Raw genomic sequence first — 282,604 nt, 5'->3', positions numbered from 1 at the left:
GAGCCACTGGAGAGTGTCCAAAGGAGGGCAAAGAGATGGGGAAGGGCCTGGATTTGAAGCCCTCTGAGGACACTGAGGGCACTTGGTGTGTTCAGCTGGAGCAGAGGAGACTGAGGGGAGAGCTCAGTGCAGTTCCAATTCCTGGGCAGGGGCAGAGGAGGGGCAGGGACTGAGCTCTGCTCTGGGGGAGCAGGGACAGCACCCAGGGAACAGCTGGAGCTGTGTCAGGGCAGGCTCAGGTTGGATCTCAGGCAAAGGTTCTTCCCCCAGAGGCTGGTTGGGCACTGCCCAGGCTCCCCAGGGCAGTGGGCACAGCCCCAAGGCTGCCAGAGCTCCAGGAGGGTTTGGACAATGCCCTGAGGGACAAGATGGGATTGTTGGGGTGTCTGTGCAGGGCCAGGGGTTGGATTGGATTATCCTTGGGGGTCCTTCCAGCTCAGGATATTCAATGACTCTATGATTCTCCCTGCAGATTTTGCACCTCAAAGCCCACCTCCAGCCCAGTCTTCCTCCTCCTGCTCCTCTGAGCAGCACCAAAGTGCTGAGGCTCCAGCTGAGCCCTGTGCAGGCTTTGCCTCCTCTCCATCCCTGGGATCCGTGTTCAGTCGGTGTGCAGGGAATCTGCAGTGCCACAGGTGAGTGCAACCCCCCCGTGGGTGATCCATTCTCTCCCTGGCACATTGTTTTCATTCCTTGCCTACGAGCGTTTCCCAGCGAGCCGATTATGTCACTCATTAACCTCCCAGACCTCCTCTATTCTCCCGATGCTTTTGTCAGGCCAGCACGTTCATATTTCGGCTGAGCCTCAAGAACAAAGAGTCCCCACTAATTCCTCTCTGCTTAGTCATGCCCGAGTCACGTAGAAAGCCATTACCAAAATTGGTCCAGCGAGGCTGCCAGCCCCGAGCCCCAGCCCGGCTCTGCGGGCAGATCTGCATATCAGCGAGCTGGGAGGAGGCTCGGGGCACGCAGCACTCACCGCGAGGGAGCTGTTCCTGCACTGCTCCCAGTGTTTGCAGAGTCAGAGCCTTTCCCCAAACACTGGAGATAATCCTCCCATCTGGCCTGTCCTCCCACAAGATTTTATCCTCTCTCAGCACTTTGTGTCAAGGCCGAGCTAAGCTGGCATCTCAGTGGATTAAAATCCATTTTCTTTTGATTGACCACATGGAGGGATTTGCTTCTTGACAGCTCAGGAACGTGGTGCTGTGAAGGCATCCCCTGGCCCTCCTCACACCTACGTGCTGAGAGGCATCCTCTTGGAAAGGTGCTGGTGTGCAGTAGGTGCTCCCAGCTGCTGCACCATCCCTGCCCCCTCTGCCCAGCCTGGGACAGGCAGCACATCCTCCAGCAGCACAGCAGAGGGTCTGCAAGGAGACATCAACCCCTGTGGGGTCATGGAACACCTCTGCTTCAGAACACAGTGAGCTTTCTGCAGTGGTGATCATAGAACCATGGAATATTCAGAGTTGGGAGGGACCCCCAGGGATCATCCATCCAACTCCTGGCCCTGCAGACACCCCAACAATCCCACCCTGGCCCTCAGAGCATTGTCCAAACCCTCCTGCAGCTCTGGCAGCCTTGGGGCTGTGCCCACTGCCCTGGGGAGCCTGGGCAGTGCCCAACCAGCCTCTGGGGGAAGAACCTTTGCCTGAGATCCACCCTGAGCCTGCCCTGACACAGCTCCAGCCGTTCCCTGGCTGCTGTCCCTGCTCCCCCAGAGCAGAGCTGCCCCTCTGCTGCCCCTCATGAAGAAGCTCCACTGCAGCAGGCACAGGTTTCCTCCAGAAGAAAGTCAGTTCATCATCTCCAGGCTGCATTCCCAGCCCCTTCTCTAAATCCATTGAGAAAGCTCCTCCATGGAATTTTTCTCAGTTAGGATTTAAGCTTTCCAGTTTTACCTTAAAACTCCACAGAGAAACCTCCTTTCTAAGCATGGAAGCTGAGATTCTCACAGCACCACATGAAGCCAGAGCCCGGGATTTTAAGGCAGATTTTCGTAAGACTTGCAATCACACTCTTGTGACCAGGGCTGATGCATTTCTGAGGTGAGCCAGTGTCCCAAAACTGGTGCTGTGCCTCAGGCTGAGAGTTTGTGTTCCTTGCACAGGGGAGCAGGTTTGAGAAGATGAAGCTTAGGGAGACTAAGCTGATCCCAGGGCTGGAGCCCCTCTGCCCTGGAGCCAGGCTGGGAGAGCTGGGGGGGTTCCCCTGGAGAAGAGAAGGCTCCAGGGAGAGCTGAAAGCCCCTGGCAGGGCCTAAAGGGGCTCCAGGAGAGCTGGAGAGGGACTGGGGACAAGGGATGGAGGGACAGGACACAGGGAATGGCTTCCCAGTGCCAGAGGGCAGGGATAGATGGGATATTGGGAAGGAATTGTTGGCTGTGAGGGTGGGGAGGCCCTGGCCCAGGTTGCCCAGAGAAGCTGTGGCTGCCCCTGGATCCCTGGAAGTGTCCAAGGCCAGGTTGGACAGGGCTTGGAGCAACCTGGGCTAGTGGGAGGTGTCCCTGCCCATGGCAGGGGCTGGAATGAGATGGGCTTTAATGCCCCTTCCAACCCAAAGCATTCCATGCTTCTGTGACCTTGCCTTCTTCCCCATGGGTGTGACCCCCTCTTGCTGTGACATGGCCACAGAGGAGGCACCTCCAGCAGTGCCACTGTGGCTCCTGGTTCCCTGGGAAGAGCCCAGGACACAAAGCCCTGAGAATCAGTGAAGGGCTGGGTGCAGCAGGCCCTGCTCTGACAGAGCAGATCTGTGCCTTAGGGTTGCTCTGCTGGGTGGGGTCTTCTCCTGGCTGCAGGAATGTGAGCTCTCCATGAACTGTCATCTGAACAGTTATTGTTCAAAGGGCCTCGTGTTAACTCAGCTTTGTGTTTCATCATCTGTCTGCAGCTCCCATCCCCCTTCCTTGGGTGGCATCTGTCACCACACAGATAAATCAGATGCCTCCCAGGGCTGCCACAGCTCAGAATTTTCACACCTCTCTCATTATGCCATTAACCCAGGGCAGATCCTCCTCCTGTGCCTCTGCTCATCCCTCTGACATGGCCAGACCAAGGCTCTGCTGTATCATGTCCAGACAACAAAGCTCAGGAGGCATTTGCTGCTGCCTGTAATTCCTGTGCAGAGCAGCCTGGATTGCTGGCACTGAATTACAGAGGTTTGAGCCTAAAAACATGGGATTTGAACAACTGCAAAGGCAGGGCAGAAGGTGTCTGAGCCAGAGCTGAGCCTCAACAGCCCCTCCTGGCTCAGAACTTAGCAGGGCAAATGTCACCAGTAGGTTCTAAAGCTGTTCCTGATGGACTCTGGTCCTTCTTGCTTTAGTCCTGCTGAGTGTGGTGGGAGCACTGAGCCTGTGCTGGAGGCTGCAGGGCTCCCAGTGACAGGGAAAGTTGTCCTTCTGCACCTTCCACGCCAGATCAGATCAAATCTACATTTGGAAAGACTTTTCTGAAACGAACTTGCACAATGGACACACCTTCAAAGGCCACAGACAACTTCAGATGTTTTGATTCGTAGGTGTCCAGCACTTTGGAGGAAGGTGGGTTTGGAGTGCACTGACAGACCCCCTCTGAAGGCACATCCCTCCAGCTCCCCACCTCTGCACATTCCAGTAAATGTCAGACAGGCTCCTTGTCATTCTGATGCTGTGGATGGTCTTTGGATACATCAACTTGTCGAGACTCTTGGGCCCTCCTTAGGGTCCTGAAAAAGTCTTGGATTCTGAAGAGCCACTGATAATAACACACAGTCTCTTCTCCGCATCCAACTTCCCCTCCTTCCTTTCCCAGACAACAAAGCTCCAGCTGACCCAGAACAAGGTCTCCTCCACATGTCATTCCAGAGAAGGCCTTGGCTTTTAATTCCCCACTCTCAGCCTCTGGTGGGACTGCAAAGGTGAAGACGTGCCCCTCTTTCCCTTGACAGGACAGTCTAAATGCCTTTAGACTGAGAGAGGTTAGGATTAGATATTAGGGAGAAATCCTTCCCTGTGAGGGTGGGGAGGCCCTGGCACAGGTTGCCCAGAGAAGCTGTGGCTGCCCCTGGATCCCTGGAAGTGTCCAAGGCCAGGTTGGATGGGGCTTGGAGCAGCCTGGGCTAGTGGGAGGTGTCCCTGCCCATGGCAGGGGGTGGAATGAGATGGGTTTTAAGGTCTCTTCCAACCCAAACCATTCCATGATTCCAAGATCTTTCCTCCAGATATCAGCTCTATGGAGTGGTAACACCCAGGTACCTTTGATTTGCAGCCCAGGCATGCATGGCCTTCCACAAACTTCGTCCTAAGCATCTGCTTGGGTTCTCTCAGTGTTCCCTCCCAAGACTGACCCCCCCTCAGTGCCCCTGACCCTGTGGGGACCAGTTTGTCCTTCACAACCAACCAATCTCACCTTGCACCTGCAAACACCAGCCTTCTGCTCTGTCAGCTGAAGAATTTCTGAAGGGATTTGGGAGCAAATGAGTTCTATCACACAAGGGCCATGTCTGTTAACATCTCCTGAAATACTGGATTTCAGCTCAGGGGCACAGGCATTTGTGTTCACTTCAGTGCACATTATTTCAGGGAGCACACAAACACATACACACACACACTCACACTCACACTCACACTCACACGCTTCTCTCATGAAAACTACTTTTGTTCTGTCTTGTTTTGTTCTCTTACACAATAAAAAATCCTCCTTTGCTCACCGTGTATAGAGAAACAGAGGTTTTGCCAACAACTCTCCTAAGAGACACCCTGCAGGGATATCCTGTCTGCACTCTTCCCAGCATTAGCAGAGGGTGGAAGGCTGCATTTGGGGAGCTATCAAACACCCACTCCCTTTGCCACGTTGCCAGTGTTATCAGTGTTTGTCCCTGCTCTGTGTCCTTCAATGGACTGCTGAATTCCTTTCCAAAATGTCATAAACCAACCGTGTTGTTTTAGGGAACAATCTGAGCGTGGTGGGGAAGGTTTGGGCCATGAGGATGTGCACGTACCCCGTGTAGGGTGTCTGTGGTGCAGCAGCAGAAACATGAGTGTCAAAAGGCCTGGGGTGTAGGCAAGATTCTTGTGTGCACTCCTTTGGAGCAACGTCAGCGCCCAGGAGCCCAAAGCACCTCCAGTGCTGGGTGGCAGCTCAGGTTTTAGGTTTCCCAAGGATGCCTCATGCGAGGCTTGAGCACTTAATCCCCTCTGGATTGAGCTCTTTGGCCATGGGGAGCTGCTTGTGCACAAGCCCTGGAGAGACTCTTAAACCGGGCGTTCCCCACTTTCTGTTTTTTTGGCAAGACCTGCCCCATTAGGCATGTGCAGGGCCTGCCAAACCCACACAAAAGCCGGCAGGGACGAGCCCTCAGACGTGTGTGTGTACGAGCAGCCTCCAAACCCAGCAGTTACGGCACCTTCCTGGGCTGGGGGAGAGGCCAAGTGGGAAGAACTTCACCTGGTTTATGCCCTGGGCTGAAACACAGAGCCCTCGTGGCAGGGGACACTGAGGGTTTTGGGGAAGGGGCTTCGTATCTGTCCTTAAATATTGGCTAAAGCAGAAGCTTGGAACTAAGTGGGGTAGAGTAAGAATAGAGGGAGAGGCCTTTTTCTTCCAGGACCTAATTTTTCATGGGAAGCACCTGACCAGTTCTAGTGTTGAACTTCTGGAGAACAGTCAGAGTTCATGCTCTTACTGGTGCCCAATCCCCCTCTCCGTATTTCCCACCAATTTAGGCAGCTCTCTGCTCAGACCAGGCCTTCTCTGAGTCCTGACTCCCCTGGCAGCACTGTGTGGATTCACCATCTGAGACAAAAGCACCTCTGAAAATTCATGTTTCTAAAGCATCCTTGTCTTGCCATGCTGGCAGAAGATGCTTAAAATTTAAAAATCCGTGTTTTGGCTTTTCCCAGGGAAGTTTGCAGCAGAGAAATGGGGCTGAATGTCTGTTTTCCAGTGTAGTGGATCTGCACTACTTGGTGGTCATCACCTTGGCAAGCTTAAGGACCTGTGTGGCAGAACAATGAGGGGTTATTGAGGAGGGAAGTGAAGGGATGGGGAAATTTGGATCTGTAGGAGGGCACTGAGGAGCACAGCTGACCTACAGCTGACCTGAGCTCAATCTGAGCCAAGCTCAACCTGAGCCCAGTGGAGAAAAGGGGGAAGGGATTGACTCAAGGTCGTGCAGGAGGCAGAGATGATGCTCTGAGAGGGGAAGGGGAAGCTGTGGTGGAAGGTGGGGTTTGCAGGTCCCTGCTGTGGTGGAAGGTGGGCTTTGCTGGTCCCTGCTGTGGTGGAAGGTGGGCTTTGCAGGTCCCTGCTGTGGTGGAAGGTGGGCTTTGCTGGTCCCTGCTGTGGTGGGCAGGGCAGGGGGGCCATGGGAAGTGCAGACATGGACAGGGCAGGGAGGGCTCAGCAGAGAGCACGGGGACTGTGGAAGGGCTGGGGGAGATGTGGCTCAGGCCACCTGCTGTCTGTTTTTTGGCTTTCAGAGAAAGCATCCAAACCTTTCCTTAGTAAGACCCTGAAAAACGAGTCAGTGACCACCCCAAGGACCTCTGCATTTCCTGACACCTTCTCAAGCCCTGGCCCTGCTCGAAGGTGCAGGTGGGATTTGAGCAGGCTGTTCCCTACATCCAGCTCTCCAAGCTGCACTTGGGTTCTCAGTATCCATGTCAGCATGCCAAGAACCCCCTGGACCATCGGGGTGGGCTGGGACTGGCCTGCTCAGCCATCCCTTGGCTTATCCCTGCACATCTCATTGATCATAGAATTGTTAAGGTTGGAAAAGTCATCTGAGATTATCAAGTCCAAGTGTCAACCCCTCTCCATGTCCCCAAGTGCCATATCCACAGTTTGTTGAACACTTCCAGCTGTGGGGTCTCCACCACAGGTGAGAAGTGGCCCCTGAGTTTGGGGCTGAGCTCTCCCTGTCAGAGAGGCTTCAGCACGTGACAGCAGCTGGGCCACAAGGGCTGGATCAAGGTGGGGCAGTTTGGACAAACCCATGGCAGCATCCCAAGAGGTTACAAAGGTTTTCCCAGGAGAAGTGCTGGTGCTGGGACACAGTAAAACACGAACACTGAGAATGTCTCGGCTTTCCCCCTGAATTAATGGCAGAGTAAGAAACGAAGTCCAAAGCTTTTGAATCAGTTTGTTGCCTTCAATAAGTTGTTTCAGCTCCCAGTCTTGCAAAATGATTGAATTTGTTTAATTTTCCCCAGTGGTCAGAGAGAGGAGTTTGTGAGGGGCTAAGAAGCTTTTTGGGTGTCCTTGCCCATGACAGTGAGAACTCTTCTCTTCCCCAGCCTCGGCTGGGACTGATCCCCTCCATCAGCAGGTGAGACCCCACGGCGTGCAGGGAATGCTGGGCAGGAGGAATGTGCATCCTCACGGGATTCCTGGCACAGAAAACCACCCCACAAACACAGCAGAGGTTATTTTGAGCAATCCCCGAGGTTATAAAAGAGGTTATTTTGAGCAATCCCCGGGGTTATAAATAGCACCGGCCCTGGGGGAGCCGTGTCCTCTCACCTTGTTTTCTCCCAGGCTTCCCATTATCTCCAGGAACAGGGGAGGTGGTTTGTGGCATCCTAGAGGTGTCAGACATAACTAAAGGGTGGCCTTCAGAGCAAACCCACTGCCAGCAACCCCCTGCTCTGCCCAGCAGCTCCCCTCAGACACCTGGTCCCTCAGAGCCAGCACAGGCAGACAAGGAGTTTCTGGAGCAAACAGACAAAACAAGGCAAGGAACAGGACAAGACTCCCTCCTTTCTTCTTTTCTCCACCATTTTTATATTGGGAAATTCAGACACTTCGTATTAGAAATGCAGCTACTTTGGGTGAGTTACAGACACAGCCACCACAGTGTTGTTAAACATCCTTTACAAAGACACTGATTGTGCTGAAACCACCAAATGAGCAGCAGCAACAACAAAAGGAAGCATTGTTGTGAATTTGCAGTATCTCATATCTACAGTTTTGGAATGGATTATGTTGCTATTATGTTTAAATTTACTTTTCAAAGTGCAACACTTGCCCTAATATATTAAATTCTTTTTCAAGACATGAAAAAATTGCAACTGTTTGCTCAGAATAATACAAGTCTGAGACTCGAGATAATGTTGCTTATGAGATTTCCTTTTTTTTTAATATGAAATTCCAAACAGTTTTACATCATTTTATGCTGGAATAGAAAATTGCAGAATTGCCAGTGAAGCAGAAAATCTGGTTGCCACCCTCGGCTTTGATCCCTCTGGACCTGGAGTTAAACACCAATAGTTACAGCACGAAGCAGCCTGTAAGAGAGGAGATCATGGCAGGCTGGTTAACCAGTAACTGAAATTACAGTTACATCTGTCCAAGGGCAGAGCCATCCAGCAAAAAGACACTGCTGGCACAGACTGATCCCTTGCCAAGTTTGTGTTGTGATTCCTCAGCACCTAATTACTCTGACTTTAATTAAACTTTCTTGTACAACTTTCCTTGTTTCCTTCCCCGAGCTGCTCCTGCAGACTGGAGTCTCTCATCTCCTACCAAAATTGCAAATAGAGCTGGATGGAAATTATGACCTTCTTGGTTTGCTGGAAATGTTTTTGTGGTTTTTTTTGGTTTGGTTTGTGGTTTTTTTTCTGAATTCTTTTAAAAAGAAGATGTTTTGAAAAGCTGAGAGTCTGGTTAAAATGTTGTATTTTGACGGGAGAAATTTTTTTTTCCATTACAGTTTTGAGTCCCTGAGCAAAGAAAATTAAACAAATTCAATCACTGTGCAACAAATTGATGAAATAATTTTAATAAGGTAATAAAAGCTCTGGATTTCATTTCTTAGTCTTCTCCTGAGTTGAGGGGAAAACGTAGATATTCTCAGTGTTTGTATTTTCTGGTGTTCCAGCATCAGAAGTTCTTATTGGAAAACCTTTGGGATGCTGTCCTGGATTTACACGTTGTTCAGAACAATGGGATCCTCCTCTAGGCGGCACAATCAATACATCAATGCCCCAATAAACCATATCAGTGTTAATAATTAACCACCCGTACAAGTGCTGAGGTGTAAAGGGCACACACTTATATTCTGTTTGTTTTCCTTGCTGTTCCTCAAGGTTTATGTCATCCCCAGGGACTTTGACAGGCTGGACAGGTGGGTTTGGGACAACTGCAGCGAGTTCAACAAGGCCAAGTGCAAGGTCCTGCCCCTGGACTGGGGGAATCCCAAGCACAGACCCAGCCTGGGGTGAAGGGATCCAGAGCAGCCCTGGGGAGAAGGAACTGGGGGTGTTTGGGGATGAAAACCTCAACAAGAGTTGGCAACACACCTCTGGACCCCAGAACCGCCCCCTGCCCTGGGCTGTGCCAACAGGATCGTGGGCAGCAGGGTGAGGGAGGGGATTGTCCCTCTCTGCTCTGCTCAGGTGAGACCCCCCTGCAGAGCTGCCCCAGCCCTGGGAACAACAGCACAGGGACGTGGAGCTGCTGGAGAGAGTCCAGAGGAGGCCCCGGAGCTGCTCCAGGGCTGGAGCCCCTCTGCTCTGGAGCCAGGCTGGGAGAGCTGGGGGGGTTCCCCTGGAGAAGAGAAGGCTCCAGGGAGAGCTGAGAGCCCCTGGCAGGGCCTGAAGGGGCTCCAGGAGAGCTGGAGAGGGACTGGGGACAAGGGATGGAGGGACAGGACACAGGGAATGGCTTCCCACTGCCAGAGGGCAGGGATAGATGGGAGATTGGGAAGGAATTGCTGGCTGTGAGGATGGCCCAGGTTGCCCAGAGCAGCTGTGGCTACCCCATCCCTGGAAGTGTCCAAGGCCAGGTTGGACGGGGCTTGGAGCCACCTGGGCTGGTGGAAGTGTCCCTGCCCATGGCAGGGGGTGGAATGAGATGGACTCTAAAGTCCCTTCCAACTCAAACCATTCCTGGATTCTGGGATTCTGAGATCCTCTGTTTAACTTCTGCCTTGTTCTCTGTATGAATTCCTGTCTCTGATTTTTGCAGTTTCCCTACCCCAACCTACTCCACGTATTTCCCCCAAAAACTGACGTAGAAGGAGAGATCTGGAATAAGCTGCTGCCCAAATGAAAACCAGTTGCTTAAGATGACCTGAGGCCTCCTGCTGGGATCTGAAGTGGATCCTGACTGTTGCTGTGCCTGTAGCCTGGAGCACACTGGTGTTTGCAAGGAGCAGCTGCTGCAGAAGGGGGGATTTGTGCCTGTCCGGGTGGTAGGACCCCCCCAAACTTGTCCCAGCTGGAATTCCTTGTGTTGCACAAGCTGTTCTCCTGCACTTGCTGCGAAGGATGGGGCTCACAGAGCAGTTAGGGCTGGAGACAGCTCCCAAGTGGTGATTAATTGCATGACACCTATTGTAATTATAAATTCCAGGTCACTCATCGTGCTGGAAAGCTGAAGAAGTTCAACCATCAGGGTGGAGTAAAGGCAGACATCCATGTTAAAGTGTTCCAATGAACACTCACCAGACAAGGAATGTCTCCATGGGGCTGTCTAAACACACACAGGGCTTTGCTTTTCTTGCCTTGTGGGCACAGAAAGTGTGTAATCAGGCAGGGACACATTGTAACTGTCAGTCACTTTATTGAAAAAAACACCTTTTTTAGCTGCCAATATTCCCTTTTCCATCCACAGAGAAAGGGTGAACATGCTTTTCTTCTACCTCCAGGTAGTGAGGAAGGAGCAGGAGGAGTTCACGGCCTTTGGAGTCGTTACATTTTTGAGAGGAGGAACAGTTCGTGCTGAAAATATTCAGCAAATTTCTTGCTGAGCTGTGAGTTTTTCCCAGTGTCTGCCTCTGCCAGAGCTGCCACAGCACTGTGGAAAGGTGTCATCAGGAGCACAGTTATTATGATTTTAAAATAAGTGTAACACCAGACTGGACCAGAGCAGGTCTGTGGCTCTCACCAGCAGAAGATGCTGAAGAGGAAGGTGGGTGAGTCTTGCTATAAGGAATAATGTGTGGCTGCTCCTGCTGTGTCTCATCCAGGTCTAAAATATCAGCCAGAGTCCTGATGTATGGAATGTCCCTTCAAAGCTGATCACACATCCATATATTCCCAATATTCCCAGTTTGTCTAGATTTAATTAAAACTGATGTCCCAGAGGCACATCTTGACTCCCCCCATTTATTTTACTAAAACACAAGTTACTTTACCATAAATTTAATTACCCTTGTGTAAGAAAGTCATAATCATCTTAGACTAGAGACAGTTCAGTACATTCTAAGGGTCCCTGAGATATTCACTTCTATTTTTCCCCTTCAAAATCCCTGAGGATCACACCTCTCTCACTGCCCTGGAGTTCCCATCAACAGGGGCTTCCTGCTGCCTGACAGACACCCCAGGGCAGCCCAGCACTGCCAGCCCCCCCAGAACAACAAACCTGCCCTGTTCAAGTGGCTTCTGAGACCTCCAGTCAAAGGGAGAAGCCCTGCAGGAAGGGACCAGGATTGTCCTCCCCCTTTGCTGTCTCAGAGCCTCTTGTGGCCACTGGAAATTTAAATTCTCAGGCAGGAAAGTGCCACCATGTCCTACAGCACAACACCTCTGGTCTGTCCCTTCTGCCTGCAGGACAGAACTGAGATCATCCATTGCTGCAGTTTACCAGGATGCCAGGCCTGATGCCAGCCTGACTCCACCAGGCACAGGCAGGGCAGGCCCAGGGCAGTGTCCTGACCAGGGACAGGCACTTTCTGGGGGATGCCACAGCCAGGCTGGCTCTCCTGGATGCGGGAGGTGGTCCTTGCAAAGGCCAGTCCAGCTGCTGCTCCTGCCCCTTCCCACCTCACTGAAAGGATGGAGGCAGCTCATCCCAGGCTGCAGGGCCACTCTGACCCCACCTGCTGTCCTGGGGAGTCCTTCACCTCTGCAAGAGAAGCCTCGTGTCTATGGGGTGGGGACATGGGGCAGCAGGGCAGTTCTGGCAGCTTTGCATGGCAGTTCCAAACCCTGCCTCTCCCCAGGTCTGCGAGGGACACTGGTTTTCTCTGGGAACACAGATGGGGAAAACACACAAAGACCTGGAAACTGGGACCAGAGAAAACAACCCTTCGTGGTGTGAAACTGGGACCAGAGCAAAGAACCCTTCATAGTGTGTTCAGGCTCTGACAGTGCAAACCACGGACAAACACCGAGCAGGGACAAAGCTGTTATCAGCTCAGCAGGCAAACACTCCTGCCTTAATGCTCCTTTCCTTGGGGCTGCCATTTCAGGACTGGCTTGGACTCCTTGAAGTCCTTTTTGCTGTTGAACTCCCATGTCCAGCTCCAGCAAGCAGCCCCCCCTCCCCATGGTCCTGCCAGCCACCCTCCTGGAACAGCACAGGAGTGACAGCCCAGAGCTTCTGCAGCTCAGGGGAGCCAACTGGGGTCTTGCAGAGCAAATCTTGGAGAGGGGAGAGCTGTGTGGATTTTCAACAATAGCCCAATGAAGACTGAAAGCTGCCACAGCCTGTGAGGGCTGCCCAGCCACCCAGTCCTCCCATGGGACCAATCCCCACCAAAAGAAAGGAGCCCAAGGGTAATTCAAGAGCTGCCTCAGGGAACGCCTGGATGCTGCAAGTGAACTTCAGGTGACTCTCCACAGAGCTGACTTTAAGCCAAAATAAGGGAGTCTGGGATCTGGAGGATGGCCCTGTATTGCTCATGTCATTTAGGAACCTTAAACTTGGTTGAAGTTCTCCAACCACCACTGTTTGTGCAAGGCTGTGTCTCCAGAGCTCCTGGCCATCCTCAGCACCTTTGGAATTGTCAAATCTCTTTGGAATCTCAAAGCCCTGCAGAACTGAGGAGACTTTTGCCTCCTTGCCCTTATGAGTATCCAGATCCTCGTGCTCACCCTTCTCCACTGTGTGAAATATCTCCTCCAGCCTCCCGGCACCACCACTGGAATTCCTGCCAGTCAGCACAGAGCAGTGATTTATAACAGCTGAAGTGTTGATCTGGGGGTGGGGAGGGGGGGCCATGAAAGTCCCAAAGGAAGCCTCACTTGACAATGTCTCCTTCCTACACTTCCTAACAGCGACTCGGGGGGGAAAATGATCAACTGTGGAAAAATGTTGCTCATGTCCCGGGACAAGAGTTATGGTTATTTGCTGGGCTTCCATCCACCGTGGGGAATTCTGGCTCGTGACATCACCCCATTGTTCCTGCTGGGGCCAAGAACACGCCGGGATCCCGTCTCCTCAATGGTTAAAGCACTTTCCTGTTTGCTCGTTCCTTGTTTCCAAACAGCCGCGTCCACGAATCCTGCACGGGATGTCTCTTGTCTTGAGCTGTTTTGTCCCTTTCGTCATGTCTGCCTGGAACTCCTCACAATGAGGTGAACAATGTACTCCTCCAGTCAGAAACAAAAGGGAAAAAATAACTGCAGGAGGCAAAGCCCAGCTTTGGCATTTAGGACCCTGTGTACGCCTTTGTTCCTTCTCTGGAGCCGTGTTTGTGCAGCGCTGGCCCGTCCCTCTGCTCCAGCCTGTTGTTTTCCTTTGTGATTTTAGTGTGGTGATAATGCCAGGAGGGTTGGCCTTGGAAAGCAGTGGCTCCTGCTCTTGACTGGGGAAACAGGGCCGGTTGCAGCAGCAGTGAAGCTTCTCCGTGTCTAAGGGGTGAAGGAGAACCAGCTCCCAGCCTGAGCTGAACCCCCAGCACAGGGTGAGGAGATCGAATGTTTGGGCAGTTTTGGGTGCCAAAATATAACAGCTAAAGCTGGTACAGAGTGTCCAAGGGAGGGACACGAGGATGCTGAAGGGTCAGGAGGGATCACATGAGGAGCAGCTGAGGGCACTTGGTGTGTGCAGCTGGAGCAGAGCAGGCTGAGGGCAGAGCTCAGGGGGGGCTGCAGCTCCTCCCCAGGGGCAGCTCCGATCTCTGCTCTGGGGGAGCAGGGACAGCACCCAGGGAACGGCTGGAGCTGTGTCAGGGCAGGCTCAGGTTGGATCTCAGGCAAAGGTTCTTCCCCCAGAGGCTGGTTGGGCACTGCCCAGGCTCCCCAGGGCAGTGGGCACAGCCCCAAGGCTGCCAGAGCTGCAGGAGGGTTTGGACAATGCCCTGAGGGCCAGGGTGGGATTGTTGGGGTGTCTGTGCAGGGCCAGGGGTTGGACTCCATGACCTTGTGGTCCCTTTCAACTCAGGATAGTCTGTGATCCTGAGACAGGCAGGATCTTGAAACAACCACAGTCAGACACCAGAATAATCACGGAATCATTAAGGTTGGAAAAGACCTCCAAGATCATCCAGTCAAACATGCTGTGTGGGATGGTTGATGCTGAGACATCTGTGTCATCTTATGTCTGGACATTCCTCTTCACAAGCCTAAAGGTAAAAAAAACCTTTTAAAAGATTGGTTTTTGCACAGAAACTCTTTAGTTCTGGACAAAGGTCTCAGAGCAGGGTCAGTTTAAAGCTGTGCTGGTCCATGCAGTGCCAACCCCAGCTCTTCTCTGCAGGGTTCCTACATCCCTGCACCAAACAGAGACATTCCTCCACAGTTCCACGTCCTTTAGGATCTGTGAAGCACTGGTGCCAAACATCCAGAGGTGTGTGGGTCAGGTTTGTGCCTGCTCAGCACAGGAGGGGGGTATTTCCTGGCAAAAAAAAATGAGTTCAGGCTCCATCCAGCACATGTGAACGAGGGTGTAACATTTGCTCCATTTTCTGTGACAATCTGTTGGGATTTATGAGAAACGAGGAAAACAGTTGAGAAATCCTGGATGAAAGGTCTGATTTGTAAAGATGTTTATGCACCTGGCACTGAAGGCAGATACAGGCAGACATCTGGGCACTTGTCTCCTTCCAGCCACACAGCAAGAGCTGCAGTTACGTGTAGCTTCAGGTGCTGCTCAGAAATGTGAGCTGAGTGACAGAGCTCTGGCCACAAAAGGTGAAGGAAACTGCTTGAACCAGATGCCCAAATCATCAGGTTAATTTGAGACTCTTTTTCCTTCCTGGAGGCACGAACTCTGTGGGTGACAGGCTCTGCTGCTCCTCTCAGCAAGTGAACCCTGGAAAGCCGCAGTGCTGTGGCTCTGTCTCATAATTTGTGCAAACAACTGGTGGCATCTTTTCAAAGAGAGCCCCTTCTTTGACAAAATGATGTCATTTGCTGCCCAGCCTTTCCTCCCTGTGAGCAAATAGTGCTGCGTTCCCTTCCCCACGTCCAGGGGATCAGCTTTCACCCTCGGTGACCAGAATGAGGAGCCCGGGAACGGGAGCCAAGGGAGATTTATTATATCACTGAACTGGCATCTGGAATGTCACAGAGTATCCGAGCTCTGACATAACTCTGAAACTTGGCACAGCTGGAATATGGGTTGTAACAGGTAATGCTGCTATTGTATTTCCCTGTTTTCTTTAGGATAATTGTTGCATTGGTACAGAGGTTAAACACTTCCCTCTGCTTGTTTGCCTGTAATACTGAAGCTTTAGTTTATCAGTTATATTTTATTTTTATTATCATATTTTATCTTATTTTACGTTTTTATTTGTTTTATATTATATTTATGTTATATATTTGTATTATTATATTTTTAATAACGTTATATTATTTTAAAAGAAAATTTTCACTCTTCTTGATTTTCTCTGCCTGCTGTTCTCTGCTCTGTTATTTTAATGGCATTCCCATATGGACATTTTTCATCTGCTCTGGCCCCCTGTGCCCCCTCACTTCACCCTCTCTTAGTAAAAGGAGCTCTCAACAGTATCTGTGCCCTCCTGTGCCATCGCAGTCAGAGCTGGCTGGTGAATAGAGCAGCAAGGGGTTTTTTTGATCCTGCAGTGGGCTTTCCCCTGCACGTCTCCTGTGTGCATTTTGCATGAGTTCAGAGAGGGCTTCCCACAGAGGGGATGGCAAATCCTCTGGGCATCGCTTGCAGGGCTGCAATCACGACCCACTGCACTTGCCCAGGTGCTGTGAGCAGAAGCCCTGACTCTCAGATTGCAGCAGCTTTCCACGCTCTGCCTCATTGCCCTTTTTCTTATTTCTCTTTCCCCCTGCACGTGTTACTGGGCAGGAGACTCCCACTGGCTGTAATTGCCATCACCTTCCATCTGCCCACGACAACAGGGCAATAAAAACCTGAACTGCTCATGGTAAACAAATAAAATACACTCCCTTTCCCCAGAAGCCTTGAAGAACATTTCTGGAAAGGGAAGTGCAGTGATTTGGCTTTTCTGACCTGCTCACAGGATTTACCCGGGATTTGGGATGCCTGGAGCTGGAACGGTGGCCCCAGGGGATTCTGGAAGCTGTGATCCATCCCTGTCGTGGTCAGGACCCAACATCTCTCTGGAGAACAGTTTCCTGCTCCTGCCTGACACACACGATGGGCCAGGTGAAGTGGCTTCGAGTGCCACCCCGTGCATGCCAGGAGATGACTCTATTTTACATGATTCGTGTGCTAAAAATGTGCAGATACAGTGTCAGAAGGTGCCTCGTGAATCCTGCAGCAAAATCAGACAGCGGGAGGACAGGTTTACTGCAAGAAATTTGAATTGCTCAACGTAGCAAAAGTCTTTGAATTGGTTTAGTGAAAAAAAAAAGAGAGAAAAAAGCGAGAGTGTCACTGAACAGCTGCATTTGCATGAGCTGAGTGACAACTCCGAGGAAATGTATCCGTTTACAATTTTACTAAAATAAAGTAAATTAAGAAATTTCAAGTAAAAACTTGAAATACATCTTGAATTCTGTCCTGTTTACTCAGTTTAATCCACCCCGGGAGGTGCCGTGGGGGCCGGGGTCAGTCCCCACGCGTGGGCAGGTGTTCGGGGGGATCCCACGGGGGCTCTGCCTGTGTGTGTGTCCTTCTGCCTTCACCTGCAGCTCCGGCCGCACTCGGGACCCCCTGGGGGTCCCACAGTCACCCCCCTCCGCATCCCCTCCCTGACACCCCCGGGACTCGTTCTCTCCAAGTCCCCCCGGGCGCTGCCCGGACACGAGGGGCGGGGGAGCCCACGCGTGTCCCTGCGGAGGGTGAGGAGGGCAGGGGGCTGTCGGTGTCCCCAGGGGTGGCTCAGTGCCCCCGGGGGGGTGTCGGTGTCCCCAGGGTGGGTCGGTGTCCCCAGTGGGTATCGGTATCCCCAGGGAATGTCGGTATCCCCAGGGAGTGTCAGTGTCCCCAGGGAGGTGTCGGTATCCCCGGGGGGTGTCGGTGTCCCCAGGGGTGGGTTGGTGTTCCCGGGGGATGTTGGTGTCCCTGAGGGGTGTCGGTGTCCCCAGTGGGTATCGGTGTCCCCAGGGATGGGTCGGTATCCCCAGGGAGTGTCGGTGTCCCGGGGGGTGTTGGTGTCCCCAGGGATGGGTCGGTATCCCCAGGGAGTGTCGGTGTCCCCAGTGGGTGTCGGTGTCCCCAGTGGGTATCGGTGTCCCCGGGGGGTATCGGTGTCCCCGGGGGGTATCGGTGTCCCCGGGGGTGTCGGTGTCCCGGGCCCGGCGGTTCCCGCGGCCGCTCCACGCGCGGGGCGGAGCGGCCGTGACGCGGCGGGACCGGGGCTATAAAGCACCTGCCGGGCGCCCCACGGCTCCAGACGCTGCGCGGCGGCTCCAGTGGAACAGCCGGGACGGGAGGAAAAGGAGGAAAACCCACGGAAGAGCCCCCAGAAGCCCCGGCTCAGCCCAGCCAAGCTCAGCCCAGCCAAGCTCAGCCCAGCCCAGCTCAGCCCAGCCCGCAGAGCCGCGGTGATGCCCCACCACCCCGCAGTGCTGCTGGCGCTCGCCCTCCTCGCCCTCCTGGAAGCCGGTGAGCCCCGGGCTGGAGGAGGATCGGTACCCGGGGAGCCCTGGGCTGGGGGAGCGGGGACAGGGGGGTCCGAGGGGGCTGCGGGGTGCGGGCGCTGCGCGGTGCCCTCGCTCCGGAGGAGCCGCCGGGGTTGTGCCGGTCCGGGATGAGCCGCAGCCTCATCCCGCCGAGCTGCGGGCACGGGCCCCGCGGAGGTGTGGCTGCGGACGGGACACACGGGCGGGCTCCGAGCCTGCGGCTCATCCCTCCCTCGTGTGCCGCAGGTCTGGGCCATCCCCCGCCAGAGTCCCACCTGGCCGCGCCCCCGAGGACCAAGCGATGTTCCTGCAACAGCTGGATGGATAAGGAATGCATTTACTTCTGTCACCTGGACATCATCTGGGTCAACACACCTGGGTAAGCACGAGCAGCTTTCGGAGTGGGGAGCTCTGGGGATGGACAGTGACTGTACCTTCTGCTGGAGGATGGGGGAAGGGTCCCACTGCTGGGAGGCTCCGGGAGCACCTGCTCGGGGGACACTGCGAGCTCAGCCTAGAAAGGGACAGGCTGTGCTTCTGCTCGGGAGGTTCAGTCTCACCCCCAGGGATCGGGGTGAAAGCACAGGGCGCTGCTGCCTCGCGGGCTCTGAGGTTTGTACCTCTGCAAGCCCGAATTAACACCAAGATGTTGTAGCTTCAAGTCAGAAAGTTGCTCTCCCCGCTCACAAACTGCAGCCCTGGCTGCTGCCTGCCAGTATTGTTAATGAGACAGTGGTGGGCTGGCACTAAGGGCCCGTGGCTGCCAAGTCCTGCCCTCAGGAATGTTAAAGCAGCTTTCCCAGCAGTTTCAGACCAATGGCCATCACACTGGAGCATAACACATGTGCTCAGGTGTGGTTATAATCGTGCTTGCTGACATGAAACTACAACTCGCTGCTTGCTCGGAGAAGAGTTGCAGTCACTGCCAATCCTGAACCCTCTGGGAGAGGAGATTGCCATCAGAGATGGAGCTGGGAATGTGCTAACAGCTCTGGGAGCACGCTGTGATCACAGAACCTCCTCTGGCCCCGAGATATCCTTGTACGATATCCCGTGTGTTAAACCCGCGGGGGAAGGAAGGCACTGACATCTCTGCCGGGCTGGGGCTGCCGGCCCGGGCCAGCCCTGCTCCTCCTGTGCTCTGGCACGCAGCTGAACTGCCCAGCCCATGCGGTAACCCTTGCACGGGCACCTGGGCTGCTGCAGGGAGAGGGAACTGCACTTCCAAGCCGGCACATCGTGGCAATCTCCCTGGGAGGGGTAGGGTGGGGAAAACAGGAGGTGGGAGAGGAGCTGCAGTTTAAAGGCTTAGACCTATCAGTGACCTTTTCACCTTCTGTCTACAGATGAGTCTTTTATTATCCTGGCACAGGCTTGGCTGCCTCCCAAGACCGTGCTGTAAACCTGTAGGCTAATAAAAAAGTTGGTGGCACGGCTGAATCCCTTTGTTTTTCCCAGGCACACGGCTCCCTACGGGCTGGGGAGCCCGCCCAGGCGGCGCAGGAGGTCACCGGGCAGGTGCCAGTGCTCGCACTCCAGGGACAACATCTGTGCCACCTTCTGCCAGGGGAAGCCTGGGTAAGTCAGGGGGTCCCCAGGGTGTCCCTGGGGGCTGTTTGGGGAGGGGGCAAGCAGACAGACAGCACTCAGGAGCTGGAGCATCTCCAGCTCCCTGGGGACGCTGCGAACGGCTGGAACTTTTCTAGTGGCTCTCACTGCCCTCCCAAGAGGCCCTGGCAGTGCCACCCGGGTGTTTTGGTTGTACAAAAGTCTCTTTCCTAGCTGATATAAAGCAATGTTACCTCCATCCCTCCTGCTGCCAGGGTGCTGGGTGTGCTGGGGGGGAGGCAGAGCTGGTAGAGTGGGAAGGCAGAGTTGGGAACAGGGGCAAGCAGAGGGTGTGGAGCTTTGGGACACCAGAGGAGCAGAGCAGGACTGCTGTGAGCTGGGACTCAGAAGCCAAATCTCCTCTGTGATCAGCTCTGTTTACACAGCACGTGGGGTCTCAGTTCTCTCCCTTCAGCAGCAGCACAGAGGGGTGTGTACACTGTGGGGAGGTGGGAGCAAAGGCATTGTAAAGATCTGTCATTAATTCCATAGCAAGGCAATAGTTAAAATCCCCAATCATTAAATGTGAATAGAGTGAGGTCTGACAGAAGGGAATAGCAGGAAAAGTGAGCCCTGAATAGCTCTCAAATAGCTGCAATTAACCCTTCAAGATCATGCATTCAGCTGTCTGTCACTGGGGCTCAGCACAGCCAGTCTGGATGTGGGTGGTTCATGAATCTCCTCTTGCTCATTAGGTACCTTCAGAGTCTGAAGCTCCCAGTGAGTTCTGGAGCATCAACGAGGTCCCCACAGAGTGGTGACATGAAGCCTCCCCATCATGGCCTACTGAGGGCTCTCAGGTGAGATGGCACTTAAACCCACCCTGAACATCCCTCATAAGCACTTGAAAGTCAGCAGCTGTGACCCCAGACTGCAGCTTCCACTTGGATTTGACAGGACTTCCTCCTCTTGTCTCCTTTAAATGAGAAGATGACTATTTCTGCTCTCTGTAGAATGGAGGGCTCAGAGCTGAGGGAGCCAGGGTTGCTTGTGACCTACCAGATCCAGAGGATTATTACATAAAATGTAATTCTTGATTGGAATAGGAAGTTCTGATATGGGACAGGCAGGTGGGTGATGTACCAGAAGGGGGGGGGGGGGTGTGGCATCAGGGAGGAATACAATTTATTGGGCAGCAACTTTGGACTGAAGAAAAGAGCTTTTCTCAGCTCACATCAGTGAGTTGTGGAATCGCTGCTGGAAGAAACCAGAGACTCCAGGAGTGTAAATGAGCTAAAGGGAGTTGGCAAATCAGTTAATTGTTGGCAGTTAAATCAGATGCAATGGGAACAGTGTCTGAAAGGCAGATGTGGGGAAGCATCACTTGGGTCATGCCCTGCTGCAGGACTCCTTGAATCCTCTGCCACTGATGGAAAGGGGATGTTGGGCTTGTTGGAATTCCTCTGTGGTTTAATAAAGCTGTGGCTGGAAATTCCCCCTCTGCCTTCCCCCATCTTCTGCCCCACAGTAAATCCTGGAGAAAGGTAGATACATGTCATAGTATGGGCTGTTTCTGAGCAGTGGGCAAATGGACTGGAGAGTGAAGATGGTGTCTCTTCTGTTCCCAGGGACCTTGCTGCCTCCAGCCTGCGCTCCGGGAAACACCCGCAGCGCTCCCGGAGGGACGCACAGCCAGCGGTTCTGCCTTGGAGGAAAAACATCTGGAAGAAGAAGAGATAAGAAACAGGTGCACACCAAGTTCACCAGAAGAGTTTGGAGTCCTGTGGGTGCCACCAGCTCCGCTGTCGGTAGTTAGAGCTGAAGGAAAGGCCGTGAGTGGAAGGGAAGGAGTGGAAGTGTCCGTGCTCCTGTCGCTGACCCAGCACTGCCTGTACTCCAGAGACTGTTGTAAAGGGAAAACTCTCTCTCTATACAGTCCTAGATGTGTTGTGGAGCTGAACTGTGCCTTTTTGGATCAGGCAAGGGTCTTACTGGAAGAGTACGAGCTTAACTCTGCTCTGGAGTGGCGGGCAGAGGGTGGAATCCCAGCCCGGGTGGTTCTGTGCAGTTCTGGATGTGCCAGCACTGAGCCCGTGTCTCCAGCCTGCTCTGCTCTGCCTTGGAGCTGGGGGTGAGCAGGGCCCAGCTCGGCCCCACTCAGAGCTGCTTTGGCTGGTCCTGGTGCTCAGGGATGAGCTGCCTCCAACCTGAGCCCAACTTTGCACTATTTTCTCTTGTCACAGTCGGTGCCTGTGAATGAGACTCCCAGGCTGAACCAGCTCCCAGTTTGTATTAAAAATATGGATAATGCAGAAGCCTGGAAGCCAACTGAGTGGTCAGTGGCACTCCCTGGCTGAGAAATTCACTGAAGGGAGTTTTCCCTGAGGTCCTTGAGGGGCTGTAGTTGAGGTGGAGGGTGGCTCACACCAGAGCCAGCACCAAATCCAAGCGTGACCCTGCCAGCAGGCCCGGGGTGGGGAGCTGAGGGGGAGCTGTGTCTGCAGGAGCCCCAGCAGAGCCAGAGGAGGGAGCCCTGCCCGGCCCGAGCTGCTGCTCTGGGTCAGCTCAGGGCTGAGAGTCCATCTCCTCTCCCTGGACGCTCCCTCGGTGGGGCAGGGCACTCCCAGCTCCCAGCCTGACATCCCAGCTTTGTTCCAGCTGTGCCTGGAAGGAGGGGCTGGAGGCAGAGAGGTGTGTGTGGGATGGGGAGATCCAAAGGCTTGCTTGCTGCTTTGCTTAGATCAGGGCTCTGAGGTGGGCTCTGTGTAATAAATACAGTGCATGGAGAGCAGGTCACTGTGGGAATTGGAACCTGGATCGGGAATGCAAAGGGCAGCCAGACAGGATGGATGTGGAAGGGAGGACTGGGAAGAAGAGGGGGTTGGAACCAGATGAACTTTAAGGTCCCTTCCAACCCAAACCTTCCTGTGATTCCGTAGGGGAGCACAGCCCTGTGTGCACAGAGAAAGGCTGGGATTGAAAGCCATGCCAGAGCCATGGAGCAAGACAGGAGGGAGAGGGGAATTTGGGAAAAACCCTGAGCCCAGGACCTAGAAACCAATCCTGCAGGCAAACACAGTCTCAAGGCTCTGGAGCTGTATCACAAATGCACTTTTCTTTGCCTGGGCAGATTAATTCCATTGGAAACAGAGGCTGCAGCTCTGGGCAGTGCAGGGGAATCACTACTCCTCTGGAACCACGGTTGGGTCCCTCTTGCTGCCCAATCCAGTATTACACAGGAGCATTTCTAAAGGCTGCTGGAAGTTGGTGGTGGACCAAAATCTGTGGCTGTTGCAAGTGTAGTCCCGTTGGACAGCAAAAATAATTCCTTGATTTTGCTCTAAGCCCTGGAGGGGGGGGAAAATGAGACCAACTGATTGTATCATAAACGAAACAGCAAATGAATCATTTGGTCCCCAAAGCTGCAGAGAATCTTTTTTATATTTGACTTTCTGAAGGTTGGAGTCGTTCTAAAAAAAAAAAAAATAAATCCTGAAAAGATTTGTTCCAGAGGAAACTTTGCACATGGTTTAATGTGAGCTGAGTAATTTAAAATAAAACTACTGCTGTTGAATACTATGTATCTCTCCTTGTGTGGATAATGTCTCATCCTTAAGTGACTTACTGCACACTTGCCATATGTAGCATCCTGAAATCTGTATATTTATTTAAATCTATTGATTTTTTTTTAGACAGTAATTTTCAAATTATAATTTGTAATAAATAATGACAAAAGTCAATATGATTTTTTCTTCCTTATTTGGTGGCTGGGGGGTGGTGGGCGAAGGGAGAGAAATCCAGATGGCCCAAAGCACCGGGAAAAGGGAGTGGCACAGCAGAGCTGGGTGGGAATGGAGAGGTTGGGAATGGTCCTGAGCAAATTTCAGCTCAAAGCGAATCCATCAGATTAAACATTCTTTAACTTAAACACCTTCCTCCTCTCTAGATGTCTATGGGGGTACTGAGACAAAGTTATCCCCAGGTTGTTGCACTTGGGGTTGTGGGTGCTCAGACCAGCTTGGATCTTCGTGCCAAGGGATCCTGGAAGTGTTTTCCCAAGGTTGAGCCCTTTGCCTCCCATGATCTTCCAGGCTCTGTGACCGTGGGTGTCACACAGGGACAGAGCACCCACGTCCCCTCCTGTGCCCCCCAGAGCTGACAGGGGCTGGTTGGGTTTGATGTTGTTATTTTTTGAGTAAGTGCAGTTAAAAAGCCATCAGTTAAAGGAGGGTTATGAAGATGCTGAAGGGTCTGGAGGGGCCCTGAGGAGCAGCTGAGGGCACTTGGTGTGTGCAGCTGGAGCAGAGCAGGCTGAGGGCAGAGCTCAGAGGGGGCTGCAGCTCCTCCCCAGGGGCAGCTCCGATCTCTGCTCTGGGGGAGCAGGGACAGCAGCCAGGGAACGGCTGGAGCTGTGTCAGGGCAGGCTCAGGGTGGATCTCAGGCAAAGGTTCTTCCCCCAGAGGCTGGTTGGGCACTGCCCAGGCTCCCCAGGGCAGTGGGCACAGCCCCAAGGCTGCCAGAGCTCCAGGAGGGTTTGGACAACGCTCTGAGGGCCAGGGTGGGATTGTTGGGGTGTCTGTGCAGGGCCAGGAGTTGGATGGATGATCTCTGTGTGTCCCTTCCAGCTCTGGATATTCCATGATTCCATAATTTCTCTGTTGGTTTCCAGGGCTTCCTGGCCAGCCCTGCAGCCCCCTCCTTCCCCACTGCCCTTCCTGGCTGAGCTGCATCTCCCCTGGCCCAGCCTCCACCCTGGGGCTGGGTGTGAAAAGCACATTCCTTCAGAGGTTCCTGTGACAGTAAGTCACTGTGTCTATGGATTTAATGACAAAGGTCCATGATCAGAAGGACCTTGAATTACAGGAAACAATGAAACACTGCAAATGTCCTCTATATAACACCTGAGGTGCAATCCTCCCCTCTTCTGCTCAGCCCAGCTCCAGGACAGGCCTGAGAATTTTGCCTGTTTTGGGTAATTCCCACGATGTCCTGCTTGGACTGATCTCAGGTGGTGTGAATGAGGAAGCTGAGGGGTTGTTGGACATTCATGCACTTCCCAGGAAAGATTTCCCCACTATCTGGAGTGTCTGTTGAACAAGCCTTGGGCTCAACCTATTATTTATCTTTCTTAAGGCACAAAGGAACTCTGACTTTGGTCAGCCCTTGGTCCCAGAGAATGAACATCCCTGTTTGGGGTGTGAGAAGCATCATATTTGCTGGAGGTAGGACCACAAAAAATACTCTTCAGCCTTTCTACAGTATGTGGGCTTGAAAAAAGACATCCAAACAGGGGGAGAGAAAATTGGAACTGATCATTGTGGGTGGGTTGTTGCTTTTTTGGGGCCCTAAGATCAACTAATAGTGAAAGATTTGACATGGGGATGAATGATGGAAAATCTTCCAAGGCAGGTTCCCCAAATTCCCGTGAGGAACCTTTGGACTCACTGGTGAGTTCCACAGGAGTCGACGTGTCTGGAAAACCAGCTTAAAAATGCCACGGGCCAGACATGCAGAAAACTCCCCCAGGGCCCTGATCCCAGAACCTCAGCTGAGCTCTGCCAGAGATGTTCTACAAAGCCCCTCAGTCCCACCAAGTGCTGAGGGACAACCTGAGCCTGGCAGGAGCTCCGTGGTGGTGCCTGGACTGATCCCAACATCTGTGCAAAGCCCAGCCCCTCGGGTGCAGCTTTAATTAGAAGCCCTAATTAGGTACCACCCGAGGGAAGAAGAGAAAGGAGATGCTGAAGAGCATCTTAATTAGGGTGAAAAGGGCTAAGAGAGGACTGTGCTTGTTCTCGAGGCTGCTGAATCCACTGACAGAGATTAGCTGAAGTAGGTTGAACGAGGCATGTATTATAAATTCTCACACCCAACAGGAAAGAACAGAATAATAAAACTTCATTGAAGAGGAAAATGCAGGAAATCAGGCAACCTCCAAAGCCAGTTCTAGGTATAAGTGACAGGGCACCTTTCCTAAGTTGCAGCTTTTTGATCAAATAGTCCTTTTTATGCTTGACAATGCTTTGAAAGTGGACCTCTTGTTCCCTGCATGTGACTCTGGAATTTTTTCAGGAGTCCTTGAAAAAAGCCCTTCCTAGATGGCCCACAGGCAGCAAACATCCCTTCTGCACCCTGGGACAACTCTGTCCTCATCAGGTAATCAATATTCTTTGGGATGGGGCTTCATTCCCTTCCCCTATTTGTTGAACTGGTGGGTTCTGCCTGGGAGAAGATGTGTTGACATAAAACACAAGGCTGGTTTGAGTGAGAGGTATTTGGGTGATGGCTTTTCAGGACCAGCCCTTAGATGCCTCCATGGAGAGAAGCAGCTGTCCAGGGCAGGTATCTGCTTTGGGAGGAGATTTTCTGCCCAGAATTTTATAATTTTGAGCTCTTTTGGTGTGGATCACTCTGTGGAAGAGCTGGGCCTTATGGAATCACAGGCTGAGAGAGCTGGGGCGTTCAGCCTGGAGAAGAGAAGGTTGTGTGGAGACCTCAGAGCACCTTCCAGTGTCTGAAGGGGCTCCAGGGAAGCCACAGAGGGACTTTTCATCAGAACTGCACTGACAGAACAAGGGGAAATGGCTTCAAACTGGAAGAGAAAGGTTTAGATTAGATGTTAGAGGTAAATTCTTCCCTGTGAGGGTGGGGAGGCCCTGGCACAGGTTGCCCAGAGCAGCTGTGGCTGCCCCTGAAATCCCTGGAAGTGTCCAAGACCAGGTTGGACGGGGCTTGGAGCAACCTGGGCTGGTGGGAGGTGTCCCTGCCCATGGCAGGGGGTGGAATGAGATGGTTTTAAGGTCCCTCCCGTCCCAAAGTGTTCTATGGATCTATGGTTCTGTGCAATAAGGCCCAAGGTGCAGCAGGAGGGGAGGGGACACTGAAGGGGACACTGAAGGGGTGCAGGGTCCTGCCTCACCCTGGGCCAGCAGCTGCTCCCTGTGCCTTTGCTTTGGGCACCTCTGGCCTGAGCTGCACGGGCAGGTCCCGCTGTGCCTGTGGAGTTGGATGTGCTCCAGCAGCACAGACCCTCCAGACAGCACTGGGGGCTCTGCAGCAGCTGAGCCTCTGTCCCAGGATTCCACCCCTCCCAGAGATCTGTCACTCCTGCACGGGACTAAAGCCAGAACTAAAGGCAGAGAGGCAGAGATTCTGCTGAAGGTCTTGTCCCTGGGAAATATCTCCTTGAGCTTGTGCTGGAAAACCAAGCTTAGAATCCCACAGTTCAATGGAGTGGGAGCTTCTCAGTGCCCTCCACCACCCAGAGGTTCTCCAGTCCCTTGGGCCAAGACTGGGGAACTCCCTGTGGTTTGGCTTCCACAGACTGTGGCAGGATCTGACACGTGTCCATGGGTAGTTTTAGCCAAGGAAATGGAGGCCTTGATGTGACTTCCGTGTTTAAAGTTGCCAAATTGTGTCTCTGGGTCCAGTTCCTTGGGTCTGAAGGTTGTTGTCTTTGGTTGCCTTGAGTTGGATGGAACAAGAAAAAAGTAGATCCACAGTGGATGTCAGCTCCAAAATCCACACCTTCTGCCAAAGGCTGGGAGGTGCCTGTGGTCAGTGCATCCCACATCTTCAGGATCTCCTGGCTGGGGGACAAGGAAAGCCACAGGCTCTTTGGATGTCATTCCCAGGTCTGGGCATCAGAGTAACCAACCACAGCCTGTCTTATCTGATCCAGGCACCAGTGAAGTGTGAAACACTGAATCTCTTCCATGAGAACAAGGTCTTGTTTAACCCTTAATCACTTCCTTTGCAAGGGATTGGTAGGAAAGCCAAGGCAGGTGGGGCTGGCATAGAACTGCTGGTGAAGGACATCTCCATCTGCCACACCTTCCTCTGGCACTGCCTGTGAGCCAGTCTGAGCCCTTTCCTCAGCCTCACACCTGCTCCTGGCTGAGCAGCTGGGTGTCTCTCACCTGTCTGACTTCTGGAAGACCTTGGGGGAGCCCTTCCAGCCACTCCCTTGTCCAAAGGGAACAGTTTGTTCCCCCCCAAAGCACTTCCCCATCAGGTTCTCCCGCAAAGGTGAGACAGTTCACTGACCCCCCTGGGGAAAGGCTGCTCCAAGTGCAGAGGTTGAACCTCATCCTGCCTTTCCCCCCCAGCACTGACTAAACCCCCATGGGAAAACTAAACTGGTAGAAATCCAACTCAAGAGAAGGGAGGAAAGATGTTTCTGATCATGTAGTGACTTCAGATGAGTCCAGAGCTGACAGATGAAGCCCCACGAGCAGCTAAACACGTGGCTGAGACTCTGGACTGTGGGAGCCACCAGGATCATTCTGCAGGTGGAATTTCCCATAGAAATGGCTTCCAGGGATTTTGGTTTCTCAGCCCCAGTAGAGGCAGGAGGGCAGAGCTTCCCTCCCTGTGAGAGGGGAGAGGCTGAGGCAGAAAACTGAGGTGGGCACAGTCACACAGTTAAAAATCGGGTTCCTTGTCCTGAACACAGGCCCAAGCCCCACTTGGCAATGAGCTCCAGGTAAGTATATCCTTGATCCCACAAGGAGTTTGGTGAGGCCTGGGAGGTGTGAGCACCCTCAGCAACACTCTGCCTGAGAAGGGAGCTGGAGCCTTCACCTCACCCTGCAGCCAGAGCAGAGCTGTGTCCCATCACTGCACAGGCCCCCTCTCCAGGAGCATGAGGCTCGTGGCTGCTTTTCCAGGCTCATAGTGTGGATTTGTTTGGAAGTGGTGCAGGTCATAGAGTCATGGAATCATAGAATCATGGAATGCCAGAACAGTTTGGGTTGGAAGGGATCTTAAAGCTCATTGTGTTCCCCCCCGCCATGGGCAGGGACACCTTCCACTAGCCCAGGTTGCTCCAAGCCCTGTCCAACCTGGCCTTGGACACTTCCAGGGATCCAGGGGCAGCCACAGCTTCTCTGGGCAACCTGCTCCCTCACAGGGAACAATTTCTCCCTCATATCTGATTTCTCAGGAAGAAGTTACCCTCCCTGTCACACTCTGCTCTGATCCATAGGGTCTGTGCTGCTGAGAGGAGGAGCACAGAGGGGAAAACTGCTTGTTTTCTGATTTAAACCAGCTCCCTGTCCCCAGCTGTGCTGGTGCCACTGGCTCAGCTCAATCCCCATTCCTGTGGTGCATGAGGAGCAGGCTGGGAGCACAGCTCAGTGCACAGTTGGTGTAGCCTGGAGCACAGGGATAAACACCTTGCTGAGCAGCTTTCCCTGGGAGTTAGTGGGAAAACACCTGAAGTGCTGCATTCCAGAGGAGAGGATGACAGGGCTGATCAGAAAGACTTTCATGAGCTCTGGGATCTCTTCTTGCCTGTGATGGGGCTGTTCTGGCAACAACCACAACCAGGAGGCCTCCCCACCCTCCCAGGGAAGGATTCCTTCCCAACATCCCACCTATCCCTGCTCTCTGGCAGTGGGAAGCCATTCCCTGTGTCCTGTCCCTCCATCCCTTGTCCCCAGTCCCTCTCCAGCTCTCCTGGAGCCCCTTTAGGCCCTGCAAGGGGCTCTGAGGGTATGTGCTGCTGAGACAAGGAGTACCCAGGGGAACAACCACAACCAGGAGTCCCTGAGAGCCCTCAGAGGCTGGAAAATCATCTCCCCTCTCCCTCCAAATGCAGGGACCTCCCTGCAGCACATCCATCCCTTTTATTAGGACCCTATTAGCCCATTATTTGCAATCTGTGTTAACCAGCCCAATAAGTCACGCTGATGGCTTTTTTAGTTTCACACATGTCATGAAAATATCCAAGACTTCATTTCAGCAGCGAGGCCATAACAGTTTAGACCAGATTTGAGATGGTGAATAGCCCTCTCCCTGGGGATTTGATGGCAAATCCAGGGGATGGCTCTGGGACTTTATTATTAAAAGAGAATAATCTCCCTCCAGCTCTGTTGGAGGGGGAGGAGGAGGGAGCACACATGGAGCAATTAAGAAAAATGTCTTTGACCTTCAGCAACTTAATCAGCTGCCAGTGTTCTTCCTAATAGTGTGCTAATGGTTAAGTTCTTCTGGATGCCATAAAAAGTGCTATAACTGGAGGCTACAATAAAGTGCTGATCAACCCATCAAGTGAGTCAATCCAAAAGTAATATCTGTCTTTGTAATGACTATAATAAAAGCCAAGCCAAAACCAGGGGATGACGCGAATGAAAATGCTGCTTAATTATGCTGGGCTGCAGTGCTGGCTGGATTTGCCACTTCTGCAAACTTGACATTGCCAGGAAAGCCAGACTTTATCTTTGTGTGGCAAGGACAGTCCTAAGAGGTTTGGACAGGTGACATCTCCATCCAAGCCAACTGGAGTTTTGGTGCAGAAAAGGGTGCTGGATTTGGGCTGGGGCTGTTCATCCCAGTGGGAACTGCACTGACAAGGGGCAGCAGGGAGGGGTGACTGTGGTTCCTTTGGTGAGAGGTTGAGGGGCTGAGAAGAGGAGAAAAGGTGTTTATAGATTTGAGGTGTCCTGGTGTTAGAGACAGCCTGAGATTTGATGCCTGGCAGTGGAACACGGGGAAGGTTCTCTGAACATCCAGCACAGCACCATGGAACGAGGCTGTGCTGGAAAGGGATGGATGCAACAGAGCACAAAACACCCCTGGCAGAGGGGGAAAGGCAGGGTGAATCTGAGCCCCTTCCTGGCACTGGGGATGGGGCTGAGGAGCTGGCAGAGGTTGGACACCGTCCCTGAGGGTTTGCCAGGAAGAAGGCAATGACCAAGTGCCCTTCAAAGGTTCCTCCCAGGTCACAGGAGCAGAGGGACTGCGGATCCTTCCCTGCCTGTTGCCTTGTCTGGAGATCCCTGAGAGCTGAGGGCGTTTGGCACCCCTGGACACTGCCCACCTCGTGCAGGAGGGAGCACAGCCCTCCCTGGGCTCTCCCTGACCCCCACCTTCTGTACAATTCTGTACAATGTGCCCTTTGCAAAGGCACAGGGGAGTGGGCAGGGAGTAAAATATCACTGGAATCCTCAATCTCCCTGCCTTGGGAACTGTCCTTCAGTCCCCAGGCAGCAGCAGGGTCGGATGGAGCACAGAGGGAGGCGGTGCCGGGGCAGAGGCACCTGCTGCTGGGATGGAAGGATGACAGGCCTTTTCCTACAAAACACAGCCACTGTTTTGGGATCCCTTTGAGCACAAAGCTGCTCTCCAGGATGCTGAGAAGCAGGAACCCAATTCACAGACCCAGCGTGGAGCTGGTGGAAAACACACCACAGCCTTTCAAGGAACCGTGAGCGGATTCCTCCCCCAGCAGCAAGGAAAACAGGATGCAGCCACATTCCTGCTCACATAGACAAGGCTCTCCACAGCAGCACAAACACATTTGCTGACTTCCAATTAAACCCTGGCTTTCTATCACCTTGCTGCTGATAAGGGTCTGATTAATGGAAGAATTGTCTTTTTCTTTTTTTTTCTTTTTTTGTTTTTTAATAGAGCCTCTGCTGTTAATTGTTTTTTCCCTCTCCCATTTCTCGTTTCAGAGGGGCTTTCGAGGAGGGCTGCTGATTGTGCTGGAAGTTGTATGGGAACACTTAGTCTCTTCCTGGTTTTGTTTCTGGGGCCAAGTGCTGCCACTGAGCCCGGCAGGTCCAATGGCCAAATCACCTCTGAGGATCACCAGAAAATGCTGCCCTTGTGCCTCCTGATAAACAGAGGCAGGTTCACGTGTTTGTCCAGGACACAGAAAGCGCCAGAACAACGATTTGGTGACTTTTTGCCAGTGTTGCTTCCTCTGGAGGGACGACTTCCCTCGTGTGCCTCAGGTGCGTAGCAACAGCTCGGAAAACAAAGGACAACCCTGGCAAGGAGGCACAAAAATATTATCCTGGGCCGAAGGGTGGGGCTTGGCTTTCCATGGAGCTGGGATCAGCCAGGCTTTCCATGGAGCTGGGATCAGCCAGGCTTTCCATGGAGCTGGGATCAGCCCCAATGCCATTTTCCATGGAGCTGGGATCAGCCCCAACACCAGCTTTCCATGGAGCTGGGATCAGCCACAATACCAGCTTTCCACCAGCCCCAGCGTGGGCTTTCCAGGGAGCTCAGGTGAGGAGTCAGGCCCTGCAGATCCCAGCTCAGGTGAGGAGTCAGGCCCTGCAGATCCTGGCTCCTTCAGAGCTGTCCCCAAGCCCCAGCAGGGACACTGGTACCTGGCCCCCAAGGTGCCCTCCCTGGGCAGTGCTGGAGCAGTTCAGCTCCACTGTCCCCATCCCTGGGGACACTCCCCAGGAGACAGAAAAGAAATGACTGATGGAGCAGAAGTGCCTCAGAGCTGGAGCTTCCCCCCAGCCTTGCCAGGGAGGGGAGCAGAGCCAAGAGCTCAGAGGGACAGGATGTGAAGGAGAGCAGCCCAATCGGGGCTGATAAAGCAAGTGGGAATTGTGAAGAGGGAAGGAATGAGCCAGTCTGGGCCAGGGGCTGGAATGGTCTGAGTTAAGGGGGACAGTGCTCAGCTCCAAAGCCCTGTGTGGGGCATAGCAGGGTGTTCTGCTGCTCTTGGGGCTGGTCTGACATGTAGGAAACCTTCAGAGCTCCCTGTGCTGCTGTGCCCACCTGGGCACCTGCTGCTGGGGACACACTGGCCATGAGCCAGCCCACACCATCCCATTTCCTCCAGCTGTGCCATCACAGAACCCCAGAATCCCAGGATATGCTGAGCTGGAAGGGCCCCCCAAGGATCATGGAGTCCAACCCTGAGCCCTGCACAGGCCCGGCCCCAAGAGTCACCCCCTGTGCCCCAGAGGATCAGTCAAACCCTCCTGCAGCTCTGGCAGCCTTGGGGCTGTGCCCACTGCCCTGGGGAGCCTGGGCAGTGCCCAACCAGCCTCTGGGGGAAGAACCTTTCCCTGAGACCCAACCTGCCCCACTGACTGTTCCCCTGGGTGTGCTCTTGGATAACTGACTGTCTTTCCTCAGACAGGGTGGCCTTTTCCTCTCCTCTTCTATTTCCACATTTCCCTGACTGAATCTTTCCACACTTTCCCTGCATATCTTTCCCCATCTCCATCCAATGGCTGTGGTCCCCTGCTCTTCCTTCCCCTTTATCTTCCCATGTTTTTGTTGTTATAACTGCACCAGGATAAATTCCATTTTCTTTCATCTTTTTCCTCTCCTCTTTTCCTTGTGCTTTCTATAGTAGGTGCGTTTTAAGCGAAAAGGAGGACAAGAGGGCAAGAAAAGGGATGAATGAGAGATGCCAAGATGTCAAGGAGAGGTGGAGCAAGGAAAGAGAAAGGAGCAGCAGGAAAGGGCATCTCAGTGTCAGCTCATGGTTATGGGGTGAGCAGCTGTCACGGGCTCTGTGTCCCTGTTGCTAAAGGCACCACCCCACAGGCACAGTCTCACCCCCAGGCCCAGTGGGAAGGAGCAGCTCACGTCCCACTGTTCAGGAGGCTCCTCCAGGGCACAGGGGCTGGTTCCAAACACCTCTAACATGGCTCTTTTCTGAGGTTTTTGGAATATCATGGTTTCTGTAGTGGTTTCCTGGGTCCTTGAAAGGAACCACGACAGGGAACAGGGGGAAATTCTCCAGCCTGGGCCAGACAAGGTGTCAAAGAGGGGTCCTGCTCAAATGGGTCCTTCCAAGCTCACAGTCTCTCACGTGTCACTGCAAAGGAAGGTGAGATTGGAGGAGAAATTTTGGAGATGATGGAGTGAATTGGCAAAGAGGACCCTTGGGCAGAGGGGTGGGTGTTGTGAGCGAATGGTTGGACAGTCAGATTGTGCCCCTTGAGTATTTGTTCCTTCCCAGAATGTTGTGTGATGTGGAAAACCTCAGGTGAAAGGTGTCAATACAAACACAAAGCACTTGTGTCCTAAATACAGAGGGGAGAGATCCCTCTTTGCTGCTGTGCTGGTTTAAAAGTTAACCAGCAGGGGGAATGAACCCAACTCAAAGGAGAGATTATAAGTCAGAATAACAATTTATTAAAATAATACAGTAAGTACAATAATACAAACAAACAATTGGTCTCAACCCACAAAAACCCAAATGTATAACCCAGTACCCTGGGGCCTGAACAAAGTGGTGTTCCTTGGGCCCTGTTTGAGTCCAAAATAAAGGGAGAGGGGAAGAACCTGCTGGTGGGAGAGCTGCTGCAGTCTGGCCAGAACTGGTGATCGCAGTCCAGTGGTGGTCTAAGTCTGGTTGAGAGCGATGAGATGCAGCCGTCCTCTGGATCCCACAAGTGGGTTGAAAAAATGTTCCAAAACTCCAAGATTATATATCCTCCAGTTCAGGCAGGAATGCTTGGTACTCCCCTCAGGGCGGGGAGTTCACAAAGGGTGTGAGGACAGAAACATCCTTCTATCTCACAGGCCTCTTAACACCTAGTTTATAGCCTGAGGAGTCAGGCTCTATGGGTAGAGGGTGCGAATAGTCTATTGACAACAATAGTCTAGTTTCTGGGAAATGACATGGAAGGCTATAGAATACAGTTTTGGGTTACACCCACCATGCTCTATGGGCAGAGGGTGCGAATAGTCTATTGACAACAATAGTCTAGTTTCTGGGAAATGACATGGAAGGCTATAGAATACAGTTTTGGGTTACACCCACCATGATGAACTGATCTCAGCTGTCCTAACTAGGACATTATCCACCCCTTATTCTATGCCATCCATGTCATGCCCAAATTAACCCTCTTTAAAAACTATATCCCTTTAAAACTATATACATCTATCTATCTATCTATCTATCTATATATATACAATGAAACATTACAGACCATTCTCACTCAAAATTAGGTCCCCTTGTGGTACACAACGTGTCTCCCCATCTTTTTGCATTACCCACCACGTGGAACCAGGTCCCTGAGCAAAAACAATCCCTCGGATGGGTTTGCCTTTGCTTGAGGTGGGACTAATCCAAACAGTCTTCCCTAACATTCCTCTCATATGTACCACGGGGACTTTATCTCCATCTACAGTATGCAAAAGTTCTGATTGGGCAGGGCCAGCTCGATTGATGGAACCTCGGGTGTTGACCAACCAGGTGGCCTTTGCTAAATGCAGCTCCCAGTGTTTGAGAGTCTCCCCACACAGTGCCTTCAGAGTGGTTTTCAGCAGTCCGTTGCACCACTCAACTTTTCCAGCAGCTGGTGCATGGTAGGGGATATGATACACCCACTCAATGCCGTGCTCTTTGGCCCAGGTGTCTACAAGGCCATTCTTGAAATGGGTCCCATTATCAGACTCAATTCTCTCCGGGGTGCCGTGTCGCCACAGGACTTGTTTTTCAAGGCCCAGGATGGTATTCCGGGCAGTGGCATGAGGCACGGGGTATGTCTCCAACCATCCAGTGCTTCCTTCTACCATGGTCAGTACGTAGTGCTTGCCTTGGCGGGTTTTGGGGAGCGTGATGTAGTCAACTTGCCAGGCTTCCCCATACCTGTACTTTGACCACCGTCCACCATACCATAGAGGCTTCACCCGCTTGGCCTGCTTGATGGCAGCACATGTCTCACAGTCATGGATGACCTGTGAGACAATGTCCTTGGTTAAGTCCACCCCTCGGTCACGAGCCCATCTGTATGTTGCATCTCTCCCCTGGTGACCGGAGGCGTCATGGGCCCATCGAGCCAGAAATAATTCTCCTTTGTGCTGCCAATCCAGATCTACCTGAGAGACTTTAATCCTGGCAGCTCGGTCCGCCTGCTCGTTGTTATGATGCTCCTCATTAGCCCGTTTCTTGCCTACATGAGCGTCTACGTGACGGACCTTCACACTCAGCTTCTCTACCCGGCCAGCGATGTCCCGCCACATCTCCGCCGCCCAGATGGGTTTCCCTTGGCGCTGCCAGTTGGCCTTTTTCCATCGCTCCAGCCATCCCCACAGAGCATTGGCCACCATCCATGAGTCAGTGTAGAGATAGAGTCTTGGCCACTTCTCTCGTTCAGCTATATCCAAAGCCAACTGAACGGCTTTAAGCTCTGCAAACTGACTTGACCCACCTTGTCCTTCGGTCGCTTCTGCAACTCGCCGTGTGGGACTCCATACAGCTGCCTTCCATTTTCGGTTTGTCCCTACAATGCGGCAGGAGCCATCCGTGAAGAGCACATATCGCCTTTCATCTGCTGGTAGCTTGTCATATGGTGGGGCCTCCTCAGCCCGTGTCACCTTCTCCTCCTCTTCTTCAGAGGATAGTCCGAAACTCTCACCTTCGGGCCAATTGGTGATAATTTCCAGAATCCCAGGGCGATTAGGATTCCCTATCCGGGTTCGCTGCGTGATCAGAGCGATCCACTTACTCCACGTGGCATCGGTGGCATGATGTGTGGAAGGAACTCTTCCCTTGAACATCCAGCCCAGCACTGGTAGTCGGGGTGCCAGGAGGAGCTGCGCTTCGGTGCCGATTACTTCTGAGGCAGCTCGAACTCCTTCATAGGCAGCCAGGATCTCTTTCTCAGTTGGTGTATAGCTGGCTTCAGATCCTTTGTATCCCCGACTCCAGAATCCCAGCGGTCGTCCTCGGGTCTCCCCAGGCACTTTCTGCCAGAGGCTCCAAGAAGGGCCATTCTCCCCGGCTGCGGTGTAGAGCACGTTCTTCACGTCCTGTCCTGTCCTTACTGGCCCAAGGGCTACCGCATGGGCAATCTCCTGTTTAATTTGTTCAAAGGCTTGTTGTTGTTCGGGGCCCCACTGGAAATCATTTTTCTTCCGTGTCACAAGGTAGAGAGGGCTTACAATCTGACTATACTCGGGGATATGCATCCTCCAAAAGCCCACAGCGCCTAGGAAAGCCTGTGTTTCCTTCTTGCTGGTTGGTGGGGACATGGCTGCTATTTTGTTAATCACCTCCATTGGAATTAGGCGGCGTCCATCTTGCCACTTCACTCCTAGGAACTGAATTTCCTGAGCAGGTCCCTTGACCTTACTCCGTTTAATGGCAAAACCGGCTCTTAGGAGAATCTGGATTATCTTCTCTCCTTTCTCGAAGACTTCGCCCGCTGTGTTCCCCCATACAATGATGTCATCAATGTACTGTAGGTGCTCTGGAGCCTCACCCTTTTCCAGTGCAGTCTGGATCAGTCCGTGGCAAATGCTGGGACTGTGTTTCCACCCCTGAGGCAGTCGATTCCAGGTGTACTGCACACCTCTCCAAGTGAAAGCAAATTGTGGCCTGCACTCCGCTGCCAAAGGAATGGAGAAAAAGGCATTGGCTATGTCAATGGTGGCATACCACTTGGCTTCCTTGGACTCCAGCTCGTACTGGAGCTCCAGCATGTCCGGCACAGCAGCACTCAGGGGTGGTGTGACTTCATTGAGTCCACGGTAATCCACCGTCAGCCTCCACTCTCCGCTGGACTTACGCACTGGCCATATAGGGCTATTAAAGGGTGAGCGAGTCTTGCTGACCACCCCCTGGGTCTCCAGTTCACGGATCATTCTATGTATAGGGGTCACAGAGTCTCGGTCGGTGCGGTATTGCCGACGGTGCACTGTTGCTGTGGCTATCGGTACCAATTGTTCTTCAACCTTCAGCAGTCCCACAGCAGAGGGGTCCTCTGAGAGACCAGGCAAGGTGTTCAACTGTCTAATTTCCTCCGTCTCCACAGCAGCTATGCCAAAAGCCCAACGAAGTCCTTTTGGGTCTTTGAAATACCCACTCCTCAGGTAATCTATGCCAAGGATACACGGGGCCTCTGGACCAGTCACGATGGGGTGTCTGTGCCATTCCTTCCCAGTCAGGCTCACTTCAGCTTCCAGTACAGTCAGCTGTTGGGATCCCCCTGTCACCCCAGAAATGGAGATGGATTCTGCCCCTACGTATCTTGATGGCATTAATGTACATTGTGCGCCAGTGTCCACTAAAGCCTTATATCTTTGTGGCTCTGATGTGCCAGGCCACCGAATCCACACAGTCCAATAGACTCGATTGTCCCTCTCCTCTACCTGGCTAGAGGCAGGGCACCCCTAGTCCTGGTCATGGTACTCATTGTGCTCTTCTTGTGGGTATGACCTGGAGGTCCCTTCAAGAGGATCAGACGTATCATCATTCCTGTACCGTCTGGAGTCTTGCCCACGAGAGACTGGAGCAACGTTTACCCTTGAAGAGTTCTTTATGGTATTTGTTCCTCTTTTCAGTTCACGTACCCGGGCTGCTAAGGAAGAGGTGGGTTTCCCATCCCACTTCCTCATATCTTCTCCATGCTCACGGAGGTAAAACCATAGATCGCCACGTGGAGTGTACCTTCTCTCCTTAGCTGGGGGACGCTGGCTCCTGATAGCAGAGACTCTTGTTCGTCCTGGCGAGATATGGAAAATCCCTTCCTTAATCTCTTCTCTTAGCTTCTGGTGTCCCTCTTCAATTTTCTCTTCCAGGTTTCGGACGTGTTCAGCCAGTTTGGTTTCCACAGATGAGACGTGGGCTCGTAATGGGGCGGTGACAGTGTCTTCATAAATCCTGAGTTTGCTAACCAATGCTCCCACCTTGTCCTCTCCCTCCCTCCATTGCAGCGTTGCTAAGTAGCGGGAATACATTTCTGGCCCGAGTCGTGCAAACTTTAACCACATTTGGGAGGTGCACTGTACGCCATCTGGACTCTTAGGGAATCTTTCATCCTCTGAAAAGATTATCTCCAGTACAGCTAACTCCCTTAAGCACCGGATACCTTGTTCCATCGTGTTCCACTGTCCTTGCTGTACGTGGAGGTCCTCCTTGCAAAGGTATCTCTCCCTCACACTGGACAACAGTCGCCGCCAGAGGCTGAGAGTTTCCTGCCTCCTTCCAATCCCCTGATCAATGACTACATCTCGAGACAGGGATCCCAGCTGTCTGGCTTCACTCCCATCTAGGATCGTATCGTTAGCTGCGGCATCCCAGATTCGGAGCAGCCAGGTCAGAATGGACTCGTTCGCCTGTCGTGTGAACTCTCTCCGGAGCTCACGTAGCTCACCCAGGGATAGGGACCGAGTGATTATTTCTGGCTCTGTCTCCTCCGGTGGATGTGAAGGTCCCGCCTCTTCGTCATCATTTGCTATGCGAACTGATTTAGTCTTTGATTTCCTTTTCTGGACAGGGGCGACTGCTATTGGTTTTGCTTGTTCTTCTGGCTCCTCGATGGTTTGTGTGGACACGGTGCTGGTTGGTTCATTTCTTTCTCCCTCTGACTCAGCTGTGGTTTGGGTGGACGTGGTGTCTGCGGATTTGGTCCTTCTCTCCTCGCCCTGACAGTGCTGTATCATGTCAAGCAGTGCCCGGTAGGCAGTGGCCAGGGCCCAGCAGGTTGCTGTGAGCTGGCCATCTCTGGAGCTGCCAGAGCATTTTTCCTTCACCAGTCTTATCATGCTAACAGGATCCTGCAGTTGTTCAGGGGTGAATTTCCAGGTCATTGGAGGAGAAAACTTTTCCAAATACTGGCTGATGGCCTCCCACTTCCCGTGCCATTCAGCATTATCTGCTCCCAGGGCAGGTGTCCAACCAACCTCCCTAAAAGGCACTTTTCTGACCCTAAACATGGTGTACACAGTACAGAGCAGACAGAGCAACACTAACAATAACATTATGCTGTCCTTAACATCAAAAGGGAACTCAATATTTTCAAAAACTGTTTTAGCAGGTCTGAAGGGGAAGAAGGAGGTGGGAGGCTGGAAACCATCCACCCCTGTTCCCCCAAAAAACTGGGTACGATTTTTAATGAGGCCCCAGAGGTAGCAACCCAAACCAGGACAGGCAAACAGGACTGAATACACATTTACAATGAAACTCATTGCTTCTGATGTTAGAATGACATAAACATAATATATTAATAAAACAATTTGGATCCCTCTCCCTGGTCTTAAAGAGAGCATCAAAACAGGCAAATAATACGCCATCTGTGGAAATATGAACAGGCTCAAATACAACATCCATGTGAGTGCATCAAACAACATGGTGATCAGGGAGTTTCTATATTCAAATAGACAAATGCTTCAAATGAAATTGTGATTCTGACTTCTCTCTCTCTGCCCCACGTTGGGCGCCAAAATGTGCTGGTTTAAAAGTTAACCAGCAGGGGGAATGAACCCAACTCAAAGGAGAGATTATAAGTCAGAATAACAATTTATTAAAATAATACAGTAAGTACAATAATACAAACAAACAATTGGTCTCAACCCACAAAAACCCAAATGTATAACCCAGTACCCTGGGGCCTGAACAAAGTGGTGTTCCTTGGGCCCTGTTTGAGTCCAAAATAAAGGGAGAGGGGAAGAACCTGCTGGTGGGAGAGCTGCTGCAGTCTGGCCAGAACTGGTGATCGCAGTCCAGTGGTGGTCTAAGTCTGGTTGAGAGCGATGAGATGCAGCCGTCCTCTGGATCCCACGAGTGGGTTGAAAAAATGTTCCAAAACTCCAAGATTATATATCCTCCAGTTCAGGCAGGAATGCTTGGTACTCCCCTCAGGGCGGGGAGTTCACAAAGGGTGTGAGGACAGAAACATCCTTCTATCTCACAGGCCTCTTAACACCTAGTTTATAGCCTGAGGAGTCAGGCTCTATGGGTAGAGGGTGCGAATAGTCTATTGACAACAATAGTCTAGTTTCTGGGAAATGACATGGAAGGCTATAGAATACAGTTTTGGGTTACACCCACCATGCTCTATGGGCAGAGGGTGCGAATAGTCTATTGACAACAATAGTCTAGTTTCTGGGAAATGACATGGAAGGCTATAGAATACAGTTTTGGGTTACACCCACCATGATGAACTGATCTCAGCTGTCCTAACTAGGACAGCTGCCCTGGGATTGCAGCAACTCTTAGACCAGACAGGGCAGGGAAAGGGAATCCCAGCATGGCCTGAAGTGCAGGAGCTTCCCACACACCTTGCCTTGGAGATGGGGGTGTTGTACTCCTGTGGGAACCATTCCCCGGGGAAAACAGGGGGCAAAGTGATCAGGGCAACCCTTTGCACCCTCCTCCTTCTGCCTTTCTCCTCAGCCACACCTCGAGTGGCTCTTGCAACTCTTGCTCTCGTTCTGACTTCTGAGAGAGGAGCTGGAGGGCTCCATGTGGCACGACTGAGGAGGTTTTGGGGCCACGACTCATGGTTTTGGGAAATGTATGAAAACTGGGGGGGGAAATGAAGTGCAGCTACTTAAATAAAGACAGTTCATTTGTTATAAAGAAATTTTAGTGACTGAGAGTGCACAGTTCAAATACTATTTTATTGGTCATATCCCTAGAGGGGTTAGTACAGTACTTTTTCACTTGGATCAGAAATGTAAAGGATCATGAAATTATTTCAGTGTAACACTGGCTTCAACATCTGGCTGAAGAATGTCAGTGGGTGGCTTTTGTAATGGCTTTTTTAACATTTTGGTGGTTTTTTTAATATTGAGCCAGAAATATCAGGTTTGAAGTGTTCTTTTCACCAGGGGGGCTGGAGTACATTGTGAAAAGAGCAGAGTCTCACATCACACTGTGAATGCAGGAGCTGGGCACGAAGGAAGACATCAAGGACAAGCTGTGACACCAATTGCTATATCTTGCTTTTGGGGAGGGATCCAGTTTCTGGATAGAAACCTGGAGCCTTGGTCTAACTGGGCACGGTGCCAGACTCTGCCCAGCGGTGCCCAGCGAGAGGATGAGGAGCAGTGGCCAGCAATTAAAACACAAGTTCCACCTCAGCAGGAGGAAGAACTTCTTTCCGTGGAGGTGGCAGAGCCTGGAGCAGCTGCCTGGGGAGGGTGTGAGGTCTCCCTGTCTGGAGACATCCCAAACCCCCCTGGACGTGTCCCTGTGTCCCCTGCTCCTGGTGACCCTGCTTGGGCAGGGGGAGGGACTGGGTGATCTCCAGGGATCCCTTCCAGCCCGAACAGTTCTGGAATTCTGGGGCAGCTGCTCATGTACATCTTGAAAAGAGCCCCGTTTTCCAGCCCTGTGAAGCCCTTCAGCCTGGGCTGTGGGTTTTGCCTCCCTGGGTGCCCAGTTTGCCAGGCTGGCTCTGCCCTCTCAGGGCAGTGGAGAGCAGGGAACATGGGCAAGTTTGAACAACCCCTGCACATCTGATGCTTCATTCAAGGGCTGCTCTCTCTGTGTCACCTTTGAATTTCAGCCAATTAGCCTCTAGAGCGTGAGTTAAACATTGCTGTTAATGTTAATGCAGGGTGTGCATGTTTGCATATTCCCAGCTTGCCTGCAGGCTTGGAATAACACTTGTCATGCAGGGAGGAGAAGGAGCAGCAGGGGCTGGAGATCTGGCAGTGGAGGGGAGAGGTTTTCTACCCAGCACAGGTGTCCAGACCCCCTTGAGATCCTTCTTACTCCCCTGAATTGCTAACCCTGTAGCTCTCTTCCTGCAGAACCCCTCGGAACTGGGTGGCAGCACAGAACATCATCCTGGTGTGTTTTCAACCTGCCCCCAGGAAGCCTCTGATAGGGAAGGAAAACAAGACAGGCCCTGTTGGTGCCTCTGCTGTCCTGGGCTGGGAAGAAGCCCCATGGGACTGGTACCAGTGATTTCTGCAGATCATTGCACACTGTGCAGCTCTCAGGCAAAGGCTGAAATGAACCTCTCTTCCCAGCATGTGGAAAAGCCTTCCATGGTTCCAATGGGGTGGGATAGGCAGTGGTGGGGGGGGTTGTAGCACGAGCAGGATGATTTACCTGTTTCCTCTGTGGGTCTCTGGGTGCTGGCCCAGCAGAAGGCATTCATTATCTGAGATGTTCAGGCTGCACTGCCTGAACAGGGGTGCAAATCCTGAGCCTGGTTTGGCACCTCAGTCCCAGACCCAGCAGAGTGGAGAGAGGCACCTTGGGTGGGGTGAGGGGTTCAGAGCCTGGGCTGGAGGAGATGCTCAGGTGGGGACTGAGTGACTGTTGAATGTGATCCAGGTCCAGGGCTGCAGAGACACCTCTGGAGGTGGATTTGGATCCTGAAAGGGATGCCTGTGGTTCTCTGCCCAGCCTGTGCCTGTCTCTGCTGCAGTGGGCCCCTCCTTGTGTCTTCTCCAGCAGCACAAACCCTGGTTAGGTCACTGACTGACAGGAGGAGCTGGGTCTCCAGACACTTCTCTGCTCCAAGATGCTTAAATCTACCTCTCCAAAGCTCCTGAACATCCATCTGGGAAATTTTCTAGGTGGAAGGGTTTTCCACCTCTCCTGTGAAGCTGGGACTTTGCTGGATTCAAGCACTGAGAGGTCCTGCTCCCAGGGTGAGGGGTGTGGGCACTGTAGGCTGCACAGCCCGGAGAACCAGGGACAGAGTTGCCTGTTCTCTGCTCCCCACAAGGCTTTGACATTTGGTCACAGAGATGCTGGTGGTCAAAGGCAGGAGGGGAGTAGGGAGACTTCCACCTGAGACCTTTTTCCTCTAGGAAATCTCAAGGGCCTATGATGAAGCAAAGCTTTCTTGGACCAAATTCCACGTTTCATAGAATCACAGACTCATTAAGGTTGGAAAAGATCTCCAAGATCATCAAGTCCAACCTTTGACTGAATCCCACCATGTCACTGAACCATATCATGAAGTGCCACTCATGGTTGGAACACTTCCAGGGATGGGGAGTCCCTGGGCAGCCTGTTCCAGGGAGTGCCAGGGAGTGCCTGCCCACCCCTTCAGGGAAGAAATTTTCCCTAACATCCAGCCTGAACCTCCCCAGTTCCTACACAGGTTTTCCTACCTGTTACCACCCATTAGCTCCATCAGTATTTCCATAACCTTCTGGATTTCACTTTACCTTGGACGAAAAGGTTGTTCAGAGCCTAGTTGGTCCTAATGGTCAGAACAGCTTCTCTTCAGCCACACAGGCAGATCCAGCAGCTGTTTTGTGCTCTGCTTCCTCTCGTGTCTGTGTCTCCAGAGGCAGCAAAGGGATGTGGTGCTGGCAGCAGAAGGGTTCTGGTGCTGGCAGAAGAAGGATGCTGGTGCTGCAACATGGGAAGCCTCGTTTCATTGCCTTGGAGGCAATTCTGAAGCTGATAAGAGGGTTCAAAGCTGTGTTTTGCTTATCAGTGTAATCAGGCAGGAAAGGAGGACAGTCAGCAGTGTCTCCTCCTGGTGACCTGTTACACTGATCTAGAAAATTATCTGGTATTTAAAGAAGTAATTCTTTAGCAGGAGATGGTGTTTCAAGGAAATGGGTGGTGGTTTATTGTCATTGTAACTCCTGACATAGTGAATTATTAACTCTGGTTGCTTTGCTGTAGCATGAGCAAGTTTTAGGCATTTTTTAAAGTACATTTGTTACCTGAAAAAGCCAGGAACCTTCTCAGAGTGGAGCCACCTTCTGCTGCTCACAGGGACCCAACTGGGCCCCCTAACTCAGCTAAATGAGCCTTGGCTGCTTGGCTTGAGGAGAAGTTCTCAGTTGGAGCATCACTGAAGCAGCAGTGAAGGAGTTGTGGTGGAAACTTGGGAATCCTGGGCACTGACACCCCCAGTACATGAACCAGGCTGAGCCAGTGCTGCTTCCCCAATGAAAAAACACTTTAATTTCACTTTAAAAGTTCCAAATGCGTTTAATGAGTCTTTCTTTTGCTCTCTTGAAACCTGTGCCATCACTGGGCAAGGAGCCATCAGGGAGGGTTCCCTATAACGGGTAAAAAGGGAGTAACTTCTACAGGCAGCAGCTGACTGAGACATCTGCTCAAAGGAAAATGTTCCTGGTGAACCCCAGTTCGGTTCCCAATCCTTGTGGAATCATGTTCTTACACCAGGAACACCGAATCTGCCTTGGAAGTCAGGGGGTGGGTGGTGGTGGAGAGGTTGCAGGGACATTCATTCCCATCATACAGCTTTGTGGGATAATGAGCTTTAACCCTTTCCCAGAGGCAGGATGGAATTGTGTCAGTTGTAGAATTAAGAGCAAAATGCCAAGATTCTGGGTAATCCATTTGGAGGAGGGGGATGAAGAGACCACTCTGCTAATCTATTATTTTAACTGGCCAACTACCTGGAACCTGCTGAGCTCTGAGGCTGGAGGAGCAGCACAGGCAGAGCTGAGGTCCCTGGGGTGGGCTGGGGAATGAAAAAGGCTGGAATTTTAGGGCAGACCCACCTGTGTGTCTGGGTTTGTCTGCAGGAAGGAAATGAGCCTGGCTTTGGAAAAAGGACTTTTCTCTTTGATAATCCCAGACCTGAGGAGTTGGTGCCATGAGCAGGTCCTTGAACACAAGGAGATGTTTCACAGAAGAACTTTTTGCCCTTGCTGACAGAACACTCTGGCATTCTGGGCTTGGACTGTGTGTTCTGGACAGGGTGGGATTCCCAAACCCTCCTGGAGGAAACGGGGGTTCTTCCTTTGCCTCTGGTAAAAGAGTGATTCTGATCTAATCCAGCACTGCAGGGCTGCTCTGGGACTTGGCTGCTGCCTCTGGGCTATGGATTCTGTTTTACCTCCTCTAAAACACCCCAGATGGGATCAGGTTTTGTACAAAAATGGGGCAGAGACCCTCCAGCACCTCCCCACACACACAGGACCCCACGTCATCACCAGATTTGGGGAAAGGAACCTTTTCTAAGGTGAAATGGGCAGGGTCACTGCTTTCCCTCACTTGTTCTGAAATATAAGGAGACATCATCTTTGGAGATCATCTCATACACCAGTTTTGGGGATCATCTCTCCCCCAGGCTGTTGGAGAGGCCTCGGGAGCCAGGATCTGTCCCTCTGTCTTCCCCCTCTGTTCTGGGTCAACCACTCAGCCCTGCTCAGCTCAGACACCTCTCCAGCAGCACTCTCTGGGTCTGCCGGGTGTTCTCACGCAGGAAATGTTGATTTAACCCTCTCAGGAATTACCATTACTCAGGGCAGTGCCCTTTGAAGTGGTTACCAGCCCCATTAGCAGTGAGTGCTGGGTGTGGGGTGTGGCTGCAAGGCAACAGTGTCATTCTTTTTCCTGGGGACAGAATTTTAATAAGGGGAGTTTCCCTTGGTGCACTGGGTAGGTGTGAGGCAGATGCTGTTTTGGGCAGCCAAGTGAGATGCAAAATTTGGAGAATACAGTAAAATAGTGCTTTTTGTTAAGGCCCCTTCACACTTGTCCTGTGGCACAAAACTGGAGAGACCAACCCCTGCAACTCAGTAGAAAACATGGCTGAGAGATTTGAGAAGTTCCCTGTTGCTGTTCAGTCCTGAATCCCAAAATCCCAGAATGTGCTGAGCTGGAAGGGACCCCCAAGGACCATCCAGTCCAACCCTCAGCCCTGCACAGGCCCAGCCCCAAGAGTCACCCCCTGTGCCCCAGAGGATCAGCCAAACCCTCCTGCAGCTCTGGCAGCCTTGGGGCTGTGCCCACTGCCCTGGGGAGCCTGGGCAGTGCCCAACCAGCCTCTGGGGGAAGAACCTTTGCCTGAGATCCACCCTGAGCCTGCCCTGACACAGCTCCAGCCGTTCCCTGGGTGCTGACCCTGCTCCCCCAGAGAACAGATCACTGGGCCAAGGGGTTGTGCCCAGAGATGTGTAACTCCATGGAGCAGAGTTTGCACTGCCATCACAGACATTTTCCTGGGGATTTTTTCCTCAACTTTGCCCCACCAGCTCTGAGTTTGGTAAAACAGCTGCCAACAGAGGTAGAGCTCCGGCTCATCCCTGTTGCAAAATCTCACGTTGGTGATGTGTGAGAGATGCTCTCAGCCTATTCTGGAGGGGGTGCTTACTCATTTTCCTGAGAGCAGAGATGGTCCCTGGGCATTTGTGTTGGCAGCAGTGCTGTAACACCTTCCCTGCTGGCACTGGTTATGTAAGGAGCTAAAAATGCTGCGTGACTCACCTGTCTGAGCAGAGCTGTTGGAACAGGAGCAGAGCAGTGAGTTATCCCAGCCACGGGTGCAGAGCAGGCCCAGCAGACACCTTGCCCAGTATCCCCCCCTTGGTGGCTGCTTCTCCTGCAGACCCACCTGCTCTGGGTCCTCTTTCCTCCTCTTCCCCACTCCCATTTGTTGAACGATGTTGGAGCCCCTCCAGAGCTCATCAGTTGTGCTGCTGAACCCTCCAACACTCAGGCTGGGTCTTTGCTGGGGGACATTCCAAGCCCCCTCTTATCTCCAGGCCTCCTCCTCTCCCTTTATTTTGTTTGCTCCCTTTCCATTTTCCTGCTCTCTTTCTAAGGAAAACTTCAATCCAGGGGCCTCTGCAGCTGAGGGAGGCTGGATCCAGGTTATTTGGCTTCTTCACTGTGTGCACAAACCCTTGCTGTGTCCACTGGTGGACACCCTGGTGCTCAACTCTTCCACCCTTGTCCCCTCAGCCTGCTCCTTCCCTGATCTGTTCTGGGGGGCCTCGTGCCCCTCCACAAAGGACACTCAGTAAAGTCCCTCATCTCTTCTTTCATGACCTACTTTCTCTGATTTTGGCTCACATTTCAGTGCTCCATCAGATCCATGATGAGTCTCTACCGAAGAGGCAAATTCCTGTACATTCTGTGGACTCTTTGTGCCACTGCTTGAGGTTTGTGCCACTGTCTCCAAAGGACTGTAATTTTTTCTGTAAATGCTGAAGGCTCATAACAGTGAGTTTGCACTCAAACACTGGGTTTGCACTGAAGTTTTCAGCCCATTGTCCTTCCCAAACCTGAGCTCTCCAGCTCCCTGCAAGGAGGTTGTGATGAGATGAGGTTTGACCTCTTCTCTCAGGCAGCTGATGATAGGACAAGGGGAAACAGCCTCAAGCTGCACCAGGGGAGGTTCAGGTTGGATATTAAGAAAAATTTCTCCCCTGTAAGAGTGTTTAAGCATTGGCACAGCTGCCCAGGCAGTGGTGGGGGCACCTTCCCTGGAGGGCTTCAGGAAATGACTGGACATGGCTCTTCATGAGATGGTTCAGTGGCCATGGGTGTGTTCAGTCAAGTTGGACTTGGTGGTCTTGGAGATCTTTCCCAACCTTAATGACTCTGTGGTTCCAGTGCTGCCCCTTCACAAACAGGAGTAAGTCAGGGAGCAGGATTGGGTCCTGCTGCTGCTTCTTTCTTTCTGGGAGCACTTTGTTGCTGGATCCAGATGTGCCCATTCCAACTGAAGGTGGGCAGAGACCTCCCCTCACAGACCTGGAGGGTGCAGGTGGGAACCCTCAGCTCCAGAGGGAGCTCCAAACTGCACCTGCTGGGGTGGGACAGGCAAAGATCCACAGGCCCTGCCAGCACCTGCACCACGGAGAGGAGACAGGCAGCTGTCCACGCTCTGCTCATCCTCTGGGGTAGTATTGCAACAGGAGGAGGTCCCAGATCCAGTCCCAATCCCAGTCCTAGTCTCAGTCCCAGTCCCAGTCTCAGTCCCAGTCCCAGTCCCAGTCCCAGTCCCAGTCCCAGTCCCAGTCCCAGTTTCAGTCTCAGTCCCAGTCCCAGTCCCTACCTGCTCTCCACCAGCGAGTCTGACAAAGGTCTGACACCTTCCAGGGATTTCTGCTCCTGGGCCCAACTTGTGCTTCTCAGTTCCTGATCCCACGTGGTCACAGAGGGGGCAGGTTGGAAGGGACCCCAGTGGGTCCCCCCTCCCTGCCCAGGCAGGGCTGTCCTGGGGCACCAGGGGAGGAGACCCCCCCTCCCTGGACAGCCTGTTCCACTCAGTCACCTGCAAAGTGAAGAAGTTCTTCCTCATGTTCAGGTGGAATCTCCAACTTCTTCTGTGAGTGGAGGGGCTACAGAATTGGTCCTGGATAGGGTGACCCCAACAGAGATTTAAATCTACTGATTCCAGGCTTGATCTTCCTTATGACCCTAAGAAGGGTCAAGTCCAGAGTAAAGTCCATGTTAAAGGGTCAGGCTTGGAGCACAAGGCATCACTCACCAGCTTTTGGACACAAGGACACAGTGTAGGATGGAGGTGGTTTATACAACAGCCTAAATACAGAACCACAGGATGGTTTGGGTTGGGAGGGACCTTAAAGCTCATCTCATTCCACCCCCTGCCATGGGCAGGGACACCTTCCACCAGCCCAGGTTGCTCCAAGTCCCATCCAACCTGGCCTTGGACACTTCCAGGGCTGGGGGTGGGTTTTCAATGAGTGCCCACAAAGCACAGCACAGGCTTCATCTTCCCCAAAGCTGAACTGGGCAATGCCCAAACACCTTGAAACGTTCTCTGCAAGACCAGGAATCAGTTTTCCCTTGTCAGGAAGAAAGCAGAAGCACTGACTCCACTGTAGAGGCACGAATTGCTCTCAAGGAAAACACAAAAACCCAACCCAACCACGCTACCAAAGGGCTGGTTAGAGATTAAAGAGGGAGGGCGGGAGCTCGGAGGAAAGGTCAGGCACACAAAGCAAAACATCTAAAACGAAAACTTGGAAACTTTCCTGAGCGTGGAGACAGTTGAATTACCTCAGAACAAAGAATGTTGACTCTCCTTATAAGGAGAGAAAGTTTTGGTTTTAAAAAAAAAAAAAAAAAAGTAAAAGCTTGGTAAATAATTGTTTTCTTCTTTATGGATTTGTTGGGAGTTTAAAAAAAAAAGCTGAAGGAGCCAGTTTGAAATGAAGCAAAAGTGTAGTTCAGGCAAATTGAATGGGTAAAAATTCCAGTTATTTTAACCATTTTCAAGTGGATATTTTTCCTGTAATTTATGCACTGGTTTACCCTGCAAAAAGAAGTTTGAAGCTGGACTAATTAAATACTTTTTTAAGTCAGGTTTTGAGACCTCTTTCGTCCTATTTCTGGGTAAACAGTTTTTGAGGTAGGGATGAAGTCACAGTTGCCTCTCAGAGAGCCAGGTCAGGGCCACTTGATGATGTAATGGGGAGTCTTGACAGACAAATCATGGGGTAAAATCTGCTTGCTCATGGAGGCCAGCAAAACATTCCCTGTGCCTCAAAGAGTAAATCACACGGATCTAAACAAGACATGCAAATAAAGGAGAGCTGGGAATAATTGTTGGAACTCAGCACTCCTGTGTGGGGACAGATGCTCAGCTCACTCAGAGGCCTTCCAAGGATGGTGATCAAGTTCCAGGATCTAAAGGGGCCCACAAGGAAGCTGGAGAGGGACTGGGGTGACAGGACAAGGGGAATGGGTTGAGACTGAAAGAGGAGAAATTTAGGTTGGATATTGGGAAAAAATCCTCCCTGTGAGGATGGGCAGGCCCTGGCACAGGTTGCCCAGAGAAGTTGTGGCTGCCCCTGGATCCCTGGAAGTGTCCAAGGCCAGGATGGAGCAACCTGGGCTGGTGGAAGGTGTCCCTGCCCATGGCAGGGGTGGGACTGGATGAGCTTTAAGGTCCCTTCCAACCCAAACCATTCCATGAATCCATGAAGGCAATTTAGAACATGGTTCACAACCTTGCTCCTGTGAGCACTGTGACCAAGGCAGATGCACTGGGAGGGAGGAGCAGCAACTGGAGCTGGAGAAGGGATGTGCTGAAGACATCTAAGAGCAGGGGTTGGGCACTGGTGAAGATGCAGAGCAGGGTTTTTATTTGGACAGATCTGAAGAGGCAGGTGGATGTGGCATCTTATGGAGTGGACAAAGGGTGACAGAGGAGAGGCAAAGCCTATGGCCATGTCAGTGGACAGCCAGGAGAGAGAGAAGGGTTCTGAATCATTGGGGGGGAAGCCTTGGGTTAGAGAGAAATGCACCAAGGAGGACCAGCTTTTGGTAAAATTAAATGTAACACCTGGTCAGAAGCTTTAGAAATTCAGGGAGGTACCTCTACAGCTCCCTCTGACCCATGGACACAAACCCTGCTCCCCTTTATGCCCCCAAAGCACAGGGTATATAAAAAAGCCAGGCAGGAATCAGAGGCTTTCACTCTCTCCCACCACTCACATTGTTTTTGATAACACACCTTAAATTTCCATCAAATCCACAAGAACCTGCGTTCTTTCATTCTGCATATCTGCACATTACTTGTCCCACCAAAACCAGAATAAGTGTGACCACCAGCTGAGGAGCAGCTGCAGTGATTCATTGGCTGCCTGAACTCAGGATAATAAATCCTTGGAGACAGAGACCAAGGAGTTTTTCCTTGGATGACCAAAGGACCTCTGCACAGTCCTGGAGCAGCTCTTCAAATGCCACCTGTGTAACTTGGCACCTTTGGTGATTAATCACCTCCAGTGATTAATCAGAGGTGCCTCCTGCAGGCAAAGGCACAGAATCATGGAATGGTTTGATTGGGAGGGACCTTAAAACTCACCCCCTGCCATGGGCAGGGACACCTCCCACCAGCCCAGGTTGCTCCAAGCCCCGTCCAACCTGGCCTTGGACACTTCCAGAGATCCAGGGGCAACCACAGCTTCTCTGGGCAACCTGTGCCAGGGCCTCACCACCCTCCCAGGGAACACTTTCTTCTTAATATCCCATCTAAATTTTCCCTCTTTCCCTCTGAACCCATTCCCCCTTTTCCTGTCACTCCATGCTCTTGTAAAAAGTCCCTCTCCATCTTTCTTTTGGTCTCCCTTCAGGTGCTGGCAGGTCTGTAAGGAGCTGAGAGCAGCAGGAGGGAGCTGAGGAGGGATCTCTGCCACGTCAGGAGCACTGACTCTCAGTGTTCTCAGGACTTTGACCTCATACAGAATTTTTTGGTTCCAAGGACCTCCCAGCTCTTTCTCCTGGGCTCCTGCTGGCTGTCAGGAGGGAGCTGTGCTCCTAGCTCTGTGTCCCTCCTGTCCATGGAGGGAAGGCTGAGCTGAGCTGGAGCTGCAGGAGGTTCCAGGAGTGAGCAGTGGGTGGGACTGGCCCAGATGTGCAGGTGATGCACAGCGTTGGCAGGAGGCTCTTTCCTGGCTGCCTTGGATCGAGTTTGCTTCGCACCCAGGAACTTGTCCCCTGTTCCAACTTGCACAGCAAGAGCTGCCAGCTCTGCTCCTTCAGCAAGTGCTCACAAGCTCTTTGGGTCAGGAACCTTCTATCTTTTTTTGTGTTAATCCAAAGGTTTCTGCCCTGGCTCCCATCCCCAATTCCTCCATCCCTCACTGCATCTCAAGAGAGGGATTGGGTGTCAAGAGTGGTGGTGGGGGAAATATATATATATATATGTCTAGGAAAGGAATCTTCTCGTCACCCCCCAGAACCAAACCCACAGGGTGCCCTGCACAAAGGGAGGTGCTGCTGCTTGCTTTTGGTCAGTCCTGCCTTCTCTTAACAAGTTTGTGTCCTTGGGCCTCTCCTGGACTCTCTTCCTCTCTGTTTCTCTTTCAATTTACTGAGGCTTTGGCTGGAGGGGTCACCAAGAGCAGGCAGGAGGGTCATTTGCTGACTCCTTGGTGAGAGGTTCAGTCCCACAGGCAGCACAGGGCTGCAGGCTCAGCTCTGGCTGCTCGTGTCCCTGGAGCTCAAAGCACAGCTTTGCCCCCCCAGCCTGCAAGGAAAGGGGTCCTTGGCCAAGCAGCAGCACCACAGCTTGTGACACGAGGAGAGAAAACGGACTCAAGTTGTAGCAGGGGAAGTTTAGAATCCCAGAATCCCAGAATGTGCTGAGCTGGAAGGGACCCCCGAGGATCATGGAGTCCAACCCTGAGCCCTGCACAGGCCCAGCCCCAAGAGTCACCCCCTGTGCCCCAGAGGATCAGCCAAACCCTCCTGCAGCTCTGGCAGCCTTGGGGCTGTGCCCACTGCCCTGGGGAGCCTGGGCAGTGCCCAACCAGCCTCTGGGGGAAGAACCTTTGCCTGGCATCCAACCTAAACCTTAGACTGGATATTAGGAAAAATTTCTTCATGGAAAGTGTTGTCCAGCCCTGGCACAACTGCCCAGGGAAGAGGTGGTGGAGGACCCATCCCTGGAGGGAATTAAAAGGCAGGAGGATGTGGCACTTGAGGACATAATTTAGTGGTGGCCCTGTCAGTGCTGAGGGAATGGTTGAACTCGATGATCTCAGAGGGCTTTTCCAACCTTAACAATCCTCTGATTCCAACCAGAGCCCCTGTGCCTGCCCAGGAGCTGCTGACAGGGCTCCACAACCATCCTGCTCCCTGGAGGCCCTGGGGACTCACTGAGCACAAGGACCCCACAATCTGCCCCATCCTGGGTGGATGAACAGACCCTGGTGTTGGTCACCCTGTCCCCATCCCGCTGTTCCTGCCCCTCTGTCCTGGACCCAGCCCTGTGCAGATGGTCACAACTCTCCTGGGTTTCTCTTGCTCCTTTCCAGCACTCCCATCATTTGTCATTGGGGGTCTTACAGCTGAGTCTGTCTCAAATTTTGGAATTTTAATATCTGCAAAGTCCTGTGTGGTTCCATGTTTTAAAGTTTGCAACTTTAATAGCTTTCCTTTTCAGATTTTCTGTAACATCATATTTCCTTTTGTTTGGTTGGAGGTACCATAAAAATGTTCAGCTGGATGCCATGAATATCTTCATTCCTGGCAGCAGTGTCCCATCAGGCACAGACAGCAGTGCTGTCTTCCTTTTATTGTCTTTATTCTTCCACTGCCAGGTCCGTGCACAATCTCTCCTGTTACTTCAAGAGCACCCACGTTTGGGCAAGACTTCTTATTTTAATTTCCCTTTCCTAGTGTGGCAGCTGGAAGAGGAATGACAGGGAACTGTGAACTCCCAAACTGTGAAAAAGAAGAATCAATGTGCTGGTTCAGAGCTGTGTGAGTGGGAACCAGGACCAGGCAGCTTTGCCATCACAGTACACAGGATATTTGCACTCTGAAGCAAGACATGGAATTTTCCAGCCATAATAAGCTTCACAGGCTTGTGAACTGCTCAGAGACCTATCAGGAGGACAGGGAGTGGCTCAAGGACACGACAGGCAGGACATGGATGTGCTGACTGTGCCCTTCCATGGCACGGTGTCACCTCTGCCTCATCCTCTGCAGCTCCATTCGTGGTGTTGCTGCAGCTCCTTCCTGAGCTGATGTTCTTCCACGTTCAGGACAAAAAGAGTCAACCATTAACCAAAAGCCCCCCAGAAAACTGCTAAAATAAAGGCTGGCTGTTGTATTATTCAAACACAAGCCTTTCTTTTGGATGCTGGCTTTCCTGTGGCCATAACTCAGGAGTTGGGTGGGTGCCATCCCACGTGTCACCCGTGAGCCCAACACCAGCCCGGCGGCCTCGGGCTTGATCTTGAAAGGCAAGGGAACAATGAACCCTCTGCAGGTCACACGGAACCACCGAGGGCAGGCGAGACACGGGGAGAACGGGAAGAACTCCAGGTGGAGCTGCCAAAGGCAGGGGAAGGAGTGGGCTGCTGTGGGATGAAATGTGAGATGGAAAACCACCAGACTAGGAGGAATAACTCCTGTGTTTGTGGCCAGCAAGGAAAAGCCACCCATGGTCAAATAGCAGACAGCTCAAGTGAAAGCTTGGTGGTGGCAGAAGAGAAAGGAAGAGGATGGTGACGGGCTGTGTGAAGGATGAGACAGAGAAATGAGAGGAAAACTCTGCCCATATTATTAGATGAGCCAGTGCTGCTCTCTGCCTGCAATACCCTGTGCACTTTGTCACTCCTTAAGGGAGGAAAAAGGAGTTATTTCAGAGACAAGCAATGAAGTCGAGTGACCTGCAGCAATTTCTGTGAGAGGAAATGTTGAAAAGCCCCTTCCCCACCTCTCTAATATGTGCAACAGTCTCCATTTACCTTTTCCTTTTGCCTCCAGGTTATTTTGTTCTCCTTCTGCTTTCCATTATTTTGATTAAGCACTTTTGGGGGCTCTGATGGATGAAAGACTCCACGAGAAGTGCACTGGACCAGTGTTGCCCCTTCAGTTCCTGCTCTGAGCCCTTTGTTTGGGCATCCACTTATTTCATTTGTCAGGATGTTGGAAAGTGGCCTTTTCTTTGAAAATTTTTTTCCAGCTAATTTTAGTTTGTTTTATTACATGCACATTGTCCAAGAGAGTGATTAATAATCCTACAGTGCCTTCATGGCTTGCTGAAAAACTGTGGCTGAATTTTTCTTTTTTTTTTTTGACAAAATAATGAGTCTTTGAGTTTATGAAGCCTTTCCCAGAAGTAGGAGCTTTCTTCAAAAGTCTGTTTGTTTGTTTTTAATTAAAAAATAAAGTGTCCGAAACCTGCAAGTTTTCTGGTAATTTGGAAACACTGTTATTTCAATACCTTAAAGAAATTATAACTTGGCCGTTTCATGTCTCTGTGGAAGATTCCACAGGTGGGTTTTTGCATCTCATAAAATTACAGCTCATCACTGACTGTTTAATCCCAGCCATTTGCAGGTGCCCCAGTCACTGCAGTGATGGGTCTTCAGCATCTGCTGTGTCCTGTGTCCCTGCGAAAGGATTCCACGTGCTACAGGTGCTGTAGTGACCATCCTCTCCCATCATCTTCCCAGGGAACCCTCCTTACCTCCAGGGGAGTGTCCAAGATGCTCTAATGAGCATTTTTAGAGCACTCCAGCCCTGCTCAGCTCCTCATTGAGGTGGATCATTTGAAGGATGGGAAGAACTTCAAGGTGTCACTGTGTTTTCAGTCCAAGGAGATAAAACTCATCATGGCCTGAGCAAAACAGCCCCCAGGACCTTCCCCTGTAGCCCCTTCATCAAGAGCCCCAGACTGAAGGTCTGCAGGGTCTCTGTGCAGGGGTCACCTGAGATGTCTCAGGGCAGGTGAATCCCAGAATCCCAGAATGTGCTGAGCTGGAAGGGACCCCCAAGGACCATCCAGTCCAACCCTGAGCCCTGCACAGGCCCAGCCCAAAGAGTCACCCCCTGTGCCCCAGAGGATCAGCCAAACCCTCCTGCAGCTCTGGCAGCCTTGGGGCTGTGCCCACTGCCCTGGGGAGCCTGGGCAGTGCCCAACCAGCCTCTGGGGGAAGAACCTTTGCCTGAGATCCAACCTGAGCCTGCCCTGACACAGCTCCAGCCGTTCCCTGGCTGCTGTCCCTGCTCCCCCAGAGCAGAGCTCAGTCCCTGCCCCTCCTCTGCCCCTGCCCAGGCAGCTGGAACTGCACTGAGATCTCCCCTCAGTCTCCTCTGCTCCAGCTGAACACCCCAAGTGCCCTCAGTGTCCTCCCATGGCTTCAAATCCAGGCCCTGCTGATGGATCAGGGATAGGGGAGGCCAGAGCTCTGCTCTGGAGCGTGTCCAGGGAAGGAAAGGGAGCTGGGAAGGGGCTGAAGCAGCAGGAGCAGCTGAGGGAGCTGGGGGGGCTCAGCCTGGAGAAAAGGAGGCTCAGGAGGGACCTTCTGGCTCTACAACCCCCTGACAGGAGGGGGGAGCCGGGGGGGGGTCGGGCTCTGCTGCCAGGGAACAAGGGACAGGAGGAGAGGGAACGGCCTCAGGCTGTGCCAGGGGAGGGTCAGGTTGGACATCAGGAGGAATTTCTCCATGGAAAGGGTGGTCAGGCACTGGCAGGGGCTGCCCAGGGAGGTTTGGAGTGCCCACCCCTGGAGGTGTCCCAGGAAGGCCTGGCTGTGGCACTCAGTGCTCTGGGCTGGGGGACAAGGCGGGGATGGGGCACAGGTTTGACTTAATGATCTTGGAGGTCTTTTCCAACCCAAATGATTCTGGGATTCTCTGTTTTCTCCTCCATCACAATGCTTATTCCCATTTTTTTTCCTTTGGTTGTTTGTCTATTTAGCTGGAAGGTAACATTATCCACTCTGTGGTGAATAATATTATGTGACAGTGAGAGAAAAATGTCCAGTTGCAGTTGGTTTGTAGACTTTCTACTCAAAAGAGTTCTGCATGTGTTCCTGATGAATTGATTTGTCCCTGCAATGATAACTGTTTGCAGTTTCCCATCCCTGAGTGGCCCAAGGTCATGGAGGGTCAATAGTGGCAACAGCACCCTTGTTATGTCCATGAATGGACAGCTTTTCCATTAAACCTCAGAGGCTCTGAAAACAGGTTCTAACATTTGGGATCAAACTCCAAAAAGGAGTTCCTGGTGGTGAGAATGAAAGGAAGAGAATGGAGACTAAGGCTGGTCCGTGGTGGGTAGAGCAGGGGTCTTATTTATGTGTCACTTAATCCAAGGTCAGATCATTCCCTGTTTCCAGTTTGCCTTTCCCTGTAAATGTAACGGGTGATGACAGTGAGAAAATCCATTGCATCAGAAAAGCTGCCCTGTGTCAGTCACAGCAGAAATGGGGACAAAGTCCAGCTCTTATTTCCTCTCATTTTGATCCTCAGTGATGTTCATTGCCAAGGATCTTGAGCCGACCTCTCCTGGGCCTGGTTTCAGTCCTGCCCACCCTCAGCTTTTCCTCTACTCCTGTGGAAGAGTCCCAGACCCTTGGCATGGACTGAGCCTTGCCTGCTGCTCGTGGGATGTGTTGGAGCTGGTTGCTGGCTCAGGGAATGTCTCATCTGTGCCCTGGGCTTTGTTCCCTTCCCCCCTGCCCCAGCTGTGGCCTCTGCAGCTCTTTGACACAAGGCATGGAGTGGGTGGGTGGGGAGATCTGGGGAGTGGGTGGGTGGGGAGATCTGCACCCAATTCTTGCAGGTGAATTGAAAACCACCCAGGAGAAATCACCAAAAAATATGGAGGTCCTTCAGGAGGCACCAGCTGCCCAATCCTTTCCTGGGTCCCACTCCCCACACTGTAATGGGAACATCCTGAGGCCCATGGAACCCCCAACTCTGACAGGAACAGACTGCAGAGGAAGGTCCAGGAACTGCCCAAGGAGGATGATCTGCTCCCTTTGTCCCTGTATCCATAGGATTGGTACAAATATCTGAACCTGACAGCAGGTTTTGGCCTTCCATGAGCTGCCAGGAGAAGTTCCCTGATCACCAACTCCTACCCCAGAAGGAAGAACCTCCAGTCAATCCAAAGATAGTTTTGCCAGCAGGCAAAGGGTCTGTGCCCCTGGCTCTGTGCAAGCCTTGGGCAAGCCTGGTTGGGAAGGTGACCTGGGTGACCCTCTGATGGAGGGAGGCTGTAATGTCACCCCATCACAACTCCCTGCCACAATCTGGGGGTCACCTGCCTTGCAAAGTGTCCTTCTACTGACTCCATCAAACCTGGAATGTGACCAATCCACGCCCTGGCCCTGGCCCAGCACAGTCAGCAGCTCCAGGATGATCCAGACGGGGGTCAGGTCCCAGGTGTCCCACCGAGGAGTTTGACTGCATTGTCTCAGAACAGGGAACGCTCATCCAAATTTCAGAGCTTCACCTAGACCTGCCTTTAATACCAGACATGCTTAAGGGTGAAAACAAGTTTATTCTGGCAAAGCAGGAGTTTAAATTCCTAGTTGTGAGCACTGAAAGAAGATTACAAAAGAGAAAATAGAGCAGGATTGTAGATCACACTCCACAGCAGGATTCCTCCTGGTATCTCCCACCTGGAATCTCCTGGGCATGTTGTGGCTGTTTGCACGAGGGGAGGAGCTGCACATGGCACTGGGACAGGGATGGGGAGAGATGTGGGTCTAGATAGGCCTGGCAGCAACAGCTCCAGGAGCTGTGTGAGCAGCGGGGTGGTTTCTCTGCCAGGCTGCTGCAGTCATGGGAAGTGTCAGCAGGAGCACTCGAGAGGCAAGAGGAGGTGTAAGACATGGAACAGTGAAATCCAGGTTGAGAAGTGGGGCTGGGAGGAAGGAGGATAAACAGGAGGGACTTGAACCCACAGCCAACACAGGGACTGATTTGAGCCCCAAAACAGTGAGAACCCACAGGCAACCTCACTGTGAGTGCTGGGGGCAGTTTGAAGTGCCACAATACAGGAAGGACATTAAGCTGTTGGGGAGTGTCCAAGGGAGGGACTCAGATGCTGAAGGGTCTGGAGGGGCCATGAGGAGCAGCTGAGGGCACTTGGTGTGTGCAGCTGGAGCAGAGCAGGCTGAGGGCAGAGCTCAGAGGGGGCTGCAGCTCCTCCCCAGGGGCAGCTCCGATCTCTGCTCTGGGGGAGCAGGGACAGCACCCAGGGAACGGCTGGAGCTGTGTCAGGGCAGGCTCAGGGTGGATCTCAGGCAAAGGTTCTTCCCCCAGAGGCTGGTTGGGCACTGCCCAGGCTCCCCAGGGCAGTGGGCACAGCCCCAAGGCTGCCAGAGCTCCAGGAGGGTTTGGACAATGCTCTGAGGGCCAGGGTGGGATTGTTGGGGTGTCTGTGCAGGGCCAGGGGTTGGATGGATGATCCTTGTGTGTGCCTTTCAGCTCTGGATATTCCATGATTCCATGATTCTCTGACTGTTTGAGAAGGACAGATGAGGGGACAAAAGCACTCTTTGGAAGAGTAATAGCCTTATAATACACTTGTTCAAAACACAGCAAAAATTAAAGGCAGGTTTGTAAAATGTCTTTGATAGACAAATAACAAATATATGAGCATAGCAGCCAGTCTGCAGGAGCACAAGCTAACGAGGAGTTTGGGGTTGCCTGAGCAGCCAATAGAAGGAAGAATCTGCCTTAGTGGCAAGAGGAAAAATTCCTATCCCAGAAGAACCTTGGGAATATCTTGGAAAATGGATAATGAGGGCACCCAGATGTGAGATTTAGCACAGAGTTCAGCAGGAACTGTTCCATGGCAATCCCTGAAACCAATTCTCATCAAGCAGTGCTGGAGGATGCTGGAGGTCCAAGAGGACTGAAAAATGGCAAACACAAAAGTATGACCTGTAAAAGCAGGGAAGGAGCACCTTGAGAGCTTCACGTGAGGAGAATCAAACCTGTGCAGCAGAAGGATGCAAGAGCAAATTATTAAATAATCAGCTTAAAGCTGCCAAGAGGATAATAAGATAATAAAGAAACATGGATGTGAATTTATGAGGGATAAATCTTGTCTAACTAATTTAATGTATTTCTTCTGTTTAGCAGCTCTGGGAAAAGCAATAAATGAAATAAATCTTTGGTAAAGCCTTTGAGAGTTTTCTCTGACAGGAACAGCAGCTGGATAACCATTGTCCAGCTCACAGATCTTCTACGAAGAAGGCAGTGATGGACCGGTTTTCATCTCCTTTTGGGAAAGAAAAATAGAAATCTGACTGATTTCAATGAAGAAAATTTCTGTTAGAGGCCAAGAGAAAACATCTTTGCTAAAAAGGCTATGGAGTACCAGGAGAGGCCACACAGGGAAGCTCTGGAACCTCCAGCACAGAAAATTCAGGGGGCTTCTAATGGGTTGGTCTTGGAATTCCTCAGGGGAGCAGGTGGTGGGACTTCTTGGCATCTCTTCCCCTTGTCAGTGCCACGGTGCCACATGGGAGGGGTGTGCAGGTGGCATCTCAGGTGTGTTCCACGTTGGACCTGCACATTTCTCTGCTCTGGCAGTGGCTCTGGTGCAGCTGGGACTCACACCTCACACTCACACAGTGCTCTGCAGCTGTTTGGAGAGGACACAGACCCTTCTCCCTCTGGTTACGAGTGTTTATTGTCCTCCTGCTGTCTCCAGCTGGATGCTCCTCTGGTTCCTGGCAGCTCTGCTCTGGGTCCTGACAGCTCTGCTCTGGGTCCTGACAGCTCTGCTCTGGGTCCTGGCAGCTCTGCTCTGGGTCCTGGAAGCCCTGCTCTGGTTCCTAACAGCCCTGCTCTGGGTCCTGGCAGCTCTGCTCTGGGTCCTGACAGCTCTGCTCTGGTTCCTAACAGCCCTGCTCTGGGTCCTGGCAGCTCTGCTCTGGGTCCTGACAGCCCTGCTCTGGGTCCTGGCAGCTCTGCTCTGGGTCCTGCCAGCTCTGCTCTGGGGGTGCTCCCTGGGCTGGGTTCTGAGTGTTGAGTCAAGGTGTTCTGAGGTGACTGTTGAGGCCTGTGGGTGAGACAGTGGACTGAAGATGACCTGTCCCATATACCTGGTGATAGACATTGTCCATGGAAACAATAGAAAGGCGGGAACTTGTCAGGGACCAATCTCATTTTGGGAATCCCCCAATCTCTGCCAAGGCCTGTGTTCACAGTGCAGGCAGTTGTGGGAGCACCAGCTCACACAGGCACATCCTCCAGTGTCACATGGATTCCTGAGCTCCACCTGTATTCCAAACACCTGAAAGGAGGTTCCAACAGGTGCTTGGCCAACCCAGCAGTTCCCATTGGTGCCCACACTGTGCCAGGAAGGACCAAACATGACCCTGCACCTCCCTGGGCTGAGCTGTGTGGAAACAGGAACAAGAGCTGTGCCCCAGGAGCTCTGCAGTGGCCCTGTGGCCTGGCCATGTTCTCATGGCAGTGCCACATTCTCTGTGCACAGCAGTTCCCACGGGCACAGCTGGCAAACCCCAGCAAGACTCTGTGGGAAATGAACCTCCTGTGCCCAAACTCAGAGCTCTGCAGAGATGGAAGGACTCCATGCAGAGGCCCCTGTTTAGGGACAACAGCTGATCAGAGCACCTGAGGAACCAACAGCCTCAGCTCTTTGGAACTTGTTCTGAGTTGCCCCCCAAGGGAACTTGGAAATCCTCCCAGTGAGGCTCCTCAGGTCCCAGTGAACCTGGCACTGTGTGCTCAGCTCACCCTCTGTCACCCACCAGCAAACTGTGCCCAAACTTCCTTTCCAAGCCAAGGGGAGGGGAAATAAGTGCCTGAGCCCCTCCCTCGCTGTTGGACTCACCTGTGAAGGTCACCTGGTCGTGCCCTTATGGACGAGCTTTGCAGACATCTGGTTGTGGCCAAAGCTCAGGCACAGCCAGGGTGTGGTTGGCACAAGAGTTGCCATCCCCACTGCTCTGGGCAGTATCTCCAGCCTCTGGAAAGCTCTCCCATGGAAATGTCCAGATATGGGCTGGGTGCTGGAACACAAATCCTCCCACTTGCCTGCACATTTCCTTGTCCCCAGGCCACTGAAACAGCGTGTGTTTAACTGTGAGATGGATGGGATTGAGCTGAGCTGTTCAGATCATAATTCCTGTGAGATGTGGATGAAATATTCTGCCTGACTCAGCTGTTGGGAGGCTGCAGGTGCTCAGGGTGTCTGTATTCACCACCAGCTCCCACCACCATCTATTGGCTTGTTTAGCAAAACAGATTCATTCCCTGTGTGCTGCGTATTTAAATTCCTAATGGCAGTAAGAGAACTGCAGAGCAGCCATTCCCAGCTGATCCCAGGGATGTTTGTTGTGCAGGACATGCACCCTGTGCACTCTCTCCCTGGGAGACTTCATTGTCTTGCCTGTTTGTTCCTCTGCTTTGAAGCAAAGCCTGGAGGTTGCAGGTTCTGCTTCAGTGTCTGTGCTTTCCTGCTGTCCCAGCCTGGCCCAGTGAAAGGCTGGACCTCTCCCCTCTGTTCTGTCTCTTTTTTTTTAGCTAAAGAGAGGCTGGTTTTCTTCCACAAATGCCAAACCTTGTATTCAACACCAAGTGCCTCAGCCCAGCCCTCCCTCTTGGACTCACATTTAAAGGTCACCTGGTCATGTCTCTATGGAAGAGCTTTGCAGACATCTGGACGTGGCCAAAGCAGACAGAAGTCCCTTTGCCCCTGGATGAAGGGCTTTGTTGACTGTGCCCACTGTGGCTCTGGGTCTGTGCTGTCAGTGCCCAGCCCAGAACTGGGTCACAGGGGTGAGCTCTTTGCTCAGGGAGACACTGATTTATTGTGATTGTCTCTCAAAGGTCTCCTCCTGGCTGTGGAGCTGCACTACAGAGCTGCAAGTGGCTCCATAATCCTGCAAATAAAGCCAAGTTTTTCTTCTGAAGGACTCTAAGAAGATCCCACTGAACTCCTGCTTTAGCCATGCCTCATCTTTGGTGACTCCAACACCTCCCTGGGCAGTTTAGTTCAATGCTTGATCTCTCAGTGATTTTTTTTTCTAATATCTGATCTGAACCTCCCCTGAGGCTGTTTCCCCTCATCCTTTCCCTTGAAGAGACCAATCTCCACCTCAGTACAACCTCCTTGCAGGGAGTTGTAGAGAGCACTGAAGTTCCCCCTGAGGTTCCCTCATCTTTATCCAGCTCGTCTTCCTCTAGTTACCTTCTTTTATCCTTTTTTTTCTGCAAGTTTGTGGGCCTCAATTATTTTAGGTTTTATCAAAATTGTTACAGGAATATCAAGCAAAGAGCAGGAAAAGATTTCACTTGTGTTTCTGTGCCGAAATATTCCTGTTCCATGTCTTTCCACTATGCCAATAACACCAATCTCTGCTCTCTTCCTGGAAACCCTACACAATTAAATAGTGTTTTGCATGAATGTTTTATAAAAGGCTGTTTCATGACCATCTTGCACCTGCAGCACAGGAGATGTGGTCACGGGCTGAATTCCACCAGCAGAGTCTGAGCTGACCCTCTGAACTCAGGATTTGGGTTGAAATGGGGTCTGTTTTCACCACCAGCTCAGGCCTGGGGGCATAACCAGCTTCATTCCAGCTCCAGCTCATCCCTGCTCTGGAAAGGGGTCAAACAGCATCTCCAGGTGAAGATGCTCCATTGCAAAAGTGCATTTCCAGTCTGAGAGCAGGAGGGATTTCTGAAGAGGCAGGAAACTCCTAAATAAAGGAATCTACTTTTTTTGACCCTGAACTCTTTCAGGTACAGCTCAGTCACAGAAGCTCAGAATCATCAAGGTTGGAAGAGACCTTCAAGATCATCCAGTCAAACCATCAACCCAGCACTGCCACAGTCACCCCTAAACCACGTCCCCAAGTGCCACTTCCAGACACTTCTTGAACACTTCCAGAAATGGTGACTCCACCACCTCCCTGGGCAACTTATTCCAGTGCCTGACCCCTCTTTCAGTTCAGTTTTTTTCTGATATCTGCTCTGAGCCTCCCCTGGTGCCACTTAAGGCTGTTTCCTCTTGTCCTTTCATTGGAGACGTGGCAGAAGAGATTGACCCCACCTCAGTACACCCTCCTCTCAGGGGCTTGTTGAAATGGGGTCTGTTTTCACCACCAGCTCAGGCCTGGGGGTACAACCAGCTTTGTCCTACCTCCAGCTCATCCCTACTCTGGAAGAGTCAAACAGCATCTCTGGGTGAAGATGGTTCACTGCAAATGTGAACCCTCCTTTCAGGGGTTTCACTGAGGTTCCCCCTGAGACCCCACTCACTGCAGAGCTGTTCCAGCTCTTTCCATGACTTTTCCTCCCCCCAGGATGGTGAGGGAGGGCAGCAGGGCTGCCCTTGTGCAGCTGTGCTGCCTGTCCTGGACACCCTGCTGGCCACAGGTGTCCTCCTCTCTTCCCTACGTGACATTCCAGCTCCCGTTTTCCAGCAGCTCCTGGTGTGTGCACACCACATCCTTCAGAAATGTTAAGAGCACAAGTTATTTCCCTGGTTGGCAGCGAACACAAAGAATTGTTCGTTATATTGGCTACTTGAAAACAGGAAATGTTCTTTCCTCTGCTCTGCTTTCTAGCAGGGCTGATTCCCCCCGAGCTGTGCCTGTTCCTGAGCAGGATTTTGGTCATGGCACACACTGTCTCATTTGCATGGGATCTGCATACAGCATGTCCTGAGGTTACAGCTGTGAGTACAGTGTGGAGAGCAGCGGGGTGGTTTTATCTCAGCTGCTGGAAACACTCAGATCAATCCCTGAAAAACACGAGCAACAAGTTGATTGTTGTTTTTTAAAGTTCTACTACCACTGAGCACTGCTCAGTTTGGAGTCTGGAGCCTCAGCTGCAGTGAAAAGCAGAAAGAACACTGTCTAGGGTCTCTTAACTTTTAACTTTTGTCTTTTTTTTTTTTAACTTTTAACTCTTAACTTTTGCTGCTGGCTTTGGCTTTCCACCTCTGGACACATCTGGATTAGTGTTTTCTCTTTGATCACATGTGTGTATATCTGACTCTTGTCATGCAGGAGCTTTGAAAAGAGCACTTGCAGGGATAGGGCTGGATTGGAAGCCAGACAAGGGGGGCATTTCATCAACAGGCAATAGCTCTTCTGGGAGCAGGAGGAGAGGAATCAATGCCTGAAGTTCCTTGTTTTCTTAACCATGCTCCTGTTCTATCTTTGCTGGAAGATTTATGAGCCTCTCAATGTTGGACAAACACCAGTAATAGTTGAACATTTTTAGCACCTGAATGCTTTGCTTTGCCTGGCTTCTCATGGAGAGACAAGTCCAGGCAAGGTGGTCCTGCAGCAAATGGTTTATTGGGACAGGGTTCTGGCCTGCAGCCACGGCACCTTGGGCAGTGATCTTATCAGCCCTCCTGAACAGAGCAGGGTTGGGCCTGTTTGCTGCTCCATGGAGGACCTCCGAGGAGAACAGGGGTGTTGCAAGACCCTGGTGTCGATTGTTCCCTGCAGAGGAACCAACCCCCAGTGCAGCCTCTGGGCTGAGATGGCCCCAGCTCAGGGAGGGGCAGCAGCTGAACTGGGGCTGAGGAGCAGGGGGAACAAACAAAGCCAGGTCTGTGTTCTCAGAGGGGTTCAAAGTTAGGGAGGAACTGACTGTTGACTTCCAGGGGGATCTGGGCAGCTGAACACTGTGGGTTCCTTTGGGAATCCCAGCCCAAGAGGGTGCCTTTGAAGAGTTCAGCTGATTTGGCTGAGATATCAGCAAGGCTTTGCTTGTCTCTTCTTTCAGCCAGCTTTGATATGTGGGCAGAACTTCACCTTGACTTCCAGCCCTCTGGAAGTGCTCTCATTCCTTTTGCCAGGGAGTGCTGACTTGCCTGGCAGGTTCAGTGTGATCTCAGAAACCTTCTGCTGAAAACAACCACGTCCATAACGGTGACACTTTCGGCCTTGACGTGGCTGGACCTTTGGGGTCCACTGAGGTGCCAAATCATGGAGTTCTGGTGACCTTGGAGACACCTTGGAGTGTCTGAGACCTCTGCACAGGGTGACAGACAGGCAGGGTCTGTGGAAGATCCATTCTCTTCCCAGCTGGCCCTGCCCTCCTGAGGGGCTGGGTTCCTGGCTGTGGGTCACTGCACTGAACTGCCCATGGCCGTGGGTTTTAGGGCCAGAGTGGACTAACGTGTCTTCAGGATGAGACTCAGCTCGGAATTAAGGTGGCTGAGTGTGGGTGTCCACACCTGAGCTGCTCCTCAAGGGTCTGAGGGCTGGTTCAGCCCATGGAGAGCTGGTCAGTCCCTCAGCTGAGTCCAGAGCCCACCTGAGCAGACCCAGGGGATCAGCTGGGTCACTCCTTAGGCTCCACTGCCCAAGGCTGTGCTCCTGCACTGGCACAAAAGCAGCCAGAGACATTTCAAATGACCTGCTTATCCCACCCAGCCTCCATCTCCCACTGCAGTCAGTCAGGTATCCAGGGCTTCTATGACATGTTTGCTCCTTGGGGATATTTGGGATCCCTTAAGTTGCCTGAAATCCCAGCTGATGTCTCTATAGAGGAAAGCAAAGAGCACTCCACGTGTCCATCACCTTTAATGTAAGTTCAGAGCTGCAGTCACAGGGATTGTAGGTGCCTTAAATGCAGACTGAACCACACCCCTCCTTTCTGGCCTGTGAGTAGTCCAGAACAGACTCTTTTCTATGAATACTGCATTGGGTTTTATAACTTTTGAAGAAAGACCTTTAATCATTTTGGTGTTATTCACAACAGGCTCTTCTATTACTGCAACAAAATCCATTTCCATTAATGCCTCTGTACAGATCATTCCTTGAATGAAGCAGCAGACAAACAAACCTAGAGGGAAATGCAGCTCGTCAGAATGATGCCTGATGGAAATGGTCCCGTAAGAAATGCTGGCATTGCTTTTTCTCCCTCCTTTTCTCCTGTTTTGAATGCAGAGATTTTGAGGTAAGGGCTTTTCTCACCACATCACACACAGATTTCAGTTGCTTGGCCTCAGTTGTGATGTACAACCAACAACCACTAATCTGTGCTGTGTGTTTTCTGGCTCACTACAGAAAAGACTCAATTGTTGGTTCTTTCTGCCACTTCCCTTAGGAGACTGTTGCATATTCTCTTTGCTCTCATTTGATGTATAATTCTGGCTGATTATCCTTGATAGGACTGGTGACTAATTACCAGCATCAGAACTTGGTTTTGAGCATCATGGCAGTTTTTCTACTGGTGTTTTTGTGTCTGATAACGAGCCTTTATCACCCCAAGAACTGATTCTGTCATTTGAGCATGACCAGGCACGGGGGGGGGGATTGTTGGGGTGTCTGTGCAGGGCCAGGAGCTGGACTGGATGGTCCTTGGGGATCCTTCCCAACTCAAGATATCTGTGATTCCATGATTGTATTCAAGGACACCTTTCAGAACATAGCTCTTGGCTGGTTACTTTTCTGCTGCTTTTTGAGTTTTCTCTTTGCACAAAGACAACCAGACAAATACTTTCCCAACCCCTGCATTTGCCAACAACTGTCCCAAATGCCTGATGCTGCTCAGATCCCACCATGCACAGCCAGTTGCCTTGGATGACTTTCCATCCTTCTCCTTGGATTGATCCCCACAAGAAGAGGGGCTGAGGAGGCCACTTATTCAACTTGGCCTTTCATCGACAACATCAGAGTCATCTTCTGGCCCAACAGGGTGTAAATATGAAAATAAATGAGTTAATTTGCTGTGAAATCTAAGCTGTGATCACTGTTGCTGGAGCCTCTTCCATCAGGCCTCCTGCTCAGAGTCATTGAGGCAACGCTGAACCTCCAAGACAGGTAAGAAATATCCTCTGAAGTTCAGCAGGAGAGATAGCAGGAGACTCTGGGCTGAGAGGGAATTCTTTATGTCTTTATATCAAGACAGATATGAGCATCTCTTGTGTTGTCCTTAAAATAACCCTTTATCATGAAGATGTAGCTGGAATAATCATCATGAAAAATGGGGCTACCCTGGGCAGAAACGTGCACTGCAGCCTGTGTGCTGTGAAGGGACATTTATCTGCTTTATTGCAAGGTCACAGGAGAGTTCAGAACATTTTCTTGATAAAGTAGAAAGCCTGGGTGAAAGCAATTTGGTGATTTTCATTTAAGTCTCAGCAGGGCCTGGTTGTGTGGCTTGTGTGGCCACTCTCCTTTCTTCAGCTGCTTCTTGGCCCAGAGTGCTCTGTGGGTGTGGGCAGTTGTACAAATCCTCTACCAGGAGTGAGTCCTGGGTACTTATAAATTCTTGGGAAGCTCTGGTCACCACAGGATGGTGTCATCACTGGAGCAGTGCCTGCCTTTCATTGTCTCTGTGGGCTTTTTATCCAGGTTTCAGCCCTTTCTCTTGGACCTCAAGCTCCTCCATCACTGCTTGAAGAGGACTGGTTTTGCTGCTGCCCTCAGCTGTCCTCCCCAGCCTTGCTCAGATACTCCATGAAGGAGCAGATTTTAATAAGACACCCAGTCAATAAGAGAATACGACTTGTGAAGGGGTTTGCTTTTTATTCCCCAAACCATCTTCAGAATTTGGCATTTCCCAGAGCTGACAACACTATTTGGAGTCCTTTGAGCTTTGTTTTTTGACTCATTCTTGGGGTTTTTTTGCACTGGAAAAGGAGTGGGGTCTTAGAACCCCCCTGTGGCCCCCAGAGCTGCTGAGTTCTCCCAGAGCAGATGCAGGAGGACGGTGACTGTGAACACAGGAGGACCCACTGGTGGACACTGAGCTGGGACACAGGGTCAGGAGAAGGGGCATCAGAAATGTCCAGGGATGCCCCATTTGGGCCCCCTGATAAAATCCTGCACTCTTTGAGCAGTGAGGCGGAGGGAGGGGGTGCTCTGTGTGTCCAAACAGTGCTGGGAACTGGAAAAGAACATTTCCTATCTTATCAGGGATTAGGGGAGGAATTTCCATATCCCCCAGCTAAGGGCTGCTCTCCCACCCTCCCACCCGTACCTTGCTCTGCTCTGCTCTTAGAAAAGGGGCTCAGAACCCCAGAGTGGTTTGGGGTGGGAGGGACCTGAAAGCCCATCTCCTTCCACCCCTGCCATGGGCAGGGAACCAAATCCCATCCAGGTTGGAGGGTTTCTGTGGGAGAGCAGGGCATGGGGGGGATGTTTGGCAGCTGTGGTTGCAGGTTACTGGTCTGGCTCGTCCTGAGTGAGTCTCAAATCCTCAGAACCCGACTGAGCAGGGTGGGAGTGAGGCTGGACACGAGCAGAGACATCCCCAGCAGAAGGGCTGGGAGGGAAGGGCTGAGCCAGACCTTGGAGCCAGGCTCCATGGAGTCACAGAGCCATGGACACCCTGGGCTGGAAGACACCCGTAAGGATCAGCCAAGTCCAACTCCTACCTGTAGTTCCTGTCCTTCCCAAGGATCTGCTCCATCCAGGGACACCCCCTGCTCCAGCCAGCCAGAGGATGGAGGGGGAAGGTGCACACTGTGCATGGAGCAGTTCTGCACCCTTTGGATGTTCTGTCCCACTGTCCCAGCTGAGCCATCCAGACCTCCTCCCCTTGGTTCTTCTTGCAGTCTCCCATTCCCTTCCACCTGGAGAAGGTGGATAACAAAATAATGATCTCTCCCAGGAGACAGGGTATTTTAAGAGCTTTACCAAACCCGGGGCATGGAACAGGGAGCTCAGTATCAGGAATGTCCCGGGATCTTCCCCCTTTTATTTCCTTTCTTGAGGGACACTCAACATATAAAGAGGAAAAATGCTGCCAGATTTTGGGTAATTTCTTTTTTTTTTTTTTTTTTTAACTTTTCTTCTACCGAGGCTTTGAACTACCCAGCCAGGAGAGAAGAGTGTGGGAAAAGAGGTGATAATTAGCAGAGGAAAGCAGGCAGGGACAAAGCTGAAGGGGTGGATGCATTTGCAGGCTGCAGAAAGCAAACAAAACATCAGGGAATTGCAGCTTCTCTAGATCAAAAATATGCTGATAGGAAAGCTGGGTAGCACTTCTAAAAAGCCACGGTTAGGAAATTAATGAATTACTAAAGGTTTAACTGGGTCAGTGGGGGGAAGTGGGTCTGATAAGGAGCTCCTCATCCAGGAGGGTTTGGATGTTTGGATGCATCTGTTTATTTTCAGCACAGCCCAGATAAGAGAACTCCAGGCTGTGTTGTGGAGCAGGTTCAAACACTTTAGTAAACATATTTATATGCATGAACATACTTGCATAGAACATGCATATGGTAACACATGCATTAGCATACCTTCAATCCAGGAGATTCTTCAATCATGATTATGGTCTTTCTCATTAGAGAGGTCTTTTATCACAGAAAGCCAAATTTTCCAGACAAATCACTCTAATTAAAGCTGGGAGATAAAATAGTGGGTTTTGGCCAAAGCAGCTCCCTCGACCTCTGTTTCCTGGCTTTGAGAGAGTCCAGCCAACACACTGAGGCAGCCAGAAGGCTAAAGAGGAGCTGGATGGAAACCAAGTGACTCATCTCTGAGGGCTGGACAGACCCTGAACAGGTAGAGAATCCCAGGAGGAGCACAGATGGAGCTCAGGGAGGGAGAAGGGAGCCAAAGCTGCAGTGAGGATCCCTGGGCAGGGATAGCACGTGGAGCAGGGAGAGGATCCCACAAGCCACCCAGGAACACACTGCTGCATCCAGGCAGGACATGAAAATGGGATAGAGACTGAAAAAGGAGGAGCAGAAATGGATGTTCTTGTGTTCAGGACCCTTCAACTCACAAGGGAAATGAGGGAGGGAAGGCTGTTCTGTGTGGGACCTGCCCACATGGCCTGGGGAGACTGAATCCCACAGAGCAGGTCCTCAGGTGCTCTGTGGAGAGGGCTCAGGGTGCACATGGGACTGCAGGGTATGGCCTCAGTCTGGCCTGGAGGAGCAGGGGGTGGGTTCCCACAGGGGCAGAGAAACCTCCCAGACAAAGGCAAGAGGCTACAATGGATAAGGAACAAATGTATGATCTCCCACGTGGGAAATCCCTGCTCTGTTCTTTGGGATCCCAGAGCCAAGGGAAGGGCACCAACTGTGCCAGAGGGCACTCAGGGCTTCCCCCTGATCCTCGGGAGCTCTGTGGCTGCAGGAGGGACAATCCCCCTGAGCCTGGGAATTTTTGCCCAGCTGTACCCCCACCCTGTGCCACACTGCAGCAACCAGTGCCACACCCCACCCCAGACCCCTCCCCAGCCCGTGGGCACATCCAGGGGATGCTCCACCACCCACTCAGGGGGAAACTTTGACTGTCATGGCCTCTGTCAGAGAGCCAGGAAATACCCTCCCAAACTGGAGCCTGGGTTCCCTTCCACAACTGCCCTTCTCCTGGGGCAGGGCTGCCAGTCAGGACCTTAGAACCACAGAACCCCAGAATGGGTTGGGTTGGGAGGGTCCTCAAAGCCCATCTCATTCCACCCCCTGCCATGGGCAGGGACACCTCCCACAGGCCCAGGTTGCTCCAAGCCCCGTCCAACCTGGCCTTGGACACTTCCAGGGATCCAGGGGCAGCCACAGCTTCTCTGGGAAACCTGTGCCAGGCCCCTCCCTGTGCCTCCACAGAGGTTTGCAGAGCACTTCTATCCTGTGGAACTGCAGGGAGGGTGAGGTCAGAGAGCCCCGCAGCTCAGCACAGCTCTGCTCTCCCTTTCCCTGTTGGGCCCCATGGCTCTGTCCCACCTTCTGCTTGGTCTCTGGCCCTGCAGCATCGTGCCAAGGGAGAAGGGAGAGGAAAAACTTCCAGCAGCATGTCCTGGCAGAGCCAAACAGGGCTGGGGAGCAAAGTCCTTCACTCTGGGCAGGTGGGGGTGGTGATTTAAAGTCTGGAGTCTTGAGGTCTGCAGGACAGTTGGGCCCCCAGAGAAAGCCACAGAGCTGCAGCAGCAGAGACTGCCCCACTTCAGGAGTAGAGATGGGAGGAGGTGGCTGTGTCTGAGGATGGGGAGAGGAAAGGGACACAGGGAAAGAGGCAGGAATTCAGATCTGGCCATGCTGAAGGCTCAGTGTCTGCAGAGCCAAGTCCTGCTGCTCTGCACATGCCTGAATTCCCCAGAGGAATGTGTTTGCTGGGTGCCTGTGGAGGAAGGGAAATGGCAGATTTACAGGTGAGCAGAGGCTGGAATTCCCTGTGCCAGCAGTCACGGGCAGAGAGGTGAGCGAGTCCAGGGGCACCCATGGCATCAAACACCTGCAAACCAGCCAGTCACTGGTATGAATACCCTGGATACCCCAGCAGGAGAAAACTGAGGAGCTCCTGCCTGAGCCACCCCTTCCCTGCAGAGATGCCCCAGGATTTATCTCAGCTTGCAAGAGCAGCAGCTCCAGCTCTTACCTGTGCCCCACACCAGGGCATTACCTGAACTGAGGCACATTCCAGGCTCTGCAGGGACAATTGTGGGCATTTCCCCTAATTTTTCTTCATACTGAAGACTTGTCAAGCTCTGGAATCTTTCTGCCTGCATTTCTCAGGATACACCTGGTCCTTGCTTTCCTGTGTGAAATAACCAAGAATAAATCACACGTGGTTTTTGAAGGGTTCTGCCTAAACCTGGGGTGAGTCTGGAACTCAAACCCACAGCAAAGTGAAGGAGAAGGTTTTGAGGAAGAGGTGAATCTACATTAACTGAAGCCATGGGCACAATCTTGGATGTGTCATTTCTGATTCAGGTGGAGCAGTGGGGAGCTTCCAGCTGCTGACCAAGGCTTTTGCTGGGCTGGTTGTGAGCTGGTCTGAAGTTCTGCATGTTTGCATCTTTACATACTAACTGACTTCAGCCCTCATGGTCTAATCTCAGCCTGTTTGCTTTCCTTTACACATTTTACTGACACCTTCTCCTGGAAACATTTTCCATCTGATTTTTTCTGAAAGAAGGAGAATCAGTTAACACAGAGCCCTTGATCTTGCAACCACTCTTGAGGGGAAGAGAGAGAGGGACTTGTCAGGAGATCCAACCTGACAGTAGATCATGAACTTGGGGGTCTTGAAAGAAAAGCTGACAAGGTTTGCCCCCAGCCCTGCATGTTAAAGTGTCACCTCTGTGTCCCCAGAGAAGATGGGAAGGGAGCAGGTGCAGATCTCCAAGTGCAGGTAGAAAGCCAGAAGTGGCTCCCAGAGTGGCAGATGCACGTGCTGGGGGTGTGGGCTGAGGATGGGGAGTGTAAGCACCCCCTGCCCCCGTGGGTCTCCCTCCTCCCCTGGCTCACACGGGCTCTGATGGCGCTGGGGACCCACGGGTGGGGTGCCCTGCACTCCCTGACCCCGGTGTGTGCGCGTGGCTCCTGCAGCCAGGAATGTTCCCTGTGTCTGGGTGAGCTCCCACATCACTACCTGGCTGTCCACGCTCTGCTGGAGGCTCTCTGGGGTGTTTGTGTGCTGCCCTAATCGCTGCTGCCCAGGGGGAGCTGCCCTGTGCTCGCTCAGGGTGTGCTCGGGGTTGCTGAGTTCGTTGGGAGGTGCAGGGGGTTGGTCTGCTCTCCAGGATGCTTTCCTTGCAAAGCAAACTTCATCAGGCATGGGGTGACTCCTGGGACTGGGCCTGTGCAGGGCTGAGGGTTGGACTCCGTGATCCTTGGGGGTCCCTTCCAGCTCAGCACATTCTGGGATTCTGGGATTCACCTGCCCTGAGACATCTCAGGTGACCCCTGCACAGAGACCCTGCAGACCTTCAGTCTGGGGCTCTTGATGAAGGGGCTACAGGGGAAGGTCCTGGGGGCTGTTTTGCTCAGGCCATGATGAGTTTTATCTCCTTGGACTGAAAACACAGTGACACCTTGAAGTTCTTCCCATCCTTTAAATGATCCACCTCAATGAGGAGCTGAGCAGGGCACATGGGGTGACTCTTGGGGTGTCCCGTGCAGGGCTGAGGGTTGGACTTGATGATCCTTGTGAGTACTTTCCAACTCAGCATATTCTGTGGTCTCTGAGCACCATCAGCCTCGTGATGTCTTGGAGCTTTGGAGCCACAGGACAGTGACAGCTCTGCCCAAAGACACAGCACAGTCCTTGGCAGGGCACAAAGGCCAAAAACCCCGTCAGTGCCAGGAAGTTTGAGGAACACACGTATTTCCCTGGATGTGACATTCAGGTTCTGGGGGGGGGGAAAGAAGAAACCTGTTCCTGCCTCTTCCACACCAACAGAACATCCCGTTCCTCCTTCTCTGTTTTGCACAAAAGTTGAGAACTGAGAAGTTTTTCCCAGGTAGAGATGGGCTGAGGTTCAGATGGGCTGAGGTTCCTCCTTCTCAGAGTGCCTGGGCTGTAACAGTTAAAGCTCTGCGGTGCCTTCAAAGCTTTCCTTAATTTCCTGCCTGACAGACAGGGGGAGGAACTTGGTCTGCCAGTGAAGGAGAAAGATGTTTTCCTACAGTGCCCCGACCCAGCTCCATCCACGCCCTCTGCTCAGAAGGACAATTGTTTCCAACAGCAGCACAAAAACACACCATTCACATGAAAAGAAGGAAAGTCAGGAAAATTGTTTTCCCAGTTTCTCTCCACCAGCAGAAGTCAATGAAGGAACTGCTGTTCTGGCTCGGGACCAGGAGAGGTTCTGCTGGAGAGGTCATGTTTTAGCATCACTGCAGAGGGGGTTGCTCAGCACAACCTGCCCATGTCACAGTGCTGAGCTCAGGGGAGCTCTCCCTCGAGGCAGGGAAAGGAGGGGTTCATTTCAAACAGCTTTGCCCCAGCGTGTCAGGGAGCAGATTGGAGCAGAAGGGTCTCCTGGCTGTGTCCCTGGGGTCTCCTGGCTGTGTCCCTGGGGTCTCCTGGCTGTGTCCCTGTCACTGTCAGCTCCCCCAGAGCCCAGACAGGAGGAGCTCAGGTGCCACAGTCACAGTGCCCGCAGCCACCAGTGTCCTGCTGCACCTCTGAAGTAGGTGCCACCGTTCTCATCCATATTTGCCACCCCCCATGGTTTTCCTGGTGGCAGAGGGCAGCCTCTGTCCCCTGGGCATGTCCTTTCCTGAGGGTTTCACTCACATCTGTCCTGTAAATCCTGGGAATTGATAAGAGCTGGAAGTCCTGTGTGGACAAAACATTAGAAGAAGACACAGCTCTAAAGATGATGGTCCTTTGGAGTCCTGGGATGTGGCAGAGTGTGCTGAGGTGTAAAAGGTGCAGATGTGACCATTTTGCCACAGTTAGCCCCTTTCTCCCCAGTGTTTGTTGCCCTCTCTGCTGTCTGAGACTTGTTATCTCTGAGATCTCACCCAGATTTCTCCATCACCTGGGAACACAAGGTTGGACATCAAACTCCTGCTGGAGCCAAGGCTGGCCCACCTGCATCCCCTCACCCAGGCTGAGTCACAGGGGTGCAGGGCTGCCCTCTCCCAGGGTGATGTCTCCTGAAGCACATCCAGGGGTTTGCAGTGCAGAGCCTGCACCCAGCCTGGCTGATCCTGAGCCTTGCTGGGAGCCAGCCCTGGGCAGGTCCCAGGTCCAGCCAGCTCTGCTCAGGCCCCTGTGCAGTGAGCAGTGCCTGTGGTGTGTGAGCACAGCCAGAGAGAAACCCAGGAACCGTCTGGATCAGCATCTTCCAAGGGATGGGCAAGTGGGACAGGAAAGATGTGCAGGGACTTTCCGCTTCTGCAAGCTTTTCTTTCCTTTATACATTTTACTGACACCTTCTCCTGGAAACATTTTCCATCTGATTTTCTCTGAAAGAAGGAGGATCAGCTAACACAGAGCCCTTGGCCTTGCAGCCACTCCTGAGGGGAAGAGAGAGAGGGACTTGCCAACAGACCCCAACCTGACAGTTGGGATCTGCTTCTCCAAGTCCATGAGTTCAGATGTGAATGATGCCTGGGGGCAGCCACTGCACATTCCCAGGCTGGGGGCTTTGGGAAGCCGTGGTGAAATCCAGCATGGCACTCCCCTCCTGGCTGCTGCCTGGGACACCAGGGATGGAGCTGGGCCATCCCTGCCAGAGAATGTGAGCCCTGTGCTCTGTGCACATGGCCCAGCAGCAGCACTTGCACTGCCAGACTGTCCACCAGGAGCCCTCTTGGAAAAAAGCAAAATCCAACAATAGCCCCGTGTTTTCCTTGGATCCCCCAGCACTCAGCACAAGTCTGGCTGGCAGGGAGAGCTGCCCTCAGCCTCCTGCCCCCCCAGCAGCAGTCCTGAGTCATGGCTGTGCTCACAGACAGTGACACAATGCCATTGTCATCCAAGGAATGCAGTGTTTTCCTGCTCTGCACAAATATTTGGTACAGTGCATTTTCCGTGCTCTGGGAGCAGCCACTGTCCGGGTTCCTGCTGGAAGTGCCCCCGGGAGCGCTGCTGACTAATCCCATCTCTCTCCTCGTGTTCCCCCAAGGTCCCAGACTCGTTTCTCCTCTGCGCAGAAGGCCTGAAGTCCAGGCTGGTGGGGTGGGTTTCCTCAGAGCAGCACGTCCACGCAGTGTGAGGAAATGGGGAGTTCAACCTCTCATGGAGCAATTCTGTGAGGTCACACCACGGACCCAGCTGTGGGTTGGGGTCTGGGCTGGAGGAGCTGCTTTGGACATATTTTGGACAGACAGAGGCCCCAGCAGAGCAGCCTGTGCCCCTGCTCCAGAGATGGCCACGGGGTGAGTGCTCCTCTGGAGTTGCCTCTCTTGCCGTTGCCTCCCAAGGACTGACACAGAGAGCTCAGACAAAGCCCTGGGCACCCCCCCAACCCTGCAAAGGCCTCCTCTGATCCCAGCCAGGTCCCTGCCCTCAGTGCCACCTCGGGGCACTGCAGCCTCCAAACCTCTGCTGCCCTGTCTGCTTGGAAATGGCATTGCAGGGACTCCCCACCCCGCAGCCCCTGTGCCTCTCAGGCTGCAGAGAGAGGGAAGGACAGGACAGCACTTCTGCTGTGTGCCACACACGTATCAGGGTGACTTAAAATCAAATTTCTCGGGAATATATTGGATAAATAACTTTAAATGCAAATGTCATGATGTGGAAAAGACCCCATTCTCCAAAATGCCTTTGTTTTATGTGGCTGAAGGACAGATGATGAGGCTGCAACGAGGATTCTCACTGTGTGAGCTCTGCAATTCCTCAGTGAACACCAAGGGCTGGTGTGGGGTTGGTGAGTGTGTAACCCTGCACACTCCATGGGGAAAGGAATGTCTTCAATGTGCCAGGGCCTTGCTGCACCAGGGGTGTGTGATGAGATCACAGAATCATGGAATCATGGAATGGTTTGGGTTGGAAGGGACCTTAAAGCCCATTCCATTCCATCCCCTGCCATGGGCAGGGACACCTTCCACTAGCCCAGGTTTGCTCCAAGCCCTGTCCAACCTGGCCTGGGGCACTTCCAGGGATCCAGGGGCAGCCACAGCTTCTCTGGGATACAGCACAGCCTTGATGCTTCAGAACACTTTGAGATGCAGTTTTGGAGCAAGGAATGTGCCGAGTGGGACACGTCAGACAAGCTCCAAAACACATCCATGTGTTTCTGCACATGCAGGACAGGTGAGTCTGGCCATGACATAGTGGTTGCAGTGGTTGCTCCCCTTGAAGTGGATGTGACCTGACTCCATGTCACTGTGGGAGCTGTGCTTGTGACACAAATCCATTGGAAAAACAAGGTGACTGATTTTGCAGAAATGTTTTGAGTTTCCTCAGCTGTGCAACCTTATTGATGCCTTATTGATTGAGTCGGGCTCTTCTCCCAGGAACCAGCAGCAGGACAGGAGGGCTCAGACTCAAGCTGTGCCAGGGGAGGTTTAGGTTGGATTTAGGAAGAATTTCTTTCCAGAGAGGCTGATCAGCCATTGGAATGGGCTGCCCAGGGAGGGAGTGGAGTCACCATCCCTGGAGGTGTTTAAGGACAGACTGGATGTGGCATCAGTGCCATGGGCTGGGAACCACGGCGGGGTTGGATCAAGGGTTGGACTTGATGATCTCGGAGGTCTTTTCCAACCCAGCTGATTTGATGATTCTGTACCAGAGTGATCCACACAAGGAGCATTTCCGCCCCAAATGAAGCATTCACACACCTCACTGAGAGGGTGGCAGGTCGGCCAGGCAGGCCTGGAGCAGGCAGGCTGGTCCCAGCAGCTGTGGCTGCAGCTGAAGTGGAGCTGCAGGGCCAGGGAAAGCCCTGCCCGGGGCACGGGGGCAGCTGTGAAAGGGCGGATGTTTTGGAGCAGATAGGTGATGCAGAAGACTTCCTTCCTCAGCTCAGAAGGCAAATAATTTGTATCCTGATTACAAATTATGAGGGTTTGGAGATTGCAAGGTCAGAAGGGACCGCTGTAATTATGTCATCTGACCTTCCCAAAGAGTGCAGGCTTGGAATGACACTTGGGGATTCCCATGGCAAGGCTGGTGGGTCGTGGCTTGACCTGAGGCAGGTCTTGGAGACTGAGACAGAGAGTTCTGTGACTGACTCTGTGACCTGTGGGATTACTGCAACACAAACCCTCTTTTTCTGCTCAGAATACACAGCTCACTTCCAGTTTGTGCTTTACCTGCAAGAATTTTGCCTAGAGAGCTCAAACAACAGGACAGGATAGGATAGAACAGAATAGAATAAGGTTGGAGGGCCCAGGGTGTCACATCCCACCAGCCCTGTGCAGGTGCCACAGGGAAGGTCAGTTCTGAGCCAAAAGCTGAGCCTTTGACCTCTGCAGGATGTAAACACGTTTGGAACTTGTATTCAGATTTCTTCACTGTAAATACTGAAACTCTCTGGAGGCTGCAGCCCACAGAGATCTGTATCAGCACAGAGCACACCAACCCCTAAAACACTGCAGTGCATCCTGCTCTGTGATTGCACTGCTCTGGCTCTGGCAGCCACATTTCCTGGTTCATACAAATAACACTGAACAGTTTTTGTGAACAATAAAGGCACTCACACCGCCAGGAGACAAGAATGTATCATTATTAATTAGGCTGTTTATCATTTCTATTGTGGTAGGACCCAGAGGCCCCTGGACAGGGATAGGGGTCTCATTGCACAGTGATTTGTGGCTCAAATGCAATCACTGCTCAAAGTCCCTCCCTGCAGAGTGGCAGGAGATGGTGACAGGACAGGGGCTGCTCCCTCCCTGCCTCCCTCCCTCCCAGTCCTGCTCTCCCTGCTGCCAGCAGCCCTCTCAGATCCCCCTGTGCCTTTGGCTGCACAGTCCCCAGGCTCCACGGGCGCTCCCAGCCCTGGACACACCATCACATCTTGAGCATCCTCCTCATTCCCACCCTCCTCATTCCCACCCTCCTCATTCCCACCCTCCTCATCCCAGTGCTGCCTCCAAGGCTCATTCCAGCAGGTCCTGCCCTGGCTGGGGTGGCTGAGGGGCCATGGCCAGCCCAGCAGCACCTCTGGCACCTCTTCAGCAGGGGACACAATGAGGGTTAATCAGAGCCTGTCACAGCCCCTGCCGGCCTTTCCCTTCTCTCTTATTTGCGTGCCTGCGCCTGGAAAACAGGATGGCCACGTTTTCCTGCCACACATTCCCCAAGACTAAACAAAGGAGTTGTATTTCCAGCCCCCTGCTGCTTTCTGATAACTGCAGAGCTTTCAGGAATTGCTTGGGGAGAGCAGGAGTCGGGGTTCAGGGTTGTGCCCCTCGGGTGGCTGCAGGGAGGGTGGGCAGTGAGCTGAGGAAGAACCTTCACCATCCATCACGAGAGGGAAGGGCTTCCCTCTCACTTTCAGGGGAAAATGCACTTCCCAAAGAAGTGTGCACAGCCTGGCTTGCAACCACCACGCTGGTCTGTTCCTGTTCAGATTTATTACTCAGAGTTTGTTGAGGTCTCATTAGTTTTCAGTCCAACCATACAAGGGGCTTTACAGGGAGTGCAAAAGGAAAACCAGGCCTAGAGAGGGAGGATTGTTTATTTTTACTGGTGTATGTAACCAGCAACATCACCCAGGCATGAGTTAGATGCTGGTCCTTGAGTCAACTTCTAAAATGGGAGATGAACTCAACTGGGAATGAATCAAGGAATCATGGAATGGTTTGGGTTAGAAGGGATCTTAAGAAAAAGATCACCTAGTTCCAAACCTCTTGCCATGAGCAGGGACACCTTCCACTAGAAACTCTGCCCTCACCTGCTTTGAAAGCCCAGCTCTTTTCTCTAACTTCCCTCATCCAATTCCAACAGGATGCTCTGGGTTTCTCCCTTTTACCTGACACCTCATGGGTTTAAACACCCGCTTTCCCCATCCTCAGATGAACTTTGCAGAGTAAGCAAGAATTGGGGCTCATGCAGCTGCTGTGGAACTTTTGGAAGGTCTTAAAATATTCCCTGAACTGGGAAAGTGAATGGTGGAAATCCCAGTTCTGAATGGATTTGGGGAACTTAACCCCACGTGTAGAATTTCTCCTTATGTAGATTTGGTGAGTCTCTTCCATAACCAGGAGCAACAAAACCAGCCAGAGGGAGGTTCTGGGAGAGCAGGGAACAGGGAAAAAGAAGACCTGAAGAGAGAAAAGCTGAGTTAGATGCCTGGAAAGGCTCTGAGTGGCTGTGGAGGTTTTTACACTGAAAAGATCTCCATTTCAACTCGGACTGCATGGGAAACATGTTCCACCTATAGATCTTCCTTCCATGTGCCACCTATAGATCATCCTTCCATGTGCCACCTATAGACCATCCTTCCATGTTCCACCTATAGATCATCCTTCCATCCTCCACCTATAGATCATCCTTCCATGTCCCACCTACAGATCATCCTACCATCCTCCACCTATAGATCATCCTCCCATGTCCCACCTACAGATCATCCTTCCATGTGCCACCTATAGACCATCCTTCCACCTTTCACCTATAGATCATCCTTCCACATTCCACCTGTAGATTATCCTTCCATGTTCCACTTGAAGATCATCCTTCCATCCTCCACCTATAGACCATCCTTCCATGTTCCACCTAGAGATCTTCCTTCCATGTTCCACCTACAGATCATCCTTCCATCTTCCACCTATAGATCATCCTTCCATGTGCCACCTGTAGATCATCCTTCCATGTGCCACCTGTAGATCATCCTTCTCACTTATTCCTGTAAATGGGAACAGTTTTGTTGTCAGGCAAAGACAAAGCCTCAACCCCCCAGATTTGTTGAATTCCAGTGAGGTGATCACGGGGTGAGGCTGTTCCTTGATTTTCAGCCAAGCTTTCCCTGGTCAAACCCCACTCCCAGAGCTGACATGCCTTAATCACAGATCATGGAATTGCCAAGGTTGGAAATGACCTCCAGGATCATCAAGCCCAACCTTTGACCAAATCCCACCAACCCATAACGAGAAGTGCCACGTTTGTTTGTCTTTTGAACACCTCCAGGGCTGGTGACTCCACCACCTTCCAGGCTCTGACCACTCTCTCAGTGAGGAATTTTCCCCAAATATCCAACCTGCCCCTCCCCTGGCACAGCCTGGGGCCGTTCCCTCTCCTCCTGTCCCTTGTTCCCTGGGAGCAGAGCCCGACCCCCCCCGGCTCCCCCCTCCTGCAGAGCCAGAAGGTCCCCCCTGAGCCTCCTTTTCTCCAGGCTGAGCCCCCCCAGCTCCCTCAGAATTCCTCCATACCCTTCTCCTGGTGCTCCAGCCCCTTCCCCAGCTCCATTCCCTTCTCTGGACTCACAAATGTAATGAATGCAGGCTGTTCATATGAAGGTTTCAGCCACCTCAGAGAAGGAATTTTCCCTCTTAAAAAAATAAATATGTTAAAACTCTGAAAAATCATAATTCTACTTTTAAAAGAATATGATGATATATATATTTTTGAAGCTATTGCTTGAGGAAACTTCTTTCCCCTCTGATGACTTGGGGAAAATATTGAGCAAATCCATTGCAGATCTGACTTCTGGTGTCCTCCAAATCTGTCTGTGGGTTTGGCCCTGGATGTTCTGTCCCTGAGGTACCAAAATGCTAAAGAAATGCCCCTCCTCAAAATAATCTCACTGGATTAAGGCCTGAAATCTTATTGTAGTTCACAAGATCAGAGTTTATAAAACAGTGTGAAAGTAACCTTGGAAAAGGGGATTTCAAAATGTGCCCTGAGAAGTCCCGAGGTCTGAGAAATCTGGTTGGGTTGGTTCATATTCCTTGATGATTCTTATCTCTGTCATCCCCAATAATTATCACTTGGGAATCCCACTGCACCAGGGATCTGATGGTACCAGGAAAAATGGGAAGGGCTGGGAGGAAATCGTTTGCATATCGTCTTCTGTGGGGATGACTCAGGCAAGAAATAAACTGTGCTGGCTCTAAAAATATCTGCAAGGGCTGGAGGCAGGGCTGGGATCTCAGGAACACTACCTGTGTCCAGAAATTGCCCAAAACCATGGATCCTCCTGAACACTGGCTCACCACAAAGCACAGCTTTGGCCAACAGCAAAGCCACGGAGCTCCAGGGAAGTCAGAAGGGTTGGAGAGGGGGAAATCTCACCTGGAAATGGAGTTTGAAAGGGATAAAATTCATCTGGAAATGGAGTTGGAGAGGGAGAAATCTCACTTGGAAATGGAGAGTTTGAGAGGGAAAAATCTCACCTGGAAATGCAGTTTGAGAGGGATAAAACTTATCTGGAAATGGAGTTGGAGAGAGAGAAAGCTCATCTGGAAATGGAGTTGGAATTGGAACTGGAATTGGAGAGGGGGAAAACTCACCAGGAAATGGAGTTTGAAAGGGAGAAATCTCACCTGGAAACAGCAACAACAAAAATCACAACCTTTCTTCTGTCCTTCCCCCCCTTTCTCAACACAACCTGTAAGTTCCAGATTTTAAGTGTGTTCTGGATAGATAAAAGCCTGCAAAGTGCCCGAGGTACCAGGAGAGCACGTGCTGTCATGATTAGCACGGGGAGAGAACGCTAATTACATAACACCCCAGGAATTTGGCAGCGCTGAGTGAGAAATAGGGCAAATAATCATGTTTCCCCCATCATCTCCTTCACCAGTTCAGTCTGCTTCAGGTTTTCAGGATGGAAAATTTAATTTCTGTAGCCTGGTTGAAGTGGGAAGCAACTCTCACAAAAGCTTTGTCATACCTCAAACCACATTTTTTGGTTTTTTTGGGGGTTTTGTGGGTTTTTTTTAAGTGAAACCTGCACTGAATAGTTGTATTTTCCTTTGGTGCTTAAGAAGTGCTTCCAAACCATGGCATAAACTGGTATTAGTTTTGCTCGGCCCCACTTTGCCTCCAGGCAAAACCTTGGCCCAGAATAATTCCACATTCCAGTCATTGTAATAATTCAGCACTGCAGAAACCTGGGAAGCTGCAGAAACCTTTGGTCTGTGTCACTGGGTTTAGCAGGGAAGCAATTTTCCTACTGGATGGAGGACAAATGGAGGCAGAAGCACTGGCAGTGCTCTCCAGGCTGGTGCAAACAGATGCTGAGTCCTGCAGGCTCCAGCCCAACCCCAGACAATAATCCTGAGCAGCTCCCTGGATTTGCATTCCCAGGGGTGGGAAAAGGAAAACAAATGGCCTTTGGACCCTGCCAGTGCAGAGCAGGGATCATGGAACCCCAGATTCACAGGATCCTTGAGGTTGGGAAAGGCCTCTCAGGCCATCAAGCCCACCCTGTGCCCGATGCCCACCTTGTCCCCCAGCCCAGAGCACTCAGTGCCACATCCAGGCCTTCCTGGGACACCCCCAGGGGTGGGCACTCCAAACCTCCCTGGGCAGCCCCTGCCAGTGCCTGACCACCCTGTCAGTGGTGGGAGTGGGACCTGCAGAGCACCTTCAGAGCTCTCTGAGTGCTGGGGCTCATCTGTTCATCCACACCCTCCTGTCCTTTTGGGGTGGCACCTCAGCTTCTTGCAGGTCCAGCACTGAGTGCACGGACTGACAGAGTGGTTGGAGTCAGAAGGAACCTTAAAGTTCATCCAGTCCCAACCCTGCCATGGGCAGGGACACCTCCCACCAGCCCAGGTTGCTCCAAGCCCCGTCCAGCCTGGCCTTGGACACTTCCAGGGATCCAGGGGCAGCCACAGCTTCTCTGGGAAACCTGTGCCAGGGCCTCACCATCCTCACAGGAACAATTCCTTCCCAATATCCCATCTCTCCCTGCCCTCTGGCAGTGGGAAGCCGTTCCCTGTGTCCTGTCCCTCCATCCCTTGTTCCCAGTCCCTCTCCAGCTCTCCTGGAGCCCCTTTAGGCCCTGCCAGGGGCTCTCAGCTCTCCCTGGAGCCTTCTCTTCTCCAGGGGAACCCCCTTAGCTCTCCCAACCTGGCTCCAGCCCTGGAGCATCTCATGCTTTATCTCCACCTCTGTGCTGCATCCTGGGCCTCTGCTCCTCAGGTCTCTGCTCTGGTACCTGGCTTGTATTTTCCTACTTTAGCACATTGTCAGAGAGCCACAGACATCTCTTCATGCCTGAAATAAGCACCTGTTGATCCATAAAACCCCTCTGATTGTAGTGCACAGACAACAGAAATAAAAACCAGTGGCCTTAGACACCCCATGAGCTAAACTGGTGTCACAACAAAACCTGGTGAAATAACAGACCAAAATGGGCAGGAAAGGCTCAGATGGAGCAACCCCAGGCAGCCTCAGCCCAGGGGTCCTGCAGACTCAGCATAATGAGTATTGAGGAGAGGCAAAGAGCTTCAAACTGGTGACCGATGGTGGAGGTTCAAGAAGATTGGGAGCATCCCAGAGAGGGCTCAGAGACCCCCCCACGTGGAGATCAAACAGGCAGGAGGGTCTCTGTGGACATCCCCCAGGAGATGGGACACAGCAGAGGGACCAGGTGCCTTCAGCTGCCAGAGAAGGTGGAAGGGAAGGGGAGGGTGAGACCCTGCAGCTCCACGTGAGCCAGAAGGGATGGGCTGAGCACAGGGGGGGATCTGCTCCTTGGGATGGCTTGTAGAAGGTCTGGATTTCTGGGTTCTCCAACACTGGCATTTTTTAAATCAAGATGACATTTCTTTTGAACACATTCTCTGCCTCACTGAGGAATGAAATCCCTCCAACCATGGAGTCTTCATCATTCAGGAAGGCAGATAAGATGCCCCATCTCCTCCTTTACAGTCTGTGAATCTCCAGGCAGAGCCCAGCACTTCAAATGGGTGTCAGGATGCTGCAGAGAGAACCTTGGCAGCCCCTGAGGTGCTCACACACCCCCCAGTCCTGCTCATTGGCACAACCTCTGCCAGCAGGGAGCAAAACCATCTCTGGTGCTCTTCCCAAGCCATGGGCTGGGCTGTGTGGAGAGGACAGGGCTGCTCAGAGGGCTCATCAATGTAAATCGATGTCAAAAATTGCAGGAGCTCCCAGTTCCTGTCCCAGCCACCCAACTGGTTCACCAGGAACTGGTGGTGTGAGGTCCACAGCCTTTAACCTGATTGTTGGAGCCCCAGGGAGACCGAGACCTGCAATTATTAATTAAATCAGAACAGAGGATGAGTGCAGACCTTTAGATAAGTGAAATTCTCTGTGGTGAAGCATTTCTGGGGCACTCTGTCAGCTTGGCAGGATTTGTCTCCAAGGAAGGACAAATCTTGACACCAAAATTTATTAGGAAAAAAAAAAAAAAGCAAAACTAAATCAACATTTTTAAAGGGGGAAATGAGGGGGTTTTTTTATTGTGAAAATGTCGGATTTCTTTCTCACAATCTCCTAAGATAAATGAAAGAAAAATATGCAAAATATTTCTGGTCTGATGTGTTGGGTCGTGGCTTCACTTGGCTCCCCAAAAATCTGTAGGGATTTGTGCTGGTTATGGATGGGAGCTCAGGTGTCACTGTTGTTCCTGGTGCAGCCATCACTAGAATTGTTATTCCTGTGTAAATCACGGGCTTAGAACAGGCCTCCTGTTTCCACCTGGAAAGATGATCCAAATTCCCCGTGGAATCTGGTTCCAGAGCCCAGTTTCCTGTGGGTGTTGGGTGACACCAAGCACAGCTGGTGAGGACCCTGAGGGTGCCCTGACAGTGACACTCAGACACGAGGATTGCTCATCATGGGGCAGCTCTGTGACCACCACAGATCACCTGGTGTCACCTGAACCTCCTTCTGCTCCCAGGGTGGGACGTCTGCTCCAACACAGGCCACTGCTCTGTGTGTCCCCAGGGATGTGATGGAACCACCCCCTGCTTGGGCAGATTTGGGTGACAGATGGTTTTCTCCAGTCCCAGAGCCCACAACATCTCTGAAGTGTTCAGGTTGCTCCACCAAACTGCAGGAGTGGAGGATCCCTCTGGCAGCAGGGGAAGATCTGGAGAGCTCCTCTCCCAGCAGACAGCACAGGGTGTGTGGAGAGCACAGAGCCCCTGGAATGGCAATGAAAGCAATGCCTTCTCCAGCACAGAGCCCCTGGAATGGCAATGAAAGCAATGCCTTCTCCAGCACAGAGCCCCTGGAATGGCAATGAAAGCAGTGCCTTCTCCAGCACAGAGCCCCTGGAATGGCAATGAAAGCAATGCCTTCTCCAGCACAGAGCCCCTGGAATGGCAATGAAAGCAGTGCCTTCTCCAGCACAACCTCTTCTCCAGTGGCCTTTGGTTCAAGCTCCTCCAGCACCTCTGAGTGAGAGCCAAGCAAAGCAGACCAGGCCCATGTTGCTTTTTGCAGCTGGTGATGGCACTGAAGTATCTCCAGGGGAGGTTTAACCTGACCTCAGCCTCCTAAAGAGTACCTTGGCATGCTTGGCATCCACATGGAAAAATGCCTGCTGCTCTCCAAGCCTGGGCTCAGCCTGGTCCCAGGAACACCGAGCCCATGGCAGGAGTTGTGGCACCCACAGCCAGGCCATGCAGAGAGAAACATGAACCAGGAGCCAAGTCTGGTACAAAAGCTCAGCCACTGCTCCTGCCAGGCCCAGGAACAAGCACATGCAGATCAGTTGGAGCCCCAAATCCAGTTGTTGAACACACACATTAACTCCCCTGCATTCCCAAGGGATTTTCATCAGGCTACTCTTTCTGTTTGTCTGTCCATCACCAGCATCCTTCTGCAGGGACTGCCACTCCTGCCTGCTCAGAGGGGCACTGCAAGGAGTGAAAATATTATCTCCCAGCCTAACAGAGCAGCTCCTTTTCCATTCATCTTGCTGTCCTGGCAGTCAGACCCATATTTTTCCATGGATGTAGAGGATGGATCATTAGCTTTGTGAAACAAAGGTCTCAGACCAATACCACAACCTCCTTCTATGTCCAGGGTTATTCCTGGAGTGATTTGAATATTCCAAGCTGCAGTCTTGAGTTCACTGCCCTTCAATGCACTTTGGCCAGGTCAATATTCAGCTGCATCCAGAAATCCATTGCTTTTCCAGCACTGGATCAGAGATGCTCTCCCTGGCCCCTGCCCCCACATGTGCCTGTCCCTGTGCACAGGAGTCACCAGATAATCCTTCAGCTGCTCCCACCCAGCCCCTGGAAACTGGATGTCAGGATTTACCAAAACTTGGAATACTCCAGGTTTTTCTTGGCGTCTGCGTGGCAGAGGGGCAGAGCTGCTCAGTGCAGCAGCCTGGTTCCAGGCTGGATTTGCATCCCCATTTCCCTCACTGGGCTCAGAAATAGCTCCAGGGATTTACCCTGAACAGTCACCTCGGGGATGGGCCCAAACAGCTCCACAGTCAGGAGTGCCTGACACTGCCCAAGGAAATGCTTTGTCACCTCCCTCTGCTCTCACAAACACTGTTCCTTGTCACAGCAAGTCCTCTGTAGACACTGTGACAAACCACGGGGCCTTGGAACCCCAGCAGGAACAGGAGCCTGCCCTGGAGAGCCCAGAACCTCCCCAGCCCCTGCAGCAGGTCCTGCACCAACACAGGAGGGGCTGCTGAGACTGCAGCCAGCACAGCTCAGGGACTTCCAGGTGGGACCTGGCCAGCACTGACTGGGGACACTGGAAAAGGCTCTGCTGGTGCAGGGTAAAATCCCTCCTTCCAGCCACAATCGAGGGCAGGAGGGGCAGAGGGCTCCAGGTGCCTTTGGCAGCAGCATCCAAGGAGTGGGATGGAAAGGACTGGGGTGCAGAGAGGGCAGGGTGAGGAGTGGAGGTTCCTGCAGAGGAGCTGGAGCTCAGCAAGGAGAGAGGACACCAGCAGTGCTGGATCCTGAGTGCCCTGTCCCCTGTGGGCACCAGAAGGGGGGAGCTGGTGCAATAATATGGGCACTTCACTGCTCACCTACTGGTATCAAAGCCCAGCTTCTGGTTGGGAAGGCCAGAGAGCTCAGCACCCACCTTCAGGAACCCAATTAACAAAGCACCTGGCAGGCTCTGGCAGTAATTGAGCTGTAACAGTGAGGGACAGGGAACAGGGACAGGGAACAGGGACAGGGAACACCCTGGAGGGAGAAGAAAACAGGATTGTAAAGAACAATCAGGTTATGCATAAACAGGTGGAGAAACTGAGGCACAGGAAACCAGTAAAAACTGTCCTGCAATGAATCAGAACCATTAAATATCCAGAGCTGGAAGGGACTCCCAAGGATCATGGAGTCCAACCCTGAGCCCTGCACAGGCCCAGCCCCAAGAGTCACCCCCTGTGCCCCAGAGGATCAGCCAAACCCTCCTGGAGCTCTGGCAGCCTTGGGGCTGTGCCCACTGCCCTGGGGAGCCTGGGCAGTGCCCAACCAGCCTCTGGGGGAAGAACCTTTGCCTGAGATCCACCCTGAGCCTGCCCTGACACAGCTCCAGCCGTTCCCTGGGTGCTGTCCCTGCTCCCTCAGAGCAGAGATCGGAGCTGCCCCTGGGGAGGAGCTGCAGCCCCTGCTGAGCTCTGCCCTCAGCCTGCTCTGCTCCAGCTGCACACACCAAATGTAAAGAAACAATCCTGAGTGGAGACCCCAAAAATCCTCTCTGCCACTTGCAACTTCTCCGTGGCTGAGGAGGAGGACGAGGAAGGCTGAACTCCTGCAGCAGCCCGAGCCCTTTGCACCACTTCTGCCAAGGGCAGGCTGAGCTGGAGCAGGGCTGGGAGGGCTCCTCAGGGTGCCCGTTTGGGTGCTGGGAGAGGCTGTGATCGCTATCTGGGCGTGAAGGCATCTCGAGACAGATTCCACAGGAGACTTCCTGCAAAATTGCAGCATCTGGGGAGGATTCTGCAGCTACTTGTACCCAGCCATCATCGGAGCAGAGAACTCCTGGCTGGGACCTGAGCTGATAATTGCTCAGAAAAATTAAGGGTTGGGTAATTCCTCCTGAAATTAATTGCCTTGCTGAGGAGCCCCAGGGCAGTTACCACGAGAGGGTTTGGAGCAGATCATAGAACCATTTCCCTCTTCAGGATTAAAACCAGGAAACAGGTCACCAAAGTCCACCTCTGTCACAAAGAGCTTTTAGCTTTGGGGATTCCTCTGCTCTGAAGAATTTCTGAGCTTTTCTGGTGTTTCTGAAACCGTTCTCAGTGTCCTGAGGAGCTTCAGCACCTATGGTCATTCCTGTTTTCTGCCCCATCTGACACTACAACTCAGTTCTCTTCAGCCCCTTGCTTTGCTCATTTTTTATAAGCAGACACTTCTCCTTGCAAAATGTTTATTAACAGAGAAAGGAAATTAGAAGAAATTAGAATATTCACAGTGATCTTCAGTCTTTAGTTAATCTAAAGTCAGTCTTTCTTCCCCTTCACGTGGTCTGCTCTCAGTTACCTTCCCTCTCTCAGACTGTGCAGTTGATTTTGGGTAAAATCCTTTATTTTCCCCTGCATGTGTCTTGCCTTTTGTGAAAATTTCTCATCGTTCCTTCCTGTGTCTTGGCTCTGTGGAGAAAGATTCCTCTGAGGAAATGGATGCTTTGTTGCCTTCTTCCTTCACCTCCTTCTTTCACCCCCTCCCTTCACCTCCTTCCTCACCTCCTTTATGTAAAGAATATCCCTTTTCAGCAAAAGAAGACCATAAGACCATAGATTCATAAAGAAATTGGGCTGGCAGTCCCTGCCTGAGGCAGATCAACTTTATTTGCACCTGTCCCTTTTAAAACACCCTCAACAAAGAAGTTTCCACCACCCTTCCAGGGAAAATATTCCCATATATCACCTTTTCACCCATGGAAATTTTCCCTTCATTTTGTCTTTATTACCAGCCCAAATAGTATGGTCTTCCCACACAATTCCCATCTTCCAAACATATTCCAACTTCTGTTGCTCCTTGTGGATGATCTCCAAGTGTTCACAGCTGCCCTGAAGTGTCGTGGCCTCAGGGGCACAGGACCCCTCTGGAGCCCTTCCCAAGATCCTTTCAGCTCCATTCCATGGAATTGTGGAATCACAGAGTCCTGGAATGGTTTGGTTGGGAAGGAACCCTAAAGATCATCTCGTTCCAACCCCCAGGGACACTCATTCCCATTTGCCTTTCCCACACTTGGCACTGGTACCTCACACTGCCTTTGGGATCTGCTGCAGCCTCCAGAGCCTTTCAATGCTCCTGACCCTGTTTGCTCCAGAGGATGAGCAGAATTCCCATCTGGACACCCCTTGGTGAGATGCAGCTCTGAGTCAGTCACTCTTTGGGTCCCTCCACTCACCTGGGAGATAAAGGCATCTCCAGATGACAGTTCATGTCATCCAGGGAGGTGTCTGAAGGCAAATCTCCCCCTGGAGGCACCTTCCCCATAGAACAGCTTTCAGGGGGGGTTTTGGTGCTGGTGCTTTGTTGGTGCTTTTTCCCCCCAAAGTGTTTCTTGAGCATTTTGAATTTTGATTAAATCTTCCAACACGTTTTCAATCTCCTCCCAACTCCTTGCCATCTTCAGGTTTGCATGTTCCATTCCTTTCCTGAGGTCACCAATGAAAATGCTGAGCCAAGCCCTGGAGGCACTGCTGGGTAAATCCTGATGGTTTGGGGTGTAGTGGCACCAAAAGGCTCTGCAGTGCAAAGGTGTCTCAGGTGTCCCTGGCATTGCAAGGATGGGCCATGAGACTGTGAAATCCTCACTGAAGACAAGACATAAGATCTTATAACCCTGGGACAGTAAATCTCACCTGAAAGTCTCCAGCCAGGCTGCTGAACCTCTGCACCAAGAGATTTGGGTTCCTCCTGCCCTCACCACCAGAGGAATCCACAGAAAATACAGTTTGCATCAAGTTTCAAACAGCTGTAACCTCCCCTGGCAAGGTCACAGGCAGGAGGAGCCTCTTCACTCAAACCTTCCTTGAGGAAGCTCCCTGTGACATTCCCTGTCCCTCCTCCTCCCTCTCCCTTCCCTCAGAGTGGAGGATGGATCTGGAAGCAGCTCCTGAATGCCAAGGGAAAGCCCTTGGAGTCAGCAGATGTTGTTTTGACTGATGTTTGGATGTGTCCTGTAGGGAACATCCTGGAGTTGGGGGCAGTTTGGATCCCAACCGAGAACTTTTGGGGGAATCTCAAGGATTGTTTGCTCCCAAAGTACGGGCACTGACACAGGTGTGTTCAAAGGATGTTGGCACAAAAAGTGTCCAAGGCCAGGTTGGAATGGTCTTGGAGCAACCCGGGAAGTGTCCCTGCCCATGGCAGGGGGTGGAATGAGATGGGCTTTAAGGTCCTTCCAACCCAAACCAGTCTGGGATTCTGTGATCCTAATGACAGACTAGGAGAGCTGGGGGGGTTCACCTGGAGCAGAGAAGGCTCCAGGGAGAGCTGAGACCCCCTTGCAGGGCATAAAGGGGTTCCAGGAGAGCTGGAGTGGCTTCAAGGAATGGCTTCCCACTGCCAGAGGGCAGGGTTAGATGAGATATTGGGAATAAATCCTTCTCTGTGAGGGTGGGGAGGCCCTGGCACAGGTTACCCAGAGAAGCTGTGGCTGCCCCTGGAATCCCTGGAAGTGTCCAAGGCCAGGTTGGACGGGGCCTGGAGCAACCTGGGTTTGTGGAAGGTGTCCCTGCCCATGGCAGGTGGTAGAACTCAATGAGTTTTAAGGTCTTTTCCAATCCAATCCAATCTGTGATTCCATATATCTCCAGGATTTCGTGCTCCAAAGGGATCAGGTGAGACACAGGGAGAACATCAGAGGACCCTCTCCCCTGCCTGTCTGTGTCTGTCTATGTGAACTCCTCCTCTTCCTCAGCCCTTTGGAATTAGGAGGCTTTTTTGTATTTCAGGAAAAGTCAAGTATTCCTGAACCTAAGAAAATAATGGTTGTGCTCCAAAGCTGAGCTCACTGGAACAGGAGCCAGCCCTAATTGCTGTGATTCACTGCAGGTCCCGGGTCCTCCTCAGCCAGCTCCAGTCCCCCGTGCTCCTCCAGCATCCTGATTCCAGATGCACTTCAGGGAGAGCAGGAAATCCACCTCCAGCACACAGAGCCAGCGGGGGGATGAACCCAGGCCTTCTCCTGGGCTGCCCTTGTTTTTCTCCCTCCTGGTTTGGCTCAGCCCAGGCTTAATCACCAACGGCTCCGAATTCCACCCGTGAAGAGGGAAAGGGAAATGAGCAGGAGGGCTTTGATGCAGCACCAGGGCCCTGCAGGCTGCCTGAACCCCTTGCTGCTTCATTAGCTGCTGTTCCATGTTGGGAGGCAGAGGCTGCAGGAGGGACACGGAGCTGCCAAGGCCAAGAGCCAGTGCCCTTGTTGGGAGCACACAAATGCACTTTGCATTGTTCTCATTTCCCCTCATATGAATAATAAAAGCTGTTTGACAGAATCGTGGCTAAAACTATTTCTGCTATAGCTGAACCTTCACAGTTTTTACAACTTAAACCCTTAAATCCCTTTAACCCTTCTCTGTCCATCTGGCTACAGGGAGCACACGGATTCATCAAATCATGGAATCCCTAAGGCTGGAAAACACCCTTAAGATCATCAAGTGCAACTGTCAGCCCAGCACCACCACCGTGCTCACCACTGAACCACGTCCTCAATGCCACATCCCCTTCCATGTTCCTGTGAACACCTCCAGGGATGGTGACTCCACCACTGCCCTGGGCAGCTGTGCCAATGTTTTACAACCCTCTCCATGATTTTTTTCCCCCTAATTTCCAATCTAAACCTCCTCTGGCACACTGTTACTTAGGAGAAGAGACGGACACCCCCCTCACTTACACCCTCCTGTCAGGGAGACCCTCTGCAGGCCCTCTGCAGAGCCAGAAGGTCCCCCCTGAGCCTCCTTTTCTCCAGGCTGAGCCCCCCCAGCTCCCTCAGCTGCTCCTGCTGCTCCAGCCCCTTCCCCAGCTCCCTTCCCTTCCCTGCACCCTCAATGTCTCTCTTGTCCTGAGAGACCCAGAACTGCCCCCAGGATGGAGTGCCCAGCACAGGGATGGGCACTGCCCTGCTCCTGCTGCCACAGCAGTGCTGGCACAGCCCAGGGGCACTGGCCTTTGTGCCCATCTGGAAAGAACCCAAAGGCAGAGGTGGCCCAGAGGTGCTGGATGTGGCACCAGCTCCTGGGACAGAGCTCAGGTGCTGAGGGAACTCTGCAGGTGTCCCTGGGGCTGCTCGTGTTTTCCTGCCTGGAAAGCTGGATGGGACAGTGTGGAGGGGCAGGGGGCTGAGCAGAGCCTCAGGGATACACATCAGTTTTTTTCACTGTTGTACTCTGGATTTATTTCTGGAACTAGAAGAGGTTTCTTTGAAGAATGATCTGTTTATACAGGACAGTTTTTAACCTCTCCATTGCACAAAGGCTCACTGCAGTGTACAAACAAACCAAAGCTGAGTGTTTGCTGGGTTCCACTCGACCTTCAGGGGAGGGGGAAAGCAGAGAATGGGGGAGCAAACACTGCTCCCACTAATGCAGAATCCTTTAAGGATTGTTGGAAATGAAGAAGTAACCTTTTCAAAGGCAAGTGGGTGATAAAGGCACCAGAATCTCATTCTCTACAAGGGTGGCCCAGACTCTCAGAAGGCTGTAGGTGTCCAGCATCCCTGGATTTAGGGGCACAGCTACTTGAAGTACCTACACCAAGAAGCTCCATTTTTCTGAAGCTCAAAACTGGCTTAGCCCTTCAGTGAATTTTATGGGAGTCAAATTCCTAAGGGACTTGTTTTGTTCAGAAGACTTTCATCTGCTCTTCCCACTGGGAACATAGTTCTGTAGAAAAATCTCTGGGTTCTTTCCAGGCAATCACTGCACCCAGCCATGGCAAAGATGTTCTCAAACATCAAATCACCTTGGTTTAGGATACCACAGGACTCAATTTGAATCCCAAAAAGCAAATTCTCTTGGCAGAGGGCAGTGGTGGGTAACAGCATGATTGGGAAATGTGTTGGGAAAAGGAAATATTGTTATGGAAGTTACTGAAAGTGGGATGTTTGTGGCTTCAAATGAAGTGTCTGCAGTTGAGTCTGCTGCCTCTGCTGTTGGGAAACACAACTCCTTGGTGAAGAGATGGGAACTGTGGTGTCCTGCTGGTTCCACAGCTGATCTGGAGAAGGGAAGCTCTGTGTGGTCTCCAGACCCACCCTCCTGTGTGGGGTCTGATGCAGTGACAGCTCCAGGGTTTGCAGCAGAGGAGCAGCTGTGGCTCAGAGGCCCAGCCACCCTCTCGTGGGGTGGAGTTTCCTCAGTCTGAAGCAGCACAGGTTTGGATTTTGGGGTCAGTCAACCTCACCTGTTACCTCAGGGACACTGAGGGAAAAAACTCAAAACCAAAGAAGATTAAAGGATCTGGAGATCCAGAGCACAGCCAGGGCAGGCTGGAGGCAGTTCCAGCTGGAGAACAGACATGGTTTTGCTTGGCCCAACAGCAGGGCCACAGGGCCAGGGTCTGAGTGGGTTTAGGTGCCCAAGCTGCCATTAAAATCATCAATCCACACTATCTGTGGATTCAGGAGCAGGAGTCAGATGTTGGAGTCCTTTGGATCCTTATCCAGGAGCCAACATCCCTGCAGAGCAAAGTCTGCAGGTTTTCTCTGAGCATCCTTTCAGGGCCCTTCCTTGGCCCCAAGCTGCTGATCCTTGGAATGGTGCAGGATGAGCCCCAAGCTGCTGATCCTTGGAATGCTGCAGGATGAGCCCCAAGCTGCTGATCCTTGGAATGCTGCAGGATGAGCCCCAAGCTGCTGATCCTTGGAATGCTGCAGGATGAGCCCTGGCTGCCGTGGCTGCTCTCCCTCGTGCTGCCTCTCAAGCAGCTCATACAGGCTGGCACCTGCCAGGGTCCTGCCCTGGGTTCAGTGTGGGGCTGCCCAGGGGTTGGGTGCTCCTGGGCAGTCTTTGCCCTGTTCCCAAGCTCAGCCTCTGCTCTGACACCTCTGGCTGGAGCAGAGTGGGCTGGAAGACTAGAAAGGACAAATAATTAGTTCAATTGGTGTTATGTGGACCATTCAACCAGAACTGGGGTGGAGTCACTGAGCCTGGCTCTGCTGTCCCAGTGGTGCCCTGCAGCTCCTTCCATGGAATCACAGGATGGTTTGAGTTGGAAAGGACCTTAAAGCCCATCTCATTCCACCCCCTGCCATGGGCAGGGACACCTTCCACAAGCCCAGGTTGCTCCAGGCCCCATCCAACCTGGCCTTGGACACTTCCAGGGATTCCAGGGGCAGCCACAGCTTCCCTGGGCAACCTGTGCCAGGGCCTCCCCACCCTCACAGCCGAGAGTTTCTTTCTAATATCCCATCCAACCCTGCTCTCTGTCAGTCTGAAGCCATTCCCCACTCCAGGTCCTTGTAAATACTCTCTCCCCAACTTTCTTGCAGCTCCTTCAGGGCACAATTTGGTCACCCCAAAGCCTTTTCTTTTCCAGGCTGAAAAATCCCAACTCTCTCAGCCTTTCAGCAGGATGGGAGAAAACATCCCAGGTGCTGGAGCTTTCTCTGCAGCCTCTCCAGGATTCTTCCCTGGTGTCTCTCCCACTGCACAGGTCACTGTGACTCTGTCCTAAACCTGGGCTCAGATAGGAAATCTGACTGGTCAGATGCACCTTCCTGCAGCTCTTCCCTCCCACCCCTGCTCTGGGGGTGCCCCAAGCTTGTGAAGAGCTCAGGGGGACCCAGTGGCTGCCCAGGCTGTACCCCCAACACATCACCCCACCTCTGAGCTGTGCCAAATGATTTTGGGGGTAGAATAATCCCTCTTTAATAGGGAATAGGGAAAGGTCCCAGAAATCAGAGAGGTTCTTACAGTTGAGGACAGTGAAGTGTTTTCCTTCTTCTACCACCTTTGTGATGTCAAATAATGTGATTTTGTTCATTGCAGGGTGATTTTGATCTAAGATTCAGGATTTTGATCCAAGATTAGGTACCTAACACCTGGGAGATGGGAGCCTTTGGGTGTGAGCAGCAGGTCAGGTGAAGGAGGAGGTGCATTGTGGTGCATTCATTGAGAACAGGGAGTTGCTGAGACACAAAAGGTGCAGGACCACATGAAATCCTTGGATACAGAGGGAGATGCAGGCTCCTGGTCAGGGAAGTGCCATATCTCCCTCTTCAGGCTTCTGCTCTTACCTCTGCAAATCCCAGTTTATCTGACAAATGTCACTCACTCTGAACAACAGTGTCTTCAGGAAGGGGGGAACCATGACTTTGGATAAACAGCATTCCTTGAGTGAACTTGCCCTGGGACTTCGGAATTCTGCCCCGGAGAAGGCTTACAGGGCAAAGTTCAGGGGAAGAAGAAAAGAGATAAATGCATGTTATCACCTTGGAATTATGTAATAAACAGATGTATTGCTACCTTTGCCTCCTCTGCACCCTGCCCTTCTGCTTTCTCTGGGATTTGCACCTTCCCACAGCTTTAACGGCTCCACAGAGTGGCCAGTTTTGCAAACCAGCTGGAATTCCACGTGTTTCCCTGTTTTCCTTGGCACAGAACTTACCCAGAACATCCAGCCCCCTGTCCCAGCTGTGCTCTGTAACCCACTGCTCCAGGTTTCCAGGCTGTTTGGCTCTGTGACTCCAGGAGCTGTGCCATTCCCAAGGATCCATGTGGGCAGCACATCTCCTCTCTCTCTCTTGTTTTGTGCTTTTGGGAGATGCTTCTCTCTGGCAGCAGGGGGGTCACCCCGGGCTGGGGCAGCCCCTGAGAGCTGGGACAGTGCAGGGAGTCCCCCTGGAGAAGAGCTGAACCTTCTGGGGGAGCAGCACTTGGGCAGGAACCATCCCAGCCCTGAAGGAGGTTTAACAGATGGATATTTAAGAGAAGGATATTTCAAGCCAGTGGAGATAACCTGGGTCATGTCTCACAACGTGTCCTGCTGCTTTATGTGGATATATACTCATGTCTGGAATGTCCTGAGATGACACCCAGCGAGATGGAAAAGCTGTGGGTGGAATTCCCTGCTTGAGCACACTCTGCTGGGAAAGGCTGCTGTGCAGATGTTCCTGAGCCAGCAGTGGGAATGGTGCCTGCAGAGGCTTTGGAATGACCAAACTGTGGCCTTCTAGTGCCAGTTTTAGGACAGAGTCACAGCGACCTGTGCAGTGGGAGAGACACCAGGGAAGAATCCTGGAGAGGCTGCAGAGAAAGCTCCAGCACCTGGGATGTTTTCTCTCATCCTGCTGAAAGGCTGAGAGAGTTGGGATTTTTCAGCCTGGAAAAGAAAAGGCTTTGGGGTGACCAAATTGTGCCCTGAAGGAGCTGCAAGAAAGTTGGGGAGAGAGTATTTACAAGGGCATGGAGTGGGGAATGGCTTCAGACTGACAGAGAGCAGGGTGAGATGGGATATTAGAAAGAAACTCTTGTCTGGGAGGGTGGGGAGGCCCTGGCCCAGGTTGCCCAGAGAAGCTGTGGCTGCCCCTGGAATCCCTGGAAGTGTCCAAGGCCAGGTTGGACGGGGCTTGGAGCAACCTGGGACAGGGAAAGGTGTCCCTGCCCATGGCAGGTGATGTCTGTGGGGGTGAGCTGTGTCTTGCTTCTCTCTTTTTTAGCCCAAAGCAGCAGTCTGGAAGAGGGGAACTCCACTGGGCCATCAGAGGTGGAGCTGCACTCCAGGATCCCCATGGACACAAGGAGCTGGACTGGGATGAAGTGTTGGAACTGCAGGGACAGGAGGGAAGTCCCACAGACACCAGGAGATCTGCCCAGCTCAGCCCCACAGACACTGGTGGGGGAGGTTCTGCTGCTCCAACTAACATGTGTCAGCTCCCAGAACCATCCAGGAGAGCCAGGGCCACGTGGGAGCCCAGCAGGGGAAGGGGGATGCTGCAGGGTGAGGTGCTGTGTCCTGGCACGTTGGGCTGTGAGTCACAGCTGAGCTGTGGATGCTGCAGCTGGGAAGGGCCTGGGATGGCTCCTCTTGCTGGAGACCCCTGGCTATATTTTTTATATGAAGGCACCCAATTAATGCTCTCCTAAATTCCATCAGGGGTTACTGCATCTGTCTGACAATTCTGCCCCAAGGCTCCACTGGGAGCCAGGGCCAGGCTGCACCTTTGGAATGACAGCATGAAGTGGTGGAGCAGGAAAAGATCTTCTGCCTTTTGATATCTGTGGGGGATCTGGCCCCGAGTTTATTTGTCTTCTCCTGAACTGTGTCGATTATCTGAGCCCACATCAATCCTGAAGGAGAAACATCAGTGACTTATGTATTGGAAACCTTGGAAATTATTCTAGAAACATTTCCTCGTCATTATTGTCACCAGATCTCACACAGAGCTTTCAACACCAGCCAAGGGGAGGAGGCAGCTCTTGGCTCAGAGAGAACTCGAGGTCTGAGGGGGCTGAAGACAACGACAAGGAAGCTGCAGGAGGGATCAGTTACTGGAAGAAACCCAAGGATCCCCCTGTGGCACTGACTCTTGTCATCATTTGTCTTGTTCAGGGCACTGGGAGTAGAGTCTGGGCCAGTTTTATTCCTGGAAGCTCCATTTCTTATGGCAGTTTGGAAAGGCAGCAAATTAAGTGTAATCATGCCTTGGGTGCCAAAGGGGAGGGAGCTGCACTCAGAGAAATGGCTTAATTAGGGTGCCCTTGGCAGAGGCAGGTTCTGGGGATATTCTGAAAGGTAATTATAATTTACAGCTGTCTTTTAAGGGTGGGAGAACTGGTGTGTCAGTCTGGGACTGGAGTTCACTGCACATGAGAGAGTAAAGAAACTTCATAGGATAAGGGAAAAAGCAAAGGAGACAGATGTTTCCATGTCTGGGGAAGGAGAGAAGGGGTTCTTGTTCAGCTCCCAGTGTGGGAAATGAAATGGCAAAGTGGCCTTTTGGAAAAGGTTGTGCTTTTTCCCAGGAAGGCAGGAGAAACCTCAGACTGAGCAAGAGCTCAGCGGGGCTGGTCATAGAATGACAGAATTTTTAAAGGTGGAGAAATCCTCTAAGATCATCAGGTCCAACCATCAACCAGCACCACCAGCACAGTCACCACTAAACCACGTCCTCAAGTGCCACATCCACATGTTTTCTGAGCACTTCCAGGGATGGGGATTCCACACAAAGCTCAGGACACCCCAGGCCCGACCCAGACCTGGAGCAGAACTGCTGATTTCTCAGGTGGTGTGAGGACAAAGGGCCTGAACCAACCCTCTGAGAGGCTCTTCTCTGAACCCCCCAGAAGCAGCACTTGCCTTCACTGGGACTTGCTCTCCTGATGTTTGTTCTAATGTTTTGATAAGTGGGAAACATATTTGAAGCCTTTCCCCAGCCTGCTCCAGACACGTCTGGGAGCTGAAAAGATGACTTTTAAACAAGCAAGCAAACAAACAAACCAACACATAAATAAATAAATGAAAGAACTATCACTTGTAAAACCCCAAAAGAAAATAACTTAGACAAAATGAATATAGGAAACTCTAGATTTAGACTGGATGTTGGGAAGAAATGCTTCCCTGTGAGGGTGGGGAGGCCCTGGCACAGGTTTCCCAGAGAAGCTGTGGCTGCCCCTGGATCCCTGCAAGTGTTCAAGGCCAGGTTGGACGGGGCTTGGAGCAACCTGGGCTAGTGGGAGGTGTCCCTGCCCATGGCAGGGGGTGGAATGAGATGGGATTTATGGTCCCTTTCAACCCATAACCTCTGATTCTGTGAGAAGACAAACAGAAATTCTTGTTGCAAGAACTGGGTCTGGGACCTGGGGGGATCCCATGTGATGACATGGGACAGATGAGCTCAGCAGTGACCCAGCAGTGCCTGTGCAGGAACCCACAAGGTTTGTTGAATGTTTGGACTTTGCAGCCTTGATATTCCTCTGAAATACTTTGACAACCTGCAAGTCCTTCTGTGGGCCCTGGGAAGCCCCCACCAGCATTGCAAGGCTCAGGTCTCTGACCTGCCCAGGCTGAGAGAAGAAGAAGTGCAGCTGGGCAGAGCTCTGAGCAGTGGGTTGGGATTTCCAGATCTTTGCTGAGTGAAGGGAGAAGGGTGTAAGGAGCCTCAAAGGGATTCTTCATTTCTCTGCAGTTCCTATAATAGACAGTTATGACTTGGACTGACATATTTTAGTGCAGCTTCATCAGAAACAGCTCAAGGGACAGCAAGAGTTGAGAGATTTCATTACTGTGCAATTCAAGGCTGAAAGTAAAATCATTCTTCTGATCTGAACTTCAGTCTCTGTGGGTCATGTACACTGGGGAAGCTGTCAATCAGAAATTCTTTTGAATTCCTTTTACTGCCAACATTTTTTCCCTTGTTCAAAGCTTTCCAGTTACCTCACAATCCCCTTGAATGGACTTGGTGGTCCCTAGTTGGGAAGTTAAGGGTGGGAAAACTAAGAAATGTAATTAAAGGTTGAGGTGGTGGCAACAGCACCACACTCCAGACATAATTTGGGAAATGTCAGAGTTGTTGCCCAGAGTATTCAGACTGGTTTATCACCCTGCCATAAAAAATAGGATGGAGGGAGAAATAAACAGAGGGGGAGACAGAGATGGACAAAGCAGGGCTGCAGAAAAGTTAATGACTTTGCTAGTATGAGACTGGAAATAACTAAAGGTCACTTAAAAGATTAGGGAGAAGATAGAGTTTTGTTATGAAGAGTGATGAGAAATTAAATATTTTAATTGTGTCAAGCTTCTGTTGCACTGGAGATGGATGATGTGCTGACCTCTGCATTGATATCCCCCAGATATTGGGGCACCAGCAGAGCAGCTGTGGCTGGGCTGGTTCTCAGAGACCCCAAAGTGTGGAGAGTGCCTGGAATGCAGCGAGGAGGAGCTGTCAAGACACTGCCAGAGCCAGCCCAGCACAGCAGGGATGGGTGGGAGAGGCCTGGGGAGAGGTGGGATATCAGAGAGCAGGAGCTGGGAGAGAGGGTGTCCAGCCCATCAGTGGGAGCTCAGCCCTGTCCCAGCAGGTCACTGGGTCCTGGCTGTGCCCATGGCACAGGGCTGGGCAGGGGCAGAGCTGCAGCTGGGAAATGTCTGCAGGGGAGGAGCTGAGGGGATGGGGAAGGGCAGGGGATGGGCCCTGCCCTGGGAGCAGCCCATCAGTGCAGCAGCAGGACAGAGGGAGCCCTTCCAATGGCACCACTGCCCCATAAGTCTGTGGCCTCGTGCTGTGCCCTTGGCCAGGGCCAGAAATGAGGGGCTGGCCCAGAGTAACGAGGGGGGTTCAGCTCAGAGCTGCAGCCCCAGAGACAACGAGCAGCTTGTCCCTGAGCCAGTCCCAGAGAGACAGCTCTGAGGAGCACAGCTGAGAAATCCAGCAGGGGCTCCTGGTGAGGAGGCACTGCCAGCCTGAGAGGCTGCAGAGCTCTAAATGCAGCTGTAAAATGAGCCCAGGCTTGACAGACAGCACTGCCAGGCAAACCCTCTGGAAGGTGAGAACAAGAGACCTCCTGCTTTCTTGTTCCAACCTGTGGGGACCTAAATATAGACAGCTCTGACAGGCCTGAGCCAATCCCACCTCCCTGGGCTGCACTTCCCAATCCCAGCACAGCCCCGGAGCTCAGGCAGGGCTGGGAATTGCTGCTGTTCACTGGGAATCACTCAATCATTAGGGTTGGGAAAGCCCTCTGAGATCATCGAGTCCAGCCATCCCCCAGCACTGCCAAGGCCACCACTGACATCCCCAAGTGCCACCTCTCCATGTCTAAAATCCCTCCAGGGCTGGTGATTCCACCACTGCCCTGGGCAGCTGTCCAGGGCTTGACAACCCTTTCTGTGAAGAAATTTTTCCTGATGTCCAACCTAACCCTCCCCTGGTTTTTAGCACTTGGGGTTACACTCCCTGGACCTTTCCTGGACCTGCCTTTGGTCCTCAGGAGCAGGATCACTGTGATGCTGCAGTGGAAGGAAGGGATCCCGAAAACAGGGACAGGAGCTCTTTGAAAGGGACAGTGGGGTGGTGCTCCCACAGTTCAGGGACAGATTTTAAGGATGTAGTGCAGGGAGGAGAAAAATCTTCAGTAAAGGCCCAAGGCAAAGTCATTTCCTGCTTTGACTGATTCTTCAAATGAATCTGGTGCTGCTGCCTGGCTAAAATGTGAATCCACAGGGCACAGGGGGAGCTGAGGGCCGTGGATTTCCCATGAAGGGAGAAACTCTGCTTGAACCCTTTACAACAGGAGACACCACTGCAATGTTCAGTTGACTGGAGAGGTTGAGTGGATCTGTGAATTTTGGCATAGCCTGGTCTGGAGCTCCTCCTACACCAGCAAAATGTAAACCAGCAGCAAATTCATTGCAAAGTGTCTCAGGGATTTTCAGTAGAGGCTGCAGAGGAGCCTCCAAGGACCTTCAGTGCTGCAGAGCTGAGGGCACACAGGTCCAAGTGCCCTTTGGGAACACGATATTCTTTCCATGTTATTCTTTTGTCATTTCTTTCCATGTTATTCTTTTGTCATTTCTTTCCATGTCATTTCTTTCCATGATATTCTTTCCAATTCAAACCTGAGTCTTACAAAGACAGGGATCTCTCTTTCATGTGTTTGGGGGTTTCCCCATGGTTGGTAGAAGCAAATCAAACCCTGCAGTCTGCAGATATCAGGTGGGGGATCAGCAGCCCCTGTGGTGTCCCCAGGCCATGAGTGCACGTTCAGCCCATCTGCAGCTGCTCCACAGCCAGCACTGGGGCACCAAGAGGGTTGTGAACCACCTTCCTCTGTGATAACGCATTTCAAAGCCTGGGGACCTCTGAGAAACCCTGAGTGTTTCGACAGATATCAGTCACAGTCACCTCTCCTGCTGTTCTTCACATGCAGCATGTGAGGATTGAGCCTCATTCTGATCCTGTCCTTGGGGTGAAGAGGCAAAGCCAAGGACTTGTTTCCTTGAGATGATGAGTCTGAAAGTTTCCTGGGTAGATTTGCCATTTTAGCTGCTCTGTCCATCTCTGTCAGCCCTTTGTACCAGGACAGTCCCTGACTCTCGTGTGTCACTTCACTGGCACCTGGATATCCAGCAGAGAAGAACTTACTGTTTTGTCCCTGACCAATCATTCAGGTGTAAACTGAACTGTGAAGGAGCAGCTCTGCAAAGCTGGAGCTTTTCCCCCCTGGCTTTAGATGTTCACCCTGCAGACATCTGTGTCTGCACCAGGGATTGCACTGACAGAACAGAAATCAGTTCCTTCAAGCCTTGGTCCACCTGACCTGTTTTAGGTCTCTGCTACAGGATGTGTCATGCCCTCAGTGCTCCTGGTCCTCTCCATTCTCTCCCAGAATAAGGACTTGAGGCACAACTCAACTCTATCTCATTCCATAGCACAAATATTCTCAATCCCACCCTGGCCCTCAGAGCGTTGTCCAAACCCTCCTGGAGCTCTGGCAGCCTTGGGGCTGTGCCCACTGCCCTGGGGAGCCTGGGCAGTGCCCAACCAGCCTCTGGGGGAAGAACCTTTGCCTGAGATCCACCCTGAGCCTGCCCTGACACAGCTCCAGCCGTTCCCTGGGTGCTGTCCCTGCTCCCCCAGAGCAGAGATCGGAGCTGCCCCTGGGGAGGAGCTGCAGCCCCCCCTGAGCTCTGCCCTCAGCCTGCTCTGCTCCAGCTGCACACACCAAGTGCCCTCAGCTGCTCCTCATATGGCCCCTCTAGACCCTTCCCCATCTTTGAAGCCCCTGAGGTGATTACTGGGGTTGTCTGTACAGGGCCAGGAGCTGGATTTCAGTGATCCTTGTGCATCCCTTCCAACTCCGGACATTCCATGACTCTATGGTTCTAGGTCTCCATGATGTTGCTCTATAATTCCATGTGGAAATACCCAGGTGATAGAGATGACTTGTCCCAGCCATTCTTGAGGATATTCAGGCCTTGTGTCACTGCTTCCTGACACAGCAGAGGAAGGCAGGGCAGAGCTGGCCCTCCCATCCCCAGCAAGGCTGATCTCATGGATCTGGTGGTACCTGGAGCTCCTTGCCCTCAGGGAGCACAAGCCCACACTGCAAAGGCAGCTGTTCTCAGAACTTCCATCCTTTGCAGTCATCGCTCAGGGAGATAAATCCCAGCTGGAGCTGCTCCATTGCTCTGGAACTCAAAGCCTGTGGGAAGGCCTTCAGTCCCTCACCTCCATCACACTCCTTCTCCATCAGCTGATTTTTTCAGTCTTACCTTCTGCCCAGTTGCACTATTTGCTCTTACCTGAAAATCTCCATCTGGTTGAGACTGAATCAAAGCTCTGCTCTGCTTTGGCTCTGCCCCAGCACCTGCAGCTCTGCCCAGGCCAGCAGGATCCTCTGAAAGCTGCTGCCCCTCAGGGATGTCACAGCCTGGAGACCTGCTTTACCCACACCCATTGTGAGCCACCACAACCACGGAATCATGGAACCACAGAATGGAATATCCTGAGATGGAAGAGACCCATGAGGATCATCCAAGTGCAACTCCTGATTGGCTTTTACTCTTTCCACGTAGGAAAACTAGAGACAACTCCAAAGATCCTCAAATCCTCCTTAGGGTGGCACATGTGGCTTGAAACTTTGGTCAACACTTCAGCTGGCCCAGAGGAGGGTCTTGAATCTAGAACTGGTTCCCATTCAGGATCATGACTGAGGCCCCTCTCAGCTCACTCCAACCTGGCTGAACTTCCCACATTTCCTACTGACTCTGGGCTTAAAATTTTTCTTCCCCCATCACCCCCACACCTAAGCTTTACCTTCAGAAGTGACATCAGGACTTAGAACAGGACTACCAGAACCAGCAGGACTTATCCCATCCCAGTTTCCAAACACAGTGTGCCAGGGGTGACGGGCTGCCTGTGCAGATGCTCCCAGTCCATGGCCAATGCAGGGAGTGCCCCTCCTTTAGGGTGGGTTAACCAAGTCCCATTGCCTCAGCTCTGCCATGGGCTCAGAGCACACAGGGACACTTTGCCCAGCTCAGGGCATGCCCTGTGTCTGGTTAAGCCCTGATAATTTCATCCCAACCCCCAGGCACCAGGAGATCCTTGTTCTCATGCAGTGAAGGCCCTGCTTGCCCTGGGCTGTGTGTCCTGTGCAAGAGCCACAGGGAAATCACCTCATCCCATAGAACAGAATCATAGAATCCAACGGGTTAGAAAAGACCTTTGAGATCATCCAGTCCAACCCTTGATCCAACCCCGCCGTGGTTCCCAGCCCATGGCACTGATGCCACATCCAGTCTGTCCTTAAAAACCTCCAGGGACAGAAAATCCACCCCCTCCCTGGGCAGCCCATTCCAATGGCTGATCACCCTCTGGAAAGAATTTCTTCCTAAATCCAACCTAAACCTCCCCTGGCACAGCTTGAGACCGAGCCCTCCTGTCCTACTGCTGGTTCCTGGCAGAAGAGCCCAAACCCCCCCGGCTCCCCCCTCCTGTCAGGGAGTTGCAGAGAGCGAAGAGGTCTCCCCTGAGCCTCCTCCTCTCCAGGCTGAGTCCCCCAAGCTCCCTCAGCCTCTCCTCACAGCACTTGTGCTCAAGGACTTGTACTCATGTTCAGTCAGGAGAAAAAGGAATTAAATGTGGTTTTCACAGTGAGCCCAGGCTTTGGAAAGGAACAAATGGAGTTTGGAGAGAGAGAGAAATGTGGGAGATTAAAGTCAGCTCTGCACCTGCACAGCAGCTGATTGTACCAGGGTTCCTGCTGGAGGTGAGGTTGCTGTGTCAGAGGGAGAAGGGGTTGAGAACAGCAGCTCTTGGTCCAAGGGACCCACTCCCCCAGTCACTGTGTCTTCAACACGTGCCTACAAGAGGCCAGGTTGGACAGGGCTGGGAGCAACCTGGGCTAGTGGAAGGTGTCCCTGCCCATGGCAGGGGTGGGACAAGGTGGTCTTTAAGGCCCTTTTCAACCCAAACCATTCCATGATTCTGTTATTCCATGATTCTGTTATTCCATGATTCTCAGACCCTCTTTGGCAGTGCTGTGGGTGGCAGGTCCTGTTTCAGCTGCTCCTGCACTGCAGGGATCTCCTCCCCCTGCTCTGATGCCTTGTGGGATCAGCCAGCCAGCCCTCTCTCACTGCATCCCTGGAGGCACCAGGAAGCCCAATTGCTCTCCCATCACTGGTCTCAGCCCAAACCCAAATTCTGAGCTTCCTGTCCATACTTCCCTTGCCCTTACTGGAGGGAGACCTGGCTACATCCACACAAAAAAAAGGGAAAACCCCACCCCTGTCACATCCATATCCCATCCCAGCAACCTGAAGAGCCCACCAGTCAGAGATGTGTTGGTAATAAATCATAAAGGGTTAAAAACAGAGAGTTTGGGGTAGGGGAAGTGGTTTTGAGCCTTTGTGTGATACTTTAGCTCTTCACTGATAGCTAAGCTGCTGAAATGTCCGAGATTACAAAAGAACCAAAGGGGATGTGGAGAGACTGTGTCTCCCAAACCCTTAGACCTTCCTCAGTTGGGGAACAGCAGAAAGAAGGTTCAGCATGAGAACTATCCTGAGATATCCCCTTGAGCCCCTGGGCAAGCTGCAGGTGAGGTCCCAGGTGTGCCCAGGAGGGATCCATTGGCCTGGAAATGCAGTGTGGCTTTAGTTCATGGGCAGGGCCCTGGCCAGCAGGTTGGTGGCTGTTCCTGGAAAGATGTGACTGAGAAGGAAGCACAGCCAATGTGCAACTGCTTTTTCAGAAAATGTTACTACATTTCAATTCCCAAGGTTGGTGTTGGTTAAAATGCTCTTCAGGTCAAACCTGAAGTTGAATTAACACACTCTGACTGTCCCCATGGGGGCTCACAGCCCAATAGTTGAGATGCTGCTTTCCAAATTAAGTTCTGCAGCTGTAAAATTCCCCCTGTTACTGCATCCAGCACAGCAGGATGGAATAACTAAAGCTGCCCTGGGAGGGCCTGAACCACGAGGAAATGCTGCCAGTTTTCCTGGCTGCCCTCAGCTTCATCTGATGTTTTACATCTTGACCTTGTGGCTCTGAACTTCTGCTTTTAGGAACCCCCCTGAATTTTGCCTCTTGCCATGTCCTGCTGTCTCTGAAATCCAGAGATATGGAGGCATCCTGGTGCAGAAGGGCAGGGAAACCAGGAGTGATGCTGGCCTGTGGCTCCAGGAGAGGACATCTCTTGACTGGCATCTTTTGAGGAGATGCCTGAACAAATCAGGCCTCACTGGTCTCCCTGTTGGGGATGTTTCATCATTTCAGTTCAGAGGTTATTTTAGGGGATTTGAGACTTCTTGGGAAGAAAGGCCTCCAGTTACTGAGCTGATCCCACCCTCCCATCCTTCCCTGGTGACTTGACAGCTCTGTGGGCTTTATGAAAATGCACATTCCTGAGTGCTGACCTGGCTGATTGATTGTGCCCCTGTTTATCAATAAATACCATTTTTCTGACTCTTGCTCTGCTGTTTCTTCCTAATAAATACTTTTATTTGTACTCCATTCAAAAAAGCTGAAACTCTCATGACATAATCATGAAATCCTGTGGGACCTCCCCTCCCCTCCCCTCCCCTCCCTCCCCTCCCCTCCCCTCCCCTCCCCTCTCCTCTCCTCTCCTCTCCTCTTCTCCAACTTCTGCCAGCCCAGAAATTGTGTCAGAGTTTTTGGCCACTCTTACAGACTGACTGACACACAAATTCTGTTAAAGACATTTCTTCATTATGCATGCAAATGTAAGAATGTGTTTTATTGGTTTATATTTCTGTAACTTTGTTCCGTTATTGCAAATCGATGTTTTCAGGTAACACATTCTTCTGCCTTTAAATTCTCTTCTGGTCACACAACTGACAGGGCCTCACTTTCCAGAAGGCAACACTGCCCTTGGCCCAGAGGACTCCAGTCATTCCCAGGCTCTCAGCCATCCCCCATGGAAAGCTGAAGAGCAGCAGAGATCCCACCACGGTTCTTGGACCTCCTTGGAGCACTAAATCCAGGAAGGCTCCTTGTCAGGCTTGGACTTTGAGGGTCCTGGGCTGGATTTATCTCACTGCTCCTGGTCTGTGGAGGGAAACAAAAAGGTGCTGCCCTGAAAGTCTCCACCTGGAGATCAATTCTCCTCCTCATCACTCATTAGCTGGCTGGTTTTTTTCAGCATTTTTCCTTACTTTCAAGAAAACTGGATGCAGTGCACATGGAAGGTGCTCTGTGGGTCTGGAACACATCCATCCATATATGTAATATATATATATAAAATATAATGTACATATAATACATATATTGTATATGAACATATATATGGCACCATTTTGGTGAGTGTGGGAATATATGTATATATCTCATATATTATATATATATTATAGATATTACATACATGACATATATATATATCATATTTATATATATATATATTCCTGCACTCACCAAGATGGTGCCACTGTTTCTCCAGCTCAGAACCAGCTGTGGTTAAAATGAACAATTAAAATAGGCAAGAATGTGAGAAAACAGTTCTGCAGATTTGATGCCTCATGATCCCAGTGGGATTTGGAGCTGAACTTCTTCAGAGAGGGGCAGCAAGAAGTTGGTTTGAGGAGGAAAAAATGCAGGATAGGCCACAGGAATATGTTCCACTGAGAGTGGAGATCAAGAGTCTGGTCTGCTCAGGGCAGCTGCTGAGGACAATCCCCAGAGCTGACACCTGCCTGGGGATGTCCCAGCTCTTCCCCATCACCCACCCTGGGTTTGGTCATCAGTGCACGGGAGTGGAAATGATTTGGTTTGGTTTGGGAATGACTTGGGAGTGGTTTCTGAGGCTGAACCTCCAGCCAGGAGCTGGAGATGTTGAGGAGCTGAAGGATGGTCCCTGTGGGTGACCTGGCACTGGCCCGTGGCAGGACTGAGCCTGGGTGAGGGACCAGGCCCAGGAGCCCGTGACCAGCTGGGCCCTGTGGTGGGAGAGCTGCAGGGACCCAAACCCCACAGTGCTGCTGTCACACAGAACCACACAAATGCCACTCTGTCAGAGAGCCCAGGCTGTGCCCAGTGCTGTGCCAGCCCAGGAGATGTTCCACTGCACTGAACTCTCCAAAGTGCCAGCCCAGGAGATGTCCCACTGCACTGAACTCTCCAAAGTGCCAGCCCAGGAGATGTTCCACTGCTTTTAACTCTCCAAAGGCCATTGTCACTTGTCCCCTCCTTGCTGGCTGTGCCCTTGTCCTCACTTAAAGCAAGACATCCACAGGGACACCTTGGACATTGAGGTTAAAAGCTGGTTATTTACAACCACAACTGAACAAAAAAGGCTGGACTAGATAGGATTTGATTAATTAGTGTGTGCAAATCCTATCACTCATGAGATACACAATAACAGCTTAGACAGAAGCTCCATTTCTGCCATCCCCAAGAAGAGCTCGGCCTTCCTATGCTAAAACTCATCCTGTTGCAGGTTTTAATGAGGGTTGGGAGCAGATTTCAGGTGCAGCTGAGGGCAGGAGGAGCTCTGTGGCTCCTCTTTCCTTGTCACATCACTGGTGTGAATCTCTCTCACACAAGACAAGCAGATACACCTAATTTGTTACCTGCAGTTGGAACTAATTTACTGTCTGCACTTTGGGGAAATCCCAACTTCTTTTTCTCTTTTGACACGTGTGCCATTTTTCCTGCTGTTCTCTTTTCTGTTATTTAGCCTAATTTAAGCCAAGACACAGCCTATGCTGCTGGCAGAGGTAATGCTGCTGCAATTTTGAGCACCTGTCCTATAGATTAAATTTACATTCAACCTCCTCCACTTCAAGGTTTAAAGTGTAAAGGTCACAGGCATTAACTAGAAAAAGCCAATTTGTGGGTGGTGGGGACAAGTTCATGCCTCAGGCTGCCACAGTCCTGTCCATGTAGCAGAGGAAACAGCTCTGGGAGTGAAGGAGTTCAGGGTCAGACACATCCCCACCACCACTGGCCTGAGCAGAAGCATCCCAGTAACAGTGAACTGCAATCTCTTCACTGTCAGGTTTTAAAATACGTTTCTGATGTTCAGTGAATTTGCAGGAGGGTAAATAAAGAGAATTTCAGCAGTGTGGGTTGTGCAGAAGGGTGTCCTGACTGTGCCCAAAGCCTCCAAGTGAGGGAGAATCCAAAGCTGTGCCAGTTCCTTGCCTCAACTTCCAGCAGCTGTTGCTTGGGTCTCCCTGCCATCCTCAGAGACCTGCTGCTCCTCCCTGCTTTCCCTCTGCCTCATTATGGACTGCAATCAAGTCCAAGTTCCTCCTCAATCAGTCCCCTTTGTGAGCATGGACTCTGGGCCTAAATCCCCCTTATTCCTTCAGACTGGCAGCATCACTCGCTGTTGTTTCGTGGTTTCTGGAATGCTGGCACTCAGGAAAGGTGGGATCCACTGGTGGGGACGGAATTTTTGGAGCAGTTAGTGTTTGGTGTAGTCAGATGAAGGGTCTACCTACCCTCAGAATAATGATAAATAACACTAGATAACAGACACTGCTGTTATTTACCATTTTAGCAGTTAAGCTTTCCTGCAAAGAAGTGATGAAGAAATGCTGTTGTTGCCCCGTGGGCAGCAACTTTGTCTGGAGGATTTGCTTGGCTTCCTGAGGAGTTCTTCCATGGATCCTTTGGCTGTGGACATGTGGCAGACACAGAGGACAATCAATGTCCTTTGGAGCTTCATTCAGGAGCAGAATGTCACAGAATCAGAGGATGGTTTGGGTTGGAAGGGACCTTAAAGCCCATCTCATTCCAAGCCCTGCCATGGGCAGGACACTTGCACTGGGTGACAGAGCCCTGATGTCACTTCCTTGGGGTGTTTTGTGGTGGGTTGACACCTCTGCTGACTCTTCTGTTGAGCAACAGAGATGGTGAGAGAGGGACTGGGGAGTCCTTTGGGGTCTGGGCTGGGATCAGGCTCCAACCAGCTGGTTGCACACGGACAATACAAGTCTTGGCACCTCCTTGTTTATAACTGAATGCACAAGGCCAAGGTGTAAACTGGGAGGGAAACCCACTTGTCAGATGTTGTAACTTGAAGCATCTCCATGACATCCAGGTATTCAAAGCAGAATCAAGTCCCTTCAGCTGGTTTTGCACCCAGCCTGGTGTGAGACCCCCAGGGACAGCTCCACCCTGCTCAGCAGGGGCATTTTCACATTTCCTTCTGTGCATTTAATGACTGGGATTTTCTCTTTAGTAGTAAAAAGGAAATTAAATCACCATCTTAAATCTGCAGGAGTCACTGTTATCTATCTTCTGCCGGGCTTGCCTTAGAGCTGTTGAATCATTAAGGTTGGAAAACACCTCCAAGATCATCAAGTCCAACCTTTGACCAATCTCCACCTTGTCACCTTGACCAGAGCACTTAGTGCCACATCCAGGTGTTTCCTGAACACCTGAAAACCTTGCCTTGCTGTTCCCCAGGCCCAGGACACCAGGCAGTTTGTCCAGGGATGGCTTTGTACCCTGAAAAAGGACTTAATTCCTGCTGAGTGTCTCTGGCCAATATTCCTTATGGGCAGCACAGAGCCCACAGAAGCAGCTTCCAGGCTGCTCTGAAGCCCTCAAACTCCCAGCTCCAGCTACTGGCACATCATAAAAAGTATTAAACCCCATAAAAATGGGAACTCTTGCCCTGTGCTTATTGTAGACACAATTTTCCCAGCTCTGCAAAGCTCACAGTGATGGGGGATTCCCATGTCATAGGTGGTATTATCTGTGTGAGTAACACTTTCTATAAAGGTCCATATTAGAGATTATAAACCTCACAATAATAATTTATAATATATGTTTTATATAAATTTATACATATCTATTGTATATTTTTATTATTTTATATATTTCTATTATTTTATATATTTCCATTATTTTATATATTTATCTATATATTTACCTATAAAACTAAATTTAGAGAAGACCTTTGCAATTAACCTGTGGTTTTTCCTCCCAAAGCCAAGCAGGGAGTGCCACCATGGGACTGACTGGGGGCTTGGGCCCAGCACTTGTGCTGGAGCAGAGCATGGGGTTATTCCAAGAGACTCAGAAATCTCCTCTCAGTTTTACATCTGTGGCCATGTGGCCCAGCCAGAAACTCCACCTGTGTGAATTAGTGCTGCCTCATGGATTTCTGGCCCAAAAAGCAGCTCCTGTGCTTCATTTTTCAAGGGAGATGAATCTGGGTTGCAAGTGTGAGCTCAGAGCCCGGGGACGTGTGTGTTCCTGAGCTTGGCACGAGCTGGGCTTTGCTGGGAGCACCAAGTGTGGGATGCAAATGAGCCAAGAGCTTAAAGAGCCTCGGAGAAGGTAAGAAAAATAAAAGTGTAATTAGCTGAGATCACAACAGTGATGACAAGACTCAACCAAAGCACTCGCAGGAGTTCCCAGAGAGCTGAGGGGCTGCTGGACAGGAGCAATAAACTGAGAGGGCAAGCAGAGAATTAGTTAGGGGAGAAAAGACATTAAAGGTCACTGAGTGCAGCTATAAAATGGAAAAAGAGAGGAGGGAAGGGGAGGGGAGGGGAGGTTTGGGAAGGTTTGGGAAGGTAAGGTTTGAGAAGGGAAGGTAGGGGAAGGTTTGGGAAGGGAAATTTTGGGAAAGAAAGGGAAGGGAAGGGAAGGGAAGGGAAGGGAAGGGAAGGGAAGGGAAGGGAAGGGAAGGGAAGGGAAGGGAAGGGAAGGGAAGGGAAGGGAAGGGAAGGGAAGGGAAGGGAAGGTTTGGGAAGGGAAGGGAAGGGAAGGGAAGGGAAGGGAAGGGAAGGGAAGGGAAGGGAAGGGAAGGGAAGGGAAGGGAAGGGAAGGGAAGGGAAGGGAAGGGAAGGGAAGGGAAGGGAAGGGAAGGGAAGGGAAGGGAAGGGAAGGGAAGGGAAGGGAAGGGAAGGGAAGGGAAGGGAAGGGAAGGGAAGGGAAGGGAAGGGAAGGGAAGGGAAGGGAAGGGAAGGGAAGGGAAGGGAAGGGAAGGGAAGGGAAGGGAAGGGAAGGGAAGGGAAGGGAAGGGAGCTCTGGCAGGCCAGCAGGGGTTTAGGAAGAGGTGTCAGACAGGGCAGGTCACAGTCTAGGAGGATCAGAAGGACCTCAGTGGTTCATTGCCAGTAAGGGCTGAGGCTGTGGAGCTGGGAAACAGGAGTTTCCAGAGAATGCTGTTTTTTCTTGATTTTCAAGCAACAGAGTAAGACCTTTGTGAATGTTGGCAAAAAACACAAGCATGAGACACTGAGTTGCAATATACTCCTTGTCTGCAAGAGAAAAAAATGTGGTTTATTGTAAGATTTCCAACAGTTTTACTCAATCCCTAATCCCTCAAACATCCTGCTCAGCAGTTGTTTCTGTTGCCATGATGGGTGCTGGGGGCACCAATCCTTGTGTCCCAAGGGAGGGTTGTCCTTCCACATCCATTTCCCATGCAGGAAGGTGGGTCCTTTGAGAAAACACTTCTCCCTGGGCAAGTGGAAATTTCTTGCTAGAGTTGGTCCAGGACTCTTTGCTATCATGTTTACTGGTGTTAAGCCTGACTCTTTTGCAGGTGTGTGGCTTCTTTACCACCATATGAGCTCAGAATCCATCAACTCAAACAAGAAACTCTTCTCAGAGGGGTCACACCAGGGCCAGGAGGACTCAGGAGTGAGTCCCTGTCCTAAAGGGGCTCCAAGACACTGGAGAGGGACATTTGACAAGGGGTGGAGGGACAGGACACAGGGAATGGCTTCCCACTGCCAGAGGGCAGGGACAGATGTGATATTGGGAAGGAATTGTTCCCTGTGAGGGTGGGGAGGCCCTGGCACAGGTTGCCCAGACAAGCTGTGGCTGCCCCTGGATCCCTGGAAGTGTCCAAGGCCAGGTTGGATGGAGTTTGGAGCAACCTGGGCTAGTGGGAGGTGTCCCTGCCCATGGCAGGGGCTGGGACTGGATGAGCTTTAACATCCCATCCAACCAAACCAGTCTGTGATTCCAGGATTCTGGGATTTATTCCATAACATCTTCTGCCCCAGCTCAGGCTGTCACCATGGACCTCAAAACCCAGAGAAGGTAAACCCAGAGCTGTGTAGGACTCAAACCCCCAAACCTGCAGTGTTCCTGCCCTGCAGTGCAGAGGGCATCACCAGCACTCTGCTGAGGACACAGCACAGCAGGGAGGGAAGGAGGAGAATCTCCTGCAAGTGCCAGCATTGGGACTTAAATAGTGGAATCACAGAGCCATGGAATGGTTTGGATGGAAGGGACCTCCAAGCTCATCCAGTCCCACCCCCTGCCATGGGCAGGGACACCTTTCCCTGTCCCAGGTTGCTCCAAGCCCTGTCCAACCTGGCCTTGGGCACTTCCAGGGCTGGGGCAGCCACAGCTTCTCTGGGTGACTTCAGACACTGGACAAGTATTTGAACAAATAAATCAGCAAGCAATTAAAGAAATTAATTAAAGGCAATTAACATACCCATGGTGGCAAGGCCTTTATTTCTGTTTAAAGCCAGCAGAGCCCAGCTGTGCAGCCTGCAGAGCTTCAGTGGGACCCACTGTTGCACAGTTTGGGTGCAGAACCCAGCCTGGACAGCCAAGCTGGCATGGGCACCCCTGCCCTGCTGCAGCTCCTGGCATGGGCAGGGGGGTGCAGCCTTCCCTCAGGGTCCTGGGAAAGCTGCCTCTGGAGTGAGGGAGGTGGGGAGATGTCCCAGCAAACTCGAGCTGCCTGTCCCTGCCTCCACAGCCAGGCCCTGGGATCAGTCTGGGCTCAGAGGAAGCTGCAGGAAAATTCTCAGACACAGAAAAATGAGCTAAACCCAGAGAAACCACAGCTCAGCTCTGCTCCCAGCTCATTCCAGGACGATGTCTGGAGGGCTCCTTTCTCCATCCCACACCAGTTTCTTGTCCCTCCCATGGGAACTGGAACTACAGAGTTTCATCCTTTGAGTGTCGTTTGGCATTTGGGATCTTCTGCAGTTCCTGGATTTGTTCTCTTCTGCTCCTTTGGCAGAAAGGATCCTTGGATTTGAATTTCAAACCCTTGGATTTGAAGCTCCGGGTCACAGCTTGATGTTCCTTGGCCACATGGCTCAGAGCTCAGCAACTCCTTGTAGGTGAATGCTGAGAAATAGTTTTGGGGAAGTTCAATTAATTTTATTCTTCATGTATAATTGAAAATAGAATCTGAAAACATACAGAATGTGACAAAATCTCATTTCTCAAAGTCTATTTTAGTTTTAAAAAATCTGTTAATAATGATGTCCAAGATTTTATTTTTTTTTTTTGTGATCAAAATACATAATTTTGGAAAAAATTACTTTATTGAACTTTTTGTGTTGAGGTAATGGTGTCAGTTTTGGCATTTTTCACCCAATGTTTTTCTCTAATGGGAAGATTTTTCCTTTACACTGTGTTTTGAAGGAAAAACTGAAGTGAGCTCATGGGCTTCTTGCAGTGGCAGGATAACAGCAATTCCCTTGTGGATGGGGACTCCTTGGCTGCATCCATGACACCACTGGGCTCTTCATTTCAACAGCCTGGATCCCAGACTGGTGTTGATGTGCTGTTTGTTCCTTCTCCTCTTCTGCCACACCCCCTCTGGAGTCCACTGCCTCCTCAGCTTTCATGTCAGGTTTTCCCAGCTGTTTTTGAAGGCTGTGGAGTCTCCACTGTCACCATGGGAATCCAGAATGGCCCAGCCTGGTTCTCTGCTGTGCTCGAGCCCTTCAGCTGAGGTTCAGGAAGCCCTGGATGATCTTGGGCTCCCACCTAATTCTCCATAAATACCTGGGAGTGATCAGCAGAGGTTTGCAAAGTTCATTCCTTAGCTCTGTGAACCTTGGACTGAGGTTGTCCAGACTGGGTTGAGTTTGTTGTACAAAGTCACAGAATCATTTAGGTTGGAGGGGTCTGTAAGATCACTGAGCCCCACAGTTCCCCCAGCACTGCCAGTGTCCCACTGACCATGTCCCCAGGAGCCACATCCACACATCCTATAAACCCCTCCAGGGAGGGTGATTCCACCACTGCCCTGGGCAGCTCTGCCAGTGCTTGACCACTCTCTCAGGGGAGTTTTCCCAAATATCCAACCTGAGCCTCCCCTGGCACAGCCTGAGGCCGTTCCCTCTCCTCCTGTCCCTTGTTCCCTGGGAGCAGAGCCCGACCCCCCCCGGCTCCCCCCTCCTGTCAGGGGGTTGCAGAGCCAGAAGGTCCCCCCTGAGCCTCCTTTTCTCCAGGCTGAGCCCCCCCAGCTCCCTCAGCTGCTCCTGCTGCTCCAGCCCCTTCCCCAGCTCCCTTTCCTTCCCTGGACACGCTCCAGCCCCTCAATGTCCTTCTTGTCATGAGGGGCCCAGAACTGAACCAAGAGTTCCAGGTGGGGCCTCAGCAGTGCCCAACACTGTTCTGCCCAGCCCCAACATGCACTGCCCCAGCTCCTGGGGCTGCTGACCCCAGAACAGGATTTGGCCCTTTACTGCTGCTCCTTTCACAAAGGCAAGGCCTGAACCCCTCAGGGCTGAAAAGCAAACCCAGGCTCAGGCTCCTGACTGGGGTAAAAGAAATCCCCCCCTTCCATTCCCACTGCCAGGGCAGGGTCAGGAGGGGAGCAGGACCACGAGCCTCTGCAGGGAGGGGGAGTGTGGAGGCTCCAATGTGGGACTTCTTGATTTAATGAAGGAAGAAGTAATGGCTTTATAACAGGAAAGGACTTTCACTGCCTGTTCTCCACCCGTCCACACTTTTCCCAATTTTCTGTCTGTTTGAGAGCTTGTCCCACACACCACCCTGGCTGTGCCAGGAGCTGCTCAGTGGGTGACCAGCTGCTGTGATATTTAGTTGTCCTCAGCAGAGAGAAAATGGGAAGCAAAGATGACTTTCTTTCTTCCTCCCTTTTCACCCATTCCTGGGGCTGCAGGAGCTCCGAGGGCCCCCCGGCCCAGCCTGGGAGGTGTCTGCAGCCAAGGCTCAGCTCTTCAGCTGTGCTTTCCACCTCTGTGACCTTTTCACCTCAGTTCTAAACCCACGTGCCTCCAGGCCTGCAGAGCTGCAGTGACAGAGGTTTTGTTCCCTGCAGGAACTTCAGCCAACAGTGTGAACTGGTGGGAGCAGCCCAGGAGGGGCAGGGGCACAGGGCAGCCAGCAGCTGATCCTGGCTGCAGATCCTCCCTGCCAGCCTGCAGGGCCTGGCTCCTCTCTCCTGCCAGACAGGCTGGCTCTGGAGGGTGACACAGGGACTCGCCTGCCCGTGGCACCTGCCCAAAAGAATTAATCAGAGTCACTCGGCAGCTGCCTTGGAGGAGTCCCCACTGTGCCCCCTGCCAGCAGCTCCTCAGACAAAGGGACACTGTTTGGGCAATTTGCTGCTGCCAAATGTGTTCATTAGCTGTCTCTCAGTATCAGAGAAGTGTCTGGAAGGGCTGGGCAGCAGCCACGGGGATGGTGCTCTCTGGCAGTGTCTGATGTCCTGACAAGGGCAGAGACAGCCCCGAGGAGCTGCTGCACAGTGAAGAGAGGAGACACAGGGAGTGCAAGGCCAGGATGATGGGACTGCTGGACTCACATCCCACAGGCACTGAGCCCTCTTTCCCTCTTGCTGCCTGGCAGCAGGAGACTCACCATGGGATGTGTCCTGCACTGTGGGATGTCCCCTGTTCCAAGGGGAAGAAACACCAGACCCTCCCCATCTCCCCTTCCTACACAGAACCTGGGCAAGAAAAGCACCTTCTGAGCAGGGAAGGGGCAGCAGAGCAGGGCATGTTCCTCACCTGCACCTTTTTATTCCAGTTTTCTTATCAGCCCTGGGCCCTGCAGATAACTGCACCCAGCAGCCAGGCAACAGTGTCCCAGGAGTTCTGTGGTGTTCTGGGAGTTCTGGAGCCAACAAAAGCAGATAAATACAAGGATTCTCCCCAAGTGCTCGTTGCATCCAATTAGAAAGGAGGGCGTGAAGGCATCTCATGAATGCTCAGCATCAGCAATTGTGCTTTGAAGCCTTCCCATCTTCTGCATGAATGGTTGGCTTGTGGTTGAGCAACTGGTGAAGCATCTGGAGGCCAGGACTCCCACCTCTGCTCTGGCCACATCTCTTTGTCCTCTCTGGCAAAGGAGATGGCATTTCCTTTGTCTGCCCAGGCCTTTGGGTGGGGACTGGAAGCAACTGGGATTCTTCACACAAGAAACTGTTGCTGCTCCAGTGTTTGCTTGTCAAAAAAGGTCCAAAAAAGGTGTCTCTGGGAGGGTGTGGAGGGGATAAGGGGATTAGTCACCCCAGAATAACCCAGAGGTTTGGGCAGTAGCACAGGCACATCCAGCTCAAGTCACAGCTGAGCTTCATTTGAAGCAGGAACTGGAATTTGCTCTTGTAGGTGTGTGATGAACATCCCAACCACAGGCTATTCCAGAAGTGACTGATGTGAAACATTCCAGAGACCTCAGTTATACTGAGGACACATTAAACACCAACCCTCCATTTTTTCAGGGCTTCTTCTTTCTCCCTAAATAAAATTCCTGATCTCTGCCCCTGTCTTGCCCTGGTTCTCTCTGCTGTGTGCACAGACACCCCCAGGCACAGGGGTGTCCCCTGGTTGGGGACATCCCAGGGCCAAAAGCCAGGCAGGGGTGTGATGTGCAGGCCAGGGGAGTTCTCCCTCCTGATGCTCCCTGGTGCCACAGACTCACCCAACACTTCTGAACTGGCAATAAGTTGCTATTCCTGGAAAGGGGAATTGGTGCCAATATTCGGTTCTTTATGGAGCAAATTCCCACTTTCACATGGAAAATATGCCTCACCTGGAGAAAAATGTACAAGGGGTTTTCTGATCCCCCTGAACTTGTCCTGCTTTGCCATCTTTGAGGGCATTTTGTCTGGTGATTACACTCCAGTGTTTGCCCCTGCTGCACACCGTGGTCCCCACCTCTGAGGTTCACCCATTCATTATCCTCCCTGCCTGGATCTGGGTTCTTGGGCACCTGGGGAGCTGTGATGTTGATCCTGCCCTTTATTGACCAGAGGTTTTGCCTCAGTGCAGCCTCCCATGTCTGGAGGGGAGCAGTGCCAAAGCAAAGGCCTTCAGCAAGTCCACCATGGCCTGTCCAACCCCAGGGATCCAACGTGGAGCTGGGTGGGGAGTGCAGGAACCAACCCCAGCAGGGCCCAGGCAGAGCTCTGCTCATGGGCAGGACACCAGCTCTGGGGACTGAACCCTCAGCTGGGTAGAGAGCCCAGGGACTGCAAATTTTAAGACAAGTTGGACCACCTGAGACTACTGAGAGAGGCCAGCAATAGCCCTAAATAACCCTAAAATAACCCTCAAATTTGCATTTTGGAAGGGATACAGTTCCAGCTACCACAAAACACAAAGAGCTGCAGAAATGTATAACATCCCAACAACAATGCATACACATTATAAAATAATGAGCTGATTTAAAAGAATACAACTGAAGCCTTTAAGCAAGTCTTTGCTCCTTGCATGTTACTCCTCATTAAAGAAAGGTATGTCAAAAGGCCATTGGTAATTGCTTTGCATCACTGTAGAAAATGCCAGTTCTCTGGTCACAGGCACCACTTGGGTAAAGAGCCCAAGGACTGCAAATTTCTAAGACAAGTTGGACCATCTCAGACTTCTGAGAGACATCAACAATGGCTGGGTCTGTCTTTAGTTCTGCACCCTTCTTTTTTTAGGGGGTCACTTACTGGTTGACAATTTTATCTTGGTCCCCACTGATCTGTTTGTCCCCTTGGAACCAGGCTCAGCAGCCCGAGGGACCTGTTGATGGATCCAGCTGTTTAAACTGGGGATGTGTCCAGGATGGCACTGCCAGGCTTTGTGAAAAGTGCAGGAGTTTCCCCACCAGCCTCCCAAAATCCTGTCAGTGGAGCTCTGGTGCCCTCTGAGCAGTGCTGGGCTCGGGCACTGCCCCCCCAGCACCCTCGGGCAGGACCCCAGGGGAGCAGAGAGGCCTGGGCTGAGTCCTCAGGCAGCACATTCCTGGCTGGATCTCTGCCTGCTCCACTGCCTGGTGGAGGAAGGGAATTCCACAGCTGCTGCCCCCGTGGAAAACGCTCTTCCCCAGACACCCACAGCTCCAGCCCCGTCCTGCAGACACCAGGGCCTCCAGGGGGGCTGTTTCTGGGAAGGGCTGTGCATCTGCCTGTGGGAAACTTGTCTGCTGGGAAAAATCTCGGGTTAGGCAACCAAAAAATGGACCTTCTAGAGTGCATGGGAATCTCAGCTGAGCCCTGGGTGCTGCTCCCCAGCCTTGTCCAAGCTGCTCTGAGCTGACAGTGCATGAGCAGGGGCTCCAAAATAGCTCAGCTCAGCTCAAATCAGGAGCTGGACTTTGCTGATCCTTATGGAGCCTTCCCAGCTCAGAATATTTTATGACTCTGATCCTGCGCTCGAGGAAGTTTAGTGTTAATTCCTTTGAGCCAATGTGCTTCCCAGGCAGAATATCTTCCATCCTTGTACAGAATATGAATCCTTTGCATTTCAGGATATTCTGTGATCCTGTAGGAAAAGGCTGTTGGTGCCCATGGAAATAAAAACAGATTAGTTGAAGAAAACCTTTATCTTGGGGCTGGGCCTGTGCAGGGTTAAGGGTCAGACTCAGTGATCCTTGTGGGTCCCTTCCAAATCAGCATATTCTGGTATTTTGGGATCCTGTGATAAATCCCCACGTGCCCTTTAACTCCTGACAAATGCAGAGCAACACACACTCGGTGTTCACTCCCAGGGAAGTTTTTTAGTGAGAACAACGTGCTCTGGGACTGTCAAAGGAATCACTCGAGTGATGTTAATGAACTGACAGCTCAGAAATTGGAGCAAACAGAGGCTGAAAATGCTCACAAGGCTGCAACAGCTCTGCACGTTGTGTCAATCCAGACAGTTAACTGGAAGGAAGAATCCAATTTATTCTGAGGCCCAACATGATGAATAAGTCATTTCCCAGGATGGGAGCAAGGAGAGCTCCTCCAAACACACTGGACAATTCAGAGAGAGCCTGTTGGCATTGAGTAATACGTGGAGAGAAAAAAAAAAAAGAAGGAAAAAAAGATCAGCTTTGAGAGTGATTTTCTTGTCTCTTTTGAGCAATTTTGTTGTATCTATACACCGAGAAGCCTGTAAGGCAGCGTCTTTTGGCTTCTCTCCTTTTCCATCCAGAAAGGTGTCAGTGCTAACAGCAAATGGGCCTGAGTCACTTTATGCAGTGTGGGGGGTTTGTGGCTCCTATCAAGAGGTACTTACAGCAATATTCTGTGAGAGGTGCCCACCAACATGCACATGGTGCATTCAAGGTAGAGAATTTCCTTTGTGAATCCTCAGAGGGTGGACTTCTGCTTGATAAAATTTATATATGTTACATATAAAATAGATAAATAAATATATATAAAATAGATAAATATATATAAAATAGATAAATATATATATAAGATATATAAATATATAAAAAAAATTTTATATATAAAATAATTTTAACCCTTAGTGCTTGTTACCATCAAACAGATAGGAGAGAAAATGTCCCTGCTGACTTTAAACACCCCTGATCTGTGTCTGCACTGAGGTGTTTGAACCCCTGGGGGATCCTGTGGTCCTGCCTTCTCAGGGCTCTGAGAAACAGTGACCTGCTCAAACCCCAGGGCTTGGCCCAGAGTGTGGATGAGGAGCCCACCGTCCCCCTGAGCATCACATGGGGTTTGTCACCATCACGTTCCCCTGAGGGGTCTGACACTCCCTCTGTGCTCTCTGCATCTTCCCTGGGAGGGTGGGCAGGCCCTGGCACAGGTTGCCCACAGAAGCTGTGGCTGCCCCAGCCCTGGAAGTGTCCAAGGCCAGGTTGGAGCAACCTGGGCTGGTGGGAGGTGTCCCTGCCCATGGCAGGGGGTGGGACTGGATAAAGTTTAAGGTGTTTTCCAACCCAAACGATTCTGGGATTCCATGATCTTGGCTTGCCTCCTGCAGACAAAGGGAAATGTCCCAAATGCCCAAACACCCCTGGGCATTAGGAAGTTTTGTCCTGGGTTGACCCTGTGCCTGAGGGTTGGGGCACCAGTCACTGGAGGGAGTGCAGAGGTCAGTTCATTGAAGAGTTAATGGCAAACAAAGCCCAGCAACTCCTGGGCCAAAGCTTCACACCTCAGACTCTGGGAGCAGAGGTGGGGCTGCTGAAGAGTGACTTAGGAGAGAGAAACACAACTAACCCTGATCCATCAGAGAAACACATGGAATGGTTTGGGTTGGAAAGACCTTAAACTTTACCCAGTCCCACCCCTGCCATGGGCAGGGACACCTCCCACCAGCCCAGGTTGCTCCAAGCCCCGTCCAACCTGGCCTTGGACACTTCCAGGGGCAGCCACAGCTTCTCTGGGCAACCTGGGCCAGGGCCTGCCCACCCTCCCAGGGAAGGATTTCTTCATGTCAGAAACAACACTGGGATTCCCTCTGAACCGGGAAGCAAATCCTACCTTCCCCAGACCCTTACCAGGGCAGCTGCACATCCCACAGGCAGGAGCTGCCTGCACAGGGTGCCTGGGACCTGCTGAGTCCTTTCTTCAGCTTCCCAGCCAGGCAGAGCCTGTGCCAGCCCAGCAGGGCAGGCTGCCCGTGCCCGGCACACCTCAGACGTGATTTGAATGACTTGATGTTTTCGTGCCACAGAATTTATGCCAACCAGCTTTTTGATGTCAGTACTGTCTCTTCTGCTTCCCATCATGCCTGGAAATATCAGAGCAACCAGAAGTGCAGTGAGGAGCAGAGTGACCATGAACCAGGGCTTGTTAAACCACAGAGAGCTTCCCCTGCGTGGGGAAGGTGGGTGAGCTGCCATTTCAGCTCCTCTGCAGCCTTAACCTGTTTCACACCCGTGAAAAGGAAATATTGAGTAATACCCAGGGCCAAACTGATGTTCATTCCCTGATGTTTATCCTTCCTGCTGCTCCTGCACACCTTGGTGTTCGAGCCTGGGAGAGAACACCCCACTGTGAGCACCGACAGGGAGCCCTGGCAGCACCCACTGTGCACAGACACGGTCACTCACACACTCAGGGGTGTTTGCACCAGATCCACCCTAAAAACTCAGTTTTCTGGGGCAAAACAAGCTTCAGTTCCTGTCTCTGTGGTGCTCCACACCCCTGGTCATGCAATGAGAGCAAGAGCTGCTTTGATCTTTATCCCCTTCCCCCTTTATTGTCCTTCAGCCACACCAGCACTGCACTTATTGATTGATTATATAAAGCACCCTCAGCTTCAGGCACTATCTGTCCCCATTCTATTTTTAAAGCCAACCTGATCTTTATGGCTGATTTCTTGAACTCTCTGCTGTCAGACACGCGTGCATTTTGCAATTTGCATCGGGAGCTAAAGCCATTAACCCCCCTCCTGATGATCTCACAATTAACACTGAAGCACTCTGGGCAATATTTCACTCTCAGCTCACATCAGACACATGGGGCTGTTTTTCCCCACACCAGAATTAAACACACTGAGCACATCAGCTGCTGGCAGCTCTCAGCAGCACCAAAGGGTTTAAAATAGGCATGAATATTTTTAAGCATTAGTACCAGCAATCTTTTGGGATGAAATGTTTTTTCCTGCACAAATGTAGGATCCTCCTGTAGGAACTTCCTACATGGAGCAGATTAGACTCCAAAGGAAGGACTTTTGCTGGAGGTCTCATGTAACAGGCTGCAAAATATCATTAGTCTTTAAAATAATGTGTAATAATGTCCTAATACAAAAGAGATTGTCACCAAGAATATGTGACACAGCTCTGGATGGCCATGAGATGGATAAAGGAGAATTAATTACCAGTTGGTCCTTGAGTAGATTCCAGTAACAGTTTGATAAACTCACAGTGAGGGCACTGGCTTTTTTAAATAGATACAGAAGGCTCAAAATTCAATTAGGAAGTTCTCTAAGAGGAGTTCACTGACACCACCAAACCCCACAACTTCTCAGTCAAGAGTTTCTCAGTCAAATGTTTCTTTTTGCAGAAACACTCATTTTGTCATTGGCATGGAGAAACCTGCACCCAGAGGCAGAGTAGATATTACTGATGAACAAAGGAGAAATAAAAACGAATATCTGTGGCATGATTTACATATTTAAAAAAAAAAATCAATGTCAAGGGAAGGCAAAAGCAGTGGGAGAAGAAGCAATGCTTGAGCCAAAAGCCAGAAATATATTCAGGTTTCGAAAGCATCCTCAGAATCAAGGAATGGAAAAGGTTGACATCATTGACACAATTTGTAGGAAACAAACAGATTGAAATTACACTTTTTTTTTTTTTCTCTTCAGACAATCAAAGTTTTCAGGTGCAGTTTTTGGTCTAACAAGCCAAGAGCTGCTCTGGCAAAGTTATTTCCTCAGGAAACACAAGACCAAGAGAAAGCCCCAGAAACAGCCAAGGAATTCCTGACCCACTTGCACATCAGACACTTTGTGTGGAGTCACCATCCCTGGAAGTGTTCAAAAAATGAGTGGATGTGGCTCTTTAGGGCAGGGTTAAGGGGTGACTGTGGTGGTGGGGCTGGGTTGGTGGTTGGATCTTAAAGGTCTTTTCAACCTTATCAAGTGATTCCAGAGAGAGGCTTGAGAAAGCCCCTTGAAAATGAGGATTGATTGGGTCACAAAGGGTGGGTGCCTTCAACTGTGGGGAAACAACTTCCCAGGAGAGGAATCAGGTGTGAAAGTGGAAATAAGGGAAATGCAAATGAGCAGGAAACAAAAATTGTCAGGAGTTGCTGAGCACGTGTGGATGAGGAGATTCCAGCAGCAATCCTGCAGGAAAGGCAGTGGAAAGGCCCAGGAAGTGAAAGGGGTGTAATATGACTGCAAAGACACTCCACCTAAAGTGGAAAGAATGTGGGGGGGAGGTGGGGGCAGAGAGGGGGGAGAAAAGTGAATCTTCAGGGCAGCTGGAGGTTCATGGCTGGAGACACATCCCAGTGTCACAACCCAACCCTGGGGGGACAGGGCAGGGAGAGCCCCCCAGGCCCCCCTGGGCAGGGCAGGGCAGGGCAGGGCAGGTGTGTCCTGCAGGGCTGGATCAGCTTTGCTTGATTCAGGCTCCTCGATTTGAATTCCATCTAATTTCCCATTTATTGACAAACTTTGCCACCGAGTCAGGGGAAGTTCTCATGGAATCCCAGACTGGTTTGGGCTGGAAGGGACCTTAAAGATCACCCACTTCCACCCCCTGCCATGGGCAGGGACACCTTCCACCAGCCCAGGATGCTCCAAGCCCCGTCCAACCTGGCCTTGGAAAGTTCTGCTCTTTCTCCCTGCCTGTTGTGTTTGAATCCTCCTGTCCTGGGGAGCTGGGAATGAAGGGGCAGAGTGTGGGTGTGCAGGGGAAGTGGGGAAGAAAAGTCAGTCTCAAAAGTGCCCTATTTGGGGAGGTGGGTGGGGAAATAGATTTATTTTCAGGAAGGAACAGTGTTTATGTCTGGTATTACAGGAATATTTACAGGGAAAACTTGTAAGAGAGGTGCCATTTAGAGCTCTTGGTTCATACTGCCATTTTCACTCTGCACCAATCTGAAACAAACAAAAAACCCCAAATAAACAACAACAACAAACAAAGAAACAAAAAAAAAAAAATAAAGCTAAAAACAGAAAAAGCAGAATTACTCTCTTTCTAAGAAGGGCATTGTCAGAAGCAGGCACCTCACTCAGGGCTTTTGGAACCCCCATCTAGATGTGCCTCTGGTTGAGTCATGGGAACAGTCTTAACAAGCTGCATCACTTTGTCCCCAGTCACAGAATCACAAAATATGCTGACTTCTCTCTAGTATTGAATAGAAATCAGGGAAAAACTGTTCCCAAGTCCCTGTGGTCCCATCTGACATGGCCTGTTAGTGGTTTTGTGATCCCCTGACTCCCATTCTCACTTGCCCAGTGGCTCAGTGGGAGAGCTGGAGGGAAAGGAGGGAAAACCCTCCTGGATCCAGCCCGGCTGTCCTGGCAAACAATGCCCTTGTCAGTGAGTCTGCACAGAGCTTGGGTGCACAATCAGGGGAAGACAATCCTTTACCAGCAGAACAATTGCCTTTGTCTGCAGGATGTCATCATTTGCCAGCAATATTTACAGCTGGAGAATGGGTGGGTTTGCACTGTGGGTTTTGTTGCAACATCATGTGCATTAAAAATATAAATAGATGGAGGGATGAGAGCAGATATGGATGAGTGCAGCAGGGACTGCTGAGGGATGGATTTAGAGCTGGGAGAGCCCCTGGAGGCAGACATGGCAGAGTGTCACAGGATCAGGAACATTGGAAAAGACTCCAAGGTCATCAAGTCCAACCTTGGACCAAATCCCACCATGTCACTGAAATATATCACAAAGTGCCAAATCTACTCATTCTTTGAACACTTCCAGAGATGGTGACTCCACCACAGCCTGTTCTAAAGCTTAACCACTCTTCCAGGGAACAAATTTTCCCTAATATCCAACCTAAACCTCCCCTGGTGGGCTCACAGGAGGCCCTCACATGTGGGAGACAAGGTGATGTTTTCATTCTCATTTCCCTGAGTGGTCTTTTTCAATTATTAAAATCTCTTGATCCTATTTGGAGACCACACTCTGATGCTGGAGATTTCCTCTCCTGAGCGAGCATGGAGTTGGCAGAGCCTGGTCCCAGCATCCCCTCCTGCTGCTGCTGGAGCAGAATCATAGAATCATAGAATCATAGAATCTTAGAATCATAGAATCATAGAATCATAGAATCATAGAATCATAGAATCATAGAACCAGCTGGGTTGGAAAAGACCTCCAAGATCATGAAGTCCAACCTTTGATCCAACCCCACCATGGTTCCCAGCCCATGGCACTGATGCCACATCCAGTCCCATCTTAAAAACCTCCAGGGATGGAGAATCCACCACTTCTCTGGGCAGCCCATTCCAATGGCTGAGCACCCTCTCTGGAAAGAATTTCTTCCCAATATCCAACCTAAACCTCCCCTGGCACAGCCCAAGACCCAGCCCTCTTGTCTTGCTGATCGTTTCCTGGGAAAAGAGACCAACCCCCCCCTGGCTCCCCCCTCCTGTCAGGGAGTTGCAGAGTTAGGAGGTCTCCCCTGAGCCTCCTCCTCTCCAGGCTGAGCCCCCCCAGCTCCCTCAGCCTCTCCTCACAGCACTTGTGCTCGAAGCTGGAGCAGGATGAGCAGGATGAGCAGGATGAGCAGGATGAGCAGGATGAGCCCTGGCAGCTCCCACCCGCTGAGGAGGCTTTGGGGTCTGCAGGCTGGGCAGGCTGGGCCCCTGCCAGGCTCAACTGCCCTCTTGGGGCACCTTCTGCTGAGCTGCCAGGTGAGACACAGGGATGTGAGTGCAGGAGGGAGCCTTGTCTGTAGGAACAACTCCTCAGGGAGCAGGGTTTGGGATCTCCAGGCCTGCTGCCCATCTGTTGGATAGGAACAACTCCCCCAGAGAGCAAGGACGGGCACCTCCCCGGAGCAGAGGCAGGAGCAGCTCTGGGCACATGTTCCTGCAGCAGCACCCATCCTGCTGCAGAGGGAAAGGTGCCCACGAACCAGAGGCTGGCAGGGAGCAGCACTAATGCCCGGGAATGTGGCTGCTGTAGCCAGGAGGGAAGGTGCAGCAGCATTAGTTCAGTGAGAAGGTATGATTAAGTCACAGGGTTTTATGAGAAATGAGGGGTTGAGTCACGGCCGTGAGTGAAACATCTGAGCAGGGCAGAGACGGCAGGGCCTGGGCTCTGCAGAGAGAGAAAGGGGAACTGGAGCTGGAAAGGGGCCTGAGCTGAGGGCTGTGAAGATGCTGAAGGGTCTGGAGGGGCCATGAGGAGCAGCTGAGGGCACTTGGTGTGTGCAGCTGGAGCAGAGCAGGCTGAGGGCAGAGCTCAGGGGGGGCTGCAGCTCCTCCCCAGGGGCAGCTCCGATCTCTGCTCTGGGGGAGCAGGGACAGCACCCAGGGAACGGCTGGAGTTGTGTCAGGGCAGGCTCAGGGTGGATCTCAGGCAAAGGTTCTTCCCCCAGAGGCTGGTTGGGCACTGCCCAGGCTCCCCAGGGCAGTGGGCACAGCCCCAAGGCTGCCAGAGCTCCAGGAGGGTTTGGACAAGGCTCTGAGGGCCAGGGGGGGATTGTTGGGGTGTCTGTGCAGGGTCAGGGGTTGGATGGATGATCCTTGGGGGTCCCTTCTAGCTCAGGATATTCTGTGATTCTGTGATTCTAAGCTCAGGTACCAAGACAAAGCCCAGCTACGGGAGATCAAGAGCTTTGAGGACACTGGTGAGCTCAGCACTGCTGTGCCCTGTCACTCCAGCCCCGCTGCTGGTTCTGCTTCAACACCTGCAAAAGAAAAAGGGTTTCATAGTCCATGGACAATAACTGCCAAAGGTGGCTCCCCAATGACTTAATGCTCCAGACTGTCCTTCCTCCATGTCCTGAAGGAACATTCCAGTGCCCCACAAGCCGTGTGCTGCTGCCACACTGACACCGTTGTGTGGTTATGGTTCTAATCATTAACCAGCCAGTCCCTCACCCCAGCTGAGCACAGTTCCCATCCTTTAGCTCAGGATCTCAGCCCTCTCCAGCCTGCAGGTTGAAGTGCTGGGCAGGGAACGTGCTGTGGGCCCGGCTGGATTTGGGTTTTGCTGCCAATCTGGGGTTTAAGTGCTGGCAAATTCGGTGTGTTCATAATCCTGTGGTTACGTGTAACAGCTCAGGATCTTGTGAGCAACAGCTGGGAAACTATTACTTAACTTGAAACCAAGACTAGGAAGTGTTTCTAAAAAGTCTCGCTCAGCCAGAAGAAATGGGATCACCTGTGGCAGCCTGTGGTCCTCGGGATTTTTCTGTAAAAACAAGGCATTTCTGGCAATGGCTGCTCAGCCTCACTGTTCCCTCATTCCCAGTGTTTCCCAGCTTTGATTCTTAGCTCCCAGCAGCTGGAAATTTGAACTACAGAGTCATCTGCTCTAATGCATCACCACCACACCAACCAACATCTTGAAAAGACCGAGATCTGGGCTTTGCTGGCAGCTGAACCTCCCCACATGGAAGATGTCACTGGAAAGTGCCTCATGGTTACTGCGAAAAATAAATCTTTTACAAATCTGCCCCGGGAGTGTTGATTTGAAACAACTGATGTTGGTTGCAGTTTCAAAGCCCCATGACACAAGATCTTAATAGTCTTGGGATCCCTCCAGCATTGTTGGGCAACTGATTCAGCACAGTCTTATAAAAACTGGGGTATGGTTGTGGGTGAGAACCCTGGCACGGGAATCAAACCCCTGGCCACGCTGAACCCTTGGCACAGGCAACCCCTATGGGAGCTCGGGGGCCACAGGGGTGGCAGAATCAGTGCAGGGGAACCTTCCTGTGTGAGAGACACTCCAAAGACCTGGAGGTCAGGTGAAATTGTAGAGCAGAATGTGTGTATTGGGTGAAAGAAAGAGAAAAACATAAAAGGAGGGGAGCAGCCCCCTGAAAACAGGCACAAATTGGAGGTTGTCCCCTGTTTTGTTGGGTTTATTTTCCCTGGAATGATCTCAGCACAGTTGGACAAATAAACCCTCTCTGCTGCAGAGGTGACCCTCTGTCTGCCCCTCCCTACCCTCCTCTGGGTGGGTTTTCCATCAGCACTGATGCCTGGGGGGCCTCTTCAATCAGAGAGGCAAACAAGTTACACAACCCCACTGGTCAGCAGAGGATTCCAGGGACAGCCCCAGAGGCATCCAAGGCCTGTGTGCTGGGTGATTAAATGGGAAGGACTCTGTGGGCATAGGAAGGCACCTGCTTCTTCTGGGCCACTTCCCTCTGGGTCTCAAGGTTTAGTGCAGGTGACAGCAATGTTAGTTGTGTGAGACAGAGAACCTGTGTGAGGTCACCTGGTGAGGCCGAGGCCAGCAGGGGCTGGGAGAGGGTCTCCAGTATCCTGGGGCAACATCTTGAGGGAGCTGAGATCCCTCTGTGCTGTTCTTGTGGCTGTTTCTGGTTAAGGAGAGTGTTTGTGGTTTGCCCTTTGCTCTGGCAGGGTGTGGGAGGAGGAGGAAGTCCCCTTCCTCCCACAGAAGGGGGTCTCTCCCCTTTTCCAGAGGCTCTGCAGGACAGAGGTGAATCCTCTTGTCTTGCACATCCCAGAGCAAAGGTGAGGTCAGGGAAGAGCCTCCCTTCCTTTCCCATGTCTGGGATCATCTCTGGGGCAGGTACCACAGTGTGACAGGACCTGGCCTCTTCAGCCACAACATCCATGCCCCACCAAGGCTTCTTGGTGGAGCAGAGGAAGCAGAGGGAGTTGGGATGAGCCCCTGTTGTGCTGGAGGACAGCACTTGAGATGTCACCTTTCTGAGAGCCAACTTATTGAGTTGTGGCTTATTTATATGGTAGAAAATGCTTGTAGGAGAGATACAGGATGGGACCTTTGCAGCTGAACCGCTGGGGAGCCCAGTGAGCCTCCCTGGAGCTCCTCACAAAGGGCAGTTGGCCAGTCAGGGGGTTATTTTCTGTCTCAGAGGTTGAAATACTCCCTGAGTGCTTGGCCTGAATTTTCCTTTGCAGCTTCATCTCCCTGCAGGCGGTGGGTGGAGGTCCCTCCTGAAGGTGTGAGGATGTGCCAGGAACATCAATGAGCTTCTGTGGAGAAGAGAGTGAGCAGGGTGTCCCCTCTGAATAATCCCTGGGAGTGCAAAGCTCAGGCACTGGGGTGAGAGGGAGGATTTCTGAAGAGAGCCCAGCAGAGCCTTCAGAACCCACTGTGGACTAAAGCATCCCACAGAATTCCATGGATAGTCACCTCCTTTCTTCAGTTTTTTCCTTCACCAGTGTTTCAGAAAGATTTCCAGCTCCATTCCAGGCTTTAAGAAGACACAGAGAGGATCTCACCACTCATAAATCCTGGGATGTGCAGCCTCCAAGAGCAGGACTGACTTCCCCCTTAGGAAAGGACGTTTTCCCCCTCCTGCCCACACGGCCCTGCAGGTTTCAGTGACTCTTTGCTTTCATACCACACTGCCCTCTCATGGAAAAGCAGGGATTTGTCATTCCCGGATTTCCCTCCGAAAGGGGAGTAGGGATGGAGGAATACACCCTATGGTGGGATGTGGGGAGGTTGTCTTAGAAATGGAGGGTTCTTGCCCAGATACCATTAAAAGAGGTGATTCCTGAGCTGGACTCCACCACTTCCTTCACCTGTTTTTGTTCTGAGAATAAGGGACAGCAGGTGAGCAGGACCACGAGGGTGGGAGGGACCACTGGGACACGTCTGGGGCTGGTACAAGAGGAGAATCATCTGAAAGATGGAAACTGTTTAGGAAAAGGGCCTTATCCTGAAGAACAGAGGGGAAGGCTGGCAGGGGGGAGGTTCATTTGTCAACCTGGAAGTAGCTGGGAACTGCAAAGTTCCTGTTCCAAGAGAAACACTTCTGTGCCAGGTATCTGGAGATCCCTGACCACAGAACAGATGGCCAGAGACAACAGGGCAGAGGATGGCATGTGACACCTGAGCAGCAGGTCTGGGGACATCCCAGGGTCCCTTCCCACTGAATTATCCCACATCCCCAAACTGCAAGCCTGGGGAGCCCACTGCAGCCCTGGTGGCCTCACCCTGTTGGGGTTGAAGCTCTTTTCTGTGGGCAGTGGTTCACCTGCTGGATGTTTGAGAAGGTGGGAGGATCTGCTGGGAATAAAGCCCAGGGCCAGGAGGTCCCTTGGACACTTCAGAGACAGCAAAGAGCAGGTGCTGCAGGAGGGACAGGCAGTGAAAGCACTTTGGTTTGCAGGTTCCAGCTGATGAACAGTTTGCTCCTGGTTCCTCATGCTAAGGCAAGACAGAGGAGACCTAGGAGGGGAAAGGGGATTAAAAAAGACTCCTTCCACTCAGGGCATGCCAGCACTCCCCCTTTCAATGGGAGGTGCTCAAGATCAAGATCCTTCAAGACTCCTGCAGCCAACAGCAAAGCAGTTCCTGCTCTCCTGCTCTCCTGCTCCAAGCGCTGGAAAATCCTCCAGCTTCCCGTGCTGGAGGGACAGGAACATCAGCTGCTCCCAGGACAGGCTTCCCTGAGGCTCTCAGGCTGGCTGGCTGGGCCAGCCCCCTCCCCTGGGCTTGGTGTTTGCCACTGAGGCTTTTCCCTTCAGATGCCTCCTGTCTCATTCCACAGAGTCAGAGAAATGAGAGATGGAAAGCACCTTGTGAGGTCACAAGGCTCTGCCCCATCCTCCCCAGTGCTGAGCCAGGACAGGCAGATCCATCACATTCCTGTCGTGCTTCAGGCCTTGGCCATGAGTTCTGTGGCTGCAGTCAAAGAAAATTGTTAATTTGGGCACAAGCCAAAGTATCTTCCCTTCTTATCCAAGTCTTCATTCCCAGAGAATTATTAACATTTCCAGCATGAGGAGCTGGTTCCCTTTCCCTGTTTCAGAGCATCTGGTAACGAGGCAGCTGAACCTCTCCTGGCCTGGCAGGTGTTGTCCCTGCCCTGGTTCCCATGCCTGGCACTGTCCCAGGTGTTCCCAATCTGCTCAGCTGTGGAACCAGGTGCTGTTGGAGCCGTTCACCCACAAGCAAATCCTGCCCACACCTACTCCTGCCACTTATGGACACTCCCCTTCCCATGGACATTCCTGGACACTCATGGACACTCCCCTTCCCATGGACACTCATGGACACTCCCCTTCCCATGGACATTCCTGGCCATTCCCCCCCACAGCAGCTCTCCAGGCCCACCAATGTCTCTCCCTCAGAGAAATCCTCCCTCGTGTCCCATCCTCCAGCATCATTTTAACAAAATGGAGCAGATGCTGATTGAGTTTTACCTTCCTAAGAGCTGAGAGAATGCAAGGCTGGCTGGCTTCATGTCTCATGAAGGTTTTGTGCTGCCTGGCTCACGAGATTCCTGCCTGGAGCACAGGGAATAGCCAGGGAACAGTGACTTAGTCAGGGGGACACTCACAAATACCCATATTAGAGCACACTCCAGGTTTAATGGCATTGACAAGGCTTTCTAAAATACATTTCTGACCATCCTGTGGCACGACAGGATGGCAGGTGGCTCCTTCATCACCGTGTGTGAGCTTCTCTCCCCACAGGATGGTCGAACTCGTGGGTACCTTCCCATGCTCCATACTGGAGTGAGTGCCCTGAGCTCAGTGGTGGGATTGCTGGGGTGTCTGTGCAGGGCCAGGAGAGGGACTCACTGATCCTCCTGTGGCCCTTCCAGCTCAGGATACTTGGTGATCCTGTGGTTCTGTGACACCTCAGCAGCGCCAGGAGGAGCAGGGAGCAGAGAAGGTCACAGCACAGGGCACGGGGTGCCACTGCTCTGTGCAAGCAGAGTCCCTGTGCTCATTCCCAGCTGACCCAGAGGGTTTCCATATGGACCTTCTGGAAGTATTTCTGCCCCCATGTCCCAGAGGACACCTCAGTGGGGAGCCAGGGGACAGCTCCCCTGTCCAGCTGGGTGACCCAGGGAGGGGACAGTGATGCAGCCACCCTGGCTCTGCTGGGCTGAGGCACAAGAGCTGCTGGTGTCACCCCGATTTCTGGCCCTCAGCCAAGTGTGCCACAACCCAGGGAGCTCTCATGTCCCTGGAGGTGAAGAGGTTCCAGTGGAGAAGAGTTTATCAGCTTGGAAGTTGTTGCCCAGAGAAGCTGTGGCTGTCCCTGCATCCCTGGAAGTGTCCAAGGCCAGGCTGGAGGGGACTTGGAGCAACCTGGGCTAGTGGAAGGTGTCCCTGCCCATGGCAGGGGTTTTAAATTAGATGGTCTTTAAGGTCCCTTCCAACCCAAACCAGTCTGTAAGTGAGCTCCTGTATATCTGGCACTGCTCAGGCCATGAGCACTTCTCTCCCTATTCAGGGAGAAAGAAATAAAAATCAAATTAAAACAACCAAAAAAACTCTATCCCAAATTTTCCTTGTCCATTTTCCCAGTGCACAGAGTCAAGACAGAGTACCAAGGACAGCTCTGCAGTGTGAGGACACGGAGAAAAGTCTGTGTTTTGCTCTAAGTCTATTATTACAAACATACATTAAAACATTTGGGGGTGGGAGTGGATGATCTCCAGAGGTCCCTTCCAGCCCTAACTGTTCTGTGATGCAGGTATGGACACAAGTAGTGCCAGGAGATGTAATTCAAGTCACCTCTCCCACTCTGAGGGGAACAGAGACCTGGAGGGCTCATCTTTGAAGGCATCCCTCAAAATTTTGTTTCAAAACTTGTCCATTGCCTGGAATTCTACCCCTGCACTCGGCTCTTGGAGCATCACTAACAGCCACAAATGGTGAAACCTGGTTCCAACCCACGTCATTTCTGGGCACACTGTCCCAAGTACTGAGCTGGTTTCTCCATTTTTCTTTCATCTGACATTCTCTCGGGGCCTGAAAGAATTTAATTTTCAGTTTTCCACGGGAGAAGGGGGTGCACTGGAAGCTCACCCCTTCCATGGGCTGCTTGTCCAACTGAACCTCGTGTCCTCAGGAATGTGACTTTGAGCTGTTTCCCATGGCAAAGCTGGTGGATGCCAGGTCAGGGACCACAGGGAAGTGCAGAGCTATTCCTCCATTTCAACCCCTCTGCCACAGAGGTGTTTCCAGGAGACGAAAAAGAGACAAAAATGATCCAAGGGGAGATAAACAGGCCCAGCAAAGGGTGGCTGGAGGAAACATTTGGGCTAAACCTGCCTGGGTGGCAGCAGAGCAGCTGAGGGGGGCAGTGGGGGCAGCCCTGGGGGTGCCTGGAGGTGACACCCACGGGATCAGTGTCCCCACACCAGTACCTGCTCTGAGCTGCTCCTGGGGGCTGATGGAGAAGCCAAGGACGTGTAATCACCCCCAGGGCTCAGAGCTGTGGGAGGACTGGATGAAAGGGGGTCTCTGGGTACAAACTGTGGCTGGGAGATGCTGTGTTTGGGTGGTTATTATTTATTCTCATAAATGCTGTCAAAGCACCTCTGCCTGGGGAGCACAAACCCCAGCCCTGCCCCCCTTCCTCTCCAAAGTGCCAATGTCAGCATGGGCAGTCTGGTACCAGCCCTTGGGTCTGAGTGGGACAAACCCTGCAGGACCCCCCTGCCCTTGCAGGACCAACTCTGGCTCTCTGCAGGAATAACTCTCAGCTGTGTGAGGCAAGGCCCAGCCTTGGGAACAGCTGAGTGGCTCAGATGAGGTCATTTGAGAGGTGAGCCCAAAGGTAACGTCATAAAGGGAACCTTTGGCCAAGCCAAGATGAGGACACAAGAGCCAGGGCTCCCAGGGCCACATCCAGACAGGAGCTGCCTCCCAGCAGTCAGGAACTCCTTTCTGGAAAGGACATTCAAAGAAAGCATCTGGAAAATCAAAGCCAAAGCCAAAAAGGGTGAACTCTGCCCCCTGTCCCAGCCCTGCAGCCTGTGCTGGTGCAGACAGAGAGGAGAATCATGCTGAGAGATGTTAAGGAGAGGACAAATTAACAGCCTGTCTGCACTGCCCCTGCACCCTCAGGGCCCTCTGTAGTCAGCTCAGAGAAGGGCTGTGTGTGCACACTTGGCACCAACACAGGGGTGTCCAGCCCCAATTCCCCCTGTCTGCCTCCACTGGGAGCAGCTCAGTTCTTCTTCCCTTTGCACTCTGTGGCACAAACTGGGATTCTGAGGGAGGGTTTTCCAAGACCTGAGCAGGGCTCCCATTCTGTGCTGCCCCTGCCCGTGCCCAGACACAGGAGCGGGTCCCTCACTGAGCAGTTTGGGGGATGCAACACCCCCCCAGAGCTGGGCTCTGCTCCCTGTGCTCCTCAGATAACACTCTGAGCAGGTCCCAGCACAATTTTGGATGCCACACGTGTGAATGAGTAACTAAAAATATCAGTATATTCAAATGTGAGATAATGTCAGATGGCACATCCAACTGGGATTTAAAACCTGAAGCCAACGTGCTGAGAGATCCACATTTGCCATCAGGAGGGGAGGGATGGAGTCTGCTGCCTGAACTCCCACAGAGCACAGGGAAGGCAAAAAACCACTTCAAAATACCTTTCCAAAGGCAATCTTGCCTACGGATGAAGCTCCATATTTTCCAAGGCTTATCCTGAAGCACAAACATGTTGAATGTTGTTTTCAACATGCAAATGACATTTATCTTCCAGTGTAATTTAATTATATATATATATATTGCTGAAGAAAACATACAAAATGTTGTTTAAGGACCTCATCAAACAACCCTTCACCACCTGGGTGCACAATTGTCCCAGGGTGGCACCTGCAGAGTCCAGCACATCCTTGTGCAGGAACATCTGGAACCCTGGAACAAGCCCCAGTGATGGGAACCTGCAGCCCTAAGACCACTGGGGATCCCTGGTTTCTCATGGATTTCACATGGATTTAGGGGCCTCAGAGGAGCATCCAGGGGTCTCAATGACTTGGGGTCTGAAGCCAAGACACCCAGACCCTGCACTGGGGGCATTTGAGTGGCTGACAGTGAACATGTCCCCATGGCACGGGGCAGGCAGGACACACAGCCTGCCCTGCAGGAACTGTGCCCTCTGTGCACACCCTGGGCACGGAGGAGGAGAGGGAATGTGGGGAACACCCCACGGGGCAGCTTTGCTCCAGCAGGAGGGGCCGAGCTGCCATCTCAGCCCAGATAAGATTGTGCTCCTGGCGGCTCCTTCAGTGCTGCTGTGCCCGTCCCAGCCCTGCCCACGCCCCGATAAGGCCTGTGCCCTTTGGCTCCTGCCCTCCAATTCCACTGGGAAAAGCGTGGTTGTTGTCCTTCCTTCCTCACCCAAGCAGGGTGCTGAGAGCTTCTGCTCCCCTTGGCCCCAGTGCCCGAGCTCTGCTGGTGCTCAGGCTGGCTCTGGGCAGCAGATCTCCAGCTCAGTGTCCCCTGGGGGGATCTCAGTTCCAGGGGCACTGAATAGCCAACCCTGTCATGGTACCTTCGGAGAGAAATGGAGGCCAGAAATGGAGAAATGGAGGTCGGTTCTGTGTCCAAAAAAATGCCACTCTAAGATGAAACATCAAAGTATTTCCCTGACAAATACTGGGCAAAGTATTTCAGTAATTTCGAGGCTGCTCTCCAGGGGTGGGGCCACCAACACAGGCACAGAATCAGAGAATCCCAGAACGGTTTGGGTTGGAAGGGACCTTAAAGCCCATCCAGTCCCACCCCCTGCCATGAGCAGGGACACCTTCCACTAGCCCAGGTTACTCCAAGCTCTGTCCAGCCTGGCCTTGGACACTTCCAGGGCTGGGACAGCCACAGCTTCTCTGGGCAATGAATGTCCTCAAGAACTTTCTCTGCAGGTCCAATGTGATGCTGTTCCATCCTTCCTGAAGAGAAGTATCTCCACCATTGGGGACAATACACATTTTTAAACTCTCAGCAGCTTTTAGATACCAGCTGAAGACAGAAAACCCTTTGAGGCTTTAGGCCAGAGGTATTTGAAAATGCCTTGTAGGTCACTGTGGTTGGTGCCACTGAAGTCTCTCACAGCTGTGGACGTGGCACAAGAGCTGGTGACTCACCTCCAAAGTTTGAAATTACTCCTGCAAGTGAATCCTGTCCTGACAGTGCCACAAATGCACTCTGGTTCCTCTGCACATCACACAAACCTTGCTATGATTCTATGAAACATCAGTGAGCTGGTAGATATCTTGTGGGTGTGAATGAGGTTGTGGCTGCCCCATCCCTGGAAGTGTCCAAGGCCAGGCTGGATGGGGCTTGGAGCAACCTGGGCTGGTGGGAGGTGTCCTTGCCTGTGGCAGGGGATGGAACTGGATGAGTTTTAAGATCCATTCCAACCCAAACCAGCCTGTGATCTCGAGGGAAGCAGCACCACTGAACCATGTCCTGTATCCTGAGCTCTCTCCAGGCCCACCCCAAGGCATGGCTGGAGGGGACAGGATCAGACCTGTTCCCTACTGCCCTGACCCGCTGGATGCTGAGCTGCAGTGGGTCTGCTTTGTTTCCACAGGGCTCTCAGATAGGTAATCTCTCTTGGGACCTGATAAATATGAGAAAAATGAAGGAAGTAATTTAAAATCTTTTCTATTGTTACAAAGTTCAAAGGCTTTGTGTGGTACCTGAAAGGGACCACTCGGTTTGGTCAGCCACATGTCTCTGGGCCAGATGTTTGGTATTTTCAGATAAGGACACTTTAGCATATCTGCCAAATCTTTGCCTCACTCTCAGGATGTTTAACTTTGGGGTTTTAGCATCATTCAAGCCCAAAAGCAGCCCATGAGCCCCCTCTCAGCACAGCCCTGCCAGCCTGGCAAACAGGGCACTGTTCCTGTTGCTTGCCCACATTCCAGGGCAGAGCATCCTGAGGACACCAACTGGTTTAATGGCCATGACCAACCTCACCTGGGACCCCAGCCACACCCACAGACCCAGCTCAGCCATGGCCTTTAGTCCTGAGCTGGACTGCAGGAGTGTTGGGCTCCAGCTCAGCCACAGCCACAGCCCTGCTGGGACCTCAGGGAGCAGCTCAGCCAGCACAGGAGGACACCTCACCCCATCCCACCCCATCCCATCCCATCCCATCCCATCCCACCCCACCCCATCCCATCCCACCCCACCCCACCCCATCCCATCCCATCCCATCCCATCCCATCCCACCCCACCCCATCCCACCCCACCCCATCCCATCCCACCCCACCCCATCCCATCCCACCCCACCCCATCCCATCCCATCCTACCCCATCCCATCCCATCCCACCCCACCCCATCCCATCCCATCCCACCCCACCCCATCCCATCCCACCCCACCCCATCCCATCCCACCCCACCCCATCCCATCCCATCCTACCCCATCCCATCCCATCCCACCCCACCCCATCCCATCCCATCCCACCCCACCCCATCCCATCCCATCCCACCCCACCCCATTCCATCCCATCCCATCCCATCCCATCCCATCCCATCCCATCCCATCCCAATTCACAAGCAGTTCCTGTGCAGCTTCTGTACTTTTCTGTTGTCAATTAAGCAAATTTGCCTTTAAAACCCCACATTGCACTTTTTTAAAAAAAAAAATATTCTGAAGAGGTAGAAAAACAGTTTTCTGGCCTCATCTGTCTTATGTGAGCTTTAAACTGATAAGATTTACAGGTGGGTCTTCCTGTGACAGGTGAAATTAAAGTGGCACAGAAACCAAGGCCAAAACATGAGGAGCAAATTTTGTCAGGCATTTCTAAATATCTGGTCTCTGTTTCTGTGGTTACCTGGTATCTGTGCTTAGGACATGGGTGCATGAAATATAATTTCTTAAGTGCACTTTGGCAGTCTCCCTCAGGAAATTCTGCTCTGCTCTGAATTATAGAATCATGGAATCGTGGAATGGTTTGGATTGGAAAGGACCTTAAAGATCATCGTGTTCCACCCCCTGCCATGGGCAGGGACACCTCCCACCAGCCCAGGTTGCTCTAAGCCTGGCCTTGGACACTTCCAGGGATTCCAGGGGCAGCCACAGCTGCTCTGAGCAACCTGTGCCAGGGCCTCCCCACCCTCCCAGGGAACACTTTCTCCCTAATAATTAACCAAAGCCTCCTCTCTTTCAGTCTGAAGCCATTCCCCCTTGTCCTGTCATCTAATTCCTGTCTTGTTAACAGTCTCTCTCCATCTTTCTTGTCTCCCTTGGAAGGCACAACCAGCAGACAGGAGGCAGCTGTTGGAGCTTTCCAGGACTGGGATCTGCTGCTCTGAACAGTCCCAGCATTTCCCTGCTCACACAAATGGCAGCATCCTGGAGGAGCTGCCCTGGGAGGAGGCAACTTGAACCTTTGCTTGGGTCTCCACTTCCCCCTCAGGTCACAAGGGGCACGGCAGGATTTTTTCCCTTTGAAAAATCCTTTGTCATGTCCATCCAAAGCAAGAGGGGAAATGTAGCTCAGACCTCAGAGCAGTGATTTCTCTCTGTCCATGACACCTTTCATCTGTTATTCCTGTGTTGAAACTGTTTCTTGCAGCCACCTGAAGGAATATGAATAATCCTCTGGTATTTCTATAACCTTCCTCTGACCCATTTGCTATTCTTACCCCAGTGCTTCATCTTCCTGGGATGCTGGGGGTTACCAGGGCTGGAATTTCCAGGGGCTGGCAGCTTGTTAACCAGGGGCTGTCCTGTCCTGCTGACACAGGTGCAAAGGCATGAGATTCTTTCCTTTACAAGTGGAAAACATCTCAGCACATCCCTGATGCTGCTTTTGTGTGATGTCCAACTGGGCAGCCCTTCTCCTTGCCCAGTTCCACCACTCCTGTCCCACATGGAATGGAAATCTGGGCTGCTGGGGCTTGAGGGGGCCACACTTGGTGTGTTTGAAGCATCATTTCACACTTCTTCCCTGTCCTCAGCAGCACTGTGGCTGCAGTGGGGATGTGGGAGAGCTGTTGACCATCTGCTGAGGGAATGCTGCTCAGTTGTGTTCCAAAGAGACATTACTGTGTTCCAAAGAGATATTGTACTCCAAAGGGACAGTGTCAGAGACCTTTAGTCTCCCTGCACTCCACTGGGGTGGAAATGTGCTGTTTTCTGGCCTTGGGGACGTGGTTTTGCAGCTGAGTTGGGCCAGTTGTGCAGCTGGAGAGGGAACTGGGTATCAGCCTGTGCTGGAAGGAGCCCTGAGTGTTTTCCTGAGGAGCTGCAGGAACCCCTCAGCAGGAGGGGTTCAAAGGTTGATTCCTGCACTCCTGAGCTGGGAGGTGACACGTGGTCCACGTCCCCTTCAGCAGAGGAAAGGTCTGAATGCCCCTCAGGATGGACCCAGAGCACTGAGTTGTTGAGGCAGGATGGTGCAGCCTTTGTGTGCTGCCAGGAACCTTTGGGACTGGGACAAGTGTAGCATGACCCTGTTTGGGACCCTCCCTCCGGGGTGTGTCCCCTGACAGGAGCCCAGCTCAGGCTGGAGCCCCCATGGTGGGGAGATCCTGGCAAGTTGACCACGGCATGAGCTGAATTCCCACAGCTCACCCAACCCAGGCAGTTTTCTGCCTTTCCCAGTGACTGAGCAGCTTCTCACCAGCGTTGCTGGTTTTGCAAAGCCCAGTGCTGGGCTCTGCTGTGGCTCCTGGGGAAGGGGCTGAGATGTAGAACAGCACTGCACAGATTCCCATGGCTGATGTCAGCCCTGGCAGCTGCACTGGTTCCAGTGAACTGCTCCTACCCTTACAAATGCAGCATGAGGCAGCCCCACTGAACTGACCCTTTGCTGGTTTATTTGCTCCCCACAGTGTTTAGTTGCTGCCTGAGCAGATACAACCCCTCAGGACACCCCACCTGCCTCTTGCACCCTAAAAATGAAGGATAAATCCACTACAGCTCCAGGGGAGTAGAAACATTGAATCACAGAATCCTTAAGGCTGGAAAATACCTTTAGGATTGTCAAGTCCAACCAGCAGCACCACCACCACGTTCACCACTGAACCACGTCCTCAAGTGCAACTCTTTGTGCTTTTTGAACACCTCCAGGGACGGGGATTCCAACACTCCTCTGGGAATCTTCTTCCAAAGCTGAGCCCCTCTTTCAGTAAAGAACTTATTCCCAACACCCAACCTGGTGCAACTTGAGGACGTTTTCTCTCATCCTGTCACCCCGAAGCAGAGCCCGACCCCCCCCAGCTGCCCCCTCCTGTCAGGGAGTTGTGGGGAACAACGAGGTCTCCTCTGAGCCTCCTTTTCTCCAGGGAAAAACAAGAGCCTTGCAAAGCTCAAGGAAAGGCTGGTGCTGCTGGCAGAGCAGGAGTTTGAGGGAACAATCTGTTCCATCTGCATCTGTCGTAACCGAGGGGTTTGATCATCGTTTGTGGTTATTGGAAACTGGCTCTGGCCGGGCTGTTCCTCGTGAGCTCTGCAGCCAAATCCCTGAGCCTGCTGCTGCACTGACTGGCACTCACTCCTCCAGCCTGATTTCTAGGAAACCATTTGTTATTCATAACTACTTGATGATTATTGGGAGTGAAATGATGTTCTCTGGAGAAAGGTGCCAGATTCCAGCGCTGCCAGAAATGTTCTCTTTCCTGTTGGGGTTTGGACGTCAAACTGTCAGAAATCCAACTGGACTCCAACGTATGAAAGGCAGATCTTCTACCCACATGTTCACAGGGACCCTTATCCCAGTAACTGCATCACTCCATAGCTCTGGGACAGTCAAACACCCAGATGAAAGTTGAAATAATTTTAGCACGACTGCCTTGGCTTTGGCTTTGATAAGAGCTGTGCTATCCGACCCAGAACACAGCCAGGAACCCACACTGTGGATGTGCTCACTGGGAAACAAGCCTGCCTTGTTCCTCTCCAGCTTAATCCCCTTTGAATGGGAATTAAACCAAACAAAGCAAGGATTTTTGGGGGATGTGATATCTTTCCTGTGATAAATGGGTAGAAAGAGCTCGTCAGCTATTGGACACTTGGGCTTCCTCCACGTCTGCTTCCGTGTCTGAAAGTTTGTCTGAATTTTCTAATGCTGCTTTTGGTCTAATTGAAGATATTATCTGTCCTGACAAGCCTTGCCTATCTTGTGCTCTTTGGCTTTCTTATCTGTAGAACAACTTGCCTTTAACAAGAACAAGAAACCCGAGCATCCATACCTGGCATTCCTAACAATAACAATGGCCCTTTCTAGACAAACACAGTTTTGGATAAAGGACTTTGCTTGGCCAAAGTCTGGTTCTCTAGACAAGGCCAGCAAACCTTCTGTGGTGGCTTTGTGACAACACCATTAATCAGCAGAGATTAGCAGTCAGCAAATTCTTTCTTCAGATATAAAATCTGGGTTGTGAATGTGCCCATTCACGGAGTGGGAGCTCTGCTGGTGACGTGCCTGCAGGACTGGGCCTCAGCACCCTCCTCCTGCAGCTTCCCAGAGCTCAGCAGCTGTTTAGAACCATGATTTAAAACCCAATTACAGGCTGTGTAAAATCCCTCTTATTTAGCTCAATAATGTGTAATGGGCTCAGCTGGGATTTCTTTTGTTTGTCTAGGCTTTTTTTTTTTTTTTTTTTTAGTATCATCCTCTTTAAAATCCATTTAAATCTATTTTCAACAAAGCTCCTCTGTCTGAGGAGAGATAGAAGATGCTGGGGGACAGGGCAGGGCTCTGCTCACCCCCTGGAGACCTGGCAGGTCTCAAAGCTTGAGAAGGTGACAGGAATGGCAGGGAAGGTTGGGACCATCTGGTTCCTCTCCCAGCAGTGTGCAGATGCTCTGCAGAGGGGATGTGTCAGGAGCACCTGCCTTGGGTTAGTCTGGCTTGTCTGGGTCAGACCAGTGAAGCTCTGTCAGGCTGAGAACTGAGCTGAGGGTTGGCAAGGCAGCTCTCAAAGCTGCATTCCCACTGCTGCCTCCTGAAAAGAAGCCCAAAAACTTGACTCATTCAGCAGAACAAAGACTAAAACCTTCTGCAAATACAGCAAATCAGGAAGATTTGCAGTGATTAAAGTCACTTTGCACAGCGATGCAAAGAGATGAGTACCAACAGGAATTACAAGGAGGTTTCCTTCACTCGGGCAGTGAGGAGCTGGGGCAGGAGCTGTGGGACCACCTCATCTTAAACCAGAGCTTGACTGGCTCCTGGAAAGGATCCTGCAGTTTAACAGCCTGGAGGGAAAGGAGCCAGAGGAGCTGAGAAGGTCCCTGGAGAGGGGCTGAGGTCCAGGTTGGAGCCCTGCTTGGTGCTCCAGGGAGAAGCTGAGCTTGAGTCTCTGTGGAAATGAGGGTTGTGAGAAAGGAGGCACTGAAGGAGAGGTTAAACACTGGAACAGGATCCCCAGGGAAGTGTTGGAGTCACCACCCCTGGAAGGGTTCAAAACACACGTGGCTGTGGCACCTCCCAGTGTGGTTTATTGGCCACACTGGGATTTGATCAAAGGTTGGTCTTGATGGTCTTGGAGGTCTTTTCCAGCCTTAAGGAATCTGTGATTTAACCCAGCAACAGCACTGCAGGCACAGAGCACCTGTCCTGTGGGTGGAGAAACCTTCCCCAACACCTCCCAAAGCCCTGAGCTGGCTCAGAGACTTCCTTCTCACACCACCCAATCCACCCAGGACTGGAAATGTCTCAGGGCCACAGACATGGCAGGAAAGAGGGTGTTTTAGGGAAATTAAATGCTAAACCCATTACACAGGCTTAGCTGATTTCCTAGGGGTAAACATGGAAAGAGAAAAAACAAAGTGGTTTTAATGACTTCACTGAGCAAACATAACAAGAAAGTGATGAAATGTGAGAAAGATAAGACAGAATAAATAAAGGGAGCTACCAGGAGCTCACTGTGCAGGAGCTGCACTGCAAGGGAGGAGCCTGTTCCTCGCATTGGCAAAGGTGCAGGGTGGGATGGGGAGGCCCCTCCTGGGACACTGAGGGGGTTTTGTCCTGCTCCAGTTTTTTTTTTTGTGGAGAAATAAGTAAAAAAAAAATAAAATGTACAAACCTGAATAAGAATGTCTAAAATAAAGTGAACAGGATTTGCTTCTCTTCCTGCAGAAAGGTTTTGGGGTTGGCATTTCAAAATAGTTCTTTAACTTCACAAATAATAATAAAAAGGACCCTTTCAATAATTTTTTTGAGGTCTGCTGAGAGCAGAGGAGGTTTTCCTTGGAAAGCCCGAGGGAGTGGGCACAAAGCAGTGGGAGCTGCTGGTTTCTGTCACTGTCACAGGAGTGTTCCCTCCTAACTGGGACAGAGATGCTCCAGCCCAGCACTGACTGCTGATGGCCCCTTTGTTCCCCTTCAGGGGAAGATGCAGAGCCAGGTGAGAGCACAGGGCTCTGCTCCAGAGCCCAGGGATCCCCAAACCCTTCAGGGGCTCTGTTTTCCAGGTGTCCCAGGGATCCCCAAACCCTCCAGGGTCCCTGTTTTCCAGGTGTGTAGGGAACTCTCTGGGTTGCACCCGACTCTCTGTGTTTCTCTGCCACAGAAAATTCCCCCCCCCTGGCTCTTGGCAATCCCTGCATGATTGAAGGTACCCAAGGCATGGACACACTCCAGGAGAGTCCTTTAACTCCTAATTGAATATTCCTGCTCCTCTGGGGGAGACAAACCAGGAAGGGCTCTCTGCTGACAATCAGCTATTTCTGGACAGCAACACCTTCACAACTGTCCTTAGACATTTTGCTGGTTCATGCTCAAGATAAAACTCACACAAGGCAGAGAAAGGCCCAGGACAAACAGGAGGTGCCTGGTGAACAGTTTGTCTGTGGCAGGGGGTGACCCAGCTCCCCCAGAGCTCTGCTCTCCACCCACCACAGCCCAGAATTCCAGCCTGGCAGGAGGCAGGGAGAGCTCAGCGTGCACATTTACACTCCCAGAAAGCACAGGAGGCAAACCAGGGGAAATTTGTGCTGATTAAACCAGTCCTGCTGTTCCTGGAAGAGTGGAGTGGAGGCAAAGGGGTCATTTGGAGAAGGGAGGGGCTTCCCCCCAAAAATAATGACAATTGGAACTGAATTGTTCCATTTTCACCCTTCTAAGGAAGAGAGGGAGGAAGGAGGGAAGGAAGGAAGGAAGGAAGAGTGGAAGGAAGGAAGGAGGAAGGAGGGAACTAAGGAAAGAAGGAGGGAAGGAGGGAAGGAAGGAAGGGAGGAATGAAGGAAGGAAGCAAGAAGGAAGGAAGGGTGGAAGGAAGCAAGGAGGAAGGAAGGAAGGAAGAAAAGAAGGAAGGAAGAAGGAAGGAAGGGTGGAAGGAAGGAAGGAAGGAAGGAAAAGGGAAGGAAGGGTGGAAGGGTGGAAGGGTGGAAGGAAGGAAGGAAGGAAGGAAGGAAGGAAGGAAGGAAGGAAGGAAGGAAGGAAGGAAGGAAGGAAGGGATCTCTCAGCAGTGAAAGAAGGGCAAAGCCCACAGCCAAGAAAAAAAGCTGTGGGGTTGGGGTGACGAGTGGGCTGGGAGAAGCAGATGAGTGAGGAGACATAGACTGGTCATGGGAACTTTGGGAAGTTTAAAACCACTTCTTCAGATGATTTCCGAGGTTAATCAGGAAGGAAGCTGCTCAAGGGACCACTGGAGGGCTCAGGAAGTGGAGGTGGCATTTGCAGTGCTCAGACAAGGGGGCTTTGATACCAAAGGGCCTGAAGATCTTACTGAGACCCTACTATAGGTAAAACTTTCTTCCCAACCTCGGTTCCTGCTGCCAGACAAGGGAGTCTGGTCTTAAAAAATGCATTTCAAAGATGCTAAACGTTTTTGTGTGTGTCTTTACCACAGACTGATAAAGAAATACTTCCCCTGAAGTGAGTCCTGCTTTCCAAAGCTGCTGTGGCACAGACAGGAGCATTTAAAACAATGCTGTGCTGCCCCAGGGCCAAGCAGTCAGCCAGGAGTAGCTCCTTGGAAAGCTGCTGTGAACAGCCCCAGCAATGAGAGATGTGCTAACCTTAGTTTAGGATCACTGGAAACAATGGATGCTGATCTAAAGTGACCCCCAGGAGAAGGAAAATGAACTCATCTCCAGGCAGATGCTGCTTATTTAACCTGTGGGAGCTCTTAATGCTCTCCCACACTGCAGGGTGGAGGGCTGGAGGCATTGCAGTGTATTCAGAGTTCCTAAAACTGTTCAATAGGTGCTTGGCCAGGTGGCCAGAAATGCTGGATGACCACAAGCTGAAGGAGGAAGACCCACCATGGATGTAAATTATGATGTGGCAAAGGGCATTAAAAAAATCCTGATTCCTTTACGTGCCCCAAAAGTCTGAGGGGCCTCAGGTTTGGGTTCTGGGCTCTGCCAGGCACCCAAACTGTCCTACAGGAGAGTCATTGCTGGGTTGAGTTCTGTTTCCATTCAGAGTTCTGCTTCTGCTGGGAGTCCTTGTCCACCTGCTCACGTCTCCCTCCCTTCCCACCCTCCCAGGAGCAGGGCCAGAGGGGCTCAGGAAGCACAAGTGATTTAATGAACTTCACTTGAGTCTTGTCTTTGCACATGATTCCACAGTTTGCTTCAGTAGAACTATTTATATTTATATGCTTCAAATGCCAGGAGGAGCAGTGGCTCAGACTGTGGCCCCTCTTGCCCAGGGCTCTGTCTGTGCAGCAGCTCTGCAGCTGCTATTTCAGGAGAGCACAGGGGCAGAGCTGCTCTGTGCTGGCCCTTCCCTTCTCCTCACCAGCAGCTGCAACTGCTGGGCTAGAAATCCCTGACAGACACCCAGCCTTGTCCCTTTAAATCTGTGTTTCTGGCCTGGCTGCCCAGGAATAGATTCAATATATATCCATATAGATATTTATCTAATGATTTCTGAGCTTGCTGACAGGGGCTGCCTGCACAGCAGTGGCAGCAGTTTGATGCCACCAGGACAAGAATTGCTCTGTTTGGGTGGACACCCCTCCTCTGCCAGTTCCTGCCCCAACCCCTTCTAGTGCAGGATTTGGTCACCAGCCCAGGTCAAACATTACTGTTCATCTGCACAGAGCTGAGCCCTGCACTGGAAACCTCCTGAAGCAAATGTCTCCTCCTCACCTGTGTTTATCCAGTCCCACAGGACAGGGATCTCTGCAGAAGGATGGTGGGATACATTTCACCTGGGGATGTTCTGGGAGAACACTCACTATTGTTCTCTGCTTCCATTTGAAGAGGCAAAGCAGCCCAGGAGCTTTATGTGCTTTCCTAAGCCCTCTACCATGGATGCAATGTGTGTTTAGGGATAAAATCTGAAATATGGCTTTCTTTGCTGGTATTAATATTGCAAAGTGAGCATCTGCCCCCTGCTTGGCTGTCAGAAACACAGGAGAGAGATCTCTGGAAATACAACTTGGGCACACAGAGAATGTTCTCTCAAAAAGTTTGTTTTGTCAGGAATCAGAGGGGCTGGAGCGTGTCCAGGGAAGGGAAGGGAGCTGGGAAGGGGCTGGAGCAGCAGGAGCAGCTGAGGGAGCTGGGGGGGGCTCAGCCTGGAGAAAAGGAGGCTCAGGGGGGACCTTCTGGCTCTGCAACCCCCTGACAGGAGGGGGGAGCCGGGGGGGGTCGGGCTCTGCTCCCAGGGAACAAGGGACAGGAGGAGAGGGAACGGCCTCAGGCTGTGCCAGGGGAGGGGCAGGTGGGACATTGGGAGTAATTTCTTCACTGAAAGGTGTCAAGCACCAGAACAGGCTGCCCAGGGCAGGGGTGGAATCACCATCACTGGGAGTGTCCAGCACCTGGGCAGATGTGACACTTGGGGACAGGGTTAGTGGTGACCACGGTGGTGGTGCTGGGAGTTGAACATGGTGCTCCTGAAGTTATTTTCCAGCCTTAACCATTGTGGGATTCTAGGAATAAGCCAAAGTGAGTACCCCAGGCAACCCAACCCAGAATTCAAACCTCACTCAGCCAGAGTGGAAATCACAGAGCAAAACTGTGGTGGTGGATTCCTCAGAACCCCTGGTGCCAGAGGAATTATTGGGGATGGTGATTTCACAGCAGAGCATGAAGCAGTCAGGAAAATCCCCCAAGGGTGACAGTTGTTCCAAACTACTGGATCATGAGCCAGAAAACATTGTGTTGCCATTGTCTGGGGTGTCCTCACTGTTCCATTCAACCAGCTCAGCTCCAAACCAGTGAAAGGGGTGTGGGAAGTGTCCAGTGAGGGGGAGGTTGGCAGAGGCACCAGAGCTGGAGGGAGAACAGCTCTTTGGGCAAGGGGAGCCTGGGACCAGAGGAGAGGGCATGGTTTGAGTTGGAGGGGACCTTCGAGATCTTCCAGTCCCACCCCTGCCATGGGCAGGGACACCTTCCACCAGCCCAGGGTGCTCCAAGCCCCATCCAACCTGGCCTTGGACACTTCCAGGGATCCAGGGACAGCCACAGCTTCTCTGGGCAACCTGGGCCAGGGCCTGCCCACCCTCACAGAGGAGAACTTCTTCCAAACATCCAACCTGAATTTCCCCTCCTTCAGTCTGAACCCCTTCCCCCTGTCCTGTCACTGCAGTTCCTACCAAAGGGTCCCTCGGAAGGGACTCCACCTTCCCTGGAAGGTTACTAGGAGGTTTCCATGGAACCTTCCTTTCTCCAGGCTGAACACCCCAACTCTCCCATCCTGTCTCCACAGGGGAGGTGCTCCAGTCCCCTTATCAAATTCGTGGCCTCCTCTGGACTTGCTCCAACAGCTCCAAGTCCTCCTCGTGCTGGGGGCACCAGGACTGTCCAGGGTGCTGCAGGGGGCTCAGAGCAGAGCAGAGGGGGACAATCCCCTTCCTCAATGTCCTGCCCACACTGCTCTGGGGGAAGCTCAGTGCAGGGTTGGGTTCTGGGCTGACAGCACACTGTGGTTCACGGGGAGCTTTTCATCCACCATCAGCCCCAGGGCTGCTCTCAGTCCCCTCTCTGCCCAGCCTGCAGGAGGGCCTTGGTACAATCCAAGTCTGTTCTGAGTTATCCATGAAATATAAAATGCTACTGAAAGAAAACCCTCCTTCTGTGGGCAGAACCAGGGCAGCAGGGCCTCAGTCCTGCTGGCAAACAGCGGGTGCCAAAGGACGACGTTTTGGTGGAGATTGGAAGTTCAAGGTTGGTGTGCAGCACACAGCTGGAGTTCTGCTAAAGGTGTTCAGCCTCTGGGTGGTTGTGAACAGGTTCAGGAGCTCCAGGAGGGTGTAGGGACATGGGAACAGCCCCCCAGCCTGGCTCCATGGGCATCAGGAGCAGCCTGGAGCAGCACAGGACACCCTTCCCCCCCGCCACTCTCCTCAATCCCTTTGCAGGTCGGGGATGTCCCTCTGGACCAAGCCAACCCTTCCCGGGAGTTCAAGGCATGGTCATGCTGGGATGAGCTCAATCTCCCCCCCTCTCCTGAGAAATGAACCAAATTCCTCGTTGTATTTGCACAAGGGAGGTAAAAGTTGCAGTTTGAAGTGACACCCCCAGGTCCGGGTCACGAGGGGCCTCCTGCCAGTCCATCCATGGAGAAGGGCAGAGCTGTGTCTGGGATACCTCTGGGGGGTGGAGTAGATAAGGTTGGTTTTGACTGGGCTGGAAAGTCCTAATGAATGTGTGACCCCAAGGAAATCAAAGCACTTTTCCATACAGAAGTAACATTTCCATTCCTGGGGCTGGGGTCCAGCTAAATCCCACTGCCCTTGAGGCACATGGGTGATGGGAGGTTTGGAAAGAGCCAGAGGATTTCTGTAGCATTAGTGGGCCCTTAGTAAGGCTCCTGCAGGCCATGAGTCACTGCTCCCACATTATCATTATTATTATTAATTATTATTATTATTATCATTATACTATTATTATCACTGCCAAAAACCCACAGGAAAGTCATGAGCTGGAACTCCCAGTCAGGACTGAGCCTTCTGCTCCTGGGTAAGGCTGAGTTTGTCAGCTGTGTTTTCCTCAGATGTGTGTTCACTGAGAGGGGCCTGACTCCATGTGGGAGACAAGAACAGGCTGTGTCTTCCAGCCCAGAGCTGGTCATGCTATCGACAGGAGCAAATTACAGGGTAATTCAGCTCGGAATTACTCAGTAATTTGGAAGATAATTACCAGGTAACCTGTGACAACCTGCCCCAGATCCTGCAGGGACAGTGTTTGCATGACATTGGCTGTGTAATTAAAGAGCAGGTCCCTGGATGTGCTCCCGGAGATAAAGGGATACCTGAGGTGTGAGTAAGAGGAATTCAGAGTTACTGCTCAGTGCACTTCAGAAGAACATCAGCTGTGTCATCTTCCCTGACTTCAGGCCAAATCCCAGCCATTTCCAGTCTGCCTCCTGCAGCTGCCTGAGTGAAAATCACATTTCTATCAACTGCAGCTTCAGGAACCAACAATTTCTTGAAGAGGCCTGTTGATGGGAGCCTTCGAGGGAATCACCTCAGCGTTCACCTTCCCCTCCTGGCAGGGGAGGGACCTGCCTCTGCCTCCCCAGCAGCTGAATGCACAGCAGTGCCCCAGCCCTGCAGAGCCACTGCTGTCAGTCCTGGGCTGCATTTTATAGGGTCTGAACAGCCAGAGGTGACTCCACACCCTGCCTGGATTGGCACTGTTGGGTCAGGAGAATCCCACAATCATGAGGGTTGGAAAAGCCCTCCAGGAGCAAGTCCAGCCTGAATCCCCCCACGTGACTAAAGCACAGCACAAAGGGCCAAGGCTGCTTGTTTTGTGAACACTGCCAGGGCTGGGGGCTCCACCACTGCCCTGGGCACTGTGCCAACGTTTGCCCACTCTTCCAGACAAGACCTTCCTGCCTGCTTGTTGGAATCTTCAGGAGAGACCCTTGAAGTGTCCCCAGCCATTGCCTTCCTAAAACCTCAGAGTCACAGACTGGTTTGGGTTGGAAGAGAGATTAAAGCTCATCCAGTCCCACCCCCTGCCATGGGCAGGGACATCTTCCACTAGCCCAGGTTGCTCCAAGCCCTGTCCAACCTGGCCTTGGACACTTGCAGGGATCCAGGGGCAGCCACAGCTTCTCTGGGCAATGCAGGTGAACAGGTAAATAGTCCTGCCCAGGTTCAGCTGCTGTGACAAGACATCAAGGAGCACAGGAACGAGCTGAACTGCCTCCTGGCCTCCCTGAGCTCTTTGCCAGCCCAGATCTGACTGTTGCCTGTCTTTCCTGTGCCAGTTGTACACAATCTGAGTTCAGGACCAGCACCATGGCCTGGCCCTGGGCAGCTCCAGCACAGGGAGGTCCTTGCTGATGCCAGAGCTTCTCTGTGCTCTGACAATAATAAACACAACCTAATACACAGAAACACATCATCTGAACTTAACAGCCTGAGCTATGAACACTTCAGGACTCTTTTTTATGAAAGGGAAGTCATAGCAACTATTTATTACAAATAAATCCCAGCAGCCCCTTATCTGGGTGATGATTCAGAAAGGCACAAATGTGTCATGAGGAGCATTTTCCTGAGTCAGACCTATCTGGAACCACACAGAGCAATTGCCATCATTTTCCAGGTGAACTTCAGAAGAAAATTGTGTTAGTTCAGCTGTCCCCAGGCCAGCTGATAGGACACCACCTCTTCCACAGAAAGGCAGGGCCTCATCTGTGTCAGGACATCCAGGGCTGGTCCCTTGACTCACAGAGGAGGAGCTGGAGCTTCTGCAGGCAGGGGATGTTCCCCCAGGGCACATTTTCAGGCCCGGGGATCCTGACTGAATCCAGGTGCTGACAAGACCTGTAAGACCACGTGTCCAAGGGGTTTATAAGCCCTTGACTCCTTGGAAGGCAAACGGGGGAGCCCCAGGGAGGCACTGGGAGTCCTGAGTGTGGGCAGGGCCAGCTGGGCACAGGGACAGTCCCTGTGGAGCTCCTGCATTTCTGGGAGGGAGGAGGGAGGTGGTGCCTCCCCCCAGGACTGAACTCCAGCCCTGGCCATGGCAGAGAGAACAGAGGGAAGGAACCAGGGAAGGATGGAGGGAGATCAGTGCAGAAGCAAAGTCCCCAAGATTTCAGTCCTGGTTTTACTCTGTGTGTTGTATTTGTGTTTCCTCCCCTTGCTTGGGGGTTTTCTGCTTTATTAAAAAAATTCAGACAGAAATTTATACTTTCTATTCCTAGCTAAAATCCTCCAGGTATTTAGCTGGCATTAGTAGTCACCACATGTTATTTCCACTGTCCCCTGAACTATCAGAGCTGCAAATGGTGCTGTGTCAAACTTCTCCTCAGTGCCCACATGGCACTCAAAACTCAGGGTCACTGCAGAATAATCTTCTAATAACAAACATAAAGATTTATTCAGTGATATTTAAGTAAGTTTCTAAGCCAAGTATTTCTCTGGGGGTCATCAATCAACTTTCTTCTTTTCATTCCAGAATTTTTAGTGTGTTCCATTTTCCTCACTCTCATTAGGAATTTTTCTCTCTTACAATCCCACCACTTGGCTTAACAAAGCAAATCAATTGAAGAAGATCAAGCTGAAAAAGAAGGAATAATAAACCCCACAAATTACTGAGGCAAATGTATGAATGGAAAACAAAAAAAAACCCAATCATTCTCATTTTTGATAACTCAGTCCATGCAGCTGATTTTTGGAGGTGAAATATTGGATTTTGACAAAAAAACCCTGTCCAAACTCTATCAAAAATTGTTCTAAGCAAAGAGATTTAAGTCTTTCCCTCTAAAATGCATCTGCAGGTGTGACCAGACACTAAGTGAGGTCCTCGTGGTTTCCTCCCAGCTCGGGATGTTCTGTGATTCCCCATGATCTGAGGTTTTCTTGTGTTCTTCACTTCACTGGTGAAACACTCCCAGAGGAAACTGGGTGCCTTTGATGAATATTGAAGCCTCTTTCAGGGCTGCACTGAGGGACAGCCCTGGCAAATGCAGCTCCAGGGGCATTTTCCTCCCATTTTCCTCCCGTTTTCCACAGCTGAGCTCCCGCTGCCTCACCCGTTGCTCCTCTCACAGAGGGGAACCAGGAGCTGAGCAAGCTCTGGCCTTTCTCAATTGTGTGTCACCTCAGTGCAGGGGGAAACAATTCCCAAAGCAGAGCTGGCCAGGAGGAGGAATTTTCCACCACTTATTTTGAATGAACGATTTGGTTTTGTTTTGTTGGAAATCTGTCACGGAATTTCTTTATCCAGCGCCCCGAGTTGGATATTTTCCTGTTATTGTCTCTTATCTCAATCCCAGAAGTATGAAAAGAAATCAAACTATCTGAAACAGAGGGTTTTTTTCGTTCTTTACCTTGAAAACGTTTCAGCTTGGCACTGCAGGGAGCCAGGAGCTTTTCCTGGCTGCAGCTCTTGCTCCTTTGCCAAAGGCATCCTGGTGGGCTCCAAACTGGCAGGAGTGGACTCCCTGTGTTTGGATGAAGGGAAGCACATTTGCTCAGCCACAGGCACGTGGCACCCCCAGCCCTCTCCCTCTCCCCCTCTCCTTTGCCCTTCACCTTTTCTCTGTGTTCCCACTCCAGATTTAGCAAATCCTTGGGAGGGTGTTTTGGAGAATATTTGCTGTTTCTGAGGGTGACAACAAGCACAGAAGCCACTTGGTCTGAGGCAGCAAAACAAAAGCAGCCTTTGGGGAGACAAGGACTGCAGACAGAACTCTGAGCCTCCCTCTGTTCCTTCAAAAGCTCTGTGTGGTCCTTCCAGGATGTGTCCAACTGGTCCTATGTCACAGAGGCATGGAGTCAAGGAATGGTTTGTGTTGGAAGGGACCTTGAAGATCATCTCATTCCACCCCCTGCCATGGGCAGGGACACCTTCCACCAGCCCAGGTTGCTCCAAGCCCCATCCAACCTGGCCTTGGACACTTCCAGGGATCCAGGGGCAGCCACAGCTTCTCTGGGCAACCTGGGCCAGGGCCTGCCCACCCTCACAGGGAAGAACCTCCTCCTTCTCTAATCTTAATCTAAAATCTAATCTACTCTCTTCTAATCTCATACCCTCTAATTTCATCTCATCTCATCTCATCTCATCTCATCTCATCTCATCTCATCTCATCTCATCTCATCTCATCTCATCTCATCTCATCTCATCTCATCTCATCTCATCTCTAATCTTCCTCTTCCCATGTATTCTTAACCCACTTTCTTTTGTTTGACCTCTCTGCCCCTTGTCCTGTCACCTCCCCCTCACTGGGGGAAGGTTGTCCTGGCACAAACCCCCATAACAGCCCTTGCCCTGAGTGTGGCCAAGAGACTCCTGTTACCCATTGATTGGTGTTTCAGATCTGCAAATCCCAAAATAGTTGGGAATTCCATCCCCTTGGAGACAAGGGCTGATGGTGCCCCAGATATGGAACCCTCCTCTGGTTCTTTCAGATCCCTCTGGAGGAGGCACAGACAGCAAAGCAGCAACACAGTGATGTTTTAAAATAGGGTGCAAATGGCCTGGGCACAGCATCATTCCCTTAATAAAGGGCAGAGATCTAAGCTGGGACTTCAAGGCCTTTGGCAGAACGTGCCTGTGGCTCTTCAGTACCATCCTCCAGAGGATTTGCCCTTGTCTTGTGTCCTGCTGCAGTCCCTGGTGGTCCCTGCCAGCAAGCCTGGCTTGTCAGGCAGCACCTCAGTCCCTCTGCTGACCAGGTTTTCCTAACCCAGAACAAATTCCTGCATGGGGGGGGGGAAGAGCTCGAGCCTTTCCTCCAGCTCAGCATCTCTTTGTGTAACAGTTCCCCAGCTGTCCCCAGGAAGGAGTGTCTGTGTCACTGCAGCTGGAGGTGCAGATCCTCAGCTCCAGCCAAGCTGGTTCCCCCCTGGCCAGGCCAGGCAGTGCTGAGCAGGGCAGGGCTGTGCCTTGCAGCAGGACAGTGTGTCTGTGGACACACCAGCAGCAGGTTCCACGTGGCTCCCAAACTTTCTGTGGGGAGAGGTGGGGGAGATGTTTTGTGCTTGACTCTTTTGCATTCATGGAACTTCAGAGGTTAAAAAATGCTGCTTTGTTGGTGCCCCTGCAGGCTCCTCTGGGGGGACAGAGCAGAGGCAGCTGTGCCCTGCTGAGCTGAGCCCAGGAGTGATGCTGGCAGTGCCTCAGGACACACAGGAACCCAACCTGGAACCTGCCCAAACACCTGAGCAGCAAAAACCAGCCATGGTGGGCTTGGGTGTTCAACAGAACCCAACAGCACCATGAGCTGAACCTCCACCCAGGCAGAACTCAAAGGGAACAGACACTTCAGAAGACAAACTCTTGGGATATTTTATTACCAGGATTCTGTACAGAAAGTCCAGGCCCTGAACCAGAGAGCTCCCTTTTGTGGAATGGGAGGGCCCCATCTGACATGGAGTTGGGCCCAGGGAGACACAGCCCAGGAACCCTCCAGAGGAGGTGGATAAAATTAGAAATTGTTCCCTGGGAGAGTGGGGAGACCCTGGCACAAGTTGCCCAGAGAAACTGTGGCTGCCCCTGGAATCCTTGGAAGTGTCCAAGGCCAGGTTGGACGGGGTTTGGAGCAACCTGGGCTGGTGGAAGGTGTCCCTGCCCATGGCAGGGGGTTGAATGAGATGATCTTTAACATCTCTTCCAACCCAAACCATTCCACGATTATCTGAGTTTTCTTGGAGCAAGTGAGATCCTGGTACTGCTCAGGCCCATGGAAATGAGATGCTCACACTGCCCTGAGAGGTGAGCCCTTGGCTTCTCTGGCATGTGGAATTTGTTCTTGTGTTCAGTGCACAGGCTGCACTGCAGGTCCAGCTGCTCCAGACACCTCCATGATAAATCCTGTTCTGTGCTTTTGTCCTCCTCTGGGAAGGTGTCACTTCTTCCAGAGAGCCAGAACCTCCCCACACATCCCCAGACTGGGAATGTTCACGTTCACCATGTCCTGAAGTGTTTTTCCAGCTCCATTCAGAGCTGAACAATGCCCAAGGCAGACATTTCCATCATCTGTGTCTGCAGATACCAGCAGACATTTTCCTGCATGTGCCCTGAGAGCTGGGGAGCCCTGGTTCCTTATCAGGCCTTCCCAGGCATGGAAAAACATCCCATCCCTGGTGCAGGTTTCCTTGCTTTAGGAAGAAGACACCTTTGCAAAGTGTGTAGCAACTGGCAAAGAGCCCAACCTGCACCCCAGGGGCCTTTGCAGAGCTGTCCTTGTCACCAAGGAGTGTGAACAGCTACAGGAGGTGACTTTTAGAATATTTCCCAAAAAAGAAATATCATCCAAGGCATCCTGGCACGGTGCTCACACGTAGGTTTTTATAATTGCTGGCCAAATCTTCCTTCAGCTCCTCTTCATTTACATGCAGCATTTGATCAAGTAGTTTCTACTAAAGTTAATGATACTTTTGCCTTAATTAAAACCTAAATGAGGACTCCAACTGGTTTTGTTGCAGCCAATCTGTACGTGGGGCTGGGACTTTGGGGGATGCTTTACAGTGAAGCTGCAAAATCCCTGCTGGGAGTGAGTGCCTGAGTCCCACACAGAGAGGGCAGAGCTGGGAGGAGGAGGGCACAGGAGGAAAAAGGGCTGAAAAACACAGATTGGGTGAAGGTTCTCCAGTTTCTGGGAGCACCTGAATGGTCAGGTCAAGGCAAGGTGAATCCTAAACTGCTCCTGAGGGATCCACAGGCTCCTGACAGGGAGTGTTTATGTAGATCTGGGCAGACTTTATCCTGCTGTGAAATATTTATGCCTCAAATTCATGTCCAAATACAGCAGAACCCTGAATCACTTTAATTTTGTGGGACATGGTGTCTGGTAAAGACCAAGAAGTGTGTGCCTGGTGTCTGCTCTCTGCACTGCCTGTCCAAGGACACGGGGCTGCTGCAGGGGCACCTCTCAGGACTGGCACCTCCAGCAGGAAAGATTGCCAGGAGCAGTTACACAGAGCCAAACATCTTAGATCCACAGTCCTGAGCCCACTCCTCTGGCCCAGCAAGATGGGCATGCATGGGAAAGCAGGAATGGGCACGGCTGGCAGGGCTGAAATTCGGGAGCAGAAACATCCTGCTCATCACCTGGTAGTGCCCAGAGAGATTCAGGTGGGATATCAGGAAAAATGTCTTCACTGACAGAGTGGTCAGGCATTGGCACAGCTGCCCAGTGGTGGAGTCACAGCCCTGGAAGTGTTAAAGAATGGCCTGGATGTGGCACTTGGGGGTGTGGGTGAGTGGGCACAGGAGGACTCAGTCAAAGATCAGATTTGATGGCCTTGGAGGTCTTTTCCAGCCTTAACGATTCTGTGGCTCCTGAGAGAGAGGAACACGGTGTCTCTTTTCCCTTCTCTGGTCACAGAACACGACTCCTCCACCCTCCACCTCTGCCAGTTGTCCCCAGGCTGGACAAACCCTGACCAGGGACTGGTTCTGTGCTCGGCAGTGTCACTGAGCCTCCTCAGCCCCCCAAAAATCCCTTCTCCTTGGGGCCTTTCGTTCTGCCCTTGGAGAGCCAAGCTCAGCTGCTCTGAGTGGCTTCTCCCTGTCCTAAAATTGCCTGGGAACAAATGATGCCTGCAAGGAGGCTCAGCAGAGCTCTGTGCCAGGGCTCAGGAGCCAGGAGGAGACACTGCTGGGGACGAGCCTTTGGCGAGGACAAACGACAGCGAGCTGTGATCGATGGGCTGGAGCAGCTCTGGGCTCGTGAGGGGCTGTGTCTGTACATGTGTATGACCCGGGGGTTCTGTCATCCCTCTCCTCTGTCACACTGTGCTCCTCTAATCCATGTGGTGAAATGAGTTTGGAGATTGCTGAGGGCACACACACGCTCCAGTGATCGAAGGGAGAGCAAGGCATGGATATGAAATCCCGCCCCGGGGGGAGAATTACATCCCTGCTTTTGTGCAGTGTATAATTAACCAGTGGAACTCATTTCTGTGATATATTATCGAGGCAAATGTCTGCACTGAGCTTCAAATAACGATCAGACAGAAGTGGGGAATGGAAAGTTTCACAGAGCAGGGCTGGCTGCAGTTCCTGCTGCTGGGAGTGGGACAGCCCAGCTCCCTCCCTTGGGGCAGCCAGGGAATAGGAACTGAAATGCAACTTTGCCACAGCTGACTGGACATCTGGATGAGCAGCTGAGCCTCCTGCTCCTTAGGAGGGCAGGGTTGGATGGGATATTGGGCAGAAGTTGTTCCCTGTGAGGGTGGGGAGGCCCTGGCCCAGGTTGCCCAGAGAAGCTGTGGCTACCCCATCCCTGGGAGTGTCCAAGGCCAAGTTGGACGGGGCTTGGAGCAGCCTGGGCTGGTGGAAGGTGTCCCTGCCCATGGCAGGGGGTGGGACTGGATGAGCTTTAAGATCCCCTCCAAGCCAAACTATTCCAGGATTCTCCAGATGTCAGGAGCAGTGCAAGGAGCAGGAGGATGCTCTGGACAGAGAAAGTACAGTAATTAGGGAGCTAAACCAGCGTGCAGATTGGATCTTCAGGCTCAGCAGGGCATGTGTCTATCCCAGCCAATGCCAGGCTCCCCAGGCCTGACCCACAGGCAGCTGGGCAGGGCTTTGGGTGAGTCTGACAAAGGAAAGGCTGCAGTGAGTGCTCCAGCCCTGCCCCACCCAGGGGGTATCTCAGCACCCCAGGGCTGCTCAGGGGACCCCACAGCACAGGAGAGCCAAGGTTGGAATGGACACCTGAGGTCATCGAGTCCAAGCATGGAGTGCCAGGTCCAGCACTGAACCTTGGCCCCAGCACAGACACCTCAGCTGAGGGACAGATCCACAGTGATGTGTCACATCCACACACAGACACAGGGAGGTCTCTTAACTGGGAGCTGATCCATCCTCGATATTCAGGAGTGGAAAAACCCCTCTGTGCCCTCTGAGTTGTAAGGAACAGTTGGGAGCTGCTGCTGCCTCACTGTTCCCACTGTGCCAACAGTGGAAACCTGCTCAGGTCTGTACATTTACCCCTCTGGTTCAGACCTGGGCACTGAAGTGATGCAAACCAGGTAGAGGGATTTCAGGCTGTGGCTTCTGCGCTGGTGCACCGAAATATTTAGGATTGCAGGTGCAGGTGTGAGGCTGTGCAAGGACCAGGGATTGATGAGTAAGTGTGAGAAGAGTTAATCCTTTTTACAGAGCCTATTCAATGTCTGCCAGAGTTCAAGAAGGGTTTGTCTTGTGCAGGGCCAGGAGTTGAACTTGATGATCCCTGTGAGTCCCTTCCAACACAGGATACTCCATAATTCTATGATTCTTCCAGGATGAGGTTTGAATAGTCCCACAGGTTTTTCCCCCCTGGTGAGAAGGTCCCCATGACTTTGTCTGGGTGAGTGTGTGTGTCTGTGCACAAGCACTGGGAGCTTATTTCCCCTCAGCCAGCAGCTGCTGGTTGGTGGTTTGGTGCTGCTGCCCCACTTGGCAGGCTCGTGGTGTGTTCTTTGCTTCCCTTTTTAAAACTCTGGATCACATTTCCAAGTGAAATCTCTCTTAAGGAAACAATTGAGAATCAAGGCTGCTGTGCCAGAAATCACAGAGCCCTTGGAGCTGATGCACAGGCAAGGAATCAGTGTCCTCACTGCAGCCCTTGTCCTTGGGCATCACCTCCTGGAGGGGACCCAAAGCTCGTCACAAGGGCAGAGGGGGAAGCACAAAGTGTTACAAACACCAGCAGGGGCAGGAGGAGGGGGAGAGGAGCTGGCAGAGCTGGGATCCAGCACAGCAGCTCCAGGAGCTCCTCAGATCTGGTGGTGCTGCTGCTGGAGAGGAGGAAGCCAACAGGAAACAGAGGGAAAGGCCAAAAAATACAACTGTGCTCACTGGGAGGAAACTGCTTGGCAAGGAGGAATCCAGGTCGGTGAGGAACGTGCCCAGTGGCCTCCAAGGCTTCAGAACTGCAGAAATCCCTGCCTTGGATAAACACAATCCCTGGAGGATCAAACACACTGTGCTCCTTTGTGAGCACAGATCTGAGCAGGGCAAAGATGGTGCATCCAGCTCTCAGAATCAGAAGATTCTGTGTCCTTGCTTCCATTTTTATTCAGCATTTTTGACTCGAGGCACCCGAAGGTACAAAATGTCATGAAGAAAAAGCAAGGATGGCTAACCCTCTTTCTTCATTTACACCCACAGTTCTACAGCAGCTTGTACCAACTCCTGAGCTTTGCTCTGAGCTGGTTTCCCCCTGCTCTGTGCTGGGGGAAGCTGACTCCTCCAGGCAAGGATTACACTCTTCTGCAACTCCCCTCTGGGATTTTTTCTGTTCGAGGGTGGGGACAAACTGTCTCCATATCTCTTTGCTTCCTCCCCCAACATGGGAAGGTTTGGGAAGAGGGGAGGGGAAGGAGGAAGGGGAATGGAGAAGGGGAAGGGGAATGGAGAAGGGGAAAGGGAAAGGAGAAGGGGAAAGGGAAAGGGAAAGGGAAAGGGAAAGGGAAAGGGAAAGGGAAAGGGAAAGGGAAAGGGAAAGGGAAAGGGAAAGGGAAAGGGAAAGGGAAAGGGAAAGGGAAAGGGAAAGGGAAAGGGAAAGGGAAAGGGAAAGGGAAAGGGAAAGGGAAAGGGAAAGGGAAAGGGAAAGGGAAAGGGAAAGGGAAAGGGAAGAGAACTCTTTCTCTTGGAAAGGAGGTACAATAATCATCTTATACAAGTGCCTGACCAGTTGACTCCCAGCTAGAGCAGACATTCCTGTTTGAACTCCCTCTGCTGCACTTGGCTGACACATTCTTTGGGAAATGGGACAGTGCCTGTGAGTCCAGACTCCCTGTCTGTGGAAAAGGCCTCCCCACCTGCTCCATGTGACTGCATTGGTCAAAAGTCTCATTGTGCAGGTTGTGTTATCTCTAAGATCTCATTTCCTGGCCTGGGTGCAGGACTGGAGACAGGTGCCTGTGGCCAGGTGAGGATTAACATGACAATTTTTCCTGGGGGTTCCAGGGGCTGAGGCTGCTCCATGGTGACTCCAGCAATGCCCTGGGACAGCCCCCACACGTGGCTTTGCTCGTGCAGGAATCTTCACCAGGTGAAGTCAAACATGAGCCAGCTCAGCAGCATCCTTGCAGTGTCCTGGTTCCTGAGAGTGTTTTACTGCCAGAACATTCATGGAACAGCTCGTTTGCAGCTGGGCCTGGAAACCCCTCAAGTGCCTCAGGAGCAGATCCTGCTGGGGAATCCCAGCAGTGGGAATTGCTGAGGCCTCGTCCCTGCTGCTTCCAGCCCCTGCTGTCCCTCCCCACCACTGGGAGCTGGGGCAGGGTGGGCTGAGTGAAATCTTCCACTGGAGAGGAGAAAACCAAAGACAGGGTCCTCCCCACAGGACTGTCCTCCAGGAGGGGAACTGTGCTGGGGCAGAGGCTGAGAAACCCTTGGGGTCTGAGCTCCTCATGCTGGACAAGTACCTGGGGCTGTGTGAGCAGGGAACAGAGACACCAAAGTCTGTCCCTGTGCCACAGCTGGACTGGAGTCCTGTGCCCAGTGTTCAGGTCAGAGCAGACTCTGTGAGAGCTGTGTGGGGACCCACCAGAGGGGATGGTGGGGCTGGGGCAGTGTTTGCTCAGGAAACACTCTGCAACCCATCAGGCACGAGAGGAACGAGACCCAGAGGGGGTGGGACTGGGAACGGGACCAACCTGGAGCAGGGAGGAACTTTGTGTCTTGAACTGACAGTTTGGGGTTTGGAGGTAGAATTTTGGAAAAACGCTTTGATTTAAGCTCAGACATTGCCCAGGGAGCAGGAAGGACCTCGGGGCAGTTGGAGGACCCAGGAGATCAGGAATTATGTCTAAATCTTCAGCCTGACCTCACCATGGAGGAGGAAGCCACACCCAGGGCAGTAGCTGGTGCTATGGCACTGGGGATGTGCTGGGAACAGTTCCTGTGTCTGGACACAAATGTGCAGGTATTTCTTGTTCCAGGTGAGTTATAGCCATGCTGTGGCTCCAGATCCTCAGGAAAGTTTATGTCACTTATCCTGGGATACACTGGGTTGTTAATGATTTGGGAACTGCTGGTGGATCTCTGGCTGTGTGAGAGAGGGAGGCAGCAGAGCCCACCCCATCCAACCTCAGCAGAGCTGTCGAGCCCCAGGGCCCTGCCCAGCCCACCCCTCCCTCACCTTCTCTGCTCATGATCTTTGGGAGCACGAGCTCAGCACCCCTGTGAAAGCATTTCCACGTGTGGGAGGACAGAGCAGACCCATTTTCCAGCCCAGCAGCCAGACCCCTGTCGAGGCCAGGCTCGTGCCAGGGTGGTGGCTCCAGCCCTGCTCCAGGACTCCTCGCTCCAAGCGCTGTTATTTGTCTCTTCTAATGCCAAGGCCCCTCAGCCCAGGGGTTGCCCTCAGCCATCCTGGTGCTGCTCCACCATTCAGAGCTCCAAGGAAGAGATGAAATCCTGTTCCTTCCTGCAGCTCAGCTGGCAGGGCTGGGAGCAGGGGCAGCCCCAGGGGAGGACCCCAGCTCAGGACACAAGGAGTGTGGGACCTCAGGCAAACCCTGCCCTGCCTCTCCATCTGGGGGAAGGCTGCAGGAATTTCCTGCCATTGGATTTCAGCAGTGACTGGCTGGGAGAGGGAACCAAATCTGGAGGCTTTGGGTCAAAACTTCTCCTCCCAGATCTTGTGGAGAGCCTCCCCAGTTCCCAAAGCACTGTCCATGGACAAGGACCTCCATGGCCCCTCGAGCTCTCCCTCCTCCTCTGCGAGGCAGGAGATAGAAATGACTTTGTTTACTTGCCACGTTTTAGCCCCGTTCCCCCTCAGCTTCCTGCTTGTTCAGACTGTTCCCTCTTTATCTCCCCAGACAATCTCCATTGCCTTTGTTTGGCTTCCAGAAAATCCCCGTTCTAACCAGGCAGGAGGAAAAGCAAATTCAACAGCTTCCTCTGACAAAGGAGGAGTTTGGGGAAGGCACAGCCCAGGGCAGGGCAGCGTGTTTTGCTCATGCCACGAGTGGGTAGTGTTCAAACCTTCCCGTGCTCTCAGCCAGGTTGTTCTCTGCAGTGGGAGGGGGAAATCAGGTCCAGGAGAGACTGAATACAAATAATGCCTCCTTGGATTTTTCAGAAGAATAATTCCTTTGTTGGTTCCTCTGACTCTGGGCAGCCCCCAAACAGACCCACAAGTCACAGGAGAAGTTTCCCATCTGAAGAGCCTCATCCTCTGCTCCCCACCCCAGCACTCCTTACCTGTGCCGTGGAATCCAGGGGAGCTGGGATCATCCTGCCTGCTGAGACAGAATTTATTGGGGTGACCAGTTTATCAGAGCCATTTGGCCATTGCACCCTGGAGCAATGAGGGCTCTCCAAACCCTTCCTGGGCATGGCTGGGAGTTGGCCCAACCCAGGGAACACTCCTGCCTGCAGCCCCTTGGCTGGGATGAGGAGAGGGACCTGTGAGGACCTGTAAGGACCTGTAAGGCACCTGTGAGGACCTGTAAGGCCTCACTGCCAGGGGACAATCCCACTGTGGCTCCACTCCTGTCATTCCATGGTCTCCCTGTCCACAGTTGTCCCTTGTCTGCATCTCATTTTTCCTTTAGACCACAGACTCACCTTGTCCTGACTCCCACAGCCAGTGCTCTGCTGTTACCTGAGCTGGCAGGGACAGCCCATCCTTTCATCCTCCAGCCCTCCCTGGGGGACCATCCTGTGCCCCTGCACCCCCAGCCCACCCTTTCATCCTCCAGCCTTCCCTGGGGGACCATCCTGTGCCCCTGCACCCCCAGCCCCTCCTCCCACCAGCAGGGAGGAGAGCTGAGCCATGGGGGCAGGAGATCCTGGGGCTGCTCCGTGGGAAGGGCAGAGGTGGGATCTGCAGGGATTGTCTTGCTGGAGGGCTGGGGGGGCTTGGCAGGCAGGAGGAGGTGTGGGGGTGTTTGCAGATTGTAATTATTTTTCTCTTTTCCTCCTAATTACTGCCACGTGCCCAGTGCTTTCCTGGGACCTTCATTAACGCCCTGGTTTAATCCAAATAAACAATCAGCTCCTCCTGGATCCAACATCTTCTTATCCTTGACCATTTCTCAGGCAGCAGCAGCACAAGCCCTTGGCTCTGGGGGAGCTGCCCTGTCTGAAGGCTCTGGCTTCTCTCTTAGCCCAGAGGAAAGAAATAATGATGGAATTTAGCAGAGTCAAATGTGTTGAGGGATGTGAAGTGAGAGCCTCTGGAATACAGAAGCAAACCAGGGCAAAATTAGCATCTTAATTGTATTAATGTTGCCAATTACAGGCAGAGCCCCTGTCGCTCAGCGGGAGCGTTCTGGGAGAGAAGGAAAGACAAATTGTCTGCAAACTCCTTATTCTGCCTTTATGAATTACCACCCCAAGGTACTTAATTGAATCTCTAGTCCTGATCAGTGAACATTGTTCAGGGAGTGAATTAAGGGAGGGCCCTACAGGACTGCTCTGTTTTGTCCCAATTAACAGAAATGCTGCATTTCTTCTTTTTCTTTCCCTTTTTTTTTTTTTTTTTGGAAATTGCTGCATGCTGAAGAGTTAAATTGGAAAAGAGAAGCTGGGTTTAAATAATTTAATTTCTGCCCAGAGCAGAGCTGGACAAGTGCATTGAGTGCATTGATGTCACTCTGTGCCACCCCTCTGAGCACCACTAAAATGGGACAAAAGCAGTTGGGAGTCCCACTGAGAGCATTGAGAGCCCCTGATATCAGTTCTGGTCACCCTGCCATGGTGACATCCTATTGTGTATCCATGTGGAGTGGAAATTACAGGGAGAGAACATCTTCACTTGTGTGGGACAGGATGGGACACTCCAGCCAAGGGTGTTTTTGTCACCAACATTACCCTGAGAGTGGAAATGCTGCCTCTGACTGAGCTCTGCCAGCTGGGAGTTGGTTGCTGCTGCTGTATCGAGTATTTTATGCAGCAAAACCACTGCATTGCCCATTCCTCAGAGCCAATACTGGGGATAAGAACCAGTCTGAGCCAGGTGAGTTTTCTGCGTGGTACTGGATTGGACCTTCAGCCACTGGAATGCTCCAAGTTTATGGAAGTGTTCAAATGCAAGGCTTTGACTGAAAGAGGGGAAACAGGTCAGATATACAGAGGAAGCTGTTCCCTGTGAGGGTGGGGAGGCCCTGGCCCAGGTTGCCCAGAGAAGCTGTGGCTGCCCCTGGATCCCTGGAAGTGTCCAAGGCCAGGTTGGACAGGGCTTGGAGCAACCTGGGCTGGTGGAAGGTGTCCCTGCCCATGGCAGGGGGGGGAACCAGATGGGCTTTGAGGTCCCTTCCAACCCAGACCATTCCATGATTCTGTGACTACTCCAAACCATGTAACTTGGGGGCAGCCCAGTCTTGTATTGCTTAAAAATTGCAATGATAGGAGTGAAAAACAAACATTCCAAGCATCCCCAGATGTCAGAGGTCCCAAGGAGCCTGATTCCCTGGGTGTCACTTTGAACAGATGAGCTGGTTCTGCTCCTGGTTACACACCCTTGGAAAGGGAAGAGGGGGGATTTGGGATTACAAGGAACTGCCTGTTCTGCTCTGGGCTGGTTTTCTGGTGGGGATTTTCTCCTTTCAGCCCCAGCCTCTCAAGCCTGTTTAGGAACAAGCTGCACAATCTGCCAGAGCTGGGGAGAGGACTGAGCCTGGCTGCTCCTCTGCAGGCAGAGCTGAGCTCCACAGCTGGCCAAAGATCATTCCCCCTTCTCTCTTCGTGATCCCTCCGTGTCCTCATGTGCCTCCCACACTGCCAGAGTCAGTCCTGGGAGCACAGATCATTCCTGAGTGCAGGATCCAGCACGGCACAGCCTCAGCCAGACCCCCAAGGTTCCTTCACAGGAATTACAGCCAAGTGCTCATCACTGAGGGCCAAGGGAGAGGTGACCTGCAGGAGAACTCTGAAGGGGATTCCTAGAAAGGAAGGAGATGATCCTGTGGAGCTGAGCTCCTTCAGCCTGGCCACAGGCCCAGCTGTGACCTCTGCCCAGGGGCTGCAAAGAGCCCAGAGGGGCCGGGCAGTCACAGGCAATGCCACCACATTCTTTCCATTGTATCTCACTCAATGCAGGAGTTTGGGTGATGAAGCCACGAATTCCAGAGCAGGGGCACCTGGAACAGAGCCTGTGAGGAAGGGGAAAAAATATTGTAAAACATAATGATCAAACAGTAGGGGAGAGTGAGGACCACGAAAACATCCAAACTCGTGGCAATTGTTTTGGATGAGAATGTTTTTAAGAGTCCCTGTTTATGTTGGACAGGAGAGTTTGCTTTGAACAATGGATGAACTTTTGCAAAGCAGGCAAAATTCACTCTCCTCACTAACAGGAGCTGCTTTTCTTGTAAAGAAAAAATGTATATTTATTGAACTAGTGAAAAATGAAGTGTCTTATTGTTTTCCCCAGGTTTTCTTTTCACACTGTCCACACTGGACTGTCAATGACAGGACTGGGTGAGATTTGCCCTGGAAGTGCCTGTGTGTCACTTGTGTGGAGGAATTCCTTGGATCTCCAGGGTCAGACTCACACAGACACATAACCAGGGGCTTCTGCCTGTGCCCCCAGGGTTACCAAGGGCACACTTGGGTTCCCTGAGCCTGAACTGTGTCTGGGAGTCTGAGCCCTGGTTTGATGCTTGTTTGTAATATCAGGAAGGTGCCCCGGCCCCCCGGGATTTGTTTTGTGTGTTCCATTGTGACTGCAGGATCCTGGCACACAGGGGTTGGGCCTCGGGGTCAGGCACGTGGCCACTGGAGGGAAAACAGGTGGGAAGAGGCAGGAACCAGCACCAAGGGCAGGGCTCTGCTCTGAGGGTTCTCCAGGGATCTGCTAAAGGCATTTCCAGGTCCCTCTCCACAGGGATGGGCACTGCCCTCCCCCAGAGCCTCCACCTTCCCCTCTCTGCAGGCCCTGGACTCATCCTCTCTGCTTCCCTGTCCTGGACACAAGTGCAGAGATGGCCCCTGATGAACACACCAGGAAAGGGGATGTTGTTTCTTCCATGTCTTCCCCTTCCACATGAATTCCCAGAGCCCTGGGCAGCAGGAGCCTTTTAGCAGATCCTTGACTTGAATCTCATGACACCTTTGTCATGGAATCACAGACTGGTTTAGGTTGGAAGGGGCCTTAAAGTTCATTGTGTTCCACCCCCTGCCATGGGCAGGGACACCTTCCACCAGCCCAGGTTGCTCAGGGCCCAGCCAAACCTTTGGCAACGGTGGTTTCCAGGATAGTTCAGGCTCTGAGCACTCGGGAACTGGGCAGTTGGTTTCAGCAGCAAAACCTCTGATCTTCAGTATTAGTTTTGCTGGAGATGTGACTCAGGTGTCAGGAGCTGGAGAGGGCCCAGAGGTCTCAGAGCAGGTGAGACCAGTGTGGTGATGTCACAGAAGTGGCAGGAGTGGCCCAGGGTCCTGCAGACAGGGAGGGCTGGCAGGGCTCTGTGAGCACAGAGCTGGGCTGACTTCCATGGGAACTGAGCCCAAGTGCTTCCCTGCTTAGCAGGGCTCCCACTGCCCACCCCTGAGCATGGGCCAGGCATGGCTTCTTTGGATTTTCCTTATGGAAGGGAGAAGCTGGGAGATGCTCCCTCGGCCAGAAAGATCTCTGCAGGGGCTCATAAATGTGGGATGGTTGTGGTAGCAACCAGCAAACAAGGCTGCAACCTGGAGAAAGAGCAGGCAGAGATCTGGGAGTGTCCTCCTGCAGGGATCAAAGACACAGCAACCCCACACTGAGCAGCCCTGAGCTGCTCCTGCTGGGAGAGCCCTCATGGAAAACACCCTCACCCTCACCTCTGCAAGGATCTCCCGGCCTCCCACCCCAGGGTGAGCACTGGGGTCACTGGGGCAGCCTGGTGGCCCTGCAGGACATGGCCTGGATAAGAGGACTTTCCCCTGTGGCCCCTGGACAATGGGGAGCTGTTCCTGGAGTGCCCCATACATTCCAGGATGCATTGGCCTCACAAGTTAAATATTTAGTCTTTCCTGAATCCGAATATTCCCGAGGTCCCGGATTTGTTGTTTTCATCCACTGGGCTTTGTTTCTGCTGATTAGAGCAGTGGGGTTTGGAGATAGGGACTCTATTCCTGGCAGAAAGGGGAGTATTATTAACATTCCTTATCGTGGGACTGTGTATCATTGTGTGGCACTGCACAGGGCAACCTTAAAATAAAAGCCCTGCTATGCCATTCTGGGCACTGTTTTGGCTGCCAGCCACCCCCACAGCCCTGTGGGCACAGACACTGTGCCAGGTTATTGGGGCCACGTGGCCCCTGTCCTAAACCTGTGCCACTCACTCGCAAAAGGAGGGTTCATCCAGCACATCCCTGCTGGCAAAGCCCCACAGCCTGGTTTCCAGGCTAAAGCCCATTTTGGCTACATCCTCCAACTGCAGGTTTGGTGGGAGAAGGGGTATAAATACAGGACTTTGGAGAGAGCTGAGCAGTTTGTATATCACAGAATTCCAGAATCTGCTGAGCTGGAAGGGACCCCCAAGGATCATGGAGTCCAACCCTGAGCCCTGCACAGGCCCAGCCCCAAGAGTCACCCCCTGTGCCCCAGAGGATCAGCCAAACCCTCCTGCAGCTCTGGCAGCCTTGGGGCTGTGCCCACTGCCCTGGGGAGCCTGGGCAGTGCCCAACCAGCCTCTGGGAGAAGAACCTTTGCCTGAGATCCACCCTGAGCCTGCCCTGACACAGCTCCAGCCGTTCCCTGGGTGCTGTCCCTGCTCCCCCAGAGCAGAGCTCAGTCCCTGCCCCTCCTCTGCCTCTGCCCAGGAACAACTGGCACTCACCAGGAGTGCACATCCAGAGTGTCCCTAATCCCAGTGTCACCTTCCTGACACTCTTAACATTTTCCCTGCCCGAGGGCTTTGGCAAGGACAGCACATGAGGCTTTCAGGCTTCTCTCTGGAAAATTCGCTGTTGTCTCTGCAGAGTCCTCTATCCAGGACCATCTGTAACATCTTCCTCACAGTATTTCCAGTGGAAGGTGTCCCTGCCCATGGCAGGACGTTGGAACAAGATGATGGTCATTACAAATCCTTTCAACCCAACCTGGTCACGGTTCTGTGGTTGTATCCAGCTTAACAGAAATATTCACACAGGAAGGATGGAGTAGCCCTTATGGCTTTCAGGTTTCCCTCATGATTTTTGATACAATAAACTATAAGTTTCATGTTAAAAACAATTTAAAAAGTCTGCTCTTTCCTATTCCAAAGTGACTGTGCTCAGCCCTGTCATCCACTCTGGAAGAAAATTATCTCTAAGTGAAAAACAGCAGCACAGGCAACAAGCAGCTCATGCACATCTAGCCCATGACTAATTAGGACCACTTAAATCCCAGCACTGTTAAACAAGAGTAATTTCTCTTTCTGTCTCCTTTCTGTAAAAAAAAAAAAAAAAAAAAAAAACCAAAAAGGCAAGAAAAGTGGATGTCTTAATAGAGGAAGTGGGGATGTGGCCATGCCAGCAGAGGAGTCTGCTCGGCCACCTCAGGAATACACAGCATTTTCTCTTCCTGTTTTTCTGGGTCAGTGTGCAGGTTGATATATTGCTGTTTAACCTGTAAATTGGGTGTCCCAAAATATGCAGAAAGTGCAGCCCAGTGGAGCAGTGCTGGGGGAGCTGTGGTGTGTGCCCAGCCTCGCCCTGTGCAGCTGAGCTGGGACATTCCCACCCCAGCTGGGTCCTGCCCTGGCCTGAGGAGTTCATGGCAACCCATGGAGGCAAAACCTGCCTGTGGCACTGACCTGCCTCACCAGCCTGGAACTGAGACACTGCAGAGTGGTTGCTCTTGGATGGGGGAGGAACAGAGCCAGGAGAGATCTGCAGCAGGAAGCACTGAAGGAAGTTCATCTCAATCCACAGATCCATCCTTTCTCATGGAATCACACATTGATTTGGGCTGGAAAGGAGCTTGAAGCTCATCCAGTCCCACCCCCTGCCATGGGCAGGGACACCTCCCACCAGCCCAGGTTGCTCCAAGCCCCGTCCAGCCTGGTCTTGGACACTTCCAGGGATCCAGGGGCAGCCACAGCTTCTCTGGGAAACCTGTGCCAGGGCCTCCCCACCCTCCCAGCCAACAATTCCTTCCCAATCTCCCATCTATCCCTGCCCTCTGGCAGTGGGAAGCCATTCCCTGTGTCCTGTCCCTCCATCCTTTGTCCCCAGTCCCTCTCCAGCTCTCCTGGAGCCCCTTTAGGCCCTGCCAGGGGCTCTCAGCTCTCTCTGGAGCCTTCTCTTCTCCAGGGGAACCCCCCCAGCTCTCCCAGCCTGGCTCCAGAGCAGAGGGGCTCCAGCCCTGGAGCATCTCCGGGGCCTCCTCTGGACTCTCTCCAGCAGCTCCATGTCCCTGTGCTGTTGTTCCCAGGGCTGGGGCAGCTCTGCAGGGGGGTCTCACCTGAGGGGGAAGAGGGGCAGAATCCCCCCCTCCCTGCTACCCACACTGTGGGATCAGCCCAGGAGGGTTTCTGGGCTGTCAGTGCCCACAGCTGGGGCATGTCCAGCTTTTCATTCTCCTGCATCCCAAGTCCTTCTCCCCAGAGCTGCTCTCCATCCCTTCATCCCCCAGCCTGTATTGATACCAGAGGCTGCCCTGACCCAGGTGCTGCTGTTTCTTGCTGAGGAGTAGGATCCCTGTGCTGAAGGTGGATTTGATAGGAGCAAAAAGCTCCTCCAGACCTCAAAGCCATGCCAAGGGAAGGGGTTCTTTCTGTTCTTTTCAAAGAACATGGTAAAAAATGGGTAAACATTGAACCTGTCAGGGCATGTTCTACAGCATTTATTGGAGAAGATATGACCTGATAGTTGAAGTTTCAGATTTTCCCAGGCTTTTGGCTGGTTGAGCTGTATATATGGTACTTTTATTTTTCTTTCTCTGAATAGGATTACTGGAGTTTGCAATAGCTCCATCCTAGATCACCATGAATTAGGGGCTGTAAAACAACCAGGGAGCAGAGGAAGATGTCCAGGTCATGGCCTCTCATTACAGGAGAGTCACTGGAGAGGGGCTGGAGAATGTCCAGGGGAGGGAACGGAGCTGGGAAGGGGCTGGAGCAGCAGGAGCAGCTGAGGGAGCTGGGGGGGCTCAGCCTGGAGAAAAGGAGGCTCAGGGGGGACCTTCTGGCTCTGCAACCCCCTGACAGGAGGGGGGAGCCGGGGGGGGTCGGGCTCTGCTCCCAGGGAACAAGGGACAGGAGGAGAGGGAACGGCCTCAAAATGCACCAGGGGAGGCTCAGGTTGGACATCAGGAGGAATTTCTTGCTGGAAAGGATGGTCAGGTGTTGGCAGGGGCTGCCCAGGGAGGTGGTGGAGTCCACAGCCCTGGAGGTGTCCAAGGAAGGCCTGGCCATGGCACTCAGTGCTCTGGGCTGGGGATGGGGCATAGGGGGGACTCGATGGCCTTGGAGGCCTTTCCAAACCTAAATAATTCTATAGTTCTCTTCTATGACTCTGAATTGCACTGCCTGTGCAGGTCACAGCCCCAGAGCACTGAGGGAGGTGGGGAGGGAGGGAGGTAGAGGAGCAGGTTGCAGCCTGTGTGCTCTGAGTGTGGCTGAATGGCCTCCAAAGAGAAGATTTTTGTGTTATGAGCCTAAAGCCACCTCCCTGGTGGAGCAGCTGGCACAGCTCCCTGCCAGCTCTCCTTCAGACTGACACAGGCTCTGGAGGAGCAGCCAAAGGCTTCGAGGCAGCACCACAGAGAGTTCTCAGGAGCCTCTGTTTGGGGCAGGTCACCCCCAAGAGCTGCTGCCAGGCCCAGGACAGCCGAGGTGCTGCTGAGGAACCATCTCAGTGTGACCAAGAGCAGGTGTGAGGAGCCACAGCACTGAAACACATGTTCCTGTCAGCACAGCCCCTGCTCCTGACCCTCCTCTGAGCAGAGAGGTCCAGGCTGGAACACAAGGTAGACAACGACACCTGAAGGTCGAAGGCTCCAGTGCCTGGGAATCTTGGCAGAGCTTTCCCTGAGTCATCCCAGGGTGTTTACAAGTCTCTCCCACTATTCTGCTCCTGCCAGCAGCTGACAAGCACGTCTGGTTAAACTTAACAGAAGTGTGTTTAATAATTAGCAGAGCTCAGGAAGGCCTTGCTCGCAGCCCTGTTGCGTGTGGAGGTGTTAATCAGAGCACACGAGGAATGAGAAGTGTTTGGCACTTGCAGCAGCTGGAGGATCCTCCCTCCCCCCTCGCTCTGAGCACATCTCCCTGTGCTCCAGGCTGATGTCATCAGTGCCTGGAGGCTCCTCTTGGTCTCTGCTGCACCATCTGCCTTCCCATTCCTGGGATCAGGGACCCTGAGAACACCAAAACAGGTCCAGGGTGTGGAGGGGACAGTCCCCCTCAGCCCCACCTTGGCCAGGCAGCCTTGTGTCCTCCAAGAGCCTTGTGTCCCCTGGAGAGCTTTGTGTTCTCCAAGAGCCTTGTGTCCCCTGGAGAGCTTTGTGTCCCACAGAGAGCCTTGTGTCCTCTGGAGAACTTTGTGTCCCCCAGAGAGCCTTGTGTCCTGGCTCCTGCTGGCTCAGGATCCCCTGCTCTGTGCAGGAAGGTACAGGCAGGTACAGGCAGGCTCCATCCACGTCCTGACATGGATTGTTGGAGCTTCCCCAGCAGGCACATCTCCTCTGCTGAGTGCAGGACAGTTCCTCAGGGCTCTCTGGCCTGGCCTGTCCTCCCCACCCCAGCCCTGCTCCCCATCCCATGGTTGCTCCTGGCCACTGGAGCTCTGCCTTCCCCTCTCCCCCTGCTCTCCCCCTCCTCAGTCCCTCTCACTCAGCTTTTAGAAATGTCCCTCACAGGGGTTTTCATGACTCCCTGGCCCTGCAGTGCAGCTCTCAGTGCCGTTCTCTGCTCCATCAATCTATTTCCCCACTCATTTTCATCTCACATCCATTTATTCTCCATTGCAGCCCATCCACAACCTTCCCTATTTCTAGACCATTCCAGCCTGGCTCCTTCTGTTTATGTACATTTGCTGCCAACCTTCAGTCTCCTTCACACTTCCCTTTACTTTGCTTTTATGGCCTTTTATGATGTTTATGTTACATCAAGGCTCTTTCCCTTTTTATTCCCTTCCCGCCCCTGGATAATTATTCTTCCATCCATGGCTTTTATTGCCTGCCTTTATCATGAATGTTTCTGTGGGTGACAGGAGTGTCTGGAGCCACAACCTCTGTCTGCAAGCTGCTGGCAGCTCAGACTGAACATGTTTTGCCCATACCCTGATGGACCCTCCCTGTGCAGACCCTGAAACCTCTCTCTTAAATTCCCACCATGTCCTTCCTGACTTGGCCTCCTCTGGAAGCCAGTGGTGACCAGCCCCAGGTGCCTTCTTGTCTGTCACAGCATGGTCTGGGAGAGGTGACAACATCCCCTGGATCACAGAATCATCAAGGTTGGAAAAGACCTCTAAAATCATCAAGTCAAAGCATCCCTGCCATTCCTGCAGCTGCAGTTCCAGGGGGACAGGGCAGTGCCAGTCCATCCAGCACAGGCACAGGGTCCAGCTCTGCTCCTGGTAGGGAACAGCAACCTGTGTGGGAATGGTGGTTCCTCCCTGCCCCTCTGAGACAGCCTGGGGAGCTCAGACAGACCCACAGCCAGAGGTTCTCATCCTGCCCATGAGAGATTTAAATGTCTTCTCCTGCCCACCCCCCCTGGAAACGGGGCAGTGGCTGATCCACAGGCCTGCAGGGATGGCAGCAGAGGGGAGGGCTGCCCTCTTACCCACCCCCTGTCTCAACCACCCCCAGCTCCCTCCCCGAAATGAGGAATGAGGAGATACCATCACCACCATGGACTAATTGTTGTGCTTCTCATCTCAGCCTGGTCGATTTTCAGGAGGATTCAGCCTGAGGACACAGTGGTTTGTTGAGCTGATACAGCTCTGGGTTTGTGTCTCCAGGAAGGGTGGCCAAGCAATGGGCTTGTCCATGTGCAGAGGAGCTGGAGAAGGTCCAGGACACGGCTCTGTGCCCAGAGACAGCGTGTCCATGGGTCAGAGCAGAGCAGCTCCACTGCCCAGGCACAGCAGCCCTGCAGACAGAAGAGGGAAATGATTTTGGCAGCTCAAGGAACCATCATGATAACCCAGGAAGGGAAGTCCAGGGATGCCACCATGAAAAGTTCTCAGCACAAAGAGGAAACGGCTCCTGAGGCAGGACATGAGGAATCATCTCAGCACAGGGACCACGAGGGGAGAGGAACTGCCCTGGCCCAGGTGAGGTGTGTCAGGGGACAGCAGGAGCTGGGGCAGAGCTGCTGCAGTCCCACCATGGCACATCCTGCCAGGGAGTCACTGCACAGGGAGCAACCAACCCCCTTCTCAGAGGAAAGCACAGAATCACAGAGTACTCTGAGTTGAAGGGACCCCCAAGGATCATCCAGTCCAGCTCCTGGCCCTGCACAGACACCCCAACGATCCCACCCTGTCCCTCAGAGCATTGTCCAAACCCTCCTGCAGCTCTGGCAGCCTTGGGGCTGTGCCCACTGCCCTGGGGAGCCTGGGCAGTGCCCAACCAGCCTCTGGGGGAAGAACCTTTGCCTGAGATCCAACCTGACCCTCCTCTGATGGGCACTGTCTGCTTTACTACTTCCAGGTCTTCCCACAAAAGCCTGACCAGCATCCTCTGGCTCCCAGGCTGTTTCCTTCAGACCCCCACCAGCACTGCTTCCCATTTCAGTCTCTGCTTCTTTCTCCCCTTTCTCTGTTGGAATGATGAAATCCCATCTCAGTGCATCTAAAGCATCTTCATTCCCACACTATCCATGCTGTTCTTGTTTATTTTTACTTTTTATCAAGAAAATCCATTTTTCCCACTGCTGCTGAAGCCTGTGTGATGGTGTCAGCCCAGTGCAGAGCCCTGGTGTCCCAGAGAGCTGGGCCAGCCCCAGGCTGATGTGGAGGACTCGGTGCTCCAGCTGATTCAGGGATAAAGGACCAGACAGGGATCTTCTTGTGCCCTGAGCTGTAACGTGTCCTTCCTCCCTGGATGCTTTGGTGAGCACATTCCCTTGGGAAGGACAGCAAGAGCACAAATCTCCAAGCAGGCGGTGAGAGCACTGACACAGAAATAAACCTTCACAGCCAGGAGACTCAGGGAAAACACAGAGGGGTTTGGAGGAGGAAAGGAACTGTGTGGTGAGGCACAGGGCAAAGCTTTGGGGTTTGGTTTTGGTTTTGGTTTACTGCCAGCTCAACTGGTGAGCACAGGGGTGGGATGTGCTGAAGAAAGGGAGGAGAAGTCCTCAGCAGATCCTCCAGAGGAAAACAAGGGTGTGCAGCTCTTCATTTGACTGTGTTTCCTTGGCTCTCGTGGCCGTGGGGCTCCTGCCCCTCTGCACAGCTGGGGGTTCCTGCTGCCCCACGGCCAAGGAGCTGGTCCTGGATCAGGGGTCAGGCCCAGGAACCATCTGCCAGCCTTGGCTGGGCCTGCACAGGACTGGGAGTGTCCCACAACGGTGCTCCCAGCCCCAGAGAGAACCCAAGGGATGTTAACCCCTCATCTGACCCCGCTGGTGGGACACACTGTGTGAGACACAGGAACCCCACAGCTCCCCCTGCCCCCTTCCCCACCCCCCTGCCTTTCTGTCTCCTGTCAAAGCTCTTCCCGGTGCAGCTGCTGGAGTCACTGAATTGAGCTGTGATGCTGCAGAGCTGGCTCCTCTCCAAGGGCAGGAGCAGCAGCTTGGCACCCCGAGGGCAGGCGGGCTCCAGGGGAGCAGTCACAGCCCCAGGAACACTCTGCACTCCTCAGGAGCCTCCTGCTGACAGGTTTAGAGGGATCCCTGCTGGGTGAGAGCAGGGGGAGCAGCCCCGGGGCAGCTCCTCCTGGCTCTGGCAGCAGCAAACCCCTGTGAGCTGCAGGGCAGCTCCTCCAGAGCAGAGCCTGTGCCCAGGGTGTGCCTGAGGACCCCCAGCAGCATCTGCTCTTACGGGAAGGATTGGACAGAGGGGAGGATTTGATGGTCCACAGGGCTGGATCGGAACTGAGCAGTAAATCCTGGGGCAAAAAGCAGCCCCTCTGCCCTGCCAGCCCAGTGCTCTCTTGCCTTTGGGTCCTTTCTTCCCTCTCCTCCCCTCTCAGCACCTCCAGCCAGCAGCCACAGTTCTCCAAAACCAGGGAGAAATCACTGCTCTCATCCTGTCTCCTGGCTAGGACAGTCCTGGTGGCCCTTCCAGAGCACCCACCCCTCTCCTGGCCAAAATATCCACTGTGCAACCTGCTCTCACCCACCCCTCAGCCATGGCTTCCCCAGTGCCTTTCACAGAGTCACAGAACCATTAAGGCTGGGAAAGACCTCCAAGATCATCAAGTTCAAACTTTACACAGATACCCCCGTGCCCACTAAACCACACCCTGAAGTGCCATGTCTACTTGATTTTTGAACACCTCCAGAGATGGGGACTGCACCACCTCCCTGGGCAGCCCATTCCAATGATTAACCACTCTTCCAGTGAAGAATTTTTCCCTAATATCCAACCTGAGCCTCCCCTGGCACAGCCTGAGGCCGTTCCCTCTCCTCCTGTCCCTTGTTCCCTGGGAGCAGAGCCCGACCCCCCCCGGCTCCCCCCTCCTGTCAGGGGGTTGCAGAGCCAGAAGGTCCCCCCTGAGCCTCCTTTTCTCCAGGCTGAGCCCCCCCAGCTCCCCCAGCTCCCTCCTGCTGCTCCAGCCCCTTCCCAGCTCCCTTCCCTTCCCTGGACACGCTCCAGCCCCTCCATGTCCAAGGAGAGGCCCCTTTCTCCCACCCTCCCTCGTGTCTGGGTGGGCACTGCCCTGCCCTTGGAGCTGCACCCCCTGCACAACCTCAACAAAGCCCGTGTTCCTTAGGAGAGATGAGCTCCTGGAGAAGATCCCAACAATTACCAGGCAGAGACAAAGCCCATGAAGAGCAAACTTCTATTAAAAGCTGAAATGGGAGTGTGTGCTGGTGGCAAACATATTGCCATGGTCACCCCGGGCGTGCTGGGGCCAGGCTGGAGGGAACCTGCCCCAGGCAGAGCCCTGCGAGTCCCCAGAGTGCCTGAGCTCCAGGCAGGAGGCAGAGATCAGGAACACTCTGTCTGCAGCACAGGAGCAGAGACAGGGAGAAATGTCAGGATATTTCCACTGCTCTGGGAACGATCAACCTCCTAAATCCCGACCTAGTCCCTGCCAGAAAGGCGGTGTCACAGGTACACAGCCCAGGAGCTCCTGCTGCCAAGCCCTCAGAGAGAGCTCCCAAAGGAAAAGCAGAGCTCCCAAAGGAAAAGCAGAGCTCCCAGGGGAGCTTGGATAAAATCCTGATCCCAGTGAGGCACCAGGAGTGAGCCAGGATGGCTGGAGGGGCACTGGCCTAGCATCAAAGGGGCCACAGGCACCCAGGGGAGGGGTTGTGTACCCAGGGGAGGGGGTTGCATGATGGTTGGAGAGGGGGGTCTGTGGTGGGAAGGGCAGATTGGGAGGGCTGGTTCTTGCCCAACTCTGCAGGAATTCTGCCCACAAAGCACCTGGTGCCCAAGGACATCATTCCCAGGCCATGGGGTCCTGCAGAGGAGGGTATTGCCCCAGGCTCTTTTGAAGTGCTCCAAGGGAATGGTTGGGAAAACCCCTCCAGCACTTTGCTGCTGGGCACTGGGGCTGCTCTGCCGCTGTTTCATGGCCCTTTTAACCCTGTGAGGAGGAGGAAGGGCAGGAGGACACCCTGTGCTGGCTGCAGGGCTGGTCCCCTGTCCCTCCCATATGTGTCCTCCCAGCCCTCCAGTACCTTGTCCCTGGTCTCAGCCCTTCCTGGGGACATCCAGGACAGGGACAGCCAGGAGGAAGGGGAGCAGAGGATGCTCCCCTGGACATCTGTGGCTCTGGGATGGACCACAGCCAGCAGCTCTTCTGGAAACCTGACACTGAGACTGGTTTTGCTGAGAACAGGAAAATCCTGGGGCAGGTGCAAGGGACCCATCAGAGCCCACACCCCACTCCAGGGCACAGAGGTACCTTAATTTGACACAAATTTCACCCCTTTGCATGTCACCACAAAACCTGGGCAAGTTTCTGCCCAGCTTTCCTGTTTTCCTGCTGTGGGCAGTGCCCAGGACCTGGGGGAAGGCATTACCAGACCCTTCACTTGTCTTCTGAGAAACATATTCTGTTTAAATAACTCAGTGAGAATTTCTCTCTCCTTTCAAATTCAATTCTTACAACTCTTACCATGCAGAAGAGCAGATAATCTGCCTGCAGTGGGTGTTGGTATCTGAGTGGATTTCCTTCTAGGGGATTGGGCTGATTGTACTGGAGAGAAGTTATTCTTAATTTTACAGCTATTAAAATGTTACCTGTAAGAACAAATCCATCCTAGAGAAAGGCTAATGTTGAAAATGTGGGGTTGAAATTCAATGTCACTAAGGTGGGACTCTCTTCCCAGCTTCTCAGAGTAAAGGCAAGGAATTGACCATAGAGAAAATGTCCCAGAAAGGTTTGAGTTTTTATTCAATCAGTATTAATCTGTCATGGCAGAGCCCAGAGAGCCAAAAGCAAGAATTTGACTTAACGTAACAAACCCTCTGTGTGCAGAAGTTGCATCTTGATTTAGAAATAACAGCAGCTCAATAAATGGTTCTCAGCCAGTCTCTTACAAGCCCAGGATTTGATGGTTTTCCCTGGCAGAAAGCTGCCCATGGACCTGAGCTGCAGGGATTTCAACCCTTGGGTAAGTTCAGGGCCAGCTCAGCTGAGCCAGGCCCAGGGGGGCTCTGGCTGTGGGATGAGGCTCCTCAGAGTGGCCTGGTCAGAGCAGGAGGTGTCTTGGTCTTCGTGTCCTCGCAGGAACACACCATTGGCCAAAGCTCTTCTGGTTGGAAACCCATCCTTCACTTGAACTCTGGCTGCAAACTGCCAAACGTGACAAAAGAGCTGGAGAATCCCATGATCCTTCAGGTAACCCCTGTCCAGCTCATTGCCTGGGAAGCTATTTCAGTTGTAGCTCTTGAGATGTTAAAAATGTGCATCTGATTTTAGCTGGGATTTGTCCAGTTTCCTGCCAGCCAGGGCAGTGTGGGCTCCAGGGATGTGTGAGAGTGCCCTGCTCTGAAATATTTACTCTGCCCTTGGCATCAAATCCCTAGTCAGCAATGTCAAGGTGGAGATTGTCACCTCCTGATCTTTGCTTTGACATCCAGGGGGTTTCCTCTCTCTGCTCTTTGTGTGCAGTGGAAGGGGCTGAGAAGGAAGAGAGTGAGACATGGAGGGGAAAGGGAGCCCCTTACAGAATGAGCATCATTAATATTGCAAAATCCAGGGCTCAGATGTTGGAAGCTTTAGGTTGCCTTTCTCGTGGAATTGGCCATCAAAGCTGGATCAGCACAGCTCGGAGCACTGGGCTGTTCCCAGGACTCAGAGTGGGCTGGGAAGGAGGATTCATTCCTGCACAAGAACTTTTGAAGTCTTTCCTTTTCCAGATCTGGAATGAATGAGGCAGGGAAGTGATGTGGGCCAAGAGACCTGTGTCAGGAGAGCTCTGGGTGCAAACACCCCTGTGACCCCCTCCCTGTCCCTACAGGTGTCACCAAACCCAGTGCATTTCCAAAGAAACCTCTTCTAGGGAAACCTGCCTTTCCTGGGCTGAGAGGGGCAGCAAACCTGGCCATGGAGATCTCCCACTGCCCCACATACAGCCCTGGGATGGTTTGTTCCCCTGCACTATATTTCCCCAAAGCTGGCTGTCACATGGCCACAAATCTGGAGGCACCAGCCTGGAATTGAGATGGGAGAAATCCTGGGCAGTGTGGGGATGGTTACCTTGGAAACAAACACTGGGGGGGGGGAGGGATGGGGGGATGGATGGACAGATGGAGGGATGGAAGGAGGGAGAGAGGGAAGGATGGATGGAGGGATGGATGAAAAGATGGAGGAATGGAGGGATGGAGGGATGGATGAAAAGATGGAGGAATGGATGGATGGAAGGAGGGATGGATGGATGGATGGAGGGATGGAGGGATGGATGGATGGATGGGAAGATGGAGAGATGGATGGTTGGAGGGAGGGATGGATGGAGGGATGGATAGAAGGAGGGATGGATGGGTGGAGGGATGGAAGGAAAGATGGAGGGATGGATGGTTGGAGATGGATGGATGGATGGATGGATGGAAGGAGGGATGGATGGAGGGATGGAGGGATGAACGGAGGGAGGGAAAGGTTCCTGTGCAGTGAGGAGCTGACTCAGCCCCAGCACTCCTGCCTGGCACATTGATTTCCAGCCCCATCCACAGGCTTCTCCCAGCTCTAAGGCAACTGTTCAGGCTTATTTATATTCCTGCCAAGATGTAAAAAACAACAGCCTGCAAAGTTATCTGTCCCTGTTATCTTTATTGTTTGCATAGTGCAGATTTCCCTTGATGCACAGAGGGGGGGGTTATTCTCCCTGGAAAACAGCCTGGACTTGGCTTAGGGAGCAGAGGAACACACCAGGCACTGAAATAGTTCTTGAGCTTGTTAACCTCCCAGTGCACTGCTCTGTCCTGGGGAGCTCTCTGTCACTGCCCTGGGCCCTGGGAACCTGGGGCAATTTTCACCCAGCAGGTTTTGCTTTGAAGTCACATGTCCTGTTCCACTGGCACGGAGCTCTTTGGGTCTGAACTGAAAAGAGAACAAAAACACAGGAAAAGGTCCCACATCAGGATAAACAAACTCCTCTGGTTTGATGAAATCTGGATGTTTGGGTGCTACTGCAATTCTGGGCTTCCTCATAAAGGGAAATTCCAGCAGCCCTGCAGTGGAGCCCTCTGACCTCACCCAAAGACTTTGGTTCCACCTTTTTATCCGATGCTGAAATTTGTCAAAAGCACCACCCTGGAGGAAAAGTTCTGCTTTGATGTGCAGACATTTTCCAAGAGAGATATTGTCCATCCACAAACGCTCCCCAGCTCTACTGCTGGTGCTTCAGAGGATGTTGTTGTTGAAGCTTTCCAGGCAGCAGGTGTCTGTCACTAACCTCTACATCTTTTGGATCCCAGAAAGGCAGGAATGACTCATGCACAACATGTTTGGAGAAGGTCAGATGGTAGGGGAAAAGCCCAGGCAGCAGGACAAGGGCCAGGAGGGCCAGGCCTCCTACCAGGCTCTCCAAGGGGAAAAATTACCTGACAAAATCGGGGTTGAATGTCAACCATCAGCTGGGATTTGTCCAGTTTCCTGCCAGCCAGGGCAGTTTGGGTTCCAGGGATGTGTGAGAGTGCCCTGCTCTGAAATATTTACTCTGCCCTTGGCATCAAATCCCTAGTCAGCAATGTCAAGGTGGAGATTGTCACCTCCTGATCTTTGCTTTGACATCCAGGGGGTTTCCTCTCTCTGCTCTTTGTGTGCAGTGGAAGGGGCTGAGAAGGAAGAGAGTGAGACATGGAGGGGAAAGGGAGCCCTTACAGAATGAGCATCATTAATTTTGCAATATGTACTTTGCACCCAGCAAACACTCTCCTGGCAAACCCAAGCTCTGGGAGTTGTCCCAGGGCAGCCTCAGGGGAGTCTCCTCTCACTGTCAAAGTGATTGATTTTGGCAAGAGCATCTCCAGCATTTGCTCTCTGACCTCCAGTGCTGGTCCCTGTTTCTCCTGCTGCCTCGTGTTTCCTCTTTCAGCAGGAACATTGCTCTGTGGCTCCCTTTGGCTGTGCAATTAAACCCTGGAGCCAAACAGCCAATGGCCACGGGCATCACCAGCAACACCTGCAGCCATTCATCACTAAACCAGCCCCATGTCTTGGAAGACAGGCACAATCATCCCTTAACTGCATGGCAGGGAAGTCAAGGACACAGACCTCAGCTGGTTTCCAGAGGTCATAAAAGCCTCTGTCCTTGCATGACTCTGTGCTTTGCAACCAACCTCTTGACAGGGGTTTTTGTTCCCTTGTGCAGGTGCAGTGACTGACAGAAATAAAACCCAGCCTGTGATGTTTGGCTTGTCTTCTGACACTTCTTAACTGCTCTTTTGCTGCCTCATGCCCTGGGGAGAGCACTGGGTCTCTGATGAGGTGGTCTCTGTGTCCATCAGCCCTGCAATAACCCCCTGGGAACTCTTCCTCAGCAGAAAGAAGGGTGAGTGTCCCATGAGCTGCTTCGAATGGGGAGACAAGGAGGGAGCTGGTTCCTGAGCCCTGTGGGGCAGCCACAGCCTGTGGATGACTTTGATCTCCGAGGGCTTGGCAGTGGCTTGAAGAAGCCCAGAATTAGCTGTGCTAAGGATCTGCCTCCTCCTTCCTCCACTCAACTGTCTGCTTGGAACAGAACACCAAGTGATGGTCAGAAATGTGCCAATCCTTCAGGGAACTCAGAAATCAGTGTTGGGGGTCACCTCCAGTTTATCCCGAGGTTTTGGGCCGGGGGATCACAGGGCTCTTGGCTGGAGGGTTTGCCTTGTTTCTGCAAGAGGTCTGGGGGTGTCCATGTCTCCCTCCTCATCCCCGTGTGTCCTGGTGAACCACGAGATGTTCCCCCAGGCAGCATCGAGAGCCCTGTCCTTGCAGAGGGGACAGCTGGAGAACATTGGGATAGGCCCAGGTGAGCTCAGGAAGTCCCTTCCCACCCGAGTCCTGCCCTGAGCCAGGGCAGATGTTTGGGACCAAAGCAGGAGGTTTCACAGGGCTCCCTTGTGGGTGTTGCCCTGGAAAGCTCCAGGAAAGGGAATTTGAGGGGTTGTTTTAAGCTGGTTTCCTTAAACCCAATGTGTGTGTTTGCTGTGATGGTCTCGAAATATCAAGGGATAATTATTATTTCTCAAATTTGGGAGCTGTAGAGAAGATGATCCCTCCCAGCTGCTCAGTCTCTCCCTTTCCCCTGAGAAGGCTCCACTGGTCATCAGAGCATCTCCCTGAGGCACTGCTGGGCTTGGCAGCCGGTTCCCCTCAGTAATTCATCTCAGATATTCCTGGTGCTGCTTTAGATTGATGGTGTTTTCCCCTTTCCTTTCTCTTTATATTGTCACTTAACTGCTCCGACTTGCAAAGCTGTTAATCTTTCCCACACATGCTTACGTTAAGCTGCTTAAGAGCCCTGCAAACACTTTATCCTCATAAAGATTGAACTGCCCTGATATGAAACTTGTAGCTCCAGAATAGAACAAAATTTACGTAGGCAAATAAAAGCTGAAGGTCAGGGACAGGCAGAGAGACTGTAAATATTTCTGGGCCTGTATTTCAAAGGATTTGGAAAGAGGAGATGGGTTGATTTGCTCCAAGATGCTTCTGAGTCAGCAGGAGCTGAGTGGGGAGGGAAGAAGGTGCAGGGAAGGTGGGTGACCTCCAGCCTCCTGTGACTCACCCCGTGCCAGGTTGGCAGCACCATTCTCTGGGGCACTCAGGGTTAGAGAGGCTCAGGAAAAGCCCTGAAGTTTTTTCTCCCTGGGATGAAAACTAAATGCAACCTTTCCTGCTGGAAGCTCCAAGGGGAGAAGCCTGGAGGGAGCAGGATGCTGGACTGAGCCGCTGGCTGTGCCTGTGCAGACACAGGGTGGGGAGCAGGCAGAGCAGGAGCTGCTCCACGTGGGCCCTGCCTGGGGTGCAGATCCTCCCTGAGGGCTGGAGGGGCAGAGGGAGCCGTGGCTGTGGCTGGAGAACCCTGTGTTGGGGGTGGGCACTGCTGGGAAGGGATATTTTGGGTATGGCCACACCTGGCCAAGTCTCTTGGGGATGTGCCCAGGAGCACCCATCTGATGGCTTTGGGCAGTGATCCAGCACCCCTGGGGAAACCCTCCCTGCCCATCCAGCCCTGCCCCAGGTGAGCCTGCACGGCCTCTGGGCAGTTGTGTGGCCTCCCTTTGTGCCCCAGGCTGCTCTGCCAGGGCTGGGCTCGGGGTCACCAGCTGGAGCCTCCAGCAGGTCTGAGCTGAGGTGCTGCTGGGGAGCCAGAGACCAGCAGAGGCAGCACCAGGAGAGGCTTCCCAGAGCTTTCTCTCAAGCTGCTGGGAGCCCTCCAGGTTTTGAAAAGGCCAGTCAGTGAGGTCAGTTTGGGATCAGTGGGGAAGGGTGAAGTGTTTCCCAGGGTACAAGGGCAGCTCCCTCCCAGATGATTTTGGGCCATTTGCAGAGTAAACCCTGAACGGTGTTACAGGAAGGGTTTATGGCTGAGGAAGGCCCAGCACATTCCCCAGCACAATTCACATTTGCTTCTGAAGAGCCTTATTAAAGGTCTCACTTAATTAACTTAATTAACAAGGAGACCTGGTGCACTTGCTGGGATTTTCTAATGGTCTTCCAGAACCACAGACTCACAGAATGGTTTGGTTGGAAGGGACTTTAAAGATCATCTAAATCCACCCCCCTGCCATGGGTTCCCCTAGCCCAGGTTGCTCCAAGCCCTGTCCAACCTGGCCTTGAACCCTTCCAGGAATGGGGCAGCCACAGCTTCTCTGGGAACCTCCTGCAGAAGAACTGTTCTTCCTGGAGCACAGGGATGACCAGGACAGGCAGCTGCTTCCAGGCCCATTTCAAATGACTAAACTGAAGTCAAGACATATTTCTTTCACTCTGTTTTTGAAAGGGAACTAATTCTGTCTTTGAAGACAAGGGATGCAGTTTGGAAGTGCCCCCTGGCTGAAAGCCTGGCAGGGTTGGTTGTGGCTGGGGGGGCTTTGCCCCTCTGTTCCTGTTATATCACTCAAGAGCAGCACAAAACCCAGGCAGGTTTGGATACAAGGATTAGTGATAAACTTGGCTTGACCTTGGAGCAGGATTTAACCCCCTGCAGTGGCTGGGCACAGTTCAGGAGCAGCTCAGGATGCCTTTGCTGTAGGGCTGCAGGAGCAGGTCCTGCTGCACCCAAAGCCCAACCCTGGCAGCAGAGGAAAGGCTCCTGGACCCCCTTCCTGGCAGTGCCTGGGAGCACTGGCACCCAGGGCCTGGGAGGGTGATTGATGTGGGCTGGGCTGCTCTGCTGTGGCTGATCCATCAACCCTGGTCCTCCCCAGGACACCACCAGGCCCCCAGTCCCTTGGGCCATGCAGGGGAGGGGCTGCACCCCCTGAGTCGTCCTGGTTCTGTCTGCACTGGGCATTCAGCCCTGGGGAGAGTTGTTTCCCAATTCCAACTGTGTAGAGCTGGAGAGGAAAAGAGGAATAACAGAAAGACCAGCTCTGAGCAGGCCATCCATCCCAATGAAGGATTTGGGACCAGGGTGGCTCCAGCAGGGCTGGGATCAGGAGATAACCTGACCCACACAAGGCTGCAGAGCTCATGGTGGCCAAACCCAGTGGGTACCCTGGTACCTCTCCTTGCCCTGCAGCTCTCCTGCCAAGAGACACTTCATCCCATTCCTGTTTGTTGGGAAGCCCTCGTGTAAATGGGAACTAGGCCAGTACATCCCTTTTTTCCTATTGGTTGTTTCTTATCAGATCACTCTGAACGTCTTTATCAGTGATTTCTCTCTCCTCTTTTCCCTTCCTGCTGGGAAGAGACTAGCAGTGAATCCCTCTTGCCTTGATAGCAGCAGTGAAACAGTTAAACCTTTCCCAGGGCCTGTGGTGGGGATGCAATTTATAATTGTGTTTTCCAAGAGAGCCATAAAGTTGTCTCCTATCAGTTCTCTGGCTGAGGCGGCGACTCATCAAGAGTTGCATCAGGGATGAGGTATAATTCAACCAATTATAACTGGCAGGTTATGCTGCACTTGTAAAGTAGGGATTTTAGAGCCTGCAATTGCTGATAAACAGCATTGCAGGAGAGCAGAGCAAAATCTATTCACAGGGGAAGGAGAGTGGGATCATTTAACACTTTCCACACAGTGCTGTGAGCAGGGATGCTCCTCCACACTGCTCTGCTGGAGGGGTCACAGGCAGGGGCTTCACAGCATCCCACAATGTGCTGAGCTGGGAGGGACCCCCAAGGACCATCCAGTCCAACCCTCAGCCCTGCACAGGCCCAGCCCCAAGAGTCACCCCCTGTGCCCCAGAGGATCAGCCAAACCCTCCTGCAGCTCTGGCAGCCTTGGGGCTGTGCCCACTGCCCTGGGGAGCCTGGGCAGTGCCCAACCAGCCTCTGGGGGAAGAACCTTTGCCTGAGATCCAACCTGAGCCTGCCCTGACACAGCTCCAGCCGTTCCCTGGGTGCTGTCCCTGCTCCCCCAGAGCAGAGCTCAGTCCCTGCCCCTCCTCTGCCCCTGCCCAGGAATTGGAACTGCACTGAGGTCTCCCCTCAGTCTCCTCTGCTCCAGCTGAACACACCAAGTGCCCTCAGTGTCCTCACACGGCTTCAAATCCAGGCCCTTCCCCATCTCTTTGCCCTCCTTTGGACACTCTCCAGTGGCTCAATCCCTTCCCTCCATTGTGTCCCCCCAAACTGCCCCAATGTTGAGGTGAGGCCGCCCCAGGGCAGAGCAGAGCGGGACAATCCCCCCCTGATGCCCCCAGGACAGGGTTGGCCCTCCTGGCTGCCAGGGCACTGCTGACTCAGGGACAACTGGCACCACCAGGACCCCCAGGGCCCTTCCCAGCCCTGCTTTCCAGCCTCTCATTCCCAGTCCATCCATCCGGGGTTGTGGCTGTGTGAGCACCTGTGGAGGGGCTTCTCCAGGGATCCAGGGTGGGAAGGCAGAGGTTTTTGGGGCTGGAGTGCTCGGACTCCCCCAGTGAGGGGGGCTGGGAAAGCCCATCTGCAGATGAGGTGCCTTCCTGCCCCCAGGTCTGCAGGGCAGAGATGTCCATCCAGCCCCCAGGTCCCACAGCACGGGGAGCCCTGGGAAGCTGAGCCCTCTCCCTCTGCTGTGAACACTTCTCCTTTTTGTCCTCCATTTAGCCCTGGGAGGGTAATTGTTTCTCTTCAGCAGATTTACCCGTAATCTCCCTGTGGGATGATGTCCTTTACCCTGAGTGCAGCTGCTCTGGGGTTCCCCAGTTACACCCCCAGGGAGGGGGTGGCAGCAGGTTTCTGCAGCAGGAGCGTCCCACTTGTCCCAAACTTCAATAAATGCTGGAAGGGAGAGCAAAGGTCGCCCGGGCTGCAAAGTAACTCCCTTTCCCTGCTGCTGCAGAGGGTCCCCTTGGTGCTCCAGCCCTCCCAAACCCCTCTCTGGCCACAGGAATTGAAGCTCCTCAGGAGGAGGAGGAGGAGGAGGAGGAGGAGGAGGCAGCTCAGCCGGGTGCCAAACACAGTGAACTGTACGAACATGAGGGGGGCGAAGCCCCTTAGGAAGGAAGGGGATTTGAAGCAGATGCGCCTCCCGTTCCCCCCAGCTCCTCAACAGCTCTGGAAAACCATTCCCAATCCCAGCGCCCCGTGCAGCCGGAGGGACGTTTGGGAGCAGGGCCACTAGAGGGCAAGCTGGCATTGCCACAGACCCGGCCAGGCAGCGCCTTCCTCCTGCCAGCCATCCCCGGGGCCCTCCAGAGCTCCCGGGGCAGCCGGTCCCGCCCGGGGCTCGGGAGAGAGGGAGCAATCCAGCCCTCTGGAAACCTGCGGGCTGCGGTGGGTCAGGACCACCCCACTGCAAAGAGCTGAACATCTGGGGGTGCCATGGGCTGGGGGTGATTCACTTCCAGCTTCTTTTTATGTGGAAAAAACACCAGACACTTGGTCGTTCTTGGTCTGATGGTCCTGGAAGACATCCTTGGTTCTGGACTTGTGTCTGTCACCTCTGTCCCGAGGGGGAAGCAGGACACAGGACAGCAAGGAGGGCTCTGCCCGTGCTGTACCTGCCCTTTTGGGGGACTCACCTCAAAGCCAAGCCTTGATGAAGCTCTTTGCACTCTCATTTTCCCCAGCCTGGGGGCAGGGAGATTTTTTGCCATCCTTTATTCTGGGGATTTACTTCTCAATGTTTCTGCACACAGACTGTCTCCATTCTTTGGCATTTTTCCAGTTTTCTTGCTCTTGGCTTGCTGGCCAGTGAGCAGAGGTTCCTCAGCCAGGTCCTGCTCCTGGGGCAGCTCCAGGGGAAGGCAGCAGGTTCCCTCAGGGCCAGGCAGCCGTGATAAATGGAGTTACCAGTGCAGGGGATGGACTGATAGCCCTGGGAGATATTTCCTTACCTTCTAAGACTCCCAGTGATGGAAACTCCACACCTCCTCAGGCAATCTATAGCAGTGTTTCCTTATCCATCCCGTTGGGAGGGCTTTTCAGGTGCTGCCACAAGTCTCTCTTGTGTGGTTTGAGTTCATTTCCTCCTTCCTTATCCACCTCAGGCACACAGAGCACATCCTTGTCCTTTCTGTACAATCCTTCACAGCCTCACACATCGATCCTTTCTCTAAGTTGAACCTGCCCTCTCCTCCTGTCTTCCTTTGGAGAATGTCTTACCAGGCCTCTGATCATTCCTGTTGCTGTCCTCAGGGTTCTCTCCAGCTGCTTCCCAGCTTCCTTCACGTGGAGGTCCTGAGGCTGTTGGAGGTGCCTGCAGGTGATGTTTGCACCTCTCATTTCCCTGGTCCCCCCAGCCAAGCCAGGTCCTGTGCTGCAGAACTGCTACCAGGTTATTTGGGGTCAGATCCTGCCTCATTTTGCATTTGTCCCTCACAGAAGGACAAACCATCTTGTTCCTGTGTCCCTCCAGGTTTCTCACTGCTGAGGAGCTTGGCCAGGGCTCCAGTGGAACTGGTGGTGTGAGCTCTGCTCCTCCAGGAGGGGCCAAGAACAGAGGATTTCTTGTCTCTTCTCTCTGATAACCAGCACCAGGATCTGTAGGAGTGGCTGGAGCTGTGTCAGGGCAGGCTCAGGGTGGATCTCAGGCAAAGGTTCTTCCCCCAGAGGCTGGTTGGGCACTGCCCAGGCTCCCCAGGGCAGTGGGCACAGCCCCAAGGCTGCCAGAGCTGCAGGAGGGTTTGGCTGATCCTCTGGGGCACAGGGGGTGACTCTTGGGGCTGGGCCTGTGCAGGGCTGAGGGTTGGACTCCATGACCCTTGGGGGTCCCTTCCAGCTCAGCATGTCCTGGGATTCTGTCTTGGCCCAAACAAACATGAATCAAAGAGGCAGGAAGGGAACCAAAGCAGGTTCTGTGCCCTCACTGCTGTTCCCAGCTGTGATAAGGCTGTGAAATGTTATCTGCTCCTGGGAGCTTAGAGAACAAAGGGCTGGGTGGCTGAATAAATAAAAATAACATAAAATGGTGCCGAGAGTCCTTTTCAGTTAATAATCCCAAGTATCCAAGATTAAGCATTTCCCATAAAACCTTCATGTTTTCAGTCATTTTATGAAATGACAATATAACAATAACAACACGACAGTGGCTTTATAATGGGACAATGGCACACACAGCTCACACGTGAGCAGGAGCTATTTTTTGCCAATAAAGTTGCAGTGAATTGATCCATAAAATAATATTAATAAAAAAAAAAAGATAAAAGCTGGGTGGTTTTCCTGAAGGATTTCTTAAGTCAAAAGCAAGAGGGTTCAGCAAGAGAGTCTCTGGAGGATATTCTGAGTGTGGGTTACCCCAAACCTGTATTGGCGTGTCCTGCCTTCAAAATCTTTGACACAATGAGGTAATGAGAGGATTTGGTAGTGTCTGTCTGTGTTTTCAGGGAGGTGTAGGAATCCCAGTTGATTCCCCTGCATTGGGATTGAGCTCAGTACGAGGGTGTTGTGCTGCAGACTGGAAAGGTGGGAGCAGGCTCAGGGTTCCTCCCTTCCCCCTGGCTCTGACTGCAAGAGCCCGTCCTGCAGCCCCACAGGCTGGACTTGGGACAGGGACTGGCAGAGGATGGAGTTTCACAGGGAATGAAGCAGCTCCATATCTACTTTTGTGTTCAGTTTTGTCTTTATAACTGGCAACAGCATCTTGGCTCTTTCCTTTTTCACGCACAGAAGTAATACTGAGGCTCCCAAAACATCTTTAAATTGGCCAGTGACAACAATTTTGGGGGCACTGATTCATTTCTAAAGGACCAAAGTACATAAGGAAGGAGTCAGATCATTTAAGAACTGAATTATTTGAGCCTGACACTGCTAAGAGTGGAGATCCCATCTCACAGCCCAGAGGTAGAGGATAAATTAGTCTTCGTCCAAGGTGACAAATTAAACCTCTAGTGCTTTTTGTGAGTTGGGGAGAACAGCAAAGGCAGGAAACCCAAGAGAAGATCTTCAGGGAGAGGGTGGCTTCAGGCTGGCAGGGCTCTGTCTGTCTTTGCTGGCCAAAAAGGCCCCAGCCAGGAGCCCTCCCAGAGCAAGGGGAGGCTCAGCAGCAGCCCCTGCTCGTTCCTCTCCTCTCTCCCAGGTCTGATGGAGGAGGCCCAGCAGGAGCTCTGGGGTTCTCCAGACCATGGACTCTGCTCAGAAGCGATGTCAGGAACAAATGTCCTCCTGAACAAGAAGCATCCCTCAGTGTCCAGAGGAGATGGACCCTCAGGCCCTGCGGTTCTCAGTGCTCAGGTATTTTCTTCACAGCCTGGGGAGGGACCCCAGTGAGCTCTGTGAGCTCATCCCATGCCATGCTTTCCCAGGACACAGCTGGAGGCCCAGGCTGGCACTGGAGCCCCCAGACAGTTCCTCTGGCAGTGATTTTAGGGCTGATGTCCCTGACACAAGGCAGGGGAGCCAATGACTCCCCGAAGCACTCGGCCACCCTGAGCTCTGTCAGTGGGACTCACTTCCCTGCTCCAGGAGCTAAAGCTGCTCCAGGCTGGGAGGGGAACACCTGGCTGGGGGCTGGCACTGCAGACGTGTCCACAGGCAGGAATGTGCCTGTTCCCGTGCTCCAAAGGCTCAGTTATTTACAGCCCAGCCTGCGGGGAGCGAGTCCAGCAGATGCACATTTCCTTGGCCCCTGTCAAGTGATTGCATTAAGTGCTGCTCACAGAGCGGCTCCAGCAGGGTCCTGCCCCGGCCCTGACCCCACCATCTGGCCCAGTGATCACCAGCTCATTACACACACACATCAGATGCTTCCAGGTGTGAGACACAGCCCGTGCTGAGCCAGACACTTTGGGAAGCTCGGGCGGTGTCACAGGGCTGGGGAGGCTGCACTGAGCCCTGGGAAACACTGAGCCCTGGAAACACTGAGCCCTCTAACACTGGGATGTCACAGCACTGCCTCTGACACCCTGGGAGCTGGGCAGGTGCAGGGAGCTGTGGGACAGGACGTCCTGGACTGGGGACTCCTCCTGGCTGTGGATTTTGGGCTGCAGGGACCGTGGGGAGGGCTGCACACCCGACCTCTGAGCTGTTCTGTGTTTCCAGGGCTGAACAGTCCTGCCAGGGACTCCTGGCTGTCACCAGCACCAGTGGAGGGTCAGTGGCCCACATGGGAGGTCAGAGTCTCTATACTAGTTTGGACTGATGACCTGAGCAATGAGTTGCCAATCCTGCCTTGCTGCAAAACCCTCACATGCCAGATCCACCTCTGCCCTCTCCCAGGCACACCTGGAACCCTCTGGCTCAAGCAGGGCTGGCTGAACTGTCCCCATTTGCAGCCCGGGCTCTGGTTCTGCCAGTCTGGAACAGCCTTTGGAGAGAACACTTAGAATCATGGAATCACAGAATTAGAGAATCAGCCAGGTTGGAAAGGACCTCTGAGATCATCAAGTCCAACCCTTGATCCACCCCCACCGTGGTTCCCAGCCCGTGGCACTGATGCCACATCCAGTCTCCCTTGCTGCCAAAGGAATTCTGGTCCCTTTTCTTTGCATGACATGAAGAGGTCCCTGAGTGAGACCCTGAGCTCTTGTTGGCCTCACTCTGCCCCCACAGCCCACGGCATGTGTGGTGCTCCATGAAAGGAGAGGATGCACTTGTGTCCTTCCAAGGGAAATCAGCAGCTGGCTGTGCATGCTTGGAGCTGGGTGCCACCCACAGAAGGACCATGTCTGCGTGGCTGCCTGAGGTCTTGTTGGGGTGTCTGTGCAGGGCCAGGAGTTGGGCTGGATGGTCCTTGTGGGTCCTTCCAACTCAGAAATTCTATGATCTGTGATCAAAGGGGATATTCTTGCAGAAAGATCTGGCACCAGAGGACAGAGCAAAGTCTTGGTAACGGCCCGAGTGACAGCAGCAGCCAACATCAGCCACACAGGGTGTGACAGAGCTGGGGCTGCAGGCTCTGTGCAGGCCAGACCAGCACTGGGCCTCTCCTGCTCCTTCTCTCAGGAGGACAGTGTCACTGTCCCCACCCTCCCTGTCCTGGCCATCAAAGGGTCTATGGCAGTACATGAAGGGGTCCTACAAGAATGACGGGGGCAAACTTTTTAGCAGGACCTGATGTGGTAGGACAAGGAGTGATGGTCTTGAAATAAAAGAGAAACAACTTAGATTAGATACAAGGAGGAAGTTTTCTACAATGAGGATGGTGAAGCCCTGGCACAGGTTGCCAGAGAAGCTGTGGCTGCCCCATCCCTGGAAGCGTCCAAGGCCAGGTTGGACGGGGCTTGGAGCAACCTGGGCTGGTGGGAGGTGTCCCTGCCCATGGCAAGAGGACTAGATGACCTCTAAAGTCCTTTCCAACCCAAAGTCTGCTATGGTTCTGTGGTTCTGTGGTTCTGTTTAGCAGCTGAGACATGCACATACATAGTCCTCTGCAAACATTGCTGCTGTTTTCTTTAGGGCTTTGCTTGTTATTTCTTCTTCCTTTACTAATTTATTTTAAAATAAAACCTATCAGGCTTTTGAACTGCTTCTCATGCTGGGAAAATTAATGGTGCTCCCTGCACATCACTGAACCCTGTGGATTTTAGCAGTGGATGTAAATGTAGGGGCACAGCTACAAGGTGGAAGTTTCCTTGTGCAGAAACAAAAAGTCAAGGCTGGAGATGGGGCAATGAACTTGGGCATCTTGCAGAGACCAGACAGCAAAAACTTCCCAAAACAGCCAATTCCCTTTGTTCCTCCTAAACCCCCAACACCAAGGGGTGCTGCCATCCTGCCCAGGGTCTGCCCAGCCCCTCCTCAAACCCCAGCCCAAACTGGCTCATTCAGGGCTCTGGGGAGATGTGGAGGTCACCAGAGTTGACAAGAGTCTTTGGCTGCCTCCTGATGATCTGTGGGTTAGGGACGGTGTTGATGCTCTGCTCGTGCTTTATTGCTCTGCTCTAAGGTCAGTTCAATATCTCTCATGTGCTGGCTGGGCCACTGCCAAAAAGTAATGTAGCAAGACAAGGACAATGCTGAGCTGAGGAGAAGTGGATGAGCTCAGTGCTCTCAGTGCTAATTATCAGGCGTGATTGGCCTCACTAACAACTTCCCAGGCCTGGAGCCACAGCTTCCCACTGGCTTTTTACCATGAGGTGATGGGCAAATGAATGGAATCTACCAGGGCCCAAGTCCTCAGAGGGATGTAAGTGCACAAGATGACTTCCCTACTAAAATTATCTTGTAATGCTGGGATGTGTGGCCCCTTCTACGTGACCTTATCCCTGTTGTCCTACACCAAGAGCATGAACTCAGCAGCTGCCTCAGCCTGTCCTGTAGCTGGGCTGGGCTGAACAGCACCTGGGGGGCTAAAGAAGAACCAACTCCATGTGCCAGACCCCGGCAGCTTTCCCAGTTTGCTTGGGTTGCTTTGTTTTACTGGGATAACCAGGTTAGAGATGCACTGGCCCCTAAGGGAAGGGCAAGTCAGAACTTCTTTGGCACCTGCCCCGTGCACTTGTGGGTGCTCACCGTGACACCAACCCGACCTGCTCCCCCCGGCTGGGCACCCAGGAGCTGCCAGGCTGTTTGCCTTGCACTGCTCCTGAAGGAATGGGATTGACTTCCTCCATGGAAAGCAGCTGCTGAGTTCGTGCTCTTGGTGTAGGACACAAAGTCATCACTGACAGAGACATGATTTCCTTTCCCCAGCCAGCCCAGGGGTGTGTTTGTTCTGGACCAGCCTCTGTCCTGTTCTCATTTTACCACTTTGTCCTTCAGAAGTTGGATCCATCCCTCCCCAGTGGGGCCCATTCCCTGCATCTTCAGTGCACCTTGGCAATAGACTCACAGGATTATTTAGGTTGGAAAGTCAAGGTCATCGAGTCCCCCCTGTGCCTGATTCCCACCTTGTCCCCCAGCCCAGAGCACTGAGTGCCACAGCCAGGCCTTCCTTGGACACCTCCAGGGCTGTGGACTCCACCACCTCCCTGGGCAGCCCCTGCCAACACCTGACCATCCTTTCCAGCAAGAAATTCCTCCTGATGTCCAACCTGACCCTCCCCTGGCACAGCCTGAGGCCGTTCCCTCTCCTCCTGTCCCTTGTTCCCTGGCAGCAGAGCCCGACCCCCCCCGGCTCCCCCCTCCTGTCAGGGGGTTGCAGAGCCAGAAGGTCCCCCCTGAGCCTCCTTTTCTCCAGGCTGAGCCCCCCCAGCTCCCTCAGCTGCTCCTGCTGCTCCAGCCCCTTCCCAGCTCCCTTCCCTTCCCTGGACACCCTCCAGCCCCTCCATGTCTCTTGCTCTGAGTGCCCCAGAACTGCCCCCAGGGCTGGAGGTGCCCCAGCAGTGCCAGCACAGGGACAGTCACTGCCCTGGGCCTGTGGCCACACCATTGGCCTTCTTGCCCACGTGGGCACACTTTGGCTCATGTTCAGCTGCTGTTGACCAAGACCCTGATGAATCTGAGAGCCCAAAGAGCTCTTTAAAAGATCGAGAGATTTCTTTAAGTCAGAACCTACTGTGCAGCAAAGCCTGAGCTCCCTCCCAGGCAGTCCAGAACAGGAACACTCCGACAAAACTGGATTTGCTCCATCAAGACTTTGACCTGAGAGAATTGACTCCACTAGACAGTCCTTAAAGAGGAGAACAGGAGTATTCCCAGGGCAGTCTCCAGGCAGCAAACACCATTTGTGGACCCGGCACTGAAATTTAGCTGAGTCAGCATTTTGGGAACGTGAACAAGGAGGAAAACACCCCGAGGAAAACACCCTAAACACCAGTCACAGGATTTTGTTGTGACCAAGGAGACAAGGACCTTCCAACAACCCAGAGGCAGGAACGCCCTGCAAGGTGAGGAGAGACTCCCCCACAGACCATGGGGTGTCCCAGCTGGGGATGAGCACCCAGCTGAGATATCCCGTCCCAGGCAGCCCCACTGTGACCCATCCTCCAGGTCACCCTGCCCCAGGTCCCTCTGCTCGTGTGGCTGCTCTGCCCAGAGCGCGGGGGGACACGGGAGGGACAGGGGGGGATCCGGGAGGGGCAGGGTGGGATCCAGGGAGGGACAGGGTGGGGACACGGGAGGGACAGGGTGGGATCCAGGGAGGGACAGGGTGGGATCCCGGGAGGGACATGGGGGGATCCCGGGAGGGACATGGGGGGATCCGGGAGGGGCATGGGGGGATCCCGGGAGGGACAGGATGGGATCTGGGAGGGACAGGTGGGCTCACCTGAGCCGGGGGAGCAGCAGTGACTCTGGAGGGGAGCCGGGACCGCTAGAGGGAAGCACGAAGCCACTCACACCATTGGCTCCGGAGGACTGGGATGGAGAGCCAGGGAAGTGGCGACAAAAGGGAAGGAGCTGCGGGAATGGGGACGGACAGAGTCACCCCCCGCTCACACCGCCCGTGTGTCCCGGGCGGGTCCAGCCGAGCGGGCAGAAATGCAGATGCAACCAGTTATAGCCAAACAATCCAGTCCTTCTCGGCTGCCCAGAGGACACAGAGGGGTCTCACCATGCCCAGAACAGCCTGGAGGCTCCCCGGGAGCAACGCCGGGGCTCTGCATTAGCATATAATTAAACATGTGATAAAAGGGGGAGGGGGAACCTCACAGGGGCATTCCCAGCTGAGGCCTTCCTGGGATTCCGAGAGGGTGAGCTGTGAGGCTCAGCTGAGCAGGAATGGTTGGTATCCAAGGAGCAGCCAAGAACCAGTTCCCAGGTCCCATCCCAGAGCTTTGCCCAGGCTGGGGCCAAAGGTCCTGTGGCAAGACAGGTCAGCTCTGGGGGTGCAGGAAAGGGAAGGTCACACAGGCAGCTCGAGGGACGGCTGCCCTCATACACTGAGGCTCCAGGCAGGGTTTGGTGCATGTTTGGAAGCACAGCACAACCAGCCAAAGCTGCACTCCCTCCCCCAGGGATGGGAGGGTCCTCCAGGCTGGGGGTGCTGAACCAAGGAGGTTCTTCCCCTACTTTCATTTTTGGTCCAGCACAGTTCTCAGTGCCCACTCAGGCCCCCCTCAGCTGCACTGGCTGCCTGCTAGGGTGGAGGCTTCCCCCAGCAAGGAGCTGGGCTGGCAGCTTTTCCAATCTGGTTCCATATTTTCAGGAAGGAAAGTCCTCTCTCCGAGCCCCCGAAGGTGCTGTGCAGTTACCCCTTAGCAACTCAGGGACCCCTGAACATGTTCCTTCCCAAAGCACCTAGTGCCCACCCTGCCCCCTTCTCCCCACCCCTCACGTCCAGCTTATGACAAGGGGGAAGAAGATTTGATGACTGGGGAACCAAAGCACAGCCCTGAGATACACAGACCCCCAAATACCCCCTGATCTGCCCCTAGTACTGGTGATTTCCAGAAGGGAGTCACCTCACCCCCCATACCTGGCTTAGGGAGGGATAAATGACTGCTGGGGGTGCCACAGGGCACTGGGGTGAGGGGAGCGAGATTTCCCCAGTCCCCCAAAAGCCATTTTGGCATTAAGGGCAGTGAAAAAAAAAGAGAGGCTGTGGGACAACACATAAATGCTGGTGGAGTGAGTCCATCTGGAGCAGAGAGGTTGGGGATGGGGCTGGGGTCAGGTCTTCCTGGGGGTTTGTGTGGCCAATACTTGAAGATGTTTTGTACCTTCTCTGGAAAAGAGCTGAAACTGGAGGTTTTTTCTCACTGGTTTGTTCTTCTCGGAGAAGGCACTTTCACCATCTTCTCCACACCAGAGGAGACCAGGGCATGAGGTTTGTGTTCTGGGAGGGCTGTCCTAGACGCCCTCTGGAGCAGTGTCTTACTGTGTGGGGCAGGGGCAGATGTGGGGGAATGGGAAAGCCTGAGGGGAGCTGAGATGCCAGGGAGGTGCCCAGGGCTGGGCTGGGGGACACCCCCCTGTGTCTGCACAACCACTGGGGACAGGGAGGGTCAACTGTGTGGCAGAGGGGGACAGGACACTGGAGCCAGGGAGGGATGCTCAGCTGCACTGGCTGTGTCCAGGGACCCCACTCAGGGACAGCAGCACAAGGTGGGGACGGATTTGGCTCCAGGAGAGCTGCTCTCCTGTTGGCTTCCACCATAAAGCCTGGAAACAAGAAACTTTGCCCAGGGTCTGCAGCTGACAAAATGGTGCAGAAATGGCCCTTGCACAAACAAATGACTGAAAGACCCGAATGTGCAGGGCCCAACCTGAGCAAGCCCCAGCCCTTTGCTGGAAATGCAGGAACACACGCTTTGAGTGCTTCTGTCTCTGCTCCCAGCCATCCCAGGAGCCACATTATCTTCTGAAGGGTTTCTGATCTTTCTAGAGGTCCAGATTAACACCCTAGCAATGGCATAGACAGGAATCAGAGCCAGGAATTGAACACCTGAACAGTTCTGGACTGGGGCAGAGACAGACAGAGTGTGGGTCAGGTCAGGAACAAAGCACTACTCCATGGTAATCCCTTCCTGGGGCTGTGAGAATCCCATAAGTGATGCCTTTGCTGGGAATACCCTTATAAAGGTGCCTGGAGAAAGCAATTCCTCTTCCCTCATTGCAAAAGTGAGGGTGTGAGACTCCTGTGCCCTGACCTGAGGGAGCTCAGGGAAGGGGAGGTGGCTGCAGGGCAGAATCACAGCAGTGCCTTTCCTTGGGCACACAGTGCCTGCTGCAGCTCTCCATGTGTTCACTCTTCCCTTGCTTCCAGTCTTTATACATCTCATTTATTTCTGGAAAACCCTTCCAGGAGGATATTTCAGATCCTGTTTGAACCAGAGCCCGTGGACTGTTCTCTCTCCATTTGCTGGCTGGAAAAATGGGGGTCTGGGCCCACGTGTCTGCATCTGCTCCTGGAATGCCTGAGGCCCTGTGTGTTCACACACTCACTGCAGCCTCAGCTGAGCCACACTAAATCACAGAGCTGACAACAGGCTCCATCTGCAAGGCACAGGGACATCTTTATGCACTGAGCCAGAGTACAGGAGCCCCTCACACTGAGCAAGGCAGAGGAGCCTGTGGGAAGGGGTCAGGGATCATGGAATCATAGGCACAGAGAATGTGCTGAGTTGGGAAGGACCCAAAGGATCATCCATCCAACCCCTGGCCCTGCAAAGACACCCCAACAATCCCACCCTGGCCCTCAGAGCATTGTCCAAACCCTCCTGCAGCTCTGGCAGCCTTGGGGCTGTGCCCACTGCCCTGGGGAGCCTGGGCAGTGCCCAACCAGCCTCTGGGGGAAGAACCTTTGCCTGAGATCCACCCTGAGCCTGCCCTGACACAGCTCCAGCCGTTCCCTGGGTGCTGTCCCTGCTCCCCCAGAGCAGAGATCGGAGCTGCCCCTGGGGAGGAGCTGCAGCCCCCTCTGAGCTCTGCCCTCAGCCTGCTCTGCTCCAGCTGCACACACCAAGTGCCCTCAGCTGCTCCTCAGGGCCCCTCCAGACCCTTCACCATCCTCCTGTCCCTCCCTTGGATGCCTCCCTAACAGCTTTAGATCTTCCCTCCACTGTGTCCCCCCAAACTGCCCCAATGTTGAGGTGAGGCCCCCCCAGGGCAGAGCAGAGCGGGACAATCCCCCCCTGATGCCCCAGGACAGGGTTGGCCCTCCTGGCTGCCAGGGCACTGCTGACTCAGGGACAACTGGCACCCACCAGGACCCCCAGATCCCTTCCCATGGTGTTCCCCTCCCTCCTTTCATTCCCCAGGTTTCCCCTCCAGGGTTGCCCCATCCCAGGTGTAGAATCCAGCACTTGTCTGACTGAGACAAGTCAGACTTGAGCCTGAAGACCTGGGATTGCTCCTTGTGGATGTGTTTACTGGCCCTGGGGGCTGTGCTGGTGCTCCCTGGCTCTCCTGGATTTGCTCTCTGTGTGGACAATCTCAGCTGCCCCTCTGTGCTCAGGAGGTGCCACCACATCTGGCTGTGATGGGGGACACACAGCTCTGCCCAGGGCTCCTCTCAGTCTGCAACCCACACTCATCTCCACTGGAAAACAGGCAGGTTTTACTACTCTTTGTCCAAGAAAATGCTGTTCTCATGGACCTGCAAGTGGAGGCCACACCAACATCGATCCCAACTGCTCCCCCAAGTAACCACAACAGGATTCTGGAGTAAACTGCCATAAACTCTGCTGCCCAGCTTCCTGCCTTTAGCTGAGGCTTTTCACTGAGCAGGAGCCTCTGTGTTCATCCCTCAGCAGAGCTCCTTTCCTGGTGTGATCCTGCTCAGAGGGTCCTTCACAGACTCATGGAATCATAAAATGGGTTGGATTATGAGGGACCTTAAAGCTTATCCTGTCCCACCCCCTGCCATGGGCAGGGACACCTCCCACCAGCCCAGGTTGCTCCAAGCCCCGTCCAACCTGGCCTTGGACACTTCCAGAGATTCCAGGGGCAGCCACAGCTTCTCTGGACAACCTATGCCAGGGCCTCTCCACCCTCACAGGGAGCAATTTCTCCCCAGTATCCCATCTAACCCTGCAGGAAGCCATTCCCCCTTGTCCTGTCCCTCCAGTTCCTGACTGCAGTTCCTCTGGGGACATGGGATGGACAGCACTGTGCTGGCTTCTTGCAGAAGTGCCTCTGTGGGAGCAGGACACCCCCCAAGCAGGAATGCTGTGGTGTTCACTCCCTTCACTGCCCCTGGTGCAGAGAAGGGGCTGTTCTGGCCCAGGGCAGCAGCTCTGCCCCCTCCCCTCTGAGCACATCACACACTGACCCTTCCACCCCCACTGCACAGACACGTGAGCTGGAGAGAATCTAAACCAGCACAAATCCAACACAGTGAGGCTTTTCAAACCAAAGAAGGTCAAAGGGGGGCATTGCTTCTAATTGGACATGCCCTGATATCAGGGAGATGGAGATGAGATGAAGGCTTTGGGTCAGGCTGAGCATGTTCTCTGTGTCCCCTCCCTGGGCTGTAGGAGAGCAGGGCTAGTTGAGTGTGTCATCCAGGCTGCAGTGCAGGGAAACAAGTCTCTCAGAGCCCTAAAACCTTCCCCAAGGAAAGCAGGATTAGCAGGAAAATCCCAGCAGACACAGCACCAGGTGTGTTTTTTTCCCACCTTAACCTGGCCTATCACTCCTGAGGAAACTGGGACTTTTAAAGGATGGAGTGGGAGGAAGAATAAGAGAGAGTTCCTCAGTTGTCAGCTCTGCCTCTGGCTCTTGATACCACCCTGGGCATGTATCCTGTCAGCTCTGTGCACAGTAGGGTGGAGATGAGCCTGTAAACCCTCCTTGCCTCCCAGAATAAAGAATCAATTCCTGAGCATCAGGAGAGCTTTGAAAGTGCAGCAGGAGGCTGGGAGAGAGGGAGATGCTGCAACTCCTGGGCTCTGAAATTCAAAGTGATGTTCCTTTTCATTTCTTCCACAGCCTGCCAGGCTCTGACAGGCAGGAGCACCAGGGAAGAGCCTCAACTGCACGGCCCAGCACCTCTGTGTCTGCAGCTGGGATCCCTCCCCAGCCAGGAACTGCAGTTCGGCCTGGAGGAGCTGGAAATAGTGGGACCAGCTGGGCAGGGGCTGCCAGGGCAGCAGGAGGGTGCAGTCTGAGCATCCCCACCTGTGTAGAGTCATCACAGGGTGCTCCCAATGCCCTCTAGAGATCCCAAGCTGCTGGTGGGGCTGCCTGTCCCCCCTGGTGAGTGGGGTGAAAAACAGGACCCGAGGGTCCCACAGCTTCCCCCAGGACATCCATTGTCCACCCTGGTGAGTGAGGTGAAAAACAAGGCTGGAGCTTCCCCAGAATATCCATCACTCTCCAGCCTTCCCTTCTGCACCCCCCAGGTCTTGTGGTAACCCCTCAGCAGTGGTTACAGGTTTCCAGCATTCCCATGTGCTCCCCATGCCTGGCACGGGGCTCTCTCCACCTCCAGCAGGACTGGATGGCTCTGTACCAATTAAACTCTTAATGAAGCTGATCACAGCACTGGATGGGTTTGCCTCACACTTCCAGGATCACAGCTGTACCTCCCCTTCCAAGCCTCTGCCAGAGCAGGAAGGATTCTGACCCTGGAGCCAGCCCAGGGCTACTCCTTCAGCCCCAGGAGCAGCTGCTGGAGATGCTTCCCCAGCAATCTCTGCCTCAGGGTTCAGGCTGGTCCTGCTCAGGGAGGCTCAAGGAGGCTCCAAGGGACGCCCTGCTGGTCTCTGAGCGTGGGAAGGCTCCGGCAGCAGAAGGAGCTGGGCTGGTCCATGGCAGGGCACTGTAGTGCCAACCCCATGTGATGGCTCAGCAATGATTCAGAGCTCAGGAGCACCTCGGGCCTCCTGCAGCTCTCCCTCCCTCCCCTCTCCTCACCCTGACACATCCCAGCAAGCTTTGCCCCAGCAGGGATGACTTGGGGAGGTGTCTCAGGGAGGCCCCAAAGCCCAGAGCCTGCCCAGGGCTGGGCAGGGGCTGTGCCAGAGCCTGGGCTCAGTCGGGGCTGAGCTGGAGGGCACAGCTCTGGGCCCTCTGCTCCTGCTGGGAAGGCAGCAGAGCTGGGAAAAGGTCGGGCACTGCCCTGGGGACACCTGCCCTGCTCTGAGACCACCAGGAGCTGGGGGCTGAGGCCAGGGAAGGATCTGACCCAGCCTGGCAGGGTGGGCTCCCTGGAGAGGGCAGCTCTCACAAATTCTTGGCTGCAGCGAGGAGCTGGGAGATGAACTGTGCCAGGAACACTCCTGCAGGTGCTGTCCTGGCAGCAGGGCAGGGGCAGTGCCCACGGGTGCAGGATGGTGGATCCAGATGCACCTGAGCCCTTCTGCCTCCTTGTTCTGTTACCTGCTCCACCCAGTCTGGGACACGGGAAGAGGGAGTTTGGATTTCTCCTGCCCTGTGTCACACACTGGCTGCAGAGCCAAGGCTTGGAGCTGATCAAGGGATGTGAGGATGGGAGTCTGGGATGCCAAGGTGATCAGTGCCCTTCTGGAGTCAGCACTTGGCACTTGCCCTCTGGCTCCATGGAAATCATTTTCCATGTGTGAAAGGGGATAACAAGGAGCAGAGGCTGCCAGGCTGTGAGATTAACTCGTGTGAGGAGAATCCTTCCAGCCAGGAGCCAGCCACGGGCAAGGTGGGGTTCTCCCAGTCACAGCAGCCCTGCTCAGGAGGCAGATGCCAGTCTGTGGGCACACATCCCCAGGCCCCATCCCTTGACACAGGTCTCTGATTGCAAGGTTCACAGCAGCCTTGTCACTTTTGAGGTGAGATGAAGGAGGAAGGTTTATTTTTGGCTGTGGTGAAGAGGGTGAGGACGGAGGGCACTGTGATGTGAGGAGAGACCTGTCATCAGGAGAGAAGTTTGGGCATCCCCCCAGCTGGCTGGTGCTGTGACCCTGCTCAGGGTGCTGTGGTTCCCACAACTGAAACTCCTGCCACTGGGGCTGTTCCCCTTCCCCTCTCCCATATCTGCTTTCCCCTTCCCCTCTCCCATGGCTGTCTGGTTGTGGTCCCACTCACACAGGGGTCCTGCTGCCACCCTGGGACACTCATCCTCCTGGAGAGAGGCTGGGGGTGTGGGAAGTAGGACTTCCACCAGGCTGGGATGGAGGGGGAGGGTGATGCTGCTCCCCAGTGCCAGGAGGGAGTTGGAGAGCAGAGGGGTCCCAGGGCTGCCTGTTCTCTGCCTGTTCCCTGCCTGTGCCCACTCAGACGTCCCTGCCCAGGTCACTGTCACCCGGGGGGAGCAGGTCCTGCTGCAGAGCTGCCAGTGCTGCGGGAGGCCCCGACCTGGGCTGGCTGCTCCTTTGGAACAGGCTCCTGTTCCCGCTGTGGTCTCCTCTACGAGCACTCAGCTGCCTTGTCATCAGCCAATTCGATCCATCAGCTTCTTGACAGGCTGGGAGAATAAAAATAACCACCCATTTCTAAGTGCCTATTATGGCACTTTGAAAAATGCCTCCGCAGGCGAGCCTGAATTATTCCCAAAGTACTCATTTTTTAAAAACGTTATTTTAATGTAATAAATTATTTGTACTGAAGAGTAAAAGATTATCCATGTACCCTGATAGCTCTCCTGCACAGCCAGGGGTGCAGGCCTGGCCTCCCTCGGGGAGGGAGCTCCGGGGCTGTGGGAGCACAGGAGCCCCTGGGAGCTGCCACTGGTGCTCCCTGTGCTGGGGGGAAACACCAGTGGAGACCTGCAGAGCTGCCACTGCTGCTGAAAACAGCCCACACAGCCCAGGGCCCCGGAGCTGGCCCAGCAAAGGGCAGCATCCTCGGGGGGAGGAAGGGCAGCATGCTGGGGGGGAGGAAGGGCAGCATCCTCGGGGGGAGGAAGGGCAGCCCCACCTCCATGGGGTAGGAACTGCCCTGGCCCAGCCAGCTCGTGGCTCCCAGCAGGGGAAAGGTGGCACTGCCAGGGTAGGGAGCTTCCAATGCCCCCCCAGCACCCCCCTGGGGCAGGGCAGGGGCTCAGGGCTCTTCTCAGCAGCTCTGCCCATGCCATGGGGGTGCCTGGACTTCCCCCCAGCTCCCTGCCTGGCTGGACCTGAGGGAGCTGGGATGGGTGAAGGGAATAAAGAACCACTTTCCCCGGGCTGGCTCTGGGGGCAGGGATGGATGAGCTGGGAGCCCTGCCCAGGGCACTGCCCAGCCCAGGGCACTGCCCAGCCCAGGGCACTGCCAGGAGCAGAGCTGGGAGCAGGGAAAGGGGGCTCCTCCAGAGGCTCTGGCTGCTGACGGGCTGAGGGAGCTGGGAATCCTTCATCTCCCAGCAACCAGCCCCCTGGGAGCACCTTCTGCTCCCGGGGGTGTCCTGATCTCCCAGAGCCAGCAGTGCCCTCACCCACGTCCTGCAGCTGTCCCTGCACAGCCCCATCCTCCTGCTGAGGACACCACAGTGACCTCCTCCCCCAGCAGAGGTGCTTAAAAAAACCCTGAGGTTTTTCCAGCAGAGCATTTTGGGTCTTTTTTCTTTTTCCCCTGCAGTATTCCATGATATGTTTAATACCTCTTTTTTTTTTTTCCTTTTCTTAAAACTGCATGGGTTTGAGCTAAACCCCAAAATACTTGTCCTTCACAGCCTTGTCTTGGTGATAAACAAAAAAAAAAAAAAGAAAAGGAAGATGAAACCTTATTTTGGATGAATGTTTTGGGTGAATCCAAAATAGGATGTGGGTTTGTTGTGTTTTGGTTTTGTTTTGGTTTTTTTTTCAGTTAAACAGCAATTTGTAAAATACGGATTGGAAGAGGAGGAAGGCTCAGGTCATGTTTCAAACAAGTCTCCTGGGGGAAACCAGATACTCAGCACTGGCTCCTGGGCTGCTGGAGAGGATGGGAGAGTGGGAAACCATCACTGCTGGAGGTGAGGACACAGCGCTGGGGGAGGATGGGAAATGCTGGGAAGGAGACCCTGGCAGAGGATCCAGGTGCCCACTTCTGCCTCCAAGAGGGACCAGAACAGGCAACAGGTCCTTTGTCACTGCTCTAGGTCACCCCAGCTCTATTCCCACAGCTCTCCTCCTGAGCTTGTGCCTGGAGCTGGGAGGGCTCTGGAGCTGGGAAGACGGGAGCTGGGCAGGCTCTGGATTGTGAGGGTTCTGGAGCTGGGAGGACTCAGGAGCTGGGCACACTCTGGATTGTGAGGGCTCTGGAGCTCTAAGAGCTCTGGAGCTCCTCTCCCACACCCCTCCCACCGCAGGGGCTGGAGCCCATCCCGGGGGTCTCCTCCCCTCGTGCCTTGATGATGGGGCTGCCATTGCAATCATTTAACGAGCTCTCGCTGCTGTGAGGCCCCAGTAACTATGGCAACTTCATTCCGAGGTGGCTGCCAGGATTTGTGGCTGGGGGAGCTGATTGGAGGAGCAGGGAAGGTGGGAGAATTCCTTGGGGAATTTGGGCTCGTTTGCACGAGGGGTTTCGTTTCCAGCGCTGACAGGCGGCACTGGGGGGGAGGGGGCAGAGGGCCAAGGCAGACACGTCCCCTCTGGCCCAGGGACCACTGGCCACCGTGCCAGCACTGGGGTGTCTGTGCTGTCAGCAGTGGTGGTGGCACTGTCCCCTCCATCCCTGTCCCAGCCATCACCTTGCAGGTGTTGGTGAATCAGTCCTGGATCCCAACGAAGAGCTCGGCCCTTCTCACACCCGGGAAATGAGGTTGTCACTCCAGGCTGGTGGTGGAGCAGGATCCACAGTCCCACCGGAGGCAGCACAGCCAGACCCTGCCCTGTGCTGCTCCCCCTGTGCCATCCCAGCCACGCTGCTCGTCCCACGGCCGGGGCACTCCCGAGGCACCCACAGCAGCTCCGGGGGCCGTGTCTGCCTTGGATCAGCAGCAGGGAGAGCTGGGGCAGGAGCCTTTCCCGGGGAAATCCCTGGGAAATCTCTGCCGTCCTGCTCTGGTCTGGATCACACGGGGTGCTGGATTCAGGGAGGAAATAATTCTTGTGTTTCAGTGCCACTGGCAGCTCTAAAACCTCCGTGCAGCTGCTGCAGACTCTGCAGTCACATCAGTTATACAGGTCAAATGACCAGGGCGTGGGCATGGGTGGCATCACTGCCCAGCAGGTCAGATGGTGGGTTCCCCCTCACATGGTTTTGCCTGAATCCAGCTGGAATCCTCCCCCAGCACAGCTCTGGGGAGGCTCTTTCCCCTCGGGAAGCACGTGGGGGGCTTGTTGTGAAGGAGGAGGGTGTTGGATGCCCCGTGTGCCTGGGAGAGGGCACCGTGTCCCTCAGTGCCTGCTTTGCTGAGCACTCCTGGTCTGCTGAGGTGCCAGTGCTTCCCAGGAAACCCTGGCACTCACACAGGGTGGCTTTAAACTCCCTTTGGGCAGCGTGTGTCTGCTCCGTGCCACCCCACGGGGTGAGGAGATGCCATGGAAATCCAGAATCCCAGAACATGCTGAGCTGGAAGGGACCCACGAGGACCATGGAGTCCAACCCTCAGCCCTGCACAGGCCCAGCCCCAAGAGTCACCCCACAGATCCTCCCAGCCCAAAGCTGCCCAGCCCATCCTGCCAGTGCCAGTGCCCAGAGCTTCACTGTGATCCCAGCCCAAACCCCCTCAGGCTCTGCAGTGGAAAAGGAGACCTTTGATCCCAGGGCTGGACCCCTCTGTCTGGAGCCAGGCTGGGAGAGCTGGGGGGGTTCCCCTGGAGAAGAGAAGGCTCCAGGGAGAGCTGAGAGCCCCTGGCAGGGCCTAAAGGGGTTCCAGGAGAGCTGGAGAGGGACTGGGGACAAGGCATGGAGGGACAGGACACAGGGAATGGCTTCCCACTGCCAGAGGGCAGGGATAGATGGGATATTGGGAAGGAATTGTTGGCTGGGAGGGTGGGGAGGCCCTGGCACAGGTTGCCCAGAGAAGCTGTGGCTGCCCCTGGATCCCTGGAAGTGTCCAAGGTCAGGTTGGAACAACCTGTTCTAGTGGGAGGTGTCCCTGCCCATGGCAGGGGGTGGAACAAGATGGGCTTTAAGGTCCTTTCCAAACCAAACCTCTCTGGGATTCTGTGGTTCTCTGACACCAGAGTTTTTTAGACTCTGCTTTCCCTGCCCCATCACACCTCCCCAAGAACTGGGGTGCTGAAGTTATTCCAGACTCACGTGTCTGGATCCTCACATGTGTATTTTGGATCAGTGTCTGGTCCCAGCTGAATTCCTCAAGATTCACTGAGGTGCAAGGGTTTTTTAAAGCCCCTCCTGGATTGCCTCAGCAATAAATTGGTGTTTATAGGCACAGGAGCTGCAGCCTGGTTTTAGGGGAAATGGGAAAGAACAGAGAGCACAGGCTGGGTGGGAAGGGGGAATTTCAAGGGTCACAGGTTGCAGCAGAGAAACCCCCTGTGGACACCACACCTTGAGAGTCTGCTCAGCCTCACACTTGGAGAAATAAGGAAAAAGAGAAATGTTCTCAACTTATCTCTGAATCGGAAAAATAAGTTCCCCACTCAGGCTGGTGCTGCTGCTGACTTTGTCTCCTGGCCCAGTATAATTAATCCAGCTTGGATCCCACGTACTGGGAATGCAGCACAGGAGAGGCACATAGAGAACAAGTCGTAGGAATTTTTGGATGAATTGTGGGGTTTTTCCACTGGAAAATGCTGATTTTTTCAAAACTGACACTTACTTTAAGAGAAGGTCAGTTTTGATTAATGTATTGAGTCAGAAAAAAAATTTGGAAGGAGTTCTGAATTTGTCAAAATGAAGTGTTTTGACATTCTCAAAGGAGAAGAAAACAATCTATTTTCCAGTTCAGATGACCTCTTGTTTTGAAATTTAAGGCAATTATAATTAAACATTTCAAAAAGATGAATACTTTGAAATCAGGCTTGGAAGGGACACTCAGCTCATGGATGTCTGTAAGATCTTAATTTTTCAGGACAAGCTGTGGTGGAATCCTTTGTGCAATCCAAGCCATCAGCAACTGTCCTCCTCTCATCCCCAGGGTGTCACAGGAGAACAAAGATTGTCCTGTGAGCCAACGGTGCCAAAGCTTTTCCTCTTCCCAGGTTCCTGCAGATGGACCAGAGGAGTTGAACTGCAGCTCACAGGGGTGGGACAGAAGCTCTGATGGCACATGTGGGACACAGAGCTCCCCAAAAATGACTTTTCAGATGATCCTGTTGGCTGCTGCCCCCCCGAGCAGCCCCTGCTGTGCAGGAGGAAGGAGAACCCTCCCCATCCCACACGGGGTGAACCAAGAGCCAACTGTGGGTGATGGTCTACAGCTCTGGAAAAACCTGAAGTCCCAACACATCAGATCATAAAAGAGTTGTCTGAAGCTCAAAATCCCAAAATAGTATCACAGAATCCCAGACTGGTTTGGGTTGGGAGGGACCTTAAAGCCCATCTGCTCCACCTCTGCCATGGGCAGGGACACCTTCCACTAGCCCAGGTTGCTCCAAGTCCTGTCCAACCTGGCCTTGGACACTTCCAGGGATGGGGCAGCCACAACCCCCTGTCTGGTACCAATAGTGGGCCCCAATGTCCCACTGGCACCTGTTGGGGGTGAGATTGTCCCTGTGCTGCTGCTCCTCAGTTCTCACCTGTGATGGGCACAGTGGGAGCCCCCCTTACCTCCTGTCCCAGGCAGGGGGAAGGGTTTGAGCCTGCAAAGGCTTGGGAAGGTGCCTGGACCTGAGCACTTCACCTGAGACCTTCAGCTGCTCTTTTTGGGGCTGCACAGTCCCAGGCTTCTCCCCTCAGTGCCCAGCTCCAGCTGATGGGCAGGAGCCAGCAGCTCTGAGGGCTGAGGGTCGGGAATGTGGGTTGGATCTGTGCACAGCCTGGCTGGATCTGGGCACAGACTGGATCTGGGCACAGACTGGATCTGGGCACAGCCTGGCTGGATCTGGGCACAGCCTGGCTGGGCTGTGTTGGCAGGGGATGTCCCACACTCTCCTCCTGGCAGGGAGCAGCTGGGTGAGCAGCAGGGTGGGGGGAGCTGCCAGCTTCCACACTCCCTCCCAGCCCTGGGAGAGCCTCTGGCCTCTGCACTCTCCAGCCACAAAGCTCCCTCCAAATTGCATTTGTGCTCCTTGGAAGTGATTATGTTTTCCTGGAAGGATTTGACCCTCTGGCTGTGGCAGCAGCTCCTCCAAAGGGCTGCTGGAGGAGGCTCCGTGCAGTGACAGCCAGCAGAGCTGGGAGAGACCTTCTCCCGGCCTTGGGAGCAGCTGTGGAGGCTCCTGGCTGGCAGGAGGGTCAGCTGGGCAGAGCAGGAGGTGTTCCACCCCAAGAGGAAGCACACAGGGCAAGGAGGAGGAGTGGTGCAGATAATCTGCCTCTCCAGCCCGGGACAGAACCCAGACAGGACAGAGAATGTGACACCAAATCCCATCAGGCATTTATGCAGCACCAGGGCCTGGGAGCAGCCAAGGTTCAGGGCTCTGGGGGCTCTCCCACAGCCAGGGAGGCTTCCCTTGTCTGGGAAGGGGGTGGGTGCTGAGCTGGGGGAGGGATCAGCACTTCACTGCTTGGCTGCAGTGCCCAGCTCCAGGGGATAACAGACACCTCCTCAGTCCTGTCCCTCTCCAGCCCCACAGAAATCCCAGGAATGTCACAGCAGTTCACTCACCAAGAACATCCTGTTAACTTTGCAGAGCCCAGGAGCAGGGGGGAAACTCAGCTCTTCTCTCTGTTCCATGGATGAGGGTACCTGGGAAGCCCCAAGGCAGGAGTTCCCCAGGGTGCTGGTGGCAGGGACACACCCAGCTGTGGGTGCACAGCTGGACTGCAGACAGATGTTGCTGTTCTGGGTTTTAGGATTAGGGCTAATTAGCTCAGAAAGTGAAGTTACCTTTTATCTCCAAAGCTTGTTGCTCTGCCCCTTCTATTATTCCCTGATTTCTGGGTATGAAATCTCCTCTGCACATATTTGTAGGAACATGATGAAGTCATGGATTTTCCAAGCTGCTGGCACCTGCCTGCATTCCTTCTTCCTGCCCTGTCCCATAGGAGATGGAGCCCAGCCCAGGCTCTGCATCCTTCAGGAAGTGTCTGAGGTGCCTGAGCACATGGAAGTGCCAAGAATGAAGAGGAAAGGAAAGAAAAATGTCCCTCCTTGTCTTCCAGATTGGCCAAACAAAAACTGGGGCATGGAAAGCCCCACAATATCACCATGAACGACACAACTTGTGGCCAATCACTCTGCCTGTGTGTCCTGGACACAGGAAAGGTGTGATAAACCAGAAAGCTAAAACCATACAAAGTGCAGGAAGTTGAGTTGAGTCTTTCCCAGATGGGTGAGACGGAATCAGATCAGATTCAGCAAACCTTGTCTGTCTCAACATCCCCAGAGACCCGGAGCTGCCACCCCCACAGGCAATAAAATGCTGCTTGGAACCAAGAACAACCAGAAATTATCAGTGTCTTTGTTACATCTCAGCCACCACAGCACTGAAACAAGCAGGTTAACAGCAGCTACACCAACTTGTCCAGGGATATGAGGTGCCCTAGAGCAGAGTAAGGCTTTCAGTGACAGCCCAGCTCTGAAAGGAAGGGAGAAAACTCATTTTCAAATGCCCTGGCAAAAATCAATTTACAGGTTTTGAAGAGAAACAATCTCAGGTGGAGTCCTGGCCTCAGAGCTCCCAAAGAGCAGAGGGACAGAAGCCTGAGTGAGTGCACAGTCCCTGTGCTCTTCCAAGCCATCATTTCAAGGGGGAAGGGTTTCAGAGTGAAAAAGAGTAGGTTTAGATGGGATACTGGGAGGGAATTGTTGGCTGTGAGGGTGGGGAGGCCCTGGCACAGGTTGCCCAGAGAAGCTGTGGCTGCCCCTGGATCCCTGGAAGTGTCCAAGGCCAGGCTGGAGCATCCTGGGCTGGTGGAAGGTGTCCCTGCCCATGGCAGGGGTGGCACTGGATGAGCTGTAAGGTCCTGTCCAACACAACCTCTTCATGGTTCTCTGACAGCCAGGGGTACCAGCTGGGTGCTGCTGGGGTCCCCCCGTCCCTGCAGACCCCAGCACAGCCTGAGAGCTCTGGGGGGCTGTGTGAGGGGAGCCCAGGCTGTGGTTCCCTGTGCTTCCCTGCAGCAGCTCCAGGCAGGGATCCCTGCGGGTCCTGGAGCGGGAGGGCTGTAATTACAGAGATAACTCACTCCATGTCACCCAACAATGATACATGAAAATGCTACATAAACCCGTCTATCTGCTGCTCTGGATTTATCTTTCTGCCTCTCTATTTATTTCCTCCCCCATCCTATCGCTCGGGACCGAGCAGGAGCTGCAAATGCCAGCTGCTGGAAATGCAATTTGTTTTGATTCCCAACATCTCCCAAAATATCTCTGTGACCTCTCGATTTTTTATTTTTTTTTTCAATGAATTATGATAATGATGATTTTTACTTATATTAACAAACTGCAGCAACTCAACACGGCCAGTAAATATAGATATATATATAAAAAACCCAACCAAATATACACACATTACTTCTTTTTTTAATTAAGGAGGCCTTAAAACAGTATCAAACGGGGGGGGGGGTTCTCATTGCTGCTTTTCTAAAAGGCATCAGTACCAAATTTCTACCCTAATTATAACAATGCTCCTGCTAATGAAAGAATTCATTTGCCTCCTCTAATCAGCTGGTTGGGAATTGCAGCTGATCCGTGTGGAGGAGGGGCTGCCAGGGAGGGCTGCAGGAGCCAACTCCCAGTTTCCAAGGTACCTCTGGAATTAGGAAGCCACATCCCCCCAGGAGCTGTAAGTTGGTGGTGCTGCTGAGAACCCCGTGGCAGTGCTGGGCTGGGCTCCCTGGGGAACCTGGAGTCCTGGAGACCTTCCTGGCTCTGCTCCCAGGAGGGGGAACCCTGAGCCACGTCCAGGGGGGAGAGGGGAAACCACTGCTGATGGAAAGTGAGGTCAGAGCTCATCAGGCTGCTCTTGTTTCGTTTTTCATGGGGACAAAACAGAGATGTGGAGCCTCAAAGGTGGCTTCTCCCAGTCCCTGGGAGGTCCCAGGCAGCAGAAGTGCAGGCTCTGGGCAGCCCAGGGGATTTGGGGTGTTCCTGCTCCCTGTGCAGAGCCCAACTCTGCCTCCTTGGGGTGCTTTGGGGTGTTTGTGTTCCTCGGCTGGCTTTGAGGTATTTGTCCTCTCTGAGGGGCTGTGGGGTCCCTCTGCTCAGGGTCCAGGGCTGCATAACCCCACCCAGGCTCCTTGATGGGCTGTGGGGTGTTTCTGTTCCCTGAGGGGTTTGGGATGTTTCTGCTCTTGGTTGGTATTTCAGGTATTTCTCCTCTCTGATGGGCTTGATGGGTTTTTCTGCTCCCTTTGATGATGACTTTGGGTGTCCCTGTTCCTTGAGGAGCCGTGGGGTCCCTGTGCCCGGGGTGCAGCTCTCTCAGTGGCACACTCAGCTCTCTCAGAGGCACACTCAGCTCTCTCAGTGGTGCACACTCAGCTCTCAGAGGCACACACAGCTCTCAGTGGCACACTCAGCTCTCTCAGTGGCACACTCAGCTCTCTCAGAGGCACACTCAGCTCTCTCAGTGGCACACACACAGGTCTCTCAGTGGCACACACAGCTCTCAGTGGCACACACACAGCTCTCAGTGGCACACACAGAGCTCTCAGAGGCACACAGCTCTCAGTGGCACACACAGCTCTCAGTGGCACACACACAGCTCTCAGTGGCACACACAGAGCTCTCAGTGGCACACACAGCTCTCAGTGGCACACACACAGCTCTCAGTGGCACACACACAGCTCTCAGTGGCACACACAGCTCTCAGTGGCACACAGCTCTCTCAGAGGCACACAGGTCTCTCAGTGGCACTCAGCTCTCTCAGTGGCACACTCAGCTCTCTCAGAGCAGCAGTCCAGGCCCCTCTGATGGCACACCCAGAGTGTTTGTGCAGCAGCTCCTTCCAGTGATGACATTGGTGGTGGCAGCTCCGTCTCCTCCTGCTGCCTCCCTCCCCCCCAAGCCCCTCTGTCGTTTCCCTTCCCTCATTCCCAGCCTTTAAGAGGCTGAGTCTGTGCCAGCAGAAGGAGCCAATGTGTTCCCAGTGCTCTCGAGGCTCTGGGGCTGCAAAGAGCTCCCAGTGAAATGTGTGTGCTCACACCAGACACGACTGTCACCGGCCTGCCAGAACCATCAGCAGCACTTGATCTTCCCAGCACAGGGGATATGCCTCACTTAGTTATTTTTATCCCAAAGCCTTTTATTTTTAATTTTTTTTTCTGTTTCCCTTTTATTTTGGGGGCTGGGCTGGGGAAGGGGACTTTGTTTCCCCTACACCACATGGAAGAAAAATCACACAGGCCTGGTGGGCACATTATGTTCCCAGTGAGGAGCTTTGGCATCTCTGTGAGATGCTTTTAGAAAGCATAAGACAACCTCCCACCCTGCCTATCCCCCTGCCACCCTTTGGACAAGCTTTAGATGAATCTGAGCCAGCTGGGAAGTGCAGGAAAGGGAAAACCTACCCGGCATCAAGAGGGAGCTGTAACTCAGGGATGAGCTGAGCAAGGAAGGGGGTGTTTGCTGTGCCAAACCTCTGCTAAAGCAGCCCAGGAGGGCCCTGCAGCCCCTGGAGTTCCACAGGCAGAGCTGGCTGGCTGCAGTGGCCCTGGGGAGGGAAAGGTGCCCTTCCTCTGAGTCACAGCTCATTATCCCCCTCCCCTGTTCTCTGGGAGGTCCAGGGGATCCCCTGGAGGGTGGGCTGGGGACAGGGTGCAAAAGAAGCAGCAGGAAGGTGTCACAGCAGCAGCACATTCCCTGTCTCTCTGGACATCTCCTGGGTCCTGGCTGCTCTCCAGCTGTGCTCAGGGTCTCACCCAGGAGGACAATGTTGGCATTTCCACGGGGGATCAGAGGATGCAGAAAGGACCTGGCCCACCTGAGGGACCTGGAGGCAGAGCCCACTTTCCTGCCTGCAGGAGAGGAGCAGCACAGCAGCTCCTGCCGGGCCCCTCTGCCCATCCCACTGCCCATCCTTCCCTGGGAGGGTGGGGAGGCCCTGGCACAGGCTGCCCAGAGAAGCTGTGGCTGCCCCTGGATCCCTGGAAGTGTCCAAGGCCAGGTTGGACAGGGCTTGGAGCAACCTGGGCTGGTGGGAGGTGTCCCTGCCCATGGCAGGGGGTGGAACTTGATGATCTTTAAGGTCCCTTCCAACCTAAACCACTCTGTGATTTTATTATATGTTCCAATAAATTTCAGGGAAGATCACATTCCTCAACTTCTCCATGCAGATGTGTTTTGGGAAGGCAATACAGCCACAGACTTTGTCTTCCTCCACTGATGTTGCCCTTTGCAAAGGTCCTGACAGCCACCTTTAGGCACAGACACAGAAAAAGGGACCCAGGGACCAAGAGGAAATTTTCTTTAAGAACAGAAGAGGCCCTGCCAGGCCAAGCACCCTCTGGCTCCCCAGCATGGTCAGACTGTAAAGCCATAGATTATTTTTGGTTGGACTTGATGATCTCAGAGGTCTTTTCCAGGCTCAGTGACTCTGTGGCTGCAGCAGCTGCTTCCTGCTGCCCAGGATCCTCCCTGGCACAGTGCTGAGCCTGCAGCTCCTGCTGCCCAGGATCCTCCCTGGCACAGTGCTGAGCCTGCAGCTCCTGCTGCCCAGGATCCTCCCTGGCACAGTGCTCAGCCTGCAGCTCCTGCTGCCCAGGATCCTCCCTGGCACAGTGCTCAGCCTGCAGCTCCTGCTGCCCAGGATCCTCCCTGGCACAGTGCTCAGCCTGCAGCTCCTGCTGCCCAGCCAGCTCTGGGCTCCTAAAGCAGCAGCAGGAAGAGCAGCCCTGGAGCTGGGATGTGGCTGGGGGTGCAGGAGGCTGTGATTTCATCCCCCACCCCCAGGAACAGCCCCAGGAACCACCTGTGTCCCAGGGAAATCCTCTGAGACCAAGTGGGAGAAACAGGAGGAACCAGCCCAGAGCTGTGAATCCAGGGAGGGATCCCCACAGCTCCACAGACACAGAGAGAGGCTAAATTCACCTCCTGAATTATTTCCTGGGAATTTCTGCTCTGTTCTAGCAGACACACACCCAGCAGCTCTATAAGAGGGAAATTCAGTTATATCATAGTGGTTAGACACGTATCCATTACACACAGCAGTTGTTAATCTTCAGTGAATGTGTTTAATAATAGCTATTTATGTACCATACATTAACTACCCCTTTTAAGCTTCAATTGAATGCATATTTGAGACCCTTAATTCAAAGCACTACTTAAAGCTGAGGCTCTGAATCAGGGTAGGAAGGATTTTGAAAGAGGGGTGTTTAAGTACTTTGGAATAAAGAAAACCTTTAAAAAAGCACCCCAAGACACCTAAAGAGGTTTCTTGCACTTGAAATCCCTCCTGGCTGCAGACTGGAATCAGGATCCGTGGGCAAAGGGAAGTGGGAAGCAAATGAGAGAGATTTCTGGGTGCCCTGGGGGCACAGGAGCCCCAAGGATCACAGCCTTCCTCTGGGATGAGCCAGGCTCTGCAGCTGCCCTCGGGCACCGAAGGATGCCCTGGGCACTGGGAATGTCCTCTTGGCAGCTCTGCTCCTGCCTGGAGCCAACTGCAGCCCAGGGTGTGTGGGGAGGGTGGGGAAGCACTGTGGGACCTCCAGCCCTGCAGATAAACCCACCACAAACCTTCCTAGGAAGGGAAGGATAAAAAAAAAGGACGGATTCCCAGAGAACTGCTGGAGTGCAGGTACCCCCCAGGGCTGCCCAGGGCACTGGGGCTGGGGGGATCCTGGGGCCAGGGGTGATGCTGGGCTAGAACAGCCTCAAACAACCCAAAAACGATCCCCTGCTGGTTTTATCTGAATCAGCTCCTCCATCTGCGGGAGATCCACAGCCCTCAGAGCAGGCAGGGGAGGAGCCAGGAGTGGGAGAAATAAGGGATCAAAGAGGGCCCCAGCTGTGAGTCAGGGGCACTGGAACCCCCACCCCAGAGAGAGCAGACATGGGCCAGAGTGCCTTCCTTCTGTCCTGCACCAAGGGGCTCCTTCTCCAGCCTTCCTGCTCCTTGACAGCCTCCAGCCCCTCCTGCTGTTCCCCTCCCCAGCTCTTCCCAGCCCCACCAGTTTTTCCCTGGTTTTCTGGCTGTTTCCTAACTCAGCCAAGCTCAAATGAGCTTTCCTGGGAGCAGGGAAGCCACGGCTCCTGCTCTGCTCTGGACCCATGCCTTGGAGAGGGACATGGCATCAAGGCATCCTGAAGGCTGGACAGTCTGAACCCCCTTCTGTGTGGGGGTTCTCTGGGGTCTGATACTCTGGCTCAGATCCTGTTGCTTCAGCCTGGAGAAGAGAAGGATCTGGGGAGATCTCAGAGCCCCTTCCAGGGCCTAAAGGGGCTCTAAGAGAGCTGGAGAGGGACTGGGGACAACTGGGATGGAGGGACAGGGCAAGGGGGAATGGCTTTAAGCTGAAGGAGGGCAGGTTTACATTAGATAGTAGGAAGAAATTGTTCCCTGTGAGGGTGGGGAGGCCCTGGCCCAGGTTGCCCAGAGAAGCTGTGGCTGCCCCATCCCTGGAAGTGTCCAAGGCCAGGTTGGACGGGGCTTGGAGCAACCTGGGCTGGTGGGAGGTGTCCCTGCCCATGGCAGGGGGTGGGACTGGATATTTTGGGTCCTTTCTAACCCAAACCACTCTATGATTCTGTGATTATCTGATTCTATTTTTCACCAACTTGAATGTCCCTTCCTGTTTTATGACACCTGTTGGTCTCCCAGCATCTGCCCCGTTGGTTCAGGCTGGCCCTGAGCCCAGGCCCACCAGTTTCTCTCCTCCTGGAGCAAAAGCAGGTGCTCAGGGACCTGTGCAAGGACAGGGCTGGCCCACAGTGACCACCTCCTGATGTGCAGCCAAAGGCACCTCAGAATCAACATCCCTTGGTGAGTTTTCCTGCTGTGAACCCGCCCATGGAGTTGGACATTTTCACTGTACCACGGGAAGGGCCACCTGCTGTTGAACATGAACGTGGTTCCATCAGTTCCTGCTCCTTGTGCTGGAAACCCAGGAGCCAACCCCAGTCCCCCTCTGGGCCATCCAGGGTTTTACCATCCCCTGTCACTGCACATCCCTCAGGAGAGGGGCCACAACTCCCCGAGCTTGAAGGCAGAGCCCACCAGGGATTTTCACAGGGATAGGCTGACAGCTGGTCTTTGTATTTCTGGTCTTCATTCCTTTCCTAATAAATCCTAACATTTGATTTGCTTTTCCCAAGCACTGCCGAGCACAGAGATGACATTTTCAAAGCTGCCTCTATTATACCACCGAGATCTTGTTCTTTAGCAGTGACAGGCAGCTCACAGGGCTTTATTTAATTCATAAAGTTAGGACTGTATTTCCCATGTAAGTTAGTTTTCATTTATCTACACTGAATTTTATCTGCCATTTTGTCACCAGTCACTTCACTTTGTATCACAAAGTCTTTCTGCAGCCCTTGTCTTTGCTACCAAAATAATTCAGTATCTCCAGCTGAAGGTATCATTGCACAAACTGAAAATTGATGCAAATGAGCCATCTGTGGTGGCATCCACACAGCTAAACCAGGTCAGCCTCAGGAGGGGTGTGGGAGCAAACCCCCACACCATCCTCCACGTGACCCAAGAGTTCCCAGCACCCTGGCTGAGGGTTCAAACCTCTCCTCAGCTCAGACCTATCCAGGCAGGACTCAGGGCTGGGGCTCTGGGCAGAACCTCCAAGGCTCTCACAGGCCTGGCTGGGCATGGCCTTCCTTGTCACTCCCAGATTTCTGCCTGGATTTGGGTCCCTGACTCTTCCCAAGGTGCTGCTGGAAGGACCCGTGGTCCCAGCAGAGCCTCCTGCTGAACCCTGGGAGTGGGAGCAGAGGGAAGTGCAGGGAGCTGGGGCTGAGGGAGGGGGCAGAGGACATGGTGCCTGCTGCTTTTCCTTGAGCCCAAGGCAGGGCTGGGCCTTCCTGGGCCATCCCACAGCTCACTCTGCAGTGTCACACTCTGGTGGAAGGTGTTCCTGCCCGTGGCAGGGGTGGAACAAATCAGCCTTAAGGTCTCTTCCAACCCCAACCATTCCATGATTCTATGATTTTGAGGAGCCAGGTGGGAGGCTGGGATACAACATCCCACCCTGCCCAGCCAGGGCTGAACTTAAGGTGCTTTTTGATTTATAAATCTGGGGGTTCCTGCAGGGGATGTCCCAGGGCATGGGCAGTGGGAACAGGCACTTGTGCCAAGTGTTCTGCTCCAAACACCTCAGGGCAGGGCTGGGTTTCCATCCTATGCTGGTGCCACGGCCAGCACGTGGACTCCTGATGGTGCCAGTCTCTGGCAGCCTGGAGTCCAAGGAGAGAGAGCTTTCTCTTGAAAGCCCACAGCCCACAAGTCCAAAGCAGGGTGAGAAGTTTTAAGGAGGAGTATTTTTCACCAGAAAGGTGTGAAACTGCCCCAAACTGCCTCGCCCACAACCTCAGAGCATGGCAGACCCAGGGAGGAGCAGAGCCCAGCACCTTTGTCAACCAGCCTGTCACCTCCAGGGGTGCTCTGCTGTGCCCTCCCACATCTCCTTGGGTGCTTCCCTTCCCACAGCCCGTGGGCCACCAGGGAGTCCCAATCCCATGGGTGAGGAGAGGGCCCCAGGCCAGGGAGGGGCTGTGGGGCACAGCTCTGGGCACAGACTGAGCCCAAGGACATCCTGCAGAGCTTCACTCTCTCCAGGCCTTTCAACTCCAACCACACATGTGAGAAATCCCTTGGCTCCCACAAATGCCAGGAAAGGAGAAGGAAAACCCTGCTGGAGCCAAGGCACTCAGGGGATGGATGGAGCAGGATGGAGGGGACGTGTCTCCAGAAACTCTTCTCTGACAGTCTGGGACAGCAGCAGGTTTTTTTCTCCACCCCTGAGGCTCTGAGGACAGGGCAGGGGGTGCAGCAATGGGCAGCCTCACTGCTGGGTGGAGAAGGGGAAGGGAAAACCATTCCCTCTGGTGTGACCCAGGGTTGCTCTGGACAAGGAGGAAGATGAAGAGCTGGAACTTTGGCCTTTCTCTTCCTCTGCAGTGGTGCCAGATCTGGGAATGAGCTGGGGACACAAAGCACAGGTTTAGCAGCAGCAGTGTCAGGGCTGCAGTCCCAGAAAGGAGGTTTTCCCTGGGACTTGTGTCCCCAGACATCGTCTCTGAGGGCAGCAGGGTGACAGCAGCAGAGGTGCTGTGGAGCTTCTGCAGTTGGCCCCCAGTGCCTGGCACAGAAATTAGGGATATCCCTCAGTTGTCCCCCTGCAGCAGGAGCTGAGGGTGTCCCTGGTAGCCCCCGAGAGGCTCAGTGGGTCAGGTCAGGTTTGCTCCAGGGTGGATTAGAACACTCCTGTCCCACCCACCTGCCTGCAGGGAACTGGCTGGTCCTCAGTGGCCAACAAAGGGCACAGGGCAAGACCCCAGGGAGCAGAGAGCTGCTGGCACTGCTCCAGGGAATGGTTCCTGCTGGGGGTGCCAATGGGTACCAGCTTGGATGAGAGGGGGGAGCAGGGCCAGGCGTGGATTTGAGATTCCAGGTGAGGATGTGGAAGGAGCATCACCTGAGTCCCCCCACCCCTTCTCTGGTCCCATGTCTGCTCTGCCCAGAGCAATCCCAGAGCAATCCCAGAGCAATTCCCTGAGCAATCCCCCTGCTCTCTCCTTCTCTCCCTCTCTTTCTGCCCCTGTGGCTGTGCTGAGCTGCAGGCAGAGGGGCTGAGGGGAGCACAGGTCCTGCCCCCACTGCCAGGGGCTGTGACCACCAGCTCGGGCACTGCAGGGCAAAGGCAGAGCTGCTGCCCAAGGAGGATGCCTGGAACAGCCTTAAAGCCATCCCAGAATCACAGAATCACTGAGGTTGGAAAAGCCCTCCCAGCCCATGGAGGCTCCCTGTGCCCATTCCCCACCTCATTCCCAGCCCAGAGCACTGAGTGCCACAGCCAGGCCTTCCCTGGACACCTCCAGGGCTGGGGACTCCACCACCTCTCTGAGAGCCCATTCCAATGTTCAACAACCCTTTCCATGAAGAAATTCCTCCTGTTGTCCAACCTGAGGCATCACCTCAACCTGTTTCAGGCTGTGCTTGGGGCTGACTGGTCAGAGTTGTGGGTCACAGCCGTGTCATGGATGGTGTCATGCCAGGGGCCCTGACTCCCTGGGAACAAGGATCTGGTTGGCATGGTCCTGTGGGGACTGGCACGTTGTGCTTGCTTTGCTCTGTGCTTCCCATTTGAGGCCACTGGGAAGCTGGGCAGGAAGGGACCTTTCCTGCTGCAGGTACTTGTGTCTGGGAAAACAGCCCTCCTGGCCTGTCCTTGCCAAAGATCAGGCCAGGAAACGCTGCAAGGACAATGTGGTTTGATTTCCTGGCCAGGAGGGAGCAGACCCTGCAGTGAGATGTCCCAGGGAGTGAAGAGCTGGGAGTGACAGAGGTTCCCCACAGCCAGAAGGAGCTGGTGGAGGGTTTCTCTCTCTGCTGTTCACACTGAGCTCCCTCTCCCAGCTTGTCTGGCTGCACCCTCCAGCTGACACTCTGCCTTGGTCTCCAGCCAAGGCCCTTGGGGTGTCCCTTCCTAAGGCACTTCCAAACTCAGACAGGTCAGATATTAATGTTGTCCTGGATTTAACAGTGGTGAAGACCTTGCCCATCTCCCCTCTCCCTTTACACAACACGTTTCCAGCACCTCAGACCATCCTTGGAGTTATTGGCTGATAATTTCCAAACTTGCCACCACACTTTTTAAAACATGGACCCCTGGCATAGGCAGGGTGTGGATTGCCTTGGTCAGCTGTGTCCAAAGGAAATCCATGTCCCAAAGTACTGGCACACCCAAAGGCAATTCCATGGCCCTGCTGCAATCAGCGATTTCCCTGCTTGTGCAGCCAAGAGCAGTGTCAGGTCTGGCAGCTGCCTCGTGGTGGTTTCTGATTTCTTCATTATCCACAGCACCCATGTCAAGGTTTTATTTTGTAGGACACAGTCACCTCTCTTTGTAAAGGCAAAATTTTTCCTTGGAAGGGGGTTTTGCCCTTTTTTAGAAATACAGAAATTGGAATTTTTTATTTTTTTTGTGCAACAAGAGCTGCATGGAAAAGAGATTTCTCTGAGTTCATTTGCAAACTGTGCATTTGTTTGTTTGTTTTTAATGTTATTCAAGCCTGGAAAAAAGATAAAGGTTTTCCAAATTATTGTCAAATTGATTTTCAAAGGGTTTGGAGTCAACATTTCGTTTGACAGTATCGGAATATTTCGCTTCAATCAAGCCTTTGGGTTTTTCCAAATTAAATGAAAGGGAGTTTTTAAACTGAAGAACATTTCAGACCCAAAAAATCAAAACATTTCATTCTGAACATGTCAAAATGGCCATTTTAAATGTTTTCACACGGTTTTTTCCCTCCAACAAACAAAATTGGGCAAAATCACCATAATTTTACAGAACACTTCAGAGCTGACACACACTCGTGTTTCCACCATGGAAAAAGTTGCGTGGAACAAAATTCCATAATCTGCTCTCCCAGGGTGGCACTGGGGGGGGAAACAACTCCAAGAATGCAAATGTTGGAATTCTGAAGCAAATATTCGTTCATCCCTTCTCTGGGTAAACAGCATTTCCGAGTCCTGGTTTCTGTCCCAGGGGCACGGCCAGCCCACGTGGGAGCTCTGCCTGGCACAGGGACTGCTCTGCAGGGACTGGACTGGGCAGCTGCCCCTCCAGTCACATCCCAGAATCCCAGAACCAGCTGGGTTGGAAGGGACCTCCCAGATCATCCAGTCCAACCCTTGATCCAACCCCGCTGTGGTCCCCAGCCCATGGCACTGATGCCACATCCAGTCTGTCCTTAAACACCTCCAGGGATGGAGAATCCACCCCTTCCCTGGGCAGCCCATTCCAATGGCTGAGCACCCTCTCTGGAAAGAATTTCTTCCTGATATCCATCCTAACCCTCCCCTGGCACAGCTGCAGACCCAGCCCTCTTGTCTTGCTGATGGTTGCCTGGGAAAAGAGACCAACCCCCCCCCGGCTCCCCCCTCCTGTCAGGGGGTTGCAGAGTCAGGAGGTCTCCCCTGAGCCTCCTCTTCTCCAGGCTGAGCCCCCCCAGCTCCCTCAGCCTCTCCTCACAGCACTTGTGCTCCAGTCCCTTCCCCAGCCTCGCTGCCCTCCCCTGGCCCTGCTCCAGCCCCTCCATGTCCTTCCTGAGCTGAGGGCCCAGAGCTGGACACAGCACTCCAGGGGTGGCCTCACCAGCTCTGAGTCCAGGGGCAGAATCACTTCCTTGGACTTGTTGGCCACACTCTTCCTGATCCAGGCCAGGATCCATTTGCCTTCTTGGCCACCTGGGCACACTCTGGCTCCTGTTCAGCTTCCTGGCAGGTCCCTCCCTGCCTGGCTGCTCTCCAGCCACTCTGTCCCCAGCCTGTAGCGCTGCAGGGGGTTGTTGTGGCCATCACCTTGAGAACTGTCCTTCCCTTCCTGGCCAGAGTCCATTGGCCTCATTCCACCAAAAGATGAGACAGAAAAACACCTTGGCACAAATCTAAACACCATGGTGGCTCAATGGTCACCAAAGGGGTGTGTTCCTCCTGAGCAAATCCCTCCCCACGGAGAGGGGCACCTCCCAGGGCGGGATGTTCGTCCTGGCAGGGCTCTGGCAGTCCCTGGGCAGCTGCACTGCTGCACCCCTGGGTGCACAGGGGTGGCACGAGATGGGACTGAGCACCCTCCAAATAGTGACACTCCAAGGCTGAGCTTAATTCACCTCCACAAACCCACCCAAGGTGGCTCTGGGTGTGAGACTGACCCACACCTGCTCTCCAGGAACTCACAGGACCACAGAGAATGTGCTGAGCTGGAAGGGACCCACAAGGATTGAGTCCAACCCCCGACCCTGCACAGACACCCCAACAATCCCACCCTGGCCCTCAGAGCATTGTCCAAACCCTCCTGCAGCTCTGGCAGCCTTGGGGCTGTGCCCACTGCCCTGGGGAGCCTGGGCAGTGCCCAATCAGCCTCTGGGGGAAGAACCTTTTCCTCAGATTCATCCTTCTTTCTCCCCCGAGGTTCCTGCCACTGTCTCTTGGCTTCCCCAAGGGGCACCTTGTGGCACCAGCCCCACATCCCCTGGCATGAGCTGCCCAGCTCTGCCCTGGCACAGCAGGGCTGCTCCCCAGCTGCCTTGGTGATTGATTTATGGAGTGTGGGATTAAAGGCTGGAGCTGGAACAGGGAGCTTTGAAATGAATGAAATTGCAAAGAGGATTTGTGAGTGTGACTGAGCTGCTCCAGCAGTGACACTGAGCAGGGACTCTGTGCCAGGGGGGAGGACAGAGGGGCTGCAGAGAAAGCTGGGGCACAGGGCCAGGAGTGAGTGGGATGGACAGGCAGAATCCCAGTCTTCTTTTCCTGGTGTGCAGTAAAAGAAATCATAGAACTGTAGAACATTCTGAGGTGGAAGAGACCCACCAGGATCATCCAGTCCAACCCCTGGCCCTGCACAGGGCACCCCAACAATCCCACCCTGTGCTGAGAGCAGTGTCCAAACCCTCCTGCAGCTCTGGCAGCCTTGGGGCTGTGCCCACTGCCCTGGGGAACGTGGTAAATGACCAACATACACAAAAGGGTCTTACTGATCAGCATGGACTTGCCTTAAGTCAGGTACATAATGGGTGTGAGAACCTCTCCTCCTGAGGGCTCTGTGCTCCAGGTCCCTGCTGTGTGGGAACATGCCCCCCTTGGTTCCCCGGGGTGGACAGACCCTGTCTCACTGCAGGGCAGCAAAAACATTGGAAAGGAACTGCAAACCCCCTTCAGCCACCTGCTGTTGTGCTTCTGACACCTCAGCAGTGGGGCCTCCACTGGCCTTGAAGGTTCCCAGTTGTTTCTGGAGGGTGGGACACCCCCACTGCTCAAAGGGGAGCCCACACTCTTCACCACCAAGGCCACTTTGCAGTTCCAAATGGACCTGCCAGTGCCCCGAGCATCCTGGGGCTGGGGCTGTGGGAATGGGAGCTCTGGCTCTCTTCCTGAAGTGTCAGGGGTTACATTTTGCCCTGAGCTCCTCACACACTGCAGGAGTAGGACCCTGTGCCTGAGTGTTTGTGTCACACTGGGCACCTGAGCAGGTGTGGGAGGTTTTCTGTGCTGTTTGAGCAATGCCCAAACCCAGCATTCCATCGCTCCTGGTGCACTCTGTGTCTGTCCTCAAACTCCAGCACAAGCAGCCCCGGGATCCAGGGTAAGTTTGGCTTCTCCCATGGCCTTGAACTCCTGTGGATCTGCAGCAGGATACAGGTGAGAAAGGGAGTGGATGGAAGTGCTTTTAGCCCAACAAAGAGGAAGCTGTCGCTGCCCGCCCCTTGCAGCAGGGCTCGGGCACAGCGGTGGGAGCAGCAGCAGAACCCCCGGGGGTCCCGACCGGGGCAGTGCCCGGCTGAGCAGAGAGAGCCCAGCCCGGGGACAGGCCGGGGAGGGCTGAACGTGCCTTTGCTGCCATCCAGCTCGGCAGCTCGGCAGCGACAACCAGCCCCCGGCCAGCCCCGGCACAGCGGGACACGCCGATCGAAGCCCGATGGATCGAGGAAGATCAAAGCTCCCCTTTTATCTCGCTCTCCCTTCTGCCTCCTTCCACAGCTGGAGGGCGTGTGTTCCCCTGCTTTGTAGATGCTCCATCTCCTTCTTTAAATCTTCACTTCAAGCCTTCCTTTCTTCTCCGGCGCGCAGCGAGTCCTCCCGGGTGCGCCGCTGTGATGCCCGCGGAGGATCCCGTTCGGAGCCATAAATTACACGGCCCCGCTCGCCGAGCGGCTTTTTCAGGTAGCACTTGGTGTTAAGTGCACATTAACCAGCCCTGAACGGCGGCAGCATCACAAAGAGCCGCTCGGGGGGACACCCCCGTGCCTGGTGCTCATTAGGATCGGTGTCACAGCAGAGCCCAGAGCGGGATGAAGGCTGAGCCCCCCCTCCTGCTGCTGCTGGGGCTGCCATCACCTAATTGGATCCAGTGTAACATATTAGAGAGCACATTAGGGGATGACACAAATTGGGTTTGGCTCTTTCTCAGTGAAGGAAGGGGCCTCAGTCCGTGTAATGAGCACAGAGGGAGGGAAGTGCCTGGGCGTCCCTGTCACCTCCCCTCTCCGGGGGACCTCCAGGCTGGAGCACCCACCCCGAGCAAACCACAGGTTTCTGTTGAGCACTTTCACCTGCAAAATGGGGGGGAAGTGCTGCTTGGGCAGCCCCCCCAGCTAGCTGAGGAGGGGCTCACAGTCCACCCTGGTCTGCAGGGTCATATCCCAGCCCCAGGCCCTCCCCCTGGTGCTGAGGGATGCACTGAGCCACAGGCAGGGGCCTGGGGGCTGAGGAGAACATCCCAGAATATCCCTGGCTCTGGCACTGGGGACTGAGGCATGGGGGCAGTTCTTCCTGCAGTGGGAGACCTTTAGGGCTGCAGGGGGTTCCTGCTGCAGAGCAGAGATGCTGCAGCCAAACCTGGGCAGTGTCTGACCCAGACGAGTCCCAGAGGACTCTGTTCCAGACTGTTCAACCCAAAAGCTGCAGCTCTTCAGCCCATCCTACCATTACCTTGGCCCTTTCCCCAGGATCCTGCAGAGCCAGGGAGCTCCTCTGGGATCCCCTCAGAGGCCCCAGCAGAGACACAGGGACAGCACACCCAGAGGGTGTCACAACCCCTGACACCAGGGGCAGTCACCAGCACCCTTTGCTCCTCTTGAAGAAGCTCTTTGGTCACCAGCAGCACGAGCAGAGTCAGTCTGTGCTGTGCAGGAAGAGGGTTAAAGTGCTTAATGTTTACTGTGCTCACAGTAACTGCAGCTGATGGTGTTCATATGCACATCCAACCTGTTTTAATATCGCATGGCAATGAGCTCTGCAGCTTGAACCACACACTGCATAAAAACTTGTATTGGTTCCGAATTTACTGCCTTTTAATTTCCTGCATTATGATTTTCTGCATTTCCTGAGTTTAATTTCTTGCAATCCTTATCTTCTCATCACTGTCCAAGATCAAATCTGGGGTGTATTCTTCTTACTGGTGTGACTAAAAATACCACACAGCCAGATATCCCTGCAATACTTTGTGATACATTTGCACCTTCAGCTTTTTTTTTGCCCCAACAACAACAAATAAAAAAAAAAAAAAAAAAAAAAAAAAAAAAAAAAAAAAACAACAACCCTACAACAAAATATGAAGGAACATCGAAAAAAACCAAGCAAAGTACAGCAGATCAGCTGCTGCAGGTGGGGGCAAAACTGCTTAAGATTCTCCTGTTTGAGCAACAAAACACAGAAATTGGTGGTGCCGGGAGTGCTTTGAGCAGACACACACTGTGAGAACAGTGTTTCTTTAGAGATGCTGGGGGAAGTCAGAACCAACAGAGCTCTAAGAGGTCTCCTCAGTTTACAGGTCTTTCCACCTCCCTTTCTGGCTGCTGAGCCCCTGTGACACGAAGTCTTGCTCCAAGGGGCAGATGGCAGAAGTGCTCAGCAGAGACCAGACCTGTCCTGTGCTCTGGGAGCAGGCTCTGCTCAGCCCCTGCCCCGGGGAGGTGACACCAGCCAGGCCCAGCCTGGAAGGTGTGTGAGCTGTGTGGGTGCAGCCTCAGCCTGCCCATGGACACCAGCATGGGCAGAGCCTGCCAAGGGTGCAACCAGCCAACAGAACCCTCCTTGTCTGGGCTCACCCCCTTCACCCCTCCTGCTCCCAGCACCACATGCCACCACCCAGGCTCCCTCCTGTCCTCAGTTTTAACAGAGGAGCATGACATGGTGAGCCCAGTGTCACCTGTCTCGGTGCCACACTGGTCCCACTGCCCTGACTGAGGGGTCTGGAGCAGAGCAGGGGCTGGGTGCTCACCAAGGTGCTCCAGGACACAAGTGAGGCAGCAGGGAGTGGTGGCACAAGGCAGCATGGGCAGGGGAGCAGGAAATGCATCTCTGAATAGAATATATATCTCTGGATAGAATATATATCTCTGGATAGAATATATATCTCTGGTTAGAAGATATATCTCTGGACTAGAATCTGTGGTCACAACATTGTTGGTCTCAGCCCCAAGGCTGCCAGAGCTCCAGGAGGGTTTGGACAATGCTCTGAGGGATTGTTGGGGTGTCTGTGCAGGGCAGGAGTTGGACTGGATGGTCCCTGTGGGTCCTTCCAGCTCAGGCTATTCTGTGATTCTGTGATTCTGTGAGTGTGAGCTGCCAGAAGGACACAGACTTGGCCTCCTCTCCCCAGGGCCGGGCTGAGGAGCAGGTCCTGGCTGCTGGCAGGGAAGATGAGGGGCCCCTGCTGAGCACTGTGACACGATGCTAAAGTGTTCTGAGAGATCTTCCTCCCCAGCCCAGGCAGCTAATGGCTGGTTTATGTCCTGAAGCGTGAGGGTTTAGGTCCCCTGCAGATTTTTATCCCATTTAATGTAACTGTAGATATCCTCTGTATTCATATAAATGAATAATCCTTTCGGAATCCTTCTAAGCACTTTGCTTTAGCAGCCTGGATGTTATTAATCATAATGCTCTGCACTTAGACAGCATTTTACCTATTCACAGCTCTGAACAAACAGTGGCTAATTAACCCTCCCCATGCCAGGGGAGGTGATTATCACCCTTGCTGTCTGGAGGGGAGGTGACACCAAAAGTGACAGTGAGTGGGGATTTGGGGCCAGGCTGCCCCTTTCCCCACAGAGTGGCAGTGGGTGCAGGGGGCACAGGTCAGTCTCTGTGGCTACAGACCTACTGAAAACTTCAGTTTCCTTCCTGAGAATTCGTGGAATCACAGAGTGGTTTGGGTTGGAAAGGACCTTGAAGACCCTGCCGTGGGCAGGGACACCTCCCACCATCCCAGGTTGCTCCAAGCCCCGTCCAACCTGGCCTTGGACACTTCCAGGGATGGGGCAGCCACAGCTTCTCTGGGCAACCTGGGCCAGGGCCTCCCCACCCTCACAGGGAACAATTTCTCCTTAATACTGACTCCAGACTTACTCTGTGCCAGTGGGAAGCCCTTCTCCTTGGCCTGTCACCACATGCCCTTGTAAATAGTCTCTCTCCATCCTTCTTGTAGAATTTTGGGAGAACATCGTTTTATTCCCTTACAACTGACTGGCTTTTAGCACTGAGAGTGCAGAAAGCTGAAAACTAGAACTAAAACCATTTAATTAACTAAACAGAAATCAACATTCAGAAACTGGAGATGTTCTTGAGGGCAATTTCTGTCTAGTCAAAGCAATGGGGAGTTGGGGTGGGTGGAGGGAAATGCCACCAGAGCAGCTCTGGCTGGGTTTGCTGTACAGCCACCACCAGGGGAATACTGATAATGATAATAATGATGATGGCAACGATAATATTTCTGTGCCTGGTTTCCCTGCAGCATCCTCAGCATCCAGCACAGACTGATCCCAGAGCACACTGTAAATGGGGTTGCTGTTGTCACTCCTCCTGCTCAGGCTGAGCTCTCACAAATGCCACACAGCTGAGAGCCAGACTGGAGCTGTCTGGGCACGAGGCAGCTGCCAACTGCCTCTGGTGTCCCCTGGGGGGACCAAGGCTCCCAGACATTCCCAGCAGAGCTGGCACAGTCCATCTTCTCTCCCTGATGATTGAGGGACCTTGCACCCCTTCCTTCTATTGCTGCTCCCCTTCCAGATGGACACTGGTGGAGGAGTTGCTCTTTGCCCCTCACACAGGTTTATTAACCCCTCCTTTCCCAGGGATAAGGCCCAGGGAATGAGGAGGAAGCACCCCATGGACACTGGGAACTCCTCAGTGGGGAATCTCCCCAGCCTCCCTGCAAGGTTCTCATTGCAGGATGGAACAGGAGGGGCAGGATCTGATCCTCCAGCACAGGAGAGGAGCTGACACTGGGGGTGTCATCAGGGTGCATGACCTGGGGCAGGAGGGTGGGCAGCAGGAGCAGGGATTTGCAGGGGGACCAAGTCCTCTTAACCCTTCCTGGGCATGGGTGTTACAGTCACAGAGTCACAGAATCCCAGGACATGCTGAGCTGGAAGGGACCCCCAAGGACCATCGAGTCCAACCCTCAGCCCTGCACAGGCCCAGCCCCAAGAGTCACCCCCTGTGCCCCAGAGGATCAGCCAAACCCTCCTGCAGCTCTGGCAGCCTTGGGGCTGTGCCCACTGCCCTGGGGAGCCTGGGCAGTGCCCAACCAGCCTCTGGGGGAAGAACCTTTGCCTGAGATCCACCCTGAGCCTGCCCTGACACAGCTCCAGCCGTTCCCTGGGTGCTGTCCCTGCTCCCCCAGAGCAGAGCTCAGTGTCTCTGCTCTTCATCCCTGTCAGTCAGCCATGGGGAGAAACAAAGGACACAGGGACCACTCTGGGCTCCCTGGGACTCTCCTGCTGTGTGGCTGCATCTCCCCTCCCTGGGCTGCCCTTGGGTAGCCGCCCTGGGAAGGTCAGGGGGACGTCTCGTGCAGCTGGGAGGACAGAGCCCTTTCCCAAGCACATTTCACCTCCGGGCACAGCTCCAGCTGAGCCCAAACTGTCCATTATTTCCCAGCTGAACCCTCATTCTGCAAACAGAAGGCCCTTTATTGCCAGATAAATAATGCTGCCACTTGCAGAGCCGGCTCAGGGCAGCGCAGGGACAGGGAATTGCGAGGCAGGATAATCACAGGTGTAGATCATATCTCAGGGGATGCTCCAGCATGGCCACGCTCCCCTGGATGGAGGCAGCAGCGGGGATTTGACTCAGATATCAGGTGCTCAGTGAGCATGGCATGGCTACGCCTCTTCCCTTCCCTGTGCTGCCCTTCCCTGCCCTCCCTCTGGATTGTTCCTGCCCTCAGATCTCCTGGGATACACAGAACACGTTCCCATGGCCCCCATGTCGTTCCTGTGCTGGCAAATGTGAGAGATGAACTGCCCTGCTCATGCTGCACATGGAAACCCCGCACAGGCAGGGCCAGCAGAAACACTCCTGAGGCACAGGAGACGCTGGAATTTCCCTTTGGGACCTGAAACCCCTGTGCCTGAAATCCCTCCCTCTCTCTGGGTGAGGAGAGGGGCTTCATCCCCAGCTTGGTGCTGTGTGTGAGTGTGGTGGGGAGGATGCTGGGAGGTCCCAGCCTGGAGGAAGCAGCAGCCCTTGTCCCTGAGAGAGGAAAAGTTGCTTGTAGGGCTTTGTGTCCTGCAGCAAAGGGACAGGAGGAGGAACGGGGTATGTGCTGCTACAGGGGGGAGTTCCTGCTCTGTCAGGGGGGCTGAGGAAGTTCCCTTTGCCTCTGACACCCGAGGAGCTCTGGGGCTTTGCTTGCTTTCATTCCCTGCCATGCCTGGGAGATGGAGAATTGCCTTCTCAGGGTCTCTCTCTCCCAGCGTGGCTGTTGATGCCCTTCCCTTCCCTCCCCTTCCTCCCCTGCCCTGCCCTGCCCTGCCCTACTTTTCACCAGAATTTCACAATTTCTGATGCCACCAAGGGTGGCACAACCCATCTTTTCATCTGTGGTGAAAGAGCAGAAAGTGTGGCCAGAGCATGCAGAAGTTTTTGAGAGTCAGAGCCAACCCAGCAACTGCATTTGAGCTGAACAAGACAAAGTGCCAGCCACTTCCAGGCGTGGGGAGTCCACAGCCTTCAAAGTTCAGATATTTGCTTCCTTCAGCCTTGCAATGTGACCTCAGGCCAGCTGGTCTCCTGTGCCTCAGTGTCCCCAGGCCAGGCCTGGGTGGCAGCTCTTCCCTGCATTCCAGAGGCCGGAAGGAAAAGCCCTTTGCAGAGAGCACCAAACCAGAAGCACGTGGGGTTTGGACATGGTGCTTCCATGTCATTCCTCCTCCCTGCCAGGGAATGTGCTCAGGGAGGGGTCCCCTGTGCCCCTCGCTGTGCTGGGCTGTGTCCCTGGGAGAGCTGTGGCAGGTGATGGATTGCTCAGGAGGGAAGGCAGTGGTGCCCTTTCTGTTTGTGTGCAGTGTGTCTAATATACTGATATATGCTGCATTCATCCCTTTTAAATATAAATCAATAAGCTGCTGTATTTCAAAAGGGAAAGAGAGCACAGGCCAGTCAATGTGCAGGATAAATGTCTTCATTCCCCGGGGTGCCCCTGGCTGGCCTGGAGGGCTGAGCACACGCAGGCACCGAGGGAGGAGGGACGTGCCTGGGCTTTTCCAGAGGGCTGTGCCAAGAGCTGAGGGAAAACATGGCAGGGCTTTCCTGCATCCTGGTGCTGCCAAGATCCTCGGCAGCAGCCGAGCACTGAACCAGCCTGGCCTGGGGGGAGGCACCTGAGCTCTTGGGAGCCAAACTGGCCTGAGACAGCCCAGCCCCTCCTGCTGGGCAGCCCCGGGGCATTGGCAGCAGCTCAAATCCTGCCAGCAGGGTCTGCCTGCAGCCCAGAAACTCCCCTGGGCTGATCCCACAGAGCGGGCAGCAGGGAGGGGGGGATTCTGCCCCTCTGCCCCCTCAGGTGAGACCCCCCTGCAGAGCTGCCCCAGCCCTGGGAACAACAGCACAGGGACGTGGAGCTGCTGGAGAGAGTCCAGAGGAGGCCCCAGAGATGCTCCAGGGCTGGAGCCCCTCTGCTCTGGAGCCAGGCTGGGAGAGCTGGGGGGGTTCCCCTGGAGAAGAGAAGGCTCCAGGGAGAGCTGAGAGCCCCTGGCAGGGCCTAAAGGGGCTCCAGGAGAGCTGGAGAGGGACTGGGGACAAGGCATGGAGGGACAGGACACAGGGAATGGCTTCCCACTGCCAGAGGGCAGGGTTAGATGGGAAATTGGGAAGGAATTGTTGGCTGTGAGGGTGGGGAGGCCCTGGTCCAGGTTGCCCAGAGAAGCTGTGGCTGCCCCTGGATCCCTGGAAGTGTCCAAGGCCAGGTTGGATGGGGCTTGGAGCAGCCTGGGCTAGTGGGAGGTGTCCCTGCCCATGGCAGGGATGGCACTGGATGAGCTCTGAGGTCCCTTCCCACCCACCCATTCTGGGATCCCATGACTCCATGACATCCATCTGTTCACATGCCCACATGCCCATGCAGGCTGATGATTTGTCCCTTCCCACCCAAACCCCTCAGTGATTCCAGGATTTCTCCATCCCCTGGCCCTGGGCTCGTGGATGTGGGCTCTGTGTCTGTGTCTGCAGTGTGGGACCAGAGATGTCATGCTCAGTTTTATCAGCCCAACGCTCTGCAGGAGGATCTGGGGCCTCACCTGCCCTTCTGTCTGACTGTTGGTCCCTCCACCCTCGTCAGAAGGTCTCCAGTGTCAGGGAGAACACGGGCACTGGTTCCCTGCCCTGTCCCTGCTGTCTGTCTGTGCCCACTCAGGGGCTCCCAGGTGACCCCCCCAGCCCTCCCTGCCAGGGCTGAGCTCTTGGGGGTCAGTGAAACCCTCTCCATGCCATGGGGAAGGTGCCAAATGATGCCTCCATCCAATCCACTCCTCCCTGCCCCTTTTCCTGCTGGGAGCTGGGCAATAGTGCTGCTGCTTTTAACATTAGAGCTTAAAAAACAGGAAATCAAATCCACTCCGCACAATTGCAAAATGGTTGCAGGTCCAAGGTCTGCTAATTGTACAGCAGTTTCAGATCTGGACTATTATTTATGATCAAAGATGTCAATTTGTATAGATTCCAACATCTCACCTGCTAAAAAGCTCACTCATTAATTCATGTTGCATTTTTAAATGTTCATTTTAGGCCAGATTTCTCTGGTTAATGCATGAGATTCTTTTAAGTCCTTTGGAAACCAGAGTTGGAGTTGAAAAGGAGAAGTAGCCCCTTTTCTGGAATCTTCTGCTGAGAAAAAAAAAGTTAATTATCTCTCAATATTTTATTAATAATCAATTTCTTATGATTATTTTTTTAATGAGATGTCATTACATAAATGCCCTCATTTTCTGGAGTGCATTTGCTGTTTGCAAGAGCCTGTGTTACAGTTTGCATGAATAATTCCCATTCAATTGACTATTCCCAAACTGTTCCCTTCAATCCTCTGCTATTTATTACTTGGAATGTGTGGTTGGCCACTCCACTTCGTGGAAATTACTGTTAATGGGATGACTGGAGTCTTACAACCCAGATAGATTTGGGGTTAGTGGGTAGCACAAAGGAAAGTGTGCAACCACCAGGTGGATAAATACTGGGAAATTTCAGGATCAGCAAACATGTCCCTGTATCTCTGGGTCCCATTTGAATGGAACATCCAGAAAACTGCTCCCCCTGGGCCAGCAGAGCCCCAGGAGCCCTCCCTGGAGCACCATTTGCCCGTGTCATGCAGTGACTCCAGGAGGGGGGTTTGATAACAGGGGCCAAATTTCTCAGCCTGACCTGAAGTAACAGGGAAAAAATACCATTTTGGGAATTGGTGATGCTCTGGATCCTTCCAGGACTGTGTGACCCGAAATCAAACTGCAATAAAATCAAACCAGGATGGGTTTCTAAAGGCACAGATGCCCCAGCACCGTGTGAGGCAGCTCAGCTGGGCCAGGGAGCATCTTGATAAGGACAATCCAATCTTACCCTGCAGGGCACAGGAACACATTCCTGGGGTCAGCAAGCCCCTTTTGCCCCCAGCTGGGGCTGGGCTGCACTGCAGCTCATTTGTCACTCACAAAGGGCTTCTCAGCCACTCTCAGAGCAAAAGCCAATGACCCAGGGCTGGCTGCTCCAATGACCCAGGGCTGGCTGCTCCAATGACCCAGGGCTGGCTGCTCCCACCCCAGGGCAGCAACCCCGGGATCATTCCCCTGAGCACAACCACCCACGGGGAGACAGCTCAGGAGCAGCAGCCAGGACCATGGCACATGGCCAGGATGGTGGCACATCCCTGGGACACCCCCAGGACAATGGCACATCCCAGGGACAGCGGCACAGCCCTAGGATGGTGGCACATCCCCAGGACTGTGGCACATCCTTGGGACAGTGGCACAGCCCCAGGACAATGGCACGTCCCCAGGACAATGGCACATCCCCAAGACGATGGCACGTCCCCAGGATGGTGGCACATCCGCAAGGCAATGGCACAGTTCCAGGACTGTGGCACATACCTAGGACAATGGCACACCCCCCAGGACAATGGCACATCCCCAGGGTGGTGGCACATCCCTGGGACAGTGGCACATCCCCAGGATGGTGGCACATCCCTGGGACAGTGGCACATCCCCAGGATGGTGGCACATCCCTGGGACAGTGGCACATCCCCAGGACAATGGCACATCCCCAGGACGATGGCATATCCCTGGGATGATGCCACAATCCCGACACACACATGCCCTGGACGATGCCCCAATGCCAGGACGATGCCCGGTGCAGTTCCGGGGCTGGTGCGGGTTTGCGGAGCGGCTGGAGGTGGGAGGGAATCCCTGCATTCCCGCGGAGGAGGGGGAGCAGCCGTGGGTGATAAGACCCTGGCAGCGCTCAATAAGTCTCCGAGCCCGCTGCCTAAGTGAGATGTTGACAGAAACAAAAGAAACCCCGTCAGGAAATCTCTCCCCCTCCGCCTGGAAGAGGGCGAGGGTTTTCTTGGAGGGGGGAGAGGAAGGTTTGCATACATTTCAAGGCTCAGCCGAAACACAAAGTGCTTTTTGTGAACGCAAGAGAAAAGGACGTGAAGCAGGCAGGAGAGGAGGAGGAAGGCAGGGGAAGGATGCCTCAATACAAAAAAGCTTAGCCTGATAAAATATTTAGGACGGGCTCACACATCAGAATATTAATGCTCTGCATTCCTTGTGCTTGCACTCTGTTGATCTTCATTCTCCAGTGACCTTGTTTACAGTATCTGAATTTGCAGTCTGCATTTTAATAAGGCCCTGAGAGAAGGTCTGAGACACAGCGTCTCACTGAACCAACTTCAAACCCCTGCTCCGACTGGTTGAAATTCCGGAGGATGGGATGTGGCCCCGGGGGTGTCCCCCGAGGACAGACCCTCTGGAGAGCCCATCCCGGGTCAGCGCTCGGACCGGGAGATGGGGCAGCGCCGAGAGGCTCCTCGGTGCGGCTCGGGGATGTTCCCCCTCCCTGGGAGGCGGGGGGGAAGCCCGGCCTTTCTCCACGCAGTGCCCGCTCCCCCCTGCCCCGTGCCGTGGCCAGGTGCCCCCCGGCCCTCGAGCTGTGCCAGCCGGGATAACGAGCCGGGAGTGCCGGGGGCACCGGGGGGGACCGAGGGGGCCGCGCCTCCCGCAGCGCCGGGACAGCGACGCGTGTTCCGGCCCGGAATTGCCTAATGGGCTGTGAAGGGTCTCAGCAGGCAGAGCCCGGGCTCGGGGCGTGTGGGAGAGATCGTGCGGGCGGCGTGTTTGTCACATCTGCTCCCTGCTTTTTGTGGAGACGCTGTCGCGGGTGGGGAGGGCAGAGAGCCGGGAGTGCTCCCTGGGGATGTGCCAGAGCCCGGCTTTGCTGGCGCAGGGAATGTCAGGATCCTGCCTGTCTGAGCCAGGCTCTGGGCATGGGATTGCAATGGCACGGGGGCACCCTGCTCCATCCCCATCCTGCTCCATCTCCTCCTGCTCCATCTCCTCCTGCTCCATCTGCATCCTGCTCCATCCCCATCCTGCTCCATGCCCATCCTGCTCCATCCCCATCCTGCTCCATCTCCCTCCTGCTCCATCTCCTCCTGCTCCATCCCCATCCTGCTCCATCCCCATCCTGCTCCATCTCCCGCCTGCTCCATCTCCTCCTGCTCCATCCCCATCCTGCTCCATCCCCATCCTGCTCCATCTCCTCCTGCTCCATCTCCATCCTGCTCCATCCCCTCCTGCTCCATCTCCATCCTGCTCCATCCCCTCCTGCTCCATCCCATCCTGCTCCATCCCCCTCCTGCTCCATCTCCCTCCTGCTCCATCTCCCTCCTGCTCCATCTCCCTCCTGCTCCATTCCCTCCTCTCCATCCCCTCCCGCTCCATCCCCGTCCCGCTCCCTCCCGGTCCCTCTCCGGCCGCTGTCCCCAGCAGAGGGTGGTGGCAGCCCGTGGACACGCTGGTTGTGCCCAGGGCTGACTGGCCCTGGGAGGAGCGGGGCCAGACCGGGATGTGGCTCCCGGGAATGCTGTGTCCGGAGTCCCGCGCAGGGAGGCAGCAGTTGGCAGCTCCTCGGCAGCCTCCCTGTCCCCAGGGACGGCCCTGCCCTGTTTGTCCATGGAGCAGCTCCCTGCGGCGCTGGCACGGTGCCCGGGCACAGCTCAGTGGGCACCCTGGCACCGCAGCTCTGGGTGGGAGCAGGAAAACAACCCCAGAGCACCCGGGGATTTGGGAACAACCCCCTTGGACGCAGATACTGGAAATGAGCTGAATGCCAGTCACACCCTCTCAAACACCCAGATCCAAACCATTCACAGGGTGGGGGAGACCCTTCCCTGCCCCCACCCCCCTCGGACTCGGTGCTGCTTTAGGAGCAGAAATGTCCTGGGATTGGAAAGCACATCCCTGCTGCTCCCCAGCCACACCACCCCTCCTCCCTGAGCCCGGGGGGGTCTGTGCTGTGCCACACCTGGGCTGTCCTGGTGGGGCCACATCCAGGGCACTGGGCACAGCAGCATCCTGGAAAGACTCCCGAGGAGTCAGGAGGCTGTTGGTGTCTACACAGCACTTGGCATGTTCTTACTCCAGCATAAGTCATGGAAGCACAGAATACCCAGAGTTGGAAGGGGCCCACGAGGATCAGCAAAGTACAGCTCCTAAGGGAACTCAACTAAAGGAATGAATCCTCGTGGAGACTCTGGGAGAGAAGGGAGGAAGGGGTTTTTTTCCTATGTCACAAATGAGAAAATACAATCTGTAGGCACTGGAAAAACAATTCCAGTCTTACCTAGAGCAGATTCCTTCCAGTCTTACCTTTCCCACTGTGATAACACCTCAGGGCCATGCAGCCAGCTGGGTGTTCCTGCTCCTGCACAGCACTGAACAACCTCCTGAAGGACACATTCCCTGCTTCATTCCTGCTTTTTCCTGGAAAAAGCTCATCAAGTGTCTCCCCTTTGACTCCTCACAGAGAAATAGCTCAGGGTGATGACCATCACATGACCCTGTGGCACCAGGGTCCTCTCCTGGGGGGATGATGACGAGCCTGGTGCTCCTCTCCCTGGGAAAAGGGACAACCTCCTGGTTTGGGGGGACTCTGAGGCTCCCCCGGAGCACTGCAATGGCAGCCAAGCAGGAAAACTTGCAGCTCCAGCTCAGCACTTAGTCACTGCCCTGACAGAGGTTCAGAGATGGTTTTCAAGAGCAGCAAGGGCTGTTCCTCCTCCTGAGTGACCTTTCTTCCTTCTCTGAAGAGCTCCAGGCACAGGAGTTGCTGTGCACCCATCTCTCCTCAGCATGTCCTGGCTGGCCTGGGTTTGTGTGCAGCTCAAGTTCAGGCTGGGCAAGTTTGGCCCTGCAGCTTTTCGTGCTCCCCCTGTCACCTGCTCCCCTTGTCACTTGCTTTTTCTGGATGCCTGAATTGGAGTTGAATTCCAAACTATCACATGAGAGATCCTGTGCATTCTCTTGTAGTTCTGGTGACAGTTTCCCCCTGTACCATCCTTGCCACTGAGTTCAGCACACGTGGCTGTTGGTGACCTTCCTGGGAGATGGCAGGAGCTGGGCTGGGTGTCCCTGTTCCCATCACAGTCACTGGAGACCAGCCAGTCCAGCCACTGAAGCTTAGAGCATGACTTTGGAATTCTTTCCCACTGTCTCTTGCAAACAGTGAAATGAAACCTCAGCACTCCTAAACTACATGTTTAGAAGTCCCACATGGACTGGGACCCACAGTGATGCTGGGGACAGACTGAGAGAACCCATCAGCTCCAGCTCTGAGATGACTGGAAAAGGTGACAGAGCTTCCAAAGCTCAAGGCCAACTTTTGTTTTCTGGTTCAAAGGTTTTGGCACAATCCCAGTCTCTATTTGCAACCATCAGAAGGACCAGAATGTGGCTACTCATTACAGAAAATCCAGTTCTCCCTGGACTCAGTAGCCTGGCTGGCAGCAGACTGACAACATCAAAATGCCAGGAAGATGGGACGCCCTGGGAAAAACCAGAGGCAGTTCCCAGTGGGATACAGCATGCTCTGAGGCTGGACTGTGCACCCAGCTCATGGCAGCCCCCACCTCCCCTCTGCAGCTGCTCCCCTGGTGAAGGGTCTCTGCTCTGGGAGGTTCCCGTTGTGACCTTTGTCTGGAGCAAAGATGTCATTTGGGAGAGCAGGATTAGGCCCCTGTGTCCATGGGCACTGGGAGCAGGGTCTGGAGGGGACAGGGGATGTCCCTGGGCAGGACCTTGAGCACAGAGGTGTCCCTGAGGGGCTGCAGAGCCCTGGGGGAGTCACTGCACGTCCCCTGAGCTCTGAGAGGCACTGCTGGGGACAGAGGGGCAATCTCTGGAGAAGGAGGGTCAGGTACTGGGGTCAGGGTTGGCCACCCTGCCCGGGATGCTGAGAATGCTGGATGAGTGCTGGCAGCTGATCCCCAAGGCTGGGACGAGGGGCAGGAGCTGTCCTGGGCACGAGCTCCAGGGCAACACACCCAGCAGCAAGGGCTCCCACTGCCCCCGGGGCAGCTCTGTGCCCTGCCTGCCAGGGACAGCTGGGATTCACCAAGGGCAGCAAGACAGGGGGCAGAGGGCTTGGTGACACCACACCACGGGTGTGCCCGGGCCGTGCCTTGGGATGGTGGCCACCAACAACCAGGACCTGGCAACCCAACCTGGCCAGCACCTGAGGGAGGAGCTGGGCTGGGGGGCAGCAGGGGATGCCCTCCCTCAGTCAGGGTGTAGGGGCACAGATCCTACAACACCCAGAAATAACACGTCTGTGTGGCCAAAGATGGGAGGCTGAGGCTTCATGAAGCTTCAGACTTCTCTGGAAGAGCCCTGAGAGCCTCCTCCATCATGTCCATGCCAAGGTGCCAGGAGTGAAGCTCAGCTCTGGGCTGAGCCACTGGGGCTCATGGGGAAGGGCAGGACCAGAGTTTTGGAGCCTCATCACCTGGGGAGTTCCCTGACCTCTGCATGCCTCAGTGTCCCCACCCATGAAATGAGGTCATCAGTGCAGCCTCCTGCCCCTTGGAGATCTAAAGATGGACTTCTAAACCCGGACATGCTGCACCCTTCCCTCTGTACCCCCTCAGTTCCCAGTGGGATGGGGCAGACATCAGATATTGGGATCAGATCACCAACGACACCCTGTGCCAGCAGCACTGGAGCAGGGGAAGGGTTGCCCAGGTGCCCGTGTTGGCACAGCCCCGGGGCTCTCTCACAGGTCCTGGAGCAGAACTGCAGTGCAGAGAACACACAGACATATTTCCTGGGTTTCTTTAAAGCTCCTGGTCTCTTTGCCTGGCCCTGGAACGTGAGCAAGGCTGGGGCTCAGGCAGGGATGGAGCTGCAGGGCCAGATGTGCTGTCTGTGCTCCAGCTGTCCAGCACATCTGTGCCTCAGGGCAGCAGCAAAGTGCCCTGATCACTGCTGAGAGGGTCTGGGAGGGTCTCCCCCCTGCCCCCAGCTCCTGGAGGTGCTGATCTCCCCCAGCAGAACCCCCAGGCAGCACAGGCAGGTGGGAGCTGGGAGAGGGGATGCTCCCCTCAGCCCTCCAGCACTGGCACAGCTCCTGCAGAAACAAACCCCAGAAACATCAGAGTTCTCCGAACTGGAGCTCTGGGGACATGGGCCATACCCCAGGGCAGGGCAGACCTGGCATGGGAATGGGAAGGGAACATGGGGCAAATCCTGAGCCCCACTCTGGGAGCATTGCTCCAGGCCACCCCAGAGGAGGCATTTTGGGACACCTTTTGCTCCAGCCTCAGGGAAGGATGTGCTGCTCTGGGCACGCCAAAATGCTCAGTGTGTGGAACAAGAGGGTCCTCAGCTGAGAGAGGCTGAGCCCCAGTGCAAGAAGTGCAGGGAGAGAACCATTTCCATAGGAAGCTTGGAGAAATCCTTGGGAATGGCATCTTTGCTGCCTGCTGTGGGCTCACCCCCAGGGCAGAAAGCCCATTAGTGAGGGCACTGTGTCCCACGGGAGGTCTGCACACGCTGTGCCCCCACAGCAGCTCCAGCTCCCTGTGCTCCTCACCCCTCCCCTGGCAGGGCCCTGGCTCAGGGATGGCTGTGATTTATTTGGGAACATTTCTTGCCTGTTGAAAGCGTGACCTCAGCTCTGCAGACACGCTGTGGGGGTGATGTACGAGTGTCTCTGGCAGAAGTGCAGCAGAGGAAGGGGGCGGGAGCTCCATCAATCTGCCCGGGAGGGGACGGCCCGGGGGGACCCTGCCAAGGTCACCCGGGAGCTGACTCAGCCTCCACTCCCCGCTCTGCCATCCATCACCCCGCTGGGAACGGGCAGGCAGCAGGGCTGGAGGCTCATCCCTGCTCATCCCTCATCACTGCCCTGCACAGCTTCATCCAGAGGCTGGAACGGGCCCAGATGTCACCTGGGGCACGGGCAGAGTGACCTTGAGTGACCTTCCAGTGCCCACGACAAGCCCTGACAGGCTCCCTGGGGAGAGACATGGCCCCAGCCCAGCCCCCTGCCCTGGGACACGGACAAGATGGATGGGACACAGGGACACAGGTGGCAGGAGGGTTTTTCCCTCTCAGTGGCTCCAGCTCATCCAGCACAGCGTTTGGATAACCTACAGAGTCTCCCCTAAATCTGGTGAGCACCGGGAAGGAGCTGAGCTCTTCTCAGCAGTGTTTAGAGCAGGGAGAATGAATCACAGAGTCACAGAATCATTCAAGTCAGAGAAGACCTCCAAGACCATCGAGTCCAACCACTGCCACTAAACCATATCACCAATCATCATCATCATCATTTTTTGAACACTTCCAGGGACAGGGAGTGCACCCCTGTCCTGGGCAGCCCCTGCCAATGGGTAACCACTCTTTCAGTGAAGAAATGTTCCCCAGTATCCAACCTGAGCCTCCCCTGGCACAGCCTGAGGCCGTTCCCTCTCCTCCTGTCCCTTGTTCCCTGGGAGCAGAGCCCGACCCCCCCCAGCTCCCCCCTCCTGTCAGGGGGTTGCAGAGCCAGAAGGCCCCCCCTGAGCCTCCTTTTCTCCAGGCTGAGCCCCCCCAGCTCCCTCACATGACTCACTCTGCAGACCCTTCTCCTGCTCCGTTCCCTCCTCTGGACATTCTCCAGCCCCTCAATGTTTTTCATCCTGTATCCAGCTCCCAGTGTGTGGAAAGAGCAGCAGAGATCTCAGCACCAAGGGGACAAGAAGCCCAGTCCCTCATCTGGCTCGGCTCCAAGCTGGTCCCCTTTCACTTCCCAAAGGGATTTTTCTGCCTGTAGTTAGGAACAATTAACATCAGGGCCCAGCACAAGAGTCCCAGAGCTCCTCAGTGCAGGACCCCTGTTCTGGAAGGTCCTGGCCTTGTCTGAGCACGACTCTCACAGGCTTTTGATGAGTGTCTGGAACGTGCAGAACAATAAATACACCTGCAGACACATTTGGTGCTTCCTGTCAGGTGCCTCTGCAATGCTAGGCACAAAAATGCTCCTGTGAATCTGGCCCCAGATTACCTTAATATCTTTGCAGATTGGAAGCTGTGAGAGTAATTGATTCTTCACTTCATTAGTTAAACTGAAAAAGGAATTAAGAATTACTGGGGGTATGACAAACTGCTTGGCCAAACACTCCTTGTGCTGGGAACAGGTAAGCTTATTTACCTCTTCTTTTTATCAAATGTGAATGATTTTGAAAAGAAAACTCAAGGATTTAAAATGGGGGATCAAGACTTCATTACTTTTTAGAATTTCCTGTTGCTAAAATGGTTCAGCTTTTCTCTTACTTTACAGAATTTTGAATAAAGATTCAGTCATGGCAAAATAACTTTTTTTTTCCCTTTTTTTTTTTTTTTGGTCTATAAACTAGCCAGCCAAAAGAAGCCTCACAACTGCCCACAGCTGGCTGTGGGTAAAGCCAAGAGGCTCCTAATTCCCCTTTGGTTTTGCTCTGTGCTCCGAAGCCCTGGGGATTAACACAGCACTTCCTCCAGGTCAGAGGGACATCACCCAGGCCACATCCACCACTGAGCCTGGAGCAGTGTCCTGGCACGAGGGTTTGAGGTCAAGGAGGTGGGGAAAGTGTCCAGCAGGACACAGAGGAGGGACTTTGTTGGATGGGACTGAGGAACCTGAGCTGGGGCAGGCGGTTCCCAGGAGGTTCCCTAACCCTGCCAGAGCTCCAGGGGTGTTTGGACAAGGCTCTCAGGCACAGGGTGGGATTGTTGGGGTGTCTGTGCAGGGCCAGGGGTTGGACTGATAATCGTTGCAGGTCCTTCTGGATCAGGATGTTTTGGGGTTCTTTGTAATTTCCTGGGTAAATAGTGCTTCGTGCTGCTGCACATCCCCCTTGGAGGAGGGCTCCCCTCCCTCACATGGATGTCTGTCTGAGGTTTCAAAGGCACAAATGAAGCTGCCTGTCCTCTCTACAGCCAGTGCAGAGACACCAGGACCTCTAAGGACCTGTCCCTCCCTGAGGCTCCAGGAGATGCTCTGCAGGCACCAGCCCCTCGCTGCTGATTTCAACAGGAGACAACAGCTCTTGGAGCCATCTGAGCTTCCAAGGTGTCTTTCCCAGGCAGGGAATTGCACACCAGCCCAGCCCTGGCTGCCCCAGGGCCGTGGCCTGGGCAGTCCCTGCCATGGGGATCCCATTCCCGGCAGGAGCACAGCGGGACCCTCCCGGAGCTGCACCAGCTCCCAGGGCTGGGAGGCAGATTGAGCTGTTTGTTTTGCCTTGTCTGGCTCTTTATGCATCCCCAAGTCCCCAGTGACTCTGCCAGCAACTTCCAACGAGGAAGGAATCCTTGTTTCCATATATCTGTTAAATCCAATGTCAGCAGGTGACAACACACGCTTGGCTGGTGCTGTTCTGTGATTGAGCAGAGCTGAGGAGGGATCAGAGCCTGGCACCACAGTCAGAGTTAGGAACCTTGGCACTATTTGATATAGTTTTGGCACTATTTGCTACAGACCTACTTCACTGCAGCCCCCAGTGTGCAGAGACAGCCTGTCCATACCCAGGCTTCACTTTGCACTGTTTAAATCCCTAGTGGATAAACTCTTCCCTGCTGCAGGACAGCAGCATTCAGGCAGGCCTTGCCTAGCAAAACTGGATTGGTTGGGCAGTTACCTCTCTAGCAGTGTAAAGCTGACCCTGGGAAAGCAGGAATGAACAGCTGTTGGAGGTTTTCACTAGCACCTTTACCAAAGGCTCATTTTTCCCTCTCACCCAACCCAGTTCTGAGGTTGGCAAAAGCCATCCCACCCTTGTTGGTGACATTGTTCAGCTAAGCTCAATGTAACACAACCTGCTCCTTTCTCTCAGATGTTCTAATTTAAAAATTATGTTCACAGAACCATTATAGAGAATCCAAACTATTAACTGGGAGCTCTCCCCAAGCTGGCACAGGAGGTGGGAATGTGCTGCACGAGCCCCTCCCAGCAGCTGCAGACCTGTTTGCAGGGTCTCATCCAAAGCAGCAGTGCTGTCAATCAGAGCCCATGTTTTGGGCAGAGGAGACAGATTTTTTCCTATCAAAGTGACAGGTACAAAACCCATTCCCGACCTTTGCTCCCCTGAGCTCTGCCTAATGCTCTGGAAGATCCCCACAGCCAATGGTGGTCTCCAGGTGAGTATTGAATATTGAAATCTTGCATTTTATAGCTGAAATAAAAAAAGAATATGTTCATTCTGGGGGGGAGAGTGCTGCCACCATCCTCCAGCAACCCTTGCTTTCAGCTGACGCTGCTCATCATGATTAAATATGAAATTTTTAATACCAAGTTACCATGACCATGAACTTCATTTTTATTGCAGAGTATTCACAAGTGTCCTTTTGTTCATTCCACATCACACAAGCTGCTGGACTCCTGACTGGCTGCCTGGTGGTGAGTGAACTGCCCTGAAATTCCCTTTAAAAACAAGCAGAAGCAACTTTTCTTTTTTTTTTTTTTTTTTTTTTTGCATTTATCATTCTAGCACTGTGGGTTTGTGCAGTATCAATTAGCTGTGTTGATTTTTCAACTCTTTAAACCACCACACAACCACAGTGGTGAGGGGCTTAACCCAGCTCTCACCTTCCCTCATCCTCTGTGGTGCTCATTTATCTCCAGGCAGGTTATTTGCAGAACAGGAGCTGGCACTTTGTCTTGCTGAGCTCAAATGCAGTTGCTGGGTTGGCTCTGACTCTGTCAAAAACTTCTCCATGCCATGGCCACACTTTCTGCTCTTTCACCACAGATGAAAACATGGGTTGTGCCTCCCTTGGTGACATCAGAAATTGGTGTGAAATTCTGGTGAAAACTAGTGGCAAATGTTTGCCCAAATGCACAGTGTCTTCCCCAGGCTGAAGGTGTACAAAGCCTTGTCTGTCTCCAACAGCCCTTCCCAAGCTCCTGGTGATGCAGCACAAACAGAGGAACATTAATCATCAGCCATTTCTCCCCGAAGCTCCTCTCTGCAGGTCGTGGGAAATGTCCCCCTGTGGCACACAGTTAATTAATTTGTGCCTGTATGCAGGAGAATAATTGAGTCTCTTTTTTTTTTCCCCCCATATTCTTCAGTGAGTCTCTTCACTGCTCACTCTGCAGGGCTGAGCAATGAGCCCACCTTCACCTCTGCTGGGGGTGAGGGGGATCTGAGATGTCTCTGGACTGCTCACTTGTGTGGAAGTGTCCAAGGCCAGCTTGGACAGGGCTTGGAGCAACCTGGGCTAGTGGAAGGTGTCCCTGCCCATGGCAGGGGGTGGAATGAGATGGGCTTCCAACCCAAACCAGTCTGGGATGCTGTGATGATTCTGCCGCTCCCACCCCATCTCACACGTGGATCCATGAGCTCCAGGTCCACTGTGTGTGGTGGGTGCTGGCCATGCCCTCCCCCTGAGCATCACCCACCCCTGGCAGTGCTGCCTGTGCTGCCTTGATCTCCGTGGGGAAATCACAGAATCCCAGAAAATGCTGAGCTGGAAGGGACCCACAAGGCTCATCAAGTCCAACTCCTGGCCCTGCACAGGCCCATCCCAGGAGTCACCCCCTGTGCCCCAGAGTATTGTCCAAACGCTCCTCGAGCCCTGTCAGCCTCGGCGCTGGGCCCACTTCTCTCGTTCAGTGTCTGGAGGGATCAGTCCCAGTGCTGTGTCCCAGCTCCCCAGCCCAGCATCCCTTCAAGGACCCATTTACCATTCCCAACATCACAGAGCTCAGCCTTGGTCAGCCTCTGGCTCTTCATTCCCCTCCTGTTTGTGCTGTGTGTGACAAAGCTCTCCCAGAGCCCCTCCCAGGGCCGCGCAGCTCTGGCAGGGCTGGTGCTGCCCTGTCCGTGTGCCCTCCCTCTGCTGGGGGCCACAGAGCACCGGGAAAATCACCCCCCACCCACTGAGGACACCCGTGAAAATCACCCCCCACCCACTGAGGACACCCGGGAACCCCCCCTGAGGCCTCCCTCGGGCTGGCAGGGAGCACAGCCCTGTTTAACCTCGGCCCTTCAGCTCCAAGGAGATGTTCATTTGACTCTCCCCCTCAGGGAGTTTTCTTGGCTCGCTTTGCTCCTGGAACCACAGCCAAGTTCCACAGGGTCGTGTTCCTGCCCACGGTGATTTGTGCTCCACAGTACGACCCTCTGAGCAGCACAGCCCTCGTTCCACTGCCACACGGGTGCAGAGCTTTCCCTCGGGCCTGCGGGGAGGGACCTTTGCCTTCGTCCCCTCCCGTGTCCCGCGGGAGTTTCCACAAAGGAGCAGAGCACCTCAGAGACCTTTTTATGTGCAAATATGCCAAAAGCAAGTGACTGCTTTGCTCTGCCCTGAGACAAGTTTGCACTGCAAGAGGAGCAATCCTGAGTGGGCCGGGGAGGCCCCGGAGCAGGGGAGGCTGCACAGGCTGTGCCAGGGCCCGCCTGGCTCCCAGCCCCGGGAATGCCCGTGGCTGTCACTGCAGTCCAGCCCCAGCCCTGCTCTGGGAGCAGACAGGCCCCGGGTGCATCCAGCCCGTCGAGCTGTCACCGTGACGGAGTGACAGACACGTTACAAGCTGCCAGCCAGACAGGGCTCAGCACCCTGTCTCCTGATCCGGGGGCTCAGGGCAGAGCAGGCGGGAGGATGAGCTCAGCTCAGCCTGGAGCTGAAACCAGGCCAGGAATTACACCTGCAGCCCATCTGCACCCCCCGTGTGCCCAGGGCTGCAGCTGCAGAGAGGACACCCCCACGGACCTGTCCACAGAAGTGCTGTCCCAGCACAGCACGTGCCTGAAAGGCCTTTTCTCAGCCAGGCCATCCATCACTTCCAAGCTGCAGGTCAGAAAGGTGGCTGTAGCTGCTCTCCCTCTCCCTGTGCCTCCCCAGGTGAGCCCCAAACAGGTCGAGGAAGCTCAGCTGGGCAATGCTGTGCTTTGCACCTGCACAGGTATTTCAAGAGCAGCACCAGAAAATAAGGGTGTGAAAGGAAAGCTCTGCAGAGCAAACCTCCTGCTTTGAACCTCCTCTGTTCACCCTCTGGAAAGGAAAACAGAACATGAAAACACTTCAAAGAAAACCCTCCACCAGCCAAAGCTGAGCTGGTGAGGAGCTGGAGTGGGAAGTCAGGCATCCCCACATGTGAGAGCTCCTGTGTCCTGCTTCCCACTGTGGGAATCACACACTCTGCTGGATAAAAAGCACAGGGCAGCTCTGCACGATCACCTCTACCCCATGTGGGATGTGCTCAGCTTTCCAGCTCCAGCCCTACTCCCTGAACCATATCAGAGTGCAGCTGTACCACGGGGTGAGAACATCCATTAGAACACATTCCTCTGGAGGAATGGCTCTGATATTAAGGGTCTATCAATAATGATTCACTAGGCCATGAGAGCAATGAAATTGCAGTGATAAAGGGTGACAAAATATTGTAAGATATGTGCACTGAGGTTGTGGAGCAAATGATCTGATCTGAGGAGCAACGTGATGATGTGCATGGAACCATCTGCTGCCCAGGGTTAAGGTTAGGGGGAGACACAGGGAATACACCGTGCTGCTGAAACAAGGAATGGAGCTGAGGGCTGAGCCCTGGGGATGGGGATTGAGCACAGCACAGTGCTTCACTCCTGGGGGAGGAGCCCTTGCTCTGCCCATGTCCCCAGACTTCCCTGCAGTCCATGCAATTAATCACTAATGACTGGTGATGAAGAGCAATAACCCTCCCCTCCGAACGCCCTGATGTGGAGTCACTTCCCATCCAAAGCACCTCTCCAGGGATGTCCCTGAGTGTCAGCAGTTGGACTTTGGGTTCTCCCTGTCACACAGAGCAGGCTCCAGGCACAGTCTGTGGCAGCAGGACAGGACAGGCAACCCCCCCTTCCTGACGGCTCTGCCTGTGCCAGGGCCCACAGAGCTGGGCTGGCTGCTCAGGACCTGCCCAGCTGGGTATGGTGGGGCTGGGGGCAGCAGGAGGAGCCAGCTCAGGTCTCTATATCCTTTCTACAAACTCTCTCTCACCTTTCTCCAGGCTGGGACAACCCACAAGACAGGAGGAGCCCTGGGCTGGCTCTGGCAGCAGCACAACAGCAATGCAGATGTGCCGGGCGGTCTCTGGCTGGAATCCCTTATCTCCCAAGCACACCCCATCCCAGCAAACCCCCATTCCCAGCCTCCCAGTCTCCTGCTGCCCATGCCCTGTGCAGCCTGGTGCCTGCTTTCACTGCCTGCTGCCATCCAGCCCCTGAGCCTCTCCCTCAGTGCTCGCTTGGGATTGATGGGGCTTGGGATTGTGAGCAGTAAAAACACAGTGAGGAAACTGCAGAGCAGAAAAGCTGTCCCATAAAGAGCAAAAGCTTCTTCCTTTCCTCTCTGAAACCCGTAAAACATCTAGTAAATCCCAGCACATGCTCCCAGTGCTGCATGGAGCCTAATCCAAAAAGCCCAGGAATATCCCATGATTAGGTGCGTGCTGTGAGTAATGGTTTTAGTGAGGCCCAGTGGAAGCTCAGCTCAAACTTACTCGTGGTTTATGTGCTTTGACTGGAGGGATCTCCTGTACTGGAGATAAAGCCACCTGTCCATAAGTCACTGCTCTGCCTATTCCCTGGCATTCAGGGAATGTGCTGATGTCACCACCAGGCTCAACATGTTCAGCCTGAGGCTGGCACGGGAATCCAAGGGGGAGCTGGAGAAGGAAAGAATCCAAGGAGGAGCTGGGGTAGGAGAGAATCCAAGGGGGAGCTGGGGCAGGAGAGAATCCAAGGGGGAGCTGGAGCAGGAGAGTGCTCCAGGAGCCACAGGAGCCACGCTGCTTTCTCCTTCCCCTAACAGACTCCATAATCGACTGGCAGGGACAGTGAAAGTGCTCTGGCCAGGCAGTGCATGGAGCAGCTGGTGCCCTGCCAGGACCTGTGCCGAGGGAAGGAGGCAGCCCCAGGAGCATCCCTGAACTGCTCTGGGATGCAATGGGAGGCCTGGGGGTCTGTGTGGGATTGATGACGTTCACTTCACCCTCTGCCTCTCCTGCCCACAGGAAAGTTGTGCTGTGGAGCTTTGCTGAAATTCCTGCCTTGCTGATCCTGGCTTACTTGACGGGTCCTGCCTCAGCACTGCCAAGCCAGCAGGGCTTTGTGGAGCTGGGAGGGAGGGTAGGAGGTGCCAGGGGTGCTGCCAGCCCACACACAGCTCTGGAAAGTGCTGGCTGCTCAGGCTGTGGAGAAAGAGATGACCCTTGCTGAAGGTGGCCATGAAAAGCAACCTCTGAACTGAGGGCCATGCCCCCTGACCCTGATCCCCCTTACATAAAGCACCTCTGAGGTCACTGCTGTCCCCAGCTCCTCCTGGTGGCTCCTGGAGGGCCCCAATGACATGATTATCCCTCCTTAGCAGAGCATTTTCAAAGCCCAAGGAGGGCTTTGCTCACTAATCTGGCATTCAGAGCAGATAATAGGCTTTGAGATGAAGACCTCCTGAGTCTATTTTAAGGTGGTTTTGTAGCCTGTCGTCTGTCACAGCAAGAGCCATCCTGTCACAGCATTCCTGGGACACTCTGCCACCTCCCAGTCACTCTTGCCCTTGTTCCCTGCCAAGGCAGCTCCTCCTCATGCCCATGTGCCACCCCCATGCCCTGCACCTTGCTGGCCTTCTGTCCTGCCCTTCCCACGAGCTGTAAGAGTGTCTCCTTCCTCTGGGTCTCCTCAGGAAGGGGCTGGAGGTGCAGAGGGCATGTCCCAACCCCAGAGCAGGGCTGCAGTGAGGGGTTTGCCCAGTGCCTTTGTCTTCACAGGATCACCCTGGCAGGGGTGCCCTTGGGCCAAGGGGCTCCATGCTGCTGGCCAAGACTTCCTTAGGTTAGGAAACTATTTAGAGCAATAGCTGAGGCCATTTTGGGGGACAGTCCCTTCAGAGGCAGCTGGGGACACCCTCCAGGGTGCACCCACACAGTGATGCAGGGGAAAGGGAGCCTAACCTCACTGGCATCCAGAAACACTTGGGATGTGGGAACTCTCTTGTTTCCTGTGACACTCTCCTGTGACACTCTGCTCCTGTCCCCCTCTTTCAAAACTCCATACACCCCACCCTGCTTTTCAGGCTCACATCATATCTCATAGAATCATGGAATATCCTGAGTTGTAAGGAACCCACAACAATCATCCAGTCCAGCTCCTGGCCCTGCACAGACACCCCAACAATCCCACCCTGGCCCTCAGAGCATTGTCCAAACCCTCCTGGAGCTCTGGCAGCCTTGGGGCTGTGCCCACCAACCAGCCTCTGGGGGAAGAACCTTTTGCTGAGATCCAACCTGAGCCTGCCCTGACACAGCTCCAGCTGTTTCCCTGTATTCTGTCTCTTATCACAAGATGAAGAGATCCCAACACCCAGCTGGAGAAAGGCCAAGGCCAGAGGACATGTCCCCCTGGGTCACCCCAGCTCCCACAGCTCTAGGTTCCACTGCTGCCTAATCAGAACTTCCCTGCCTGCCCAAGTGCATCCAACACATTCCAGCAGTGTAGGGGAGCCCGGGGTCAGCTCAGCACCAGGAAAAGGGTGGCTAATCCACTCTTTCTGCTCAGCTGGGAGCCAGGTGGGAATTTATAAGATGGGCACCTCTTGCCAGGCTCCCAGTCAGGGACACTGCCCCCCCATTTCCAGCCCTGACATGACAGCTCCCAGAGCCCCAGAAGTGCCAGGCCATGGGATGCCAGCAAAAGGGAGCAGGGCAGGGCTGGGGGGAATTCCAGCCCTGCTGAGGGCACTGGCAGCTGCCCACTGGGATCTTGGCTCTCTGGTGATACCAAGAGGGCACTGGCAGGGAAGTGCCACAGGCTTTGCCTCTCCATGGGGGATGTGTTATCCTGGGCTGTGTTATCCTGGGCTGTGTTATCCTGGGATATGTTATCCTGGGCTGTGTTATCCTGGGCTGTGTTATCCTGGGATGTGTTATCCTGGGATGTGTTATCCTGGGCATGGCCGATCCTGCAGAGAGGTGATGGCAGGGACTGGGATGCAGAGGGATGCAGGGACTGGCATGCAGAGGGATGCAGGGACTGGGATGCAGAGGGATGCAGGGATTGGGATGCAGAGGGATGCAGGGACTGGGATGCAGAGGGATGCAGGGATTGGGATGCAGAGGGATGCAGGGATTAGGATGCAGAGGGCTGCAGGGATTGGGATGCAGAGGGATGCAGGGACTGGGATGCAGAGGGATGCAGGGACTGGGATGCAGAGGGCTGCAGGGATTGGGATGCAGAGGGCTGCAGGGACTGGGATGCAGAGGGCTGCAGGGATTGGGATGCAGAGGGCTGCAGGGATGTGACTCATTTGTGAAGTGCTGCCCCAGGCTGTTGGGGCCCTTTGCAGGCACCCCCGGGGGCCGTGTCTGGGGATGGGGGACTGCCCCTTCCTTGAGGCTGAGAGCTTGGGCTCTCCTTGGGACACTCTCCAGCCCTTTCCTGCTCCCAGCCTGGCTCCCAGCTGAGCAGAAAGAGTGGATTAGTCACCCTTTCCCTCGTGCTGAGCTGGGCCCAGGCTCCTCCACACTGCTGGAGTGCATTGGATCCACTTGGGCAGGAGGGGAACTCCCAATTATTTGGGAGCTGAGAGCTCTGTGAGCCAAGGGGTGACACCACCAGGACACGTCCCCTGGCTTTGGCCTTTCTCCAGCTCCAAGGACAAGGCAGGTGGGTTTACACCTGCCTGACCCACCCTGCCTCTGCCAGGAGGGGGAAGGAGGCACCGTGTGCCAGGAGAGCAGTGCCAGCAGTGCCAGCTCTCAGCACAGCACCAGGAGCTGGGAAGGCAGGGAGGGCTGAGCTGGGGGAGCTTAGGAGTTCCCAGGGCTCTGTGGTCCAGCACTGGCAGATCTGCCGGATCTGTGGACTGGAATAGCATGAAATGATGCTGAAAATCCGGGTTAATCCGAACCAGCTCCAGAGACCAGTCCTGGAGCTGCCTCTTTATCTGCAGTGTGGATCTAAATCCACGCAGGCTTAACTTGGGTCTCGGCAGCTTTACGTCGGCTCTGATTAGTTCACATCACCTTCTTCACAGCTTCCTGACCCTCTGCTGGGGAGGCTGCCTCTGGATTTTCAGTATTTTATATTTACACAGCAGTGTCACATCCTCAGGAGGCCCCAGAGCAGCCTCAAAATATTCCCCGTGGCCTCCTGCCTCCCTGGGAACCACAGCTGGGAGATGCTGTCCATCATGGTCTGATAACCAGCTGGAAACCACCCTGCACCCCCAACCCCTGCCCAAATCCACCCAGCCATGTGGAGGTGGCATCTCCACCATGTGGTGCCAGGAACATGGGTGTACCCTGAGAAGGCACTTGGGGACAGTGCCCTGGGACAGGACAGCAGAGACAAGGAGGGTTGTGGTTGTGACCCGTCACTGGAGATCCTGGATGAGAATTGACCCCAACATACAACCAGAAAGATGATGGGAGAAGCAGGAGCACAGTCAGGTGTGGGTGGCCCAGGGACTCCTGTCTGGGTGGGCACAGTCCCCCATGGGCTGGGAGCCAGGCAGGGGCTGCCCTGCAGGTCTGGGGGGCAGAACTCACAAGGGCAAGCATCTGCAAGAGGTGAGGACACAGAAGGTGGAAAGTCCCATCACTGCCATCCTGATTAATGGAGTCAGACAAGGGCAGCAATAGGGTGCTGGCACCTCTCTGACACACAAGGGTGTTTTGGGTGGTGAGTCCTGTTATACAGCTCTGCAGATCCCTGCTCTGTCCTGTCCCACCAAACTGGGGGGCTCTGTTCCCACACATGGGAATATGACTCTGAACTGGACCTGGGAAGCCCAGGGAGCTCTTGGGTTAAGCCAACAGGGCAGAAACTTAGAGGACAAAAGAAGGAAAACCACTCCTTTCCCTAAATAGTCACGTTTAGGCACTCCATGGAGCAACCACTACAGTCTCCAAAGAGGGAGAGACCATGAGGCTGCTGCCCTGGGCCACTGAGGCCCCTGGGCTGGAGTCCTGTGGTCTCTGTTGAGCTTTCCTGCATTCAGGAGAGGTTCCTCTGGAGATCAGAGGCCAGAGATGGGAACAAGCAGAGATGGGAAGCAGGGCAGGCAGCTGTCCCCTGTGCCCAGGTTTGAGCAGCTCCTTTCTGGAGCAGATTCCCAGTCCCTGGCTGCAGTTCACTGGGATATGTGCAAAAGCAGACTCGCTGGGATGGAGGCTGCAACACCCTGGGGAGTGTGTGGTCAGGGAGGGCAGCATGGAATCAGGCAGCATGGAATCAGGCAGCATGGAATCAGGCAGCATGGAATCAGGCAGGAGTCCCTGTGGGAGCAGGTACCCCTGAGCAGAGCTGCCATCCTGACCCTCCTCGCTGGCTGAACCTGCTTGGCACCGAGACTGGCAGTGACAGAGGTGTGTTACCAGAGGGCCCTACAGTGTGCTGGGGTTGCAGGTGGGTGCAGAAACAGGGCCATGTGTGACCAGAGCCCATGAAAAGAGACAGGCACCTTCCTTCAGCATAAAAACACTCCCTCTTTTCCCATTTCAAAGAATCTCAGAATGGTTTGGGTTGGAAGGGGGTTGTTGTGCAGGTGCCCAGGAGGCTTTCAGGCTAACCCAGGGGGTGAAGGATGGAAGGGAAAAGGGACTCTGGAGAAAGGATGGCCCAGATCCACAAATGCCCGTGTAACCCAAGTTCCCTGACACCTGGAGACCTTCTGGCAAGGATGGAGGGACCAACAGTCAGACAGAAGGGCAGGTGAGGCCCCAGATCCTCCTGCAGAGCGTTGGGCTGATAAAACTGAGCATCACATCTCTGGTCCCACACTGCAGACACAGACACAGAGCCCACATCCACGGGCCCAGGGCAAGGGGATGGAGAAATCCTGGAATCACTGAGGGGTTTGGATGGGAAGGGCCTTCAAAGCTCATCCAGTTCCACTCCTTGCCATAGTCAGGGACACCTTCCACTAGCCCAGGTTGCTCCAAGCCCCGTCCAACCTGGCCTTGGACACTTCCAGGGATTCCAGGAGCAGCCACAGCTTCTCTGGGCAACCTGAGAAGGGTCTCACCACCCTCACAGGGAAGGATTTCTCCCCAGTATCCCATCTAATCCTGCCTCCTTCAGCTCCCTGCCCTCCATTTGGCTGTTACCTTATGGCTCCAGGTCCCAAGGCAGGAGATGGTGAACTCCTGGCTCAGACACACCGAGTGTCACTGCTGTCCCTGGGAGACCTGGTGACATTTGTCCTTCTGTGCCACCCAAACACCCAAAGATGTATCTGATTTCTTAGTAGATGGTGGCAGAAATAATCTCCTCCAATCTCTGTTCCAGTCTTTGATGGGTCCATCTTTTATTCCAGCAGCAAATGCCAGGGACCTGGAATTGTTGGTGAGCTCAGCAAGGTGGGGACACAGGAGAGGATCAACAGCCCTTCCTGCAGGTGGGACACAGCCCTCCTGTACAGCTGGAGTGGAGACAGACACAGGCAGAGGTGGGCTGACACAGCCCCTGTCCACAGCCACACCAGGACACTCCTTGGTGCCCAAACACCAATGGCCATACAGCCAAGAGGAAGATCCCCCACAGAAAGGCACCACTTGTGCCCCACAGGAACACACACAGAGGTGTGCACACAAGTGCCAGCACTTCCAGTAAGATTATTCAAAGCATGAGGCTGGGCAGGGACCAAAAAACTGGGACAAGCAGAAGCATGGCACTGCCAGGGAGGAGGGTGCCAACTCACCTGCCACCTTCTCACAGGCCCTGCTGCATCTCTGAGCCACCAGAGCCCTGCTGGACCCCGGGGCTTCTGGGCTTTCCTGTGTCCCAGCAGCAGAGTGAGGGGCAGGACCTAGCTCTTCTGCTACTGTTTGTGGGGCAGGGAGGCCTGGGAGGGTGGGATTCACTGAGACCCTGAGATGTGATCCCAGGGGGTCATTCTGTCATCCTGTGCAGGGCAGGAGTTGGACTCGATGATCCTGGAGCAGGATCATTCAGCATGTTCAATGAGTGTGTGATTCAGGCCCAGCTGAAGTGGGGGATGCAGGTTCCCCACCCTGGGATCCTTGGGCAGCTCCTGGGGGTCTGTGGAGGAGGAGGATGGAAGCCTCCAGTGGGCACTGCCTGGCTTGGCAAAGAAAAAGAAGAGGAAAGGGCTGATGCTCAAGGGGTTCCATCAGAGAGTACAACAGGGCACTGACAGGTTCAGGCTGCCACGGACAACCAGAAGCCCCTTGTATTGAATCAGCTGAGTAGCAGTGCTGGGGAAGGTCTGAAGGTTTGCACCAGATGCCAGCAGGGCCAGGATGGAGCCAAAAAGTGTCAGCTGCTGGAGTAGAATGTGTAAATCCACAGCTGTTGGCTGAGGAAAAAGCCAACACTGCTGCCTAAATTATTTCTGCTCTCCCCACCATGAGGTTCTCAGCTGATTGTGTTGGGCCAGCCCTGCTGCAGCACAGGCTCATAATTTGCTGTAATTAAGTGGGCACAAGTCTGCAGGGAGACTTGGACAAATGCATTGCTAATCCCTGCTATCCCCCAGCAGGGACAGGCAGTGTTAAACCATGGCAGGGCCCCAGCCAAGCACGAGTTGTCGCCTGGTGACTTGTTCTGTCTCAAACTGAACACGACGGTCTCAGCAGCCCCTGAGCATGTCATGTGTGCCAGCACCTCCTCCTGAGCCCTGCAGGGGGACCAGGGCATCCAGCTCAGGCCTTGGCACAAGGATTTGGCACAAGGAACATCCTCAGAAGAGCAAAATGCCAGCACCCCCAAGAAGCGAAGGTGCAGGCCCCAGGGGGAGCAGCACTGCTTCTCCCAGCAAGCCCAAGCTGGGGAAATGCTGGTCCAGGTTCAGCAGGGAGGACCCTGCAAGTGTCTGTAACTGTGTGTTACAGCTGTTACAGCTGAAAGAGTTTCTAAGAGCTCCTGTTCTTTGAGCTAGATCACAGAATCACACACTGGTTTGGGTTGGAAGGGATCTCAAAGCCCATCTCGTTCCACCCCCTGCCATGGGCAGGGACACCTTCCACCAGCCCAGGTTGCTCCAAGCCCCATCCAACTTGGCCTTGGACACTTGCAGGGATCCAGGGGCAGCCACAGCTTCTCTGGGCAACCTGTGCCAGGGCCTCCCTACCCTCTGAATAAAGAATTTCTTCCCAATATCCCATCTAACCCTGCCCTCCAGCGGTTTGAAGCCATTCCCCCTTGTCCTGCCACTCCAGGCCCTCATAAATAGTCTCTCTCCATCTTTCTTGTAGGCTCCCTTCAGGAACTGGAAAGCCACAATTAGGCCACTTCAAAGGCTCTGTCCAGGTCTTGGCTGCCCAAACAGTGTCCCACCCCAGAAGGGAGTCACTGCCCCAGAAAGCAGAGCTCCTGCTGCCCTTCTGCCCTGGGAGAGCCCCAGCAAGGCTGGAGACCACAAAGGCACCGCTCCTTTGGCCCCTTCCCCACCCAGAGTCAGGGCAGCAGAGGGGTTAAGACAGTCTGAGCTCTCCCCCATCAATCCATCCCACAAATCTGACGGCCCCATCTCTTCCCGGGCCCAGATTGATTTCTTGACTGGGAGCAATGAGCAGCCTCACATGAAAAATGAGGCTCCGCGCCGTCAATAGGAGTTCTAATTACAACTTAAACCCAGGACATTCTTTACAGCACACACCAGATTTACAGCCCCTCGCAGGTGGGCGTGCAGCCTGCTCTAATTAAAAGCAGCTCTCATTGCAGATTGCTCCAGACAGCCCATTCCAGCTCCACAAGGGCACAGGCAGCTGCTGGTGCTGAGCTGGCAGGGAGGTACCAGGCACCCCAAGGGCACCGGCACCGCCGGCTCAGGAGGATCAGGGGAGGATGGAAAGCTCCATTCCCTCCTTTCTTTGCTCTCTTCTGTTCTGAGGAGGTTTCCCACACTGCATCAGCCTTGGCTGAACAGCCCCAGTGCCCAGCACTGTCCCCCTGGGCACAGCCCAGTTCTCCATCCCAGGAGCAAAGGGCAGAACTGGCTCTGACTGGGGGGACCCAGTGAGGGGGGACACAGAGTCACAGGATCCCAGAATATCCTGAGCTGGAAAAGATCCACCAGGATCATCCTGTGCCCTGCACAAGACAACCCCAAGGACTAGATGATCCTGGTGGGTCCCTTCCAATCTGGCATATTCTGTGATTCTGTGAATCCCACCCTGTCCCTGAGAGTGTTGTCCAAACACTCCTGAAGCTCTGGCAGCCTTGGGGCTGTGCCCTGCCCTGAGAAGTGCTGGGATGCCATGGGAAGCAGTCTCAGAGCTGGCTGGTGCCCCTAAGATACCATGCAGAGACCCACTGAGCCAGAGCCCTGGGGGAGGATGCTTTGTGGGATCTGTCACAGGGAGCTGGGGCAGGGCAGGTCCCAAGGGGGTGGTCAGGGCATTCCCAGCTTTGCTGTCAAGGCTCTCTGAGCTCTACACAGATTGTGTTCCTCTCTGCCTCAGTTTTTCCATATCTGTGTTGGGAGAAATGCCTTTCTGAACAAGGAAATCCCCTGGAAAACCAGGGGATTGAGGAAGGCGGGGAGAAAGTGTCTCACTGCCCAGGCATGACAGCTCTGGCAGAGGGGGGTGACAGGGCTCTCCCATGTCTGCCCAGAGAGGTGCTGTGGGGTTCCCTCCCTACCTGGGACTGGGAAAGCCTGTCCTCCTGCACAGGGAGACACCAGGGCACTGCAGGATCCCTCTGCAGACCCCCCTGGGTGCCAAGGGCACCAAGACCCTGTGAGGGCTCAGAGGGACAGGGGTGTCTGGGAACAGTGGGGCCCAAGTGAGCCCCAAAAGGTGCTGGGGTTAGAGGAGGACAGAAGCAGAAAATGTTGAGCAAGTCTCCACCATCTGATGAGGGATCCTGGCTCCTTGGGCCGTGTGTGTCCCACATGGCTTCCAGTGGAAACCTGCCTGCCCCAGCTGGGAATAGCTCAGTTCCTCCCAGAGCACTGCTGTCAGGGAATGAGCTCTTCCTGGTGGGTGTCAGGATCCAGCATGAGCAGAGACATTGTCATCGTAGTGATGGGGACAAACTAACCCCCTCCCATGTGTCTCTGGGTGGGGGGCAGCCCTGGTATCTCCTCAGGTGGAGCCCTGAGCTTTAACCAGCCCTCTCTGCTTCTGCCAGTGCTCCCAGCTCTGCTTCTGGCGCAGTGGGGAAGATCCTCCTGAGTCATTCCTTCCTCAGCATAGGATTTGTGGAGCTGAGGTGGGTGTCAGTGAGCAGAGACAGTGCTGATTCCACAGGGCTGGGAGTTAAATCACTCTTGCCATGAGCTGCTGCTTTGGAGAACAAAACCCTCCACAGAAGGGCTGTTGGAGGTGATGAAAGAGCAAAGTATCAGGGCTCTCCAGAAACCACTCCTGCCCCAGCTGGAGCCTGGAGAGGTGGAGCTTTATTGAGAGTCCAAAAGGTCAGTATGAGACTCACTCTGCAGAGCTTTTTCCACCAGGAGCTTGGAGAAGCAGAAAGGTGATGCTTAAAGCTGCTCTCCAAGGATCCCACCTGTGTCCTGCCCAGAGCCTGGGTCTGCTGGCTGACAGCAAAGGGCAGGACAGGGGACCTGCCCAGATCCCTGCCCAGGGCCCTGGGCTGGAAGGCTCTGTGGGATCCTGCAGGGAAAGGCACCATCAGCCAGGACAGATTGACAGCCACAGCCAGTGGGATGTGCCCCTGCAAGGGGCTGCCAGCTCCAGAGGGGACACAGCTGCCTGTGAGATGTGAGGGATGGGAACTCTGCGTCAGGATGAGCCAGAAACTGCCCTTGTGACTCAGCTGGTCCTGACCCAACCTCCCCACAAACAGCTGCAGGACCCAGGGCATCCTGGCTGGGGGCACAGCCTCAGGTTCCTTCCTCCCCGCTTGCTAAATTTCCTGCCTGAAACAAGATAAAACAGGCCATGTCATGCAGCCCCTGATGTGGGTGAGCAGCTCCCCAGCCCAGATGTGAGCAGCCCCCTCCTGACATGCCTGCTCTGGTTTATCACAGCTGGCAGGGATGTCACCAAAGCTGGCTGGGATGTCACCAAACCTGGCACAGATGTCATCAAAGCTCTGCCATGTGGGCCCTTCACTCCCACATGGAGTGTCCTGGAGCATGAACCCCCCAGGATGGGAACAGAGCAGGGCCTGTGCATCACTGGGTTAGGCAGAGCAGGGGAGAGCCCCTCAAAGCTGATGTGCCTCAAACCTGCCCATCATTGCCCTTCAGAGCTGGTGACACCATGGGACAGTGGCTGGGACTGTTCCCTGAGCCAAAGGTGTCCAGTTCCTGCAGCTCTCAGGCCCAAGGGGCCACAGGGACTGTTCAGGCCCAGACTTTGAGGCCCTCCAGGAGGTGGCCAGGGCTGTCTGGGGTGAACAGTCATCCTGCACGCTGAGGCTGCTTCCTGTGCTCCCAGCAAGACAAGCTCTGTCCAGGTTTTGTCTTGGCCACCTCGCCTCAGGCTGTTGTCCCTTGGGGTGAAGGAGGTGGAAGGCTGGTTCTTTGGGGTTCAAATGGGATTTCTGTGGGCTGTAAGAGGTGCACCAAAACATCCACATCCCTGCAAGACTTCACCCCAAAGAGGGGGAGTGTCTTTGCAGGATTTTGCCTCTGTCCAAGACCTTGAAGCAGATCCTTCCCATGTTTGGGCTCAGAGAGCCATTGGAGAAGATTTGGTGTAGCTTTGGTGCAGAGGACACTTGGAGCTCCTCAACGTGAGGCTGTAGGTGATTGTATCATCTGCAGTTCCCATGGACCTGACCCATGGCTTTGGGAAAAGTTTGTCTTTCAAAACAGGACGGTTTTTTTCCATGCTATCCCACCTCCCATATTTTTGTTTCTCTTGCCCCGCTGTGGAGTGATCCACACTTGGATCAGGGTTTGGATTAGCCCCTCCCAGACAGTAACTGTCACACAGACACCACAGAAACAGCCCTACAGGAGCCCTTTTCCCAGGAAATCGTGGAATCATGGAATACTTTGGGTGGGAAGGGACCTTAAAGACCATCTCATTCCACCCCCTGCCATGGGCAGGGACACCTTCCACCAGCCCAGGCTGCTCCAAGCCCCGTCCAACCTGGCCTTGGACACTTCCAGGGATCCAGGGGCAGCCACAGCTTCTCTGGGCAACCTGGCCCAGCCTCTCCCCACCCTCACACACAAGAATTCCTTCCCAATATCCCATCTATCCCTGCCCTCTGGCACTGGGAAGCCATTCCCTGTGTCCTGTCCCTCCATCCCTTGTCCCCAGTCCCTCTCCAGCTCTCCTGGAGCCCCTTTAGGCCCTGCCAGGGGCTCTCAGCTCTCCCTGGAGCCTTCTCTGCTCCAGGTGAACCCCCCCAGCTCTCCCAGCCTGGCTCCAGAGCAGAGGGGCTCCTCCTCTGGGATCAACTGAATGTCTCCTCTTTGGACTCATCCCAACATGTCCACAGGGAACCCTGCCAGGGGCTCCTGCAGGCAGCTGAAGGACCTTTTGGGGACCCTTCAGCCAACAGCATTTATGACACTTCATGATAAGAATGAGAAGACACTTTGCAGCCCAGAAACACATCAGGTGCACTTTGAGTGAGGAACCCTGATGAAAGGAGGTAGGTTTGGGAAAAAAACTCCTGGTTCCCGTGGATTGCTCGTGCTCCCCCTCTGGCAGCTGAACCCATCCCCAGCCGGGCTGTGCTGAGGCTGATAAGGAGGCAGGGGAGAGGAGCTGGATCCTGCAGCAGCAGCCACCGCCTGTGCCTCCCTCCCCTCTGCTTTTATGTAGTTTGGGAGTGCTCTGGAACTGCTGGGCACAGACACTTCTGAGGCAGCAGCAACTTTGCACGGCGCGGTTGTTTTATGTCTGAACTGTACATACAGCAGTGAATAGAGCTCATAAAAGATGGATGTATTCTTGTTCTTTTTGCTGGTTTTGATTTATTATTTACTTCACTTTTTTCAACTCTTCCGAAGTGCTGTAAATCATCTAAATCATTTTTCTCCTCTGCTTGGCTGGTTTTGGGGAGCTGAAGTGAGAGGATGGTGCCTTCCTCCTCAGCATTGCAGGGTTTGCTGAGGGATTTTCAGGAAGAGAGAGAAAACCAGGAAATTTGAGCTCTTAACATCTCCACAAAGTAGCTTGGAAAGGCTTAAAGGTCTTCTTCCATCTGCTCCCTGCATTTCCAGGGGCTCTGAGGCTCAGCTGGGAGGGCACTGCTGGCTCAGGCAGCCCTGCCCCTGGCTGAGGGGGGGTCACCCAGCAAACATCCCCCCCAGTGCAGGGAAGGGTTCACAGAATCCCAGAACATGCTGAAGGGACCCACAGGGATCATCCAGTCCAACCCTGAGCCCTGCACAGGCCCAGCCCCAAGAGTCACCCCCTGTGCCCCAGAGGATCAGCCAAACCCTCCTGCAGCTCTGGCAGCCTTGGGGCTGTGCCCACTGCCCTGGGGAGCCTGGGCAGTGCCCAACCAGCCTCTGGGGGAAGAACCTTTGCCTGAGATCCAACCTGAGCCTGCCCTGACACAGCTCCAGCCGTTCCCTGGGTGCTGTCCCTGCTCCCCCAGAGCAGAGCTCAGTCCCTGCCCCTCCTCTGCCCCTGCCCAGGCTCTTGTAGCCTGTACAAGCTGCCCTTGTGCTGCTGGGGTGTTCCAGCTCAGGAGAGCCCTTTCCCTGAGGCTTGGAAGGGAACATGGATTGGACCTGGCTCTGGGAACTCCAGCCATGGGGTGACATTTTTAAGTACCAGCCACAGGTCTGGCCCAGGGGAGCAGCTCCCAGGGCTGGCTGTGGAAGGTGCCAGGGTTTTGTTCAGGGCTGGGTCGTGGCTGGGCAGTGCAGTGGGATTCTCTCAGTCCAAGCTCAGAGCCAAGGTAGTCCAGCAATGGGGGCTCCTCCAGCAGCAACGTCTCCCTGCTCTCAGCCACACTGAAGGCAATGGAGCAGCAGCTCCAGCACCCAGAAAAAAAAAGGAAAGTCTGTCCACAGGCAGAATGGAGCTCAGAGAGCAGATTTTCAAGGGCACATTGCACAGCACAAAGCTGCTGTTGGAGGAGCTCAGGACCCTTCGTGCACCCAGCTCCATGTGGTGTGAACCCCACCCCACACTGCTGAGCTGAATTCTTCAGCAAACCAGGACAGAGACTCCTGAGAGACCCAGAGCCTTGATTCTCCAGCCTCCCCTTGCTCCTCCAGCCTCCCCATGCTCCTGCAGCCCCCCTGGCTCCTCCAGCTGCCTGTCCCACCACCTCCCAGCACAGGGGCACAGGAGGAAGGGGTCCATTTCCAGTCCTTCTGAAGGAGGATTGGGGTGACCCCATTAAAGCTGGGTCTAAAGGGATGGAATCTGTGATGACCCCTGAACTCAGGAGACATCCACTGAGCAAGGAATCAATCCAGCAGTTCCAAGCCAGCCCTGGACAATCCTGGCTGTGCCCAGACCAGGGAACACAGAGCAGAGCCCTGGGAGCACCGAGGGCTCCTGCAGATGCTGTGGAGGGGGCAGTGACCCCTCCATCCCTTTCCCCATGGGCTGTGGGACAGGGCAGGATCACAGGGCTCCTCTCAGCCCCCCACACTCTCAGCAAGGCCCAGGCAGTGAGTCCCCACAGCCACGAGCACACCAGGCTGCTCGGGGCTCCCAGCGCCGAGTCAGGGGCTCTGTCTCCTTCCTGTCACTTCGTGTCTCTTTTTTCCAGGAGGAATTCAGCTGGAGGGAGAGCAAACAGGCAGGCTGCTAATGACAGGGCAGCTGCTGCTCTGTGTCAGGCATGTGAGACCCCACTGGGAGCTCAGCTGGGCGCAGAGGGTGGCTGGACACCATTTATTTTTACATTAGAGCTCTTTGCCTCTCGCCCTGTCTGCTCTGTGCTCTTTGCTTCTGAGTCACTTCATCTCCTGTCAGATGGACATCGATGCAGGATGTGAGCACAAACCTTCCCAGTAAAGGCTAATTTTAGGATAGAAGCTGATGGGGGGAGGGTTTTGGCTCAGCCTCCGTTGGCATCGATGGCAGAGCTGTCCTTGGTGTGTGGCACTACCTGCCTTTGCCTAGTTCTTGCCCACATTGCAGCAGAGAGGTGAGTGTGGAACACAGGGCAGAGCCTCACTGGCAGCTGGCCATAAAGACATTTTCACAAATATTCTGTTCCCCTGCCTCAAATAAAATGCCAGGAACTGCCTGTGAGTTTGGGAATCAGAGCATCACAGAGTGGTTTGGGTTGGGAAGGACCTTAAAATCATCCAGTGCCACCCCCTGCCATGGGCAGGGACACCTCCCATTAGCCCAGGTTGCTCCAAGCCCCGTCCAACCTGGCCTTGGACACTTCCAGGAATGGGGCAGCCACAGCTTCTCTGGGCAACCTGTGCCAGGGCCTCACCATCCTCTGAGTAAAGAATTTCTTCCTAACACCCAATCTAACCCTGGCCTGTGGCAGTTTAAAGCCATTGCCCCCTGTCCTGTCAGTCCCTGTCTGTATGAAGAGTCCCTGTCCCTGCTGGGGAGGGAGGGAACCCCTGGCTCTGGCTCCCTGGGCAGGGAGGAGGTGGTCAGAGCACGGGGTGGCTGTGCCCCAGCAGAGGGGCAGGTGGGATTTCCCTGGCCAAAGCTGTGCTTGAGGACATGGAGCTCCAGTGCAAGGTCTGACAGGGACAGGAGTGTCTGCAAACAACCTCCATTGCATCACCTTCAAAGCTGCAGTGCCCTGGTGTGGGAATGGGCCTGAAATGGCAGTGACTTCATGAAAAAGGGGAGATCTGAGGGCTGGGCAGGGCAATTAGAATCAAAACTGTCTCGGCAAAAAATCTCAGAGTCATTTCTTTGTCCGGCATTTTCAATGTCCCACAGGAATTTCTCCACGTCCCCTCTGAAGCTGTGGCTCTCTCCCCCTTCATTCCCAGTGCTGGGGGGACAGTGGGGCACAGGGTACCCAGCCCTCTCCCAAGGTTCCTCTCTCTGACCAGCCCTGGGTCAGCATCCCTTGGCCCAGGGGATGAAGGTGATGCTCCTGGCACAGCCCCAGCTGTGGTCCTGGCACCTGGGCTCTCCTGGGCCAGGACAGAGCAGGGGGAAGCTCCCAGCTCTCCCTGCCTGCCCTGCTGCCTGCAGAGCTCTGCAGAAGGTGTTCCTGGTACAGGTGTGATCCCACAGAGCCAGATGGGCTCCCACTCCTGCCCCAGGCCCTGGCAGAGCTGGGCACAGCAGAAGCTTTCATTGCCATAAAAAATGGGGCTGAATTAGGAGGCAGGGAGAGCCCAGCTTTGCTCTCAGACAGTGATTAATCACGGGGCCAGGGTGCCAGAGAAGCTGTGGGTTCATCTCACCTGATTTTGGATGTTCAGAAATTCAAGGTCTAAATCTAAGTCAGCCTTCCCAGTTCCCTCCAGGCTGAGCAGGAAGGAATGGCCCCTTCCAGGAGGGGAGTCTGTGCCAAGCAGAGTCAGAGCCAAGGAGCAGTGCCAGGCTCAGGACTGGGACAGCTGGGGTGCCCAGAGCTGGAGAGTGTGACCCAGGAGGGGTGCAGGGGCAGAGGGCACAGGTGGAGGTGCAGTGGGCAGAGGGGTGATGATGATGTTGGGGAGGACACAGTGGTGGAGCTGAGGACCCTGGGGACACGTGAAGTCCTGTGGCCACGTGGCTGTGAGGCCCCTGGATGCCCCCAGCCCGGGGTGTGCAGGATGCTGGCCATGGTGTGACACATCAGGCAGGGCCCTCCCTGCTCTGCTCTGAGTCAGCCCCAGGGCGGGCAGGGGAGGGACACACTCACACAGCACACTCAATGCCATAAATTCGGAAGCAGAGCCAGAGCTCTTTAATCTTGGGTTGTTTTTTCACTCATAACGAGATAACAAAGGAAGCCAAGCTGGAGCTGGAGTCGTGAATTATGCAGGGAGGGCACATCCATCCCTGGTGGGTTGGGGTTTGCTCTGCCAGCCCAGGGTGTGCCCCGTGAGCACCACTTGGCTGGGGGCCAGCTGGGTGCTGGTTATCCTTGTCAGGCTGTGATGCCCTGCAGGCACTGAGGGTTATTCCAGCTCTGATGGACACAGGAAGGCACAGGCAGGCCCCAGGCTCTGTCCCAGGTCCGGGGCCTCCAGGATGGCTGTGAGGTCTCACACACAACCCCTCTCATCCTTCCATGGGGCACGAAAGGCAGGGATTTTTTCTGCAGAACAGGGTGGGGATTACCCACACACACACTGCAAAGAAAAGATATTTAGCAAATGCCTTAATGCAGAGAACAGAAAGCTCCCCCAGAGCAGGGGAAGCCAGTGAAGCAAGGACCCACAGCAAGGTGTCTCTGCATGAACTGTCCCTCAAGCACAGCTGAGCCCTTGAGACACTGCAATGAGGGGCCCAGTGTCCCCCGGCTGGTTTTGGGGCCAGAGCCCTCCAGCTACACCATGTCCTGGCCTGAGGCACAGCCCAGCTCTGCAGGGGAGGCTGTGCCAGCACCAGGGAGAGGAGTTGAAGGGAGAAGCTTTCCCACCCTGCTCAGAGCCTGGCGAGAAGGATGGAGGCTCCCAAGCAGCCTGGAGCACCAATTTCATGGAAATCCATTTATCTCTCCTTCCTGCAGCCCTCCCGACATGAATAAATGATGATTGCAGAAGTGATGAACCTGCCCCTGTTTAGGTGTGAAATGAATGTTTACAGGCACAGAATAAATCAAGTATCCCACGGGCGAGCAGCGGGATATTAAACCAAACACCTTTGTGTACTTAGCACTTGCTGGCAGAGGCCAAGGCTTTGAAGCCTGGCCAGGGATTCCCAGCAGCCCCAGTGTGGGAAGGGGCAGGTGCCCAGCACTGGGTGCCTGCTCAGCAGAGGCTGCTCTCGAGGGCCAGGAGGGATGAGCAGCTCCAGGACGAGCAGTTTCCTCCCTCATCCCCACCTTCCCCCTCTGTTACTCTCCATACCTCTCTCTCCCCACCCAACACTACAATCTGCACAGGCTTGGAGGAGTCAGGAATACAATGCAAATTCATGAAGGATTGGCAAGGAATTGCGGGTGTGCTGGTTGCCTGTCAGCAGGCAGAGCACTTCTAATCTTGTCACATAAATAATACGATTATGTAAAATATCAAACAGTTGGAATAAACTTAAAAGCCACAATGTTCTAGTCACAGACTTAATGGGGGGGGGGGGGGTGGAACAACAAAAAGTAAGTAAAATCCCTTTTTTAGGCTGCAGCATGGAGGGGAAATGGCTCCTCACCAAAATCAGCTGGAGCTTCCCAGGGGATGAGGAGGTGGGAACTGGTTGGGAGACAGAGCTGCTGCTTAGGGTAGCTGAACACAGCCCCCAAACTTGTGTAGGACTCAGGAAGAGGAGAGGCAGCAGAGCTGTGCTTGGGAGGAGTCCCCACCAAGGACTTTGGGGACAGTCAGGACAGGGCTGGTGTCCCCTGCACACTCCCTTGCTTTGCCACCTGTAGAAACCCTCTGCTGTGGTGCTGCAGGCACAGGGCATCCCTGCTGGCACCGGGCATCCCTTATGACCCCGGGGATTGTTCAGCTGAGAGGAAACACTGATCCAACCCCACATCCATTTGCCTGTGCTGCTCCCAGCCCTGTCCCCAGCACCCAGCCCTGTCCCCAGCACCCAGCCGTGGCAGTGGGAGCAGGAGGGGTGCAGGGGCAGCAGGGGAGGGCTGTGCTCCCCCCGGGCTGTGTTCCCTTCCCAGCTCTGCATTCCTGATTTGTCCTGGATTTGTACAGCCCCGGGAGTTCCGGCCCGCTGAGGGTGAGAGAGGAGGGAACACGCCCAGGGACCTGCCAGGAGGGTTTTGCTGCTGGCCCTGAGATCAAGAGCAGTGTGAAAAGCCACCATCCCCTTGTTAGAGCTTGTTAAAGAGCCCAGGCTGATGGAGATGGAAAACAAAATTCTCTGCTCTCCCCCTCTCTGTGCACCAACCGACCCCCCAAATCCAGCTGGGAGCTGCCAGAGCAACCTCAGAGCTTCACCCACAGTCACCCTGGGGCATCTGGGTCTTCCTCCAGATCCCTGGAACAGGCTCCCCAGGGCAGTGGTCATGACCCCAAGGCTGCCAGAGCTCCAGGAGTGTTTGGACAACTCTCAGGGACAGGGTGGGATTGTTGGGGTGTCAGTGCAGGGTCAGGAGCTGGACTGGATGATCCTTGGGGGTCTCTTCCAACTCAGGATATTTTATAAGCCTCTGATCCACCTTTCCAGGCCGTGCCCTGAGCAGACAGAGTGAGCACAGCCAAGGCAGGATGGAGCTGTTCTCTGCTCGGGGAGCCCCAGACTCAGCTGCACACACAAGGTCCTTCCCTGGCTTGTCTTTGGTTTGACACGGAGAAGGAATTCTGTGCTGGGGACCATCCCCTCAGAAGCCCTGAAGCAGCCAGAGCTGCACATTTCCCAGAGTGGGCCTGGGAACTGCAGCCCTGGAAGCAAAGCCCTGTCCCCAGCCAGCCCAGCCTTGGCTCTGTGCAGAGAAAAGGGAAGCCTGGCAGGGTCTGGATTGCAAGTGCTGCCCTCCCAGCCCTGGGTGCCCACAGCCTGCAGGGAACGGGCAGTGATGGGACAGGTGAGATGAGACCTTTGGGCCAGGGAAGACCATCCCTGCCCTCTGGGTCCTCTGTGCCCACTGAGGGGCAGCTGCCGCGCCGGGATTGTGTTCCCTGGGATCGTGTTCCCTGGGATCGCATTCCCTGGGATCGCATTCCCCGGGATCGCGTTCCCTGGGATCGCATTCCCTGGGCTCCCCTGCCCTGCTGCTCCTCCCCCGTGCTCATCACCGAGGCTCTGCTGCTGCTCCCAGACCTTGACAAGCCTCGGAGCCCCCTTGCCCTGGTTCGAGCCCTCCCGTTCCCGGCCCAGCCCTGCAGGTTTCCCCGGGGCACGGGGCGAGTCCCGGCTGTGCCTGCCCGCGGTGCCCGGGGCTGGTGCGGGCACAGGGCCGTGCCCGTGGAGCAGTGCCAGGCTGCAGATGTGTGCCCTGCCAGGGGCACTGTGGAACTCACACCCTGAGCTGCCCCTTCTGCTTAGCAGAGTGGCTTTGACGAGCCGAGCTGCGGGCAGGGCTCTGCCTGCGCTGCCTGCCGGGGGACACGGGCACTGGCCCTGCTCTGCCCCACGTCTGTGTCCCTCCAGTCCCTCCAGTTTGCCCTTTCTGCATCGGAACACAGTCAAGGCCGCTGTGCAGAGCTGCTGGTTTAATGGAAGAAAGAGTTTCTCTCATCTGCCTGTTTTAAAAGGGGGAAGAGAAATTGCTGCCTGTGGGGCACCCACAAAAGAGGGAGCAGCCCCACCCAGCCCCTCTCATGGGCCATAAAACTGGGAAAACCTGCATCCCATCCCCTGTGCTGAGCAGCCCTTCTCACTGGGGGCCAAAATCTTTGTGAATGTGACCAAACCCTATTTCTAAGGATTTCTTCTCCCTGTAAGGGATATGGGCATCCCTGTAAGGATTGTCTGACCCACTTCTGCGGGCTGGAGCAAGCTGAGACCCCCCAGCCCATTGCACACATCCCTGCACAGACCCAGCAGCAGGGATTGCCTGTCACAGCCCCATCGAGCCTCCTGGCCTTGTTCCTGCTTCAATTCCCAGAGGAAAAGCCCTCTCTGTTGCCAGATAACTGCACCTGGTGCCCACGTCTTGCCACGGTTGCCACAGTGCTCGGGGGCAGCCTGGCTGGGGGAGCAGCTGCCTGCTCCATGTGTGCTCCTCTCCTCCCTGCTCTCTGCTCCAGGTCCACCTCCCCAGGTGGACTCCCCAGGGGTTCTAGAAAACACATCCAGAGCCCTGCCAAGGCAGCAGAGTGTCCTCCACCCCCTCCTCACTCTCAATATCTGTCCTCTACCTCAACCAGCTGCCCCCTCAAACCAGACTGGCAGCCCCACAGTAGGAAGCAAACTCACTGTCCCACCCTCCCTCTGTCCCCAGTCCCTCTCCAGCTCTCCTGGAGCCCCTTTAGGCCCTGCCAGGGGCTTTCAGGTCTCCCTGGAGCCTTCTCTTCTCCAGGTGAACCCCCCCAGCTCTCCCAGCCTGGCTCCAGAGCAGAGGGGTCCAGCCCTGTCATTAACTCATGGCCTCCTCTGGACTCCCATCCCAATGCAATGGTGCTGGAAACCTCCCTTCCCTCTCCCAGCAGTGTTTGCTGATCCCAATTTCCAGTTCAGGGCAGTCCCAGGATGATGTTTTTAGAGTTCATTTGGAGCTTGGCCAGAACCTGGATTTCTCAGTTGACTGTAATTTCACAAAATGTGGGAGAACAGAGTACTGTGGTTGTCAGTGACAGCTCCTGGGGCTTCTAACACACAAGGAGGAGAAATACTGAGTTTCACCTGATCTCTCTGCATCATCTCTGTGTTTGAAGCTCCTTTCCAGCCTGAAACCAAGGGCCATAAATCAGAATATCTTAATGAAGTAGTGTGGTACCAAGCACCATGGTCTGCCATGAGAAAAGGATCCCACCCTGCCTTTCCTCAGCACTGATCCTTCCCCAAAGCAGAGTGAGGTCACAGAATTCCCCCATCTCACCAGCCACAACCTTTCCCAGAAGGAAGAGGAGGCTCCAGCCCAGCCCTGGGCACTTTGGTGGCCCCAGAACCAGCCCCATCCCTGCCACCAGCTCCAGTGCTGCAGCAGCAAGCAGGGTCTCTCTCCCCCAGCCCACTGCAGCCCAAAGGAGCTCATTTCTCTCACAGACACGGGGTGAGAGAAGAGAGGCCCTGACCATCCCCTGGCCCTGCCTGCAGCCAGTCCCTCCTCAGCCTGGCTGAGCACACACCCAGCCTGGCACTCAGCACCTCTCCAAGCCGGTGCTGTTATCCAGGAATTTCTCTTTCTGAGCTGGAAGCAGCATCTCCCCAGCACTGCCTCCCCTCACACGTTCTGAGGAGATACAGCTCAGTAAATCTCGTCTTAGCCAAGGGCATTACCCCTTGCCAGTTAGCACTAGATCAAACCCAGGTTTATTCAGCCTCCCACTAATCCCTCTGCAACAAGAACCACCTGCAGTGTGGAGCCCGGGATTTAGCAGGATCAGCGTGCAGGTGTCTCTGATTTGATCGTCCCTCTGGAAACGCTGGGCTCGGCAGCCCAGGAGCAGCCTGGGAAGGGGGAAGGGGGGAGAGGGGATGTGTCTGCAGGGGCCCAGAGAGCACCAGAGTGGGGATGATGGTTTGCCCCCACAGACACTTCTGAGAGGCCTAAAAACACTGGAAAGAGATGGGGGGAAAGAAAGGAAAAAAAATCTCTTATTTTCAAGAATTCTCTAGTACTTAAAAGCTCGAGACCCGCAGGGGAAGCTAATAAATTTTAAATAGTTTGGAGAGTTGAGACCAGCAGTTTAACTTTGTGTGGCTGCTGAGTTGTTTTCCAAGTGTATTTAATGAAACCCTTCATTATGTTCAGATAATTATGATCTCCGTGTTTCTGTGGCTGCTGGAGTTCACCATCTGTGCTCACCCAGGTACAGCTCCATCTCCACACCCCGGGCACCCCGAGGTGCCTGAGCTGGGAACAGGTTTTCCAGGGGATGGGAGAGGTTTTCCAGGTGTGTGGGTTCAGGGAGCGTCCCTGGGATTGTCCACCCAGAAGCCACATCCTGCAGCCCCCAGCCCATCCTGAGGGTGTGGGCAAGAGCACAGCCCTGAGGGTTTCACAGGCACATCCCCCAGGTCCAGCGTGGGGTTGGTGTCCTGCTGCTCCCTGGGGTGATGGGGGGAGTCAGGGGGTCTCACATAACTGCTGCTTTGGGGTGAGCAGAGCCCTGATGTGTCTCCTGCTCTTTGCTCCCCTCTGGGCGTGGGAGTTTGCCCAGGAAAAGGTTTGGGCTGCCCAGGGCAAACTGGGCTCTGCAGGTTGGGGTTTGCTCTGACCCCTCCAGCTCCCTGCAGCAGCTGGTGTCCCCATCCCCTGCCCGTGGGCTCCCTCCACCTGCCCACCCCATTCCTCTGCCAGGGGGACCCCCCAGCCCAGCATCCCTGCTCCAGGCCCTCTGCCCACCCCCCCTTACCCCTTCTCCAGGAGGGAAGCTGCAGGTTCTCCAGCTCAGCCTGGTCCTCGGGGGGGGAGGCACTGCAGCAGAGCAGAGCTGGGGCTTGTGGCTGAGCTTTGACAGTGCCTGGGGGGGATTCACCTCCCCTGCCCCATGCAGATGGACCAGGCACTCCCCTCTGGGCCCACAGGAATTCCTGCCCTGGCCGTGGGCCTGCCAAAGCCCAGCTTTGCCCAGCCCAGCTCCCCCTCTGGCTGGAGGGCAGGAGGCTGAGTCCCCCCAGGAATAGGGCCTTCTGCAGAGCAGGGGTCCAGCTCCCCCTGAGGCAGGTGAACCGCCCACCAGAGCCCAGTTCAGAGCCTGCCCTGGCTCCCAGCCCACTGGGATGGGGTGTTCCATGTACCACCCTGCAGCGAGGGTGGCACAGATGGGCTGGGGGGGATCCTCAGCCTGTGCTGCTCCACAAACACAGCCTGGGTTCACAGCACCCTTCTCCCTTGTTGGTCCTGCCCCAGGACCCCGTGGGAGTTACAAGAGCAGTTCCCATCCCAGGCCACCTTTGTCCTGCCTGTCCCAGGCCGGTGTGGAACAGGAAAGCCCCTCGATGCCCTGGCTGGCACAGTGTGATCCCAGGGATGCCCTGGCTGGCACAGTGTGATCCCAGGGATGCCCTGGCTGGCACAGTGTGATCCCAGGGATGCCCTGGCTGGCACAGTGTGATCCCAGGGATGCCCTGGCTGGCACAGTGTGATCCCAGGGATGCCCTGGTTCCCAGGGGAGGGTCAGCACGGCTGGTTCTCCCCCATCAGGGTCAGCCCCCAGGGCAGGAGCGTGGCAGTCGGGGGGTGCTTTGGAGACACTGCAGGGAAGCAGCAGTGGGAGATGGAGCCAGTGGGATGGGGGATGAGGATGGGGCCTGCAGCCCTGAGGGGGAGGAGGGTGCTGGGTGCCGGGCTCTGCTCTCCCCGCCTGCCAGCTGGGCGCTTTCCCCCTCTCTTAAATGTCAACGATGATGTTTCCTGCCCGAGGCAGCTCTTCCCCTTGGGGACTGGCCAGCAGGGGCTGTTTTATGCCCACTCCCAACAGCTTGGGTGGCTTGGGACTGGGCTGCTGCCTGAGCTGTGCCAAGCTGGCAGCGTGGGCAGGCTCCTCAGCCAGCTCTGAGCCTGCAGCCGAGCCCAGCACCCCCCCGGCTCCGGGATCCTAACCCAGCTCCCCCCTCTGGGCTTTCCTTCCGTGGTGGATTTGCACAGGCAAAGCAGCAGGTCTGGTTAGAGGAGAAAAGTCCAGAAGATCACCCTCCTGCTGGGGTGGGCAGGGCAGGGACCTTCCTGTACAGGCCTGGGGACATCACCCCCCACGCTGTGTCCTGTCCCTCCACAGCAGAGAGAGGCTGGGGTGTGCCCAGCAAACCCTGAGGGAAGCCAGGAGCCAAGGAAAAGTCCAAAGCTGCTTCTCCCTGCCTGCAGCACCCCCAGGAATCTGTGAACCCCCCAGGAGCCCAGGAGCAAAACGTCAGCACCCGGGAGAGCAAGTGGTGTGAATGCCTCGGGGCTGCAGGGAATGTGGGAATGCCTTGGGGCTGCAGGGAATGCTGCTCCCCTCGGAGGTGCCTGGCATGGCAGGGCTCCTGTTAGGATGTACAGAACTGGCACTTTCCTGCCTCCACAGGGTACAGAATTCACAGCTCTGGATGATTCCCTGATTTAGGTCTGAAGACATCTGTGCTGCTGGGGCACCTGTGCTCTGGATTTTTATGGAGCTGGGAGTTGGCTTTGCCCTGGGATGCTGAGAGCACAGGGTGCACTGGGCACAGCTGGCAGGAAGGGGTTTAGGGGCCAGCCCTGTTCCTGGGTGTGGGTGTCTGGCACAGCAGGGCTCCCAGCAGGGAGCCTGGAAAATGTGACTGACTGGGAGGAGGCATCAGGATACAGGGATGCTGCACCAGCAAAGGGACTGGGGACGTTTGTGCACAGGAGATTGTGCCCAAAACAGAGGCCTGGACATCAGAGAAACTCCAGGAGGGGAAAAGAAGTGGTGGTTTAGTCTACCCCCCAGTCAGAAAGGGCTCCAGGAGGAAGTGGATGTGTGCCAGCCCTGCCTCGGGCAGGGACAGGTTCCATGCAGGAAGAGCAGCTGGCATCATGGGGATGCCCACAGGGGCCGGGGTGTGACAGCTGAGCCTGGAGCTGGTATATCTGGAGGGCAGAGAGCACATGGGATCCTGCCATCCCTCCTTGTGTCTTCCTTCCTGTTCCCCAGGTGTACAACACCCCTCCCCACACACAGTCCCAGGCCCTGGCACACTCAGCACCTCTGTGGTGGAGAGCATCCCCCTCCTCTGAGCCTTCCTGAGACCCTCCCAGCCCACCCCACACACCTTGCACAGGATACCTGCCAAAAACCCCTGAGACACAACTGCCCAGCCGTGCCCAGGGCCCTCCTCCAGCTGTGGGTGTCTCCCCAAAGCAGAGCTGTGCTGAGCAAGGGCTACAGTGCTGGGAGGGATCCTGTCAGGCTCTGTCACCACTGCAGCCACTCTGGGAGTCATGACAGGCCCTGCAGGACCTGGGGACTGGTGCTGGGCAGAGTGTGCCCTGCAGAGATACCCTTGCCTGGCAGCTGCTGGGAGACCAGTGAGAAGAGACAGCACCAGGCACTGCAGGCACAAGGGATTGTCATAGAATCACAGACTGGGTTGGGTTGGAAGAGACCTTAAAGAGACCTCATTCCACCCCCTGCCATGGGCAGGGACACCTTCTACCTGAGCAGATTGCTCAGAGCCCCATTTTGTCTGCTTTCAATGGGATTCCCAGAGTCAGGATTCCCAGGAAAGGTTCCCACCTCATGCTGGAGCGTCCTGGTGCCCTGGAATGCAAGGGAGGAGCTGGGGTGGCAGAGAGGAGATGGGGACAGCTCGTGATGTGTAACGTTCCTCTAATGCTCTCCTTGGCCCCCTCCCAGCACATATGGGAGCTGGATGAGCCAATTAAACCAACACCAATTAAATCAGCATCAATCACATCCTGTAAAGCAGAGGTGGGGCCCAGGCAAACACCCCCACTGTGAGGGATGTCAGAGCTGCCCGAGGCTGACTCCCAGTTTGGGGAAAGCCAGACCATGGAGGCACCTCCAGGGAGAGGAAGGGATGGGTGGGGACCCCTCCCAGAAAGGGGGTGGCAGAGGGGAGAGGGCGAGCAGCCTGATGGGCAGAGGGGATGGCAGAGCTCAGGGACCAGCTGGGACAGGCCTCTCTCTCACTGGAGATCTTTCACAGGGTCACCTTGAACCCTGGGCTGTGACACTCCTGGTGCCAGTGCCTCGTGTGTCCCCTGAGCCAGTCCCTCCCTGGGCTCAGCCCCACAGAGTCCCCTTGCTTTGAGGGGCTCCAGCAGCTCTCGGGGCTGGGCAGAGTGGGCTCACCCTGGGGCCTGGACCTGGCTCTGCTTTCATCCCAGGCCAGGCCTGAGCCACTGGGGCTGCACTGGCCAACCAAGGGGATGGAAAAGTGTGTGTGAATCCCCCTTTCCTCCCCTCCCTCCTCTGCTCACTCAGTGCTTTGCTCTCCCTTCGACCTGGAGCAAAGGGAGATGCTCTAAAAAGGGCCTTTCTCTGCTGAACGTTGGCTGGGTGTCCATCCTTCCCTTGTGGAGGAGCCCTGGCCTGTCCCCTGGGGTTTTGTGTCCTCTTCTGTGTCCCCCTGGCTCTCCCAGACAGGTAGCCCAGGGACCAGGAGGTCACAGGGAGGCTGCAAAGCCATTGGGAGAGCAGATATTTGTGGCTGCAGCTCCCTGGAAGTTCAGAGCTCCAAAGGGCACTGGAGATGTCCAAAGTCAGAGCTGCAAAGCCGGGTCTGGGGCACACAAGTGGAGTGGCAAGTCTTGACTTAATCCAGGCAACTGTCACTGAACCACAGCAGAACAGGGGCTCTAATTAAGCCCCACAGCCCTTTGGGAAGTATCAAGTCAGAAAAACAGTTCTCAAGCTTTAGGCAGGGTGATTTTAAACAAATGAGGAAGTGCCTCAGAAACAGCTTAAGATGAAAGCTCCCAAATTAAAATCCTTGCAATCAGTATGGAGGCTACTTATGCAACAACCTCCCGAGGAGGAATTGGAATCCCAGAGATAAAACTCTAAACAAATAAAGAGACAGCAGATAAAGGAGAAAGAAATGAAACTTGGTCAAAAAGTGATGTGCAGAGGGCTGCTGGAGCTGCCTTGGAAAATGGCAATGGAGCATCACAAAGGGGCAAAACCAATGTCAGCAAAAGAAGGGAGGGGAGGATAAAGAGTGTCCAGCTCTCCAGGACACCTTCCAGCTCCCCTGAGCAGGCAGGAACGTGGCAGTTGGTGCAGTTGGGAACCTCTGTGCCTGCTCAAACCTCTGTTTGGATGGCTCTGGCACAAGGAGATTGGAGTGAACCCAATGGCTCGGGAGAAGAAGCTCCCAGCAGAGCATCTCCCCATCCTTGGAGTGGTGGGATGTTGTCCTTTCCCTGGATTTTTTGGCAGGGTTGGTGGGTATGAGTGCTGGCAGGTCCTATGGGTACCCAGGAGGCCAAGGCATCTCCAGCTTAAGGAGAGTTCTGCAAACAAACAACTTCTTCCAAGCTTTCCTGGGAAGAACAAACACAGCATAAAACGTGAAAATGCCTGAGACAACCCCTGGGTTTCCAGCACAGCTCTCCTGGGCTGCAGGAGCTGGGAGGGAACAGGCTGGACAGCAGGGCAGCCCAGGCACAAAGGGCAGTGCGGGGCCCCTGGGGGCTGAGTCCTTGCCCAGGAGTGCCCTAAAGGTTGGCACTGCCCTGAGGGCCCTTGTCTCTGTGATTGATTCCATAAGGATTCACATCCCTAATATCCATTGGTTGCATCCTCCAAACCAGTGTAGATGCTGCTCCTGAGCCCTCCACAGGTACAGGGTGGCCAAGGCTGGGTCGTGCCCCGTGTGGAGCCCCAGCTGGGACACCAGTGGCAGCTGGGTGGGCAGAGCTGGTGGCACAGGCACCCAGCTGGGCTTTCAGAGGATGCAGGGCACAGGGCACATCAGAACTGCTCCAAGTCACAGGTGGCTTTGGAAGCCCCTTCCAGTACCTAAAGGGGGCTTGCAATACAGCTGGAGCCCTTCTCCCAAGGCCATGGAGTGACCAGGACACGGAGAAAGGGCTTTAAGCCAAAGGAGGGCAGGTTTAATCAGGTATTATGAGGGAATTCTTTATTCAGAGGGTGGGCAGGCCCTGGCACAGGTTGCCCAGAGAAGTTGTGGCTGCCCCAGCCCTGGAAGTGTCCAAGGCCAGGTTGGAGCCACCTGGGCTAGTGGAGGTGTCCCTGCCCATGGCAGGGGGGTGGAGCTGCATGAGCTTTAAGGTTCCTTCCAGCCCAAACCATTCCATGTTCCTGTGTGGCTCCAAGACCCCCCTGTCCTGCTCCTGGCCATGCTCTTGCTGCTGTGGGGCTGTGCTGCAGCTGCCCTGAGCTCCCCATGTGCTGCCCAGGGGCACTGCCACTGCGCCCTGCCCCGGCAGCAGGGTGGTGCCGAGCAGAGGAGGGCACTGGGCACACGGCAGGGCAGGGACAGGACCTGGCACGGGCGTCCAACAGCTCCACGCCGGGCTCACAGTCGGGATTGTCCTCCCGAAAGGCACGGGCACCACCTGGATCCGTGCGGGAGGAGCTGCTGGGTGCCAGCTGCGGGAGAGCAGCCGGGGCTGGGCAGCCCTGGGCCTGTGGGGCATCGGCTGTGCCATCCTGCCGGCCCTGCCAGCGCCGGGGCTGCCACGGGCACGGTGCCACAGCCCCCGGAGGGAGGAACCAGCGAGGGGAGAGGGGCTGGGAGAGGGAGGAGAGAGGGGGGGAGAGGGGGGAGAGGGGCTGGCAGTGAGAGGAGAGGGGCAGGTAACGAGGGCAGAGGGGCTGAGAGCGAGGGGAGAGGGGCTGGCAGGGCCGGCAGACGGGCTGGCAGCCCGGTCAGGCACTGCCGGCAGCCCCGGGATGTCCCCGGTGCCCCAGCAGCAGCAGCGAGGCGCTGGTGCCCGTCCCCCCGCCCTGGCACAGAGTGTTCGGGACAGGGAGGGCTCTGCTTCGCTTTCCCTTCAAATCCAACTGGAACAAGCTTAGGAAATTAGAAGGCCGGGAGGGGGGAGGGAGGGAGGGAAAAAATAAGATAAATAAAACCAAATAAAAATAACCCCCAAACCCTCCGTTTCCTCTTTGATTCTTGCAGAGTTGTTTTTTTTTTTCTTTTTCACGCCAAGATTACTAATTGTCTAAGCATCTCAATTTGCTGGTTTCACTTAATCACAGACACTTTGGAGATTATCAGCCTTCCCCACATGTTCGGTACCTTGTTTCCAAACTACAAGACCCACGGGGAGCAGGCAGGGAGCGCCTGCAGGAGCGACAGCCGCTGCCGCTCCGCGTCCTCCGCATCCCCCCGCATCCCCCCGCATCCCCCCGCATCCTCCGCATCCCCCGCATCCCCCCGCATCCTCCGCATCCTCCGCATCCCCCCGCATCCCCCCGCATCCCCCCGCATCCCCCCGCATCCTCCGCATCCCCCCGCATCCCCCCGCATCCCCCCGCATCCTCTGCATCCTCCGCATCCCCCCGCATCCCCCCGCATCCTCCGCATCCCCCGCATCCCCCCGCATCCTCCGCATCCCCCCGCATCCCCCCGCATCCTCCGCATCCCCCCGCATCCCCCGCGTCCCTCCGGCTGCGCTGTCAGAGTTTGATTTGCCTCTGAAACCGCCGCGTATTCCCCCAAAGTTGCCGAGCCCGGGGGCCGGGAGGAACGGCGGGGGGGGGGGGGGGGGCTGGGGGCACCGTTGGCAGCTCCTGGCAGCTCCCAGCCTTTGATTTGCACAAAAGAAAGGAGGGAGGTGGGGGAGGGAGTGGATATGATTTATTCAGCAAGTTCCTAACCATTCGTGTTTTTTTTTTTTTTCTTCTCCTTCTCCTTTTCCAGAGGCTGTGAAATAACTGAAGCCGACGGAAAGGTGAAGTGCTGGGAGAGATGAAGGAGGCGCGTTTGAAGGCATTTTCTTCCTCTTTGTCACATCTCGCTGCAAAGCTTTTAATTCCTGGAGCTCAGTTCCTTCCTGGAAAGTCTGAGCCGCTGTGCTGGGGGGGGGGGATGGCTCGCTGCGGACTCTGGGGGGTCCTGTAGCCGGGACAGGGGTGGGCAGAGGAGGAGGAAAGAGGTGTTGGTGCTCGGCTGTGTCGGCTGGTTTCTGCCCCATCACCATCTCTTAGTTCCTCGGTGCCCTGGTGCCACCCCGGGCACGGGGGGTCTCTGCTGCAGGGGATGGGAGGCAGCTGCTCTCAGCCCTGTCATCACTTCAATTACAGAATCAGTAAGATTGGAAAAGACCTCCAAGGTCATCGAGTCCAACTTTGGACCGAATCCCACCATGTCACTGAACCAGATCATAAAGTGACACCTCGACTTGTTTCCTGAACACCTCCAGGGATCGTGACCCCCCCCCCTGCCCCGGGCAGCTGTGCCAGTGCTTCTCCACTCTTTCAGTGAAGAAATCTTTCCCAGGATCCGACCTGAGCCTTCCCTGGCACAGCCTGAGGCCGTTCCCTCTCCTCCTGTCCCTTGTTCCCTGGGAGCAGAGCCCGACCCCCCCCCCGGCTCCCCCCTCCTGTCAGGGGGTTGCAGAGCCAGAAGGTCCCCCCTGAGCCTCCTTTTCTCCAGGCTGAGCCCCCCCAGCTCCCTCAGCTGCTCCTGCTGCTCCAGCCCCTTCCCAGCTCCCTTCCCTTCCCTGGACACCTCCAGCCCCTCAATGTCATGAGGGGCCCAGAACTGCCCCCAGGATTTGGGGTCATGCCAAGCCCCAGGACCTGCCCAGGGCTGGACTGAGCCCAGCAGAGACAACTCTGCTCCAGTGCCAGCAGAGGAGTGTCTGTCACAGCACAGGACACGACCCACCCTGGTGCCACCAGGACAGGCAGTGGCAAGCTGGGCACATCCCCAGCAGGGTGGGCACCGTGACAAGCCCCTGAGTGACCCTCTGGGGACCCTGTGTGGGCTGAGACGTTGGACTGGGTGACCTTCAGTGGGCCCTTCCAACCTGAACCAGTGTGTGATTCACAGAATCATTGAATCACAGATGGTTTGGGTTGGAAGGGACCTTAAAGCTCATTTTGTTCCACCCCCTGCCATGGGCAGGGACACCTTCACTAGCCCAGGTTGCTCCAAGCCCCGTCCAACCTGGCCTTGGACACTTCCAAGGCTGGGGCAGCCACAGCTTCTCTGGGCAACCTGTGCCAGGGCCTCCCCACCCTCTGAGATGTCCCAACAGCTGGGGGGTCATTCCCTGCACCCCTCTGGAGCTGTGACAATCTGGGCACCAGCACAGCCTGCTCGGTGTCAGAGGATTAGCAAGAAGAATCAAACAGCATTTACAATGTGAAAAAGTGTCTGAAATCAAATATTGCTGTTTACAGGGGAAAAGCGTATTTTTTTTTTAAGGAAAAATGATGATTGGAAACTTGACTTTGTACTCCACGTGTGTCCTCTGGGAGAGCTGCACTCCCTGCTAGTCCAACTGCATTTGTCTCTCCTCAGTAACAGAACCCCCGGAACAGCTCTGGGAGCAGGGATACCTGGGGGAGGCAAGAGGACAGTGCAGGAGCAGAGACACCAGCACCCTCCACACAGCTTTCCCTGGGGAGAGAGGGACCTTTGAAGGCCTGCTCACCCCCTCCACACCAGGGATCTCCACTGGCTTTTCCCAGCACAGGTTCCCCAGGGAGGCAGCAAAACAGAGCAAGACCCATGCCTGGGTTAACCTGTTAGCACCCAAAAAATCAGTGTCCAAATATTTCTGCTCTGTTTGAAAACCAAAAGAGGATTGTGCTGCAAAGGTCTGATTCACAAGCCAATCCCCCTTGGCTCTGAGCACAGACTCCCTGGGAGCTCTCCTGTAGCTTGGATGTGTGACACTGAAATTCCACCCATTCCCCTGGGAACCTTCTGTCATGACCCACAGCATTTTTTTAAACTAAAATCACCACAAACCGCTCCCAATAAATTATCCTGGCTCTTCCTCTCTGCATCCCTTCTGCAGCACCACCAAAAACATCTGCATGGCTGGGAAGACAACTGTGGGCCTGCAGGAAGAAGCTCCTTGTGCAAGATTCATTGAAGGTTTTTTATTTTCTTTTTTTTTTTTAATTTCCCATTTGTGGATTGCTGAGAAGCTGATCCTGATTTCTGCAAATGAATTTGTTATCTGCAAGTGTTCACTGAATAGTTTATGCAAACAAATTTCAGCCCATAGGGTGTTTGCAAACTGTTCATTTCATGGTATGTGATTAGTAGAAATGGTCAGAAAACGGGTGCAAAACAATTTTTACGAGCTGTCCTCCACACCAAGGCTCTTCCACCTCCAGTTCTATCTCTGGCTCTTTTTTTTAAGTGGAATTAGAAAAATATCAACCAGCACATGATTAGTTGAACTTTTCACGCTTTGTTTCCAGCTAAAAGCTCCAAAAGGAGGGGAGTTGATGCTCACAGGGAGAGCAGACACAGAATCATGGAATTACAGACTGGTTTGGGTTGGAAGGAACCTCAAAGCCCATCTCATTCCACCCCCTGCCATGGGCAGGGACACCTTCCACTGGCCCAGGTTGCTCCAAGCCCCGTCCAACCTGGCCTTGGACACTTCCAGGGCTGGGGCAACCACAGCTTCTCTGGGCAAAGGAGAGGTTGTGGAGGTTTATGAGGCTGTAGGTTTCTTTTTCCTAAAGGAAGAGGGATAAATCCCCCACAAGGATCCCCCACCCAGGGCCTGTTCCTGCTGCTGGGTCTGTGATGAGGGTGTCTGGTCACCAAGGCTGAGCTGGGGACCTCTCCTGCTCCCAGGGCCCAGCACCATTCCTGCTCACCAAAGCCTCAACTGCAGCATCCCTTGGTTACCCCCAGGCAGAAATCTGCTGGATATCCCACAGGGAATGGTTGCCCAGAGAAGCTGTGGCTTCCCCAGGATCCCTGGAAGTGTCCAAGGCCAGGTTGGACGGGGCTTGGAGCAACCTGGGCTGGTGGGAGGTGTCCCTGCCCATGGCAGGGGGTGGAATGAGATGAGCTTTAAGGTCCTTCCCAACCCAAACCATTCCATAATTCCATGAAATCCATTCTCTTTACCCCTCTTGGAGCTGCAGCATCCACACCATGGGCAGGGTCTCCATGGCAGGTCCATCCCCTGTGCTGGGAAGATCTGAGGGACATAAAGCTCCTGATGGGGATGTCCCCGAGGTGAGACCTTGGAGGAGCTCAGGGAGACTTGCCCAGACCCCACCGCCAGTGCCTGGGGGGTGCAGGGGCTCAGAGGGGGCACAGGGGGCTCAGAGGGGGCACAGGGGGCTCAGAATGGCACAGGGGGCTCAGAGGGGGCACAGGGGGCTCAGAATGGCACAGGGGGCTCAGAGGGGGCACAGGGGGCTCAGAGGGGGCACAGGGGGCTCAGAAGGGGCACAGGGGGCTCAGAGGGGGCACAGGGGGCTCAGAGCAGAGCCAGAGGCTCTCCTGTGGGTTCTCCAGCACTGACAAAAGATGGTGCTTGGCAGATTTACTCGTTCCCACAGCTGGTAATTACACTTGGGCAGGTGGTACGTGGGGCCTGGATCCGTTCCACGCACTCCAGGCTCGGGGAGGCTCCAGTCCCACGTTTGATACATCTCGGAATAGAATAAATCAATAAAATCAACAGTCCCAGCTGCGAGTGCGGGGGAGACACATCCTGTGCCCCTGCTGGGCTGGGACTGAGCACTGCCTCTCCTGCCGGGGGATGGTCCTGCTGTCACCGTGCACACACCGGCACTGGCACCGGCACAGACAGACAGACACACAGACACACAGACACAGACACAGACACACACACACACAGACACACACACACAGACAGACACACAGACACACAGACACACAGACAGACACAGACACAGACACACTGACACACACACACACACCCAGGTGGGGCAGGGCAGTGAGGGAGGATCAGGGGGCACAGGGAGCCCTGCCTGGCACCAGCTCTGCTCCTGCAGTCACCGGTCTGGCAGCGATGGGACAGCAGGAGACCCCCAGGGAAAGCAGAGGGGCAGCCAAGGAGGGCAGAGAGAGAGCCATTGGGGGAGGATCCAGAGTTTAAGGAGGGAAAGAGGAGCCAGGAATTGGTGGTGAGAATGGGCCGGCCCACAGAGCTCTGTGTGGGCAGAGCCGGGCAGGGAAGCACAGGGGGGCAGAGGATGCCCAGGGGCTGGGGGATGTGCTGCCCCGGGAGGGGGGTCACCTCCCTGGAGGTGTTTTAGAGACTGGATGTGGCATCAGTGCCGTGGTCTGGGGGACAAGGTGGGGTTGGGTCAAAGGCTGGACTTGGTGATCTCAGAGGTCTTTTCCAACCTGGTTGATCCTGGGATTCTGTGATCTAGAATTGGTCAAAAAATGAGCAAGAGTGGCACTTGAGATTGGTGGGCATGGGGGGGGTTGGCTGAATGTTGGACTTGGTAATCTCAAAGGTCTTTTCCAGCTGTAAAGACTTAATGATTCCCTGGAGATGGTGCTGGGAGGCAGGGGAGGGAGCCTGGCACGCAGGGCACCACGGGCCAAGCCAGGGGTCCATCGGGTGTCCCTGTGGTTGCAGGGGGTGCTGCAGGGCAGGACGTGGGTGTCAGGATCCTGGGAGGAGCATCTCTGGGAGGAGCAGGGCTGAGGATGAGGAAGGCTGGGCCACAGCTTCCTCTCCAAGGGATCTCAGACTTTCCAGGGCTGTCCTGGCAGGAGTGGTGGTGGTGCCAGGGCGTGGGCACTTCCCCCTCGTCTGCATGACGGGGGGTGTGTCAGCTCAGCTGGATGCCCACACCCAGCCCAGGGCACGGAGCTGTCCTGGCCTGGTGTGCAGGGGCTCTGCAGGGACCAGCCTGTGCTCTCAGCCTGTGCTGGGGGTCCCTGGGGGGTGCTGGGGGTCTCCTGCAGGCAGACAACCAAGGCAGGAGCCCGTGGAGGGCACCACGTCCCCCAGCACCCGCCACAAAGACTGCGGCTGGGTTTTATTTTTATACTTCACCTCCCTGCCCCCTTTGTAGAAATGACATAATTATGGGGATTTAATGTTCCACTGCGAAATTTCTTCATTTTTCAGGATAATTTCCACTATTTCATCAAGGAATAATTAATTGCATTGTCTTTAATCAGTTGTTTTACAAATCCAGCAGCGCAAGAAATTTTCATAGCCAGACAATGCAGGCAGCTGCTCTTCCCTTCTGGGTGTATTAATGAAGTGAAAGAGCTCGAGCTGGAGAAAAAATCGGCTGGCAAAAAAAGCCAGAGAGTCTCTCTCTATTGCCAGAGAGACTGAAAAGATGACAGTGGAATTCCTTAATGGCTGTGGTGAGGAGGGAGAGGGGACACAGGGAGCCCGGGGTGAGGGCATGAGGATGGGGGCTGCTGGTGCTCAGGCTGCAAATCCCTCCTCTGCCAGGGGCTTGGCATCAGATTTTAATGTGGGGCTGTGAACATGTGAACGTGTAAGTGCACAATAAATCACAGAATCCCAGAATGGTTTGGGTTGGAAGGGACCTTAAAGCCCACCCTCTTCCAATCCCTGCCATGGGAAGAGACACCTTCCACTAGCCCAGGCTGCTCCAAGTCCTGTCCAGCCTGGCCTTGGACACTTCCAGGGAAGATGAAGTGTCTAGAAATGTCTCTAAGTGTGAAGATGTATGTGTGCAAATGCACAGATGTTTATTAAAGGGCCAAAATTTGATTTTTAAAAGCCATCTGAAAGCAGAACCAAAGCCCTCTTGATCCAGGGCAGGGGATGTGATGGATTTGGTGTTGATGGAGTCAGCATTCCAGCCTGACTTTGCTCTTCTCTCAGTCCCTTCCCTCCCTGTGTTTCCCAGCCAGAGTTACCCCTCCAGGGCACAGACTGGGCCCCGTGGAGATCCCAGGGATGCTGTTGCATCAAGTCCAAAGCTGCCTCAAAGTTCCCTGCTCCAGCATCTCTGGGGATCTCACCTCTGCTCCACTGCCTGAGGGTTCCCAGCACCAGCTCTGGCACCTCCTGCCTGCCCATGAACGGCACCAGACCCCCCATGCCCTGCTCTGAGCTAAAAGGCACCAAAGAAAAGGAGCAAATAAGTGATAAGACATCCCAGACCCCCTGATCTTCCCTTCCTCCAGCTCCATGCAAGGCTCAGATACTCCATGTGCACGTGGGAGGGAGACCATCAAATCACAGAGTGGTTTGAGTTGGAAGGGACCTGAGAAATCATCTCATTGCAGTGCCCTTGCCATGGGCAGGGACACCTTCCACCAGCCCAGGTTGCTCCAAGCCTCATCCAACCTGGCCTTGGACACTTGCAGGGATGGGGATTGGGTGGTCTGTGTGGACATCCCAGTCCATCCAGGTTCCAGGGTGCATTTTCAGCTCCATCCCTGTGATCCCCCTCCTCTGTCCCCTGGCACAGTGCAGGAGCGAACAGGGGACGGTCCCACCCTGCTCAGCTCTGGCCCTGGCCCCAGGCCACAGCGGGGTGGGGGGATGTTCAACCCTGCCCAGGGAGGGCCCCTGCCAAGGCCCAGCTCTTCAATCTGGCCTGTGAGCTACAGATCTCATTGCCAACTGCAGCTGGGAATGTGTCATTCTCCAGGCTGGGGAGATGACAGACCTTTAACGAGCTGCTGCCCCCAACCACCCTGTGCCAGGGCACTACCCAGCCCTGACACCTCCTCACCTCCTGGCCAGCAATGCCAAGTCATGGCTGAGAGCCCCATGTGTGGGTGGCTGAGCTCTGCAGGGGGGTTGGAGCACCATTCCCTTGCTGTGGGCACATCTCTCCATCTGATCTATTCACCACTTGGGGCACTGGCACAGGCTCAGGGCAGCGGTGGATTCACCACCCCTGGAAGTGTTCAAAAGGTTGTGGCACTTGGGGACACGGTTCAGTGGTGAACACATCAGTGCTGTGAATGGTTGGACTTGATCTTGGAGGTCTTTCCCACCCTTAATAATTCCATGGTTCTATTCTAGTTCTTGCACAGCCCTTCCCAGTAGGAAATCTGAGCAGAATTTCCAGGGCAGGTCACATTCACCCTGAGAGGGCTCTTCACAGTGTGCTGGAGATTTTTGGCACAGCCCCAAGTGTGCCCATGCTCAGGGTGCTCTATAATTGATAACAGCCCTGCAGGGGCCAAACAACCTTGGTGTAGCTCAATTCAAAGAGGGGAAAGGGCCAGGCTGAGGCCAGGAGGTTGGAAAGGGAAGGAAA

At 53.8% G+C, this 282,604-nt stretch overlaps 2 protein-coding genes across 3 annotated transcripts; one reads left to right on the top strand and one right to left on the bottom strand.

The window, feature by feature from the left end:
- Positions 1–17,498: 17,498 nt before the first annotated feature.
- Positions 17,499–23,157, top strand: LOC127463177 (endothelin-2-like). The gene is made up of 5 exons (XM_051772285.1): positions 17,499–17,696; positions 17,960–18,092; positions 19,172–19,291; positions 20,017–20,121; positions 20,890–23,157. The coding sequence occupies exons 1-5, from the start codon at positions 17,639–17,641 to the stop codon at positions 20,999–21,001; spliced, it is 528 nt and encodes a 175-aa protein (XP_051628245.1). The 5' UTR covers positions 17,499–17,638; the 3' UTR covers positions 21,002–23,157.
- A 22,014-nt stretch (positions 23,158–45,171) lies between these two features.
- LOC127463170 (uncharacterized) lies at positions 45,172–187,280 on the bottom strand. 2 transcript variants are annotated; one of them, XM_051772273.1, is made up of 4 exons: positions 184,826–187,280; positions 54,872–54,997; positions 51,613–51,746; positions 45,172–45,425 (listed from the first exon to the last, which is right to left on the bottom strand). In XM_051772273.1, exon 1 carries the CDS (start codon positions 186,146–186,148, stop codon positions 184,955–184,957), a length of 1,194 nt encoding a protein of 397 aa, XP_051628233.1. In that variant the 5' UTR covers positions 186,149–187,280; the 3' UTR covers positions 45,172–45,425; positions 51,613–51,746; positions 54,872–54,997; positions 184,826–184,954. The 2 variants fall into 2 exon arrangements, with proteins under 2 accessions (XP_051628233.1, XP_051628232.1); XM_051772272.1 differs by lacking the exon at positions 51,613–51,746 and having other exon boundaries at positions 45,172–45,518; positions 54,890–54,997.
- Positions 187,281–282,604: the final 95,324 nt, after the last annotated feature.

This window comes from Manacus candei, unplaced genomic scaffold (genome assembly GCF_025592945.1).
Source record: "Manacus candei isolate 608988 ecotype Guabito, Panama unplaced genomic scaffold, ASM2559294v1 h1tg000151l, whole genome shotgun sequence".
Lineage (NCBI taxonomy): Eukaryota > Metazoa > Chordata > Aves > Passeriformes > Pipridae > Manacus > Manacus candei.
This window is presented reverse-complemented; position numbering and strand designations above follow the sequence as displayed.

Excerpts from the sequence above, each read along its gene's own strand:
- LOC127463170 (XM_051772273.1), bottom strand. The coding sequence starts at position 186,148 with ATGTTCAGCTCTTTGCAGTGGGGTGGTCCTGACCCACCGCAGCCCGCA.
- LOC127463177 (XM_051772285.1), top strand. The coding sequence starts at position 17,639 with ATGCCCCACCACCCCGCAGTGCTGCTGGCGCTCGCCCTCCTCGCCCTC. Across the intron at positions 17,697-17,959 it reads CCTCGCCCTCCTGGAAGCCG|GTCTGGGCCATCCCCCGCCA; the intron begins GTGAGCCCCGGG and ends CGTGTGCCGCAG. Across the intron at positions 19,292-20,016 it reads TTCTGCCAGGGGAAGCCTGG|GTACCTTCAGAGTCTGAAGC; the intron begins GTAAGTCAGGGG and ends CTTGCTCATTAG.